General features: G+C 37.3%; 2 protein-coding genes, 1 long non-coding RNA gene and 1 pseudogene across 3 annotated transcripts; 3 read left to right on the plus strand and 1 right to left on the minus strand.

The window, feature by feature from the left end:
- Positions 1-22147: 22147 nt before the first annotated feature.
- Positions 22148-200207, minus strand: LOC141567827 (uncharacterized). Its single transcript, XR_016021632.1, has 4 exons — positions 200119-200207; positions 154033-154196; positions 31954-33013; positions 22148-24076 (listed from the first exon to the last, which is right to left on the minus strand). It is a non-coding gene; the product is annotated as an uncharacterized LOC141567827 (long non-coding RNA).
- Positions 173511-181135, plus strand: LOC141567811 (uncharacterized). The gene is made up of 2 exons (XM_074316335.2): positions 173511-173822; positions 179224-181135. The coding sequence occupies exon 2, from the start codon at positions 179458-179460 to the stop codon at positions 180679-180681; it is 1224 nt and encodes a 407-aa protein (XP_074172436.1). The 5' UTR covers positions 173511-173822; positions 179224-179457; the 3' UTR covers positions 180682-181135.
- Positions 200208-208836: 8629 nt separating the features above from the next.
- On the plus strand, positions 208837-213850 carry LOC109457586 (elongation factor 1-gamma pseudogene; annotated as a pseudogene).
- Positions 213851-233674: 19824 nt separating this feature from the next.
- On the plus strand, positions 233675-243193 carry ABRA (actin binding Rho activating protein). Its single transcript, XM_019750660.3, has 2 exons — positions 233675-234392; positions 241354-243193. Exons 1-2 carry the CDS (start codon positions 233725-233727, stop codon positions 241829-241831), a joined length of 1146 nt encoding a protein of 381 aa, XP_019606219.2. The 5' UTR covers positions 233675-233724; the 3' UTR covers positions 241832-243193.
- Positions 243194-243927: the final 734 nt, after the last annotated feature.

The following is a 243927-nucleotide window of genomic DNA, read 5'->3' on the forward strand; positions in this document are numbered from 1 at the left end:
GATACTTCCATACTGTTTTCCATAGTAGCTGCATCAATCTGCAGTCCCACCAATAGTGCACAAGCGTTCCCTTTTCTCCACATCCTCGCCAGCACTTGTTTGTTGATTTATTAATGATAGCCATTTTGATTGGAGTGAGGTGGTATCTCACTGTGGTTTTTATTTGCATTTCTCTAATGATTAGTGAGGTTGAGCATTTTTTCATATGTCTGTTTGCCATCTGTATGTTCTCTTTAGAAAAATGTCTCTTCATGCCCTCTGCCCATTTTTCAATTGGGTTGTTTGTTATTTTGGAGTTGAGTTGGGTGAGTTTTTTATAAATTTTGCATATTAACCCCTTATCGGATTCATAATTGGCAAATATGTTCTCCCATTCAGTAGAATCCCTTTTTGTTTTATTGATGGTTTCCTTTGCTGTGAAAAAAACTTTTTAGTTTGATGTAATCCCACATCTTTATTTTTTCTCTTACTTCCCTTGCCCAAAGGGATATATCAGTAAAAATCTTACTCCAGGTAATGTCTGTAAAGTTTCTTCCTATATTTTCTTCTAGGAGTTTTATGGTTTCAGATCTTACATTTAAGTCTTTAATCCATTTTGAATTTAGTCTTGTATATGGTGTAAGAAGGTGGTCCAGCTTCATTTTTTTGCATGTGTCTGTCCAGGTTTCCCAGCACCATTTATTGAATAGACTGTCTTAACCCCACCATAAATTCTTGCTTCCATTGTCATAGATTAAATGACCATATAGGCATGGATTTATTTCTGGACTCTCTATTCTGTTCCATTGATCTATGTGTCTGTTTTTATGCCAGTACCATTCTGTTTTGATTACTGTAGCCTTGTAGTATAATTTGATGTCAGATATCATTATACTTCCCACTTTGTTCTTATTTCTCAAGATTGCTGGGGCTAACCAGGTTCTTTCATGGTTCCATATAAATTTTAGGATTATGTGTTCTATTTCTGATAGCACCCTATTTTAAATGGATAGTAACTTAACTTTGATAGCATTCTTAAACTTTACAATTTTCATTCTCATATTTTAATTATTAATGTTACAGTTTACAAATTTTTACTTCAGGTATCCAATAACAGATTTTTGTAGTTGTGGTTATTTTTAATACATTTATTTTTTAACTTTTAAACTAGAGTTGTAAGTAAATTACACACCGTCATTACCATTACAAACTCTTTTACTATATATTTACCATTACCAGTGAGTTTCACATTACCTTCTTATGTTTATGATTGTTAATTAGTGTCCTTTTACTTTCACTTGAAGAACTCCCGTTAGCATTTTTTGTAAGGCAGGTGTAATGGTGATGAACTCCATCAGCTTTCGTTTGTTTGGGAAATTCTTTATTGCTTCTTCATTTCTAAAGGACAGTGTTTCTGAGTATAGCATTCTTGGTTGTCCATTTTTTTTTCTTTCTATATTTTGAATATGTCATCTCATTTTGTCCTGGTCTGAAATGTTTCTGTTGAGAAATCCACTGACAGTTTTATGGGGGTTCCCTCATATGTAACTTGTCTCTTCTCTCTTTCTGCTTTCATTTTTCTTATTTGTCTTTGACTTTTAACAATTTAATTATAATATTTCTTGGTGTATCCCTATTCAGGTTCAACCTATTTGGGGTCCCATGGGCCTCATGTATCTAGATGTTTACTTCTCTCCTCAGTTTGGGAAGTTTTTAGCCATCATTGCTTTACAATATACTTTCTGTCCCTTTCTGTTTTCTTTTTCTCAAATTCCCATAATGCAGATATTCTTTCTTTTGGTTGTGTCTCATAAGTCACATGGGTTTTCTTCACTCTTTTTCATTCTTTTGTTTCTTTTTGTTTCTTTTTATACCTCTGACTAAATAATTTCAAATATCCTTTCTTCTAGGTCACCCATTCTGTCTTCTGCATAATCAAGTCAGCTTTTGAAGGTCTGTATTGATTGATTCAGTTTAGTCATTGTATTTTTCATCTCTAGGATTTTTTTTTTGATGGTGTCTATTTCTACGTTGACCCTTTTTTTCTTTTATTTATGCTCTGTTTTTCTATTTTTAATTGTGTCTTCTTATAGTTCACTAAACTTCAAGAGAATTATTCAGAAATCTTTGGCAGTTCACAGATCTACATTTCTTTAGGAACAGTTATTGCAGCTTTATTAGTTTTCTTTGGTGGTATCATGTTTATTTGATTTTTCATGATCCTTGATTCCTTACATTGGTATCTGTGCATTTGAGTAAACAATCTCCTTTCCCAGATTTCACAGGTTTACTTTGGCTGAAACAATTCACCAGCTTATTCAGTTTGGGTTTCTGGCCAACTTGGTTGGTTGATAAGTCTTTGGTCAGGTGGGGCTTCCCACTAGAGACTATATTGGGCAAGGCTCCTGTCCAAGCTCTGAGGTGTATGTGTGTCAGGGGAGGGGAGGGTTTATACCACTGGCAGAGAACTGTTGGTTAGGTCCAATGGCTTGGTTCCTTGCCAAAGCGAAGTTGTAGGGTGAGCTCAGCAGTTGCCTGGGTTCTCTATTCAGGCTTCTGGGAGTCGAGTCTGGGTGCTATTCTCAGCAATTGGTGGCACTATGAATTAGTTTTCCTGCACTGACAGGGGAGCAATACAGGTCATAGAGGTGACACAGCTCCTTGTTTGGGGAACCAAATCAGGAAAGACTGTGTGCTGAATTCCCTGGCCAGACAGGGTCACTGGTTTTCCTCTGCAAACAGGGAAAGTGACAGACTCTACTCTCTGTTCAAGTGCCACAGTACAAAGGGCTTTTGGATGGGCTGTGCAGCTTCCCATGTGCTCTGGTTAAGTTCCCTGGTTGGGTGGGCTGAAGGCTGTATTCAGCAAAGGGCAGTGTTACAAATTAGTTTCCCAACCCAGGCAAAGCTAGGTAATCAGCTCCAAGGCCAGAAAGGCTCTTTGTTTGTGGTCTTGACCAAGTTCCAGAGCTTGCAAGGCTCTTGTTTGAGGACTTGAATCAGGTGTCTATATTCCCTGACAAGTTCAATGGTCAGACTGCACCACCATCTTGTCTCTGCCAAAGAGGGAAGACACTTGTTTGGACTACTACTTGGGCACTGCAGGTAGGAACTCAGTCTACCAAGATCTGAACACTAGTTGTTGCAAGTCCCTCCTCACTTCTCTGTCACAATTAGATTCCCAATGATCAGGCCTTGAAAATTCCCCTGCAATCCTATAAAGTGAGACTGAAGTGGAGGCTCCCAAGAAGTAACCTACAATGCTAGGGAAGCTAGATTTCTACCCTGGGATTTTTTTTTTTAACCCCACCCACCCACTAGAGGAACCATAGGCTCAGGAGAGACCTTTTGGTGTTCTGCTGCATTGGTCTGCGGGAGGGTCAGTGTGGTTTGCTCTTCTCTCACAGTTCTCATGCAGTCTGTCTTGGTTTCTGTGGTGCAAGGGGGTGTTTCAGCCTCACCATTGTGTTCTAGGATTCTCTCTGAGGTGAGTTGTTCTTGAGTAGTTGTTAATTTCTTCCTGCAAGGGGGAGTGAAATCAGGAGCAATCTATGTCACCATCTTAGTAATGTTACTCTTTTAGTATCTTAGGACAAGATGCTTATTAAACTAATAATGTTAAGTCATTTGTATAAGCCTCTGACTCATAAGGAAGAGTGATTGATTGTGGAATAAATCCATGGATGAGAAGTTAAACAACCTGGAGATTATTTCTGGCTTTACGTTTTTAAAAACTTATTTGACCATAGTCCTCTAGTAAATTTTTACTAGATTAAGTTTATAGGCCCTTCCAACTCTAATATTCTTGGGTTTTGATTAGTAAACATCAAAATTTATACAATACAAAAGTATTTGATGTGTATAATTTAAATATTTTATAATTCAAAAAATAAGTGTACAAATTATCAAAGATTAAATTTGACTTAGCATAATCTTAATGCTAGTGTATTTTTTCACATTTAACTTTTAAAATTTGCCTTCTTATTATTTAGGAGTTTCTCTTAAGTATAATATGCTATTAACTAAGTATCTCTTTATTCAATCAGGTTAAATAAGCTAATTTTTTTTTAGATATTATAGAGTTGACCTAAGCATGAGCTACTACAAATACTTCATGAAAATTTATATATGTACATATATATGTAAAAATAAAGTAGGCACATAACATCATCATAGATTGGTCATTGTTATCAAAGTTATTTTACATTCAAATCAAGAATCTGTTTAAGTAGAAGCAGAGCTCAATATTAGAATATATTCATTAGATCTATGAAAACCCAGAGACTATTGCCAGAGCACAAAGCAAATTTAATACCTCAAATTTGAAATTTACAGCTATATCCCAATGGCTCATCATAGACTGCAGCAATAGCTTAGGTTTTAATCCCTGAAAGACATTAAACACTGAAGCACCACTTAGTGGGGAAAAAAAAAATCATTTAAATGAAATTGAAGTTCACATTGTTATTTGGAGAGGCTTGTATTCATTGCTTCCTATAAAAGTTCTAAAGAGACTATAACAGAAATACAAATATTGGCATGGGGAACACCACTTGTCTTAAAAGAGATGTTGGTGATAAAATTTATTGACATGGAAAAGAGCATGAACAATACCAAATTGTCCAACACCAGGAAGCGTAGATATCTAGCTAAGTGCCTTTATCCGCTGGCAAGCTTTCGCTCTCACCAATCTGAGAGAACATTACAGCAACACTGGCACTTCAAAGTCTGCACAATCTCCATAATAACGTTTCATTCCAATCCCAAACACTTATATTTAGAAAATATCAGTAATGTGCCAAAAAGTCTTTTTTAAAAGACATTACATAGTTATTGGTCAATTGAACAACAGGAGAACGCTTAAAAGAATTACTAGTGAAAATTATAGTGCTTACAAAGAATTTAATAACATGGGGAAGATCCTGATTATCATGGCAGTAGAAAAGCATAGTACAAAACTGTATATATAGTGTAATATCCACCACATGTAACATCTATACATATGAATACTACATATACTAAAAGGAAATTTATTCAAAGGAAGTGTACTAAAAGACTATTCGGCAGTGAGAAAAGATGACATAGGAACATTTGTGATAACATGGATGGATCTTGAGAGAGTAATGCTGAGCGAAACAAGTCAGACAGAAAAAGCAGAGAACCATGTGATTTCACTGATATGTGGTATATAAACCAAAAACAACAAAAGAACAAGACAAACAAATGAGAAACAGAAACTCATAGACACGGACAATAGTTTAATGGTTGCCAGAGGGTAAGGGGTGGGGGGAGGTGAGGGTAAGGGGGATCGAATATATGGTGATGGAAGAACTGACTCTGGGTGATGAACACACAATGGGATTTATAGATGATGTAATACAGAATTGTACACCTGAAATCTATGTAATTTTACTAACAATTGTCACCCCAATAAATTTAATTTAAAAAAAAAAAAAAAAAAGATTATTCATACTTATCTCTTAGTATGACCTTGATTATGTTCTTAATACTTTGCTGGTCTTTTCAAATTATCTTTACTATTCATAAAAATGAAAGATGGCTAAGTATATAATACAGAAGTTAAAAGTTCTTAATTATGATGAAAATTGATAGCCAAAATAATAAAAAATAAAAGTGAAACCATTTAATTCGGGGAGCGGGGGAGAAGTGTACCTCTGTGCTCAGTTTAGATAAATGAGACAGAGTCAACTCCAGATTAGAAAAAGAAGGGTTTTTTGTTGTTTTTCTTTCTTTTTTTAAAAAGATTTTATTGGGGAAGGGGAACAGGACTTTATTGGGGAACAATGGTCAAATTGTTGTCCTTTCAATCCTAGTTGTGGAGGGTTCTGTTCAGCTTCAAGTTGTTGTTCCTTCAGTCCCAGCCGTGGAGGGCGCAGCTCAGCTCCAGGTCCAGTTGCCGTTGCTAGTTGCAGGGGGCACAGCCCACCATCCCCTGCGGGAGTCGAACCGGCAACCTTGTGGTTGAGAGGACACGCCCCAACCAACTGAGCCATCCAGGAGCTCAGTGGCAGCTCAGCTCAAGGTGCCGTGCTCAACCCTAGTTGCAGGGGGCAGAGCCCACCATCCCTTGCGGGACTCGAGGAATTGAACCGGCAACCTTGTGGTTGAGAGCCCGTGCTCCAACCAACAACTGAGCCATCCGGGAGGCAGCCCAGCTCAAGGTGCCGTGCTCAACCCCAGTTGCAGGGGGCAGAGCCCACCATCCCCCGCAGGACTCGAGGAATTGAACCGGCAACCCTGTGGTTGAGAGCCCACTGGCCCATGTGGGAATCGAACCGGCAGCCCTCGGAGTCAGGAGCACGGAGCTCTAACCGCCTGAGCCACCGGGCCGGCCCCTGTTGTTTTTCTTTTTAAAAAATTCACCAATTAACTAAAGAGAAATGTCTCTTTATTCAAATGTTTGTGTGTGTTTTTCTCCCAATGAGAGACAGGAATCATTGTCTATGCTCAGAATTGAAGTTTCAATTTTATCCCTTTTCTGTAACTTATGTTTCCTCCTACCAATTCCTACCACTCAGTGTTTGTTTGTGTTATTGAAACCGTGTCATCTGATCTCTGCTGAGGAATAGTCAAGGCCGTATTATAACCAGGTTTATTATGAGACCATAACATAGTTGTTGAGTCAGGTGCCTCTGTTCAAATCTTGCCTTCAGCCCAGTTTCTTAACTTCTCTCTATCTTGGTTTCCTCATCTATAGAATGCAGATTACAACCTCAAAGGGTTTAAGATAATTAAAGGGGTAATTCTTGTAAAGCTGCTGATATCCATCCCATTCCACCCCAAACCTCACACTGTTCCCCGTCTCATTTCCTGCCAATTCAGTCCTTCTGTCTGCTCAGGCCCAAGTCCTTGAAGGCATCCAAATCCCTCCTTCTCCCCCCCTACATCCAACTTGTCAGCAAATGATGCTGTCCCTGCCTTCAAAATAAATGCAGGCTCTCATCATTTCTCCCCACCTCCGCTGCCACCAACTTGGTGCCAGCTGCCGTCATCTCTCTCTGGATCACTGCATTAGCCTCCTAACTCTCTCCCTTGTTCCTTACGATTTAGTCTCCGCAAATCACACCATAAACCATATCATGTCAGTTCTCTGCCCGAGTCCTTCACTCTGCTGCCCTTCTTGCTCAGAGGAAAAAGCAGATTCTCCCCCAAGACCTGGAAGGCCCTAAAAAGCTGGTCCCTCATTAAATCTCTAACCTTGACTCTTACTACTCTTCCTCTCCCCTGTGCCACTTGTCTCCAGCCACACATTTCTCCTTGCTTTTCATCCAGAACAAGAGGAAACTGTTGCTTTACGGTATTTGTACTTGCTGTTCCTTCTGCCTGGATTATTCCTCCCCCTACATATTCATATGTTTGCCCCTTTCAAACCTTCACTTAAATATAATCTCAACAATACCTGCCCTATTGAAAACGACAGATCCCTTTAGGATTCCCTATCCCATTTCCTGGCTCTATTTTCTCTTTACTGTGTATCATTTTCTCACTTGCTATATAAGTTATTTACTGATGCTATTTAGAATATTCTATGAAGGCAAGAATCTGATACAACCCTTGGGCCTTTAACAATGCCTGGTACCTGGTAGTTAGTTAATATTTTCTGAATAAATAAATGAATGAATGAGTCCATGCCCTTAGGACAGTGCCTGAAGATAACATGTACTCCATACATTTTAACTCTTCTCACGTTCTGTGAGAATATCATAGCATCATAGAGTTGGAAAGAACTTTAACAATCTGCTCTACATTTTTGAAAAGTGATCATCTGAGCTTTAGGTAAGCCCTTCTTAATAGGCCATTTGCTACCAAAAGGAGCAGCCAGTTTCATTTGTAGATCATTCTGCTCGTTAGTCAGTGATAGGCTGAAATGTGTCTCCTGGTACATTTTATTCATTGACTCTGTGGTTATACTCTGCAACTACACTAAGTCCATCCATCTTCCTCATAAAGGAGCATTCTGAATATTTGAAGAAAGCTAGAATGCCCCACTTAAATCTTCTCCTCTTCACGTAAACATCATGAATCCTTACGTATCTTCTGTTACACCCAGAAGTGAACACAGAGGTGCTCACACCAGTATACTTCCATATTGCTCACCAAAACTACATTAACAAACACTTTATCTAGTGCCATTTCATCATGAGTTCATGTTGAATTTGTGGTGTTATAAAATGACCGGTTTGTTTTTGTGATATATGTTTTCTTTTCCCTTCACATTAGCTTTTTCCAACGTAGTTCTCCCCTATTCCCTCCTATGAGTCTCTCACGAATATAAGATAACTACATTGGGACCCTATCCTCTCAAGTTTAGAAATAAAATAGTGATTACAGTGGTGATGCTATTAGTTTTCAGGCTATAGAAGAAAAATAATAAAGTTACCATCTATAATCAGAAACACTTGTTACATATTTAAAGCTGATTCCCATAAATTCTCTTTTTCCACCATGTTAACTTCCTAAGCACTCTAAACTCTAAATATACCTTAGCCATCTTATTGTGGAAATCTTCTGCCTCTTCATCTACCACCAACCAGGATCTCAACACATAGGACTACAAAATGACTCTCACAAAGATTGTCATTAAATGAATCTCATGATGTGAACTGAAAATCTGGAGTAGAAACCTTGATTTGGTTTCTTGCTCTGATTTTTATAACGTGATTGCTCAACCTAGTTGTTTATTATTAAAAACATGACCATGGCATGATACCTAACAATATCAACAGTGGAATCAGATAGCCTTAATAGAAGGCATTTGTAATGCATTTTGTACTACTTACAAGTCACATTATAAATACCAAGTGTTTATGAGTTAACGAGTAAATAGATCAATGCAAGCAGTTAAGAAGTGTTTAATAGCCAAACAAACATTGTATTCCCTGTACCAACATGCTTTTCATCAAACGAGGTGTAATAAAAAAAAATGGTAAATGTTTAAATTAACAAATGTATTACAATAAAAGACACACTGCCATGAATCCCCCTCAAAATACTCCCCTTCACTTCGAACACACTTATCCCATCGTTCTTGCCACTTTCTGAAGCTGTTCTGGAAGTCTTCTTTTATGAGTGTGTTTAGTTACGCTGTCGTGGCTGCCTCAATGCCCTGAATCGATTCAAAATGTTTTCCTTTCATGGTCATTTTGACTTTGGGGAAGAGCCAGAAATTGCACCATGCCAGGTCCAGTGAATAAAGTGGGTGAGGATGCACTGTCATGTTTTTATTTGACAGAAATTGCCGTACCAGAAGTTATATGTGACACAGAGCGTTGTCATGATGGAGGATGAAATAAAAACACAAAAGAGACTTCCAAAACTGTTTCAGAAAGTGACAAGAATGATGGTATAAGTGTGTTCAAAGTGAAGGGGAGAACTTTGCAGGATTAATGTCAATGTGTCTTTTACTGTAATAAATTTTTAAATTTAAACATTCACCCTATTTTGTGATCACATCTCGTATTACAACAATCTAAAACCAAGCCTCGACATGGCTAAGGGAAATCTGTCTTTATTCTACTCTCAAGATTCATTATACATGTGTAAGCAGGAAACAAATTAGTAGCCATGAGGATGGCAAGCCCTACATACCCAGAAGCAGAACCATACATATTGCCATGAAAAACAAATTTGCTTAACAGTTATTTTATGCCTGTAGTACAGGTTACACCCAATTATCCAAACTGGACATGAGAGACATAAATACATACATAGAGCCCTGCAGATACTAAAATGTTAATCAAAATATTTTCATTTGTATTTAAAGAGTTTTGGTGAGGAGAAGATTGTCAAATTTAGGAAATAAAATACAGGATGCTCAGTTAAATTTGAATTTCAGATAAATAATGAATACTTTTTTTTTCAGTTTATGAGTAGTTACAAGTGCCTCCAACAATGCATGGGACGTATACATACTAAAGAAAATTATTCATTGTTTATCCGAAATTCAAATTTAAATTATCATCCTGTATTTTATCTGGCAACCTTAGGCTAAGATCAAAGTAACATGACTGCCATTGGAGTTCACATCAGTGTAATAGTATGTTAACAAAAGTTTTGGTCCCGGCAACAAAATACAAAAGGTACTGTGTCCCTAAACTAGGGGCCAGACAAAATACAGAATTCACAAATAAAATGTACAAAAACTGGGTCCGTCAGTTAAATCACGAATATAAAAAGGGGTCAGAGCATGCAGAGAATGAAAGAGGATACTGTAGGGAATGATTCTGTGGAAAAAGCTGAGTTTCGGCCCCCTCTCCACTCCCCAAGGGAAAGGAGAGGCAATTGTCACCCTTCATCTCCATGCTCGTAAGGGCTTTAGCTGGAGCAGTTGAAGGCCAGGTCTCTGTTAGCTGGGGGATGCCATAGACTGAGAAAGTTAAAGTGGCTTGTTTGAGGACAATGTAGTGAGGACAGGGCTATGTTTGCAAAGTAACGATACTTTCACTAGTAAAAGTCAAGGAATATGTGATTCCCATGGACCAAATGTGGGCTTTTGGAGGAGAGAGCTGATCTGGGGGACAAAAGGACTTGCATGGAGCATCAGGGTGGAGGCTATCTCAAACCAGGGCTGTGGGCATTACCCATGCTCTGAGAGTTGCTGCTGAAAAGGATCACTCGGGGGTCTTCAAAGTACCCCCAGGAGAAAGCATCAGCTACAAACAGCCACCAGGACCAGAGTGAGAAGCCAGCTTATGAAGACACAGTCAGAAGACAACTTCCCTTTTCTGTTTCCCTTTCTTTACTTCTCCCTCTTCAACCGTGGCATGGTCTCAACTGCAGCTTGATGAGTCCAAGTTCAGGGAAAGTTACTCATAAGCTTGTCTGTCTTCCCCTCAAATGCCCCAACCTGCCATCTACAGGCCTGGGCTTCTTACTCTGGATTACAAGTTAAATTGCTAATTAATATTTTATACTAGATAATTTTTTAAATGTTTGCCTAGAGATTGCGTCTTATCTCTGAAAGTAACGACATACTGCAAAAGTGAGCATAAACATTTTGGGATGTGCGAAGTTTTTATCTCCTGGACAGAGAAAAACTTTCCCCAACTAAAAATTTAAAGGAGCAATAGGAGATGAAAATGAAACTGTTTAGATTATATCCACTGATCCGTTTGTATTCATATATTGGTTATATTGGGACAGAGATCAAAATGGAGCCCTTTCTATGAAAATCAGGTTGGCTGGAATGGCTTTCCAAGTAAGTCCATCTGTGTCTACCTGCCATCGTAGTGATTTTCCAAGAAAAATGCTACCAGCTACTGTACTGGCCACTTGGCCCTGCTGCTCTTCTTTTGCTGGCCAGAGATAGAGCTAGTTTCAATTTAAGAAAACTATACATAATTTTATGTATTTAAGTAAATCTCTCATTGAGCACTTTTTTTTCCTTGTGATACTCAGCAAAAATGTGAAGAGACTCTACATCAAAATACTTCTTCTAATTTGTCTGAGATTTTTCAGACCTAGGAAGGTTTTCCTTTGAGTCAGTTAACAGTTTTCTCTCCAAAGACTTCATTCGGTTATTTTTTCCCCCATTTTTTTTTTATCCACCAGTTTTATCCAACTCTCAGGATTCCTAGATTCCTTTCTGCACACAAAAAAAGGAGCACTGCTACATAGATTAACCTCCAGAAACTGAGAACAAGTAAGTCATATAAACATATCTGGGCTCAATAATTAAATCTATTGCAATAATGTATAACTCAAGAAACTCCTGACACAGCCAAACCATGATGTTAGCCAACCATTGCACAATGCTGAAGGCAGCAGTCGAGTGTGAAAGTAAGAATAGTAGATAGTGTCACACAGAATGTACAAATTCCTGTAATATAATTATCTCACTGGGAATGCAAAAAAAAAAAAAAAAAAAAAAGAGTAGAGCAAAAATGTAGATGTGATCTATTGCATGTCTCTATCTTCTAAAATCTGCAAATGACCAAAATATATAGAAGGACCTATCTTATTGCATTTTCTTTGCTACTAACTTTTATAATAAATAATAACTAATGCCGCATTTAGAAAAGAAGGGCAAGTGATACTTTTTAAAAATAGTCAAATTATATATAGTATTATCTATGAGTTTATCAGTGGAATTCAGATTTATATATCCAAAAGCATTACTAACTTTGTTTTGGTTTTTTCAAATCTTTTATCTTTTTTATTGAGATGTAGTAGACACATAATATTGTATTAGTTTTAGGTGTGCAACATAATGATTTCATATATGTATATATATTGTGAAATGATCACCACCGTAAGTTTAGTTAACATCTATCACCTCACACAGTTACAGTTTTTTTCATTTAGTAAGAACTTTTGAGATCTACTTTCTCAGCAACTTTCAAATATACAATACAGTATTGTTAATGATAGTCTCCATGCTGCAAATTACAACCCCAGGACATGTATTTTATAACTGGAAGCTTGTACCTTTGTACCTGTTGCGCACCTTCACTCATTTCGCCTACCCTCAATCCCTACCTCTGGCAATCACCAACCTGTTCTCTGTATCTATGAGTAGCACAATGCCCTCAAGGTCCATCCATGTTGTTGCAATGGCAGGATTTATTTTTCTTTAAAGTATACTAAAACCCAAGTTTTAGAGCAATAACCAAGAAATGCTATTTATTCTGCTTTTAAACATTTCTGAGAAGCTATGCACTAATAGCAACCAGCCAGTCGTTCAGAAGAAATTTAAAAAGGAAAAAAAAAAATTATGTTAGTGGCCCACAAATTAGAAGCCCTGACTGCCATCTCCTAAGTCAGTTCACATGATTATACAGAAACAGGAGAGAACCTGAAAAAACCTGGCACGCACACACACCATTTACTGCACTGTAAACAGTTTTGAAAAGGAGCATTCATGCCAATGACTAATTTCACCTTGGAGCCATAGTCTAGAATAGTCTCTAATCTAAAACACATTTGTCCATAATTTCTCCTCACTTCCCACTCCTATACTTTCCCAATACAATATTAGTTTTATATTTTTCAGTGGAATAAGCAAGATGGACACAATATAACCAAAGATTCATGTTAAATTCCAACTTGCCCATACAGGTTAATCACCGCTAAGCTTTCCAGTCAGCTGATTCAAAATAAACCAAGCTCTGCCACATATCTAGAACATTTATTTTAGGTTCTATTACGAGCTTCACTTTGAAAGTTATTCCTGTAGCAGCTATAATAGGAACACTGAATTAAATTTTTGAAGTGCTGGGATGATGGGTTTAAGAGGCTCTGGCTTGTTTATGACAGCTCCTCTTTCTTTCTGAAGATTAAATTTACATTATTGTTATTTACACGATTGTTAGTCCATGCATCTTATTTTTCATTCAAAAACATATTCATGAACAGACATTTGAAAATTCAGGCAAGTAGGAGCAAAAAGGGTAAATTATCAGTTTTCCTACCAGCTACCTTCAACTATTTTTTTTTTGTTAATAGTTTCGGTCTTTTGTCTGCCACACCTTTGACACAAATATGTATCCTTAAAAAAGTAAATATCATCACACGTATGCTTTTCTATCCTACTGGTCTCATTGAACATTATTCCATCACCATTGTCCATGTTCTTAGATCATCTTCATAATTACTTTTAGTGGTACATAATATTTTAATGAGTTAATGTACCATGGTTTATTTCAATCTTTCCTCATGATTGGATATTTGTTTCATTTTTTCACAATTATTGATGATGGTCCTATGAACTCCTGTGACCGCAAAGCTCTTTTCCATATTTGGGATTATTTTATTATGGTTGATTCTCAGGGGTGGGATTACTGTGAAGAATTGAATCTCATTATAGTTTTTAGTGCATTTTTATTCTATCAGAGACATACTGGGGGTGCCAAAAAATTCTATAAACGACTTGTATTTATCTTTTGTTATCAGTATATATTATTACAATTTTAATAGTATTTTTTTCCTTTCTTAAAATGTGTATACACTTTTTGGCACCCTCTGTATATGTACATTAAAACTCATAGATTAAATTTGTGTGTAAAATTATACATATTTCAGGTATACAACATCATAATTCAATATTTGTATACAGTACATAATGTCAACAACTCTAAGTCTGGTTACCATCCATCACCATAGATAGTTTTTAAGTACAAGACTTAAAAACCTTACAAGGCCTTTTATGAAAAATAGTAACCCTTCAAATCCTTCTCTCTCCCCAATACACATCAACCATTTCCTACTTTCCAGAGGCAGAACATGCTCAAGCCATTGTTGCTGTCTTGTTTTTTGGCTGTGAGACCACAAGTTTATGGGGCTGGAGCAACTTGACATCCCTCTGTTCTGATTGCTGAGCTATCGGGTGAGGCGATCCACCTTAACATGACAATGAGCTGAAGGAGTGTCCTTATGTTGGTGTGCACTAAAATGCCCCACTCATAAGGTCAGAATGTGAAACAACTTTTGTCTTGATGCTTGCCCCATAACATGCTTCACTCAGTAGATTATCTCTGGGCCACTCTGTCAGCCCAGCCACCCAGCAAATCATAAACATAATGAAAGGGTCGGTTGTTCTTCCTTAGCTCTGCTTGTGGAGCTGATTTTCTCCATCTTGAACAATCCAGGTGCATTCAGTTCATTACAAGATGAATTACTGCTGCCTTCCTCTCCAGGGAACCTTGCAAATATTGGTCCATTCTGTCACCTACCTCAATCTTCCAGGGTGAAGTTTTCAGATAGTAGAGCTCACATCACAATGAGAAAATTCAAGAGCCTGGGGTGGAATGAAATTTCTGACCTCTATTAATCTGTGGTGTGGCCTTGTCACTTTCTGGTATGACCCTCAGAAAGGTCCTTAATCTCTCTGTGATTCAATTCTCTTGTGCGTAAATTAGGAATAATAATACCTACCTCATAGGACTATTGTAATGATTAAATGAGCTGGTATGTGTGTGACACTTAGAAAACGAGTGTTTCACACATAAAGCGCCATATGTCTGCAAGCTATAAACTATAATTTTATTCCACTTAATTCCCACCACCTGAAATGAAAATTTTGGTTCCCAGTTTATGACTTCTTGCTGTAAATGGTTCATACAATTTAACTATATAATGTTTCCAAGCATTGTACAGAAACTGGCTACTTCTCTGTTCTATTCTTACTCTCATGCCAGGCCTCTTCAGGGATTCAGTGGAGTGGCTTTCTGTGCTCTGTCATATACTTACTGTTAGATTATGTTTACTGACATTTTAAGGTCTAAGATATATCCAGCTGGATTTTTATCAGGGCTATTAAAGTCATAAATGAATTTGGGGAGAATTAACACCTATACAATAGTCAATCTTCCCAGCTTACAATATATGTTCCCCACTTCTTTCATAATTTCCTGTATCAGAATTGAATCCAAGAAGCAGAACCACTATGTATAAGGTATTTGTTACCAGGGTTGGGTCTTATGCAATAATAAGAACTGGCTAAGCAGTGTCTGTAAGGCTTCTATCCTTCAACGAATGCTGGAACTTGGAGTCTGCAGTGCGGGAAGTTAGGAAGAAATGATAGATGTAGTGAGGGAAGAGCAAAGACAAGCTGGAATTCACAAGAAGGAGCTGGAACCCACAAAGAAAGAACAAAACCCGTGTCAATCCTTGACGGCTATGACCTAGATGACGTAGATATTCTGCATAGAAAGCTGGTATCCTTCCTCATGGAGCTAAACAATCATCTGCCAGTAGGAGAAGTGGAAGGTGGTTAAACCACAGACCCAGCTACCGTCCCACACCAAGCATTGAGACATCACCACTATGTGTGAACTATAAAATGGCTTCTGCTTAACTTCCGTCTCCCAAATAGCCTACAAAAATGTCCCTAGTGGCCCATTCTAAGTGAAAATATAGAGAAGGGAATTCTGGGAAATATAGTTCAGCCTAGCCAAAGTGACAGATTACAAACTCACCATATCTCTCAGTATAACTTAATGAATTCTATGTCTCACATCATAATTACCATAAATTGTATCACAACTGTTGATGTGATCTCTATGCAATATATTTAATATATGGTTGGGAACACTCTAATTCCCTTTCCCTCTTTCCCTTTGGTGTATATTACAATACCTCAGATCCATTTATCCAACACCACTCTCTCTGCACTTAAGTAGTTGAATACAGGTAGAATAAAACTCAAAGCCATGCTGAACAGTCCAACTTTGAATTTATGAATAAAAATCATACCTAAGTCCTCATTGCTGCCTATCAAACTTACTATTACACTTCCTGGTCAATTCACTCTACTATTCTCCTGCATTACTACTATATAACTTCTCAAATATCTAACACCTCCTCTCCTGTATTAGCTTGCACAAAATATCACAGATGGGTAACTCAAGTAACAGAAATTACAGCTCTAGAGTCTGGGAAGTCTAAGCTCTAGGTGCTGGCCAATTTGGTTCTTAAGCAAAGTCTTTCTTCCTGGCTTGCAGATGGCTACCTTCTCACTGTGTTCTCATGGGGGCGGGGGGGGGGGGGGGGAGAGAGAGAGAGAGAGAGAGAGAGAGAGAGAGAGAGAGAGATTTTTGTTCTAGTTCTGTGAAAAATGCCATTGGTATTTTGATAGGGATTGCATTGAATCTATAGATTGCTTTGAATAGTATGGATATTAAAAAAATATTATTCCAATCCATGACCATACAATATCTTTCCAGTTATGTGTGTTCTTCAATTGATTTTACCAATGTCTTTTAGTTTTCAGTGTACAGGTCTTTCACTTTATTGGTTAAATTTATTCCTGGCATTTTAACATTTTTGATGCAATTGTAAATGGGATTGTTATCTTAATTTCTCTTTCACGTAGTTTGCTGCTAGTGTATAGAAACACAGCAGAATTTTGCATATTGTTTTTGTATCCTATAACATTACTGAATTCATTTATTAGTTCTTGGATGTTTTGGTGGAGTCTTTATTATTTTCTGTATATAGTATCATGTCATCTGCAAATAGCAACAGGCTTACTTCTTCCTTTCTGATTTGGATGCCATTTATTTTTTTTATCTTCCTCGTTGCTTTAGCTAGGTCTTCCAATACTAAGTTGAATAAGAGTCTCTCTCCTTGTATAAGTCCTGTGTGGATCAGAAATGCAAGCCACCCTGGCCACCAGCACCAGGCATTCAAGAGGTATATCTTGTGTGGAATGTGTGTACCCTCGGTTTCTGGAGGAGCGCTGGGCCAGGCTGCAGGGGAACACTGGTGTAGGACAAGTGGTGTTAAAAAGGTAGATTAGAGTGCCTCAAATGGTGCCCACCAACACCTCCATCTCTGGAGATTATCCCAACAGACCTCTGCTCCTCTCACACATGCCCCAAGATAAGTTAATGAGCATCTTTCACATATGGACCAGGCACTTTTCAAACTGCTGCCTCTACAGTGGGACTTGGAGTGAGTGAATCTGTGCATGAGATCTTTCAGACTGGAGTCCCAGTCTTCTATAACCCTCTCGTTCTCCTAGACATAAGCCCCACTGTTTTTAAGACAGATGTTATGGGGCTCATCATCCTGGTACAGGTGACCAGGGCCAGGGTGCCTGATAAAGGGCTCGAAACACTTGCTTCTCAGAGAGGAGCTGTACATTTGTGATGTCCCTCCCACTCGTGGGTCACTGGCTGGAGTCCTGACAAGACCATGTTTTTACTCTCCTACCTATTTCAATGTGGTTTTTCTCTTACTCTTTAGTTGTGGAATAGCTTTTCTGCTAGTCTTCGGGTTCTTTTCAGAGAGAGTTGCTCTATATGAGTTATATAGCAAGTTCAAGATCTTTCTTCACTTTCTTTTATAACCCACTCTCCTGGTGTTTCTTCTTATAAGGGCACTAACCCCATTATGAAGGCACCATCCTCATGACCTCATCTAAACCTTATTTTCTTCCAAAGTTATCATCTGAAAAATTCTATCACATTGGAGGTCAGGGCTTTAACAAATGAATTGGATGAGGGGACACAATTAATCTATAGTATCTGCCTTCTTCATTCTCAGTAAATGATTCTGCTCCTTCTTTCATGTAGAAATATAATCAATCAAGAGAGTACTTCTATATCATCCTACCTCCAAATCTTAATCTCAACCCTCCACATTTTAATTTATATTTTATGCTTCTCTCCTGTTACAATGGCATATATATAATAGCATATATGTGTGTGTGTGTGTGTGTGTGTGTATGTATGTATGTATACATATGTTTTCTTATGAAATCAAATGCTCTACTTGTGCATTGGACTGAATGTTTTCTTGTTCACTGAAGAACCTCACTCCAGCAAATGGTCCTATTTCTCTGGCATTAAACATTTTTCCTTTCTACTAAATCCTTCTCATGAACATGCATTTTATAATATCTCTAATGTTGATAAAACCATTTTCTTAATCTTAGATGTTCCCATAGCTATTGTCTTTAGAGCAAAATTCAGGAGTTCACTATACCTACTCTTTCCATCTCTTCTTTTCCCATTCTCTCTTGGACTCATTTAAAAAGGGCTTCTATTGTCACCACTGTACCAAAACTTCTTTTGACAAGGTCATCAGCAACCTCCTCCTCAATAAACCAAATTATCATCTTATTTAATCCACTGGCAGCATTTCACAATGTTGATGACAACCTCTGCTGAAAAACTTTCTTCTCAACTTTTGGGACTCAAGACACTTAAGTCTCTTTCTACTTCATTGGCCATTTTTTCTTTTTCTGGACCATGCTCATTGTCTAAACTTCTAAACATCAGACTATCTTTCCACCAACAGTGCATGAGGGTTCCTTTTTCTCCACAGCCTCTCCAACACTTGTTATTATTTGTCATGTTGATGATAGCCATTCTGACTGGTGTGAGGTAATATCTCATTGTGGTTTTTATTTGCATTTATCTGATGATTAGTGATGAGCAGTTTTTCATATGTCTATTGGACATTTGTATGTCCTCTTTGGAGAAATGTCTATTTGGTTCCTCCCCCTATTTTTTAATTGGATTGTTTGTTTTTCTGTTGTTCATTTGTATGAGTTACTTAAATATTTTGGATATTAGCCCCTTATTGGAGGCATTGTTTGCAAAAATCTTCTCCCATTCAATTGATTGCCTCTTTATTTTGTCAATGGTTTCTTTTGCTGTGCAGAAGCTTTTAAGTTTGATATAGTCCCATTCGTTACTTTTAGCTTTTACTTCCCTTGTCTGAAGTCAAATTCATAAAATCCTCTTTGAACCCAAGGTCCATAAGTTTAGTACCTATGTTTTCTTCTATGCAGTTTATTGTTCAGGTCTTATGTTTAGGTCTTTGATCTATTTTGAGTTAATAGATGATGTATTATAGAATTGTACACCTGAAATCTATGTAATTTTACTAACAATTGTCACCCCAATAAATTTAATTAAAAAAAAAGTCTTATAGCTCAATCCTCAGACCTCGTCTCCACCTATACTATCCTTAAGTGAGATTATCCAGGCCTTTTACTTTAAAATAATTTGTGACCTGATGATTCCTCAATGTGTAGCTACAACCCCAGTCTCCAAACTCATATATGAAACTACCTACTCAACATCGACACTTAGGTGCTTAATCTAAAACTTGAAATGTTCAAAATAAAATTCCTGATTCTCCTTACCCTCCAATGTGCTTTCCCCTCAGTGTTCCCCTTCTCAGTAAACAGCAAATACTAATCCAATTACATAGACCAAAACCTGTGGAATCATCCTGCCTCTTCCTTCTCACATACCAAACAAGCTAATTCTCAGTAAATCTCATTGGTGATTCTTTCAAAATTCACCTAAAATCTACCTACTTCTTAACACCTAGTCCAAGTGCTCTTCTTTCTGGACAATTGTAAAAGCCTTTTAAATAACTTCTCTGCTTCCAATCTGAGAAGTCTACACTCTAATATTTATAAAGTCATGGGCCTTTCAAAAATGTTAAATCATGCCAGATATGTGCTCCCATTCTCTTAATGGTTTCGCATCTCTCACATAATAATCCATAATCTGTACTAGTCTATAGATCCTGTACTATAGGTCATAGCTAAATATGCAACCTGATTTCCACTCACTGCCTTACTTGCTTTACTTGAACAACATTGAATTCCTCACTATACTTAATACATATTAAGCATCCACCAACCACGGGACCTGTACATCTACTTTTCTCATTGATTGTAATTCTTTTTATCCTAAGATAAAATCATGGTTAAATTATTGTTTAAATCAAATCTCTTTTAAATTGCATCTCATCCCAAGTTCTTTGTTCAACATTCTACATAAAACAGAATTTTACACCTGAAACCTATGTAACTTTACTAACAAGTGTCACCCCAACAAACTTTAAAAAAAGAAAGAAAACAAAAAGAATAAAATAGGACCCCTGCCACTTTTTGTCCTCTATTCTGATTTACTTTTTCTTTATATCACTAATCAAACCTGACATAGGAGAACTTGAACTGTTTAGATTCAAAATTTTTCTCTACCACACACTGTTGTGACCCTGGCAACTTCCTTACCTTTTTATGATTCATTTTCCATATCTGTACAATGGGAATATAATAGAATCTACCTCATAGGGCTGTTAAATCATGTTGTTTAAGTAAGTGTGTGTGTGTGTGTGTGTGTGTGTGTGTGTGTGTGTGTGTGTGTGTGATAGAAAGAGAGGCACTTAGAAAAATGAGCGTCGGCCATAAGCACTATCTATGCCCTCATTCCTAGAATAGATATCATTGTTTGTCTCCTCTCTTAAGAAAGTAAGTTTGGTGAAAGCAGGATTTTTGTCTCTCTTGTATCTCTAGGATTAGAACAGTCACTTCACATAATAGTTATTGAATGATTTTTTTTAAAGGCCATTGCTCTTATGTGTATCATGCATCTGACCACTTAAACAAATGTATTTAAATTTTAGTTCAGTCTTTTGACTCTTTCGGGTAGCCAAACATGTCAGTTACCAAAAAAAAAAAAAACAAACAAACAAACAACCATATATGTATATAAATTTTAATAGTGAATATAGGAAAGTAAGAATATATATATATATATTTTAAAATCTTTCGTGACCTGATGATTCCTCAATGTGTAGCTATAACCCCAGTCTCCAGACTCATATGTAAGAATATATATATATATATATATATATATATATATATATATATATATATATATTCTTACTTTCCTATATTCACTATTAAAATTTATCCTTTTTAATTGCCTACAACTTATGCAACAATATTTAATAATAACCATTGTAGTGCCCCAGCCCAATTTTAGAGAATGCATAGTAGTGGCTACTTCATTAAAAGAAATACTCTTAATAGAATCGATTTTGAAGCTTATTAAATTTCCTTTTAACATAGAGTGATAAGATACATTTTTTTCTTACTTAACCTTTAGAGTGGGAAGGATTTCTGTGTGGTGGCCGGCTGCCCCAATCTAAGCACACATACTCTGGGCTCATACAGACATGAGCCAAACTTCCACTTCCAACTTACCAGCTCACTGATTTTGAGCAAACCACCAAATCTCTCTGATTCCATTTATTTTCATACTTTCTCACAGGTTTACTGTAAGACTTGAATAAAATAATGTCAGTGAAGTGATTCACAAAACATCTAACACATATTACACGCTAAATACATGTTAGGAGTTTCTTTTTCTTTTTCCTTCATTTTTTATAATTATTCTTAAATCTTCACATTCGTTTGTTTGACCACTATGTATATAATTAATCTAGCCACTGAGATAAAAGTTCTCACAGTTGGATAAAATACGTAGCTCAGTAAATAACTTATTTTAGTGCAATGTAACATGTACCTGAGAACAGATGTTCAGTTAATTAATACTTAGTGAATAAATGAACAAATGGTTAAGCGAAAATCTTGACCTATGGTATATATCTCTTTCTAGAGATTCCAATTTAAAGTTATAATTTATCCTGCATCCGAAAAGATGAAAAATTCCAACTCATGTACACACTAGCACAATATACCTCACCTGTGTCTGTGGCTAGACTAGGAAAGGGAAGAGCTGGGAGGTAGAAAGTTGAACATGTAAATCCTCAAATAATAGACTGGAATCAATGGTTTTGGTGCCTCACAAAAAGAAAGAAAAAGTGTTTCAAAATGGAAAAAGCATCAGCAATTTATTTTTGTAAACATCCAGTTCCATCATTGGCAGTCTATTCAAACAGTTTCATATGAAATTTCCATTAGCAGAAAATAAAAAAATCTCATAAGACTTTTAAATACCCTTTGATTCCTTTTCTGAGTTTCCAATAAGAATTTAATTGAGAGATAAGGCAAAAGCACAAAATCCTGATATTTTTTTCAATTTCAGAAAAGTAGACATCATTACATTTAAAACTAAAAATATTCTGTCCACCTGTCATCATTCATCTTTACACAGAACACAATAGTTGCCTATCCAGAGAGTATGATTGATTGTAGGTTCTCAGAACACACAAATGGTTTTGGACAGATGTTTCATCAATGACAAATTGGCCTTAAGGGAAATGCGACCACCTTGGAAAAAAGGCACATTTCCAACTCCTTTTAGTTTCAGCAGCGCTATTTGAAACTATTTTCTAATCTTAAATTTCTAAGTAAACTTCTGTTAAAACAAATATTAAAGAACTCTTTTTAAATTAGATTTAAATAAATCCTCTAAAAGCTAAGATTACAGTTTCAAGTAACCCACTAATCAACTCTCCAATTTTTATGGCAATATTATTGCAAGATTTTGCAAAGTATTTGATGGCTCAACCACAAAGCCCTGTATATGAGTACATATTATCACATTAGGGGCACGCAGTTTTGATTTTTAGAGCATTCAATTAAGTTCTGACCTTGAACTGATCTGATTAATACTTTTTCTTGTAGTGGTTATCTTTCATTTTTTACAACACTCAATGGGAACAGAGAAAATATTCCATTTAAAATTAGAGGCTCTAAGTGTATAAAATTAGCATTGTAAGCACCAAAAGTTGTAAAATTATCTCTTAGATATTCTCCAGAAAGTAAGGGGTGGGAAGATCTGTAGTAGCTTTATACAGTGTTTCCAAAAGGAACGCAGGAATTTCACAGCTGTGTAGATCACTGATTATTGAAATGTTTCTGCAGAATTGATGTTAAATGTTCTCTTAGCATAGAATCAGACAATCACAAATATACTCACACTTGCACACAAACACCATCACCACACACAGTGAGGGCTCATTATGCTATGAACTTGTTCTCAATCTACACACCCCATCTTTTTGTTGTTGTTTTATTATTTCATTTTATTGTATATTTTGTAGCTTTATTATATTGTGAGATCTGTTTTAATGGCATGTTCAGGAAATCAATTGACCAAACCTTAAGTACAAATGGCAAATGCAGAAACCACAAAGTATGTCTAAGTTTCCCTAAACTTCATAAAAGTGGATCTATGGGTATGTTTACACACACACACACACACACACACACACACACACACACACATACACACACACACACACACTGTTTTCTTGGATCAAACAGTTCATAATTCAAATGCTAAGGAAGGTCTAACAATTCCTGGGGAGTTTCCCATTCTGTTTGACTTAAAAATTTGTATATTTAATATTTAATACCTCTTACAGAATATTCTCATTGGAGAGAGAGGATGAATTGTGATAACCTAACCAGATTCCAGCCTCTTTACCTTATCACTGTTTCAGAAACCTTATAGTATAGTAGAAATTACTCTCCTTACTACATTCTGGCCCAGGCCACCCAAGCTTCTTTCTCCACCTGGAGATCAGAATGCCCAAGATTTTATATTCAAAAAGAACACTATACAGAGCCACTGACTCAAAGTTATCTAGAGCTGTAGAAATAATGAGGTCCAACATCTCTTACTACTGTCTGGAACAATGACCAACTACTCTCGTCTTCCCCAGGCCAACGGCAGTCGATCCTTTGAGGCTCTTGACTTCTGCTCTTCTAGAAATCTTCATGGTTGGCGAGTGTTCTTCCTGTGAGTTCAGTTGGAATTCTTCGCACACCTCTATCCCTTTTTCAGGATATTTACCAAATAATATTGAGTAGCCTAGATGTCAACTGTTTCCACATCCCTGGCGCTGAATCATACTTCTTTTGGGGGGAAAAAAAAATCACTGTATAAATCGGTTTACATCACACACTCCGCCATTAACAAATTAAAAATTCTGTTTAGTAATCTATATTCTAAAGTCACCTTTACCATTCTCCTTCTGGTGGCACCCGGGCCTCCAGATTTCTCTAGCTCTCTTAGGCAGAATAATTCCACTTTCAGGCATACCGGATGCATCTCAGTGTTTGACAGAGAAAGGTCATGCAAATAACAGTATCCACCGTCTCCAGAGGGCACTTTATTAAGTCTAGTGTCTCTTGATCGTGTTCTGTAAAATCGAGCCCAACCTGATAGAATAAAAGTAACAGCAGGATCTTCAGTTTTCTGCTCTGGAGCCCAACCAACACAATTCAGCTGCGCTTTATGTTTCTACTGTGTCTCCCATCCTGCATTTCTCCAGCAAATGGTTTCCTCACTCTACACTCTGTGTGCCGTTTTTCTGCCTCATGGTTGTCACTTACTCATAGCTTCTGCTTCCCTCACAACTTTAGCTTATGCGTTGTACCATCATGACCTCTCTGACTTTTCAAATTCTGCTCCCCATACTGCCTATATCAAATGTTCAAACTAAGAAAGCTGAATGCTCCAGGTCATCTTTTAAATCTGGTCTCAGGAGCCACCGTAGGGCTCTGACTGCCCTTTGTTTGAGGCCTAGCCCTGCCCTGGTCCTCCGTTCATCTATTGTTTGTTGATCTCATGGTGAAAACATGATCATGCAGACTCACCCCTTTCACAGACATTGCTGTCAGCTTTGTTGTCCTCAGATTGGACCAGAGGGAAGCAACTACTGGGATTCTTGTGCATTATGCTCCTTTATCTTCCCCATTGCAATAGATGTGTGGTGTCCAGCCCCCATACCTTTTACCAGCCAGAGCACCCATCCCCCAACTCCTGTGATTTTTAGAGCATTCAATTAAGTCCTGACCTTGAACTGATCTGATTAATACTTTTTCTCATGTTATATTTCAATTTTTACAATACTCAGTGGGAATGCTCAGTGGCTATTAATAACATATAGCTGTTCCCCTTCTCCTGGGAAGTGACCCCAGCTGACAGCAGTTGCCTCACCCCACAGGTTATTACCACCCTTCCTACTCTTGTTCACCTTCCTTATCCTGATTTACTGCCTCTCTTACAGATTTTATCTGAAGAACATTCCCTCAAAAAATCTGCATCTAAGTTCTTCTCTCAGGCTCTGCATCTAAGGAGCATGACCTCAAACCTGTTAAATAAAAAACTAAGCTCCCTCTATACTGCTAATGATAATAAGTAATTCTGCCAGCTACTTCTGAGAGTAATAACTTTGCATTTATGTTTTAAACGCAGAATTCAGATTCTATTTTGATTTCAGACATGGTGTCACTCAAACGGAGATCTATAACCACTTAATTCATCTGCTGAAATGATGTGTATGAGTTTGTGGTGAAATTCAATGAAATCAGCTCTAACAGGCTTTGCAATTATATTTATATAAATCATATATTTTTAAAAAAATCAAATTTCTAGAACTCAAAACTGTTTTTTTAGATATAATTGGTATATAACATTATATTAGTTTCAGGTATATAGCTAATGATTTGATATTTGTATATATTATATGATGACCACAAAAACTCTAGTTAACATCCTTCACCACACATAGTTACAATTTTTTTTCTGATGAGAACTTTTAAGATCTACTCTCTTAGCAACTTTCAAATGTACAATACAGTATTGTTAACTATAGCCACCATACACTGTGGTACATCCTCATGACCTATTTATTTTATAAATGTAAGTTTATACCTTTTGAACCCCCTCACCCATTTTGCCCATCCCTGACCCCTTCCTCTGGCAACCACAAATCTGTTTTCTGTTTCTATAAGTTTGGTGGTTAGCTATAAGTAACATCATATGTACAGTATTTGTCTTTCTCTGTCTGGCTTATTTCACTTAGCATAATGTACACAAAGTCCATCAATGTTAGTGCAAATGGCATTTTCCTTCTTTATGTGGCTGAATAATAATTCACTGATTATATATAGTACATTTTTTTTCAATTTATCCATTGATAGATACTTAGGTTGCTTCCATGTGTTAGCTATTATAAATAATGCTGCAATAGACATGGGTATGCAGACAAGTTTTCCAGTTAGTGTTTTTGTTTCCTTTGGATAAATAGCTAGAAGTGGAATGCTGAATCATAAGATAGTTCTATTTTTAATTTTTTGTAGAACCTCAATAATTTTTATAGTGGCTGTACCAATTTCCATTCTCACTGAAGTGCACAAGGATTCATTTTTCTCTGTGTCCTCATAAACATTTGTTATTTCTTGTCTCTTTGATAATAACCATCCTAACAAGTGTGAGGTGATATCTCATTGTGGTTTTGATTTGCATTTCATGATTAGCGATGTTGACACCTTTTCATCTACCTGTTGGCCATTTGTTTGTCTTTGGAAAAATGTCTTTACCTCTCCTCTGCCCATTTTTCAATCAGGTTTTGTCGTTGTTGTTGTTGTTTTGTATGCATTTATATATATTTTTTGGATATTAACCCCTTATCAAATTAATGGTCTGTAAATATTGTCTTTCATTCAGTAGGTTACCTTTTTATTTTGTTGATTGTTTCCTTTCCTGTGCAGGAGATTTTAGTCCAGTTTAGTCTCACTTGTTTATTTTTGCTTTTGTTGTCTTTGCTTTCGGTATGAAATTAAAAAACTCATAGGCAAAACATATGTAAAGGAGCTTGCAGCCTTTATTTTCTTCAAGGAGTTTAATGGTTTGAGGTCTTACATGAAAGTCTTTAATCCGTTTAAAGTTAAATTTTTGTGTATGTTGTAACATAGTGGTCCACTTTAATTCGTTTGCATTTGGCTATCCAGTTTTCCCAACACCATTTATTGAAGAGACTGACCTTTCCTCATTGCATATTCTTGCCTCCTTTGTTATAAATTAATTGACCATATATGTGTAGGTTTATTTCTGAACTTTCCATTTGTGTTCCATTGATCTGTGTCTTCTTTTATGCTAATACCATATTTTTTTTCATGACTACGAGTATAATTTTGTAATATAGTTTGAAATCAGGAAGTATGATACCTCCCAGTTTTTTCTTTCTCAAAAAATAAATTGCTTTGGCTATTTGGAGTTTTTTTGGTTCCACACAAATTTTAGAATTGTTTGTTTTATTTCTGTGAATAATGCCAAGGAATTTTTGATAAGGTTTAGACTGAATCTAAATTGCTTTGGTAAGTGGACATTTAACAATATCAATTATTCCAGTCTGTGAGTACAGAGAAGACACTCTTTAATTTGTGTCTTCCTTAATTTCTTTTGTCAATGTCTCATTATTTTCAGTGTATAGGTCTTTCACCTACTTGATTAAATTTATTCCTATCTATTTTATTCTTTTTGATACAATTATAAATGAGATGGTTTTCTTAATTTCGCTTTCTGATAGTTCATTATTAGTGTGTAGAATGCAAGAGATATTTGTTATTGATTTTCATATCCTGCAAATTTACTGAATTTATTACTTCTAACAGTGTTTTGGTGGAATCTAGGATTTTTCATGTCATCTGCAAGTAGTGACAGTTTTACTTGTTTCTTTCCAATTTGGATGCTGTTTTCTTTTTTCTTATCTAACTGCTCTAGCTGGAACTTCCAATATTATGTTAATTTAAAAGTGGTAAATGTGGGAATACTTGTCTTCTTGCTAATATTAGAGAAGAGCTTTCAGCTTTTCACAATGGAGTATAGTATTAGCTGTGGGTTTGTCATATATGGACTTTATTATGTTGAGGTATTTTCCCTTCATGTCCACTTTGTTGAGATTTGTCATAAGTGGATATCGAATTTTGTTGATGCTTTTTCTGCATCTGTTGAGATGATCAGATGATTTTTATCCTTCATTTTGTTAATGTGGTAAATCACATTGGTTTATTTGCAGATGTTGAACACTACTTGCATCTCTGGAATAATACTCATTTGATCGTTGTGTATGATCCACTTAATGTTTTCTCAAATTTGGTTTGCTAATATTTTAGTATATGTGCTGCCAAAGCGAGCACAGTTTGTTAATATTTTGTTGAGGATTTTTGCATATATACTCACTAGGAATATTGGCCTGTATTTTTCTTTTCTTCTGGCATCCCCCTTTGGTTTGGCATCAGGGTAATGCTGACCTTATAAAGTGAGTTTGGAAGTGTTTCCTCCTCTTCTATTTTTTTTGAAAAATTTGAGAATGATTGATTTTAATTCTTCTTTAAATGTTTGGTACAGTTGACTCATGAAGCCATCTGGTCTTGAACTTTTGTTTGTTGGGTGGTATTTGATACTTGATTCAATCTCCTTACTAAGAAAATCTGAACAGTTCAGTTACCTTTCTTCATGATTCGGTCTTCTTTGAGGAATGTATCTATTTCTTCTAGGTATTCTCATTAATTAGCATATAATTATTTGTAGTAGTCTCTTATGATCCCTTGTATTTCTGTGATGTCAGTTACAAAGTCTCCTCTTTTGTGTCTGATTTTATTTATTTGAGTCTTCTCTCTAGCTAAAATTTTGTAAATATTGTTTATCTTTTAAAAAATAGCTCTTAGTCTCATTGATATTTTCTATTGATTTTTGGTTTCAATTTCATTTATTTCCACTCTGGTCTTTGCTATTTCCTTTCTTCTGCTAAATAGGATTTTGTTGTTCTTTTTCTAGTGAGGTGGAAAGTTAGGTTGTTTGTTTGATCTCTCTCATTTCTTGATGTAGACATTTATCAATATGAACTTTCCTCTTAAGGGAGATCTTTGCTGCATTCTATAAATTTTGGTATGTTGTCTTTTCATTTCCATTTGGCTCAAAGTATTTTTTTTTTCTTTTTCTCTTGAGTTCTTCTTTGACAGATTGGTTGTTCAGTAGCGTGTTGTTTTATCTTCACATATTTGTGAATTTTCCAGTTTTTTTCTTGTACTTTATTTTTTGTTTTATATTATTGTTGTCAGAAAAGATGCTTGATATGATTTCAATCTTCTTAAATTTAGTAAGACTTGTGGCCTAACATATTGTCTATCCTGAGAATGTTCCATGGGCACTTGAGAAGAATGTGTATTCTATTGCTTTTAGATAGAATGTTCCCATTATAGCTGTTAAGTCAATCTGGTCTGACATCTTTAAGGCCAGTGTTTCCTGGCTGATTTTCTGTCTCAATAACCTGTCTCTTGATGAAAGTTGTGTATCAATGTCTCCTACTACTTTAATATTGTTCTATCTATCTCTTTAGGTCTGTTAGTATTTGCTTTATGTATTTTGGTGCTCATATGCTAGATACATGCATATGTACAAATGTTATAGTCATTTGTTGGATTGACCTATCATTATATAATGATCTTATTTTTTTTCTTCCACAGTTTTTGTCTTAAAGTTTATTTTGTCTCATATAAGCATAGCTACTGCAATTTTTTGTTTGTTTGTTTCCACTTGCATGGATATTCTTTTTCCATCCCTTCACTTTCAGTCTGTGTGTATCCTTTCATCTGAAATAAGTCTCTTGTAGGCAGCATATAGATGGGTCTTTGTTTTATAATCCATTCAGTTACTCTATGTATTATGATTGGAGAATTTAGTCAATTTACATTTAATGTAAATGTTGATTAGTATGTAGTAATTGCCATTTTGTTAATTGATTTCTCTCTGTTTTATAATTTTCTTGCTGCTTTCTTTTCTTGCTCTTGTCCATTATGATTTGATGATTTTCTATAAATTCCTTTCTCTGTATCTTTTATGTGTCTGCTATAGGTTTTTGCATTGCGGTTACCATGAAGCTTACATAAAACAACTTATATCTAAAAGAATGTATTTTGAGTTGATAACAATGTAAGTTTGAATGTATTCTAAAGCTCTACATATTTACTCGTCCCCAATATTTACATTTATGTTTTTGATTTCATAATTTATATCTTTTTAGCTTGCCTGTCCATTAACAAATTATTATAGTCATACTTACTTTTATTAATTTGTCTTTTAACCTTCACACTAGCTTCAAAGTGATTAACCTATAATCTTTTCAACAGTAGATTATTCTGAATTTTACTATATATTTACCTTTACCTGTGAAATCTGTATTTTTATGTTTTCCTGTTACTAATTAGTTCTTTTAAATTTCAGTTTAAGAATTCCCTTTAACATTTCTTGCAGGCACTGTCTAGTGGTGATTAAGTCCTTTAGCTTTTTCTTATCTGAAATACTTTTTCTCTCTTCTTCAATTCCAGAAGTCAGATTTGCTAGAATATTCTTAGTTGGCATTTTTACCCCCTTTTAGCATTTTGAATATATCATGCCACTCCCTTCTGGCCTACAAAATTGCTGCTGGAAAATATGCTAATTGTCTAATTGGGGTTCCCTTGTACATAACAAGTTATTTTTCTCTGCTTTTACAATTCTCTCCTTAATTTTTGATACTTTAATTATAATGTCTCTTGGTGTGGGTCTGTTTGGGTTCATCTTATTTGGGACCCTCTGGGCTTCCTGGACCTCAATGTCTATTTCCTTCCTTAGGTTAGAGAAGTTTTCAGCCATTACATCTTCAAATAATTTTTCTTGCCCTTTCTCTTTTCTTCTGGGAACCCTATAATGCAAATGGCCCGCTTGACATCCCTCTATATATTTCTTAAGCAATCTTTACTATTTAAAATTATTTTCTCTTTTTGTTTCTCTGAGGGTTGAGTTCCACTGCCCTGTCTTTGAGTTCACAGACCCTTTCTTCTTCTTTATCTAGTGTACTATTGACCCCCTCTATTGTATTTTTCAGTTCAATTATTGCATTCTTCAGCTCTATGACTTCTACTTAGTACTCTTTTATATTTTCTATCTCTTTATTAACATTTTACTCTGTTCTTCCAATCCTCTCCTGTGCTCAGTGAGCATGATTATGACCATCATTTTCAACTCTTTATCATGTGAATTACTTATCTCCATTTCATTAAGGTCTTTTACTGAGATTTTGTCTTGCTTTCTCATTTGGAATATATTCCTTTGTTTCCTAATTTTCCATGACTCTGTATTGTTTTCTATACATTATATAAAACACCTACCTCTCCCAGTCTTCATAGAGTGGTCCCCAGCAAAGATAAACTTGTTGGTTCAACCCTGTCCTAGCTCTTGGTAGTATCTCAAACCTTTGTTATTGTCCAAGCACGCTATTTTATTTGTAGTGATTCCCAATAGTTGAGGGTATAACACAGCCTGTCAGTGTCCCAAAGGGCAGGTTTTAAGTCAGCTCCTAGATTCAGACTTACTGGAAGGCAGTGTCTTTTAATGTATGTGAATATACTTCTTTCAGGGGAAGACTGGGAGATGGGAATTTCTGTCTGCTCCTTCTACACTGAACCCTGGGTAATAGTTAGTTAAAAACTGTTTCTTACTTTGCTGCTCTTGCATTGATTCTATAAATCCATGCCTTGCTGACAAGCCAAGCCAGATTTTCAAGGGTTGTGTCCCCTGGGCAGCAGACACAAAGTCCAGTGTGCCAGAATTAATCACAAGCTCCTTTATCAGAGATAGCAATGACTTGGAGTGGGATAGAGGGAGAGTGTGAAGATGGTCCCTGCTGTCCTCCCCAGTGTCTAGAGAAGAGTATAGTTGGCCTGTAGATGTGTGTTTAATTAGAAGCAGACCCAGAGGAAAGCCCTGAGACTAAAATCTACCTTCGTAAGTGGAGTACTGGAAAAGCACAAAGAAAGAGGCAGGCCACTCCAATCTGACAACTAACAGAGTTTATTAAGGGAAATTTACTTATGAGACATCTTGGGTGGTAACAAGGATTATATGTATAGGACAGGATAGATAGGGGTACTGGCCTTGTCCTAAGATAAGGAAAATGCCTTACCTGCTTGCCCAGGGCAGGATAACAGCATGCCATGTGGCATAGGGGAGGTGTCAATCAGATAGTCTCTCAGGGGATTGATGATATGCGGTCTCTCTTCTTGCCTGGATCTAGCTTGCATGTCCAGGAGCAGTCAAGTCATGGAACAGTCTTTCCTCTACAGAAGACTACCCATGAGGCCACAGTTATGAAGATAAGCTTTCAGAGAAATACTGAGCACCTCAGTCTGTTGCTTCTCTGCTATACCATGGGGGTGGTGGCCAGTTAAGAATTCTTTCTCTGTTGCTCTGTGGGACCCCTCTGCTTAAACCTCTCTGGCCACCAGAACCAGGTGATGTAGAGGTGTCTCCTGGGAGGCAGACACTAAATTCAAGGCAGCAGATGAGTGTGTAAGTTCCTTTCTAGGAGATACAAGCAACGTGAAGCAAGAGAGAGGAAGAGCATAAAAATGATGTCACTAGCCTCTCTCTGTCTTTGGAGAGTATTTTAGTAGGCCCCTGGAGGTATATTAAATTAGATGACTGTCCCTTTGTCTGATGCTTTAAGATAAGTAAGTAAGCCTCTTTCACAGAAAGCCTGGGCTTTTTTCAATTGACGGGCTCTGGGGCAGGTGAGTTTGTGTACATGAGCACTTTAAGAATTATTTCTCAGTTCACTATAGCCTGTGGGTCTCCTGGACACAAGCCTCATCGGCTTTCAAAGCTAGATGATTTGTGGGCTCATCTCTCAGGGGCAGAACTTAAAAGCTGGGGTGTCTGATGTGGGATTCAAACCCTTCATTCCTCGGGGTTTAAGTCCCCTCCCAGTTGTGGATCACTGTTCTGGGATGAGGCTAATAGGCAAGATTTTGTCTCAGCCTCTCCTACCCGCTTTTATGTAGGTTCTTCCACATTCACCTGATTTGTAGGAGTTGCTCAGCTAGATTCTGTTTTCTTTACAGAGGAAATTGTTCTGTATGTAGTTATAGATTTGATGTCTTCATGGGAGGACACTAGTTCAGTATCCTCCTATGTTGCCATCTTGAACCAGAATTTTCAGGACTCAAGTTCTTGAACCAGCTAACCTAATAGGAAATAAGATTAAAATTTTGTATTTATTGATGAAAACCTATTTAAAAGTACATTTGAAAAATGTGGCAGAATAGTTAGCTTTAGCAACCTTCCCTTCTCCCCCTATTGCCCAGCAGAAAGAGTAGGCAAGGAAAACAAGGATTGATTTAAAGGAAGCAAAATAGAATTTTAAGTTTTCCAGATTTTAAAAGTTGGTATTATATTTAGGTATCACTTGTTAAAATGTACCCCTTTCTTTGGAGATTAGTGATCTGTTTTCTGCACTGTGTTATATGTATAAGTATATTTTTTGATAAAGTTTTTTGAGATGACTAGTTTACAGCCCAATTAATAATAATTAATAGGAAAAAAATCTCATTTGGGGGTAAATAGCTTTTATTATTCCAATAATAACTTGTTTCCATCAATAAATTAAGGGACACAGTGTCCAACTTCATTTAAAGTCATGAAAATTTTATATTAATTTTCATGCTGTTGTCAGTTTGAATTAGGTCATGAATATTACTATTTTTTGAATTCTCTAGAAAAGATTTTCTCTTTTTTAGATAAATAATAAACCTTAGCCTTTTGTTTTTGTTGTTGATTGGTGATCCCACTATTAATTGACTTCTCTACATTTGATTAGCTCACTTTGAATTAGTTTTAGGTTCCCTGTAATACTCATAGCATTTTAATTTAATCTGAAATATAATACAGGTCTAGCATTTGACAACATGATATCCTTTCTTTTTCTTCCAGTCTCTCTATACCATAAGGCTTGTAGACCTTATTTTAACACATTGAGCCCCTCTCTACATGGAGTCACAGAATATTTAAGACAGATACTCTCCCATAAGAGGTCATTTATACATTTAAGAAAGAAAAAACCTCTATCAAATACTATCATCAAAGAAGCATAAATATTTATACATATCCAGTAGGGCAGGACACCAATCATCCAAATAATTGAGAGACTCGCGTGATACAGTTGTTTGCATTATTATAACTATTTGCCAAAAATTCTCTCTTTAATACAAAAGAAACAAATAAAATCAGTGTTTACCAAATACCCCTTTGTTGAATAAGACCTGGCTTACTGGTCCTCTATTCCATGTACTGCAACTGTATAATGTTTCTGTGTGGCAAAGATTGGAAAAGTAAAAGTTTTATTTCAAACACCTTTGCAGCTAGGATTCTACATATCAGGCAGGGCTTGCCAGTGACATCCACTCATACTATGTCCAGAAGATGGAAGTGGGTTGGAGGCCAATGATCTACTTCACTCTGTTTTCTGTGAGCAATCCCATGTTGGGTCTTTCTGAAAAGCTGCTTTACAGCCCAGCTGCTGCCATGGGGATGGCCAGCAGCATTTGCCAAGGCACTTGGTGGCCGTCTGATTCTTATCCCTTGCTCACAGCTGAAGGAGCAGTTCTCCTGACTGGCAAGTCCCTCATTGTTGATCTGAGGGACATTCCTAGAGGACCTGCCTAGAGACTATTTCTTCTTTGTTTTGAATCATTTTTCTGTTTCAAATAGCTACTTTTTTGTTTCTTCCCACTGTATTCTAACTGATACTGCCTCAGGAAGGACAGTTTAGAAAAGAGCAGCTGAGGTGGACCAAAGGTAAATCAAAATTTTTTCAATTATAAGTTTGAAAGCATTTCTAAGAATCTCAGCTACTAAAGTTCAAACTTTGTTGTAGCCTCCAGCACTTGGTGGATGGGTGATAATGGATCAATCATGCTGATAGGAAGTGTGGCAGGATGCAAAGAGCAGAACATTTAGAAATTAGGCAGGAATGCAGTCTAGTGGGTTCCTAGTTAATGCTATAGATAGTTTCCAGACACACTGGCAAAATAAAGGTAGGGAAATCAAAGAAGAAACCTGATCCTTAGATAAAGATAAAAGTCCCATAGTTATCACTGGAAAATTAGTGTCCTATGCCTGGGATGGAAACCCATGCTAAGCGAGAAGGGTGAATAGACTCATAGACTTACTGGCTGTATAACCTTCAGCATTTTCCTTCATCTCTGAGCCTCAGTTTCCAGAGCTATAAAATGTGGATATTAACACCTTGCTTATAGAGTTTTATTAGATATAAAGGATGTAAAGCACCTATAGAGCCTGACATATAACAGGTGTTCAAAAATGGTAATAAACTATTACCCCCTCAGCTTTTAATAGTGAATTAAGCCTTGTTCACACAGAATCAGAAAGACTAAAATATGAGAATTGAAACAGAAGATAGCAAAAAATGATAAATAGCAAGATATAGAGCCAGAAGGGCTAATGTTGTCTCACAGGCCCCGAGACACAGAAAAAGGAAACATTCTCCTATGGTGATAAGAAAGGAAATAAAGTAGTCTGGAGCCACAAAGAATCTAGGACGGGGCCCTCCTGCTGCCTTAGCCCTGGGTGACTATAAAAACACCCGGGCTGCTCTCAGCAGTAGAGGTATGCATAGTGGTTTCTATTATAATTCTGTTTTCACTCAAAACTTGCCAAAACTTTTCTTCTGAGGTGAAACGCTCCAGTATTTTTTTTTATGGTTTACATTGATTATTTGAAGTAGCATTGGAAGAAAGCAAAGACATGCTTCTTATTAGAATGCAAGGAGGTGGGAGAAGAGACACAAAATGATAAGATGCCCCTTTATAAAGTGAACCATGTTAGATTGTTCATACAGATCATGTAAGAAGCAGCTGCATTTTCCTATTGAGATTCAGAATGAGATTCAGAATGTGAAAGATTTACAACAAGGGACTTCATGTTCCTGTTTATGTTCTAAATATGGTCATTATTGACTAAAACACATGTGAACTTCATGAGGTAGCAACCACATTCTCTGCTTCTTTGTGCTCACGTGGCTTAATGTACACTAACTGTGTCCACGGCCTATGTACCTGGTTTCTAAAGCCAAGACAGCACAAAAATAACTGGTCCATTCAGTTGAATCAATCAAACTACTGGTCAGTTCAGTGAAACAAAAGCTCAACAATTGTTTTGATGTGCAAAACAAACTTGTTCAGGTATAGACAGATCTACAATCTCTTAGTTAATTTAATGTTCATCATTTAAAAAACCATGCTAAAATAGCATGGTGTATGTAGGATTATTATAAACTTTTTATATGTGGATTCAACTATATACTTTTAGGAATGACTACCCATGTTCCATAAAGTTCAATCTCCATGTGGTACAATTTTTCTTTAAGAAAGTTTACCTTAGGCAGAGGTAGGTCTGAAAAGTATAACTGCCTTGAGCTTGATTCAGAAGTGTGATGCTTCCTGGGGAAGCCATGAGCTCGACACTTCAGGAGACATCAACCAGTGATGCATGGGACATGGGTACAACTTTGAGGTTCAGCTTAATTCAGAATGTAGTTTCATGCAGATAATTGAATAGATTAGGGATCAGGAAATAGGGCACTAATATTGAACCATGATAACATTAAGTACCTGTTTACTGGGACTCTTTAGATCAGTGACTCTGCTGAGACAACAGGGATATGCTGTGAAATCTACTCCACTCATGGAGGCCAACCCCACGTAGAACCCTGTGCTGCTTAGAAGCCCTCAGAGGTACTTCTGACCAATGACTTCTACGTCTCCCTAGTAGACAAAACAAACCTCTCTCCCTTTCACAAGCTAAAGCTTCTCTCCAGCATGCTGGCAGCTCCAGTCCACGATTTCCCTTAAGCCACTGCCTGCTTCATAGACCACTGTGGCAGGGAGCACTTCAATAGCAATCCCACAGAATCTGGTATCACCATTTTAAGTAAGAATCTCTACCCAAGGCTTCTTCCCAAGACTTCTACCCTGGCCTCCTCCCAGGATATTGGTGGCCAGATCTTACATACAATTCACATTATCCCCTCAGTCTACACGATAAGATGGTTGGCCTACAGACCATTGTGTGGTGGTGCCATCATTCACTGTCTGTAGTATTGACTCCTATGTCTGCAGCTGGGTCTATTGCAACCATTGCTTTCCCAATTCATTGGGGCAGATGGCAGAAATGCTACCATGATGATGGTCCTTCCCCCACTCCATCCACTGTCTTTTCAGGGATACTTGTCACTTTTCTCTTTTAACTTTCCGATCCATTCTAAAGTCAATTTTGCATCTTAATGCTACATTAATGCTCTAAAATCTGTTGCTTTCATCTTATTCTTCCCCACTTGACATTTTTAAACTTTAGGTCTGTTAAACATTAATACTGTTGCCAAAAATTGGGTCCTTGGTTTACGCCTTAGGAAAGAATTCAAGGATGCACTGAATACACCCAGCAAGCAAAGCCAAGAAGCAGTGGATTTATTGAGAAAAAAGGAAATGGTATACTCCCAAAATAGTAGGAGCGGGTAGGCCAGGAGAAGAGCAGCTGCCCTGAAGAACAAAGAGGCTTAGGATTTTATTAGAATGAAGGCATAAAATATTCAAGATTTAGGGGTGACATTCTAGGCATTCCTAGGCGGGTCCTCACTGACCACTCCTTCCCATTGGGAGGTGGGATTTCCTTGTCTTTATTTGGCCCTTGTTAGAACTGTCATGGTGACATGGGGTGGAGATTTTTCCCTGCCGCAATGCTAATAACATTATGATCTATTATAATTAGTTAAAGTTCACTGTAAGTGGCAAGATAGTGTCCTAGATCTGTTCTTTGCCACCAAAATCTAGTTCTGGCTGGTTTGGTAGCTACACCTTTTTTTTTTCCTGTTAAACTCTCTATATTATTATTTTTACAATAGAAAGTTAAAAATGAAGACTTTGAGTTACTATATATGATTTCTTCTCAGATTACAAAGCTTATATTATATAACTGGGGTTCCCTAAATTGATTTCTTTTAAAACAGTCCTAAAAAGACCAGAAGAGAATACAAAAGCTCTCCCTGCAGCCTTATTCTTTCTGCCCATGGTATAAATACCATTGAAGTTGTAATTTGATTTGAGACTAAAGAAAATAATAATACCAATAATATTATATATTGGCACTTACTGTATTCTGGCCGCCGTATTAAGTACTTTACAAACATGGTATAGAATAATGGTTAAAAGCACCAATTTAATATTAGCCAATATACATTAAATCTCAGTTTGGGCACTTTACTAGTTTTGTAATTTAGGCAAATTAATATTCAAAGGCCTTCAATTTTCTATCTATAAAATGGAAGTACTGCTAGTAACTACCCCTGGGCTATTTTGAGAACCATCTGAGATATTGCATGTAAAACTCTTAGTGAACGTCTGGCACTTACTAAATCAGATATGCAGCATGAGTTGTTACTGATACTAGTATTGCTTTTTTCATTTACGAAAATTGATCACTATAGCCATCTATACATAGATGAGGAAACTAAAGTTCAGAGAAGCTAAGTAACTTCCCCCCAATCATGCAGCTGATAATGGCCTAAAAAGGTGCTTATTCCCAGATCTGACTACACACCCTGACTCGGGCTCTGACACAGAACAGTGGTGGTTCTTATCTCACATTCTTTAAAACTATAGGTGCCCATGTGTGCCCACGGGGATTCACATTACTGGGTTTGCTGCGGAGCTCATAGGTGGCTTTTTATTGCTATTTTCAGATTTCACAGTTAATTTTGATGACAGCTAAACAAAGTGCACTGCTTCTTACCTACACAAGCAGCAAAGCATTTCTCGTGGTGTATGATCAGGATAAAATGAAAACAATTATATGAAATATACTTATAAAATGTTAGCCTCTTTTAATATCTAGTACATGTTCAAAGCTATTTTCCTAATTGATAAAAGAAAGGAAAAAATATGATTCTTGAGGATAGATGCCTCAAAGGAAATTCTTGTTGGGCAAAAAATCATTGCATCTTTTAAATGGCAAGTTCATAGAAGTCCTCTGAGCAGGTAAAGTGGTTTTGTAAAAGTTATATTCTAACTATGAAAGAAAATTCAAGACGTTTTTAGGAAAAGATGTTAACAATGAGTATTGCCTGGGGCAGAACAGGAATCTGCATCTCTGGGGTGAGCTGCACTATGCTGCCTGCTGGTCTTTCCATCAGGAGCTCAGAGCTTTGAGCAGAGCTCAGAGTTCTGCTCTCTCCTCACATCTAGCACCATCCATCACTGCGTCTTTAAATCCAGTCCATGTTTCTCCTCTTTCCCACTGCTTCTATTCTAAATCAAGCTCTCATTAACTTCTTTCCTGGACTATTTTCAGTTTCCAAACATGCTCCTGAACCCATCATTTCTATAAACATACCACAGCCCTCCTTAAAATCCTTTCCCCAACCGTAGTCGAATCTCTTTAGTTTGTCAGTTAAGAATGTCCACGATCTGTCTCTAGCACTTTCCAGTTCTCGTCCACAATCCCGTCCCATGCTTTCTCCTTGCTGTGCCTTTACATCTGTTATTACGTTCACCTGGAGGTCTCTGCCACCTTTCCTCATGTTCAAGTTTTGTCCTGCTCTCAAGGTAGACTTCCAAGGTCATTTTCTTCATATTGTCCTGATTCCCACAAGTAAATGTGATTTCTCCTACCTATGAACTCATGCCATATGTTATTTATACATTTCGAATTTTGTGGCACTGTAGGGGAGGAAAAATATAATTTCCTCTACCCATCTTAGATTCTCCAGCTTGCGGCTTTGTAAATTAGACTGGCCAAAGACAGATTAATAAAAAATAATAAAACAAAACACACAAATAACCAGAAATGTACTACACTTGAACTTAGTCAAAAAGCCTAGAAGCAATAAACAGAATTTATTAATATGGACTTCTGGGCTTCAGTGTCCTAGGAACGGACTGTGCCAATGAAGTGAAGAAAGAATGGTTTTAAAGAGGCATCATCCCAACATACCTGGCAGTGCCCTTAACAGAGAACAACAGCTTAGCCCCTGGGCTCACGCATCCTGTCAGAGACACTGATATTTAAACCAGGCTTTAAAACAGGGGTGTCCAAACTCTTTTCAACGTTTTTTTACCAAGGGCCATATGCGTTAAAATACACAAACTGCCGGGCCACACACTCGAGGTGAAGTACGTATTGCCTCACCTGGTGTATTTAAGTAAACTAAATATATTTTTGGAATTTGCTGCGGGCCAATTAACAATGGATTGCGGGCTGCAGTTGGCCCACAGGCTGCAGTTTGGACACCCCTGCTTTAAAAGACAAGTAGGTATTGGCTGGGTGAAGGGTTGAGGCTCAGGAAACTAAGAAGAAGGAGCATCCTAGGTGTGTCGGTGTAAGTTCTCTGAGGGTGGGGACAGCCATATTTGTTACTTCAGAGAAAAAATTCACAGTAGTAAATGGGCAGTTTATGTTCGATGAGTGAGAATGAAGGCAGTATTAAGACATTAAATACAAAACAAAAGAAATTGTTAATCATGTCTGGATAAAGAAAGGAGTGGAAGTACATTTGAGCGCAGCGTGATGGTCCATCAGTTTTCACTGAAAACTTTGTGTAGGAATTAGTTAGCTTTTTTAGTCTTGTCATCAGATTATTATTTAATGCTTAACCCCCGCTCTTCTACCGCTGAAAGCATGCTATTAACTATGAATTTAATTATTTTCAAAATTGCAGTCAATAGGGCACTTGGGTTTCTCTCCTGAGGAGACACATTTTGTTTCTTTTCACTCAGTTTCACTAAAGTATGGCACAGAACAGTTATGCCTTTCCCCTCGATGGCTTCTATAGTAATTTTGAAGTCAGAATTTTTCTTATTTTTCTTTCCTGTCCACAATATTGGGCATGCAGCAGAGCAACACAAAGGATGCAAAAGGCAAAGGCATTCCTTCACTTAAATGCACAATTTGTGGGAAAGAAAAACTAAACGAGTCATGGTTGTTGTAGACCCTTTACCAAATTATGGGAAGTCTTATGGTTATTAATCATGTTTTTACCATTGTGACACTAGATTGCATTATCAAAATACTTTAGTTTTATAATTTCAGAAATTGCTGTTTTAAATATATTTTATGATATGACAAATGGTCCCATGGTCTATAGAACATACACGTATATGAACGTTTGATTTGTGGGGGTTCAGAGCTAATCACCCCAGATGTGCTTCTGTGGTATGCAGATTGTTTTGACTAAGGGTAACTTTAACTGAGGGCTCAGGAGAAACTTCTGCCCCTCCCTTGACTACCTGGAAGAACTTTAATTAGGGGCCTTGCCCATAACGGCAGATTATCAGAGATAACCTCTTTTGACCTATCTATAGGGCAGGACAAACTTCTATTTACTAAGCATCTGCTCTTCTTATCCCCCTGCACTGATCATTTGAAGCCCTCAAGGTACCTTTCCTCATCCCTAGCTCAGGATGTTTTATATTCCCATGTTCCCTTTCTATCTCTGAATCTCAAGTGTGTGTAGGATCTCTGACTCTCTCATGCATGCAGGGTTCCCACACATATGTATGTATTATATTTGGTTATTTTCTCTTGCTAATCTGTCTCATGTCTATTTGATTATTAGACCAGCCAAAAGAACCTTGATGGTAGAGAAAAGTTTGTTCCTTCCCCACATATATTAGGATAGCTAAATGCAGCTTGTAGAAGTAGCGTATAGAAATCCCGAGCCCCATGTCTCCTTCTCTCTGAAACTGTCCTATCTTCCCTGGCAGACCTGGTTACTTTCTATATACTAAGCCCTTTAATACAGCAGTTATAATTAATTATAATTACTGTTCACATGCCTGCCCCCTTCACTAAACTAAGTGACTCAAAGGCAGGGAATGTTTATTATTTGTCTTTCTAACCACAGGACTATAGATATAGTAGATGCTCAAAATATATTTCTGCAGGAACAAATAGGAGTGAAGTCATTAGGACATATTATTGAGGTTATCAAAGATTGGACCTTTTTCTTAATAATGTGCATAAAACTTTAAAGGGGTTGTTCATTTAAAAAAATCTCTCCCTATCCCCCATCTAAGCTAACACCCAAATACCCCCTCAGCCACTTTGACACCTAGTTCTTGTAAATGTTTTCCTTCCTTCCATGTATTCACACTCATAATCCAGTGAGTCTAAGAAACACAGCCGTGTTTCAACATCTGGGATTCATCAGGCTGGTTCTGTTCATCAAAGTTCTGGAGATCAGTTCCAGATGTTGCCTAACTAACGCTACATAAGCATTGTTCACATTTTTATCTACAATCAGACCTAACTTCCCATAGCTTGAGAGTAACTTACTTTGTATAGGTAGGCGTTCACTGCACTATTTTTTAAAATTAACTCTCAATAAAGATATAGGCTGATCTATTCGTCTTAGACGTGAATGAATATTAATAAAAGTTCAAGATATATTTTAGAAATTACACATATAATCACATTAGTTCAAAGATCCCATAAGAAGGAACAAAAAAATTGAAACTGTCCAAGTGTTTACTATGTGCTGATGTAGGAGAGGAAAATAATTTTCCCTCTCCCCTTCTAGGTTCTTGGTGAATACCCTCCTGTCATAAACTACAGATTAACAGGAGGAAAACAAATAGTTTAATAGCATGTATACCTCCTGCATACATTGGAGATACCAGGAAAACTGAGTAACTCCCAAAACGACCCAACCAATCACCTATCACCTTAAATAGCATCTCCAGCTAAAGACAAAAGAAGATGGGGGAGGTGGAGAGGCAGGGGCAGTTATGTGAGATTATCAGGCAAAGTAGAGTAAACAAGGGTATGGTTGTTAATGCAGATTTAAGTTGTTGCTTTCTCCATTGATAAGAGTTTCTAGAGAGTTACTCATCTCTCTCTTCGGGTACAGAGATGGAGACACCCTTATGAATGGAGATTTCCTTTATAAATGTAAATGCCTTTTACAGAAGGAACAACTTCTACTTGGTTTTCAGAGCTTCTCCTGTCTTTTGTAAATAATCAGTTCAAGATGACCCTATGCCAAAGAGGCACACTGGGGGTGGCATAGTTTACTTTCCTTTACTGGACACCATCTTGGGTAATTCCACATGTACTATCTTATTTAATTGATTTAATTTCTATGACTGGGTGAAATAGAAATTATATCCATTATCTAAATAAGAATATACCGGCTCAATTACATTTTTGAAAAATAAATGCTTAGTGTCTAAGCTGAGATTAGTCATTTTTCTTACCCCAAATTTGGTACTCTTTCTATGTGCTGTCTTTCTTTATAATCTTACACAGTATGGGCCAGAAGGGTACATTTGGGAAAATTTATCCCAATTAAAATATATGTACAACCATCTTGGAAACTATTTTCCTGAGGAAGACCATAACTATAAAACCTATGTCTTCTTTTCAGATATAAGTTATTATTTTGTATTGTCCATATTTTGTTAAAATAATCACTTTAATTATCTGATTGATAACATAATAGGATTTTCATAAAGCTTGAAGTCTGGCATGCAAGGAAAATAAAGTGAATAGGTCCAATCCCAGTGGTGGAGCCTTAAGCACTTTGTGTTCCAGAAATGCTGCAGGGCTCTAGAAAAAGCCTATGTACTATCAAATGAAAGTCATGACTGAGTGCTGAAGTAGCAGAATTGTAGGATGCATGTTCTAAAGGGTCCTCCTATGGCAATGCAAGGAGAGCCTGCAGAATTACAACATACTTGTGTTTCAAAGCAGAGTAGGGCTCAACATAAAGCCTAGGAAATCTCCAACGATGAAGATAAAGAAGAGAAAAAATATGTGGAGGAGAAAGTGGAGGAAGAATAAAAACACTGAGCAAAACCCTGAATAGTGCCAGTAAACAATACAAAAGTGCAGGTTCATTCTAATAGCAGTCCTGTGCTCAGGAGACAGCTCGGCCATTCTGCCAGGTGAGGATGATGACTATTAAGGCAGGACGCTCCATGGGAGCTAAAGTGGCTGTAGATATATGTGCCTTTGGTTCCCGTGAGGCAAATCAAATCCTATGTGGCAGAAAACCACCCTACATGAGACCTTCAGAATTCTCAAAAGCTGTGTAATTAAAATCAACTCACAATTTTTTTTTTAAATCAGCTAACAATAAATGAAATAGACCACCATGAAACAGAGGCATCAGAAACAACAACAAAATACACTAACTGAAACTGCCAAAACCTGGAAATATTAGAATTAACTACTGTAAAATGATCATGTTATAAAATGTCTAAAGCAATTTAAAAACACAGTAAAGATCAGCATGGAACAAGAGATTATTAAAAATGACCAAGCAGATTGTAAACAGACCAAGTAGAAATTTCATAAATAAAAAATAGATTCATTAAAATTAAAAGTTCAGTGGTTATTTGAAATAACGTATTAGACACAGCTAAAGAGACAATGAACTAGGAGCAAGGACTGAAAATTTACAGTACTGAGAGATAAGAACATGACAATATAAAAGGTTAAGAACTATTGAAGATAAAATAAACACAAGAAGGTCAAACATGCCTCTAATTGTAGTTCTTTACAAATTATACAGAAAGAACACAAAAGAGACAATAATGAAAGGTTGAGAATTAGGCCAAGAATTGCAGAACACTTATGATAAACAGAAACTAAGGGTATAAGATACACATATACCAAATAGAATAATTGAAGAAAAATCTACCTGTAAAACATAGTATAGTAAAACTTCAGAACACCAAAGATAAAGGAAGTATCTAAAAGGCAGACAAAGAAAAAATCAGCATACCTATCAGGAAGATTGATTTTCAGCAGCTTCAATGGAAATCAAAAGTCCTAACCATAACATCTTTAAAATGTTGAAAGAAGTAACTATCAACCTAAAGTTGTATTGTTATAAAAATTATTTTTCAAGATCGTAATCAAAATAAACACATTTACAAAAAAGAAAAACAGTTTATCAACAACAGACCGTACTAATAATGCACATTCTAAAAGACATATTAAAGAAGGAATGATTCTAGAAATAACTTATGAAATGCAAAAAAATGTTGATCAAAGGAATTGTTAACCATGTAGACAAATCTAAAATAAAATAGTGTAAATAACAATAAAATGATGACTAACTTCTGTGTTAATAAAGAAAAGACAGAAGAAAAATACTAGATCTATACTATCCAATACAGTATCTATTAGCCACACGTTGCTATTTAAACTTAAATAAAATTAAGTTTATAATTCAGTTGCCCACACTAGCTACATTTCTGATGTTCAATAGCCACATATACTGGTGGTCCTATCTAGTTTGTAAGACAAGAGTTACTACTATAAATATGGAAAGAAACTAAAATATCACTATTAACAAATGATAGAAACCCAAAGAATCTACCAACAAAATATTAGAATTAGTGTTTGTCAAGGAGATGGAATATAATAACAATATTCAAAAATAAACGTGACATACACACACCAGTTACAAATTTAGAAAACGTAATAGTATTTATAATATCAAAATATATGAGTACAATGAAATAGATATTTTAAAAGATGATATGCTTAAAACTTTATTAAAAGCTATTTTTAAAACATATAAATATAAAAAGAGAAATGTACCACATGCATGAATGGGGTAACTCAATATCATTAAAATGTTAGTTCTCTTTAAATTTCTCTACAGAGCTAATCAAAATTTAACAAGATTTTTGAGGAACTTGACAGGTTAATTCTAAAACTTATTTGTAAAAGCAAAAGCCCAATAATGAGTAATGCATAACTGAAAAAGAAAGACATGGTGGACAAACTTATGCTACTACAAACCAAGTTTTCTTACAAAGCTGTGTCAAGAATATAGTGTGACTTAACTCAGAAAGAGACCAATGGGTCATTGGAATAGAATACTCAATAGAATAGAGAGCCTGGAAACAGAACTGTGCAAAATAGAACTTGATAACGATAAAGGTGATATTACTGATCGTACTGGTTACTGGATAAAGATTCTAAGCTAATTATGTGAAAGAACAAAATTTAATTTTTGTTTATATGATACATATATAAATTCCAGGTAGATTAGAATTTTAAATCCAAAGGTAAACTTCTTTAGCTTTTAGAAGAAAATATAGAAGATAATTTTTATGATCTCAGAATAGGGAAAATATTAATCTTAAATGAAAAACTTTCCAAACTTAAATATATGAATAGGAATATCTTCTGTTTATCAAAAGATACCACTAAGAAAATGGAAGTACAACACATATTTGCAACGTATAGATTCAGCAAAGGATTAATAAACATTAAGTATAATTACTCTTACGAATTAACAAGAAAAAGACATACAGCTTGCCCTACACACACACACACACACACACACACACACACACACACACACAAATAAAGGACTAATCAGGTATTTCAAATGAAAGAAAATAATAATGGCTTACCTCTTTAGTAATCAGCAAAATGCAAATTAAGATCACAATGAGATATAATTTTGTTATATTTAAAAATTAAAATTTTGATAATATCTATTGTTGGCAAGGAAGTAGAGGGATGAAAAATATATACAGTTCTAGGGGTTTATAATTTGAAGCACCTATTCTAGGAGGTTTATAATTTGAAACACCTAATTTGGAAAACAATTATATTGTAAATCAGAACATAAACTTACCTATAACCTGGGAACTTTACTCCTAGAAACAAAACCTAGAGAAACTTGCACGAGTCCCAGAAGCTATGTATAAAAAATTGTATAATTAAAAACAATAATTGAAATAATGGAATAATAGAAACAAATAATGGAAGAACAGAAACAAATCATGAAATAACAGAAACAAATCGGGTAACAAAATTCTATTGACAGGAAAATAGACAAGTTAATATGGCAATAAAATAAATTATAGAAAGAATGTTCAGTGAAAATAGTTGAAGAAAATTAGATATTATTATGTAATTATATAATTATATGTACATATATAATTACATAACTACCTACATTACATGCTATAAATTTTACAACTTTTTATTTTATTTAGGGATTGCTACATACATGGAATTTTTGTTTTAGAAGGAAAGGGAATAATAAATCAGTTACTTCTAGAAGGAAGAAGTAAAGGAATGGAATTTTGGAGGAATACACACATAGCTCAATGAACTCACAGTTTTTAATCTAGACAGTGGGTTCACCAGTGTTGGTGTTATTACGCTTCATAAAGTCACATAAATTATTTATATGTATTGAATATTACATAACATTTTAATCAGAGCTTTTGTGTAGTGTTTAATGTACCCTATGATTTACTTTGCTGAAAATGGTAAGAAGGGTCCTTTAAATAAATCACATTATGCATGAGTAAACAGGAGAAAACGGAAAGCATGAATTTGGAACCAAATAGATCTGGATTGGAATTTTTGTTTTGACAGTTGCTAGCTTGAGCTGTATAATCTTGAATGAGATACTTAAGATCTCTGAAGATCAGTCTCTTCCAACAATATTTATTGTAGGCCTACTATGTGTTAAGTAGTATGCAGGGCACTAGAGATAATAGTGGTGAAGAAAGCAGGCACTGTGTTCAGGTGTTGCAACGTATCAGTAGAAGAGGTTACACAGGAGCCTGAAATGGCCAACCATCCAGGAGCCACAATTCTTGGTGTAAGACCTATGACAGTGCACTCTTAGATGAATTTCTATGGAAATTGTTTCATAGACAGTTGCTAACTTGCCACAGGCTGTTCTTCCAACACTCCTGGGAATGCATGAGACACAGACAAGGACATATTACATCAAACTAATATTAAGATATTATTAACTATTCGTTAAGCTAGCAATCTGCTGTTTTGCAAATCTATGAAATCTCTCATTGTGTGAGGTTGGGTCAATTAGTGTACAAGATGTAATCGAAAAATACGGTGAATATTTAAATAAAAAAGAATGTATTACAGTAAAAGACACATTGAAAATACTCCCCGTTGCTTTGAACACACTTATCCCATCATTCTTGCCACTTTCTGAAACAGTTCTGGAAGTCCTCTTTCATGAGTATCTTTAGTTGCGCTGTCGTGGCTGCCTTGAGGTCCTGAATCAATTCAAAGATTTACCTTTCATGGTCATTTTGACTTTGGGGAAGAGCCAGAAGTCGCATGGAGCCAGATCCAATGAATAAAGTGGATGAGGACACTCCATATTTTTATTTGATAGAAATTGCCATATCAGAAGCAATGTGTGACAAGAAGCGTTGTCATGATGGAGGGTAAAGTAAAGACACTCATGAAATAGGACTTTCAGCACTGCTTCAGAAAGTGGCAAGAATGATGGGATAAGTGTGTTCAAAGTGAGGGGGAGTATTTTGTAGGGGATTCATGGCAATGTGTCCTTTACTGTAATATTTTTTTTAAACATTCACCATATTTTGTGATCACACCTCATACAAGGTGCAGACTCTGTAGAGAAGTCTTTATTATAACTTTATCAAGTGCTGATAATCCCTGATCAGTTTGGTTGTGTGGTTTTTCCCATTTATACTCATTCCCTTAACCCCCTTCTCAACACCTGCAGTGTCATCAGAGAGAGAATTCATTTCCTCCCACCTTACTTTTACAAACATCGTGATCATAGTTCCCCCCGCCCCCTTATCTGCCTATCTCGCTTTCTCTCTGGGTCTCACTCTTTCTCTTATTGCCATGCTCCCACTGAGTTCTTGGCTGGTCAAGCAGTCCTGGGGCTACTGTCGTTGATGCTGGGTGGGTTTACTAATAACTATTTATCCTGAAGTAATATTTGCTCCAAAGGGGCACATGGCCAGTTTGAGAGCAGAAAAGGTTTCTAACCTCATGTAAGAAGAACCTAAAAGAAAAATAAAATTATAGCAGTATGGTTACTATGAAAACAAAATTTATGTATAGGATACTTATATGAATGTTATAAGCCCTCATATTTAGCAAAAAGGCAGCTTATATGTCACACAAAGAACCTTCCTGAAACCAATAGTAAATTCCTGTAGAAGGGCATTCATCTGAAATACGGATATGAAAAAACATAAAGACAATAGTAATATGGAAGGGGGTTCGGGGGACAGGCTGAAAAAGATAAAGGGATTAAGAAGTACAAATTGGTAGTTACTAAACAGTCATGGGGATGTAAAGTAAAGCATAGGGAATATAGTCAATAATAGTGTTGTAACTGTGCATAGTGCCAGGTGGGTACTAGACTAGGCAGGGAGATCATTTCTTAAATTATACAGGTGTCTAACCACTACGCTGTACAACTGAAATTAATATAAATTGATATCGAATGTCAACTGTAATTAAAAAGGAAAGGGAAGGTAAAGGGGAACAAGACGGTCAAATTTCCAGGTATTAAGCAAATAAGTCATGAGGATGTAATGTACAGCGTAGGGAATACAATCAGCATAGTACGGTGTCAGATGGTTGCTGGACTTATCATGGTGATCACTTCTTATATATATAAATGTTGAATAACTATTGTGTACACCTGAAACAAATATTGTGTTCATTATGTCTTAATAAAAATCTTTTTAAAAAAGACAGTGGTCATATTCATTCTCAACATCTGAAGAGAACCAGGAAAAAAAGAAAGGAATAAAAAAATAAGTCAAAGACATTTACACAAGTCATATTTAGGAAATTTCCTACAACTGAGAGTAAAGCAATAAAATGAGACAAATATGTATTCAGACAATTATTGATGGAAAAGTATAAGCAAAAAACAATGAGATGATAATCATTTCCTAGGAAAAGTGTGTGAGAGAAACATAGTAGAGCTCTGTCAACTCACAACCCAGGTGGTGACATTGACCTTCCTGAAAGGGCATTGCTCATTCTAAAGTACCCCAAAGGGTAAAAGGACCAGGTAATCAGACCACAGGGGAGATTTTAAGTGTTTTACAGGTTGTTTTCAATTGTTTGTTTATTTCTGTTTTTGTCTGTGGAAATATCTGTATCTGAAACAAGAAGTCTTGCCCCGTTCACAAACAAAACAAAACACACCCCTCTGACTCTGTTTCATTATACTAGTTTTCTAAGCAGTTAATGATTTCCAACCCATGGGATTAGGGATTCTAGAACTATTGGACTACTACGTCTGCCTTCTTTGAGTTACCTCTCCACATAGCAGACCAGTGAACATTCATCTACCATAACTTGTGCCTTGGATTTCTTTTTCCTGTTAGAATAACTGGGGTTCTGAGGACAAGAAAGAGTCAAAAACCCAAATACCAAAAACAGCTCTATCAAGAAACTGAAATGGATTTTAGCCCTTATGAAAAGTATTTGTAGGATCTACATTTTTCTAACACCAAATAATATCTTCATGCAAACAATGCTTTGCTCCAACATCTGTGTTCTTTATTCTTTGCCTTATACTGCAGAATTAGACAAATCCCTGAAAATATTCATTTAATTGGTATAGTACTTCATTCCTTTTGCTGTTTTCACAACTCCCAATAACGCCGTGCAGACATAAATTTTCAGTCCCTCCATATAAAGTATAATTTTCCATTAGGAGGAACAAAATGGCAATTTACATCTGGGTAGTATGTGGTTCAAGATTTCTATAAAACAGCACTGGAAAACAAAAGTCAGGTCACAAATCCCTTTCTCAAAGGCAAATACATATCATTTCCTACTTTTCCTCTAGGCAGAAAGCCAAACCTAGAATAAGAGAAGCCATATGTAATGTGTTTGAGAGAAAGCTGCCTACATGAGTGGGGATTTTTCCCAAATAATGAAGTTAACTTTTTAATGGCTTTCGGAGGATGATGGAAATGTAATGGTCAGACTACAAAAGTTTAAAAATGTTTTCCAAATACTTTGAGGTAGTTTTTAAAAAAGAAAAAAAACAACAACTGTGTGATAAAAGGGCCACAGCCTTCATCAAGACTGATTAATGCAAAGGGGGCAGCTAAGGTATTTAAAGGTTCACCAGTTTCCCTACACTTGAGTGCAGATGAAACTTGTTCCCAGATATTTTTATCCATGTCCAAAAGAAGAAAGATCTCTGATTCAATGGGTAGAAGACAGCTCAGAAAACAGCCTACCCTCATCCCCTTCCTGATCTTCATTTGTGCTTCATAGTAAACAGTTATATGTATGAACTCCTGAATTGATATATTTTATCAAGAAAGCAGTCACATGTCATATAAGAAAAAATCAAAATGTGTTAAAATTTTCCACTGTTTGAACATATATAAACAGACACTTTAAATATATATATATATATATATATATATATATATATATATATATATATTACTGCAAAGAGCCAACGTTTTTTACTTGAAAAGAAAAATTCTGGGATGATGTGCTTCATTAATTCTGGTGTTAAAGTAATGGTGGAAGTACGTGTCTGTGTATGTTTTTCATGTGTAATAATCTTCCTTAGCAAATTAGTATGTTAGAAACTCTTTGTTAGTTCTCCAATTATTCATCTGAAGTTTTACTGGTCCACAAAACCCAATATTGGGATCACTGTTCTAGTCTAGTCAACAACCAACACTTCAACACCAAAGAGTCAGGGTCTTTGCTTAAGCAAATCTAGTGGTGAAGAATCCACCATTTTCTGAGGAAGACCATGTCATAGTTGGCCAGTCCTACTGGAAAGTTCTTTATGTTGGGGTGAAACATAATGTTTATAATCATCTCCTTGCAACGTCTTGACTCTTGGCTCTTGTTTTACCCTTCAGGCTATAGCAAAAGAGTCAAATCCCACTTCTATAGGACAGAAGAAGCAGAGATGGTTACCATGCTCATCCTGAACGTTATCTTCTCTAAGTGAAGCATTTGCTGATGCTGCACATGACGCAACTCATAATTCTAGTCATTGTCCTCTAAACAGCTTCCAGTTTCTATAAAATTGAGCAACATAAGTTTTGACTGAAGCAAAGTCTAATACAATGACTATCATTTTTCTGTTTTAGACATTTCACTCATACTGTTAAGCTTTATGAAAAATTAGGTTTGTTGGCAGGCCTTAGTGGTATTGATACATGAAACTGTAGTCAAGTCAAATCATAGATATTTAAACAAATTCTCCTTTTACCCTATGAGCCCCCTACTGTGTATATATCCAATTAGTGGGATTTCTATTTAATTCACGGTTAGAATTTTTTATCCATTTCTCCTGTATTTTATTTTGTTATTGTCAGCAAAATTGTTTCACCCTGCTGAGATTTTTAAAAATATTTCAAACATGGAAAAACTAACATAATGAAAACTCATGTGCCCAAATCCAAATACAACAAATATTAACATTATACCATGTTTTCTTTAGGTTATTTTTTTTAAGAAAGTCAAATGTTAAATATAGTTGCAGACTAACTGATGACTCTGAAATCCCAACCACTCCCCTCTCTCCTCAGTCAAACCACTATCCTGAAGGTGTTATGTATCATTCTCATCCCAGATTTATAGACCTAATGCTACATATACAGATAGCTATAAACTATATATAAACTTTAAATATGTTATCATAGAGTATGAATCATCCTAGAACTTGTTTTTTTATTTAATTCTTGCTCCTGACACTTATCCTTGTTGAAACATGAAGTGCTAATTCTTTCATTTTCACTTGTTCATTTATCCAGTCTCCTACTTTCGAACAATGCTAGTGCGAGCATCCTTATGTAATGTTCTAATGTTTATGTATAATAGTGTCTCTAGGACAGACATCTAGAAGTAAAATTTCTGGATTATAATTATGTATCATCACTTTAAGAGATATTGTCAAGTTGCTTTTTAAAATAACAGTACTCCAAAATTCATTTTAAAAGTCATGCTGAAAATTCATGTTGAAGTCTTAACCATCAATACTTCGAATGTGACCTTGTATGAAAATAGGGTCATTGTGGATGAAATTAATTAACATGAGGTCATACTGGAGTGAGGTGTGCCCCTAATCCAATGACTAGTATCCTTATAAAAAGGGAAAATTTGGATATAAAAACATACATACAGGGTGAACATCATGTGAGGATAAAGGCAGATAGAGCTTGGAGGTCAAGGAACACCAAAAGTTGCCAGCAAACCATCAGAAGGTAGGAGAGAGCTTGGAACAGATAGATTCCAGATTCCTCTTCACATTTCCCAGAAGGAACCAAAAACTTAATCTCAGATTTCTAGGCTGCAGAATTGTGAAACAATACATTTCTGTTGTTCGAACCACCCAGTTTGTGGCACTTGTTACACCAACTCTAGCAAATTAATACACTTGGTATTACCTGACTTTTTAAATGTTTGCCAATCTGATTAATACAAAACAGAATCTTTTATTTTAACTTTTATTTTCTTTCACTAATAATACTAAGCATACATATTACTAACTTGGGTTCCCTTTTCAGAGAATTATCTTTGTAATCTTCTTTGCCCACTTTTTAGCTGACTTACCTCCAATTTTGATGGTTTTTTTACATAAATATTTCTAATTATTTAGCAATATTTTTCTTTATGAAATAGGCTCTTGGTGTCATGATTAAAAATGTTTCCTAAAGAAAATAATAAGTGAATGAACTAATCAGAAACAGTTTTGGAGACATAGAGGAAAAACTGAGGGTTGCTAGATGGGAGGGGGGTGGGGACAAGGGGGAAGGTGAGGGCATTAGAAAATAGTAACCACAAGATGGCCACAAGATGGGGTTTTGAAAATAAAGTTGGGGAATGTAATCAATAATGTTGTAAAGATTTTGTAGGGTATCTGATGGACACTTGTCTCATTAGGGAGACCACCTCAGGGATGATGTAGATGCCTGATCACTGCACTGTACACCTGAAGCTGAAGCTGAACAATAATGAATGTCAACTACAAGCCTATATATATATATATATATGTATGTTTGTATATATGTGTGTGTATATATATGTGTGTGTGTGTATATATATATATATATATTTACAAGAAGCGGAGTACAACATTAGGAATAGAGACAGTGGAAATGTAATGTCTCTGTGCGATGTCAGAGGGATAGCGAATGGGGGGAGGGGGGTTCACACAGTTTGAGAGAGATAAATGATCAACGTCTAAGTATTACTTTATCTTGTGCACCTGAAACTAATAATATATATATATATTATTAGTTTCAGGTGCATATATATATATATACCTTTAGTAAAATAAATACACAAGCACTGAAAGGGAGGAACTATTCATAATACATATACCTGATGAAGTTTTGTCCAAATTATATAGACAACTCTTAAAAATTGATATTAAGGAGATAAATTACACAATTAAAATGGGGAAAATAATAATAGTCATTTCACATAGGGAAATACACAAATGGCTAAGTTTTATGAACACTCATTATCATTACTCACCAAGGAAATTACAACCAAAGTCACAATGAGGTACCATTATCCACCTATTAGAGTGATTAAAATAAGAAAGACTAACTATACCAAATATTGACAATTACACAGAGCAATCTGAATATTGAAGTATAAAGTGATACAATAACACCAGAAATTGGTTTGACAATTTCTAATAGGAGTTCAGAATACACCTATCCTGTGAACCAGCAATTTTACCTTTTGATATTCCACAAGAGATATGAAAATTTTTGTCTATGAAAAACATACTTGAGTATTCACAGCTGCTTTATTGATAGTAACAAAATACTGGAAACAACAAAACTATCAACAGGAACATGGATTAAATTATTGTGATTTATTCATATATTGGAATATTAGTAATAAATAGGAGCATTCTATAAATACAATCAACATGAGTGAACCTCAAAATCATTGTTCTAAGCAAGAAAAACTAGACACAAAATAGTACATTCTTTTTTTATCTCATTTCAATCAAGCTTTTGAATAGGTAAAACTAATCTATGGGAAAGAAATAATAAAAGTAGGGAAAGAAAAAAAAATGTTTCCTATCCTGAGGTCTTAAAATCTTCTATAAACTCTTCTAACAATTTAAAGTTTTGATCTTGACAACTTGTTCTTTAATATACATGGATTTGAATTTTTTATATAAAATGAGGAAAATTTTAATGTATTTTTTTTTTTTTTTACATTTGGATAAGCAATTTTCCAAGAACCATTTATAATTTTCAGTTCTTTGTTCTTTAATTTATACTAACACTTTTGGCATAGTCTGTGTTCCCATATATGTATGGCCTTGTTTCTGGGCTCTCTATTCTATTTGTCTAATTTTGTTGCAATACTACATTATCTTAACTACTATGTCTGTGCAGTACATTTTCATTGACTTAAAAAATCCTTTTACTATAATTTTTTTCAATTTCTAATTTCATTGCTTTGTTGTTAGAGAACATAATTAGTATCATATTGAGTCTATGATAGAATATTAAAATGGATCTCTTTGTATCTATTTTGGCAGAATCCCTGAGGCAAAAGCAAAATTGTATACCTATACCAAAATGATGGACTAAATATCTCTCAAGCAGTTACTAAGTAGCCGGTGGCACTCAGATCGCTAACCACATCAAGGACAAATATGTGCAGATTAAAGAGGTGTGAGGAGAGAAAACTTCCGTGGTAAAACATTTTAGAGGATTATAGCATTTTCTTTCCCCTTCCCCATAGATAAAAGAAAAAGATTTGGCCTTCTGTCTAATGAGGCACTTTAAGAAATGACTGGAGAGCTGGTCTTCTGGAATTCAAACAGCAACGCTACTAGTAGAAAGAAGGGCATGTTTATCACTAGAGACAGAAGCCTGGTATGGGGGAAAAAGGCAACAAGCAGTCAGCCAGAGTCACTGCCTGCATCAGGAAGTGATAGTCAAGTGTTTCTAGCTGGAGAATCTAGCTGGGATATTCAACTTTGAATATCCACTAAGCATCACTAGAGGTGTGGATAAAAGCAGGCAAATAAAAAGCTTTTTCTGTCTTCCTCACCTGCTTTTGCCCCATCAAATCCAAGATGAGAGGATACAGAGGGAGATTGACTACAAATGGATAAAGGAGCCAAAAAGGAAACAGTGAAATTAATCATAGCTCCTTCCCCTATATTAAGCTTTCCAGTGGGAAAGGGGAAGGAATATAATGTAAATGAAATTGAGATAATTTATTATTCACTGTAATATATATTCTTTTTAAGTACACATGAAACATTTACAAAAATAAAGTACAAAAAAAAAACTGTTCAATACATTTCAAAGAATCCATATAACTACTGTATCCTCTGATCATTATGTAATAAATTGGAAATTTGTACTAAAATAATTACTTTATAAACCTGTATTTTGGGAAACCACCACATATTTTAAACACTTGTGTTAAAAGAAAATTATTATGTCTTCTAGAAGGACATAATATTAGTAGCATTTCTCCCAAAAATACGTAACCTGAATCTCATCATAAAGAAACATCAAACAAAATGAAATTGACACATAGTCTATAAAATAATTGACCTGAATTCCAAAGTCATGAGTAACAAAGAAATTGCTAATGAACTATTCCAGATTAAAAGAGGCTAAAGAAACATAAAAACTAAGTGTAATGCGTGATTGTGAATTAGATCCTGGGTGAAGAGAGAAAAGTACTATAAAGGTACTGACTGATGCAAAGGCAAAAGCAAGAGAGTATTATAAACAACTTCATATTAATATGTATTAAAACTTAAATGATATGTGTGAACTCCTAGTTTTATAGGAGTTCAAATATATCATGTCAAAATTCAATAAAAGTGAATAGAAATGTTGACTAGAATAAGAAGCATTAAAGAAACTTACAGTCAACAACTCCCTCACATCCCAGCCAATAGACCTAGGCTTTACAGATGAGTTCTGCCAACTTTCAAGAAAATAGCAAATGCTGTCCAGCCTAATTTATATGGAGAGGTAATATTCAGCCAATTCTCACCTATACAATTGTATCAGTTGAGTACATTTTGATTGGCCAATTCCCCATTATGATTAATCAGTGAACATTTATTGTCATCTTGAATGATACCTTAGTTTAAATATCACTCAGGACAAATGTAATTTAGGATTCCAAATTCAGATGACAAAAAAATTAAAAAAAGGCATAACACAATTTTACCTATGTATCTGGATGCAAAATCCCAAATAAAATTTAACTTTAAAAATTCCAACAATATATTTTTAAATTATGCATTATAGTGTTATCCAAGGATAATTCTTCATGAAAAATTATTCAATGAATGAGTGATGTCAATGGTACTTGTGAACTAAAGAGTATCTAAAATCCTGTCCTCCTTGATGGCATCAAGAACACTGGCAAAAAATTTGCAAATGAACTTTTTCAGAACCCTGGAAATTAAAGGTTTAATTTCAGAACCCTGGAAATTAATTTTTCAGAACCCTGGAAATTAAAGGTTTAGTCAAAAATAATGTTGGGTGCACTTTTTCAAGAGAAATGTCTAAATCTCAGTAAGAACGATGATCTTTGCAGCATTTGAACTTGGCCTATTTCCATACCCCTCTCTCCAAATGTATGGTAGTGTTGAAAACCAAAATTTCCATAATCACAGGAAGACCAGCAGCCTAACAGCCCCTGAAGGAGGCAGAATAGGGTTAAAATTTCTCCAAAGACCCAGAGAACTGTCATTATTTATCTTGTTTGGCAGTTCCCTTGAAAGCCTCACTCACATGGTTTGTCTTTATTTACCCTGACTCAAGTTTGCCCAATGCAAATAGTCTTTTCCTGGAGGGGTTTTTCAAAGACATTCAGCAGCAACTGTGTAATATCTCAGGTGTTTGAAATAGCAATTATGGTTAGGGCACACAGGAACCTGACCAAAAAACTTACAAAGAAAAATTGAATTAGATGACCATATGAGGTTTTTAAAAGTTCTAGCATATTCCTGGAAATCTAGAAGGCCACATGGATGTAGAGGGTTGTGCATACGCTCAGGAAAAACCAGACGAAGTTCCCTCAGCTGTCACCTCTGACTGACCTTGACTTGACAGAAGTGAAGGCTAAGGCAGAGTTGTAAACTTCCTGGCTGAAAGTGGAAAGTTTGCACCAACATATACACACAGTTTGTTGGCAAAGACTGGGAGACTTATTGGTTCCAGCCATTTAAGGAAATCACTGTCAAATGACTAAAATCACTAAACTAAATGAATGGAGACTTCAGCGGCTTCACACAACAAAGAACATAGACTTTACAAAATTAGTTCAGGAACATCATTAAACAAACAGTAATGTTGACAACAACATATAGTAACAACAACAAACTCTGGGGAAGAGGGAGATTGGAGTTTCGAAGTTGCCATATTATATTATTCAAAATCTCCAGTTTTCAAAAACAAAAGAATTACAAAACATGCAAACAAACAAGGAAGGCTGATTCATACACAGAAAACCAGGCAGTCAATAGAAACCATTCATGAAGAAACACAGATGTACTTACTAGATGAGATTGAATCAGCTGTTTTAAATATGTTCAAAAAATAAAGGACATAATGTCTGAAGAATTAAAGAAAAATATGAGAAAAATATCTCACCAAGTAGAGATTATCACTAGAGACATATTATTTTAAAAAAGAAGAACTAAAAGGAAATTCTACAGTTGGAAAGTACATGTGTGCCCCTATGTTTATTGCAGCACTATACACAATAGACAAAATGGAAACAACCGAAATGTCCATCAGTAGATGACTGGATTAAGAAACTGTGGTACATTTATACATGGAGTATTACTCAGCCATAAAGAAAAATGAAATCTTACAATTTTCAACAATATGGATGGACCTATAGAATATTATGCTAAGTGAAATAAGTCAGAGAAAGACAAATACCATATGCTCTCACTTATAAGTGGAATCTAAAGAAAAGGATAAATGAACAAACTAATCAGAAACAGTTTTGGAGACATAGAGGAAAAACTGAGGATTGCTAGATGGGAGGAGCCATGGGGATAAGCAGGAAGGTAAGGGAATTAGAAAGTACAATCGGTAACCACACAATTGCCATGGGGACACGGAAGTCAGTTTGGGGAATATAATCAATAACGTCATAAAGATTTTGTAGGGTATCTGATGGACACTTGTCTTATTAGGGAGACCACTTCAGGGATGGAGTAGATGCCTGATCACTGCACTGTACATCTGAAGCTGAAGCTGAAGAATAATGAATGTCAACTATAATTAAAAAAAAAAAAATATATATATATATATATATATATATATATATATATATATATATATATATATATATTTACTTACAGGAAGTGGAGTATAGCATTAGGAATAGAGCAAATGGAAATGTGATGGCTGTATGCAATGTCAGATGGGTAGTAGATTGGGGGAGTGTGTTATCACTTTGTGAGGGATATAAATGATAAATGTCTAACTATTACATTGTTTTGTACACCTGAAACTAATAAAATAAAATATTTTTTTTTAAAAAAAAGTACATGTGTAATGGAAATTTCACCAAAGGGACCCAAAAGGAATTTGAGCTGGAAGAAGAAAGAATTAGTGAACTTGAAGATATCTTAAGGAACAGAACTGAGGAACAGAGAGAAAAAGAAATAAAGAAAAATTGAACACAGCCTCATAGACCTGTGGGATGCCATCAAATGTTCCAACACATAACAAAAGGAGAGAAAGGGCAGAAAGGATATTGAAGAAATAACAGCTGAACACCTCCTGATTTGTTGAGAAACATTAATTAATACATTCAAGAAGCTCAAAATTCAAGTAGGAAAGACTAAAAAACATTCACACCTAGATACATCATGATTAAACTGTTAAAAACCAAAGGTGAAAAAGGATTCTTGATATGGAGCAATTGTTGGTAAAACTGACAATTATGCTTTGAATTGAGGGTAAAAGTCTGAAACATTGAAAGTTCAAATATTCTACAAAAGGCAGTAAATTTAAGTGTCAAATTACAATAGATGTGTTAAACTGGAAAATTCTGTGTCTCACCACGTTTGGCTTTGAAAACCCTACAAATACTGATTGACTTTTTCCCATTTGACCTTGAAAATAAGCACAATCAGCTCAAATAGCACAATGCTGATTGCAAAATCTTTTTATTCTCTGTAATAAATGATTCCTTCCCAGATCAGTTTTGGTCATAGTGCCAAGATTCAGGTGTAGATGTCTTCACAGCATGCCTGTCCTAGGGAGCAAATAAATCTCAGTATTCTAAACAATACTTCCCCCTCATTGACCGTGATACATGAACTTGAAAGTGCACGTGACAAAATGGATACTGAGAAAGGAGCCAGATAGAATGAGAAAAAAATTACAGCTTATTTTTATAGTTTGTTCCTATCACCCGAAACTGTCAATACAAAAATGATAAACTATAAAGATGAGGAAATCAGCCTATCTATAAGCAAAACAAAAAAAAACACAACAAAAATCCCTCAGGACATATTTAAAATTGAACAAAAATGATTCTTAGTGTATTACTTGAATAAACACCATGATCCCTTTACAAATCTATAATATCATACTGCTCTTTGTTTTTCTGGACAAATATCCTCTTTTTTTCAAATGTATATTTGACCTTCTTTCAAATGTATTTTATTAGAATCCTCTTTTCAAATAGCCTCTCAGAATTTTGCTAACTTTTTATGAGATTTACCTTCTCTAGCCCTGATGAGCATCAAGACAGTTTATTTTCTAAATATGAGTGCAAAGAAACCTTCCACCCTTGCTCACAAGGCATATCTTGAAAGGAATTTGGGGTGTACTCAGATATAAACAAGTCTTTAATTTTGATATGTTAAAAAGTGGGATTTGGTAGTTATTCTCTCTCATGATTCTGTGTGTTGGCTTAGATCGGCTGGGTGGTTGTTCTGTTCCAGTTGATATTTTCTGGGATCAGTTATTTGGGGCTAATTTCCAAGTTGACCTTATTCACACATTTGGTACCTCATGGGATCTGGACCTCTCTCTCTCTCTCTAGCTGGAAGGTTAGACTTAGCTGGTATCTTAGGCTCCAAGATCATTGAGTGCAGAAGCTGCCAAGAGTCATAAAGGTTAGGCCTGAATTGTTATAACATTTTTTCTGTATTCTATTGGTCAAAGCAAATTATAGGCCAGCTCAGATTCAGGTAGAGGGAAAATGACTATCCCTCTTGATGGAAAAGGTGGCCTGCATGTACAGGTGATTATCCTTGCAGAAAATCTACTACAGTAAGAAAAGTGTGACATGAACATACATAACTAATCATCAGGGAAATGCAAATTAAAACCACAGTGAGATATCACCTCATACATTTTAGGATTACTATTATCAAAAATCTAAAGACTACCTAATTAAACTAATTTAAAAAATAAAAATAAATTTAAAAAATATGATGGGAGTACTTGTAGAAAAAGTGCATTCCTGAGCTTCCTCTTATAGCTATAGAGTCAGAATCTTGGAGGAGAGGTGGGTAGGAATCAACATTTTGAACAAATACCTCAGATTATTTTATGCACAGCACAATGAGAAAAACTGTCTTGGATTTTGTTAGCACCTAGTGATAGAATCTGTCAGGTGCTTGAAGAAAGCGCTCATCAATCAGGAAAAACATAGAATGAATATCAAGAAGGCATCAAAGAAAGAACAGTCATTATGCCCTGATCAAGAGAAGCTATTTGACAGAATCACCAAATAATAAATATATAAAATTAATAAGAAATAGCTCACAAAACAAAGCTAATAGAGAAAAATTAAAACTATCCACCATCATTCTTTTTTCTAAATGAGTTAGTTTAACAAAAGTCCTTTGGAATACTATTCTGCCATAAGAAAAGAGTAAATAGTACCATTTGTGACAACATAGATGGATCTTGATTTTATAATGCTAAGCAAAGTAAGTCAGACAGAAAAAAGTAGAAAACCATATGATTTCACTGATATGCAGTATATAAAACTGAAAACAGCAAAAGAACAAGACAAACAAATGAAGAAACAAAAACTCATAGACACAGACAATAGTGGTTACCAGAGGGTAAGGGGTGGAGGGGGGTGATAGATAAGGGTAAAGGGGATCAAACATATGGTGATGGAAAGAGAACTGACTCTGGGTGTTGAACACACAATGTGATATACAGATGACGTATTACAGAATTGTACACCTGAAATCTATGTAACAATTGTCACCCCCAATAAACTTTAATTAAATTAAAAAAACAAAAGTCCTTGACATGTAAGTTGTGTCAAGATTCAGTAACTATTCATTGATTGAAGAAGTCAGGCACCGGCAGCTCTTCCTGGCTTAGACATGTTTTCAGCATCTATTTTCCCACTAATCTTTCTAAAGTATTTCCAAACTTTTTCCATTGAAATATAACTTACATACAGTAAATGGTTTAGCTCAGTGAGTTTTTATATACTGGGGGTGCAAAAAAAATGTATACACATGACTTGTATTCATCTTTTGTTATCAGTATATATTTAGTATTACAATTCTAATACATTGTTTTTCATTTCTTAAAATGTGTATAATATGTTTTGGCACCTTCTGTATATAAATGCCTGTGTTACCACCACTAGATTAAGATGTATTTTATTGTCAGTACCCCAGAGGATGCCTCATGCCTACTCCCATTCAAGGTCCCCCAAAGAAGGTAAACCCAATTTTCACCTCTGTCACTATAGATTAGTTTTGCCTGCTTTTGATCTTCAAATAAAAGATATCATGAAAAAAAAAAAAATCAAAAGACAATACGTCTTGGAGAGGCTGTGGAGAAATTGGAAACATTCTACACTGTGGGGGGGCGGGGATGCAAAATGGTGCAGCCACTATAGAAATCAGTATGGAAGTACTACAAACAATTAAAATAGAATGGCCCTATGATCCACTAGTTCCATTTCTGGGTATTTTGTCAATAGAATTTAAATCATAATCTTGAAGAGACAATAATTCCAAGTTCATTGCAGCACTATTAACAATGGCCAAGATGTAGAAACAACCTAAGTGTCCATTGACTGATGAATAGGTTAAAAAAAAAGTGGTTATATAAATATCACGTAATATTATTTAGCCTTAAAAAAGAAAGAAAATCCTGCAATATGCAACAACAAAGGTAAACCAATAGCACATTATGCTAAGTGAAATAAGTCAGTTACAGAAGGACTAACATGATTCCACTTATATCAAGTATATAAAATAGTCAAACTCATGGAAATAAAGAGTAAAACTGTGTTTGCCAGGTTCTAGGAAGAGGAAGAAATGGGAGTTGCTAATTAACAGGTATAAAATTTCAGTTCTGCAAGATTAATAAGTTCTAGAGATCTGCTGTACAACATTATGCCTGTAGATAACAATACTATATTGTACGCATAAAAATATGTTATGAGGGTAGATCTCATTGTCAGTGTTCTTACCACTATATAATCAAAGAATCTTGAAAGCAGCAAGAGGGGAAGGATTCCATCATGTACAAGGGAGCCTCAATAAAATTAACAGCATATTTGTCTCTGAGACTATGAAGGCTAGAATGGAGTGGAATAACATATTCAAAGTGCTAAAAAAAAAATAAAAAATAGAATTTCAATGAAGAATTCTATACTGAGCAAAACTATCCTTCAAAAATGAAGAAAAATTAAGACATTTCCAAATAAACAAAAACAGAAAATCTGTCTCTAGTAAACCTTTCCTAGAAGAGATACTAAAAAGGGATTTCTTCAAACAGAAATAAAAGAACACTAGACTGTAACAAATCCCCAGTAAGAAATAAAGAGCACAGGCAAAAGTAAATTCATAGGTAAATTTTAAGGACAGGGACAGCATAAATGTATTTTTTGTAACTCTTTTTTTCTCCCTTCTTATTTAAAAGAAAGCCATAGAAATAGAGAACAAAAGACAATAGAAAAAAATGCAACAAAAAGCTGGTTCTTTAAAAGAAAATTAATAAAATTGATAAACCCCTAGCTAGACTTACTAAGAGGAAAAAAAGGCACAAATCAGAAATGAAAGAAGTCACAATAGATACCACACAAGTAGAGAGAATCATATAAGAACATTGCGAAAGACTATATGCCACTAAATTCAATAACCTAGAAGAAATGAACAAGTTCTTAGAAATATATAACCTTCCTATACTGAATCACAAAGAACTGGAAAATCTCAATAAGCTTATCTACAGTAAGTAAATTGAAACAATCATCAAAAAAACCTCCCAAAAAGCCGAAGCCTAGGACCTGATGTCTGCACTAGTGAATTCTACCAGACATTCAAAAATGATTTAATACCTGCCTTCTCAAACTCTTCCAAAAAATTGAAGAAGCAATACTTCCTAACTCATTTTATGACGCTAGCTTTACCTTGATACCAAAACCTGATAAGGATAATACAAAAAAAAGAACACTACGAGACCAATATCTATGATGAATAGAGACGCAAAAATCCTAAGGAAAATACTAGTAAATCAAATGCAATATATTTAAAAGATAATACATCAAGTGGGGTTTATTTCAGGGATGCTACAATTGCATCAGGATGATTAATTGCAATATATGCAAATTGATCAACCACATAAACAAAATAAAGGATAAGAATCATGATTTTATCTATAGATGCAGAAAAAGTATTTGACAAGATACAACATCCATTTATGATTAAAACACTTAATAAAATGGGTAGAGAAAGAAAGTACCTCAACATAATAAAAGCCATATATGACAAATCCTCAGCTAATATACTCAGTGATCAAAACCTGAAAGTTTTCCCTCTATAGTCAGGAACAGGACAGGGATGCCTCCTCTCACCACTATTATTCAAAACAGTGTTGGAAGTCCTAGCCAGAGCAATCAGGCAAGAGAAAGAAATAAAAAGCATCCAAATTGGGAATGAAGAAGTCAAATTGTTACTTTTTGCAGATGACATGATTCTTTATATAGAAAACTCCAAAGATTTCACACACATACACACACACACAAACAAAACAAAACAAAACAAAAAACCCTATCAGGAGTGGTAAATAAATACAGTAAAGTTGCAGAATACAAAATCAAAGCACAAAAATCTATTGCATTCCTATATACTAACAATGAAATTTCAAAAAAAATAAATGAAAAAAAAAATTCCTTTTGTAATTGCAACAAAAAGAATTTTAAAATCTAGGAATAAATTTCACAAAGGATGTGAAGACCAATACACTAAAAACTACAAAATATTATTTAAAGAACTAGAAGAAGACACAAAGAAATGGAAAGATATTCCGTGTTCATGGATTAGAAGAATCAACGTAATTAAAAAGGCCATATTACCCAAAGCAACGTACAAATTTAATACAATCCCCATCGAAATCCCAATGACATTTTTTAGAAGAAAGAGATGAAAAAAACCAGCAGATTTGTATGGAATCACAAAGACCCCGAATAGCCAGAGCAATCCTGAGGAAAAAATACAAGGCCAGAAGTATCATACTCCCTGACTTCAAATTATACTACAAAGTGACAATAATCAAAACAGCTTGGTATTGGCAGAAAAAAAGATACACAGACTAATAAAACAGAACTGAGAACACAGAAATAAACCCACATGTATATAGGCAAATAATTTTCAACAGAATAGCCAAATGCATACAATGGAGAAAAAATAAGCCTCTTCGGTAAATGGTGCTGGAAAAATTGGAAAGCCACTTTCAAAAGATAAAAACTAGACTGCTATCTGTCACCATACACCAAAATGAACTCAAAATGGGTTGAAAACCTGAATATAAGACCTGAAACAATAAATTGCATAGAAGAAAACAGGTACTAAACTTATTGACTTTGGTCGTAGAGAGGATTTTAAGAATTTGACCTCAAAGGCAAGGAAAGTAAAAGCAAAAATAAACGAATGGGACTATGTAAAACTAAACAGCTCTGCATAGCAAAAGAAACTGTTAACAAAACAGAGGCAAGTAACTGAATGGGAAAACCACCTCTGATAAGGGGCTAATATCCAACAACAACAAACACCTCTCTCAAGAAGATAAACAAATGGCCCACAGATATATGAAAAGATGACCAACTTCACTAGCTATTAGGTAAATGCAAATCAAAACCACAATGAGATACTGCCTCACACCTGTTAGCATGGCTATTATTAACAAGACAAGTAATAATAAGTGTTGGAGAGGCTGTGGAGAAAAAGGAACCCTTATACACTGTTGGTGGGAATGCAGACTGGTGCAGCTGCTATGGAAGGCAGTGTGAAGGTTCCTCAAAAAATTAAGAATAGAATTACAACATGACCCAGCAATCCCTCTTCTGTATATCTACCCAAAATATCTGAAAACATTTCTATGTAAAGATTTATGTACCCTTATGTTCATTGCAGCATTATTTGCAGCGGCCAAGAAATGGAAAAAACCAAAGTGTTCTTTGATTGATCACTTTATAAAGAAGATGATATATATATATATATATATATATATATATATATATATATATATATATACACAATGGAATATTACTCGGCCATAAGAAAGATGAAATACTGCCATTTGTAACAACATGGATGGCGCTTCAGATTGTCATGCTATGCAAAATAACTCAGACCAAAAAAGAAGAGAACCATAAGATTGCTTTCTTATGTGGAACATAAAACTGAAAGCAACAAACAAACAAAGCAAACAAATAAAAACTCATAAAGACAACAGTTTAGTGGTTACTAGAGGGTAAGAGGGGATGGTGACAGAAGGAGATTTGACTTTGGGTGATGAACACAATGCAATATATACATGATGTATTATAGAAACGTACACTTGAAATCTTTGTAATTTATTACAATGTCACCCCACTATATTTAATTAATGCAATTTTAAAAATATAAGTCTGTGTTGATGGGTATATAGAAGTATGTAATTTTTATGACAGTGACACCACAAAGAATGGGGCAGAGAATGGAGATATATGGGAATAAAGTTTTGCATATTGTTGAGAAAGATATAACAATGATAAGTGTAAATTCATGCAACAGCATAGCTTCAAATACTGACAGAATTGAAGAGAGAAATAGGTCAACAATAATTATTTACGATTTCAATACAGACTTTCAATAATGGGTAGAACAGCTACCCACATCAACAAGAAAATGGAAGACTTGAATAACAACATAAACCACCCAGACTTACAGACATTTACAGAACATTACACTGAACAACACCCAAATGTACATTTTCGTGAGTGCACACAGAACATATCTCTATGATAGGCCATAAAATAAGTCTCAATAAATTTAAAAGGATTCAAATCATACAAAATATTCCACAATTGCATAAAAGTAGAAATCAATAACAGAAGGAAATTTAGAAAATTCACCAATCTGTGGAAATTAAACATTACTAAATAAGTAATAGATCAAAGGCGATATCACAGAGAAATTAAAAAATACCTCAAGATGAATGAAAAGAAAAAAATATACCAGAATTTATGGTAAGCAGCTAAAGCAGTGCTTGTGGGGAAATTTTTCTATATTAAAAAATGCTTTAAAACCTCAAAAACCAATAATTGAACTTTCTATCTTAAGAAAGTAAACCAAGAAGAGAAAACCAAACTTCAAACTAAGCAGAAGAAAGAAAACAATACTGATTAAAGTGGAAAAAAAAAAAAAAAAGAAATAGAGAATAGAAAAACAATGGAAAAAATCAACAAAATCAAAATTGGTTCTTAGAAAAGCTCAACATAATTGACAAACCTTTATCAAGATTCACCAAGAAGAAAGAGACAGAAGGATCAAATTACTAAAGTCAGAAATGAAAGAGGAGAAGTAACTAGTGACTGTATAAAATTAAAAAGGATTATAAGGCAATACCATTAGCAATTTTTTGCCAACAAATTATGTAACATAGATGAAATGGCCAAATTCCTAGAAAGATACAAACTATCAAAACTGAATCAAAGAGAAACAGAAAGTTGCAATAGACTTATATCAAATAAAGAAATTAAATAATCAAAAAATTCCCACAAAGAAAAATCCAGAACAAATGGCCTGAATCATGAATTTGACCAAATATTAAAAGAAAAGTTAACACCAAAACTTCTCCAACTCTTCCAAAAAAATAGAAGAGAAAGGAATACTTCCTAACTGATTCTGTGAGACCAATATTAGCCTGATTTCAAAATGAGACAGACATCACAAGAAAATAAAACTACAGATCAATATCCTTTATGAATATCGACAGCCAATATCCTCAGTAAATACTAGAAAACCATACCCAGAAACATATAAAACATATTATACCTCATGACCAAGTGGGATTCATTCCAGAAATATAAGGTTGGTTCAATATGTGAAAAATCAATGTAACACACCATATTAGAATAAAGAATAAAAAACACATGATCATCTCAATAGATGCAGAAAAGGCATTTGACAAAATCCAACTCTTTTTATAAAAACACTCAACAAATAAGGAATAGAAGGACTTTCCTCAACCAGATAAAGGGCATCTATGAAAAAATCTACAGCTAATATCAGACTTAAAGGCGAAAGACTGAAAGCTTTCCTCCTAAGATTTTCTTCTAAAATTAGGAACTAAACAAAGATGTCTGCTCTTGCCACTTCTGTTCGACACTGTATTGGTGGCTATAACCAGAGCAAACAGGAAAGAAGAAAAAATAAAGGAATCGGATTGGCAAGGAATCTTACAATTCAACAACAGACAGATAATCAGATTGCAAAAGTTGACTAGACATTTCTCCAAAGAAAATGTACAAATGGCTAATAATTATTAGAAAAAAGCAAGTCAAAATCACAATTAGATACCAATTCCCACCTATTTGGATGGCTGTAATAAAAAAGACAAAAATATGTGTAGGCAAAGATATGTAAAACCCTCATGTACTGCTGATGGAAATAAGAAAGATACAGCTGCTTTTGAAAACAGTTTGACAATTATTCAAAAAGTTTAACATAGAATTATCTTATAATTCGGCAGTTGTACTTCTAGGTATATACCTAAGAGAACTGAAAGCATATATCCTTACAAAAACTTGTATCCAAATACTGATAGTGGCATTATTCATTATAGCCAAAAAGTAGAAACAACCTGAATAAATAAACAAAATGTAAGATACCCATACAATGGAATATTATTTAGCTATAAAAAGAATGAAGTACTGATACATGCTATGACATGAATGAATCTTTGACATTATGCTAAGTAAAAGAAGCCATACATAAAAGACAACATATTGTTGTCTAATTCCACTTATATGAAATGTCCAGAAGAGGCAAATCCATAGAGACAGAAAGCAGCTTGGTGGTTGCCAAGGGCTGGGGAACAGGGCAATGAAGACTAACTGCTTAATGGGCACAGGGTTTCCTTTGGAGTGATTCAAATATTTTTAAACTAGAAGTGTCACAGCTTCATGGATATACTAAAAACCTCCCAGCTGTACACTTTAAAACTGGTGAATTTTATGGTGTATGAATTACATCTTAGGAAAAATTGACAATGTAATTTGCCATAAAGAGGGGGGAAATAATGTAATTGCTTTAATGGAGACAAAAAAAAAAATTGAAAAATTTCCAGATTTATTTATTAGAAAAACTCAATCACAAACTAGAACGGAAGGAAACCTTCTTAACTTGTTAAAATTTATATTCACACACACACACACACAAAAAACCCCAACTATCATAAATAGTACACTTAATGGGAAATTTAAGAGTTACTCCGTTTTAAAGAAAAAAGGTGTCCAACGACAACAGTGTCATTTAACATAGTATCAGAACTCCTGGTCAATACTATAAACAATGATAATTACAACAATAATGAAGTAGAAGGAGGAGGAGGAGAAGAAAAGAAGGTGAAGAAGAAGGAGAGGAGGAATAAAATAAGGTGTAAGGCTTGAAAGGGAAGATACAAAATTGTTTGCAGATAATATGATTATCTACATAGACAACCTAATGAAATTAGCAAACAGTAGAATTAATAAGAGTTCACCCAGGTTGTGAGAGCCAAAATCAATATACAAAAATCCTCTACCAAAATCAACTAGAACATACGACAAATTAAGATATCTTTAGAATAGCATCAAATATTTAAGTTACCTGGGAAGTATGAGAAATACATAAAGCTTCATTTTTTTAAATGCTAAAATTTACTAAAGTATACAGATAATTATCTGAATATAAATGGAGTATATTGTGTGCTATGGATGAGTCCACCTAATATAAAGATATCAGTTCTCTCTAATTTAATCTATAAACTCAACTGAATCAAAAAAATTTACACTTGGATTGTTAAAGAAAAAGCCCCAAAAATATTCTAAAATTTACACTAACAAGTAAAAGTGTACAAATAATGAAATTGAGCTATATTTTAAAAAGCAAAGGTGAATGCTTGCTTTTAAGTTATTACATAACCAGTAAATAGAAGATGGATCAGAAGAGAAAGATTGGAGACAGACCCATGACCATATAGTAACTTATATGATAAAGATGGCATCATATATTACTGTATTAAAGGGAAAGAACAGATTGTCTATTAGATATTTGAGGAAAATTGGCTCTCTATACAGAGAAAAATGAAAATTAGCTCTTATTAATATAACTGGCAACTCATGGTTTTTAAAATACCTAAATGTAAAAGTTAAATTATAAAATTAATTGTAGATGATATGAGAAAATACCTTTGTGTATTTTCCACAAAGGAGTTAAAATCAACTTTTAAAACATCATCTTAAAAGAACAAAATATCAGATAAATAATAATTTTAAAATTGATTAATTTAATTATATCAAAATAAAGGATATTGATTGGAGACCATAATGGCAAAATTAACAGACTATGGATTCAGAGAAGGAATTTACAATGTTGAAATCAATCAGGAATTGTCTCTCAAACCAGATATGAGCAAAACTTTTCTATAAAGGGATAGCTAGTAAATATTTTAGGCTTTGTGGGTCATATGATCACTGTTGGAACTATTTCACTCTGCCATTGTAGCATAAAGCCAGCAATACACAATACACAAATAAATGAGCTGGCTATATTTAATACAAATTTATTTATGGACTCTAAAATTTGATTTTATATAATATTCATGTGTCACAAAATATTATTCTTCTCTTTATTTTTTCACCATCATTTAAAAATGTAAACACCATTCATAGTTCATTGGCGATATGAAAATAGGCAACAAGTAAGATTTGGCCCACAGACCTAAATGTGCTGACTCTGGGTCTAGACTACAAAAGAAACTTTGCAAACAAATAAGACAAAGGAAGAGTAGGCAAAGGCTTAAAAGCAAGCAAAATTCAGAAAATGAAAGTTAAAAGGTCTCAACCTTTGAATTCATGCTCAGACTAATTAATAATTAGAAATGCAAATTCAAATGAGATGTTTCACACCCATCAGACTATCAAAAATTACAAAGTTAGATAATGCCAAATGTTGGTTGGGATTAGAGATATGGTGATCATCATGCCTTGTTGGTGGCAGTACAGACTGTGCAACCCTTCTGATAAATCTGACACCACCTAGTTAAATTAAGACTATTAATATCCTTCCATCTGGAGAGCCTTCTGTTGCCTTTACATCCCCAAGAAGTAAGTCATAAGGGGAAATATGTAAGGAAATTTAGTCAGATTTGCTGCAAGTAGTTGAATGTATTCTGGGTGCCCATTATTGAGAGAGTAAATGGATAAATAGATATATATATGCCAAAAAAAGTATACATATTTTAAGAAAGGAAAAAACTGTATTAAAATTGTAATACAATGAATGACGCTAGCATTCGATTAACATCATCTTTTGAGCAAATGTCAAAAAAAAAGTTGCTACCATAATTCAAATGTCAAAAGTTGCTACCATAATTCAACTTCGAAAAGTAATACATAAATAACATCTCTTAAAATGTGCACATATATATATATATATATATGTATATGGCACCAAGCAGATTTTAAAAACAATATACACAGCAAAATTGATAGTCATTAGCCACATAGGCAAATAATTTGTGAAAAAAGTGAGAAACGTGAAGATATAGTATACCATTTATGAAAATTTAAAAATGAAACAATAAACAATACATATTTCACAAGCATATGTACAAACAGAAGGACATCTGTCAAAGCAGTTATAAAGATTGTTTAAAGAGTGGGGCAGGTGGGGTACAGAATGACAAATAAAAGGAATGTATACATAAAAGAAGGAACTTGAAGGACCATCAATGGTTCTGCACTGTGTAGTGACGTGTGTGATTTATTGTCCTTTGCTTCTGATGTTCAGACAGATACACACGCAAAATACACAAACAAAAATTACTCAAAACATTATACTGGGAGATTTTAACAGACTACTTACAATCTTTCACAGATGAAGTACGCAAACAGAGAAGAGGAAGAAACAAGCGTTTTTGTTTGTTTGTTTGATTGATTTTTTACTTATATAAATAAAATTAAAGAGATATAACTAATTTCCTATTCTAGAAAAGAAAGAAACACTTTCATATTTTGTCAAGGAACATTTACTAATATTGATCAGTTCCTCAAATTTAAAGAAAACACACAAAATTTATAATTCCCCATAAGGTCACAAGTTCAAATATTAAAACACAAAATAAAAGAAACAAAACATATCCCAACCACAGAATCTAAAAATCAATTTTCTACCTATAAGAACAAAGAGAAAAATCTAAAACCATGGCTGGAGGCAATTTAAGGAATACTAAAAGTGATACTGCATATCAAATGGTATAAAATGACACAGGTATATAATAAATAATTTGTACCCCAAATTTCATTAACTAAATAAAAGAAATGGAACAGAAAAGATTTATACCTAGTACTTTACAAATAAAAGTTTTCATTAAGAATTGAAGGAGAGAGATTTTTCCAGACAAACAACAGCTAAAGGAATTCATCACCACTAAACCAGCCTTAAAAGAAAGTTCAAAAGGACTTCTTTAAGCTCAAACAAAAGGGTACTAATTAGTACCAAGAAAAATATGGAAGTATAAATATCACTGGTAAAGGTAAATAGACTGGGGGGTGGCAAAAATGTATACATTTTAAGAGATGTTACCTATGTATCACTTTTTGAAGTTGAATTACATTGGCAATATGTAGTCCAAGTATGACAGTCAATCAAAAGATGGCGTTGATCAAATGAATGCTAGCATCATTCATTGTATTACAATTTTAATACAGTTTTTTCCTTGCTTAAAATGTGTATACATTGTTTTTGGCACCGTCTGTATAGTAAAATTCAGAACAATCTAATGCTGTAAAGGTGGTGAATGAATCACTTATAAAGCTAGTATGAAAGTTAAAAGACAAAAGTAGTAAATATAACTATACTACTTTGTTAATGGATATATCAGATAAAAAGATTGTAGCATCAAAAGCATAAAACATGATGTGTGTGTGGGGAGTGGTGGTAAATATGTAGAGCTTTAGAATGCATTCAAACTTATGTTGTTATCCCCTTAAAATACACCATTGTAAATATAAGCTGTTCTATGTAAGCCTCATGATAACCACAAGGCAAAACCTATAGGAGATGCACAAAAAATAAAGAGAAAAGAATCTAAGCATACCACAGCCAGAAATCAATTGACAAAATGGCGGTAAGTATTATTACATACCTACCAATAAGTACTAAATGTAAAGAGACTGAATCCTCTAATCAAAGAGTGGCTGAATGGATAAAAAAACAAACAAAAAAAACAAGACCCATCTATATGCTGCCTATAACAGACATACTTTAGATATAGGGAAACACACAGACTGGAAGAGAAGGGATGGAAAAAGATATGTCATGCAAATGAAAACCAAAAGAAAGCTGGGACAATACTTAGACGAAATACACTTTAAGGCAAAGACTGTAATAAGATATAAGGTCAGTACATAATGATAAAGGAGTCAATCCAACCAGAGGATATAACATGTATAACTATGTATACACCCAACATATGAACACTCAAATATATAATGCAAATATTAACATACCTAAAGGAAGAAATGGATATCAATACTAAGAGGGAAATTCATAGCAATAATTGCCTACATCATAAAACAAGAAAAATCTCAAATGAACAACCCAACTTTACACTCCAAAGAACTAAAAAGAACAAATGCGTCCCAAAGTTAGTAAAAAGAAGGAAATACAGATCAGAGAAGAAATAGACTAAAAAATAAAAGAAAAGATCAAGGATACTAAGAGTTAGATTTTTAAAAAGATAAACAAAATTGACAAAACTTTAGCTAGACTGACCAAGAAGAAAAGAGGTGAGTCTAATAAATAAAATCAGAAGTGAAAGAGGAGACATTACAAGTGATACCACAAAAACACAAAGGATCATAAGAGACTGCTATGTACAATTATGCACCATCAAATTGAACAACCAAGAAAAAAACTGATAATTTCCTAGAAACATACAACCTACCATGACTGAATCATGTACAAAAGAAAATTGAACACATTTATTACTAGTAAGGAGATTAAATTAGTAATAAGAACTTCTCAGTAAACAAAAGTCCAGGACTAGATGGCTTCACTGGTGAATTCTACCAAACATATAAAGAAGAATTAATACAGATCTTTCTCAAACTCGAAGAAAGAAGGAGAAGGAAGGAGGAGAAGGGGGAAGGAAAAGGAGGGAGGGGGAGGGGGGAGGAGAAGGGGGAGGAGAAGGGGGAGAAGAATGGGGGAGGAGGAGAAGAAGAAAAAGAAGGAGTAGGAGGAAGAGGAGGTGGAGGTGGAGGAGGAGGAGGAGGAGAAGGAGAAGAAGGAGAAGACGAAAAACATTTCCAAACTCATTTTATAAGGCCAGGTGTATCCTGATAGCAAATCCAAACAAGGACACCACACAAACACAAAAAAAATTATAGGCCAATATCTCTGATGAACGTAGATGTAAAACATCCTCAACAAAATATTAGCAGACCAAATTTAACCATACATTTAAAGTATCATATACTGTGGTTAAGTGGGATTTATCCCAGGGATACAAGGATAATTCAATATCCTCATACCAATCATTGTACCACATTAACAAAAAGGAAGAATAATATATCATGTGATTATTTTAAAAGGCAGAAAAAGCATTCGACAAAATCCAATATCCATTTATGATAAAAACTCTCAATAAAATTAGTATTGAGGGAGCAGATTTCAACACAATAAAGGCCATATACGACAAACCCACAGTTAACATCATACTCAATGGTGAAAAGCTGAAAGCTTTTCCTCTAAGATCAGGAACAAAACAAAAATAGCAATTATCATGATTTTTATTCAGCATAGTATTCGAAGTCTTTACTCGATCAACGAGGCAAGAAAAAAGAAATAAAAATCATCCAAATCGGAAAGGAAGAAGTAACTACCAGTATTTGCAGGTGACATAACATTATATATAGAAAACCCTGAAGACTACCAAAAAACTGTTAGAACTAATAAACAATTCAGTAGAGTTGCAAGATACAAAGTTAATGTACAAAAATATGTTGCATTTCTATGTATTAATAATAAACTATGAGAAATAGAATTAAGAATACAATCCCATTTACAGTTTCATCAAAAAGAATAAAATACCTAGACAGAAATTTGACCAAGTTGGTGAGAGACCTGTATACGGAAAACAATAAGACGTTTATAAAATTGAAAAAGGCACAAATAAGTGGAAAGATATTTTGTGTTCATGGATTCAAAAAAAATTATATTGTTAAAATGTCCATACTACTCATACCAATCTACAGATTTAATGCAATCTCTACCAAAATTCCAATGGCATTTTCCACAGAAGTAGAACAAATAATCCTAAAATTTGTATGGAATCACCAAAGACCCCAAAATAGCTAATATGCTCTTGAGAAATAGAGCAAATCTGGAGCACCACACTTCCCGATTTCAAACTATATTATAAAACTATACGGATCAAAATAGTATGGTATTAGCATAAAAACAGACACTTAGATCAATGGAACAGAATAGGAAGTTCAGAAATAAACCCACAAATATATTGTTAATTAATCTACAACAAAGGAGCCAAGAAGATATAGAAAGGAACGTCTCCTCAATAAAAGATGTTGGGAAAACTGGAGAGTCACATGCAAAAAAATAAAACTGGGCCTTAAAACACACACAAAAATAACTCAGAAAGAATTAGAGTTAAAACATAAGCATTGAAAACATAAAACTCCTGAAGAAAACAGGCAGTAAGCTCTTGACTTAGGTCTTCGTGGTATTTTTTTGTATTTGATACCAAAATTAAAGGTAAAAATAAACAAGTGGGGCTGCAACAAACTAAAAATCTTTTGTCCAGTAAAGGAAACCATCAACAAAATGAGGCAACCTACCAAAAGGGAGAAAATATTTGCAAAACATGTCTGATAAGGGGTTAATATCCAAAATATATAAATATCCAAAACATATAAATGTATGTTTATATATGAAAACTAATTCAACTCTATGCATATTGTAAAAAAGAAAAAAATGCATTTAAAAAATGTGCATAGGCTCTGAGTAAACATTTTCCCAAAGAATACATACAGATGACCAATAGGTACATGAAAATGTTCTCAATATGACTAATTATTAGGAAAACACAAATCAAAACCACACTGAGATATCACCTCATACCTGTTAGATTGACTATCATCAAAAAGACAAGAAATAAAAAGTGCTGGGAAAGATGTGGAGAAAATTGAACCATTGTCAACTATTGGTGGAAATGTTAATTGGTGCAACTACTATACAAAACACTATGGAGTTTCCTCAAAAATTTTTAAATATTATCACCACATTATCCAGCAATTTTACTTCTGGGTATATTTATCTGAAAGTAACAAAAACGCTAACACAAACATATATCTCCAAACTCTTGGTAATTGTAGCATTATTTATGTTTGGGTTGGGGTGGGGCGGGTGGGGACACAACCTATTATAGTAAGTGACATATCAAAGAGAGCTTTAATGAGCTAGTGAAGTACTGCTTAACAATACCTTAAGTAAAACAAAGTTAAATGATTTTAGTTTGAGAAATAAATACAAATTAGAAGGGAAAAAAATCACCAAATTTAAGTACTGAAAGCAAAAAGGTAAAATGTGATTAATATTGTTAGTATAATTTACATATGCTTTGTTTTTTCTCTTGAAATTGGAATTTGTAGTTCAGGTCATGAAAGAACTACACCAAAACACAGAGTTTAGAAAAAAGAATACTGGAGCTACCAACAAAAGTTGAACCAACAGCCTACAAAAATGGACCATAACAAAAAAGTCTGCTGGAGGGTATACAATCCCAGGAATTTTACACACTTTAAGAATGAATAGCAGATGGTATTAAATCCAAAGAACATTGGTAAATAAAACAGCCAATGGTTTCAATCAGTTGAAAAACTGGAATGTTAACTTTAAATCCTATATAAACCAGTTTCTAGAGAGATTTTTTTTTTTCTTTTTAAGTGAAAACACATTTGCATTTTGATGGCACATTTCTTCCAAGGCTTTGAAAGCATTTCTATGGATAAGTTTTTCTGCTTTATGAGTCATCCAGGGCAATTCACTTTCAAGTTGGTATTGTATTGTTTCCATTATCAATGTTAAGTGTATATTTCAGGTACATTGCATTTCCTGGGGTTGGGGGAACTGTAACCACCAGTTATAATAATGTCTCTACATGCACATGAATATAATATGTGAATAAGTTGCAAACTACATAGATATGAACAAACTATGCAATAACAGACTTATAAGCATATCACCCTAAAAAACATGCAGTCTGTACTAGTTACAACTTTTTGCTGAATGTAAAGCATCGGCACAAATTTATGAATTAGATTATGTATAATTAATCTGACTTATTAAAAAACATTTAAATTAACACCACAATGAAATCATCTCTAACATACGGGTTATGTTCTAAAATAAGTACATAAGGGGAAAACTGCATGTTGTCAAATGATTCTCAATAACCATTAAATCATCATGAACTACATTGTGTGATTTTGTGCATGCTTTCTGTCCAACATGGGATTAAATTGCTGTTTTTGTTTTTGTTTTTTGGTGGGCACCAAATAAAGTAATTAGCTAATCTAGAAAGTCTATCCTGTAATAACTGATAGATGATATTTTTATATTGAACACATATGGTTGAATTTAGATAGGTAAAATGTGAGTATGACAGTTCCAATTTCATGATTAAGATTCACTATACTTTTACTCAAATCAAAATATCTTTAGAAACCAAAAGCAAAGGCAACAGAAGCAAAAATGGGAAAAATGGGACTACAAAAAGCTAAAAAGTCTCTGCACAGAAAGAAAAATATCAACAAAATGAACAGACAATGTAAACCAAATGGGAGAAAATATTTGCAAATCATGTATCTGATAAGGGGTTAATATCCCAGATAAAGAACTTATACAACTCAATATCAAAAACAAAGAAATAAAAAAAAATCCAATTAAAATATGGGCAGAGGATCTAAATAGACATTTTTTCTAAGGAAGACATACAGATGGCTAAAATATGAATGAACAGGTGTTCAACATCACTAATTATCAGGGAAATGTAAATAAGACTACAATGAGATATCACCTCAAACCTGTTAGAATGGCTTTTATCAAAAAGAGAAGAAATAACTAGTGTTGGCAAGGATGTGGAGAAAAGGGAATCCTTATGCACTGCTGGTGGGAATGTGAATTGGTGCAGCCACTATGGAAAACAGTATGGAGTTTCCTCAAAAAATTAAAAATGGAACTATCTTGTGATCTGTCGATCCCACTTCTGGGTATTTATCTAAAAGAAATGAAAACACTAACTTGAAAAGTTGCAGCATTATTTACAATAGCTTCATTGTAACTTCTTCATTGCAGCATTATTTACAATAGCCAAGACATGGAAGCAACCTAAGTATCCATCAATGGATGAATGGACAAAGAAGTTTTTGTATGTATATGCAATGGAATATGATTCAGCCATAAAAAAGAAGGAAATCCTGAGATTTGAGACAACATGAATGGAACTTGAGGGCATTATCATATGTGAAATAAGTCAGACAGATCTCACTTACATGTAGAATCGTAAAAACAAACAAAATGGAGTTCATAGATACAGAGAACAGATTGGTGGTTGCCACAGGTAGAGGATTGGGGGGAGTGGGTGAAATGGGAGAAGATGGTCAAAAGACACATACTTTCAGTTATAAAATAAATATGTCATGGGGATGTAATGTACAGCATGGTGACTAGTTAATAAAAGTGTAGTATATATTTGAAAATTACTAAGAAAGTAGATCTTAAAAGTTTTCATCACAAGAAAAATAACTGTAACTATGTATAATGAAAGATATTAAGTAGACTCATTGTGGTGATCATTTCACAATATATACAAATATGAAATAATTATGTTGTACACCTGAAACTGGTATGATGTTATATGTCAAATATATCTCAATATAAATAATTTAAATAAAATATCTTTAGACCCTGACCTACCACTTCTCTCTCATTTGCTCTTCCTCTTATTTTCGTTGTCCCTTCATCTCTTAATTCCAACTCTATTTCTCCATCTCTTAGATGCCACAGGTCCTATAAGGCAGGCTGATTCCCATGGGACATAAAGGGAAGCATGCAGTATTGGAAGCTATACCAGGCTTCACTAAACTCTGCCACTTACTAATTATGAGGTCTTAGTTCACTAAACCTCTCTGATCAATACCATAAAGTCAGAGTTAGTGCCTAATCAATATGGTTTGGAAAGAATAAATATCTAATCTATAGACCTTATGTACAGACAAACAAGTAGGTATAATATACGTCTGTGTTATATATGTCAAATGGCAGCCATTTTACAGGTGAGGAAACTGAGGCTTAGAGAAATTAAGCCCACGATTATAATGATATGAAATTGTGACTGAGTGTTCTAATGGAAACTTTTGACTTCAGAGCCAGAGTCCTTTGTTGCTCTATAAGTATATTCATAATACAAAAGCCGTAAGTACCACAGAATCTTCCTCAAGCTTTCACTACTGCACTCAGGCCTAAACACATTCATCCAATAACTGAAATTCAAGCTCTTTTCTATTCCGCTTCCTGCCATCTATTTGTGAAGATTCTATGCTTAAATTAGCATATTCTGTAAATTATCCCAGCTACTTCAACGGGATGTGGATCATAGAAAATACATATGAAGGAGCTAAAATACAATCCCAGTTACTTCAATGGGATGTGGGTCATAGAAAATATATATGAAGGGGCTAAAATACACCATATGGTGAATGGAGATGCATTCAACTTGAATGCATCAACTACAACAAATGAACTCTTTGCTCCACAACTATCTCATAAAACTGTTTTCTCATAAGACAATTTTTATAAACCACCTAAAGAATTCCTTCTAAAGAGGTTTCATATCAATTCTTATATGTGTTATCTTAAACATTCTCTTGCTTTAATAAAATAAATATAGTAAAGGGAAGTCATAAAAACCAGAACAAACCTTAAGCAATGTTCTCAATAATATGAAGTACAGATAAAAACAAAATAAATGTATGCCAAAAATCAAGTTAGATAGAAAAACAACAAAAGTTCTGAGTTAAGTAAAAAGGAATAATGTTTAAATGTGCCATTTCCCTTTTCATTCTGACTAGTTTACTTTTGCTTATAATAATCTCTTAGGATATATACAGAATCCTCCTAGGGTGCAGATGCTTTCTGAATTTAGCAATTTTAGTCTTTAGCCCTGGTAAATACATAGCAAAGAAACATGAAATTAATGAGAAATATTGAGATTCCAAATGACTCTGTGTTAGTCATAACTGATGCTTTGTTTGTTAACAGCCGTCAGGATTTGTCCTTAGTCCAGATATTACAAATTCCAAACAAAAAAATAATTTACTACATAGATATTTATGTGTGTTTTTTCTGATTGTTAAAGGAATATTCATGCTCTTCTGGAAAAATTCTGCATCAAAAAATATAACAGGAACACTAAAATTTTCTATAATCCCCCTTGAGATAATCTCTGTTTCATCTTAAACAATGCAAGTACTATTGTAAAAAAAAATAATAATAACAAAGCAAATAACTGATTTAGTTTGTTGTTAAATAATTCAAAACTTTCAAATCTTAGGAAAGTCTACTTTGGAAAATATTTGTTTAGATTATCAGTTAAAATGGAAGCACATATTCTTTATCCATTTAACAAATGCTGAAGCTTCATTAAGCAGCTATCCATTCAAAATAGAATGATTAAACACTTACTAAATTTAAGGCACTGTTACACTAGGTGATGGGAATGAACCAAACAAATGTAAATTTCTGCCCTCATAGAAATTACATTCTAGTTCAAGTGGGATGGGGGGAAATAATAAACATATATTTTTAAAATATGGTATTTTAAAAGGTGATGAATGCGCTGAAAAAAATAAACTAAAGAAAAACAGGGAAAAGAGACTGCCAAGGAATAAACAGTGTTGTAATTTTGAATAAGGTGGTCAGAGAAGGCTTCACTAATAAGATCATAGTTGAGCAGAGCTGAAGGAGATGAAGAAATGAGCCACAGCTGTGCCTCAAAAATAGGGTTTCAGGCATGTCTCACATGTTGTCAGACATTTGTTCCTCTAAAGTGAAAAAAATCCAAAGACTTTTTACGTAGCAATAATTATTGGTTTTCATTGTGGCGATTTACAACTAAAATCACTGCCTCACTGTTTTTTATAAATGACTATCTCATGCACTTTCAAAGTGTGTACACACACACACACACACACACAAAGGTACGACAATTAAGTTCCTGAACTCATTGCAACAATGTTGCTAACCTTTTTTATATCAGAGGGATTATTCAGTATGCATTTGTACCAACCAGACAAATAGTTAACCAAGTTTACTATTTGGAAGTGCTGAAAAAGCTGCGTGAAAAAGGTGAAAATGACCTGAACTTGTCGCCAACAATTCATGGCTCTTGCATCACAACAATGCACCAGCTCACACGGCACTGTCTGTGAGGGAGTTTTTACCCAGTAAACAAATAACTGTATTGGAACACCCTCCCTACTCACCTGATCTGGCCCCCAATGACTTCTTTCTTTACTAGATTATAAGGGAAATATTGAAAGGAAGACATTTTGATGACATTCAGGCTATCAAGGGTAATGCGACGGCAGCTTTACTTAGCTCCAATTAATTATTGCTATCCGGGGTTTTTTAAAGAAAACAAAACCACACAAATAGATATCTAGATTTATGTATTATATATTCTCATTTTTGAATGATGGAAAATTTAGATTAAAAGAATTAATCATATGTCAATCATAAAAGACCAGATTAAGCCCTCATGTTTTCACATGAGAACTTCTAAAATGGATTTAGGAGCATGTGTCATGAGTGAAAATCCATCTTCCTTGACTCCACTACCTTGGCCTCCATCTAGCTATACCACATAAAGACTTGGGATTTTAGAAAGATAGATCTGGATAGAGAGGAGCTAAATGGGGAGAATTTCAAATGGACTCCAGATAGAATTGTAGGATCCAAATCTAACAATGGCCTATTCCTCACTTTCCAGATAAAGACTCTGAAATATCACAAGATCATCATCATCAGACAAGGTACGAGGGCATACTCCGTAAAATCTCAGAAGTCATAGGACTAAGCTTGTACTGTCCCACTGCCACCACCAGTGCAGATGTGTGCTAGAATTAGTCATGGCTAGACATACTGTAGACTGTGCTCCTGGAATGGGACCCAGATTCCTGGCATCACGTTCATTTATAAAAGAATTGAACAAGAGTTGAGATCACCATCCTATCTGGTCTTGCTGGCAAGAGAAATATTTATTCTCTAATGCCAACTGCCTGCAGAGGTTTCCTATGAGACCTGTTGGGGAATCACTACTAGCTTGACAGAAAGAGAGGTCATCTGGAAGAGATGCTGGTTTGTTTCTCCTTAGTCTACACCCTGATTTCAGAGGTTTATTAAATATAGGTCTTCCTATCAATATTTTTGCCAACGTTTTGCCAAGCTTTCACTCTATGCCACTTCCTGGAACAGTTCTAAGAAGCAGTTTGGGGCTACCTACCCATATATAAATTGTAAAAAGTTACTCCTCCTTTAAGTCCACTCTTCTTGGAGTCACCATGTCTTCAGCCTTGCAGATGAGCCAGATTCTCCTTTTTCTGAAGCAGTAAGTTGCTCAGGAATTGAGGATTCATTCTTTCACACCAAAGGTGACCCCAGAGGCAGAGAAGTGTGGCTTTGAAGCAAAGATGAGGTTAGAGCTGCCCTTGTAATCAGTGTGACTATTGCATGCCATCTAATAAAAAAAGTGTCCAAATTATGTCCATCTAATTGCCCTCAACCAAGGGCCAGGTAATGCCAATTTGTTTCCATAGGGGACAATCCTTTTGAGTGTGTCCTTAATAATCAGATCTTTTCCCCCCCCCCTTCTTCTGTACCCCTCCCCGCCCGCTCAAACCTTTGTTTCTCAGTCTAGTTGTGTAGGACACAGCTTACTGGCCCGTGCTGGTATTGTGAGCCTTGCACTCGCCCCGGCTGAGGCAGTCGATCACTGGTTGTTGGTCAGCCGCTCACAGCAGCTCATGGCAGCTCTTGCCAACCTCCGGCTACTCACGGCAGCCCAGCTCCAGGGAGAACTGTTGTTCACAATCTTAGTTGTAGAGGGTGCAGCACCCTGGCCCATGTGGGAATCGAACCGGAGACCTTGGCATTAGGAGCATGGCGCTCCAACCACCTGAGCCACGGGGCAGCCCCTAATAATCTGATATTAAATGACCCCCTGCCTAACCATACAACTTGGTCATCATCAATGGCTCATGAGCAGGTAAAAAGAAGAGAGCTTAGATTTCAGGCCACTGGGGAAGGACAGACAATTCTGGGAGCTCAGGAATAATTTGCTCAGCTGAATACAATGCAAGTACTCTACCGTAGTTAGGTAGCAGGGAAACACAGCAGCATCTACAATGAATAACTTTTAAGTTTTATTCAACGGTAATTACTTTTTATCCCTTTCTTAGATTTTTCCCATTTTTCTACTTCAGTTCATTTTTTTTCACCTCTTCATTTTTCTTTCTTTCCCCTCCCCCCATTAATGCCTAAGACGTATCATCCTTGGACTGAGTATCACAGGATCTGGACTTTAGTTCTGGCTCTGACAAAAATTAGGTGGCCATCAAATTCTCTGGATCTCTTCATGCTTTGGTGTCTTCATCTGTATGATTGTTGGGAGAATAAAGTGGGGAGAAGGGGAATTAAAGGGGGTTTTGAAGTGTATAATATATAATGGGGAGGCTGTAGAGTATAATTGAACCACATAGATTTAAATCCACGTTACTCTGCCTACTACTGGTGTGACTTTGGAAAAGTCACATAATCTTGCTAATTCTCAGTCTCCTGGTTACAACGGAGAATAATGATAATACCTAGGTTGGGAGGATAATTATTATAATTACATACATGAGGCACTTACACAATGCCTGTCACATACTAACTTTCCAATAAATGACAGCCATTGTTTTTATTTTTACTGACCATATAAATATACATTATTATCAATTTGTTTGAGCTTCAGATTTTATTCATAGCTAAAATTATTAATACTTTTCTTGGTTTTTTCATTGACTAGCTTTGGGGGAAAAACATAATACCAGATTATCATTTTTCATTCACTTCTAAGACACCATTTTGCCTCATCACCACACAACCAATGTCTCCTTCCTTTGGTAATAAGAATATTCCCTCTAAAATTAGCTTTCTCTCTCTCTCTCTCTCTCTCTCTCTCTCTCTCTCTCTCTCTCTCTCTCTTTCTCTGATTCATGTTCTGCTCCTTTAGAAATCACATCAACTTTCAAGAACATACATTCTCAAGATCTATTTGATATGTAATCTTTCATCTATGAGTTCATCAAATAAATATTTGGTAAGCTCCTCTAGCCTCAATAAAGTGGGAGGGAGTGGGGGGGTCACCTAAGGCTCTGTTCTAGAAGGAGCAGAGATCCTACAGCAAGAATCTAGAAGAAGGCTCAAGTCTCTACTAGTCAGAGTGGACAGATAAGCAACCTCCTGGGTCAAGGGAACATCAAGTAAGAGGTCCCCCATTTGGGATTCTCAAAAGAGCCAATGTAAAGAACCACAATAGAAAGAGTGGGCTTTAACCACGCCAGTCTCAGAGAGCATAAAGCTATCCAGCTAACGCTGTATCCTGTTACCTCTTCTCTCTCCCCATACCTCATCGCTGATGGAGTAGAGAATGACTGGAGGACAGAATAAGAACGAGTGTAGGTGATCACTGCACCTCAAGCCCTAGCTGGGAGAAGGTTTGAAGACATCTTTGAATAAAGACTGAAGTGTTAATTAATAGCTTGGACCAGATGCTTTTACTTTTTTGAACTGTGACTGTTTTGTGACATAAACTGACTCCAGGATGGTCTATTACTTCAATAACTCTATTGAGTAGCTGAGAAAAGTCTTTTCTCACTGAATAAAGTTGAAAGGGGCATTGGGAGACAGAGCTTTGATCACGTCCCATGAGTCATGCATTTAATTTATCAGTTACACATACCTAATACAGGTATGTAATCTTGATTATAAATGTTGTAGCTTTCACATTTTAAGACATCTGCAAATAATTGTGCATGCTTAATTTAAATGCTATAGTAAATTTAATCATACCCATACAGTTAGTCTATAATGAGTTCTTGATAAGAAATAGATGGTTATAAATCTGCATAGAGACAGTGTAGCAGATGCAACTAATGCATCATCTCAGGACCCCTGGACTCACCTCTAAGTTCATCTGGAGGTGGAATGAAAAGTTCCATATAGGCTGACAGTTTCCCTCCTCACAATAATACTGTACTATCTAGTGATATAGAGGTAATTATCAGAAAAATGTAAACAGAAATTATATAAAAACATAAAGATGGTTCCCTCTGAAAAATAGGAGGGGGTTAGGGAAGAAAAGGGCAGGTAGCTAGGTTTCACGTATGGATACCTGCCTCCTTTTTAAAAATTCTTTGAAGCATTTATGTATACATACTTTCCCAAGAGAATGGTGTGCAATATATGTCAAGTTACAAATACAAGGTTCAGAAAAATATTATGTATATACCCAATTTTAATAGAACTAAATGCACACACAAACACTGAGAGAGTATAAACTGTTTGGAACTTCTCTTAAAATAAGCCAATTTCTTTTATTGCAATTTCACCACCAATTATAATCCAGAGATGATGATGGGAGAGATGTCATCTTGGGAAGGAGAAAGAAGTTTCTCATAAGCATAGAAGATTGTAGAAAAAGATTTAGTGGTGATGAATAGTCAAGATCTCCTCTCCACTTTAAGCTAAAATCTTAGGTTGGGGCAGGGGGCATATTTGATAAGTTGAGGGGAAAACCACATGGGAGGGCTTTTGCTTGGTTTCCCATTTTGTCCTGTGGAAAGAGACCCACATGGAGTGGCCACCACACAGTAAACACAATGGAATGGTGCAATGGAGGAGAGCCTGAGTTTATATTTCTAGAACTTCTGCCATTGCCCTAATATTATGCAGAGGGTGTCCAAAGGTTTTCATGTACCCTGTAGAGGGAGGATAGGTCTTGAATGCTTAATTCTGGAAAGCAGGACTAATAGGGAAAAACATGAGAAGGCTGGGCAGGGGAGGAGAGGGCAGGCAGAGCAGAAGAGAGGAGGTGAGAGAAGGGGAGAGCAGGGGAGGGAAGAAAAGGGAGAAGTAGTGATGATTTCTTTTAATACACTCTCTAGCCACAGACTTTAGCAGTAGGGCCAACAGGTCAAGCAGTGACCTCATGGACAAAATTCACCATGATACAGAGCCCAACAAGGACCTCAAAAACAACTCTTGGGCTTTCATAAAGATCTATAGCCTTCCCTACCATGCCCCCTACCCCCCACATACATTCATACCTCTAACTGCCCCCAAAGGCCAAGCAGTCAATTTGGGAAGGAAAAGGGAGAAGGGCAGAATCTGAAAAACCATGCATTTACTCATAAAGGGCTCTGGTACAGAAGAAATGTATCAGCCATCAGAATTTCACAAAATATATGCTGAGAAGGTTAAAAAAACACACATATTGTAACTGTCAGAAATGAGTTCAAACATGAAATGTGATAGATCATAAAATCACAATGTGGGTTGTAAAACACAAATTTTTTCTCTGAGACTACAAAATGTACTCAGGTTTTTCTTTGGATACAATTGAGAATGAAGAGCATGGATTGCCACCTTATGGAAAGACCTCCCACCCACTCCCTCATCGGGCGCCAGCCCTCCCATGTCACTAGCCCATGCCATCCCACTTCTGTGTCGACATTAGCTCATGCAAGCATATCAGAGTCCGCCAGTGTGAAACCAATTAATCAAAAGCACATAAGGTTAACATTGGGCTAATTAACTTCAAAACAAACATTAATCTTAAGAGCATGTTCTACATAACAGCAGGAGCATGTGGAATGAGCCATGTTACCACAACCCCACTGCCAGCTCTGGAACACTTCAAACCGCCTTGCCTTCTCTAATAGAAGATGACCAGGTTTTAGTTTAAAACTGTTATTTTATACTTCATAGCAAAATGATGACCTGAAAACTAAAATATGCAATAAGTCAACTAGCCACTTCCACAATACGGAGCTTTACGTATACAGCCACTTTTTGTACCGTTTTTTCTCACCAAATTGAATGAATTGTAGATTTTTTTGGCACCATAGACAAAACTTGAGTAAAGATGATAAAGCTTGTTCCTGACCTCATTAGAGATGTCACTGCATAAGGCCATACAGGCTATAATAAGTGGCCAGTGATTTTCTAGCAGGTGGTAAAACAGGACACAGAGGCAGCTTTGCTGGCAAGAGAAGCCATCTCTGCAGCATGACATATTTTTAAAAAGCACTGGCTTTGCAGACAAACAGATCTTACATTTTTCTGATTTTGTTCCCACCTTGGTGAAATAAGATAAATAAAATTAAATGATTTAGATTCTTAGATGCAAGCAAGGGACACTGACACTAGCTGATTTTAGGAGGAAAAAAGGACGTTAAAGGATAATGGGTGAATGTGCTCCCTTTCTTCTCCTTCTCGTATATCCATTATTATGTTGCTCTTTCTGATAGAGTCAGAAAGTTCTTGTAGAGTTCTTTCATTTCTTTGAACTCTCAAGAACACACAATGTGATATATAGATGATGTATGAGTATTACAGAATTGTACCCCTGAAACCTATGTAATTTTACTAACCATGGTCACCCCAATGAATTTTAATTAATAATAATAATAAAGGATAATGTGTGGTTCCCAGGATCTCAGGGAAGACCAGAGAACCAGGATCAAGTATAGATATTTTTCTTTTTAGTTGCCTCTGCTTCATCAAGACACCCTCTTCCTATTCAAAGTTTGGGGTCAATGTGTCCACATCTTAGCTATGAGGGAGGCTGAGACAATGAAGGGGAAGCCGCTGCCCAGTGCTCAACTGCAAACACTTCTTTTGAAGACTTGTAATAAGGCTGAAATTATATAGACAGGTATAAATTCTATCAAAGAAGAGACTGTGACCCCTAATTCAAGGCTGGCACATAATGTGTTCTCAATAAAAGTTGTCAGAGCAATGAATTTTTAAAAAAGCAAGGAATAGATGAACAATGTAAGCAAAGACATATGCTGTGTGGGATGTGATAGGCAAATGATGAATGTATTTTCTTCTCCCAGTTTTATGACGCTCACCTCTCTGGAAACTATATTATGTAAGTCATTTATATTTGGCAATTAAAGAATAAATTTTCTGGTTTATGGATTGGTATGTTTAAATGTAAGTATACATTATATAAATTATCAATTTAAAAATAATTAGAATGTAACACATGCAACAATTGCCAAAGAGTTTAAATTCAATGAACCTTTTTTTCAAATTAAGAAGGCTCGACAGTATTACTCATTAGACATTTTTTGCTATATCTTTAATGAATATTCTAATAATGAAAGTAAATGTCCCATAATAAAGACTTCTTTATTTCAGATCACTTGCTAAAAAACTTTGAAACATACTTTTTTCAGAACTTATTAGTATTAACACTCCAAAAAGCATTAGCATAAATGTTTAATGGTCTTTCATTTTAAAAAAATAGTATTTAATTTTCAGTTGTAAGCAATGCTGTTTTCCAGCATGCAAGTAGTTTTTTATTGGCTCAATTATCATCCTTAATTTGTGCTAAGAAATGTTGGGGTCTTCTACAAATTATTTGCTTTACTAGTGAAGTAATCATTATAATGGACCAAATACTCACCCTATTTGATCATCAGAATTCAATCATAGTATTATAAAGATGTTATCATTTTCTAAGCAAGGTACTGAAAAAGTAGAGGGGGAGGTAATTTACCATCATAACTCTGAAAAATCTTTTTACTTACAAAATTTGGGTGTTTTATAAAATTACAAAATAAATACAAAAGTAATTCAAGATGTTCTGAACCATGGTAAATCAGAATTAAGCAGACCATGCAGCAAAGCTGCATACACAGCATAGAAATTTGGGCCATCTGGATCATCGTTAAACTAGACCAACATAAGGATGAAACACACAAACAGAAGGACCGAAGACACATGCAGCAAAGCCAACTGTCACCTCAGTTCTATGTGTGGCCCCATGGCTAGAAATGACATTAAACCAAAGCTTTGAAGAAAGAACTATTTACACACACACACACACACACACACTCACACACACAATCCTTTTTAAGAAAACAATTACACACATAACACACATTAAAGGAAAATAAAATCAGAATGAAAACCATTGGAATCCTGTCATATAAGTAAACACGATTAACATTTTGGTGTATTTCCTTCAAATTGTATATGTATATAGATGTATGTGTCAATATATGCAAAACTAGAATTACGCTGCATAACTTAATTTTATCACCTGACAATATTTTGGGCCTCACAATATTCCATTGCATGGATCCACAAAACATTTACCCAGTCCTCTCCATGGGTATCCAGGGTAGTTCTAATGCTTTCAATACAAAAGGAATTATGATGAACATACTATAATGAAGAGTCTAACTTCATTTTTGATGTTTGACCCCTGACTACTTTCAAACCCCATGCCTCTTCCTCTCCCCCTTGCCCTATATCTGGGCAAGCCCATAAAAAAGGCTCTGCTGCCAGAGGGGAAGTTCAAACCCTACAAATCCCATGGTACCCTCATCCCAGCCCCAAACCCCAATCACAATAAAAACCAAAGCCACTTGTCTCTCTTTTTGCTCAAATCGTTCTGGACGGTTCCATTACCACAGTAATAGACCTTTTCCTATCTTCTTGGTGCACGGATGACATTAGAGTTCTCATAAAGTGAGTGAGGGGTCGATCCCTCTGCCACGGGGCCACCACACTACAGATGGTGTTGCGGGCAGGATGCTCCAGGTGATGACCACCACCACCCAGCAGTCTGTTCGCGTGCATTGGCTTCCTAACTGATCATCTACCTGCAGCAGCATGTACATTGAGGTGCTGTCTGCCAATGAGGTGCGCTTTGTATTGTGTTGCTGCCTACTAGTGAGCTTGCATTTTGAGCTACCCTACACTCTGTTGCATTTGTAGAGTCCTGCTAAGCCTCTGTTATACATTTAACCTACCGGAGTCACAAGTTTCCATAAATGGCATTAGGAAACAGCAGTCTCCCCATACAGTGGACCTGGGTTGGGTGTTTTGGCCAAGACCTAGCCTTCTGACAAGTGTCTCAATTCCAGCATAATCTGTAATTGAAGGAAGGTCCAATCTTGCTGTGACTTACAAATTGGCCCACTCTGAATTGTGTCCTCTACCAAAAAAAGGCTCTAGAATCTATTCAAACTGCTATACAACAGGCACTCTCATTGGTATCCCCAGAGACTCTGTCACGGTCAAGGCTTTAGCAATCTCCTCTCATAGTGCCTTGAGTTGCTGGATCATCCACGATGACCATAGTTGCCCATAGGCTTTTGGTACAAGAAACTGACCTCTCAGCCCCATGCTACACTCCATTAGAAGGGCAACGTTTGGCCACATACTGAACCCTTGTGGAGATGGAGGTTCTCCCACGCCTTGAGCCTCTGACTCCACATGCCCAGCTGACTGTTATGCTTTGGGTCATGACTGCAGAACTCCGAGGACTTGGTATGACCACACAGGTCTCCTTATTAACATGGAAATAGTACTTACAGATAGAGCCAGACCTGGACCTCTGGTTTATTTCACCTATAAGAGGAAGTATCTTCCACTGTTCTCATTCCCTTGCCAAATGGAATGGCACCAGAGGAGGTCTTCAGAACTACTGGCCACATGGGAAGCCCATAGGAATCAACTGAGTGATGAGAAAGGGAGTTCATCTACCTTAGAGAAGGCACACGTGATAGGACTCTCTAGAGAGCTGCGACTGTCCATGCTCCAAGTGGGACATCTCTGATCAAAGACAGCATCCAAGGTTCAGCATCACTGACCAACTTGAGACAATTGTCTTGGCACTGAAGGATAACCTGGACAATAACAAGCCCTTTCTGCGCATTTTTATAGACTCTGGTCTGGCTATCTGTTCCAATCAATGGCAACAACAATTCCTTATCCAAGGATGTTCCCATTGGGATAAAAACTAAGGGAATTTCTTGCCTCATAGATACCCACAATATAAATCAAAGTCACACATCTCTACACGTACTAAAGCCAATGCATCAACAAGACACTCCTAACCCTGTTCAGAGTTTCAAACATTATTAATAGTGACCCAAGCATTAATTTTACTTCTCAGAATACACAATACTGGGCTCAAAAAAGACATTTAATGGAACTTTCACCTTCCTTACCAGTTAGGGTGTAGGCCTCATAGAATGTCATAATGACTTACTTAAGCAAGTTCAAATCAGTAAAACAAGACATGGCCCATTTCCATCAACAATCAGATATCAGGAGCAAATTGTAATAAGGAGTCTGACTCCATTGTTGATGTTTGATCACTGATAGCTTTCAAGCCCCATCCATCCCCTTTCCCCTTTTGCCCCATATCTGGGCATGGGTGGTTTCATCAGGATCAATATCTGAATCTATTTTGGGTGAGGGTTTGATTCTGTCCTGGCATGGCAACCACAAAACACATACATACATCATTGGGTACTTCTCCACTTATTTCCATAGGAAAAATTCCTAGAAGCAGAATACTTGTGGTTTATGATTTTTGCTCTTTACACAGAAATGTAATTGAGTATGTGTTTCTTGTAAATATTAAATAAGATGCTCTCTTACAGTCTGATAGGTGAAACATAGTGTCTCATTATTTGATTTAAATGTATTGGATTCTTAGTAGTGTTAAACAAGTCCCCTAATTATTTTTCTATATCATTCATCTATGCTTTTTTCTTTTGTGTGCTTTCTATTGATCCCATGAGTTCTTCTTAGTACTGAAGTATTTCTCTTTTCCTTATTAATTTTGAAGAGATTTGTTTATTAATGATATTAATCCTTTATATATTATATATTAAACATAAATAATATATTCAAATACATATAAATCTGTATATAAAAATATAAATAAAAATCTTATGTGTTAAAATATATACAGAATAATGCTTGTCAATCACCTTATTTTACTATATTTATAGCAGTTTTATAAAAGAAAAGCTTCATATTTTTATATTAATTTCAAAGTCTTCTAATGTTCGTTTACTAATGCATTGGTAATCTGAGCAAGATTTCTTTCCTATAATTAGAAAATTTTTAAGTTTTTATTTTATGATGGAGAGGGGGGATGCCATATTTGGATTTCCTATGATTGCTACAAATTTCCTTTAACTATTGAGTCAATCAGGTATTACACAAGAAGACATGTCCTGGAACATAGCAACAGAATTCTCATGGGCAACATCCAGTGCCAAAATTTAGGATCTATTGAATTACAAAATATTGTATGCTCTCTCTGTTCTCTCACACTTATACTCAAAATAGCAGCCAGAGTGATCTTATTAAATTTTGAGTGAGATCAGGTACCCTTCTCTTCTAAACCTTCCAGTGGCTTCTCACATTACTTAAAGCAGTGATTCTGTCCCCCAGGAAATATTTGGCAATGCCTGGAGTCATTTTATATTTTCACTCTGGGACAGTTCTACTATAATCTAATGAACAGAGGCCAGAGATCCTACTAAACAGGGGACAATGCACTGGACAACTTTGCAACAAACTGTCAATAGTGTTCAGGTCGAGAAACCCTAACAGAGTAACAGCCACGGTCCTTGCTACCACCTCCAAACCTCTACAGGCTCTGCCTCTTGCCCCCACTTCTACCTCTCTAACTCATCTCTTATAATTCTCCCCTGCCTTATTCTACTCGAGCCACACTGGCCTCCCTGCCTCCACCCCAAAACCTTTGTGCTGCTGTTCCCTTGCCTGGAAACCCTTTCCCACATATCTCAACATGATTTATTCCTCCCCTCCTAGCATGTCTCTACTTAAATGACATCTCTTCAACGAAGACTTTTCTGGCCACAGGCTGTAAACTTTCAATCTTTCCTTCCCCTAACACTTTCTCCACCCCCTCCCTGCTCTTTTCTCGTTAGCACTTACCACTTACAAACTATATGTTGTATTTATGTCATATATTGTGTTATTCCCTATTTAAAATGTAAGCTCCAAGGGAACTGATATTTTTTTACCCTTTACTTTTTTCCCCCCACTGCTGAATCACCAGTATCTAGAACACTGCCTTGTACTCAGAAAATTTTTGAATGAATGAATAAATAAATGAATGAATATCCAAAACCTTGGACATCATATGTTTTTTATATCCCAGAAACTCTACATCATTCCCAATACATACTTATGGGGTTTTTTTTTCTTTTTTCTCAGTGTTAGTTTAAGTGACAAGAGGAATTTAAGGAAATTGTTGAATAATTTAATTAAAGATCCTAATTTGGCTTCAATTGTTTGGCTACATCAGATAAAATCCTTTTGGGCTCATTTCTTCAGAAACTACAAATTTAAACAGAGGGTTAGGGACAGAAAAAAATGAGGAAAAACCAACACCCCAGCCAAAGCCTGTCCCAAATATCCCCAAAGAAGTTTTTAGAGTTTTCTAGCCATTTGCTCAGAAGACAATTTCTTTTCTACTTTTAGATATCTGAGGACAAAGTGATGGTTTTATTTTAGATAAAGTCTAATACTTATACTACTTTTATCCCTGAGATTCATTTTCTACTGCTGTATTCAAATTCTAGGATACTTTAGCATTCTACTAAATTTACCTTCTAAAAGAATTTAATCCCAAAGACATAAAAAAACAAATAAACTATTTGTATAATAGTCCCAAATATGCACTTACACTCCTGGGTCTGCAGTGGAACACCATGTACATGAAGCAAATGAGGCAGGAGCTACAATCCCCCAACACTCATACCCTGATTCTGAATAAATTTGGTTCCCCTGGGTCAAGTCAGTAGATGATTATTACAGACCACGTGTGGCTCAGAGAGGTTACGCCTGTCAAGGGCTTCCGTCTCTGTCACCCTGTCACAGAATGGATTGAATAGATTACTCCAAAATCTACTCATGCCGAAAATTTGATAGTGAAAACAATATTTCTCTAGACCTTAAAAAGGTAGATTAAGACCAAAATGGGCATTTGCATCTTATAAACGTGAATCCATGCCTTCGTCAGTCAACGGATCACGTGAAGGACACACCATGCCTCCTCTCTCTCTGATTTTAGGTCATCCGTTTATTTATGTGGGTAGAAATTCTGCATGGCTTAGTAATTTGTTTTGAAAATAAATTTGTTTTAAAAACAGGAAGAAGGCCATAGTTTCATTTGGGCAGTAGGACTGACTATCAAGTGAAATACTAATCTCAATCCCAAAGTCCAAATACATAAATGTGAAAAGAAACTTTATAGAGTCCAACTGAGCCCTCAGAGATAATGGTCACATATTCTAAGTCCAACAAGCCATCTGGGACTTCCCAAAATAGAAATCTTAGTCCATATTCCACTAGTGCTATCTTACTGTTTTGTTTTATATTGTTGTGGGGGTGGGGAGGAATGTACAAAGTAGAAAATAGTTAGGAAGTACACCCCTTGTACCACAAAAAGGAAGATTTTGGTTCAAGCGTGTGACTTAAAGACAGCAATTTAATGTCTTCTCCTGAGCAAGCAGAACTGAGCAGTAACTGTCAAGGTAGCTGCACTGCGAGAGTTGGAGAGAGAGGGGCACGCATCTTGGCCACTTACTTAAGAGTGCTCTGAGTTGTGCGGGGGGCTTTGGAGTCAGACAGACTTGGGTTTGAATCCTGCTCCTGCCAGTTAAAAGCTGTTTTTAAGCTTGCTTCATCATCTGTAAATAGGGATGATCTTCCCTATATCAAAAGATCTTTGTGAACATTAAATTAAATAATATCCATAAATAAGCACTTAATAAATGATAGCTGTTATTTTAGAATGTCTCTCTCTCTCTCTCTCTGTCTCTCTCTCTCTCTCTCTCATTTATAGCCTGTCTTGTCCCCAGAAAGGCTAAGAAGACATTTTTAAAACTGCATGCTTAACAGTAATATAAATTTACAAAAACTGAAAAATGAAAGTGAAAAAATTGGGATAAAGCCAAATTATGGTAAGAAGAGGAAGTCAGGACTCAGATTAATTCTCAAAATACAAACAAAATATTTTTAATTTCACTAAATCTGGGTCTGGAAATTTTACTTTAAATTTTCTTTGCAGGTAGCAAAAGAGGAAACCTGGTAATTTTAAAGATTATCAAGGGCTCAAAAAGTAAAATTTAGCTGTTCAAATAAAGCAAAACTATTCTTTACTTAGCCTGATAAACTTTCATAGAGTCGACAGAACAATTAGTTTCACACAGGTCTGTTTCCTAATATGCCCTTCAAAATAATCCAATGCCATCATGTCAATCTACTTGTAGCCCAGAGAGCGATAGATATCAAAATACACATCACTCTTTAAAAAATTATTTCTCATATTGTAAAGCAGGATGACAACATACAGAGACAAATAAAATATGTGGCTGTTGTGGTTTTAAACAAATCTCCACAAATTCTTTGCTTCTCTTCCTTTCTTTGATTCCCTTCTCCTTGAGGAGAGGATGGACTTAGTAATTTATTTCTAATAAATAGAATACAGTGAAAGTGATGGTGTGAGATTTCAGGGACGTGGTAATAAAAAGAGGGGCTTTTGTTTTGTTCTCTCTTTTCCTTTCTGAAGGAAGCCAGCTGCCATGTTGTGAGTGGCCCCACAGAGAGGTTCATGTGGCAAGAAACAGATCTCCAACCAACAAGCAGTGAGAAACTGAGGCTTCCATCAACACGTTATAGAGCTTGGAAGTAAATCTTCCGGCTCCAGACAAGCTTTCAGATGACTGCAGCCCAAGTCACATCCTGACTGCAAAGTTATGAGAAAGACTGACATAGAACCACCCAGCTGAGCTGCTCTCAAATTCCCAACACACGGAAACTGAAGTAATAAATGTTTGTTGTTTTCAGCTGGAAGTTTTGGGGTAATTTGTTACATAGAAACAGATAACTAATGCAACAGCCTTGGGAGAGAAAGACTAGAAGATTTAAGGTCTCTGTAATTTGTGGAAAATAACATACTAACATGAGTTTCCTGAAGACAAAAGACATTTTTATTTTGAGTCTCTTTCGATAGGATAAGGATTGCTTGTCTACTAGATTTTACAAGCTGCTACTTGTGGAAAAATACAGATATGAACAATTTAATGAGTCTAATTCAAAGCACTTTGAGTTCTTTTTCCAAGTCAAGGTGTTTTTTTTTTGTTTGTTTTTCATTTGCAACTTTCTTGAGAGCTCCCTACAATACAGAAATATTGAAAGGTGATTAGATTCAAAGGCTTGACAATAAATATAATTATCTTTTACATAATATATATAATAGAACAGTTGTACAAAAAGAATAATGTGTGTGTAGCCACAAATCTGTTGGAATAAGTAGAGAAGCTAATTGGTCAAAAGATATCACTCATTGGCTCATTCTTTTAAATATATTTATTGACTTGTACTATATCTTAGACACTGGGCTCAATAATCCTGGTACAGACAGAAAGCCCAAACGTGAGTCAGCTGATTTTTACAAAATACTATGAAGCCCTAACTGAACTGCCACCATGCCATGAAATCATCCCCAGTGATGAAGGGACCTTTCCCTCGTTTGCACTCCAATAGCATTGTATTTGCCTGACTGCATAGCAAGTGATATGTATGACTTTCATTACTACATTATTGTGCCATTTATCTTATCGTGCCAACTGGATTATAGATTCCTTGAGCCCAGGGAGAATGTTTCCAACATGCCTGAATCTCTCATACTGTCTTACTAAGTGTTTAAAACTGAAGAGGAATTTGGTATTTGTATAATTTAGCAACTGATGCTGCTTTAGCACTATATAAATATAAAGATAGATGTGTGTGTGTATGTGTGTGTGAGAGAGACAGACAGAGAGAGACAGAGAGAGAGAGAGAGAGAGAGAGAGAGAGAGAGAGAGAGAGAATTCTTACAACTTTTCATGTCTCTTCATTTCCTTCTAGGTAAGCTGGAGTTTCAAATGAAGAGGAATAAAGAAAACTACTTCAGTAAGGACTATTGTGATTAAGCACAGAGGAACACATTATAGCTAAAATTTGAAGGTATACAGTAAGCACATCTGAGTTTGACTTCTAGCCCTCCACTGATAACTTTGTGATCTTAGCCATTACTTCTCTAGAACTTAGTTTTCTCGGTGATAAAAGAAATCTATCTAGAGAGATGCTGGGAAGAATCAAAAGATGATACATGAAAAATACTTGGCACAGTTCCTGGCACATAGTAAGTGCTTAACAAATGGGAGGTGGTGGTGATATTCACATGCAACAATAATTTGCAAACTACATTTAGGGAAATTCACAGTTGGAAATGCTCTAGTGGAGTTAGTCCTCTCCTCATTGTCTTTGGTTTCATTCTTTCCACCTTCCCCACAGTTACACCTACTGATCTCCTAGACTTCAAAAGGAGTCCTTGAAACAGAAAGTACTTAAACCCTATCCTGAGAGATAAGTTATAGCATTTAGTCCCTAACTTTAAAAGGTGGTACCTCCTGGCTAATTTCTTCTGATTTGCAACTTGTTTGTTCACGATTGTTTGGTGTCGTTTATTTAATTCTGGGGCACTTTTGCCTGTGCACCCGAGACTACATCGTAGAAATCTACCCAGATTTCATAGGATTGGATGTGTAACCCCATCTTCCACTTCTAGAAATCTCACCAAGGACTCCAATTCCTTGACTACATTCCCCAGTCTCTGAGATTGTCTACTTTTTCACAATGTTCATTCACTCGGATGGTTCCATTCGCTTTTTGAATGCTCTGTGAATAGCCATGCGTACTCATCTGTGCTTAATCCCAGTCCTGCTCCGTCTATGAACCTGGTGCTGCTCACAGGTGAACAGGAGTGTGCAGTTTTCTAAACCCACAGGTGAACAGGATACTTGAATGTCCACTGTTCCCTAAACAACTATTAGAGTTAACACAGCAATTTCCAAGCTGAGAATTTCAGTGTATCACTCTCGTGCACACCTGACACAAGGCAAGGAGGGATTTTAGATAAAATTGTTTCAGTAATAATATGTGAACCAGAAAAGTCCGTTTTGTGATTTGGCTTATGCAACTTCATCATGCATTATACGGTCCTACCACTCCTAGATTTAGCATATTTTCATAGACTGTGTCTTTTACACAAAAGACCCGTCCTACTGCAGTCTATCATTCTCTTTTAAATACCATCTTCTTAGGAGCCTCTCACTGCTCCCTGAATTGTGTTGTTCTAGGATAGGGCAGAGAAATGGTTGTGGCAATGCATAAATTGTATAGTAACAGGGAAATGCTGAGGTTAGCTACACAAAATGTTAACTGAGTCAGATATTCAGAGACTAAGCTGAGAGAGGTCAGAGACTGTCCCAACCTCAAAGAGGGTAATTTTCTATCCAGTCCCTACACAATTATCTGTGGAGCTTTCTAAAATGCAGATGTCCAGGCCCTCATCTCAGCTATTCAGATCCTGTAACTCTGTAGAAGAATCTGGAAATAATTACAGGATTCTGATTAAAAAATCAAGTTAATCTATTGGCAGTTTTAATTATTATCATTATCATTGCAATCTACATTGAACGTTCATTATAGGCCATTTAACAGGTGAAAAAATTAAGGTTTGCCTAAGATCATGCAACAACTAAAAGTCAAAGTTGGGATTCAAGTCATGGGCCTCCAAACTCCACAACCATTCCCAGTCCCTACCCTATACTGCTTTTTCGGTGTCTCTGCCTGTTGCTACTATTGCCGTAAACACAATCTACTGTTTGGGACTTGTCTTAGTTCAGGCTTCCAGAAAAGATGACTATAGACTGGGGGTGTGAAGCTTATAGAAAAATAGAAATTTATTTCTCATAGTTCTGGAAGCTAGGAAGTCTAAGATCAAAGTGTAGGCAGATTGAGTATCCAGTGAGGATCCACTTCCTGTTTCACAGACAGCTGTCTCCTAGCTGTGTCCTCACATGGGGGAAGGTAAGAGAGCTCTCTGGGGTCTCTTATAAGAGCACTAATCCTATCATGAAGGCTTTATCTTCACGACCTAATCACCTCCCAAAGGCTCCCCGTCTAAATGTCATCATGTTGGGGACTGGTGTCAAAATATGAATTGGGGGAGGGACACAACATTCAGTCCATAGTAACACCATTAGAGTCAGAAATAATTCAGCAGAGGGTACAGCTCAACCATTTATCCAAATATAGTTGGCATAGACCTAAGACAGGAGACAAAGGACATTAAGTCAAGAGCCTGTCCAACTATTTCCCCAATGTTGTTCTGCAGTAGGGAAACAGACTCTACATGAAAAATTACCCCAGTGCTACCCTGCCAGCAGGATGCTGATATTTCTCCACGTTTCTCATACTATCTTACCAGCAGTTCCACAGAACTCTGGGACAAAAAGTTCTAAAGCTCAGACTAGGTAAGTTTGTTGATGTTGTTATTATGTCCGTATGCTTGTGTTTGTTATACGGATGTGTTTTTCTTTTTTAACCAAATTTAAATTTGTAAAATCAAGGCAAATCACCACAAAGAACTGAAATTCGAAGTAGAATTTGCCATAATCTCTTTCTTGAGAATTCTGCAGCTTAGATTAAGATATTTGTTTACATTAGAATTCCACATCTGAGCAGTAGCTAGAACAGGGGCTCAGCTGCTTATTGTGCAGTCGTTTTCAGATTTCAAGAATGCTTAAATACATGTACAGCCTAAGCAGAGAAGAATGCATCACCAACACTGCTCCAAACAACTAATATGCAGCATATGAATTGGAAGGTAATTAGGACATTTTCTCCTACAACTAATGGGATAAATGCATGTGCTGAATTCCCAGAAGAGATAAAACAATGCACAGCATGAGAAACGTTGGAACAGTTCTGTCCCAAATTTATGCCGCCCTATATATTCATTTACTTCTGAAATGAGGATGTCAAGACAAGCCAATCTTGTCTTGACAAGCCATAAGTACGCAATAGTCCAAGCTATTCAACTTGACCATGAAACAAGGTCTCTGATTCTTCCCCTCAGGCCCTGACCTTGACCAGTCTCTCCTTCACCAGTGATCACATTTTATCCATCTGTTAAATCAGAAAACCCATTTTATATTCAACAAGGATATGATGATGGATTAATTATCTACGAGTTCTGACAATTAAATTCGCAAACTTGTTGCAATGATACTAACCTTTTTTGATATCAGAGGAATTATTCATTATGAATTTGTACCAACTGAACAAACAGTTAATCAAGTTTACTATTTGGAAGTGCTGAAATGGCTGTGTGAAAAAGTTAACTGACCTGAACTTTTCGCCAACACTTCATGGCTCTTGCATCATGACAACGCACCAGCTCACAGGGCACTGTCTGTGAGGGAGTTTTTAGACAGTAAACAAATAACTGTATTGGAACACCCTCCCTACTCACCTGATCTGGCCCCCAATGACTGCTTTCTTTACCTGAACATAAAGGAAATATTGAAAGGAAGATATTTTGATGACATTCAGGACATCAAGGGTAATACGATGACAGCTCTGATGGCCATCCCAGAAAGAGTTCCAAAATTGCTTTGAAGGGTGGACTAGGCACTAGCGTTGGTACGTAGCTTCCCAAGGGGAGTACTTCAAAGGTGACGGTAGTGATATTCAGCAATGAGGTATGTAGCACTTTTTCTAGGATGAGTTTGCGAACTTAATTGTCAGACCTCATACTATTTACCAAAGGATCGTCAATTTCTCTGGGGAAAATATTCAAAACCTTTATGAATAACAATATATAGAAATGTACCCTCTTTATTGGTCAGTTGGCAGCTACTGAAAGATTGAGCTTCAGAAAACACTGTCTAAAGGCCTCCGTGTTCCAAAACTGTGCAGTCACTGCCCAAAATATTTCATTTGGGTCTTTGATGTGAATGCAAATTCTCTCTCTTCTTCTCGTAAAGAATCTTGTGTAGAGTAGATTCTCTATTTTTAGAAATAAGAAAGCCCCAAGTGCTTCCAGGCCACAAGCAGTAATTTAGTGAGTGTTTTTAGAAATTAAAAAAAGGCCAATGCTACCAATAGCAAATAAACTTTTTAATAGATTGAGGGTGTTTATTAAACATCCCACCATCAGTAAACTTTGATGCCCATGACCACAGAAGGCTTCAGGAGAATACGCTGAAGACGGGGGATACTCCATGATGACTGAACGACCTTTCCTCTTCCACATTTCTGACACTGTGCTCTATTAGCATGACATACAGTGTGGAAGGATCCTAGGGCTTAAACAGAGGTTGTTTGAAAACACTTTACATGTGACCGGGGAGCCAGAGACTCCACAAGACACACACTGCCTCACTCAATTCACATTTAAGTCTGGCCTCATTTCTTTTTTTTTAATAGACCTTATTTTTAAAAGCAGTTTTAGGTTCAGAGGAAACAATGAACAGAAAGCATAGAGCTTTCTCATATACCCCCTGCACCACACATGCACAGCCTCCGCCACTATCAACACCCTGCACCAGAGTGGTACGTGTGATGATCAACAAGGCTATATTGACAAATCATTATTGCCCAAAGTCCATAGATACATTACCATGCAATCTCGGTGTCGTACATCCTATGGGTTCTAACAGATATATAATGACATGTATCTACCACTTATAGTACCACACAGAATACTTTCACTGCCCTAAAATTCATCTGTGCTCCATTTTTTCAACCCTCTTTACCCCTAACCCACCCCCAACCCTGGCAAGTACTAATCTTTTTACTGTCTGCATAGTTTTTTTTTCCTTTTCAAGAATGTTATATACCGCATATCACTGAAATCATATGGTTCTCGACTTTTTGTGTTTGACTTATTTTGCTTAGTAGAATAATCTCAAGAACCATCCATGTTGTTGCAAATGGCACTATTTCATCTTTTCTTATGGCAGAATATGAACACACCACATGATATACAGATGATGTATTACAGAATTGTACACTTGCAACCTATGTAACTTTACTAAAAATTGTCACCCCAATAAACTTAAAAAAAAAAAAAAAAGAATGTTACAGAGTTGGAATCATGCTATATGTAAGTGTTTTCAGATTGGCTTTTCTAACTTAGTAATATGTGTACAAGATTCTTCTGTCTTTTCCTAGCTTAATAGCTCATTTCTTCAGTGCTGAGTAATATCCCATTGTCTGGATATACCAGAGTTTATTTATCTATTCACTTACTGACGGACTCTTGGTAGCTTCCGAGTTTTGGAAATTATGAGTAAAGCTGTTATAAATATTTTTGCATAGGTTTTTGTGTAGACAGACGTTTTCAACTCACTTGAGCAATACCAAGGGGTAGGACTGCTGGATCATATGGTAAGAGTATGTTAAGTTTTGGAAGAAACCACTAAACTGTCTTCCAAAGTGACCCTTATTTTGTTGTATTTATTTATTTATTTATCCACAGGGAAATTGTTTTGGGGCTCTAAATTTCTCCTGTTTATTGCACCATCACCTTCATAGGATGCCTCTGAATAGAGCCAGGCCTTGGGCTGGGAAATCTCTGTCTCCTTCCTTACTTCTCAGGTCTCTGGGCAGGGCCCCTAAAAAAAGATGCCAGCACTGAAAAGTACAGCACTCAGCAGGTTGTTCAAACTCCTATCCAGATACCTTTCCATGTCTGTTTCGTTTCAGGAAGAGGCTGCATCACAATCACAGTTCAGACGGTGTATTGTATTGACAGCACTTTTTCCTCAGTGTAAGCCCAATCTGAGGATTAAGATGCATAAAAACTCTTCAGCAGTTTTGCCTGTTGGGCTGCCAAGTTGCTCATCTTTACTAGTTGGTTATCTTCCATCAAGCTCTTCAGGATTTTCTCAGTTTGAGAAATACCTCGCTGTCATCAGCTAGGTTGAAGTATCTGGAGCAGGAAAAAGTCTCTAGAGTTCACTGTCCAGGGATTCAAATTTGCACATGTTCAAGAATTCTTAATTGGATGAAGGAATGGGTGAACAGTCACTCTCCACCACCACCCACAGCACACAAGCTTGGATATCCCTCTCCAGAGAGATTTACATACACACACACACACACACACACACCCTCTTCTGTACCCTGAGAGGCACTGCTGAGTCTGTCAATCTCACAAACAAGGACAAAAGGATAAGTCACTATCACTTAGATCTGCTCAGGATTCTCTTAAAGACACATCACTGCCAGTAAATGTCAACATGTTAATTCTACAATCTAAAGAGATACAGGAGTAAACCTGGGAACATATAGAATAATGAAATGCATAGATCATAACGTAACTGGATGTCCGCTGATTTGCAACTTATAAAACAGGATGTGACTATGAAAATTGGCACTAGTAACCTTTTATTTCTTTGGCTGGCCTTGATTGTGAAAATGTAAGGTATGCATGTATTTGATGAGAATTATTTTGAGAACTATCTTGCTGACATAAGCAAAGAAATCTTGTGTTGAATCTGTACTTCTGAATAGATGCAGAAGAGAAGGGTAGAGTGCAAGGTAAGGGCCCTGTATTGGGGAAGGTCATAAGAAGACTTGACCTCTGGTTTGACCTACAAGCTGGACCTGAGCAGCTAGAGTCTCCCCACTCGCTTTGGAATGCACTTTGGAATGTGCATTCACTTGCCTTCCCCACTTCTGGAAGCTGCCCCAAGGTTACAGTCCTGACATAGTAATGCAGGGGTGAGACTATGTGGATCCAACATGCCTAAATCCAGTTAAGAGCCCCATGTAGACTTTTAAGAGTTGGCAGGTGGGTGCAGAAAACTACTCATGTTGCAGTCGCCCAAGACGAGCCTCACAGCAAGTGCCCTTGCTTAATAAACCTGCCACCTAGCAATCTAGAGTTGTCTTCCTCTTCCTTCCTTTCTCTCATTGCCCTCTGCATGGGGGCTGGTTTTGGATTATACTCAGAAAGTTCCCAAGAAGGTTACCAACCAATAGCTTCACAAAAAACACTTGGTACAGTCATCCCAGGAATCGAGGCGTGCTCAATAACAGTGGGACCCATTACCACACCCAGGCCTGCAGGTCGAAGAGAAAAGGGTGGTTACTGGAACCCAGAGACAGTTGTGCTAAGACAGCCTTGACTTCCAGAGACAAACACAGCCAACCTGTAGCAATAGGACAGGGAGGGAGCTAGGAAAATAAATACCCCAACCTGCTTTCTACCCAACTTCTAATACCCTGCCTCTGCCTCTCCCTGGTGGAACCCAAATGGGAGACAGAAAGCAAAGATAGCCTGTGATACAGAGACCAGGTTTCCCCGAAAATAAGACCTAGCAGGACCATCAGTTCTAATGCATCTTTTGGAGCAAAAATTAATATAAAACCCAGTATTATATTGTTATATTATATTATATTATATTATATTATATTATATTATATTATATTATATTATAAAGACCTGGTATATATTATATTATATTATATTATATTATATTGTATTATGTATTATGTATTATATATTATATTATATTATACCGGGTCTTATATTATATTAAAAGAAGACCAGGTCTTATATTAATTTTTGCTCCAAAAGACGCATTAGAACTGCTGGTCCAGCTAGGTCTTATTTTTGGGGAAACACAGGATTAGCCAGAGGAGCAATTGCCTTACTTAAGTTTAAATCTATACAAATTCTGTTTCTTATTAGCATGATTAAAGCTCTTCACTTTAGTATTCAACTGCTTAACTAGCCTTTGGTTTAATCACAAAGAAATGTAACTATTAACAGTAAAGCTTTTGATGACCACAAACCTTATGAAACATTTGTTATAGGAAATCATACTCATTCATTTAAATTATAAAAAAAGTTTATCAGAAGTTAAATTCACACACAAGTTATAAACGTGTTCACCAGGATCAACCTTATAATCAATCCAGCCCTCCGTAAATGAACTCATCTTTCTGTATTCGTAAATTCATGATCATAGAAACATACACACACACACACACACACACACACACCCCTAGGTTTGGGGGACTATTTTACACAAATGATTATCATATTATAGTCTCTACATCTACCACTTCATATTTATGCATGGAAATCTCACCCAGAAAGTTGACATAGCTCTAACTCATTCTCTGGTCACACACACATATTTGATGCTTTTGATATGTGAGAGCACCCACTATAAGAATTTTAAGTCTCCTTTTCCCTAATTTCTTAGCTCCCTACTTCCTGATCTTAATCACCTTTTAAATCAGCTTTCGAATCTTGAACAGAAGATTGTTTCTAGCCTGAATTATAGGTAGTCTCCCACCCCCTGCTTCAGATAATTACCCCAGAACCTGTGATTTGTGGTTATTGATTGTAATCATTGTGGTCCAGCTCCTGAGTGAACAACGCGACCTGAATGACTAGATTCATCAATGGCTTTGGGTCCTGCTTCTTGGGCCAACGTTTTTAATTTTGTTTAACCAAAATCGATCTCTCCTCATCTAGGTACCAATGGGATACAAATGATGTTCCATCAAGACTTCCAGTACATCCCATCCAAAGAGGTCAACATGGCCTTCCAGGTAGATCCCAAGACTCCTTCTCCTCATCTAAGATCAGATAGGGCGAGGGTCCCATGAATTCCTGATAGGTAGGGACAACGGTCACATTCAGCAGGAAGCAGACACCGAAGAAAAGACCCCCTGCCCCTCAACTTTCTATAGAGATTTTATGGGGATCTCTCCTCTCAAGGGAAAACGAGGCAGGCAGTTAGAGATAGGAATGCGGTCTCCAAACATTCCTGCACATTTGACACAACGTATGGAAAGCGACAGCCCAGAAGACCTCCCCTCCATACCCAAATCTTTCCCTTATCCACTATAGCCATCAACCATTATGAGGAAGCCAAAGGATACAAAATACCTAACTAGATTAGACCGGTCACTCACACCTGAGCAGTAAAGGCTACAATGACCTTCTTTTCATCTGGGCCTCATTATACCATCATTATAATATCATACATATGCCCGGAAGTTCATTAATATCATAACAGACTGAATTCTGGGAAGGAACATGTGCAGTCTAAAAAGATGAGGTAATAGCCTCTTGTCAATCACAGGTGCCAATCAAGTGGTCCCACTCCCAAAGAGAAGTAGCCCATTCTAGAGAAAAGATAAAACCCCAAGTGCTCACTAGCTGAGGGCCCTTGAGCCGCTTCCTTGCGCTTGGGCCCACACCTATCTCTTTGGAGTGTTGTACTTTCGCTTCTAATAAACTGTCCTTTCACCACTCTATTTCTGCGTCTCGTTCAATTATTTGCTCGAGCCACCAAGAATCAGGACACTGCCGAGAAGTGTCTGCTCTCTGGTAACGCTTCAATCTTAAATTCTTCCTCGTCTAATAATATTGCCACTTCTCTTTTGTTTGCCTTTGGTCTCTCTTGTTTTCTATTTCCAAATGTTAACCACTTTAAGGGTGTTTTCATTAAACTTCTTGCATCTGGTTTCTTTTTTAAAAAACCCAATCTCTCAGTTTCTGTGTTTAAATAGGAGAATTTGGCCAAGTCATATTTAATGTAACACTTTACATCTACTTTATTTTATTCCTTATATCTTACTCTGTTGACTCATTTATTCTTACTTTGTTATTGCTTACTCATTCTTTTTTCTTTCTTTTACTCTTTTCCTAGTTATTGCCTCTTTCCCTTGTATTTAATTCAAAATTCTATACTTTTCTGTTTTACCAATATATACTTTCTCTTTTCCAACACTCATAATCAAACACTTATTTATCTATTTTTATACGCCAAAACAACAACTATTTCTCCCAACTGAGATGAGCTATTTCTCTACTTTGTTTTCTTTCCCTTCCCAACAAGGCTACTAAAAGGCTTTTTCTGCTCTACTTCTGGGGGATGAATTTTGTAGAATGCCTCTCTATTCTTTACTGTACCCAACTCCACAAATACTTACATTCTAAGTTTTTAGGCAAACATATAGTAACTGCAGTTTTTCCTTTCTGTATGTCCCTTCTGTTCTAACAGTTTGTATTTTGCACTTAAATTACACATTCTTTGTTACATTAACACTATTTATTTACATATATTTAATACTATTTGCATATATTTACATTCTTATGAATATTTTAAAGTTTATTGCTTGCCATTTTTCCTTCTCTATATCTTCACTTATATTGAGATTTCTTCGGACATAAGGTTTTTTTTTTTACAAGAATCTTTATCATTCAGGTGTGTGCTTGACACATTCTCTAAATCCTCATATATCCACAAATCTTCTTTTTCCCTTAGTTGATGAATTATATCAACATTTTCAGCTTGCAGCCCTTTCCTCCCGTCTATACCAGATAGTCCACTATATTTTTGCTTCTAGAGTTCTAGTATCATTTTTCTTCTCTAGTAAGTAGTCCATTTTTTTATTTCAATCTGGAAACTTACAAGATTCTCTCTTTGCATCTTCTACCTTCTCAAAAAAATTGTAGGCATATTCTTCACATTTTTTAGCCTTTTTAAAATGTTTTTTACATTTTCCTGAATTTCTTCTAATTACTCAGCTAAGACTTTGCCAAACTAAAAATTTTTCAATTTTAAATGATTTATTACTTAATCCTGCCCTGTTTCAGCATGTTACCAACTCTCTCTATTCTCTCCTCATATTTTCTCAAATGAGAAATATGCGATGAATGTTTGCACATTCATTCATGCTCCAGTATGTGTTGGGTGCATACTGTGTGTCGCGCCTCTTTTAGGTGTTAGAGGATACAGTAATGCATTTTAAAAAGAGAAAAATGCTTTTCCTTATAGAATTTGCTGTTTTCATTTTCTCATCTACCATCCATCCTTCTACCCACTGAAATCTGCTTCCTCCCTTCACGGCCGTTCCATCAAAGATCAGGAATGAACCGTAATTGCCAAATTTATGCTTACCTCAGTAATCTGTGTTATTTGGCACTTTGTTCAATTTGTTCTTGATTGTGATAATGCTACAATATCAGTTGAGATGACTTCCATTGTAAACAAATAAAAATTCAACTAAAATTGGCCCAAATTATAACAATTTATAAATTAAAATAACTGAAAATGTAACCATGCCAAATCTTCACTTCTTTAAAATGACCTTTTCTCTTTTCTTTCTCCTTGATTCAAACTGGCCTTGTACTCATGTGCTTCTTTCCTTTCCTTATCTTCCACCTTTGTACATGTTGCACCACCAGTCCCCTAATCATTAAGCCCTTAGGACATCAGGTTCTGGTCAGCACCAAACAGTCTTAGGAAAAAAGCCTCGGGTCTGTTGACCACAGAAACAGAGTTTCAGTCAAAATAAAGATAACATCTTGATCTCAGTTGTGTTTCAGCTCCAGACCTGTGAAGGCGGAACGACCCCACTGACCATATCCCCTCAAAACCAGACAGAATGATGTCGTGACTGACTTCAGGGCCAGATCCAGTGATCAACCGCCTCCTACCTGAGCCCTGAGCAATCAGTACAGTCAACGACCCCACCTCCCTTAGCTACCAGGCTAATGAATTTGCTCCTATATAACCTATCCCCTGGATGCCATCTGGGAACCAGGTCTTTGAGCGCTAGCACACCTGTGTCTCCGGACTTGGCATCATCTTCTTAAATAAACCTTTACTTTCTTTTTTACAAACCCCTGTTCGTATCTGTTTGGCTTTGATGAGTGCAGGCAAATGAACCGCCTTTTATTTTGGTAACAAAAATTTCAGTTAAGTCAGGTTTCAGAGCTGATTTGTTTGTGCAACTGAATCAAGGACCTGGTTTCTTTCCTTCTATTCTGCTTCTCTGGGGTCAGTTTCATCCTATGCTGTGATAGTTTGTTAAAAAGAAAAACTACAGGCTCAAAATGATGTCACTTGTGTTAAAAGCCCATGATACCAAACCTAGATTTAATACCTGATCTAACTGCAGTTTCAACCTCTCCCAGAAACATAATCTTGATCAACCAGTATGGAATTTTCTAGTCAAGTACTGGTAAAGTAGTCTGTCACTTGTGCCCTCTCCATCCCCCAAACAAAGAGAAAATTTGCATGATAAAAACCCTTCCCCTTTTCTTCCCCACAAAGGAAAGATGTCCCTGCCCAAAAATGCTCCTTTATTTTCTTTTGTCAATAACTTCCCTGCCCACCCTTCTTCCTATAAAAACTCCCATTTTATACAATCTCTCAGATTGCTCTTCTAGTTGCTAGATGGGGTGCTGCCTTATTCATGAATTGCTTAATAAAGCCAAATAGATCTTCAAATTTACTCGGCTGAGTTTGTGTGTGTGTGAGTGTGTTTTTAACAAGTTCCGAGCTTCACAGTAACACTCCACACCTCTCAGAATGAGAGTATCTTTCAGGAGACTTTTTTCTCTAGACACCTCCACCAAATTCTCATCATGTGCAATTAAATGTAACTAGGTCTTTGCCCGTTCTTAAACTAATCCTTCTCATGCTAGATGTGCTATTTCCTGGAGTCTACCAGTGCTGAGCAGGGCCGCTGAGGACAGGACACTGTGGACATCGCTCATTCATAGGGTGGCCAGGAGTTGGGTTTGACTCAACAGCACGTAACATTCACCTTAAATGTGGATAATCCTAATCAACCAAAAATTTTAAGCTGGCTCTGGAGCATTAAGGAATACACAGTTCAGTGAAAATGTTTCAACTCAAATGAAGCATGTTACATTGGTAATGTGTATCTGGTTTCGTGTGCTGTAGTACAGATCGGCATGGCCACTAAATTAAACCCCCAAATCACAAGAGTATAGCAGATATCTTTCTGCCCCATTTAACAAACACAACTTTTTCTCATTTCTTGGAGATTGAGCTCTTGTTTCACTTTCTTATTGCCTATCCATCAGCTTGAGAAGACATCTGCAATTGTATTTCCTTCATAAAGACGTAAGTCCTGGCAGCAGCGGCCGACACTCATCTAAAAGCTCCATCCTAAATTACCTTTGTCAGACTGTATAGAAAGTAAAAGGCACACTTCAGTCTCATTTGATTAAATCAGGGCTCATACCAGCTAGCTGAAGAATAGAAAGTCCTTTCCATTTACATGCACCATTAACTGGCCTTCACAGAAAAAAATAAATCTCAGTGCAACTCTTTACCTCTGCTCCTCTAATTGCTACTTACAAATTCTTTTCTCTCAATCATGCTATCTCTCATAAATCAGGAAGCAAAAGCATTTCTGGCTGAGTCCCCTGCTTCTGATTTAACATGATATGCCGCTATGCCACTATTAATGCCAAAGACTAATAATGTACGATGTTACCATGGGAACCAGGGCATGAAAAGGTGAAAGCCCTCCCTTACACAAGGTGGGTGGGACTTTTGTGGAGCCCAATGCCCCCACTAACATGAAGGGGAATGTGCTTTTGGCAAAATTCCTCAGACTCAGACCATCTAATCCCAGAGATGTTTTGGTCTATCCTGAATCCCAGGAAACTTAACATGTAATTGGTCTATACCTCCAAAGGAGAAAAATTACCAAATAATCATTCACATTACAAATAGATTCTTCATTATACATTCACTTCCAAAAAATATAGCATATGACAAAATATTAAAAGACCAACTTGGAAAAGTGACAAATTGAGGGTTATCACTACCATTAAAATAGTATATTTCATTTTACAAAATCGCTCACATCTCAAGGTAATATAAAGTGCTTACCATGTTTCCCCCAAAATAAGACCTAGCTGGACCATCAGCTCTAATGTGTCTTTTGGAGCAAAAATTAATATAAGACCCGGTCTTAACATAACATAATGTAAGATCGGGTCTTATATTAATTTTTGCTCCAAAAGATGCATAAGAGCTGATGGTCCAGCTAGGTCTTATTTTTGGGGAAACACATGGTAGTATTCTTTTACCTTTCAAGTCAGATGTACACATACAAGATAGATAATTTCAGGGCTGGAAAATTGTGTCACATTGTTAAAAACTGATCAGAAATAGAAATCAAATTTCTCTATAGTTATCAATCAATGGGAAGAAATTATCCTTTTCCAAAATTAATTCACACAGTGCTTCAATGATAATGTTTGTTTCTAGCAATGTAACACGACTCTAGCACAAGCATCCATGCCTGTGCCCCGTACACACAAGGAAAGAGCTCCCATACTATTCTTTTTCCTCCAAAATATTTCTTTCTCAACCCCCTCCATTTATATCTTATGTGCTCTGCTTTGGCCTCAGACAAACAAAAAATGTCAATTATAACAAAAAAACAAACAAAAAAAATTCACTGGATTTCCACCATAAAGAAAATATTTCTTTTAGAAGAAGAGACAAAGAAAATGCAAGCACAGTACTAACATGAGAATATATAGTTATTTTGGAGAAAACTCAACGCAACTTTATGTATTCAGTGATATCATTCATTTATTTTCCTACAAAGTGTTCTCCATTTTATTCATAAATCATAAAATTATTTAAAGAACTAAGCTGAAGTATTCCCTTTTGTTACAGTTCTATAAAAGTTAAAGTCAGAATTGGGGCACAAATGTATTGGTGGTTACCAGAGTAGACAAATCTTTGCCACACATGTTGATTTCATTGAGATTCCAATTATTGCTAACAGTCTTGGGTTCATTAAATTCAAAACATATTTTGTGGAACATTTTGGCTCTTCAACTGTAAAACCATGTGTGCTTTAATGAAAATTTTAATTCAGGAGAGTTTGATTCCATTTGAACTTGATTTAAGTAAACTTCTTGATGTTGACCAATAAGGTCAGCTAAACTACAGAAAAATGTTGAGTGAAGTGACTGACTCCTCAGAACAACTCTATGAGGTAAACATATAACATACTTCAAACCTTTTCCAAGGTCACAGATATACTTTCTATTTGTCCTTTACAGAGTAGTTCAAAAGAGATTGTAAGGAAGAGGCCATACTGAGAGGCTTTTGTTTCAGGTTTCATCATCTCAGAGTAATGATCTTAGACAATACAGGACAAAGAAACAGCCATCTATTTGTTTTAGGGTCAAGATCAAATAGTCTGGTAGTGTGTCCACTAAATAGTCATATACTTAGGTACTAAATACTGTAACAGACTCAATCAAGCAAAACAAAAAACACATGTGGTACAACTACTTGTAGTAATAGTATGTAAGGTATTATTATTCAAAATTCCACTGTTTCTCTGTAGGAAAATTATATATCCTTATTCTGCTGCTAACAGGTTTAGCCACATGACTCGCTTTGGACAATAAAATGTCCAAAGCAGAAGGTGGCACATGTCATTTCTCAGGAGAAGCTTTCAAATCCAGCACATGAATCACCATGTTTCTATTTTCCATCTACAGTGAGCCCAGCAATGCCCCTGATAGGAGCTTCTCCGTCAGCCTAGGTCCAAGACTGAAGACGACAGATGGCAAAGCTCTAGCCAGCACATTGTAAACATGGAAATATAAATGAGAAATTAACTTTATGGTTTGAAGCTCTTAAGTTCGGGAGGTCATCTGTTACTGCACATCAACTGTGTCTACCCCAACAAATACAAACAACAAAACACAGTGGTTAAGAAAATGAATTAGGAATGATAATATAAAAGAATGGTGATGGCAAGTTAAACTGCCTGGTCTCAAATCACAATTCCACCACTGTTCTTTGTGCTATTGAAATTCAGTTACAAAAATTTGACCTTTGAATGAGCCAAAGTGACTATACAACAAATTAAATTTTGTACCTTGAATACTCTCACTGGCTAATATAGAAAAACAAGTAGGATGATTTATAACTGGTTTGCATTGAGCAAAATAGATTACAAACTCATACATTGCAAGTTTTTTCAATACTTAGCCATGTTTTAAATGTCAAACTATAAGTGACTTTGGTGCCTTAATTATTTCCAATAACATTTATACAGTATTTGTTCAATATTTGAATTGTTTTTCTACTTCTTTCTCCCTTGCCATTGTTGGATTAATATAACATTAAATAACTCTACTTCTGGTCTTCTTCATACATTGAAGTCCCATACACAGAAAATAATGGCATTGATTTTTCTGGTATGTCACTTTGGCATAGCTGATAATTCATTCCTTATCACGGTTTATAATACTTACAAGTTTTGATAAGAAAAAATAGAGCATTTGTTCAGATAATTATACCCTATATGCTTTCAAAATGATTTGGAGTTGCCTACAGAAATATAGGAATCACAACAAAGCCAAAAACAAGTTGGGAAATGAACACAAAGGAAAATAAAGGAAGGCCTGTTAGATGGATTTGGTACATAAAATTAAATCCAACAGGCACTTACATATGAATACCAAAGTGCTTTGTAAATTCAGCTTTGAGATTCCTAGGACACAAAACAAAGAGAGAAAAATAATTGCTTAGCAGATACATAATTTCCCAAGAATTTTCAAAAGCAGTGACTCAAGAAAAGCACAACTTTTCATGTTATGAAAATCTGTCAGACTATGGGTCAACATAAAAAAGAAAATGTGAGCTAGCCTTCTTAGCAATGTCCTTATCAATATCCCTACAAACACAGCAAAAATACAGGAGATTTCCTACTCTGCATTCTGTTAAGACTGGAATTTCATCCTCATAACTTGAGGAAATATCCAATCCAAGATGATAAATTCTTCCACTTATTTACTTATTCTAACACTAAACTTATGTAGCCATTCAGGCTATATCAGGTTCTTTATGTATAATATTCCATGTGGCATTTCTGAACCAAGTATAAAAATAAAGATTAAAATGTTGATCATTGTTGTAGATAACTCTGTGTTGTGTGCGCTGCAATTTATTTAGGCTTAGACTTTGGAAAAACATTCTGGTATATCTGCAAAAGAATTTTGAATAAGCAAGATCATTTTCTTTTATTCAATTCGAGATCATGTTTTCCTATTCAATCCAATAATCTCTACATCACTTGCCGTCAACATTCTTTTATATTGTCATCTCTAATTCCACAGTTAAAACTTTTAATTTTCAAAAAAAAGAAAAAAAATTTTTGATTTTGCTGAAGCCATTCTTCTTCTTTTTATCACTGCCATCAATGACTGGGCACCTCACTTTTGGGGACAATCATGTAAAACTATACAATAAGTATAACTCATTACAGATGTTCTCTATTTGTATTCATACAGAAACTATATAATAATATTGCCATTGGCACTTCTCTACAGAGTTTTCTGGCCCTGCTTATCTTCCTTCATAAATGTCAACGATTTTCATCGTAAAACTATGCCTTGTTGAAGATGCCTACATGAAGAATTGTCATTTAGATTTGTAGAGTCCTCTTGGCCCTGCTATTCATTTTTAAACACATAAGGATTTGCAAAATAGTTCATTTTGGAAATTTAATATTGAAACATGTTGTTCATAATCTTTTTTCATTTTATTTTGTATTAAATATATTGGGGTGACATTGGTTAGTAAAATTATATAGTAAAATTAATATTATAAATATTAAGTAATATTCTGTGCTATTATACATCATCTACATATTACATTGTGTGTTCATATTTTTAATTGTTTGTTTAACCCAGAACAACTTGGTTAATCTCCTTGTGCTTCTGTTTCCTCATCTTTCAAATACAGATAGTAGGGCCAACATCAGGGAGTTGTTATGAGAATTACATGGGTTAAAATTCACACACCACTTACAGCCATACTGGCACAGTGTGAGCATTATAAAGCACTTATTATTCTTGAAAAAATTCTTATCATGCCCTATATTTTTCCTTACCAGCTATCCAATAGAATAAAACGATAGAAATGGGCACTATGAAAATTAAAACATGTTTTTAATTTTTTAGATGAATGCCAAATCCTATCTTATTAGGAAGAAATGAAGCTACACGTTTCCCTTTCCTTGCACACACTATTTTAATCAACAAACACCGTGACATTTTAATCAATGATAATTCAGAAAAGATTCATTATTGCTAATGTCTCTTCACAAATTAGTACTTTTTTGTTAAAGACTTAAAATAAAACCAACCACAGTTTTAGATTCTGTTTTTTGTTGTTATATATTCAAAGACTCTTGTCCTCTATTCAGTTGGCCCCCAAAGGCCCTAGTCACCTATCCCTAGATTGGCAGCAGGTTACAATGAAAAGAGCACTGGTCTGGACATCAAACACTTGTCCTGAACTGGCTGTGTGTCTTTCACTGGTTTTTTTAGTTTAAACAGGACATTTCCCTTTTTTGGACTTAGTTTCCTGCCGGGGCTGAATAATGATGACCCTTTATGATTATAAAATTATGTAATTCTCAGAAGCTTTTCATATGTTATCTATATAGGTTGGACAATGTGACACAACTTCTCCAACTTTATACATATACATACAGACTTATACAGAAAATGAATTCTCCTCATCTAGATCATTCATATATAACTCAGCTTTGTATGCTTTTTAGAAAGAACAGAAACTAGTTTATATTTAAAACTAATTAACACCTTAATAATTAGAATATCCTTACCAGCATAGAAACTCATCCCTTTCTTTCCACAGAGCAAACACATAAATTTGTATTTCTATCCTTTGCAATTTTGTTCAATTTCTGGCTGCTAATTTTTATCAGTTGGCCACAAATATAAGTGAGATATTCACTGACAACACTCACTTCGCAAAATATAACTCCCCAAATATATCTCCTGCATTATTTGGATTCCTACATATACATCCCAGTGCCAAGGAGCCATGGCTTGTATCTAAGAGGTACAATTAATCATTATGTTTACAACTGGAACCATATACTGAACATTCTTGGAGACACCACTCATGTCACTAAAGGTAGGACACAGTTCCTAGAGTCATATTCCTCCTTCCCCCTCCAAAAAAAAAAAAAAAAGACCACCAACAAAGGAGAGCTGATCTCAGAACTTCCAGGGGACAGGGACTGGGTAAGGCAGAAGACAGAGCAGGAGTTCTTGAATGATTGGATGAAAATGTCCTGGAGTCAGGCCCACAAAAGAGGAGAGTCTAGGTTAAAAAAAGTAGAGAGTTAGAGTAGTGTGCAGCCAGAGGGGTAGGGAGATGAGTTAAATCAACAGATGCCATTGAAAGGCATAGCCCCAAGGCAACAATCTTATAGAGATAGCACCAGGAGGGAAAGTTGAGTCTGAGATCCCTCTTCTGAGCCATAAGTGGGATTAGAGAGTCAGAAGTGTCCAGGAGACCCCACCACCCTAAAATAGGCCTACAGGTCTCCCACAGATTGAAATCAAGAATGAGCTCACAAATAAAGATCAACAAACACAGAAAAACAAGCCATGATGTGTGAGAATCAGCAAACAAGAAACAAAGATTTAACCTGAAAGAATTGAAGATATTGATATTGTTTGACATAATAGACAATAGCTACGTGTGAAATGTGTAAAAGATATATGCAATTACAAAGGTAAGAATATCGTAAAAATGAAATAAGCAGATATAACTGAAAATATCGTAATTTACAGAAATAACAAACACACAATTGAAATGATATACATTAAAATTAAAAGACTTAATGAATGTCAATAAATAAATTAGAGAAAGGATAATAGGTTCAGTGAAACAGAGGTCAGGGGACAGGGTTGAAAAGTCCAACCCGCTAATCGTAATTTGGTCTTTCTGGTGACTCATCCCAATCCTGAATCTATCTAGCCTAGCCCCCCTCCTCCACCAGACATCTCATTAGCATACAAAAGACACTCTTACCACTCTGATGATTCTAAGGGATTTAGAAACTGTGCCAGAAACCAGGCACAAAGACTAAATATTGATGTGGTTTTTTTTATTATTATTATATTATGTTTCTTTTTAATTTAACATTGTCTTTTAATGTAAGGTTTTAGTTCATTTATATTTATTGTGGTTATGTGTGCAAGGCATTGCTTCACATCTTGAAAGTGAGACTTTTAGTCATTTTGATACTAGAGTACAGTTGTTTTCATTGCATTGATTGACTGTCTGAATTAACAAAAAGCAACCTTTTATTTGGTATACTTGGCATTTATTAGGACAGAGAGTCCATTTTTCCAGAAAATTATTTTTAATGCAATTAAACTGAAAGATTTTATCCCCAAAACAGGAGGTACAATGCTCTCAATATTCCTTATTTCTCTGAAGTCAAAAGCAGTTATTCTGCAGATATAAACTTGAATCAAAGAATCACAGAATCTCATAAGGGACCTGTGGTAGGCAGAATAATGAACCCTCAAAATGTCTATGCCATGATTTTCAAAACCTGTGAATGTTACTTTAGATACCAAAAGAAGTTTTGCAGATTTGAGTAAGGTTATAGATTTTGCGATAAGGAGATTATGCTGGATTATCAAGATTAGACTAATCTAATCACACAAACTCTTAAAATTAGACAACTTCTCTCAGCTGTGGTCACAGAGATGCGATGACAGATAAAGAGGCAGGAGAGAAAAATCAGGAAAGAGACTACCTGCCACTGCTGGCTTTGAAGACAAAAGGGCCTACAAGCCAATGAATGCAGTTGAGATCTGAAAGCTGAAAAGGACCACCAGAGGACAACCAGTAAAGAAATGGGGATCTCAGTTCTGCAACTGCAAGGAAATGAGTTCTCCCAACAAGTTGAATGAGCAAGGAAACAAGATTCTTGCCTGTAGCCTCCATAAAGAAACACAGCCTTGTTGATACTTTAATTTGAACCCAATGAGACCTGAGTTACACTTATGACCTGGAGAAATAAAAGATAATAATGTATGTTTAAACCACTATGTTTGTCATTTGTAATGACAACAATAGAAAGTAATGTAGGGCCTTAGTGGATAGAGAAACAACTTTGTCAAAGTCACACAACTTTTAGCAATAACATTGGGATAAGAACACTGTTTGATTCCATTTTCTATTGATTTGTTCTTAGTGAAACTGGAACATACCTATATTTTCCTGGTAATAAATAGTGAAATGCTTCCTAATGAACATTAATAAATTAGCAGGTATTCTGAAGGATAACAGAAAATAACAGTGGTATTAAATGAATGTCAATTTGTTTTCAAGGAAAAGAATAAACCTTATTACATTCACTTGGAGAGATAAAAACAATTGTCGTGTTTTTTAAAATTTTGTTTCATACATATCACTTAAGAAATATTCGTTTTATTGGCAACAGAACAGATGTAGATCAGGGAAATACAAATCAAAGCCACAATGAAATATCACCTCACACCTGTCAGAATGGCCATTATCAAATAGACAACAAATAACAAGTACTGGCGGGCCTGTGGAGACAAAAGAACCCTTGTGCACTGTTGGTGGGATTGTAAACTAGTGCAACCACTATGGAAAACAGTATGGATCTTCCTAGAAAAATTAAAAATAGAACTAGCATACCACCCAGAAATTCTACTTCTGGGAATTTATCTGAAGAAAATGAAAACATTCATTTGAAAACAATATATACAACCCTATATACAGTGCAGCATTATTTACAACAGCCAAGATATGGAAGCAACCTAGGTGTCCATTCATAGGTGAATGGATAAAGAAGATGTGGTACCTATACATAATGGAGTATTACTCAGACATTAAAAAATAATAAAATCTTGCCATTTGCAGCAGCATGGATGGACCTAGAGAGTATTATGCTAAGTGAAATAAGTCACACAGAGAAAAACAAATACCATATGACTTCAGTTATATACATAATCTAAAAAACAAAACAAATAAATAAAAGGAAACAGAAACAAACTCACAGATACAGAGAACAAACTGATGGTTGCCAGAGGGGAGAATGGTAGGGGGATAGGCAGAAAAGGAGAAGGGGATTAAGAAATACAAACGTCTAATTATAAAATAAGTCTTGGGGATGTGATATACAACATAGGGAATATAGTCATTAATATTGTAATTATTATGTAAGGTGACAGACGGTTACTAGACTTATTGAGACGATCACTTCATAAGATAAATAAATATCGAATTACTATGTTGTATACCTGAAACTAATATAATATTATATGTCAGCCATATTTTTTTTTAGAAAAAGGCTATTTGCTGCAGTTGTTAGTACTTCAAGAGCAGCAGGTCAGATTCCATAAAGTTCAAGCTGGAACTCTACATAAAGTATTGCTTTATTAGTGTAATAAAATACATATTTTTAAGTATTATAAATATAAGAAATCAAGAAAAATCTAAAGGGATTTTTTTTTCAAAACCAAGAGATTGTAGAATTTTTAAATAAGCCATATAGGACTTACTAAAGTTGGAAAGTCAGCAAATTGTAATAGAAATGAACTTGAACTTGGAAGCGAAAGATTCTCATTGTGTAGTTTTGGGCAAAAATACCTCTAAGGTTCAATATTTTCATCTGTAAATTGGTGGAGGACCAAATTTGTTCCTGTCCGAATGCCATATTATTTTAAGAACAAAATGATATAATAGAGATGAAAGTGATGTGGAAAGTGGTCACAGGAAGTACTCTGGACTCGGAACCAGAACTGAATGTCACTTTCCAATCTGCCATGCAACATCGTATAATAAGACGTTTAATTCCTCAAAACTTTAGTTCTACCATCTGCAAAGTGGAAATAACATCTTCTTCAAACTTTGCAAGATAACGTCTTTGAAAATACTTTCAAATAAGAAAGCTATATGTACTTCAGACTTTTCTGGTACATGAAAAGGATAGCCCACTCTCAAGAAGTCATGTCTGAAGAAATCTAAATACATTCTGAGTAAATGATGTGATAATGTATCATGGATGGAATTGTTCTCCCAGACACATAAGTAATACTATTCCTAGCCTTCTATGTAAAGCCACAAGTTTGAGTAAACTTCCACAGGAGCTTAAAATTGAAAAGAAATATACTCTTTGAAACAGAACCATTAAGTATACGCATGAGACTAACAGAGAGGAGACCTAAAGTCAAACCAAAAAAGAAAGGCATTGCACAGAAACTATTTGTAAGTCTAGAGGTGAACAGTGACAAACACTGAGACACTTGAAGAGGACTGCCACATGTTACTTCATGAACAGTGGATTCTCTCCCATGTGTTTTCAGAAATACCTGAAATATCATAAAATATCCCAGTGATAAGAAGTATCACATATCTCTTTGGATGGAATTTGAGATTTATAACACTTCAATATACAGAGGGTGCCAAAAAAAATGTACACACATTTTAAGAAAGGAAAACTATTAAAATTGTAATATTCAATATATACCAATAACAAAAGATGAATACATGTCATGTTTGACTTCTGCAATTACAAGAGGTGCTCAAAGTGGTTACCATCAGCATCCAGACACTTCTGATTACAGTAAACTACTGCTTGAGCAACGTTGACCAAAGTGTCCACTTGTATACATTTTTTTGGCACCCCTGGTATTAACAAATGTAAAAGTAGAAGACTTTTTTAATGTATTGGCTATCTGAAAATCTTTGCCTTACAAAGATGATTAGAAGACTCTAATATTCATGTTTAGAACACTATTCTACTAAACTAATTATACATGCTCTAATGGGCCAGGTAACTCCTTTTTGATACAAATTTAAAAAGAAAAGATGTATGTTCTGTTCAGCTGGGTCAGAATCCAGAAATTCTTATAACTGCTCATTACTTGTACTTTCCACTATTGAGACCAAAAATGTTGACCTGCTGTTCAGAACTTTCTGGAAACCACCCTGGAGGCTATCAGACTTTTTCTGTTATCTCTCAAATGTATCTGTCTCTTCATACAGTTGTTTACAAATATTAAACATTCCATTCAAAATTAAAATTTTAGTTTCTTAAAATAAATAGAACATCTCTTTGCAAATCCACAGTATGAAATCCTACGTCTTTAAAACACATAGGATCAGAAGTACAATCACCAGATCACCAAATAGAAATGGAACAGCAAAATATTATTTAAAAATTTTTACAAATACTAGTTAAATAACACAATTATAATAATTGAATTATAAAGATTAACAATACAGACAATTATAATACATTTATATAATAAGTTCAAATGACTCCTTAAAATCCCCACTTTCCATTCCTTATCTTTGTAATCACTTAGACTGGATGTAAATCTCTCTGATTTTTATTCATTGTAGGAAATTAATCTACTTACCCTTTTCAACTTATAGTGCAATTGGTAAGGTTATCTACTTTAAATGACAGTGGTGAAGAATAAAGAATATGCGCAGAGCTCCTACCATAATACTGGATACATACGAGGTCTGACAATTAAGTATGTGAACTTGTTGCAACGCTGTTACTAACCTTTTTTGATATCAGAGGGATTATTTATTATGAATTTGTACCAGCTGGACAAACCATTAACCAAGTTTACTATTGAAGTGTTGAAAAGGTTCTGCGAAAAAGTTAGATGATCTGAACTTTGTGCCAACAATTCATGGCTCTTGCATCATGACAATGCACCAGCTCCCATCGCACTGTCCGCTAGGGAGTTTTTAGCCAGTAAACAAATAACTGTATTGGAACACCCTCCCTACTCACCTGATCCGGCCCCCGATGACTTCTTCCTTTACCTGAAGATAAAGGAAATATTGAAAGGAAGACATTTTGATGACATTCAGGACATTAAGCGTAATATGATGGCAGCTTGGATGGCCATTCCAGAAAAAGAGTTCCAAAATTGCTTTGAAGGGTGGAGTAGGCGCTGGCATCGGTGCACAGCTTCCCAAGGGGAGCACTTCGAAGGTAACTGTAGTGATACTCAGCAATGAGGTACGTAGCATTTTTTCTAGGATGAGTTCATGAACTGAATTGCCTAACCTTGTAATATACCTATCATCAATAAATGGAAGACACTCTTTTTGTTTTTATGGTCCATGACCATAGGAAATAGGGGGAAAACATTCTACTTTCACAAATGAAAAATATTGAGAGCTAGATCTAGTACACATTTTGGGAAAGTCATTACAATAACCAAAGCAATATTTTATAATTATTAGGTTGGTGCAAAAGTAATAGCAGATTTTGCAATTAGCTTTAACCTTTTAAACCACAATTACTTTTGCACCAACCTAATATATAGACCTTATCATTTAAAACACTTTTTTAAATACCTTATTAGACACAAATTCATAGCAATAGCTAATTCATACACTTTTAGAATACAGACAATTGAGACTCAGAGAAATTAAGTGCCTTTTTAATAATAATATTTAGTGTAATAGATGTATTTTGATGGCCTAGAATTTTTCTTTATCCTGGAAAATGTCCTGCCCTTTTCATTTATAGAGTTCCTGTGAGAAATTGCAAGTCTTACATAAATCCATACTTCTGGCTACAGTGCATTGGCCCAAGAGTGGGAATAAGACTCAAGTGGAGCCAATAACCGCAGCCCGCATTCACAGTGGCCACAACTGATTGGTCCAAGGGTGGACATCTAACTCAGTCTGAGCCAGAGTCCCTTCCCAAGATTCTGTCGACTTCAGCCAAGGAAGTTTCTCTCTGATGACCGAGCTTTCATATGTTTTCCTCTGGAGCTGTTGGCATCTATGACCTCTATAGAATGGGGACTGTTATTTTTGAGCCAGAAAAAAAAAAAAAAAAAATACAAAAATAGAAGTGAAGACAAAATAGAGCCCCATTTATTCATAAGATCCAGGTTCTTCACATTCCTGTCTTTGGGCTCCATGGGGGACACCAGTATCTTTATAATAAGTTCTGTTTTGGCTGAAGCTAGTGTACCTTATAACTTGGAGCAAAAAGAGTCTAAAATGGAGTTTTCTTATACTAAATTTGGTGCCCTTTGTACTAGACAGATTGCTAATAACCATCACTGTTCTTCAACTACTCCTTTTAGCCATTTTTATGCATTTACTCTTTGGTCCTAAGTAGTAAAAATCTGTAAAGTGTTGTGCCCTTAAAGCATTAGAGTATATAAGAAGGAAATGATGCAAAACAAAAAGGGACAAACCCATGTCCGAAAACTGTTTCAGTTCATCTAGTACACATTACAATTCAACTTGTGAATGTTGAATTCATTAAACTTGCCCTACTCTATAATTCCAATCCATTCCATATGGTGTTTTTGTTTATTTGTTTGTTTGTTTGCTGTTCAGAACTTCCAACCCCAGCCTACAAACTTGACAGCTCTTCACCTAGCTAAGTTTGTTATGAAGGTCTCTGCACAGAGATAATTTATTCCAGGAAGCTATCTCTAATCTACAAGTCTCCTCCATGCTCTATAAGCACCTACATTAAACCTATCATAACTTTCATATTTTTGCTCTGGAAATAAAAGTCACCAATATAATGTCATCCCAAGAAGGCAATAACTATGCTGCTCGATGCTGTACTGTCAGTGGCTACGATTGCGTTTAACATCCATCAGACACTCAACAAATATTTATGATAGTCTCTCTTTGTGAATAAACTTCTTTAGAGATTTTTATAAACTTCATATCACTGAGATGAGGTAGCTTACTGATGAAAGCATTTGAGTTACTCATTTGTGTTGGATTGGACATTAGATTGAAAACCACTTAATTTTAAAATGCCTGAAGTCTTCTTCTAAAGGCCCATAAAAAAGTATTAAAGGCAAATTTAAATAGGCACTGAAATAGGAACTGTCTTCAAAGCATATTTAGACAATTATATTTATATCAATAATGAAGAATGAGAATTAATGTCATACTCCACAAAAGAACAGCAATGCGAAATATTGTTCCTTAGAAAAGTAATTTGCAACAGGTTAAAATTGAAAATTATAACTATGCATCATCTAACTAGCCAATTGACTCCCAGATTTTGGCAATGCCGTTGTAGACTAAGTATTCTCAAAACCAAAATGTCTTGCTTTATATGAGTGGATATAATTACATAACCAAATCTCTCTTAGATTATATTAGAAATGGCAGTGATGAAATAAAAAAATAACTCAGTTAAAAAAATATATATGTATGCTCAGATTCCACCAGCAATTTAAATGGTATGAAGCAAATGATCCCCTCACTGGGTGACATTAATCTGACATAAACAATAGCACCAGGAGAGAAACATACCTAAATATACTCCTGTCACAAGGACTTAGGTTGACAGGAGGCAAAGAGAGCCCAATATTTTAGTTTCTATCAACTGTTTGATGCAGTGTTTTCATCCTATTGCTGATTTTGGCCCTTATGAACACTCTACTGTTTTTCTTAGGATTTCTAGAAATAGCACATTTCAAATTACAAGGGCATTGTGCATTCTGAGCCAGGAGAAGGTCAGTGCTGAGTAACGTGGTAAGCCTAAGATTATGCCTGGCACATAATATGCGTTTAATAAATATTTGTTGAATCAATGAATGAATTAATCAATTAGTTTATTTCTTGGCTGTGCACTTTGAACTTATTTCTTTATTTTGCATATGCTTTTTAATTTTTAATTGATTAACAAAAAAAAAAAAAAAGGAAGAAAACACTGGCAGAGAGCAAAGCTGTCCTATTCATAAGCAGAACGGGCAGCTTCTAATAAGTCTTAAGTTTAACTTTCACCTCTTCCAAAATTTGCCTGATGCGTCTGTCATTAGAATCACTTTGGGTTTGTTTTAAGAGCACCAGTCAAATTTAAATGTTTTCTTTGGATTAAGTATTTGAATATGAATACACTTATGGCCCTTAATATGAGAAGAAACTAATTTATATATTTCCCCAGAAAAGACCAAGAAGGAAACAGAAAAGGGATGAATAAATTATATTAGCAGCAACTATGGAGCCATAGTTCAGCAAATGGTTATTGTATAAAAATAATATCTTATTAATATTATGCCAATATATTTACTAAATATTTATAAATAAAATGAACTTCTTATGAATATAAATTTAGTGTAACTCCCTCAAGAATAAATAGAAAACATAAATAGTCATTAAACTATTAATGAAATTATATTAGCGATTGAAAACTTGCCCAGGCTATCCAAAGAATATCAGATTGTATTGCAGATGAACTCTACTGAATGATAAAGGAAAGGTTTATTACAAACTTCACAAACTCTACCAAAGAAAGAAGGAAAAGAAGAAGCATGCTATAACTTAAGTTTTTGAGTATATTATAACCTTAATACCAATGTAATTGTATAAAAAGGAAACTTTAGGCTAAAATCACTTCTGATCATAATTGAAACAAAAAGGGGCAATATGTATTGGATTTGTTCCATGAATGCAAGAAAAAAATTAACAATAAAAAAATGTATTCACCACATTAGCAGATTAAAGAATATTCAGATAATCAAAGAGCCAGATGATTTAGTAAAATTCTATGCCAATTAATGATAAAACTTTTATAAAATCAAGAGGAGATATATATCATTACCCATTAAAGAGGATACACAGAAAACCTACAACAAATATCACACTTAATAGTGAAATTTAAAGGCATTCTCTTGAAACTCAAGAATAGATAGTTCCTGCCATTGTCGTTTTTAATCCACATTGCCCTGAAGGTCCAATACATCACAATAAGACAGAAAAAATAAAGTTTAAAAAAATAAAGATGAAAAAGAAAGAAATTAAACAACATTTACTCACATACTACATGATTATTTTCATAGATACCAGAAAAGAAAACATAGGCAATGTTAAAAATTAATAAGAAATATGTCAAGATTGAAGAACGTAAGGCAATTTTTTTATTGAGTCTTATATCTACACATTAGCAACAAATAGAAAAAGAAATTTTCAAAACAGCATTTTAAATAATCAAAAGAAAACAATTGATATAAATAATTTAACAAAAGAGCATCATGGAGAAAAATAAAAGAGCTTCATGGAGCGGTTTTTTCATATAAATGGCCTGTCTTGGCTCATGCTGCAGACTTTCCTCAAATTGTTCAAAGGTTCACAAACCCCAAACAAGCAGCATCTGGCCTCAGCATTCCTCGTATCTCTTGCTAAGCCATCCCAAGCCAAAAACTAGTGGCAACTGGCCTCAGTTGAAAGCTTAGCCTCTCCCAGGCACCTCCAAGTCCAGCCCAGGTGAAAGACATCTGCAGATCATTTTGTGACTCTTGTCAGGTAGCCCTGGGCAGGGTGCAGGCTGTGGCTGAACTTGACCTGCAACAGGGCCATCACATCCAGTGGCCAACCTTAGACCATGCCAAAGCCCCACCAGACCACCTCCACATATGAGGCACCCAAAGCAGACTAGGCAGGCACCAGAACCCTGTTAAAGCTGATCCTGCTCTGTAGGGTCAGCCCCTGCACCACAGCTCCTCCACTATAGTCACCGACAGTCCTCACAACCAATCAGCCTGAGGGTCAATCCCTCCTACTGATGTGCAAACTGCAGCCAAGGCTCAGCTACAACAGGAGGGCACACACAACCCACACAAGGGACACACCCAGCTCAGGTGACCAGGGAAATTGCGCCACTGGGCCCCACAGGACATCTACTACATAAGGCCATTCTACTAAGACCAGAAGATATAGCAGCCATATCTAATATATAGAAACAAACACAGGGAGGAAGCCAAAATGGGGAGACAAATAAACATGTTCCAAATGAAACAACAGAACAGAGCTACAGAAAAAGAATTAAACAAAATGGAGACAAACAATATACGAGATGCAGAGTTCAAAACACTGATTATAAGGATGCTCAATGATCTCAGTGAGAACTTCAACAAAAAGTTGGAAACATAAAAATGGAGATAGAAAGCAAACAAACAAACAAATCAGTCAGAAATTTAAAAATACAAAACCTGAAATAAAGACTACATTAGAGGGAGGCAACAGTAAATTAGATAAAGCAGATGTTTGAATCAACAATTTGGAAGATAAGGTAGCAGAAAACACCCAATCAGAAAAGCAAAAAGCAAAAAGAATCCAAAAACAGTAACATTTTAAGAGGCCTCTGGGACAATATTAACAATACCAACATTCACATCATGGGAGTACTAGAAGGAGAAGAGAGAGAGAGCAAGGAATTGAAAACATATCTGAAGAACTAATGTCTGAAAACTTCCCTAACCTGGCGAAGGAAATAGATATTCAAGCCCAGGAAAAGCAGAGAATACCAAACAAGATGAACCAAAAGAAGCCCACACCAAGACACATCATAATTAAAATGGCAAAGGTTCAAGACAAGGAGATAATCTTAAAGTCAGTTACCTACACGGGAGTTCCCATAAGACTGTCAGCTGATTTCTAACAGAAACTTTGCAGGCCAGAAGGGACTGGCACAAAATATTCAAAAAACCTACAGGCAATATTACTCTACCCAGCAAAGCTATCATTTAGAATTGAAAGACAGATAGAGAGCTTCCCAGACAAGAAAAAGCTAAAAGAGTTCATCACTACCAAACCAGTATTACAAGGAATCTTAGAGGGACCTCTTTAAGATGACAGAATAAAAAATGTGAATAAGAAAATGGCAATAACTACATATCTGTCAACAATTACTTTCAATGTAAATGGATTAAATGCTCCAATCAAAACATAAAGAGGCTTAATGGATAAGAAAACAAGACCCTTACATATGCTGCCTACAAGAGACTCACTTCAGATCAAAACCCATACACAAGGCTGAAAGTAAAGGGATGGAAAGAGATATTTCATGAAAATGGAAATTAAAAATAAACAAACAAAAAACTGTGGCAGCAATACTTATACCAGACAAAATAGACTTTAAAACAAAGGCTTTAAAACAATAGACTTTAAAACAAGATACAAAGAAAGACCCAGCAATGACACTTCTGGGTATTTATCTGAAGAAACCCAAAACACTTAATTTGACAAGACATGTATATGCATCCATATGTTCATTGCAGCATTTTTACAATAGCCAAGATATCAAAGCAACCTAAGTGTCCATCAATAGATGAATGGGTATAAAAGTCATACATATATACAATGGAATATTACTCAGCCATAAATAAAGAATGAAATCTTGCCTTCTGTTACAACATGATGGGCCTAGAGGGAATTATGCTAGGTAAAGTAAGTCAGACAGAAAAAGACAGATACAATATGATTTCACTTATATGTGGAATCTAAATAACAAAATAAACAAAGAAATCAGAAATAAACTCATAGATACAGAAAACATATTGATGGTTGCCAGATGGGAGGAGGTTGGGGGGATGGTTACAAAGGAGGAAGGCATTGAGAAGTAAAAATTGGTAGTTGCAAAATAGTCATGGGGATGTAAAGTATAGGGAATATAGTCAATAATATTGTAATAGCTATGTATGATGTATGGATACTAGATTTATCAGAATGATCGCTTTGTAAGTTTTATAAATATCTAATCACTATGTTGTAAACCTGAAACTGATATAATATTGTATGTCAACTGTAATTTAATATTATTAGAGAAAATTTTTTTAAAAAATAACTAAAAGAATGCCCCCTTCCCAAAAAATATGTTTAATTTGGTTTGGTGCACAGACTTAGCTCTGGGAGTTTGCAAATCTCCCCAGGTGACTCTAATGTGCAGGCAAGTTTGAGAACCAATGATTCAGTGGATGCTGTGGTGCCCACCCAGATCCCCACGGGAAGACAGAAATACCCATTCCCCCAGCTGCTGGAAGGGTTGGCAACTGAGAGTTCTCAGATGACTCCTCTCTTTGGGACATTTCCCTGAACAACTTTAGCTGAAGATATTAAGAATTGAATTCCCCTGCAACATTTTCATGGTCACTTCTCTCAATTCTTAGCTCCAAAGATAACTACTAACTTGGATTAGGTATTTTGTATTTCTTTATCCTTTCACTACATATGAATGTGTCCCTAATGATACACAATATTGAATCATATCATACCATATATTCTTCTTGCTTTATTTGCTCAATTGTTTATAGTAAGAGCAACTCACATTAATAACAAATTCGAATTCATTTCTCTTTACTGCTGCATAGATTTCCATTGTATGCACATGCTATAGTTTATCCATTTTCCTGTTGATTCCTTGCATTTAGGGTGATTCCATTTTCCTTAAGGAGGTGGTTAGAGGATTCAGGGATGCCCAAAACAATTTATAATTTCTTTAAATACACAGGGAAAGAGAGAAAGTCTGGGTGGTGTGGAAAGCCATTAAATATGGCACTACAGAAGGAAAGAAGCAAGAATGGGAAAAAGCATGAGAAAGCTCACCGGGACCATGTCTCCTGAGGTTCAGCCAGAGGACCATTTTACCTATTTTCTGTCAGACTTCATTTTCTTTCTCTTTATCACAACTACCCTAAGACAATTTTTTTTTAAATCCTCATCTCTTTTCTCCTGAGGCAGTTCTAAAATGACATGAGAGGCAAATTGCATCCTATGACAGAAAATATTTTTTCCTTACCCTCATGCTTTCTCTTGCTTGTACACACAGTACAATCCTATAACATTAGCAGAGGAAAGCATGGTATTTGTGAATCACGGCCTACATTTTAGAAGCGGGGAGAGCCTAAGTTTTATAATCAGACAACTTCGGAGGAAATAATACTCTGTGAAGTTACTTTGCCTCTTTAAGTTTTAATTTCCTCATCTGTAAAATGGAAAGAAAATTTAAAATAAAATACTTCTTCAATGGTTAAATGTAAAGCAATTGCATGTAAAGTCCATAGAGGCATGCCTGGTCTACAGAAAGTCCTCAGTAAATGCCAGCTTTTTAAAAAACTGGTCTATATTCCTTATAAAATACTACATCAACTACAATTGTAGAATATAAGCAAGTTGTGGTTACTCTCATAAACTAACACCTCTGACGGAGTAATCTTCCCGGGATCAGGGCATGCTAAATTCTGATTGTATGAATTCTTTTAATGGTCCGCAATTGGTAAAAAAGTCAATCAGTGATGCACATTCACAAAATTGAACCACTCATAAATTATATTCATGTACATTTTGTTTATTACCTGATGCACAATGGTTTTTGGTAATGTGTTTCAACAGATTCTACAAGTTATATGCTCCTAAAGTTATTGTAACACCTTTGATAAAAGTAATACATGTCTACTTTGTAGTTTATGCCTTAAAGCACTGATCTAGGGTTTATATTTTCCTAGGTGGCTTCATATAAACTGAGACTTCTGTGGAAATATTCACACATGCAAAATTTGACATGCATGTGTAGTCTTCCAGAGAGCAATTTTGTTAGCTTTCATTATATTTCAAAAAATATCTGTGACACAAAGGTGAACAAATCCTGGTTTACTTAAACCAAGCTTGGGTGAGTGATAGCCATGATCTAGTGTTTTCCTTTTGCATTGGTCCTGAAGGCCTATGATTTCTAAGGTCTTTGCATGCGCATGGCGTTGATCCATCACCTAGCTCACCTTACGACAGAGCACATTTCTCTCCTTGTCAATCACTTGCCATAGACGCAAGGGGTGAAACCACCTCTATACTGTTACTGCTAGAATGAACTTTCACCTTAGTTTGCCCAGAACAGTCTTATTTTACACCTGTCCCCCCGCATAATTATTAACAGCATCTCTTTCACTCTCAAAAGTGTCCTAGTTTGAATAAGATTACCATAACCACAACTCAAGAATGGCTGAGGACAACACTGGCTTTTGATGAGGCACCTTCATCTCCCCTCACCCACCCCCAAAAGAAAAAAAAAAAAAACTGAAATCATCTTCTAAATGAACGTAGCTCGTTTTGCCAGCAGCCAAGAGAGATGAGTAGCAAACAGTCTTACCAATTTTTAGTAACTCCTTAGCCCAAACAGGGGCTAACGGCCCCTACAGCAGAGGTTTACTGAGGAGTCAGAATGGGGCTATGTGGTTGAAAAGAAGCCATTTCCACACTGCAGAACTCCAGGAAGCAGTTGTATGACAGCATGATGGATGAGCACTTGCCCCAACATTGCCCTTTCACTGGCCAAACCACCTAACCTCTGAACTGATACGACTACTTTTAGAATTCAGATTCTCAGAATTCTTGGTAACTTGTCCAGATCCCAAAACTAACTTCATAATTTCCAGAAAGAAAACATGCTGTGAAAATTCCTGGAGTATCACCACAAGTCAGTCCTAGGTGCACACTTTGAGTGAAAAAAAAAATGCTACTTAGATTTTCTATACTTGTCTTTCATGACAGGAAGAATGTATGAAGATGGAAATGGCAGCATAATGGATGTTGACATGATGGTAAAAATGTTATATTTTTATAAGATATTATCAAGTGAAAGTTGAACACAGCGTTGTTTTGAACACTACATTGAATGAGACCAGAAAAGCGAATTAATTTCTACCTTAGTGATGTGGAAATCTTAGTGATATGAAACTCTTCACAAAAAGAGATCACCCCAAGTGTCAAATCGACTTGTCAACAAAATAATTTATAAATATAATAAAGTGATTATAAATATGAAAATATACAAAAATTATATTTAAATTTAGATTGTGTAAAAAATGATATGCGAAGTGAGAAGATTCTACATCACGCAAAAATCTTCTCAGAAGAAATTCCTCTTTTAGAATAAAGCTAAAACTGTAAGTAAATGGAATGAATGTGAACATCTGATGCCAGTGAGTGTTAGGGGTAAATATCACTGGAATCCACCTGGCTTAAGGAATAAAAATCCTCCTGCTGAAAGTATTTTATTAATGGAAGAATATCATTCAATTTTATAATCTCCAAAGAGAAAAATCCTAAGGAACAAGTACCCATTCTACAAAAAAACTCAAACAGGACCGGAATTCTGATAAAAGTACTGCTGGTCTCACTGAACATTCTTACACTGCTGACTGAGATTTCTTCTACAACTTGAAAAGAGTGAAAGTTCAGCCATTAACTGGCCCCTAGGGACATGTTCCTTGTTCAAAAATCCAGTCTCACCATGTAAAGTAAAACCCAGTTGTATGTCAACCTTGAAGGGATGGGTGTTTTTCATTTGGCTTAAGAATGTGATATGTACAACATGAGCTGGGAACACAATTTAACCCAGTTCCCACCCAAACCCTAAATCCAAATGAATCCCTCTCGGATTTTATCTGCCTAGTACAATAGAAGCTCTGTCAAGTTAAAAGAAAGCTGTGATGTGATGAACTATGTGGACTCCTCCTCACAGAAGTAAAGCTGGTGCCAAAAAGCTGGAAATTCTATAGGATGAAACCACATACTGCCTAGACTTCTAGTCCTCATTTACACCTAACCATTCCTTGTTTGGCCACCTGAAGCTATTCCAACAAGCTGCTTGTTGAAGCTATCAACAAAAGTGTAGGCAATGTTATTTACAAATGCCACCTACAAATTTATTAGCTCTTGTTTCTTCCATATGCATCCATCCCATTAGGCTATCCTGCTAACATGGGCCAATGTCTGATGTGTATGGTAGGTTTAGAGAGGGACATCTTACTCAGGCATCCTTCCCACCACTAAGCTGGTTTTAGCCCATCGTTTTGATTGCTTGAAAAGCCAAGCAAGGAGTGCTCTGACCCAACCTCAGGTTCATGCCTGGTCTCTAGTTGTTCAAGAAGAAGACAGGGCTTTTATAGATCCCCACCTAAAGCTTCGGTGTGACCGCAGCACGGCACCTCATGGAAAATGGAAATAGCCCTATTTTCTCTAAATATCTGCTGTTTTATGTCCTATAAAACTTAGGGAACGTTAGGAATCCTGTGACTGCTTGAGGAAAATAACTTTTCCTAGTTGCAGGTGGTTAGGAACTGGCATCTGCATATTTCAAGCTAATTAGAAAATATATTAAACAATGTAGTTCTCAAACACATTTTATAATAAGTAGTAACAGCATCAGTGGACAATTGTTTATAAGTGGGTACTTAGTCACATCAAGTATATAGTAATTAAAAACATATCTGTATAAGTAGGTGCAAAATATGTTTATATAGCTACATTTCTCCTTCTCATTAATTAAAATTTGCCTATTCAAGTTTGCCATGTCCTAATGTAAATTAAGAAGAATTTTTCCATTGTAGTTAGTTTCCTTTCCACCACGGTGTGACGGTTAATTTTATGTGTTGACTGGGCCCACAGTGTCTAGCTATTTGGTCAGACATTCTTCTGGGTGTTTCTGTGGGGTGTTTAGGGATAAGATTAACATTTGAATTGATAAACTGAGTAAGGAAAATTGTCCTCCCAGATGTGTCACTCATTGAATCAGTTAAAGTCCTGAATAGAACAAAAAGGCTAACCCTTCCTAGAGTAGGAAGGAACTTGTACTGACAGATTGCCTTATAGCGAGGACATCTGTCTTTTCCTGCCTTAGAAATCTGAGTGTTTTGGGGTGCTGAATACCCAAAGTGTTTTCAACTTTCCTTGGGTGTTGAACCTGCCAGTTTGGGGAATGCAGTTTATACCATGAGCTCTCCTGGTTCTCAGGCCTTTGCACACAGACTGGAACTACACTATTGGCTCTCCAAGGTCTCCAGTTTGCCAAGACCCTGACTAATACACACGAGGAAAACCACCAAAATAATAATAATAAAACCACCAAACACAAACCTTAGACTGTGGAATTCAAGTTTAACCCAAATGATTCAATCAATTCTCAAATATCTAGTGAACCCAAAGCTGCAGTGGTGGACACAGAAGAAAAACACAAAACTTATAGTCTCATAAAGGAAAGAAGACTTAATCTAAAGAAAGAGAAACATTAGCTAAGAAAAGAAGACTTGCATACATGAAATGCCAAGGCAAAATTACATGAAATAATATAAGCAAGTGCTGGATGGTAAAGAAAAGAATTTAATGTAAAAAATATCCTTGGACCGGACAAAATTATCACTGCCGTACAAAATTCACTCATTTCATATCTGCACTTAGCAAATTATTTCATGTCCTCCTGAAATTGGGGAACCTCAGTTATCTAGAGTATATTACCTGTTAAGAAAATAAAACATCAAACTATGGATGGGAGAAAATAGTCACAATATATATAAGTATCAAAGGATGTGTATTCAGAATACATAAAACATCCTACAACTCAATAATATTAAGACAGACAATTGATTTAAAAAATAAGCAAAATATTTGAACAAACCCTTCACAAAAGAAGATCACAAATGACCAACATTCTCAGTCATCGAGAAAATGCAAATGAAAACCGCGATGAGATGTCACTACACACATACTTGAAAGGCTAAAGTTTTAAAAGATTTACATTGCCTAATGTTAACAAGGATATGGAGCTATTGGAAATGTCATACATTGATGGTAGGAATATAAAATGGTGCCAACACCTTGGAAACAGTTTGCAAGTTTCTTATAAACGTACGTTTATATATTATGATAAAGCAAGGTCTCTCGTCCTAGATAGCTAAGAGAAATGGAAATACATGTCCACACACAGTCTTGGCTTGAACATCTATAGCAGCTTTATAGGCAGTAGGTAAAAACTGTAAACAACCTAAATATCCATCAATAAGTGAATAAAACTATGAGATATTCATGCAATGAAATATTATATAGTAATGAAAAAAGAATGAATTGCTGAGATACACAACAAAGATGAATCACACAAAAAAATTATGCCGAACAAGGGATTGCCAGGTGACACAGTTGGTTAGAGCACGAGCTCTGAACAACAGGGTTGCTGGTTTGATTCCCACATGAGCCAGTGAGCTGTGCCCTCCACAACTAGATTGAAGATAATGAGCTGCTGCTGATCTTCTGAAGGGGCAACCGGACGGCTCAGTTGGTTAGAGCAGAGCTCTCAACAACAAGGCTGCCGGTTCAATTCCCACATGGGATGGTGAACTGTACCCCTTGAAACTAAAGATTGAAAATGGCAACTGGACTTAGAGCTGTGTCAGAAATCCACAAAAAAATTAATATTTTTACTATGTTATGCATTTAATAATAATAATTTGAGCTGCTTTGTATATAAATGATATTATTTTTACATATAAAAATTTCGGATACATTCATTCATTTATATCTGACCATCACGGCAAAAGGGCTAATGTTCTTCCCCCAAATACCCACATGAAGAGTCCTTCACTTTCTTTCAGATTTTGTTCAAATGTCAAATGTCATTCTTCTCAGTGGGGACTTTTCTAAGCTCTCTAATTGAAATTTCAATCCTTCTTTCCAATGTCTGATTCCCTCTGTTTCCTATATTGCGTAGTATCACCTAATATACTATATAATTTACTTATATTGTATGTTTATCATTTTTTCTCCCACTAAAATATAAATTCCATGAAGCCACAGATATTTTATCTTTGTTTTTAAGTTTTGTTCACTAATGCATCCCAAATTACTGCCTTACAAGCAGTAAATGGTCAATAAATCTTTGTTGGATAAATGAATGAAATTCCAAACAGCTAATCTTTTCAGAGTAATCTAATTTTAACAAGCCACTAGACAAAAGGAATTGGGATACCTCTAGGAAGATCATATTTTTCTATGTTGTCACATCCAAGCAATCTGTCTCAAATGTGTTTTCAGTGCTACTGATTGACTTGACATAACTAACACATATATATAATCTTGCTATTGTTGCAGATACAAGAGAAGGGCTGAGAAAAGTATAAAGAATGACATAAATATAAAGATGATGGTGCCGTATTCAGTGATACAACACAGGAACTAACACAATACGTCTTAGTAAAATATCACTTTAATCACATTTACGCTTAGGAATGCTTTAGAAGTTAATTTACTTTTAGGACCATTCAAAGAGATTTATTTACTTAAGTACCAAAAGAACTGTATTATATTTACTATAATTGAATCATTTAACCTCTCTGGATCAGTTTTCTCATCTGTAAAATGAAGGCGGTTTTCAAACAAGGTAGAACCATTGAGTTTTTACGAAGCATGTTAGAGTTCTAAATGGTATTTTGCAGGTAGTTGGGCTTAGGTAATTAATTCAATTTTTTTCAACCTAAGCCATCAAAATGTGAGACACTAAAGAAAAGATCCATAAAGTTCACCTGTTTCTCCACTTCCCCAAGGCTAAATTGTTCTACTCTTCCTTTGATTCTACAGGTTATCACAGTGTTTCTCCAATAACTCCTCTTTTAAACTTACATTAACCAGAGTAATCCTCTGTTGCTTGCAACCAAGACTCCAAAGTAATAAAGAAATTGGTCCTTGGAAGTGAAGTATCACAAATGCCAAATGCTAAAATGTGAAAATAACTGAGTGGAGATTGAATGAAAAACAGTGAGGTTATCTTATATTAAGGGCTGGGAAATTTTCAATTCTTGCTACTCTAAATAGAAAAGTTGTTTGATTAAGCTACCTTCTGTTGTGTTTTGAGACCCATATCACATGATTAAAGACAGGAATTCAAGACTGCTGGACAGAAAATGTCTGGATGGTGGAGTATATCAGCTACTTCTTTCAGATTTTGATAAAATGTTGCAAGAGAGAAATGCACACGTTTAAAGGGGTATTTCAGTTTAAGGGGGACAGCCGGAGAATTATAAAGCTTTGCTAAAAGAGCTCCATTAATCTGAGATTGCCAGACTTTGGTCAGAGGTTGTACTTGTGTAATTTGTTTCCTTTGTGCTTTGGCTGAGAATAGATTTTTAAAAGGGGCGGGGGCAGAGGGGGAAGCAGAGGAATTGAAGAAGCTGTCAATAAAATGATGAGAGAACTTTTGCATAGTATAGTACAAGATAAGAAAAAATGAAAAATGAGAACTCTATCAGGCAATGAAGAGATTCATTTAATCCAAATAGTAAATAAATTAAGGTCTATGTGATGAAAAAAATCCAATCTTTTCCATTCAGACAATTAAAATTCGGAGACAAAATTTTAAAAGAGATTGAAGTTGAAAATTGGGTTACAGCCAAATTTACTGGATTAATAAATTAAATCTCAGCTGTAATTATAAGTGTTCAGCTCTCCACTGACAAAGCAAGCAGAGCCCTACTGTTAAAAATAATACCAGCTGATATATATTACATTTTAGAAAAGTCATTTTGGAAGGTACAAACTCAGAACAGATCCGAGGTCCTGCTCCTCATATATTTGACCAATGACTCAAATGCACTACTGTATCACACTCAGAGTTACGAACATTCAACAAGTAACCTCTACTTGTATCAGCTAATACATTTCTCCCCTGTGTAGATGGCTGAGTTGAAAACTATAAGAGGTTGCGAAAACAAGAGTAACAATAATAAGTAAGTCAAACCAATATTATTAATAATTTGAGGTTAAGTTTAGAAATAAGTTTTGCAATAATCAAATGTTATTTTAGGTTTTTAAACATAAGATAATTTGATATTTTAGAAAAATCTTATGTATTTATTTTAATAAATGGTATAATTCTATGTAATAGGCACTCTTTTGAGTACTTTAGAAATATTAACCCATTTAATATTCACAACTGCCCTATAAGGCATCTATTATCAGTGCATTTTAAAGAAAATGAGGCTCAGAAAGTTAAGTAATTTACTCAAGGTTATACAAGTAGGAAATGACAAAGCCGGGATTTAAAGCTAAGATAGTCAAATTCCAAAGTTCATACTGTTATCCACTATCCTGTGAGGACCCTCTATTGATTTATTAGACATTTAATTTTACTTAAATTTTTAAAATTGATATTAGAGGCGTGATTTTATCTTGAAAGTTATAAAAAACAATGATCAATTTGTAGACAGTATTTTTAATATTAAATCTGATTTATTAAATTTATAAGTTTAGAAAAAAATTATTTAGTAGCATTGAAATGTTTAGGAATATTCTGCTTGTTAAATGTGTAAGTTTGAATACTTATGTGTAAGCCTGAATCATTGAGAAGTTTTTGAAATATTTTAAATATTGTAAATGAGATTATTTATACAAAGGAATTTCATGTGTTAAATTTATGAGTTGAACATAAATCAACAAGTAAATAGGTGATTGTTTCTATTTATTTACAAATAGAATAAAATGTGCATATTGTATATAGGGTTTAAGAACAACTATATTTCAAATTTAGAATTTCAATAATTTCAGTATTAAAATCCTAGTACTATAAAGAATCCATTATGTAGACAAGGTTTCCAAATTTATTAGAACATTCCATTGACATATCTGTAAAGGTGGGCTTTGGCACAAAATTTTATGTAAAATCATTTTTGTGGATTCCTATAATTTGTATTGTATTTCCTAAGCTTCTACTGTAATTGTCCAACATTACACTAATAAAAAACAAGTACATTTAGATTATAATACATTTCTATTGTAAATCCTATATTCACATTACATTTATATAGCCTGCCACATGAATCCAGGTAAAGTTTAGGATATTGTTAACAGATGAGTTTAGCTAATTGTAGTGCAAAAATTCAGATCGTCACATGGGTTAAATATGCATGCTTTTAGAACTCTTTGGGAGCATGCTTTATGATCTCCTACTTTATTCATTCATGCTTTTAACTTTCCTTATTTGGCACTAAAAAAAAAAAACTTCACAATCTTTAATTGCATAAGTAGGTATCTTTCTACTAATCACATCACTATTTCATTGTGATGATCAGACAATTTTAAAGGAGAATTGTGGGCAAAGTCTCATCAGTTTCTACTTTCATTGCTTCTCTCTAATTAAATCTGTGCAGTTAGGCTAAGGTCGAATGGGATATGCAGAATTCAGTTTCTGTTGTTAAGAAACTATTTATTTATTTAACAAATACACATACATAATGTGCCCAATGACACTATTCAAAATGAACACAAGTATTAAGTCTTTGCATCCCCATAACTTATGAGGTGACTACTATAATTATCCCCATTTTACAGATGAGGAGGCTGAAACACAGAGAGTATAAATAAATTTCACTCAATCACCCAATTAAGTAAGTAGTGGAACTGAGATTTGAACCCAGCGAGTCTGGCTCAAGAATACATATGCACAAAGCTCAGATGCAAATATTATACTTCAACAATATTTTTGGCATTGATTACTTGGTATCAGAGCCTTCTAAGAAGAAGGCAAAGGACTTAAGGCAGTTGTATTATCAAACTAACACCAACTCCGAAAGTAAGCCTGTTGTTGCTCCATCTTTATAGCAATCTTTTAAAAATGGATCAATAAGTTGTTTTCCATACCTGCAGAAATATACTCTACAAATTCCCACTCATTGGAGGCCATAAAATTTAAAAAAAAAACAAAACATTTTTTAAAATTTTTTCCAGCCCAAAACTACCAGATATACCCCTGTAGTCAAACAAAGTTGGCATTATCGATTTACTTATTGCAACAAGGGACATCACACACTATGGAGAACCATGGGGAGGTCTCCAGAAGGGGGTTTATAAAATAATTCAAAGAGGATTTTGGCTTGTGTTAGGTGATCTGGGGAAAGGTTCACAGATGCATGGCTTTCTTTGTTCTCTTCAGTAAGTGGAAGTAAATCTACGATCAGTTACCTTAACCATTTTTATCTATGAGGCAGAAAGAACAAATCAGGACTAAAATGATAATTAGTAAAGAGGTAGTAGTCACTCGTATTAGCCAGAAAATGATGAAGTTTGATTTGGTTATGTTTGTGGTCTGGACATTATTCTTGCATTTTCCTCTGGTCAGACATTATGAACTTGTCTTGCAACCACAGCACAATTTAGCCGTAAGACATTGCTATTGAATTTTGATGTAGTAGCTAAGAAGAAAATTTACAATTATCTGAAAACACTAAGATACATTTTCCTTTTCCACCCACATCTCTGTCTGAGGCTGCATTTTGCTCACACATTTCAACCAAAACAATATATTGCAAAAGATCGAATGCACAAGCACGTACAAGAATCCATCCATCTTCGATTAAGGCAGACATTAAAAGAAATTTAAAAAAAACATAAAACAATGCCATTCCTTTCACTAATTTTTTGTTTTGAAAGATATAGTTTACATTTTATGAAAATGTTATTTGTAATAATATAATGGGCTTATGTCATTATATTAGAAAATTAATTAATAATTTCAAATTTTCTCAGCTTCAATTTCGAATGTGGTAGAAACAATATAACCAATGTCAACAAAAGCTCTTTAGTGTCTTCAATAAACTTTAAGTGTGCTAGGGGATCTTGAGAACCGCTGATCTAGGCAAACGGAGCAACATGTGCAGAAAAGTTCAGAGGCCAGAAAGGATATTATGTCTTTGCTAGAACTGGAAAAATTGAGTATAGTTTAACTACAGGCCAGATAGAGAGAAGTTCTATAAGAGACAAAGTGGAAGAGGTGGCAAGAATTGAAGAAAAACATCTGTCAATAGAGCACAAACTTATCAGGGACCTTAGCATCTCATGGTTCACCAAAAAAGGCCCATCACATGTTTTAACAGTTCTTTAATTTTGTGTGTGTGTATGTCACTCATTGGTTTTAAGACAATGTCGCTGTGAGATCTGAATTTAGGTGGTAATTTATAATAATAATAATAATAATAATAATAATAATAATAAATCATTTGGAAGAACGCCTTTGCCCTCTCCCAGCCTCCATTCTTTGAGAGTACATGAAGTTAAGCTTGTTTCCAAATAAAGGATCATGGTAACGGGCCAGAGATTGAAAAGGCACAGATGCTTAGTGCATACCTATCAATAACTAGTCACCCTCATGAGGGTACAACATCAAGAAATATGCTGTTAGATTTGACATCATGCAAACTACTGATTTAAACTATCTAGAATATTCTAAGCTAAGCAACTGACTACCTGAAGTCTCACCTCAATATTTTGGTTTTGCCTTCAGCTTGTGCAGGAACAGGGTTCCTCCCTAAATAAAATATGAAGAGACAAACACAAAGCTCAGTGCCAGTGCGTCTCCCGAAGGAAGTGGTGGACAGGCTTCTCCAGCTGAGGCTGCTTTCCATATGGAAATGTGAAAATATTTTGCTGCTCCATAGAAAATAGCCACCTAGTTTTTCTGTAATATGACCTAGGTAAAGTCATGAATTTTAGTCATAATCCATTTTTATCCAGGAAAAATACATCATGAGTTTGTTATAATTGCTGTTTTTATATTAAGGGACGTGGCATTAAACCTGATCAGAAACCAAGATCTACGTGGCTAAAATAGTTCACATGACAAAGCAGCATGACCTTACATAAAGAAAAAAATCACCGCAGGAGAAAAAGCTGAAGATAGAATTCACCAGATATTAACTTTTAACAATTTACCTAATACAAGATCTCAAAATTTCTTTACCTTTACATCCTAGAATTATTCTTATTTTATCACTTCTAATGGGAAAGATACATAACACAAACATACATTAAGATTAGTACAAATTGGATTACCTGACAGTTATTTGACAAATAATTTCCACATTCTCATTTAGAAGCCACTGATTTAAAACATGCATAGACTGACCTCATTTTACTGATGCCTTTCCTTCTTGCTTTAGTTTTCAGAACTCTTATCATTTTAACCAAAGCTAACCCCCCTATCTTCTTGTGATAATTCTCATTAATCTTCTTGGGAGAAAGCTATATACTTCAAAGTTGACAAACTCACTGGGAAGATGAGTTGGGGCAGTGATTTTCAAACATGTTCCACATTAAAATCACCTAGCAGCTTTTGAAAAATACCGATGTTTTGGTTCTACCCAGAAATTGTTCTGGGAAGGTGAGTGCTTAAGTATCAGTTCTTACAAAACAGTAGTTGTCAGCCCCCATTTCATATATATTATTTCATAATATTATATATTTGAATATATAATATCTATGTTATGTTTCATAGTATATTTCATAATATTATATATTGGAATCACCTGGTGAACCTAACCAGATAATGCCATGCCCAACTCCATAACAAGTGGTCCGACTCTGGAGGTCCACCCAATGAGAGTAGAATTTAAATGCTCTTATTGGCAGCCTGAGTTAAAATACTCCAAAAGAACTTCTTCTACAAAATTGATGAGAGATTCCAAACTTGGCTTTAGCAGAAGATCAGTTCCCTGGTCTTATGTTTGTAGAACATTCCAAGTCCTATGAAACTATTGATCAGTTATACAAAACACAGTGTGCTGTTGTCCTATCTGAGGGACGGGACCAATTACAAGCCCAGAAGATTTTTAAAACCTAGTGTTAATATGTGTCATGGTTCATTTGAATATTATCATTTTGAAAAGAACTTACAAAGAAGATTCAAAATTCCTAAAGGAAGGGCAGGAGTTGCTACTACATGAACACCAAATATGTATACTAAGATAGTAATTCAAGAGCTTAAACAAGAAGATAATTATTTATGAGAGGAATCCAATCAAAAGACTTATGGCTACATGACAATAACTGATAAATTCTCTTAGCCCCTATTTCCTCATCTGTATAAGGCATTAACACCTACTCTGCACAGTTATTGGAAAATCCCATGTAAATGTGCAAAGCTTTACGCCATTGCTCCTCTAAGTGTGGCCCACAGACAGCAGCATCAGCACTTGATAAAATTCAGAAGCTCAGGCTCCACCTGAAATATACTGAATCCAATTCTTTATGTAACGAGATCCCCCAGGTGGTATGTATGCACATTCGAGTTTTAGAAACTCTTCTCTGTGCATCAGCACTGTTATTACTACAGTAGTAATTGCAGGATTCCTTTAATATCAAGTCCTTTGATACAGATTCGTATACACACACAAAATAAATTTACACTGAACTTTCCTCTCGCACAGATTTTTCTGAGGCAGTGAGCACCTGTGAAATGCTGAGTTATCTGCAAACACATGCTGCAACGTGGCAACGTGGTAGGGATTCAATTACCTGGCTAGTAGTCAACTCACAGGAGCAATTCCTGTTCTGAACCAGCTTGGAGAGTCCTGCACCCACACACTGACATCTCAGTAGATAGGGCAGCTTATATTCAACTGTCTTACATTCAGTTGTCCAAGGAAAAGCCCAACACATACACGTGCCAGACAAATACACAAGAAAATAAGTATATAAACATACACAATGAAATATTCAGCCTTTAAAAAGGAAATCCCGCCATTAGCAATAATATGGATGACTCTGGATGACATTATACTAAGTGAAGTAAACTAGAAAAGACACAGAAGGATAAATATTATATGATCTCACTTAAATCTAAAATAAGTAAAGCTTCTTTAAAAGCAGAGAGTAGAATGGTAGTTTTCAGGGGCTGGGAGAAAGGGGCAACGGGGAGATGTTGGTCAAAGCATACAAAGTTTCAGTTATGCTAGATAAATACGTTCTGGTGATCTAATGTACAGCCTGGCGATGGTAGATAACGATACTGAACTATGTACTTGAAATTTGCTAAGAGGGTAGATCTTGAGTGTTCTTATCACAAGAAGGAAAGAAGGAAGGAAGGAAAGAAAGAAAGGAGGGAGGGAAGGAGGAGGGAGGAAGGAAGGAAGAAAAGCAGGAAGGAAGGAAAAGAGGCAAAGAGGGAAGGAGAGAGGAAGGGGGGTAATAATGGTGTGAGATGATGGGTATGTTAATTGCTTGGTTGTGGTGATCATTTCACAATGTATACATGTATCAAAACATCAAGTCATATAGCTGAAATACCGGGGGTGCCAAAAAAATGTATACAAGTGGACACTTTGGTCAACGTTACTCAAGCAGTAGTTCATAATCAGAAGAGTCTGGATGCTGATGGTAACCACTTTGAGCACCTCTGGTAATTGCAGACGTCAAATGTGACTTGTATTCATATTTTGTTATCAGTATGTATTAAGTATAACAATTTTAATACAGTTTTCCTTTCTTAAAATGTGTATACACTTTTTGGCACCCTTTGTATATATAATTTTTGTCAATTATACCTCAAAAATGCTGAAAATATTAATAATAAAAGATCAGAATTCTTTCTAAGTTTAATTGGAGAAAGTCACCAGAAAATGAGCTGACTTGTGAGTATCAATTTTGGGGGGAAAAAAAAAAGAACTTGTTCAGGAAAAGAACAGATAGGGGATTTCGAAATTCAGAAAAAAAAGAAGTTAGAATTTTTAACCCTTAGCCATATCACATTTCTTTCTTAAACAGGAACCTGTTCTAAGAATTATTTTCCAGCCAATCACATGAATTACAGTGGTTGTATTGTACTTTGGTAGGAAGACTATCCCTTCAGGGTAGAAGTTTCCTCAGTCTAATGGAAATTGTTTTTCTTGGGATTTGATATGAAAGATGAAATCTGCTACCTATGTTATATGATCATCCGTCATTTCTTTAGATAGGAGGAGGAAGAGAGAAAAACACAAACCAACAACTCTCCATTTTCATGAACCAGATATCAACACAGTATGCATCAAAAGATAAACAAGTTATTATTTTTTTCGAAAATACCTATGTACAATGGTCATATGGCCACTTTCACAAGCCTCAACATGAAAATAGGTATGACAGGGGAAAAAAAGTTACAAGAAAAAATACATAGTAAGTTAGTAGCATATTAGTGGAAACTAAATCTGTGAACATTCTCAAGATATACTTTATGTATGAATATTCCCCTTGCCCCCAAATAAAATGATAAACACTCTTGTTAAAGCCTGTCTGATCACAAATCTAGGTGGGAATTTACAATCTGCTTTACTTGTAGACAAGCTTGACTTGATTTGACCACCCCATGAAAGAAAAAGGAAATCCAATTATCCACAGATTGAGAAACGGAAACTCATTCTTAGCAGGATTTTAATTCAAATACAGCCAACTTCATTATGTATGAAGATTTGAAGTTTCTTAAGGAAATAGAAAAACACAAAGGTAAAGACTGAGGAATAAACTGTTGTCTAGGGCTTGGGATTTAGATCTCAAAGAATTTAAGAATTTTAACCCTTTCTCGTTAGTAACTAATAGGAATAACTTTGTGGGCTAGCTCTTAAATATTTTGCTCCCAGGCTGACACTAGATATAGTCAACTGTTCAATGCAACATTTTATTTTTGTTAGTAGGTCTAGTTTCTTCATTACTGTTTGAATTTACTGTGTACTTAGCTTAGTTTTTTAACTGTTTCTTTTACCAATCTCCCTATATGCCGATGGATTTTTCCATTTCACATTGCATTTCAGTTTTTGTTTTATATATTTTTGAAGGAATAATTTTAATTTAGAATTATTTCTTCTGAGTGAATTAAACATTATTTCTTTATGGAATGACTCCATAAAATAATAAAGTCATCTTACCTTTTTTAAAGTTACCTTTAAAGTCTTTTTTACCTTAAAGCCTGATAATGCAGCTACCTTCACTTTCTTCTAGTTAGTTCATAATCCTGTCTTTCAATTTCTTTTTTTCTTTCAAATTTTAATATGCATTTGTTTTAAACAATTCTATAAATATTGCAAAGTTGGACTTCATAATTTTGGTCTTACAGTTAATATATTGGAACTGGAGAGAGTATATTATATTTATTTTCATTACTGATCAATTTTGATTTATGCCTACCATCTTATTTGTACTTTCTCATTGTCCTAATTTTTCTGTTTCTTTTTGTCTCATATCCTGCCTTCTTTTGATTCATTAGCATAAGTTATTTTTCTTTTCTCAATCCATTTAGCTCTCTCTTGTAAATTGTACTTTTATGTTTACTTTTTTAATGAGTTTCATGCATAATTAAATCTAGAACAAGTCTAATATTATTCAAGATATTTACTCTTCCTCCCACAAATTTAAGAACCTTAGAACACTTTAATTCAGATAGCTCCTAGTAATTCATATGCTGTTGTTTCAGTTCTATATTGTTACATTAATTGCACCATTATACATTAAGTGATGTATATTAGGCTGTATTTCATTCACATTTTATACGTTAGACAATATCTCACTATCTTCCGTTTCTCTTAATCTGTCAGAGTTTTACATTTCCTCTTTGTCTGTGCAATACAAAAAAAAACTACAATTATACTTTTATAGATTGTTTTTCACAACAAATGTTTGTTCAAATCTTTCTTGCATAATTAGTGACATCTTGGTTTATTACTTCTCACCTCTTAGAGCTCTCTAATATAATTTTTCTTCTACCTTAGATATATTCTTTAGAATATTCTCTAGTATGGATTTAGTGGTATAAATTATTCTCAGTTGTCTGAAAATGAATATTTTACCAATATGTTTGAAAGATATTTTCACCAGATATATAGTTTTAGGTTGACAGTTATTTTCTTCAGCACTTTGAAGGTATTTACTTGTCTTCTGGCTACTGCTATTAAGAAGTCAGCTGTCCCTCAAATTGCCATTTCTTTGTAGCAATCATTTTTTTCTGTTTGCGTTTAACATCTTATTCTTTCCTCTAGTATTCTACAGTTCACTCTGATTCACATAAATTAGTTGATTTTTTTCTTATTTATCCTGCTTAATTTTGTGTCTTATCTTTGCAGTCCTTCCATTGAAGGGTTGGTGTTTTTCCAAAATTTCTGGAAAATTCTTAGCCTATATCCCCTCAAATATTGTTTCTTTCCCAATCTCTCTGATTTCCTCCTTTGGAATTCTAATTAGATATATGCTAGATTGTATCTATCATTTATTTTGTCTTACCCTCTCAGGTACATTTTCTATGTTTTTGTGTACATGGTCCCCCAAATTCAATTATGTTCTTCTCTTATAGATTTCTCACTAAATTTAAAGTGGTTATGCTTGACATATTTTTGGAACAAATAGATTACATAAATCCAGTTAGCAAATCTGAGTGAGGATTAAGTTGTGATACAAATATTTAAAGGAGATATTTTCCTCTTCCGACCTATGCCAAAGTTATGTCCTCTTCTGTGTTTCTTCTGTGTTACTCATTTTCCATAGCATCGCAGCATGGGTCTTTGAGGTTCTAGCTTTAGCAGAATCTTCTATTAGATTCTTCACTTTGAGGAGGTCCTAGATTTTGTCTCCCATACATGAAGCCCCATGAAATTTTGAAAATGCTGCAGGAAACTGTAGCCTTACATTTTTAAACACTTTCTTGTTCCATTATTTCCATTCTGTTTTTAAGAAATGTCAATAATATGTCTGCTGTCTCCTTTGACTTTCTAGAATATTCTCTTTAATTCTGTGGTCTCATTCATTTGTTCTATTTCCTCAGAGTTGTCTTTCATATCCCCAATTCCATTACCAACAGTATCCAATCTTGAGTTTTCTTTTCCTTCTATATTTTCCATTTCTGATGTAGTTTTATTTCTCACATTTGTTTCCTGAGTTCTGTCAAGCTAATGTTTTTGTCACCTTCTATTGTCTTATCTCTACTTTGAGCATTTATTTTTGGTAGCCACTATTAAGCTAACTTTGTAAATACTTTTTATCCTAATTTTTACCTGCTTCATGGTAAAATATTCCCCATTTGAACCAATTTTCAATTCTTTATCATATTTCTGTCCAGATTTTTCTTACACTATTTTGAGAGGTCCCATCCTGGTTACTTTCTGATTGTAACTAGATTTTCAGTGCCAGCTATGTTGTTAAAACATAAAATAGGGGAGAGCCTTGGAAAATGAAATAGTCAGTAAGCAGCTTAGTTTTCACCTAATTGTCTCTGTACACTTACTTCCTCATCAGTTCTCTGTCAAATGAGAAAGTTTCCACTTCAGGTGAACAGGAATTTTTTCTGGCTACAATGACACCCTTTATCCCATAAGTCATTATGTAATGATTTAGCCTACTTCTCTTTAGCTGACAAAAATTCTACAGCTACAAAATTAATTATAAGCTGTTTACTGATGTGCAAAAGAAAACAGGTAGTAAACATGGCATGTCACTGCATTTGCTCCTTTATCCCTACCGCCAAACACTCTGCAGTGTCACACTGGGATACTCACACAACACATTGGACACACAAACACATCTAGATCATACTAGCTTATTTTGTTCAAGGAACAACAGAAGGCCAGAGTGCTTGGAAAGTACTGAGCATGTGTGAGAGGAAGTCAGAGGAGCAGGTAATGGCCAGTTTACACAGGCCTATAGGTCATAATAAAAGTTGTAGTAATTTCTCAATAAAATAGGAAGTTATTGGCAGGTTTTAAGTAGAGAAGAAATGTAATATATATCTGACTTCATAAATAGGAAATAAGACAGGAAGTACATAGACCAATTTGAATGGTATTTTCATGATGTAACAAGAAACTGGACTAAGGCAGTAGCAGTAGAAAAGGAGTGAAATGGACAGATGCATCATTTGGGAGATACAACCAGTAAGACTTGTTATTGGATGAGATATGGGAGGGGAGGAGAACAAAACAGAGGATTCAAAGATAGCTTGTAGTAATTTCTCTAAACAAAGGGGGCAATGGGGACTTATGAGTAAGAATAGGAGGAACGTTTCTAGGGGGAGGATCAGTAATAAATACTAAATAAATACTGTTTGAAACAAATATTAAATACATGAATACATGAAGATACATTACTTTCTGGTCTCAAAAGGCATATAACTCAATGGGGAAAAATAGACAAGAAAGAAGGACTGCCAACAAAAAGGTGGTAAGTGCTACAATTCTGAGCATGTATAGCACTGCAGAAGTACATAGAAAGGACACCTAAACCATTCTTTGGAAGTCAGAGTGGACTGCTTGGAGGAAGTGATCGTCACGTGAATGAAGATCAAATGGTGAGAAAGAGCTTAGTGCTTTCTGGAAGACTCAGGATGGCTGACACAGCAAGGCAGGAAACAGTGAGAGAAGGAATGGAAAGATAAGGCAGATAGATCATGAAAAGCTTTTTAAACCATATTCAGAGTTTGGTACATATCCCGAGGGCAACAGGAGTCAGGATAGGCTATATTAGCAGGAAAACCTAAAAGTACATACTTCCCTTCCACTCATATTTCATTGGCAGGCCCTAGTCACAGACCTCACACAGCTGTGTGGGCTGGGGAGCAAGGTCTCCTGCATGCCCGGGAAGGAAAAGGAGGGAGTCAGTGAGGACTAGTAATGTCTACCACAGGGGAAGGCCAATTATTATGTAGATTATATATTCTGTACCAAGTAGTACCAAGTAGCCACATTTATTCTTCAGTGGAAAAGACACAGGGACAAGTGTTAAAAAAAAAAAAATCTATTAAAGTTCCAGTCTATGTATATATTTGTCTACTGCTACAGTACATGAATAAGGATGCGTACACTGTCATCACATCTGTATGTCACATTTACGATGTTCAATTTTTATTATGGGCTCTACTCCAAATGTGTGAACAGCTGAAACTGAGGAGCAGAGAAAGCCCACTATGGCTGCCAATTGGAAGAGATTTGCTAAATACATAAGACACCACTGATGAAGAAAACTTGTTTCAAATCTGATCTCCAAACAGAAAGACCCCAGGATAGATGCTTCAGATTGCTGTGATGGGCTCAAGCTGCTGCTTCTCGCCGTGCGCTCTGTGTATGTGTGGGCCTCGGAGGGAAGAGCACAAGAATGGATTTTAACACTGGTTGTGACTCTCCTTAGTGAAAACTAGCCAGTTTTTATATGACAGGGAAAGTCCAATCTACCGCTGATATGAATCTCTGCTTAAACTATTTGACGTTGCTTGAACTACACTACTTTTGCCTACTATTTACATGAGGGAACATAGCATGTGCCTTGGTTTGAGTAAAACCCAAATTCACCCAGGGTTTCACCACCTACTAGCTGTGTGGTCTTGGGCAATAAAGTCCAACTTTGTGAGCCTCAGCTTCCTTATCTAGAGGGTGATCATAATAATGTGTATTTTATTGTGCTGTTACGAGGATTAATTTTTTTAAGACCTCTACATCACATCATGCCATGCTTACTGTGTGGTAAGGGTTCAGTTAATGGGCGCTCCTACAACCTCATTGTTTCAGTTCTCTGTGCTTAGTTGTAGTTTTTGGATAAAACTTATTTTCTTTAGTTAAATTCAAAATAACATCATTCTTATTTTAAATGCACCAAAGAATCATTACACACTGAGGAATTTTTATAAAGTTCATTATAGTGAAGTAAATTTGTTTTTTTTAAAAAAACACAAAACCTATTAAGGTCAGATCGCTTTTGGTTTTCATGAAGTGCTGACAAGTAAGATCAAATGTGTACCACATGTTTTCCCATTTGTTAGGAACTATGGATGTCCTGGCATCTGGTACAGTGACACCCACAGTCATGCCCACAGGCTGAAGGGCTTAAAAAACCTGAAGTAGAGAATCAGAACTCAGTGTGTTTGGTGCCTTGAAAAAGTCCTCAAACACACAGCCCTCAGATTTGGCTTGGTCCACTGATGGACCCCTCAGGAGCCCCCAAAATTCAGCGCTGTAAGTATAAATGCAAATAGTATGTGCTGCAGATTTCCCAGGCGATCTGATCTGTTTCAGGGTTCACGTGGTAGAACAAGTTACAAAGAAAGAGGCACAGAATTAAGTAGTGTCTGGACATTAGCACTTAAATAGTAGTTATGTAAAACACACAAGGGTAAATACAAAAGACACGTAATGTTGAAAAGCACTACATCAGGGTCAATGTCGTCACCAGGTTGCCAACATTGGGAAAGAAAGAGCAGAAAAGAACAATAAACAGAACGCACATCCTGAAATCAGGCCTCAGAGAACAATAAGACTGAGGGAGATTGGGTAACAATCTTTGAAACTGAGGTTTAGCTAATGAATGGCTCACTAACTAACGCACTTCTAAAGGTCCTTTCTTTCCTATTCCTATCCCTATTCCTTCCACATATGTGCAAAGAGAAGGGCAAAAAAGCCAACTTCTGAAAACAAGCTGAAGGGTAAGAATTTCACCACTGTTTCACATTTCCCTCTACATTTGCAAAGATCAAGGTTCAGTCTTTCTTGCAAAGGAAGCATAGAAACGTGTAAAAGAGGTAGCTAGAAATGAAAGTTATTTGTGTAGGAGAGACAGACATACACCATTTTACTGGGTTTTAGAGCTACTTGGGTCCCTGATGGAATTTGTGACTGCATTAAATTGCTACGTTTGTGGTTTCGTTTCCTAACATTTGCTGTGAGAAAGGTTTGACTAGTTGGCCTCTGGTAAGTGACCAAACATCCCAGGACAGTCCAGTTCACACCTGTTGCCCCAGAGGCCTTATAGCATCTCCTTTCATGCTGAAACATGTCCTTGTTTGGTTGATAAATAACGTAGTCCACCCTACCTCTTGGGTTGTTTTCCTGAACTCTAAAATTCTATAAATTCTTCTGCTCATTTATTCTACATCTAGAACATATACAGCAATGCTCTCACCATAAAAATAATAGCTGATGCATATTTACCTTTCTCCACGAGCATGTCAGAATAACTGTTCCTCCCACTTAGGTCCTTTCATTTCAGCTGGATTTTTGCTACCATGTTTCCCCGAAAATAAGACCTAGCTGAACAATCAGCTCGAATGGAGCAAAAATTAATATAAGAACCAGTCTTATTTTACTATAAGACCGGGTCTTTAATATAATATAATGTAATGTAATGTAATGTAATGTAATGTAATGCAATGTAATGCAATGTAATTTAATGTAATATAATACCAGGTCTTATATTAACTTTTGCTCCAAAAGACACATTAGAGTTGACTGTCTGGCTAGGTCTTATCTTCTGGGAAACATGGTAGAAGTCCAAGATATCACATCTGTCTTACAGGATCAAATTCTGGGAAACCTAACTCACTTGAACATTTCAGTGAGGTAAACAAATGCTATTTATTCATTTTCCTGTGAGTAAAACACATCATTATATACCCAGGGGCCTTTCACAGATTAATAAATTTGAATGATTAAATTCTTATTTCTGAGGCTATGCTACACTTCCTATTTATAGCTAGTTAATGTACTTTGCAAAGGTAAGGGGTTTTAGGTACTAAAAATCGTTTAAATTATATCATTTTCTCTGGAAGTAAGATGTTTCAAGGGCATGTCAATCTCAAAAATACTTTGACCACAACTATATTTAAATAATTTAAACATTTTCTTTCCCAAGAATGTAATGATTAGTTACATATGTGTTAATGCTTATTCTAAATGACTTAAACTTAGAAGTTTACTTTAGAATGCATAATCTAAGGCAAACTGATCTTGAACTTAATGTGTCAACGAAATTATATACTTTAAATCTTTTGTTTGTAAGTTTTGTAAAAAGCTAAACCTCAAACTTACCAATTAAAATAAAAACTTCATTTTAGCATCACATAAGCCAAACAACTCTATTTCTTGGCTATCTTACGCATAATAGATGATCCTCCTTGGACATACAGGCTTCCTTTTTCATTTCCTTGTCAGCCATGATTGTGTTCTGGGACACTCCTCCCTATGACTGAGCCTCCTCCACCTTTCCCCTGACACATCACCCTCTGGCTTGCTTTCTCTCTCCTGCACCCTTTAACTGGAGCTGCTAGTAGTTTATAAAAGTGATAACTGCTTTCAGAAAAGCTGAGCTTTAAACATTAGCACAACAGCGTTGTAGGATATCTACAGGCTGTCTTCTGCCATCAGAACAGGAACTAAGACGAGTTCATCAAGTAATCAAGGCCATCTCAACATCATACCTTGCATTCTGGTCTTTTCTCCATCACTTAATCTTCACATTTGTCACCATTCAAAAAAAAAAGACTCAAACACAAATCATAAATTCATTTATCATCCAAGTAAATCTACAAACTCCAATCTGTAACTATTTATTTCTATCAAAATAATTTCCTGTAATAATTATAGACTCTTTCCATCCTATACATGTTTCAGAAATATTTTTAATGATTGATTTTTATACTTTAAAGTACGGAATATTAACAGAGTTTGACAAGTTATATTTCATATTAAAGATCAAAATACTTTGGAAAGTCTAATAGTCTAATAATAAATAACAGAAAAGAACAAAAAAATGAAACAGATGCTTTCAGATATAACTACAAAAATAAATAGAAATGAGTATTTGAATAGTCAAGGCTTATAATAATTATACCTAATATTTATCAAATACTTTCTATGTACCAGCTCTAGATTTAAGGACCTTCTGCTGTACAACTTTATGTAATCAACACAACAACCCTACAGGTTAACTATTTTGTAGATGAGGAAACAAAATCAAACATAATGAGAAAAACTTCCCAAAGTTCTCACAGCAAACAAGTAGTGGAGATGGGATTCAATCCGTGGATTGGCTCCAAAGTCCTTGCTCTTAAATCATAGCTCAATGGTTTTCAATCCTATCAACTTGAATACCCACTTTTTAAAATAAATGTGGTGTAACTACTATTCACCATCCTAAAATCAAATTCATAGAAAATATAATCTTCCTACAGATACAATTAGAACGAAATAAAATCATAGAACTCTCTAGTTGTTCTATAAAGGAGAAATAAAAACAAGAAATTTATAATAAAATAATTCAATACACAAGTACGCTAGAAGAAATAATGATCTAAACAACCAAAATTGTAGACAAGTGTGTTGCATTTTTTACTCAAATATGACAAGCAGCATTATCATCAGTGATGAGATTCACAACAGTGAACAACTCTTGGTAAAGTTTCCAATGAAACAAAGTAAAACCTTTCTCTACGTATTCAGTGGTTGTATTCTAGCAAATTCAGTTGATGTGAAAATACCATGTGCTTATACATAAAAAAATAATTTGGTTGTTCTTTCAGATAATGATAATTAAGTTCTTTACATATATGAATGTCTGGTGAGACTTCTAAAAGTCAGTAATACAAGGACAATTTGTTAAGCATGACCCTTCTGAACGTTGTTAGATATCCAGCCTCCTGAGTCCCCACTCAGTAAATGCCTGTAGGGCTTTTTAATCATTGGGACAATCACAAAACACGCCTCACAGATTTCCAAAACACTGCTAAGCAGTGGGACTGCCCCGAATGAATACCACTGAGAATAGATGATATGCTGAAAGCAGACAAGGTGCCACCCTATGAGAGTGAAATAAAGCACAAGACCAAACAAAGTTGGAAGTTTACTTTAGAATGCATGATCTAAGGCAAACTAGATCTTGAACTTTAAATACATACTCAAAACAGGTCTTCCAGCATTTTGTTTCAACACTTTCTCCCTTTTCGCCCGCGTAAGACATCATACTTGGACAACTGCGTACATACCTCTGGTCTGGCTCCTTTTCCAAATAGGTAGTCTTGGAATAGGCTCAGTCTACTTTGTGAAGGACAGCTTATTTACTCTTTTATTCTCTTTTGGTCAAACATCATCACCTTCCCTCCTCTGACTTCTTTCTTCATCATTCTTCCATTATTCCTAGAAGGTACTCCTAGAAAGCAGAATGGGACAGAAATGAGCCCCAAGAATATTTCTGTGATAAAAAGATCAGTTGGTATAAAGAAGACGATCAGCCTTCTAGAAATAATTTCATTCATTCAATAAATATTACTAACCACCTCAGATGGTACATACTGGGTTTGGTACATACTGACCATTTAAGAGGAAATTACATCATAGTAGGAAAACACACAAACAGGCAGTTTTGAGATACTGTAATCAATACCATTGCTAAGCCCAGGATGGTACTACGATAATAAGGAATCTCACAGAAATGACACCTGGCCCAAACTTGAGGGAAAAGAAACCTGAAGGAATGACAAGGAAGGGGAAGAATAGAAAAGGGGTATTTTAGATAAGGTTAGCAGTATATGTAATGACTCAAAGTCAAGAAAACTTGATGGAGTCAGGGAACTGCAAGTAACTCAGTGCTATTAGAGGCAGGACAGAAGTGACAAGCAATGAGACTAGACATGTTGGAAGAGGCCAGATCATGCTGGGTCATATTCGCCATGCTAACAAGATGGGGGGTGGGGGGTGCTACTTTATTTTGTAGTCTCAGAATATCTTCTGTACAATTTTTGCTTTAAAAAAGTTATTGCAAATGAATGCAGTGGTATCCAAACTTGTGGATCATACAACTCTATCAGTGAAGATTTTGAGCCTGTACTCCCAACAAATGTACATTTACAAATGTATGATCATATTCATATAATTTTATTTTCTACAAATATATTTTATATGTTTGAAATTTAATTTATAGAAATATATTTATATAATATTAATATATACACATATGTCTCTTAAAGGAAATAAAAATAAATACAAGTTCTAAAATTTCCTTCTTTACCCCAATATTGTTTGGGTATATACCCCACTATTTCACTTAAGACTACCGGGCTAATTGTGAATCACAAAATTTCAAAAATGTTCCATGAATACTTGAATGTACATTATAATCTCAATGGGTGAAAAACTTTGATAAGTATTTCAATTACCTGTATTTATTTTTTACATGTTTGATCAAAGTCTGTTAGATGTATTTGCTATACTACGCAAGAGACATCTATAATTTCTCCATGTATTGATGCTTTCACTTTGCATATGTTGATGTAAGCTATCCTTTGCATAATATATGATAATTTCACCATTCATTTGGATAATTTCCCTCATCAAAATAATAATCTATTCATTTAACAATTTTCCCAAAAACCTTCTTTTGCAGAAGGTTGATGTTGCCACCACTGCTTTTAATTTCTCTGTGCGTGATCTTTCCTTGCCATTCCATTTTCTCTTACTACTTTTTGTTATTTTAGTTTTGTCCCTTGGAAAGCAGCATAATTTGAATTTGGGTTTTTTTCTTCCATTTTTTAATATGAAAAATATAATCTATTTATATTTTTAATTTACAAATTTGTTATTCATGTGTATGTATTTTAATACACTCCTTGTTTATAATTTTCCCTATAACTTACTTTGCTTCTGTCTTTTTCCTTGTGGACTGTTGGTATGGAATTTCTGCTTTTATCAATTGGAATTATCTAAAATGTTCCCAAAACTCAAAATGTGCTTGAAATCACTTTCTCCAACTATCAATATCAATAATCCAAGAGAATCTCTTGACTCTCCTACGTAAACAAGAAACTCAGCATGTTTTTGCTTCCCTTTTTATTTATAAAATACATCTTCTTTAGGCATTGATTATTTTTATTTCCTATATTTTCTTTGGGTATAGTTTTGCATTTGCATTATATTTTGTATTTATATTTACAGCAAGAATTTAGATTTGTATCCATGTGTCACTGGTATCATTGTTTAACATCAATCCTCTAATGGCCTAATTTGTCTTTTTTTGGAGTTTGTTAGTAATGTATGTCCTAATCCAATGTATATTTAATTTAAATCTTTAAAGATAAATAAATGATATAATTTTGGAATCTGATTTTATGAATTTCTTTGCTTTATTTTCACATTTCAGATACTCATTTTTGTATTTCCTACATACCTTGTAAAAAGAAAGGGAAGCTGGAGTATGGTCAGCAGTATGGTGGCGTGAGTCATTCGTCTTTTCTCTCCCCTTTGATTAACAACTAATTAGACACCTATAACCAAACAAAAGTGCCTCTACATATGGCACCAGTACACCCAGGAGGTGTCTACCAACCTGTGCATCCAAACGTGGGCAGATAAGACCTCGGGAGGGGCTTGGACCTTAACTGCCTCAATAAGGAAAAAGGGAACATGGAGAATGCAAAACTAGGCCCAGACCCACACGTGAGAGAGAATTGGTGGGAGGTCAGCTTGCCTAAAGGAAGAATCTGGCAAACCAGCAGAGTGGCTTAAAGATGAGTTAGGATTCAGAGTGGGGGGAGGAACTTGCCAAGGCAGCCTTCCCTCCTCAGGGCAACACTGCAAGGGATTGGGCTTCGGTGGCAGCTGTAGGTGACCTCTCCCGCAGTGGAGGCTGAAAGCAGCAACCTTTCCCACGGAGGAGGTGAAAAACAAAAGTGGGGAGTGACTGTCTCAGTTGTGCGGTTTTGGCTGGCAAGACCCATTTCTCTCCAGCAATGCCTGGATTTCTGAGGAGGGACTTTCTCGTGACTGGGCCACCGGAGAGGAAAGGGAAGGAGGTAGATAAGAACATCAAAAGGCATTAAAGGAATGCATTTCCTGCTGTTTGTTTTGGGACTTAAGCAGGAGGTCCACCTCTGGATGGAGCACACTTAAGGATCCCCTCACCTGGCCCATGGGCACCTTCAAAGCCCCAAATGCTAAACCCACACCTCTCCGCCACTCTGCTGCTGACTTGTGCACGCTCTTGAGCGTGAGAAAGCCAGCCCCAGTAGGAGAAACCACAACTTGAGCTATAGCGCCACCTTCTGGAATACAAAAGAAAGGTTGCCAATAGCCAGCCTCTGCTGAATCACAAGAACCAAAGGAGACATACGACTTTAATTAAGGATGGGTCTGGTACTTCAAATGCAAAAGCAGACATGCATACCTTCAAACACTATGAAAAAAAAAAAATCAAGGCAATATAGTACCACAAACAGAAAATTACAATTATTCTGCAACTGAACTGAAAGGCATGGAATACTGCAACCTAACTGATAAAGAATTCAAAATAGTTGTTATGAAGAAATTTAATGAGCTACAAGACAATTCAGAAAGAATTCAAAGACCTCAGGAATAAAACTAATGAACAGAAGGAGTTCTTTACCAAGGAGATTGAAGTTATGAAAAATCAAAGATAAATTATGGAGCTGACGAATTCAACAAATAGGATGAAGACTGCCGTGGAGAGCGCTGGTAAAAGGGAAGGCCCAATGAAAGAAAGAATAAGTGACTTGGAGGATAGAAATTTAGAAATAATTATAGAAGAGGAGCGATAACTAAGATTTTTAAAGACTGAAAAAACCCTACAAGAGCTATTGGATTTTATCAGAAAGGCAAATATAAGAATTGGTGTACCAGAAGGAGAAGAAAGGGAGAAGGGGGCCAGAGTGTGCTTAAATAAATAATACTTGAGAACGTCCCAAATTTGGAGAAGGACTTGGACATACAAGTCAACAAAGCTAATAGTTCACCCCATTATCTCAATTAAAAAATGACCTTATCCAAGCTACATTAAACTGTCAAAAATTAAAGGAAAAGAGAGAATTCAAAGAGCATCAAGAAAAAAAGAAAAGAAGAGGAAAGGAAAGGAAAGGAAAGGAAAGGAAAGGAAAGGAAAGGAAAGGAAAGGAAAGGAAAGGAAAGGAAAGGAAAGGAAAGGAAAGGAAAGGAAAGGAAAGGAAAGGAAAGAAAAGAAAAGAAAACCCCATTAGGCAATCAGCATATTTCTCAGCAGAAACAGGTCAGGAAAGAGGTACATGGAAAGATGCTCAACATCGCTAATCATCAGGGAAATGTAAATCAAAACCACAATGAGATTATCATCTCACACTTATCAGAATGGCTATCAGCAAGAAGACGAGATAAATGTAGGCCAGGATGTAGAGAAAAGGGAACCCTTGTACATTGTTCATGGGAATGTAAATTGGTTCTGCCACTATCAAAAATAATTTGGAGGTTCCTCAAAACATTAAAAATAGCTCTAACATGTGATCCAGAAATTTTCCTACTGGGTATATACCCAAAGGAAAGTAAAACAGGATATTGAAGAGATATATGTACTCCCACGTTTATTACATATGGGAGTTCAGAATTCACAAGATATGGAAGCAAGTGCCCATCAACACATGAAGGGATAAAGAAGATGTTAGCTATATATTCATATATATATATATATATGAATACTATTCATCCATGAGAAAGAAGGACATCCTGCCATTTGACCTTGAGTACATTATGGACCTTCAGCACATTATGCTAAATGAGAAAAGTCAGACAGAGAACAAAAAGTACTATATGATATCTCTCATAAATAGAATCTTGAAGAAGAAGAAAAGCCAAATGTAAAAACAGAGAGTAAGTTGGTGGTTACCAGGGTTATGATGGGGAGGGGATAGGACAGATGTTGTTTAAGCTTACAAATTTGCAATAGGTAGTAAATAAGTCCTAGAGATCTAATGCACAATATAGTAATGTCGACAACAATATTGTATTATAATCAAACTGGCCAAGAGGCTAGAACGCAATTACTCCAACCAGTAAAAAGAAATGATAATTACATAATGTGGTAGAGGTGTTAACTTTTACTACAATAGCAATCATATTACAATATATAAATGCACCAAATTAACATTTTGTACACCTTGAATTTAAACAATGTCAAATACATTTCAATTAAAAAAAATTTAAATGGGTCACAATTTTTTCCCAAGAGTGTGTGCTGTGCCCTTAGAGTCTAACACTAATGTTGCAACGAAGTGTAAAACCAGTTTCATTTCAATTCATTTGTTACTGGTGTGCTTCTGTTTTGTTTTCTTTTTTCTATCTGGACACCTAAATAGAGTGTCATCTCTGAAATTTACAGACAATTCATCAGGTATTTCTGTCTTTTCATCAATTTTGCTTGCTATTTGGTGATCCTACTTTATTTACAGCTGCTCTTTCTTAAGCCAGTAAAGCCTCATATATGTTCTCATATATTTGATTCTTATTACTTTTCATTTTTTTCTGATCAGAAACATTTTTTTTTTCAAATTCTGAGTATTGGTTAAGCCTGTCACTGTTTCTATTAAAGCTGTAAATCATGCTACATCTTTGGGTTTTGTACCAGGTTTTTCTTATTTTTACTTGCGTAAATGTCACTCCTTTTTTTTCATTTCTTGTCATATATACATATGTTTATAAGTGTGTGTGTTTATATATATGTGTGTAAATTAGTCATCTCTTTATAGAATAATTTTCCTGTATTTTATCGAAAACCAAAAACAGATGATTTATAAAATTTACTTTGTTTTGTGCTTTGAACATCTTTTTCATAGAAAAATGTCCCTGTATTTTATTGAAAACCCAAAGCAGATGATTTATAAAATTTACTTTTGTGTTTTAAACAATTTTTAGGAGTCTTATTTTTCTTTACAACTTGAGAAAGATGTTCTCATTCTGTAGAATCTTTTCATAAGCCCCATGTTCCTTTTACCTGATTTCTTATCTTTCCTTGAGGAGAGCTCTTTTCAGGTGGAGGGTTTTCCACAAAGACAGCGTGAGAACATTCTCCTTGAGCTCCTGGACTTGGTGCTCTAGTTGAGATACACAGCCTCTACAATCCCTGAGGTCTAACATTCATTCTTTCAGCATTAACGTTCTGAATTAGCTATAGGCTGCTGGAGCATGTTGGCTCATTCCAAAGCCAGTGAAGCCTGTAAAATACCCCTCTCACCCTAGCCCCAGCCGGTGTCCACCAGCAGGAGGCGTCTTGATTATCCAGAGTGTATTGTTTCAGAGTCCAGATTCTCGAGCCCCATTGCTTAGTTTCAAATCCTGGCTCCACAGTTTAGGAGTTTTCTTATCTAGGTCCTGCTTTGGAGAATGATCGCTGAGGCTATGGTGGGAGAAGAATTTTATAAGCTTCAACTTTCTGCTCTCTAAAGTGAAGATGATGATCATTTTTCCCTCATAGGGGTTGTAAGAATAAAATGAGTTACTACCGTGTTTCCCTGAAAATAAGACCTAACAGGACAATCAGCTCTAATGCATCTTTTGGAGCAAAAATTTTTACAAGACCCAGTATTATATTATATTATATTATATTATATTATATTATATTATATTATATTATATTATATTATATTATACTATATTATATTATATCCTAGTTTTATAGTAAAATAAGACTGGGTCTTATATTAATTTTTGCTCCAAAAGATGCATTAGAACTGATTGTCCAGCTAGATCTTATTTTGGGGGAAACATGGTATACATAAATCACTTACACAATGCTTGGCACATAGTTACTGTTATATGGCATGTTTGCAACTTTTAAGAAACATTAGTTTGCAAAGGGATTGTGTAGACATATGCAAGCTCAGCATTTGCACAGACCTATGCACTATCAAATAGAAACTGAAACAACCAGAACAATAGAAAAATAAAGGCAATTGTCTCATGAGCAGAAAATCCCCATAATTGTTGATAGTCCACTTGATACTGAGGAAACTGCCTGCACAGAACCAATTCCTCTCTGGATTTGACACCACATTTTAATGATTTTGTGAATCTCAGAATGTATATTCATGCCCATGAAAATCCTCATGTGGAAAATATGTCCATAATGATACATGCATTCTCATTATCTGGCCGGCAATGCACAGCAATGAGGAAAAGACGACTGTGTTTTTGGAATTTGAGACATCTGGAAAAATAAAGCAGTGCCCTGAAGAGGCAAATGAGATGGGAGATGGAGAGATGAATGAAGGGCTGTGAGCTGAACAACAGAAAAGACTTCAAATGATTATTACAGAGAAAAATACCTGTGATGTTTTAAAAAGACACAATAAAGAGAAAACAGGTTGCAAGAGGATAAAAACACTAAGGAGGCAATCGTCCCACAGAGGACGATAAAGGACAGGGTGTGGGTGCTGCCTCACTCACCCCTCACACAGAGAGCGCCTTTTGTGTGGCAGACACTTGGGAGGCTCAAAGCACCCTCAGATATAATCAGTGGTGAATGTAGAGCCCGGGGCTATGCCCCTGTGCGTATAAAAAAGATTCTGTAAGGAATAAAATTAAGAGAGTGGTACACATTTGTGGTGAGCAGGATGGCAAAGAAAGAAGTGAGACAAAAAGCATCATACTTAGATTTATTTGGCCACAAACATGGCCCACCCCACTATGCTCATGTTATATGGTTATACAAGCACGATGACCATACGCAAAGCAGCCTTTTGTTTCTTTGCCTAATGGTCTTCCCTCACTGTTCCCTTATTATCAGTAGCCTTCTTTTTTGTTTCCAAGTTAAGCATCATAGATTTTTAAGAAAACCAGACAAACTACTTGAATAAAATAGGAGTTGAGCCGTGCTTACTGAAGACATTAAGAAAACATCACAGATTCTGTAGGCCCCTCCATTCTAACCAGATCAAGTATAGGGCAAACAGAGTTTTCTGGTAATTTTATGTAAAAGTGCTTCAATAATTGGCACATTTCAGATGAAAACTCCTTTTCATCTTAGTCATCTAAATAATTGTCTCCATTCATGTCCCTTTTAAAAACTGCTGGGATTCAATAACTGGCCTTGCTGTTACCACAATGAGGCATGGTTTAGATAGAATCCTTTGCAATTCTCACTGTATCCTCAAGATGGCAGGTGGGGATTTAGACTGAGAGAACTCTAATGGAGACTACAGCTTTCTCTCTCTCTCTCTCTCTCTCTCTCTCTCTCTCTCTCTCTCTCTCTCTCATCTCCTTTTGTTGAACCCATCAACAAATCGTTTTTCTTTTCTTTCTTTAGAAGGGCACAGCTCACAGTGTCCCACGTGGGGATCCAACTGGCAACCTTGATATTACTAGCACCACGCTCTAACCAACTGAGCTAACTGCCCCCCCCCCGTTTTTCTTTTTCCCCCCAACTCTATCGAAGTATAATTAAAACATTTAACACTGTATATATTTAAGGTGAACAACAGGATGATTTGATGTGTTGTGAAATGGTTACCACCACGAAGCTAATTAACACTTTCATCACCTCATATAGTTACCTTTGTTTTGGGGTGAGAACATTTAGATCTACCCTCTTAGGAAATTTCAACTATACAATATAGTATCACTAACTATAGTCACCATGCTGTATATTACATTCCCCAAATTCACTCATTTTATAATTGAAAATCAATACCCTTTTGAACATATCTTCATTTCCCCCACCACCCCCCAGTTCCTGGCAACCACCATTCTATTCTCTGCTTCTATGAGTTTGACTTTTCAATAAATCTTTTCTGGATGCGTATTATGTGCCAAGGATTATGCTAGATTTTGTTGGGCAGTACCATTCAATTTTTTTAAATTACCTTTATTTACCATATAGTTTAGAAAACAAAAAACACTGGGAACTTTGTTTCGAGAAAAGGCAAGAACTTTTGAACAGCACGCTAATGTAACTGTACATTAGTTACAATTGCAAAAGAAGCTGCAACTAAGAAGTATGGAAGAAAAGTAGCACCTAAAGCAATAATCAAGATAAAAGACTTGGTTTATCTGGCAATTTTTAAAAAAAAATCCTACCAGGATGACTACAAAAATTCTGAAGTTTGACTCAAAGATCCCAGCCTTTTTGTTTCTAAAAGTATTTCCTTTGGAATTTAATTTGCTTATAATAATTGCCAAATGCATACTTTTGAGAGACTGTTAACCTTGCCAATTGAGTAGAGTTTGAATTATCAATGCTAAGAAATAAACCTTCACATTACAATATTCAACATATAGAGCTATATTTTAAAATAAAGGGAATGTTCCCTTTCCAGATTTTGAAATTTAAATCTGACAAAATCAGTAGCATACTGATACTAGGCAATCTCAATTTAAACAAAATTGGAATTGCTAAAAAATAATATATAATATAGTTTTTTTTACATATTCATATATGCATTGCCTTAGTGTTCCATATCAGTAACATTACATAGTAATTATTAAAAGTAAAGTCATAAAAGGTAAATTTAAAAATTAGTATCCAACGTTAGAGAAGACTAAAATAGCAGGAATACAAAACGCCAAATGGTATCATGGATTCAATCCTGAAACATAAAAAGTGGATTAGTGGAAAAAATGGTGATATCTGAATAAAGATTGTAATTTAGTTACTCGCATAATATCAGTGTTAACTTCTTGGTTTTGACAAATGAACCAAGGTTAGAGACATATTAATATCAGATCAGGAGAGCTGGGTGAAGGTATACAGGAATGCCCCATATTTGCAAGTTTTCTGTAAATCTAAAATCATCCCAAAATAAAAAGTTGTTAAAAATTAGTACTGAATCCATTCAACAAGCACTACTGAGCACCCACCGTATACCAGGTAATGTTCTAAATACTGGTGACACAAACCCTGCCTAAGTCGTTCACAGCCTAACAGAGAGCTATTAAGTATTAATAATAAGTTATATCACAAAACACCTTTACCAAAAATTATTAAAATGTACCTGCCATTCTTGTTTTTAATGGAAAGAATTAAAAATCACATCAAAGCGATTAAAATGGGTGAAAGAGGAAAAGAGAAATGGTGTTGTAAGAAGCAAAACGGGAGCGGTCAGAGAAACAAGAAGGATAGTGCCAGAAGCAAAGAACAATTGAATGGACGAAGTATCCAGTCTGGTGTAGTAGTGGAAATCCTCTCTGTCATTGTTTACTTTTAGACTTGTTCCTGATTTATAGATAGTGGGTGGAGAGGAATCTGAGAAAAGAAAAAAAGCACAGGAACAAAAAACAAAAAGTTGTAGAAGAGGTGGAGAAGAGAAGAAAAATAAGGTAAGGAAATAGAAAAAGGAAATACATCCTGCTCATCCAAAAACTGATTCTCCAAAAAACAAGTTAGGATCCTGATATAAGCTGATCCAATTCTATTCATGCTTAAGCTATAACCGTTAATTATCAATAGATGGCCCAGTAATGAAATTTATGGAGAAAGAATTTAACAGCTTTCTCAGAAGGTGACTCTGAAATTCCAAGAAAGTTACGTTTTTATCCTTTTACTAGTCAAGAATAATTTGGCCTCCTCTTGACTTTTTTCAAAAATTGAAAAAAAAAAAAAAAAAAAGAACAGATTAGGTTATTTTCTTGACTACAACACAGTCTATCTGTAATGAAATGCATCCCAGTATCAGGGGACATAGATATGATAGAAGTGAAATTTATGGTCTTAAAAATGAAGTTGACTAGCCAACTAACATTTCATAATAAGTAACACAACAATTTCACTGGAAATCATTTCTCATTTCAAAAACACCAAGTGTATGATGTGGAAAATGTGCAGAGAAAGGCAACTAAAATGATCAGAGGAAAGAAAAGGCTAAAAGCTTTGGGACATGTAGGTGTATCAAGGTGAGGCAGGAAGGCGAACAGAAAAACAAATAAAATGGTCACTAACGTGGATTAACAGACTCAGTCAGCAAATTCTAGCATGCTAAAACACCCTTAAAAACCTGAGTGTGGTGGAGTTAGGACACATGAAAGTATTGCTTCTTTCAGCTGGCTAACTTAGGAGATGATAACGATTGGAAATTCAAAACTGGTTTGAGGAAAAGAACGGGTTAAAATATCCAAAGCGATCACGCTGTGCCTGCCCAGCATTCCTTCTCTAAGGGATCCCCCACAGCTTGGGTGGTTGTTGAAGGGGCTGTCAGGTTACAACCCGTCCCCTGCCTGCTGGTCAATGAGTTTCCTTCCTTGGGAATTTGGACCTGAAGCAATAGATTTGAGTCGGTCTTTCTTATGTACCTACACAATACATAAAGCCTGGGTGTTGTTGGTGGGTGACCATGTTCCACCAGGTAGATGGAGGCACAAAGGAAGCTGGTCTATAGTAAGAAGGAAAAAAACAAACCTGTAGAGTGAAGAGTAGAGAGAGGAGCCAGAGTCTTGACAGGGGTTCAGATCCGTGAATCCGGCTTTGTCCAAGGCCCAAAGCATCCCTGTCCTTGGGTTTGGTGATACACTGAGTGTCCTTATAATGAAGTGTCTTGCTGAAATTCATTTTTGGTGGTTTCTGTTTACAACCAAAATAATCCCAACTAAAACAAAATCTATAAACTAGTCTTTTCTCTCTCTCCCTCTCTCTCTCTCTCTCTCTCTCTCTCTCTCTCTCTCATCCTCCCCCCCCCCCTTTCTTGTATTTTCAGTCTCTCTGTGTGTAACCAATATGTATAGCAGAAAGAAAACAATTAAAAACAGAAACATCCTTGCTGATCAAGCAAGTAGAAAGTTTTAACCACAGCTACAGCGAGTGGGAGCAGGTAGGATGGTGTCATTTGATGATGCAAACAAAAAATAATGATTTTTAGTGATGAAGCCAAGTCTGACGTAGCACTCAGCCGGCAAGGTTTTCTCTTGTTGCCAAATACAACAGAAGTCTCCACAACCTCTTCCAATGTTGCAGTGCTATCCAGAGAGGTGGTGTCATGAAGTGCATGCATCAAGACTAGCCAAATATCAGGATTTAATACATGCACACACTTTATCATGATAAATAGGAACAGAAATATCCAGCCATACAGAGTTGTTGAAAACAATAATCTGAACTATGGCAGTAACATGTCACCTCTGGTTCCAGAAAGAAAAAAAGAATGGCATGATTTATGCAGGACATGGACCAGTCCATGGGTCAGCTGATGATGCAAAAGTGATCTTATCAGTATCCCATCTACTCAACAGCATCATTGAACACCTACTTACCAGGTGAGAATCAGGACCAAAATATATTTTTCAATCTCTGTCACAGGACATCACCAGTTTCCTGGATCATTAAGAGTAGAATTACCTTGTACTAACTCCTCTCCTTTCTAGGAGAAAGCAGAATTCCTAGTAAATGGGGCTGCTGGGACTAGATGATCTCGATTTTTCCTTCCAGCTCAACATGTTTCTGTGCTTTTTATTCCTAAATGTGAAGCACTTTGTGGTAGACTCCATTAAAAAGCCATTAGCAATGACAGCAGAGGAAGAAGGAAACCGGTGACAAGGTAGAGGAAATCGGTGGAAGCAAAAAGCCATTTATTTCATTAAAGAAAAAAGATTTTGCTCGTTAGAATGTTTGATGTACTTAGAATACGTCAGACTCAAAAATGCCTTTGTGGAGTGGGTATCATGATTTAGAAAGGCAGACAGTACACCAAATTGATTCCTTTTACTCTCATCATATATTCACATGTATTAATAAATGAATAAAAAAATATTATTTCTACATTATTTGTGAATGTGTATATTTTTTCACGTTTTCTACTTTTATATAGCAATACAGACCTGTAGCTTTCTCTTACAGCAAAATCTCTATCTTAACGTAGATCAGCGTGGATTCATTTATGTGGGAATCATAAACTTTTCTTGAGAAGTTACTATGCTCCATGCACTTTTCTAAGTGCTTCACATATATGTAACCCTCATAATACCCCTATATGCCAAGTACTATGCTTATCAACATTCTTTTACAGATGAGGCAAGTGAAGCACAGAAAAATCTCCTCTCTTGCCCAAGGACCCTCATCTAGCAAGCAGCAGTGCTGGGATTGGAATCCAGACATTCTTCATTCAGAGCTGCACGCATAACCTTCATGTTACCCAGCTTCTGGGAAGCCATCAGGGATAGGATTTCATGCCTAGGGGCTTGGCGCTATTTCTGCAGGACCATCACAGTCATCAAAGCTGAAAACAACCCAACTCCAATGGAAGATGCCAGTACAAAGTTGGAATGGCCTGTTTAGAGAAGGTGCAGTGGATTTTTGTTTGCTTAGCAGATAAATAGCACAAGATAAAAGAACCAAGTACAAGTTTCAAAGCTAATTTCACTCTACTTAGTTTATCATTGGAAATGGAAGCTACCAAAAAGGAAATATCTGGATTCTCTCTACCTTTCTCACTTAAAATTCAAAACAATTATAAGGCCATAAAGACCTACAGTGTTAAGTCCTGTCGTATCATTTTGAGACTGCCCTATTCACTCACTCACTCATGGGAGAGTTAATTGAGCAGTACACATGTCCTAATGGGACTTCATGTCTTTTTAATACTGCCTGGTAGATTTTTTAAAGTATTTAATTTTTTTATTATTATTTTTTTTTTTGGTAATTTTCTTACTTTTTTAGCATTGTCTTTTAGAATTGAAAATATTAAGGAAATTACTTGTAGAGAGTTAGAAAAGTGAATTTTTTCATGGGAGCCAGACATATAATAATTTAATATTGAAAGGGCGTTGGAGCACTCTGTCACTCATCTCTGTTTCCAATCCCCTGGTGGAGTCCATAAATGTGTCTATGAGACTACACTTCCAGGTCATAGTTTGAAATCAATGACTGTTATTGAGTAGAACAGATGGGCAGTATTCCTGAACTCAAAAGGTGACGTGTGTGTGTGTGTGTGTGTGTGTGTGTGTGTGTGTGTGTGTTCTGAGGACCAAGGGAGGTCATGTTTTGATAACTCTGCCGGAATTAGCCAGTGAAGTCCATTTCCCAGAAGACCTTCATGGGAATGGTAGTGCTAGCGAAAGGGATGTCTTTTCCTAGAATTCAGAGATTCCCAAGCAAACACAAGTCATTTGATTTAGGGTTTGAGGATTGCCTCATTCTAAGGAAAGAAGGAGTCAAGCAGAGAAGATTCTATGAAGGTTATTCGTACATATAGGGAAGGGGAAGGGTAGAAAGATGAATGGCTACAGTCAGAGGCAGTTTGACAATGACAATTTGACAAAACAATGACAGTTTAATGAAAATGGTCCTAGATAATTGTGAGGACAAAGAAGGGTAACCAAAGTAAATTTGAAGATGACCACCTAAACGCGAGAAGTTTTAGGAATAATGCTAGATTTCTGAAAGGGTCGTCATCAATATAGATTTTTAAAAACCACCGTGTATTGAAGGGAATAAAGCACATTTGACAGTAGGTCAAATGCTAAAACCATTAAGGAACATCTTAGAAAGTTCAAAAGGTTTGTTAGCAAGTGAGGGCAAGATGAAAGTCATATGGATAGAAAGCATGGATTCAGGTGGTAATGGTGTTGATGGTGGTGTTTATCCTAGTTGAGGGGCCTCACAATATCCATGCTAAATTTTTTTAACAGGCTTTGCTCTGGCTGATAAGATGCCTTTCATGAGTGGCCGGTTAGCTCAATTGGTTAGAGCTTGGTGCTAATGACACCAAGGTTGCCAGTTCAATCCCTGCATGGGCCACTGTGAGCTGAGCCCTCCTCAAAAAAAAAAAAAGAAAAAAAAAGTGCCTTTCACATTATATTTGTTTTACCCCAAAACTTCACCACTGTTTATTTGTGCCTATGTATTTACCATGTATGTACAAATGTGTATGTGTTCCCAGTCACAATATGAAATGTTTTCCTTACTCTTGAGTCATATTCAAAAAATTTTTGAAAGTCACTAGATTAGATACCCTGGTGATAATGTGATGGAGGGTAGAGGGAGGCCCCCTTGTATCCTTTGAAAGAGAATGTGAAATTATACAACCACTTTAGAGGTCAATTTAGCAGTAGGTACCAAAAGCATCAAAAAAGTTATTCAGATCTTTTAATCTTGTAATTCTGCCATTCAAAATTTTGCCTAAGAAAGTATTTGATTAGGTACTTAGGTACATACATTTCTCATGACACCATAAATAATAACGATAATAAAAACCTGGAAACAACCAAGGGTCAAATGACAGGGTAATGCTTTAAGTGAGTTTTGTGGCAGGTATATCATATCTACCAAAGGTTGCTAGTTGTTATTTATCAATATGGAAAGATATTCTTAATAAGATTACATTATAATGCATGTGGCACTAATTTTTATGGTTTTTTTCTAAATGTGTGTCCATAGAAAAATTTTTGGAAAGATATACACAAAAATTGTAAAATCAGTAACTAGAAAGTGAGGAAGCATTATGGATTAACTTCATTTTTTTCACTTTTCTATTATTTTAAACATTATCTTTTTTTCTAAAACAAATACAGATTTTTATTTTAGAGACACTGATGATTATTTAAATCCTACCCAATCTGAGACGCTATGACTTCCAGAGCCTATATTCAGAGATGAACCTCTGGTATTCAGTTCACACAATTTCTTACAAGAGTATTTTGAGCCCTATATTGTATAGCCTAAAGTTGGAGTGGGAAATAGAAATAGCATATAAAGCTAGAAGAAATTGATCCAACTGGAATAGAAGGTGATTTTCAAGAATATATTACACCGTATGATTTCATTTATATGTAGAATCAAAAAACAAAATACACAAACAAAACAAAAATAAACTAATAGATACAGAGAACAAATTGATGGTTGCCAGAAGGAAGGGGATTCGGGGGATAGGTGAAAAGGTGAAAAGGATTAAGAAGTCCAAATTGCCAGTTATAAAAATAGTCACTGGGATGTAAAATACAGCATTGTGAATATAATCAATAATATTTTAATAACTATGTATAGTGTCAGGTGGGTACTATACTTATCAGGGTGATCACCTCATCAGGTATATAAATGTGTAATCGCTATGTCATACATTGAAATTAATATAATATAGTATGTCAACTGCAATTGAAAAATAAACTTTAAAACAATAATATATTATAAGATTAGACAGATAAAGGGAAATCAATAGGAGGTCAAGTCTTATGTTTAGGATTTGCAATATGGATTCGGTCTTTGCAAAGTAATGAGTCATTTCATAGGAAGGCATTATGATGTTTTCTGTCAGTACATCATAATGTCTACTTGTTCTAACTTTAACACTCTCTGGGAAATTAATTCTGAAGGGCAGAAGGTCCATATTGCAACGTGAGAGTGGTAGTCAGTATATGGAAGGAAAAGTGAAAGTTCATTGAGGCAGGAGAATTCTTCATTTGATTCTTTTCTCACAGAACAGCAGCTCTTTTCCAGCTACTCTAGCAAGTACTTGAGTTTTTATGACAAGCTAAAGAACATTGCTTTTATACTTCTATTAATGTCAGCTTGAGTCTTAGGATTAATATTCTACTTGATGTTCCATTTTATAGAGAACAAGATCTTTAAAGAGTCTTTCTTTGCGATGTTCCAAGCTCTTCTTTGGAAAGCTCCATGCCTTAATGAAATAGGACCTTATTATGCTCTAAGTGAAATAACATAGGATCTACTTAGTATTGTAAAAGATCAGACCGCAAATACATTTTTCTTTGATTAAGCCTTAGGCTAAAGTTTGGCAAACTTCTTGTATAAAGAGTCAGATAGTAAAGTTTTTAGGCTTTGCAAGCCAAATGGTCTTTGTTGCAACAGTGACCATAAACAATATAAATACAAATGGGAGTGGCTGTTTTCCAATAAAACTTTATTTTCAAAACCATATAACAGGCCAAATTTTGCTACCAGGTTGCCAACCTCTAACTTAGAAAGTATAAAGTAAATTTCACCAAAACACAAATTCATACACATTCAGAAATTTACCAAAAAAGTAATACTTAACTAAATGAGGAGAGATTTGGTCATTTAAATATTCTATTCACATGCAAATTGGTCAGTTAAATATTCTACTAGATTTTATATAAAATAAATCATTATGCGCTAGATTTAGTGTTGTTTTTTTAGAAAGTTTTCATATTTTACCAATTTCAACAGCATAGAGATGGTGATCAAGTCTCATCTTTAGATACTTACATAGTTCTAATATTAAATATAATAAATATGTAAGTTATTGTAACCTCGGTGAAATCTGCGCACATTTTCAATGTATACTTGAGTGCATAACTATATAGTCTTTTCTCTCTAACTGGAATTGATTAGCTCTATAGCCTCATCTTTGCTGATGGTAGAAAACAGGTCAATTCTGGATCAGTTCTCAGTCTAGCTCAATTATTCAGTTCAGGCCTATGCGGCAGTCTTGTTATAGCTCAAAATTCCCTCACATACTTCTGGGTTTTTCTCCTTCGCTCCGTTTCTTGTTTGACTTTGTAGTCCTAATACCAGGGAGATACTATTTGTCCCATTTTGTCCTGGGGCATGAGTGATGCATTCTCCTCCCATGAACAACGACCTTAGCATTCTGTGTAACTGACTACTTCTTCTCTCCTCCTTAGCTTTTAGCATCTATTGAAATTCCAACCAATGATATTGGATATTAACTATTTACCCTCACACTTTCCTCCTACTTCTAGTCATGGCCACCTGGTGGCAGGCCTGGGAATACTTCCTCTTGCCAATTCTTCACCCCGCTCAGGCCCAAGGGAAGCTCAACACCCTTCCAATTACTTCTCTGGACCACTGAGATACTCAGAGGGATGAAGGACAGGGCAGTCTCTGTCCTTTGGATGCACAAATACATTATGTGTCCATTTTCAGCTCCCACCACCACCATGAGCTCCGTGGTACGGGGGGGGGGGGGGGGGGTGAATAGACATGCTGCTACTCTCTAAGATATCAAACAGGGAGTAGGTTCCAGATCACTCTCTCTCCTATCCTCAAATCCTTAACTTGTTTTATTTCCACACGTAGTTCTTTATATCTGATAGGGAGGAGCCTTAGTTTTGCACAAAAGGTATGACTTTGAGGTCCTTTATTTTTAAACTGGCCTGTCTTAGCCACCTCTCCCTTGGTGTTTTGGATGTGTGAGGGGTTGGTTCACAAACAAAACAAAACATGATATCCGGGAATCTTTGACCTTTTATTCTAAAGAGAGTCCCATCGCTAGTTATAAACAGCCCATGGGTGAGAGCTAGTGGGAACATGTCTCTTTGGCTGGAAGAAGGAAGTAGGAGATTAAACAGTGAAATGTTTTCTTTGTGATTCTTAGTTTCTAAAGCATTTTCAGGAGGGAGGAATGCAAAACAAATACATGGAATCGTGATTTGAGGACGAAGTGTTTTGGGAGACAGAGAATAACAGGGAATTAGTCCTGAAAGCCAACATAAAGTTACATAAAATAGTGAACTTTTTGTGCTATACTAGTGTATGGTGACTCTGAGTCAGAAAGCCCCAGTTCAGAATCCTTTGTTCTCTTTATTTGTTGTCCCCGATGAACTTTCTGTTCTCGTCTAAGTTGAACCAACCCATTTGCACAATGGAGCTTTATATTCCCAACTCTTTGAAGACTTTACTCCTGATTAGTTCCCCTCTCTCTCCTACATCATCCTTTTATTGTCTCCATGGAGTCATTCTTATCAACATACTTACATGCTGTAATATCTGACATCTTTAAAAAGATAACACAAGTCCCTCCAACCCTTTATTTTGCTCCCATTTACAACAAAAGTTCTCAAGATTTGGTCTGTACTCACTGTCTCCATTACCTCACTTCCCATTCTTAGTGAGGGATTGCCTGTGTTTTAACTCCTCCTAAGCATTTATCCTAATCACCTCATGAAGACCTCACTTGTCAAGATTACCAATGGACAAATCTGGTGGTCAGTTGTCAGACCTCATCTTCTGAGGCCTTTTGGCAGCATTTGGCACAGCTGATTCTCTCCTTCTTGAAACATTCAGGTGGCATCCAGAATATTATATTCTCAGTGGCCCCTCTTTCTCAGTCTCCTTTGCTGGATCCTCCTCCTCAGCTCTCTTCTCTCTCTTCACTTTCTTTTATAAACTTATTCAATGCTCTGGCTTTAAATTTTTTTAAATATCATTTTAATCTGATGATTCCTGAACCGTTCTCTCTCATGATGTCTCCACTGAGATCCAGAAAGCCTGCTCTACGTCTCTATTCAGATATGTATTAATATCTCAAATTTAGTTGCCCTGAAGAGAACTCAAAATCCCCCTTCAGTCCAAAGAGAAAAAAAAAAGCAAATAAATATTGAACTTTAATTAATAGATTTTTTCCCACAGTGATGCATTAGTAATACTGAAACTATTGTGTGTAATATTCCAGGATTGAGCAAGTAGGTCCGTATATTGAGAATAGTGGGAGCCAGGTATCCTCACTGAGGGAGAAGAAATCACAAACAGAAATGGAGAAGTCTAGACTGCATTTAAAAGTATTAGTGAAACAGGGCCCAGTTGAGACCCCATTCAGTGCCCCTGGTCTCTCATTTCCCTGCCCTATAGCTTAACAATGGAGCTGCCTCCTGCAGCTTGAGCTCACAATGTCCCTTGTCCCAGTTCCCTGCTTTAGAAAATTACCCTGAAACCCTCATGCTTACTGATCACAATCTTTATGGCCTAGCATTCCTTTCAGGTTACTTCCATCACTGCTCCTGGGTTGATGACCACGTGGGAGAGTCATGTTGCCAGAGGGAAGCCTCCATGCAGACCCCGGGGAACTGTCACCTAGCCTCTGGATTGCCTAGATTTTTCCCTTAAATACCGGAAGCTGGTCTGGGAATGTTAAAGCAGTTTTTGAAGTGTTAACGGGCTGTCTTCCCAGACCACTGATGCTCTGATAATAAATGCTTATTTTACCACCCAACTCCTGAATCGGTCTATTGGCTGAGGGGTACAGGCAACACAAGCCAGGATTCAGTTGGCCTCTGGTTTCAGTTTCTGGCGACTCTTCAGCGGGACAGCCTCCGGGTTCCTCCGGTAAGTCTTTCGGCTTGCGGAGGGTTTCAGGGGCTCCCTGGGACTGGGCAGATTCTTTGGCGCAAGACCAACCTCTGGAAGCAGCTGCCGAGTGATTTTTCTCCCTGAGGTGGGGGTTGCGCTAGGGCCCACCTGTCATGGACATCCTTTTGCTCAATTGGGATAGAATAAGCATTTGCTCTGCTTCCTGCCTCTAATTACTGGATCAGAAAGCGGGGTGGCCCCAGCGTGTGCAACCAGAGGATCTTGCACTCACCATCTGGGGCTCCTCTTTGAGGGCTATTTGGAGGTCATACTCACCCATTGGCGCCAATAGGTGAGACTGCAACGTCCAGGGAGGCATAATACCTCCACCAGTAAGGGGCTTTGGTTGCAGGCTTGCTTTGGTCTTGGAAGCGCGTTTGTGGTTTCAGCCTTTGGGGCTACATTTGGTTTTCGGTTTTAGCCCACTGGTCAATTGTCTGACGGTCAACGGACCATGTATAGGAGTAAGACGACATCACATCCTAATTTGGTGCCTGGTCAGGTTTGGTTTTTGGTATTCAGATGCAAATTTGGTTTTTCTGGTTTTGTCTATTTGATCCAAGGAATACTTGGATCTGTCTGTGTGTGTGTAAGTGTATGTTAAGTATAGCCATATTTGTTCTAGCTCAGCAATGAGATCTAAGGATTCAATCCCGGATGGGAGCCCGTTGGGCAAAATATCAGGTCATTGGTAAGACTATGGCTATAAGCCGTTGACCAAAAAGAAATTAGTGTTCCATTGCAACACTGCTTGGCCAATGTATACATTAGATTATGAAAAGCACTGACCGCTAAATGGTTCATTATTATACTGTTTTGCAACTGGAATTGTCCTGTCAGAGGTCTGGAAAATGGGATGAAATACCTTATGTACAGATGTTTATTAGTTTGCATAATTTGGAAGCTAGCAAAGAAGGAAACTAATCATTCAGAGGCAGACTGTCTCAGTGCTGGAACCAGCAGCCATCCCAATCCCTGATTCTAGACCAGGAAAATTAAAGGATGAGGAAAAACTCAATGTCCTGGCGGATGGAAATCAATACCCATGACCTCCAACCGATCCCCCACCACCCGGGTGCCTAATGTAGACAGGATTAATGGAATGGTCTCCCCCTCTCATACCAGACAAGGTACACAATTCGGAGTAGGGTTAGGGAGCCAAGGGGCCACGGCAGGGCAATACCCTTTGAAGTGGCTGGCTATTGGAACTGGTCCTGGGGGACAGCCTGCCAGATACTATTGGGCACATACTCCTTTTTCCACCTTGGATTTAATGAACTGGAAAAATCTTAACCTGTCTTATTGAGAACCCCCAAAAGATGACTGATCTAATCTCCTCAGTGTTTGCCACCCACCGGCCCACCTGGGCAGATGTACAAGCCCTGCTCCATATGCTGCTGACTGCAGATGAGAGAAGGCTGGTGATAGGCAAGACCAAAGAAGAAGCTGAAAGGATACACCGAGAGGGCCCTTGTGGGACCCCAGCACTAGACGGGGCAATCCCTCTTGTTGAGCCAGACTGGGACCCCAGTGATAGGATTGATCAGTACAAATTAGAACATTCCCAGCCATGTCTTTGAGAGGGGCCATGTAAAGCGGTGCCAAAACAACAGAGCTTACAGGCAGTCCGACAAAAACCAAATGAGGATCGCTCAGAGTTTTTGGAGAGAATTTACCAAGCCTATAGCCAATATTCTGATATTGATCCCCCAGCGGCTGAAAATTCTCGTATGACCAGTCCAGAGAGTACCCTGGACATCCCGAATGAACTCCAAAAGTTAGGTGGAGTCATGAGCATGCCACACACCCAGCTGGTAGATATCGCATACGAGGTGTACAATAGCTGTGAGTACCCAAAGGCTAAGGACGCCACCGTTTCTCTGAATCAGATAAAGGAGTATGAGTGACAAAGTGTGAATAGGCAGCACTCAGACCCCCCCACTAGGGCAAGACTATTGTGCCTACTGCAAAGAGCAAGGACACTGGAAGAAAGAATGCCTTAACCAAGGCAAACCAGAGGGCCAGAAAGCACCAGTAGCCCTGATGGCTGAAAGGATGGCCGGTTCTGAGGAAGAATGATGGGGCCCAGGGTCTCCTCTGTTCCCCAAACAGACCTTAGCCATCACCCCTAAGGAGCCTCAGGTACAATTGACAGTGGGAAACAGGAAAGTAGGCTTCCTTCTTGATAGTGGCACTGCATACTCTGTTCTGAATGAGAAAAATCACTGGACTTTCCTAACTGTTCAGATTACTGGGGTGACCAGCAAGCCAGAATATCAACATTTTCTACAGCCATTACAGTATGTAGTGGGAGATACACATTTGCAACGTAAGTTTCTGTATATGCCTGATTGTCCAATACCTCTGCTGGCTGAGGACTGACTCTCCAAATTTCGTGCTCAAATAACTTTTGCTCCTGAAGTGAACCAGCTCCACCTGCAGGTACCAATTGAAAATGCGTATAGATTCCAGATGATCCTGGAAGAGGATCCAACCACAGTGCTGGAAGACAGGTCAGAGAACTCTACTGTCTTATTTCTGGTCAGTCCCTCCGTCTGGGCAGATGGGAACCCTGGGAGGGCCAAGAGCAGTGAACTGATAAAAATAAGACTGAAGGAGGGGGCCTCAACTCCCTGGAAAAGACAGTACCCTCTCAAGAAGGAAGCTTTGAAAGACATCCAACCCTTAATTCAAAAATTCAAGGACCTAGGCCTTATTCAGCCTTGTCTGTCACCATATAAGAGCCCCATCCTACCAGTTCAAAAGCCCAAATCTCAGGAATGTCATTTTGTCCAGGATCTATGGACAATTAATGAAATAACAGAGGGCAGTCATCCGATGGTGCCTAAACCATACATACACCTTGTAAAGTGGAATTCTCGGTACTTCCCAGTACTATATAATGTGCTGGATTCGAAGGATGCTCTTTCCTGCATGCCCTTGGACCCGCAGTCACAAGAGTTGTTTGCCTCTGAGTCGCAAAACCCGGACTCGCTACTGAGAACCCACGACTGCTAGACTGTTGCCACAAGGCTTTGAAAACTCTCCTACCCTCTTGTGGGGGGAACATTGGCCCACGGCTTGCAGACCCTGCAACTAGAAAGAGGAGTGCTTCTGCATTATCTAGATGATTTGCTAATCACCGGTGACTCCAGGCAAGATTGCTTAAACAATACTACGGAAACTTTAAATCACCTGGCAGAACGTGGGTATAAGGTCTCTGGGGAAAAGGCCCAGACCTGTAAAAACTGGGTCACCTTTCTAGGGTTCCCTTGAGCCCAGGAAGAGAAACCTCCTCAAAAACTGGAAGGATTTAATAAAAGGTCTTGAAACTCCTACAGCTAGTAGGCAGTTACGGGGATTTTTAGGAATACCTGGATTTTGTAGGATTTGGATTCCTAATTTTGTCTCATCAACACACCCTTCTATGAGGCCCTAAAAGGAAAGATTGCCCTTGATTGGACTCCTAAATGTCAAACCACCTTCCAAAAATTAAAGGAGCTCTTAAGCTCTCCCCCTGCTTTTGGGCTGCTCAATGTGTCTAAGCCATTCCGCCTATACATTCATGAGAAACAAGGTTTTGCCCTGAGGATGCTAACCCAGATGAGTGGTACAACTCAACAGCCAGTTGCTTACCTCCCTAAGAGCTTGGATAATGCAGTGCAGGGATGGCCTAGCTTCCTACGGGCTGTAGCTGCCACCTGTGAACTGATGCAAGAGGCAGAAATGTTTTCTCTTGGGTAGCACATGACCGGACTAGTGTCACACCAGGTATTGACATTACTGGAACAAAAGGGCAGATTATGGTTGATAGCTGGATGGCTGGGCAAATACCAAGCCATCCTGCTACATAATCCAAATCTCCAACTCCAAACCGTCTCTGTCCCAAATCCAGCAACACTGCTACCCCTCCCCCACGAACTGTTAATACATGATTGTATAGAAACTGTGGGCTTAGCCTATTCCAGTTGGCCAGATCTATATGATCAACCCATCCAGAACCCAGGTTGGAGTCTTTTTGTGGATGAAGTAGCTTCATCAACAACAGGAGACGGAAAAGCAGGGTATACAGTGGTTATTCTGGACCAAACAATAAAGGCCCAACCTTTATTGGCAGGTACGTTTGCCCAGAAGGCTGAACTCATTGCACTAACCCATACACCTGAACTAGCCAAGGGAAAATGAGTCAACATTTACACTGACTCTAAATATGCTTTCCTGGTGTTACATGCACATAGGGCTATTTGGAAAGAACATGGCCTCCTTACGGCTGGGAAGAAAGAACTAAAACAGGCCTCAGAAATTTTACAGCTACCTAAGGCTGTCCAAGAACCCGCCCAAGTGGCCATAATGCATCAGAAAGGTGGAGATCAATTGCCAACAGGAAACAGACAGGCAGACTTTGCATCCAAGGAGGCAGCCCACTTAGATACAGTCATGGCCCTGGTTCCCATAATAGATGTCCAGAAGCATCCGCCTGCCTATTCAGAAGCAGACCTAGAAGAGGCATCCAAGAGGGGCTGCACACAGAATGGCTCAACAGGGGGATGGAAGGTCAACTCTGAAGGGAAAGTCTTCACCTCCTCCTCTCTTCTGACATGATTCTCCAAGAAGTACACCAGGCCATGCACTTTGGGAGAGATGTTTTACTTGATTATGTAGCTCCCTGGACCACTGGAATTCACTTGACACAAATAGCTCAAGATATTATCAATAACTGCTCAATTTGCCAGAAAAAATATTCCAAAAACGTACACAGATGCTAGAGGCCAAGGTCGTCAATATAGAAGCCAGCTGCCCTTTGATGACTGGCAGATTGACTTCACTCAAATGACCAGGGCATGGGGATATTACTGGTACCTGCCTGCATACATAGGTACTTTCTCCGGGTGGGTAGAAGCATTTCCTACTTGAACAGAAAAGGCAGCTGAGATAGTCAAAGCACTGCTCTGGAAGACCATCCCCAGGGACAGACTCCCCCAAAGTCTGCAAGCGACAATGGACCATCCTTTATCTCGGCCACCACTCAGAGCGTGAATACACACCTTAATATTACCTGGAGATTTCACACGCCATGGAGGCCCCAATCCTGGGGCAAAATAGAAAAAATGAATCATACACTTAAAAAGACCATAGCAAAACTCTGCCAGGAAACTCAGCTCTCACGGACTCAAGCACTACCACTTGCCCTGCTGAGAGTCCGGCTGGCTCCCCGAAGCAGGCTTAAATTAAGCCCATTTGAAATTGTTTATGGGAGACCATTCCAGGCCCTAGTGGACATAGCTCCATCTGAGTTTAACCACGATGTGCATGTTAGAAATTCTCTTAGGGAACTTACCCAGGTAGTAGAGACCATACATAAATTTGCCCTTAACAGGGAGCTGGCCCCATCAGAGAGACCCTACCATCCTTTCAAGACCGGAAACAGAGTACTGCTCCAAACTTAGAAACACCAAGGACCCGTTGACCAGCTAAACGAACAGTGGACCAGATCGTGGACGGTGCTCCTGACCACACACTCGGCCGTCAAACGTGAGGGAATCTGGCCTTGGATTCACCACACCAGAATAAAGAAGACAGAACTAGAAGACAGGAGAGAAGATACTGCCACATGGAGACCCACGCCATTAGGGGACCTCAAATACTTGTTCTCACGGCAGTCCTCCTGGGATGTTCCTCGGAGGGACCAATACCATTTGAAAGGGATGAAAATATCTGGGTTTATCTGGCTAAACATGTACTTAATATCTCTGATTTTTGCCTTTCAGGAGGGACGTATGTAGAACAGACCTTCACCTCCTGCTTAATAGGAGTTTGTACCCCACTAGAGACTATCAGGAATCACACAATGTTCCAATCTATTGACAAGCGTATATCATACTCTGACATCTATCACTGGGGTCCTGTCGTCACCAGGGAGGACAGAGCTATGTTTTCCCTCAAGGTCTCGGCGGTGACCCCAGTGGAGGACTGTGTGATGTTTACTGGTTGTACCCACTCTTGTTTCGTCCTTACAGCTGACGCAGACCTGAACTGTAGTTCTACCACCTCAGTGAGTTATGCCAACGGACATGTTAAATTACCCGCCGGCTGGTTCCTTATCTGTGGAAGAACTGTCTATTCTTATGTACCAGCCAACAGTACAGGAGGGCCTTGCTCCCTTGGAAGACTGACTGTTTTTCTGCCACAGAGACCCCACCCAACCGAACATCACACAGAAATTGTTTTAAGTTCCGACTGCAATAGTGAGCAGCACTTGTTTAGTCCAGCTGAATACACAGCCTTATCTCTCGTTGTGATGCCAGCCATGACTATTGCCCTGAATATAGAAATCAGCAGCATGGCCTGCTCTATGGTAAAAGCCCTGAATGCTACCTCTCAGGCCATCCATGCTCTCGGGGAAGAGCTGGGACAAGTCAGAGAGGCCGTCCTTGAAAATCGGGCTGCTATAGATTATTTGTTGCTAAGATATAACCATGGGTGTGAGGAATTCAAAGGACTTTGCTGCTTTAACCTTACCGATAATTCCCACCTAATTGAGGGGAAGGTTAAACAAATTCACGATCTCATATCTAATATTAAACAGAAAGAAGAGTCCTTTGGTCTTAATCTCTCCCGACTCATCTCCTGGCTCCCCAACCTTGCTGGTTTAAGGGAAACATTTTTCATTTTCCTTTTGTTTGTAATTGTAGGGCTTATGACTTGCTGCTGTATTCATTGTACCCCCACTTACAGGTCTGCTGCCAGCTGCCTGCCGAAGGCCCGATGGACACCGGAAGCTCCAGGCTTTCGTCAATGTCACAGAGACCAATTTCACCTCAAGCTAGTCTCATAGATTCGGACTTTGCCTTTTGACAGTGGGGGATTGAAACAGGGCCCAGTTGAGACCCCATTCAGTGTCCCTGGCTTGCCTCTCCCGGCCCTATAGCTTAACAATGGATCACCCTCCTGCAGCTTGAGCTCACAATGCCCCCTGTCCTAGTTCCCTGCTTTAGAAAATTACCATGAAACTTATGATTAAAATCCTCATGCTTACTGATCACAATCTTTATGGCCTAGCATTCCTTCCAGGTTACTTCCATCACTGCTCGTGGGTTGATGACCATGTTGGAGAGCCATATTGCCAGAGGGAAGCCTCCATGCAGACCCCTGGAACTGTCACCTAGCCTCTGGATTGCCTAGATTTTCCCTTAAATACCGGAAGCTGGTCTGGGAATGTTAAAGCAGTTTTTGAAGGTGTTAACCGGCTGCCTTCCCAGACCACTGATACTCTGATAATAAACACTTATACTACGACCCAACTCCTGTGTCAGTCTATTGGCTGAATGGCGCAGGCAGCACGAGCACAGACTCAGTGGCCTCTGGTTTCATTCGTATTAACTCATGATGTTTGATACAGATATTTCTAGTACACACACATACACACACACACACACACACACACACACACACACACAGCTTTTTCTGCTGAGAAGACTTAGAAACATTAACACTCCAGGAGCAATGAACACTCTTAGAATATAGATCCTCATTTTAAAATACCAGTCTTCACAAAAAGGAATCAAGGTGCTTAAGAAACAACAGAGCATAGTAGTAAGGTAAGGCTGGAACATCTTCCTGTGCCAGAAAGTAAGGAATCATTTAAAAAATAATGGGGACATGTCAAAAGGACACAAGAACTAGCATGAAGAGACTCTCACTGACTAAATCTTGGGAAATTTGAGCACCAAAATAATTGACATTAATAAATAATAACTTTGAATAAAAAAACCCGTAAGTCAATACTAATATAAATAAATTAATAAGAGAAAGTAAAGTTTTACCTTATAGTGAATGACAACTAATAAATTTAAAGCAATGACAGTGTTACGGGAGGGAAATCAGCATTTGGCTACCATCTTTGTAAAAGATGACTTAGGTATGAGTGATCAACTAGTGGCTGAGTGTTTGATGAGGATCAGGTGTTTATATTATCTCTAAGTATCTCCCCATGGGTTATCATTAATGACAATGAGAAATGTAATAACTTGACAGTGAAGAGAGCTGGTTGACACTAAAATAGCAATCACAGTTAATATAATCTACAACAGGACAATGTCTTATTATATGCTTCTTGATACAATGCACTGAGGACATATTATTCCTGTAGTATTCCTGATGAAAATGCATGAATGTAATCATAAGGAAACCACAGATAAACCCAAATGAAAGGACATTCTAGAGATTTTACCGATCCTCTTTAAAAAAAAAGTCATGGTCTAGAAAAACAAAAAATACAGAGAAAGCATTCCAGGTTAAGACACTAAAATACAGGGAAACAAAAAGGAGTGAATAATACTGGATTGAATCCTGAGCTGAAGGAGAAAAAAGACATTGGGAAATTGATGAAATTTGATTATAGAATATGAATTAGATGAGAGATAATATTCAATAGTACATTTCCTGATTTACATTATTTTACTCTATGTAAGTGATTATCTTTGTTCTGGGAAATGCATCTTGGAATACTGAGAGGTAAAGGGGTGCTTTGCAATTTATTTTTGCAATGTATTCAGATTCAGGAATAAAAAAAGAATGATAAAGCTAAAAAGGAAGAATGTAAATAAGTGGTGAATCTGAATATGGAGTACAGTTCTTTGTACTATTTTTACAACTTTTCTGTAAGACTGAAATTTTATTAAAATTAAAAGTTACAAACGGTTTATGTTGTTTTAGAAAAATCAGAGCTGGCAATGAAGTCGTAAATAATACCAGAAGTTAATATCAAATTCAGCCAGAGTAAAAGAGTAAAAGAGCAAGAGACAGAAGTCAGGTGAGCTGAGAGGAAGGAACTGCAGAGTTTTAAACCTCATAAAGGAAGCTGATTCAGAGGATGACACAATCCAAATCATGGCCTCACTAATGATGGCTGTGAAAAGGAAAGATCAAGATTCTGATATTGTGAAAGTTAATGAATGAAGAGGCCAGTCATCAACACAATGTTTGAAACCTACAAAGATGACAAGAATGGTTCAGTTATAGACAAAGAATTCTCCAAGTTTAAGGTGGCACAAGTGGATAATGTTGGGAGTCCAAAGAAAGGCACCAACAAGGGTTAGTGGGGGAGCAGGGAGGTCAAAGCAGACAATGGAACCTTAATGTGCACTGACCTCTGCAGGATAAATGAGAAGGAGAAGGTAGGGGAAAAGGCCTCTTTTGGAGAAGGTTGCCAGAAAAGTGGTATCATCAGGGAAAACCAGGCTTCACTTAAAGAAAAGGAATAGGGAAATGTCAGAACTGCAGGGTTGTCTTGTCAGGAGAAGGTGTTGGAAAGACTGGATATCCACAATTTACACCATGTACAAAATCAACTCAAAGTGAACCAAAGACCTAAATATAAGAACTAAAATTATAGAGATACTAAGATGACGTAGTAGGTAAATGCTGTGCTTACCTTCTCTCACAACGACATCAAAATTACAACTAATCTACACAACAACCATTATTGAGAATCACCTAAAATCTTGCTGATCTAAAGCCCTTCAACTAAGGATGCACAGAAAAAGCCACCTCCAGACCAGAATGAGGAGCAGAGATGAGGAATGGGCTGGTCCCACACCCACATGTGTGACCATTAAAGATTGGGAGGTATATTTCAGCTGTGGGGGTCCCCCCAAACCCCAGAGGAGTCAGAGGTCCCAGCCCCACAACAGCCCAGGGTGCCAGTGCCGGGAAGAGAAGTCCCCATAGTTTCTGATTGTGAAAAACAGTGGAGATTGTGACTGAGTGAGACAGTGCAGCTGCACTCACAGGCTCTCCTCTTAAAGGGACCGCATGTGGACTTACCCACCAACAGAATCACTTGCTCAGAGCTTCAGGGCGGGGCAGCAGCTGGAGAGGCGGCAGCAACATATGCTGGGGAACTGAGTTGTCTGGCTTGGGACGGGGGCTGGAGAGGTGGCTTTCTCCTGGACGGAGGAGCTGGCAGAGGCCATTGTTTCTTTGTTGAGCCCTCCCCCTTCCTGGTATACAGACGCAGGCAGCCGCCATATCTGAGTCTCCTACGTTTGTTCGCCACACACTGGCGATTTGAGACCCCACCCCACCCAACTTACAGACATACCCAAACCACTTCCAGTGGCCTTTTCATACAAACTGGCTGCCTTAGCTCATGCTACAGACTTTCCTAGGGTCTCTCAAAGGTTCTCAGAACCCAGACAAGCAGCATCTGGCTTGAGCAAGTCCTGTACCTCTGGCCAAGCAGCCCTAAGGTGGCACTAGTGGCAGCTGGTCTTTGTTTGTGGCTTGGCCTCTCAAGGCACTTCCAAGCACAGCATGGGTGACAGCCATCCACAGATTTCTTTGTGGCTCTTGCCGGGTGGTCTCAGGTGGGGCATGGGCTATGGCTGAACTTGACCTACAGTGGATCCCCTCCAAGGAGGTCCTGGGCTGGCTCCTCCAGTGGCCAGCTTCAGGACAAGCTGGAGCATCACCCAGTCACCTCCAAGTGCAACAAACCCAAGGGGCAGATTGTGCAGGCACCCGAGTCCTGCTGAGGCAGATCCTGCTCTGTAAGATCAACCCCTGCACAATTCTTCCACTGTTGTCAAGGCCAGTCCTCACAACCAGTGAGCCCAAGGGTCAGTCCTTCTTACTGATGTGCAATTATCAACCAAGTCTCAACCACAAGAGGAGGGCACACACAGCCCACACACTTGCAGTGTGTGACGCAGGTGACCAGAAAGACTGCGCCACTGAACCCCACAGCACACCTACTACATAAGGCCACTATACTAAGACTGGAAGACACAGAAGCCCTACCTAATACATAGAAAAAAAAAAAAAACACAGGTAGGCAGCCGAAGTAGGGAGACAAAGAAACATGTCCCAAATAAAAGAACAGAACAAAGCTCCACAAATAGAACTAAATGAAATGGAGATAAGCAATCTATCAGATGCAGAGTTCCAAACACTGGTTATAAGGATGTTCAGTGATGTCAGGGAGAACTTCAACAGAGATATAGATAGGAAGCACACAAATGGAAATGGAAACCATGAAAAAGAACCAGTCAGAAATAAAGGATACAATAATGGAAATGAAGAACATATTACAGGGAATCAATAGTAGATTAGATGAAGCAGAGGGTCCAACCAGCGATGTAGAAGATAAGGTAGCAGGAAACACCCAACCAGAACAGCAAAAAGAAAAAAGAATCCAAAAAACTGAGGAAAGTTTAAGGGGCCTCAGGGACAATATCAAGTGTACCAATATTCACATGATAGCAGTACCAGAAGGAAAAGAGAGAGAGAAAGGAATTGAAAACCTACTTGAAGAAATAATGACAGAAAACTTCACTAACCTGGTGAAGGAAATAGACATGCAAGCCCAGGAAGCACAGAGTCCAAAACAAGATAAACCCAAAGAGGCCAACACCAAGACACATCTTAATTAAAATGCCAAAGGTTAAACACAAAGAGAAAATCTTAAAAGAAGCAAGAGAAAAGCAGTTAGTTACCTACAAGGGAGCCCCCATAAGACTGGCAGCTGATTTCTCATCAGAAACTTCGCAGGCAAGAAGGGAGTAGCAGGAAATATTCCAAGCAACAACATACAACCAGGATTGCTATACCCAGTAAGACTGTCATTTAGAATTGAAGGACAGATAAGGAGCTTCCCAGACTAGAAAAAGCTGAAGGAGTTCATCACGACCAAACCAATATCATAAGGAATCTTAGAGGAACTTCTTTAAGATGGGAGGAGGGTTAAGGATGGGTGAAAGGCAAAGGTATTAAGAAGAACAAATTGGTTGTTACACAGCAGTCATGGGGACATAGGGTATAGTGTAAGGAATATACTCAATAATATCGTAATAAGTAAGTATTGTGCCACATAAGTACTAGATCTATCAGGGTGATAGATGGGAATGGGGTTGGGGTCAGGGTGAAAAAGGTGAAGGTATTAAGAAATACAAATTTGTAGTTAGTACAATTTGGGGAATATAATCAACAATGTTGTAAAGATCATGTAAGGTGCCAGATGGGCACTGGACTTATTGGAGAGGGTCATGTCATAGACTGTGTAGATGCCTAACCAATGCATTATACACCTGAAGCTGAAGTAGAATAATATTGAATGTCAACTATAACTAAAATATATATGTATATACAGTCATGGGATGTAAAGTACAACATAGGGAAGATAGTCAATTGTATTATAACAGCTATACAAGATGTCAGAGGGGTAGTAGCTTGCAGGGTGGGTTATCACTTTATGAGACATTTAAATCTCTAACTATTATGTTGCTTTGTACACATGAAACTAATGAAAAAAGTTTTTAAATAACTAAAATTATAAAGCTCTTAGGAAAAAACATGGAGGAAAATTTTCATGACCTTGGATTTGGCAATGCTTTTTAAAATATTACACCAAAAGCACAGCAACACAAGAAAAAATAGATAAATTGTACTTCAGCAACTTTGAAAACTTTTATGCATCAAAGGAAACATCAAAAAAGTAAAAAGTCAATCCACAGAACGGGAGAAAATATTTGCAAATCACATATCCAATAAGGGTCTAATATCTAGAATATAAAAGAACTCTTACAATGCAACAAAAAAGATAATTTAAAATGGCCAAAGAACTTAAATGGACATTTCTTCAAAGAAGATATACAAATGGTCAACATGCACATGAGAAAATGCTCAACATCATTAATCACTAGAGAAATGCAAATTAAAACAACAAGATACCACTTTACACCCACTAGGATGGCCATAGGAAAAACATGAAAAATAAGACGTGTTGGTGAGCATGTAGAGAAACTGGAATCCTCACACATTGTTGAAGGAAATGTAAAATGGCACAGCCACTGTAGGAAATAGCTTGGTGGTTCTTTGATAAATTAAACCTAAAATTACAATATGACCCAGCAATTCTGCTTCTAAGGGTGTGTGTGTGTGTGTGTGTGTGTGTGTGTGCGTGTGCGTGCATGTGTGTGTGCGCGTGTACCTAAAAGGAACTTTGTAAACAAATGCTCATAGCTGCTCTATTCACAATAGCCAAAAGGTGGAAATAACCCAAATATCCATAATGGATGAATGGATAAACAAAATGTGCTAAATCCATACAATGGAATACTATTCGGCTACCAAAAGGAATGAGGTACTGATTCATGCTACAACATGGATGGACCTTGAAAACATGATGCTAAGTGAAAGAGGCCAGACACACAGAGCACATATAATGTGATTCCATTTACATAGAATACCCAAAATAGGTAAATCCATAAAGACAGAAAGCAGGTCAGCAGTTTCCGAGGGCTGGTAGGAGAGCGGGAAATTGGCAGTGACTACTTAATGGGTACAGGTTTCTTTTTGCAGTGATGAAACAGTTCTGGAATTAGGTAAGGATGGTTGCACAGTATTATGAATGCAATTAAGGCACTGAATCTTATACTTTAAAATGGTGAAAATGCTATTTTATGTTGTATGTATTTCACCCGAAGCAAAATATGCAGGGTTGTTTCAGAGAACATAGTAGAAGGAGCTAGAGAGGTGTGTGAGGTTATACCAGGTGTCTGTGGGATGAAAAACAAGCAGATGGAAGGAATTGCATGAAGACACTGAAAAGGAACTTCGGAACTGTATTTTGAAGAGCTATGAACGTCATATTAAAGAGTTTGTACATTACTCAAGAAACAATAAAGAATCACTGAAGAGTTGTAAGCAACAGGATAAAATGATCTGACAGTTCTAAATTTTCTGTAACACTCTTTTGAAGGGAGGCCCAATCTGAGATCTAAACAGCTATCCGAAACTTTTGTTGACAGTTTCGTTCATAAACTTGATTGAACTGTCTCGTCCTCTTTCCCAGGAAGAAGAGGCTCAAAAGTCCTTTCCTAAGTATATCATTGTTTCGATCTCCCTCTTAAACTGCAAGCCAGACTGGTGGCCATCCCTAACAACATTTTAATACCTCTCTTAGGATAAATTTTATGAAAGGAGACGAGTGCCTCCCTAAACAGTCAGTGGATTGAAGGCCTAGGCTATTTTAAAAGGAAATCTTTTTAACACAAATATTCCCCCGACTTCCAGGCAGCCCTGAAGCCTTCTTCCAGCTGTAGGATGATCCTTTGTGCGTAAGCACAAAAGCCAGGGCTGCTAACATTTCATGGCAGAAAGTCAACTCTGCCGCCTGCAAGTCTGGCATGCAAGGCACATAGATCTATCTTTAATCAAAACCACAGACAGTTGGCACTTGGGGCACTCCAAGAATGCAGGCAGGAATTCTCTACGATTCAACCCCGGCCAAAAGCGCCCATGAACACCTGATGCCGAGAGACTTGGTAAGATCCATTTTTAACTCTCTCCTCTTCTAGACAGTGAAGCACTATCCTATTTGAGTTAGGTGAGTTCACAAATCACATGCAGAGGCCTTGTCACCATAGTTTCTCATTTGTATGACTTTCCTGGACTTTAAGCTAGTATTATAGTTTCAGACTCAAATAGTCAACTAAATAATATGTTTTACTTTTCAAATCAATGACACGTTAGCCAGACTTCATTCAAGACACCTCATGAGTTGCCTATAGTCATTCTATCCTGCTAGTCTCACCTCCTACGGTTCCCCTTGATAGCCTTAACTTCTGTCCATTTATCTAATTTATTTTGTACCTCCTGATGTGTTAGTTGCTAAGGATACCAAGATAGATAAGACATGACTCCTGTCTTTAAGGTATCATACTAGCCCCAGAGAAAGACAGACTTTTGACAGTTGTAGGAATAAGGTATTTTTCAAGTGTTTTTCTCCAGTACTGTTTTGGTGTCAGCCAAAACTCTGTGCCAAGTATCTTAGGAGCTTTACAAAATCAGAGATACCTCCCCATTCTAGGCAGGACTTTACTCTGTATTGTCTAATCACAATGAGATAGAAATTTAGGACAATTGGAGAGACCAGCCAAAAGGACTTTGCCTCACCTAACAACATGTGGGCCAGATAGTACCCAAATAATACGAGCTGTGCCCGTGCTCTGAGCATGGTGTGTGTCTTCCCCACCTGAGCTGTCCAGGACTCCTAAGGCTTGCATACAATCTACAGACAAACCTCATGCCTTGACTAGCTTCCAAAGGTGAGGAGAAGCTATGTACTCCTAGTATCTCCTGGGCCTCAAACTGTGCTGTCTAATCACAACTCTTCCTTCCTTTGAGTCAAGAATGGGCAGATCTCTCTCTGTTATGGAACCATTAAACAGCATGAAAAATTGGGGGACAAATAAGAGTTTAATCCCAGAAATTTTCTGAAATCCACATACTTTCTCCCCTTTTATAAAATGTAGATTTTTTTGCAATGACTTAAGAACAATAAACAATAAGCACAGTTTGTTAATCCTATTTGTTGCCTATGAAAAGAGCAAAAAAATAATTATGTATTAAATATCAGGAATTTTTGAGGCCCTTTGTGATGGTTCATTTAATATTTTACCTTGACTGGGGTAGGGATGCCCAGATAGCTGGGAAAACATTATTTCTAGGTGTGTCTGTGAGGGTGTTTCCAGAAGAAATTACCGTTTAAATAAGTGGACTGAGGAAAAAAAAACATCTGCCCTCACCATTGTGAGTGGAAATCACCCAATTCATCCAGGGTCTGAATAGAACTAAAAGGCAGAGGAAGGCAGAATCCTCTCTCTCTCTCTCCCTGAGCTGAGACATCCATTTTCTCCTGCTTTCAGACATTGGAGCTCCTGATTCTTGGGCCTTTGGACTCCGGGACTTACATCGGTACCCCACCCCCCATCACCCTTCCCAGTTCTCTGGCCATAGACTTCATGCTAGAGGTTACACCATACTGGGAGCTCCCCTAATTCTCACTCCCCTGGACTTGGACTGAATCCTACCATTGCCTTTCCTGGTTCTCCAGCTTGCAAACGGCAAATCCTGGGACTTCTCAGCCTCTATATAATTTCTTAAAATATTCTCTTTCTTATAATAAATCTCTTTCTATATCTATATCTATCTATCCTATTGCTTCCGCTTCTCTGGAGAACCCCAACACACACTTTAGAGGGGACACTGACTGAAGAACAGAAGACCTCCCATAGCAAACACCCAGCATGGTGCTGGGCACATGGAGAGTTTGTGATGTGACACTAATTGTAGCCCTAAGTGTGAGCTTCTGTAGGAAATATACATATGTATTCCCCCCACATTATTCCCATTCTCCTTGAATTTCCAAATAGCACTTCTTTTGTCAGTGCCTACTAGGTCCTCTTATTTACGTGTAGGATTTCTACATAATTATTTTCTGCATTTTCCTCAATCTGTCCCCACTTTGCAAACCAATGTATTCGAATGAGTTACTAAGGCATTCAGCTTCTTGTCTATTGGCTATTTTTACCCAATGTGTCAGATCCTCTTTACTGCTGGAATGGAATAGAAACAGACATGGTAACAACTGTGAACTTCATACAGAGCCAAAAAGCATTGTGTGGTGCCTCTCAACCATGACTGAGTTTTCGTTTTGGCCTGCATTGGTTTTAGACCTCACTATTCCAAGGCTATTACAGTTTATCTACTCGCGTGCACTAACATGGGAACGTTTCCCTTCTCCCTGCACTCCCACCAGGCTGTGTGACAGCCTCAGATCCTCCAATCCCTGGCAGAGTCAAGTCACTGTCTGCTCTGCTGACTCAACTCTCTCTAAGGCCACATCAAGGTCTAGATTTAGATGCAGGTAGTAGGAGGCCTGTGATTTTGCCTTTGTTGCCAACCAGGGAGCCCTAGGCTTTGGCAATCATTAGTTCTTGATTTAAAAACTAATCATTTAATTTTATTTGTTTACCCTGAATCAGTTTTGTACCTATTTGTTCTCAGAGAAGAGGATGGGTGATTAGTTAATATCCTAGAATGCCAACAGGCTTAGAACAGACCATTTCTATACTGACTCAATTTCACTTTCCAAGACAGTTTCTGTGTGACACTATGGGCAAAGGTAAATAAAGTCAGAATGAAGACTGAACTCTATATTTCTAACTCCTCCTCTCCCTAAACACATACACACAAACACACACACACACATGCACACACACACAAGCGCGCGCGCACACACACACACACACACACACACACACAATCTGCAGTTGAGAAGGCAGATCTCAGTCTAGACCATCCAACACATCTTATGAGCCATTTGGCTTCCATTTCTGTCCCAAATAACAACAATGAGAATCTATACAAGGAATATCCAGAAGGAATATGGGAGGAGAGAATGTTAATAGCTGTATAAAGTAGAAAGTAAATTTAACCTCAGCAAAAATAAAAATCCTAATACTGAAAATCCTTAGCAAAGAAGTGAAACCCATCATTGAAAATATGACACGGAAACTGGATGGTCATGGCAAGGGGCTCTAGATGGGATACATACAACTTGAATTAGAAATTGAAGATTCTCTGAGATCCAGGTACATTATACAGTCAGAAGATGCCAAGCTGCTGTCCAGCCAAAGCACAACCTAGCATGGCTTTCTTTCCCCACATGGCATGACAGGCCACCAGGTGTCAGTGAAAGCTAGAAAATAAAAACACTGTGTTTATTTTTAATAGTTTGCCTAAATTTACACTAGGACATAATATTCTGGAGATGCTTGAGATGTAATAATAATAATAATAATAATAGGATATCAAATATAGAAACTCACAAACATCAAAAAAGTTCATTAATGAACACTATGATAAATGAACTCCCAATTTTTTTCATGATATCAGAGAATGTCTATTTTATTGAACGAATGTCACGTTTGGGAGGAAGAAACAATGGTTCTTAGGGGTCAGATATGCAGCAAACAGCAAAATTACCTTAATAAACTTGACTGTCAGGTGCATTCCCACCTGGGAGCATAAGCACCAGGTGAGATGGACAGCTACTTGAGGCTCACAGCTATTGATCAATTCCAAGGAATTGTAGCTGGCTTTTCCACACTCCCGATGTAAATAATCTTACTTCAGTTTCTTACTAGCAATTTTAGAGAAGGTTCTATTTGGGTAATTGTCTCTGCTGCAAAGAATCAAGCAAAACAATCAACTCCCTTTCACCTGTATGGCACTTAAATTTATCATGCTTAGAATAGACTGGCACACACACACACACACACATCTGCCCCCAGAAAATTTCATCTTTCTACTTCCGAGGTCAAGGTGCTCTTGTGGTAGCCTCACCTGTACTTTCAACTTAGCCCTATTCTTGAGAATTAGGTATCCCTCTTGGCCTGCAAAACGAAATTATCCCTGAGGACATCAAAACTACCATTTTTATACTACTTTATGCTTAAGAGACATTTTCATTCACATTTGATATTAACAGCAATCCTGTGATATAGGTAAAATAATTTCACGTCCATTTTATAGATGAGGAGATTGACGCTAAATAATTAACCCAAGTTTGCATATCAGGTTAACTTCTTAGCATCAACTTTCCATTTGTAAATTTTCCTGACTCAGTTCCAAGAGCAAATGAAAATAAAGAGCAACGCACTATTACAAATATTTTCTGTTTTCTGAGAAAACCACATATACAAAGGTAGAATAAAGAGACAGATGTAAATGTGGTTATCCAACATGAAAAACTGAAAAACGAAAAACATTTAATACTGTCAACTGACGCAATTTTTGTCAAATGCTAGCTAATGAGATTAAACTTATCATGAGACTATACCACTCACTATGAACAAAACAAAAAAATGTATCATATATATATAATGTTTTTTCCTCCATGTCATTAGCAGAAACAGAGAGGGTTATGAGCCATATTTACTTAATGATGGTCTATGAGGCTTAATTTCATATTTTTAAATTTTATTGTAAGAAAACTAGGAGAAGTGTAAAAGTAAAATTTATGGGCTTTTGAATAGGAGCCCCAATGATATAGATCATTTATACCCTCCTGAGTTCTGAACTAACTGATATAAACAGAGGTCAGGAAGCTAGGGCTGGAAATGCCAGCTTTATGACTCATGAGCTATTGGAGAAAAGTGACATACGTGGGAGGTGATAGTGGTTCCTAACAAAGGACCCTGTACAGATTCACCCAGAAGCAGGACCCAAGACAAGGATTTGACTGCAACTAATTCTTTTTCGGAAATTAATCTGAGCAGAAGAGTAGGAAACGAGACAGGGAAAGGAGAAAAACTGGCAAAGATTACATTCCAAAGCCAGTTAGCACTGCAGACAGCCTGCACTCAGTCCAGCTGAGGACTCTGGGAGAAAGCAGAGAACACACCTCAGAGTTATCTCAACTTAGTGTCCCTAAAGCTAGCACATTTATTCATCAACTCCCACTCCATCCTTGTTTGAGAACTGACTTTGGGATATCAATTCTAGGGCTCTTCCAGCTTGTCTTGTGCATGGACCAAGCATGCGTTTGTGGCCAGGAAAAATACCTAGAGGGTATTTTTAATAAGCAACCTTCTGGCTATAGACGTAAAGGTTGGGAGGAGAGAGGTGAGCAGCCATAGCATTTGCTATACCCATCGAGTCTTTGGCAGCATTGCCCACACTCAGGCATCCCCAACAGGGCAGGGCACTTAGATCTAAGCTTACCACGTAACCAAGAGCAACCCCAGATCTTAGGCTTTTCTGAGTGAAGAGAGAGAAAGGGAGAGAGCCATACATGCTCACTTCCTCACCCAAACTCACTTCCTCACCCTTTCCCAATGGATAAGTCACTCCTCTGTAGAGAGGTGTACCGCGTTTCCCCGAAAATAAGACCTAGCCGGACAATCAGCTCTAATGCGTCTTTTGGAGCAAAAATTAATATAAGACCTGGTCTTATTTTACTATAATATAAAACCAGGTCTAATATAATATACAGTGGTACCTCGGTTTTCTAACGTAATCCGTTCCAGAAGTCTGATCGACTTTGAAATGTTCAAAAACCGAGGCACGGTTTCCCCATAGAAAGTAATACAAAATGGATTAATCGGTTCCAGACCTTTAAAATCAACCCCTAAAACTGCAAATTTAGCATGAATTTTACTATCTAATGACACCATACATCCATAAAATTTGCGGCATTCATAAATCGAAATGTTCATCAATGGAGACGTTCGAAAACCAACGTACCACTGTAATATAATATAATAATATAATATAATACCGTGTCTTATATTAATTTTTGCTCCAAAAGACGCATTAGAGCTGATGGTCTGGCTAGGTCTTATTTTCGGGGAAACAGAGTAAGTGAGGGGGCAAGAGGGACCAAGAGTGAATTCTGTTGGAACTAGGGGGAAAGCCCCCTCTCCCCAATGATGGTAGTTCTGAGTAATATTACAGCAGGTGAGAAGTAACTAGAAAAATTACCTAAAATGTCTTTACTCACCTTTTTACCTTTTGTTACCGAAAATAAATCCTGGACAAGACACTTTTTCTGATTTGACTTAAGCTTTAACTGAATTATTAGCACATTTCTACATAAAGAATAAAACAGATAATTTGGGTACTAGATATGTAAAATAAATACACTTATACAGAGACTCAAGTGGCATAAGAATTACTTTCAGACATTAATATATATACTCTTAGGGCGAATTCTAAATCATAGCCCAGTTATTGGGCAGTAAAATTAGCTAGTAAATTATTTTAAGAACTCCCAGATACTAAGCAAGTTGACTTTAAAAAGGTGAGAAGTGAATAGGCAAAAATAAACACTATAAACAGCAAAATAGCCTAATAAATAACTTGTCAGAAAACAAGAAGTTTTTATAAGGTTGTAGCATACTTATGCTGGGACCTAAATAACATCTGAATGTGGCAGACCAATACACACTAATTAATTTATTTTACTAGAAAAGGGAAGCCCTTCTTACATGAAATATATCTAAGGTCAGACAATTAAGTTCGTGAACTTGTTGCAATGATGTTGCTAACCTTTTTTGATATCAGAGGGATTTTTCATTATGAATTTGTACCAACTAGACAAACAGTTAACCAAGTTTACTATTTGGAAGTGCTGAAACGGCTGTGTGAAAAAGTTAAATGACCTGAACTTCCACCAACAATTCATGGCTCTTGTCTCACGACAATGCACTAGCTCACACTGCACTGTCTGTTCAGGGAATTTTCAGCGAGTAAATAACTGTATTGGAACACCCTCCCTACGCACCTGATCTGGCCTCCAGTGACTTCTTTCTTTACCCAAAGATAAAGGAAATATTGAAAGGAAGACATTTTGATGCCATTCAGGACATCAAGGGTAATACGACGACAGCTCTGATGGCCATTCCAGAAAAAGAATTCCAAAATTGCTTTGAAGGGTGGACTAGGTGCTGGCATCAGTGCTTAGCTTCCCAAGGGAAGTACTCAAAGGTGACCATAATGATATTCAGCAACGAGGTATGTAGCACTTTTTCTATGATGAGTTCACAAACTTAATAGTCTGATCTTGTATGGCAGCCCAGTGTGCATAAAAATGTACATCTAAGGTACATGTGTTTATGTATATGTGTTGATATGTGTATACCACCGACTTATTGGATGGAGATAAAATAATGTCCTTTGGCAATTTTCTGTTCTGTAGAAAAATGAGATAATCAATACAGAGCTCTAAAGTTCCCATAAAAGCAAGTGGGTGACCATGTAAGAAGTTTTACTGCCCTGAAGCCACGATGCTGGTGAGAGCATTTGGAAATGCCACATAGACGCAGAGAAAGATGCTCGAGGAGCCTCAGCTGTGATGTCCCTCACCCCAGGGAGCAGACAGGTGAGTGTGGAGGTGGAGATGTCCCAGCGCTGCCACTGAGGGTCTGCAGTGCAGTGAGAGATTCTAATGAGCAACACCTGGCTGAGCCCAGCCGACTCTCAGCACTACCGGAGATACAATGATTGTTTGTGTAAAACCACTATTTGAGGGTAGTTTGCTACACAGTAACAGATAACCTGAAACAGATCTTAAGCTCCTTCAACTTCAACTAACCAGAAAAGGGGATTAAAAAGCAGTATTGGTCTACAAAGCCTCCAGTGTATTTTACTGATACCTGGGTTTTGGTGACTTGGAAAGTCAGTGATTTCATTCTTCTGGCTTCTTCTCCCTGCTTTATATGCAGGCCTTTGACAGCATTTTTGTTACGCAAAAGCTCAGCTCTTTCAAACCTTCTTCATTACAAAACAAGTGAAACTCACCTCTTTCTAATCCTTCAGGATGGACATTCTAATGGTCCTCACCTTCAAAATGGCTAATTTGAGGGAGAAAACTACTAAATGACTGAGGAAATGTTATTCTATAAATGACAGCATCAAAAGGGTTATTTTTCAATACAGCACTAATAAAAAATCTCAGGAGCCTCTTTTGTTGTTTTTTTAAAGCGGTGTGTGCAAACGCTCATGGGCGGCTCCTCTTCATCACCAAGAAGTGTTTTATTTATTAAAGACTCCAAGGGCAGGCAATTATCAATAACGCATTTGCTCCCCAGATCTAATGTACAGGACGCTACATGTGCAGGTATGGAGGCAGCCTCGGGAACATCAAGCACAGCATCTGCCAATGAGGACACCCCCCCACACCCCCAGGACACTGTAATCAAAGTGGGAATGCAACTGGGAGTGGATGGCAGCCAGTAAAAGGGACTGGGAGGGATAGACAGGGTGGACGAAGTGTCGTGCAGGGTGTCATTCGGGGTCTCTGGTCCCGCTCCCCATACAAGAACGCAGGATATGGTGAGGCCAAAAAGGAACACCCACGGAGCCATAGATGGGGGAGTCATACCACTATATTCTCTCTGGCGGCACTATACTCTCACTGGAGGCTGGATCCACACTGTCCGCAAACCGCCATCCACGCTTGCCAGCCCAGCCGCCATCTTCTTGCTAGACCCCATCTTTTCTCTTCTCCTCCAGCTAGCGTAGCCACAGCAGTTATATTAGCGGCTAATTGGCTAACTGGCTACAGCTGACGGCCAATCAGCCACAGCTGACGGCCATCTACTACCCGAGCCAGCACTCCTCCACGTGAGGCCGAGAGCCTGTAAACTACTTTCTGGGGCTCTGTCCCCACACGAAGTGAAATACCTGAACTTGTAACTCAAAGTAAAATCAACTATAGCCCCCTACGGTGGCAGCTCCCTGCACAGGAACTAGTGTTACCACACAATGCCAAATATGAACTAAGTAACCCGGGTCCTCCTTTCTACAAGTACAAAGTCAAAACAGCTTTGCTCTAAGATCACTGCCTGAAAATTTGATTTGCCCTGTAGGTCTCAGAAGCCTTTGCTGCAGGTTTTTTGACATTTACATATTCACCTTTAATTTGGGGCCAGGTCTGCCATTTATTGCAAATGCACTGTAAAATCAACTATAAGAAATGCAGTCATGCAGTACTTTGTTGGGTTCACAATTACTCTGCAGGTCAGCTATCGGGGTCCTCATAACCAATTGGATAGCTTACTTGACACTATTGTTACTATTTAACAGAAGCATTACGGTCGGGTGGTCCCATGTTATGTTAAACTCCTTAACATTATTGGATAAAATGTACACATGCATTCTCAACAAATGCCATTCATTTGACTGGGCCTTAATCTGCATGCTGGACAGCATAACCTCTGCAGGAGGGCTTCTCCATTCAGGCAGCGTAGTAGAATCACCTAGAGTGGTTTTAGAAAATATCTATGCCAAGGCTGCCCCAGGCCAATTATAGTCATTAGTAGGGGAAGGGCCTGGGCATTGGTATTTTTCAAAGCTCGGTCATGATTCTAATGTGAAGCTAGGTGAATTTCTGCTTTATACTATTTTCATGTACAATAAATCCTCATGGTTCCCAGAATTAGCATAGTATTAAATCTACAAGACAGCCCAAATATATTTCCAAAAGACCTTGACAAAAGATGTAAGTCTTTACTCATAGTTGTTGAAAAGTGAGAGAAAATCATATAGCATAAAATACAATAACGTGTGCTTTCAAATACTGTCTCCCCCAAATCCTACATTGTAGTATAGCAAACGTCTCTAATATCTCCTCCTGCTCTTTGAAAAACACCATCTCTCAAAAATTCATCCTACTCCGGATCTTCCATTTCTCCCTAGCTTCCTTTTCCAATCCGTGTCTTCCTCCTATAAATAGATTTCTATCTCTTTAATATTTTATCGGTCATTGATAGCTTTTATTTTCCATGCCCAGAATCTATCATTTCTTAATTCTAGCAAAAAAAGCACGCATCCCTGGGAAATCACCCCCTACTCCCTGAAAGTGTTTCAGGTGTAGCTGCTCAAACCTGCCTTCAGGAGGGAGCGTGAGACCTGGCCAGTCACCGACAACCCACAGTGGTCTGTTTAGCACGAGCACATGTCTCAGCCAGGCCAATTAGAGGCAATGGAATAAGTCCAAGTTTGCTTCTGCTATTAGACAAGAGCCGTTCCCTTTCTTCTGAGGATACCCACCTTAGAAATATATATGTCTATCATTGCCAAAAGTGAGTATAAGAAATCAGAGAATGAAGCCTAGAAGAAGGAACTAGAATTTAGGGGTAGAAATTTCACGTGGGTGTGACAACTGTCACTCAAGGAGGTTAATCCCAAACCTACTAAGCTTTTGATGGGGTCCAGCTGTGCTTCAGAAAAAACTACCTGGTTTCACAAATAGAAGACAAACAATTTTAAAGTATATTGAGTTAGGTTTCTGTTACTTGAAACTGAGTTATATCTCATACAGAAACGAGTACTTGGAAATACAGTATTATACATAAGAATCAATAAAAGGTGGAATCAGGTGAGCTGTGATATGGTCGATAGCAGTAAGGATACCTCTACCTTACTCAGCCAAGAAATTGGAAATGTTTGTTACAAGGTGGTTGTAACCTATTATACTGGTGATATAGATAAATACCTAATAAGGCTGGGATATTAGGACATTTTGCATAAAACTCTAGAATGTAGGAATGTATTGATTACTCCTTGCAGCCTTCATGAAGCTCTGGCAAGAAACAAATTTCTTTTACAAAGAACCTCAATGCACGCTAGCCCATGTGGAAGCAGAAGGAAGAAAATAACACCTTGCTAAGAAAGACCCTTTCAACATACAAGTAATTGAAGACGTTTTAAATTCTGTTCCTCTTTTTACTTGCAGGGTTAGAGAGACAAAATTCTCTGCCTCAGGATAAAGTTGGAATTGAGGCTAAAAGTGGAGCAGGAGATAAGATAGCAGGAGGAAGCAACAGCTTTGTCCCTCAGGCTTCTTTTAAACAGCTCAACCTGTAAACTCCCAATCTAAACAGGAGACAATCAACCCCAAGCAAAGGAGCCAATTATTGGACTACAGATTGGGAACAAGGGAAAGGTGAGAGGGGACTTTTGAACTATCTTGAGACAGAGGCCAAACTGGAGAGTATTAAGCTAATCACTGGTCAGAAGTACAGAGCTCTCCCTATGGCCCCCTGGCCAGAATCTAAATTCTGGGGCCCTGACTTAACAAGATAATTAGCTTCGTCTTTACCAAAATTGACTGGTAGCACATAGAGCCCAAACCTACTAAGCTTTCAAGGGAATTGTGTTTTTGGAGAATCCCCAGTCTGCAGAACCAAGGTCTGCATATATATTGTTCTTCCGATTTTCTTTTTTCTGTTAGGAAGATGTCTTGAGAAGTTCCTACCAGTGTCTACAGGCTTAACCCTCTACAACTTTTCCACAAATGGTATTTCATTGCATAAAGGCTTTACAATTTATCAAGACCACCGCTGATCACTGACTGCTTTCCAACTTGGAGATAGCATAATGAATGCTACATTACAGATCCTCAACTGTATTTATGAAAATACGTTTGTTTTTTTCTTAAAACTTCAACCTGGTTTGCTGCGAAGGGTTACCGTATCCTAGCTGAAAACTTCTGTGAACTCAAACATATCATTTGTTCAGTCAATGAATTGATGGCTATGCGGAGGGTTCCAAAACAAATGTATACATAATTTAAGAAAGGAAAAAACTGTATTAAAATTGTAATACTCAATATATACCGATAATAAAAGATGAACATAAGTCACGTTTAACTTCTGCAATTACAAGAGGCGCTCAAAGTGGTTACCCTCCGTGTGCAGACACTTCTGATGATGGCAAACTACTGCTTGACAACGTTAACCAAAGTGACACCTTTCTTAAAATGTGTATACATTTTTTTGGCACCCTCTGTATTGATTAACCATGAGTTTCGTGCTTCATTCCCAGATCTGAGAGTCTCGGGAATATGCTCCCCAATGCTTCAACCAGCAACCCCAATGATGACAAGCGAAGTTGCCCATGAATGGTAAATTTAAGACCTGACCTTTTGTGATGTTCAAACAGCCCACCAGCATAGTCTCCACACTCCCATTCGCTTTTGCTTCCTGGTTGGTTTTGTCAAGCCTCCGTGGCTTCCTAATATGCCAGCAGCATGTTTGTTTTTCATTTGCTTGTGGCTTATAAAGCCACAGATGTGGGTGGGTGGCAGGAACTCAGCACTTTGCTTCCTCAGCGATAAGTACCGCCATCAACAGCACACATATGGCTCCTATTAAAGTAAATGGAAGGCACGTGTCTAATTTGGAGGGCAAAACTGGCAAAACTGAAACAGCTGTAGCTGTTGACCCTCTGTTTTAAATGGGTGTTACGTGAGGTGAATAGTTCAGTCTCTTTTTCTAACCTGTTTATATGACTTCCTCACTGCATAATGTTCATTTATTTCTACCTTCGTTCACATATCCTAGGACTCACACCCACCCCCAGATTTCGCTTGGTTCGGTATTTCTTTCTTTCTCATTATGAAGGAAGAAACCTAGGAAAGCCGTTTTGACTGGAGTCTGTAAACACCAATGACAAACAATAACTCTCCAGTGCTGGCAGAAACTGAGTGACCAACTATTGATCCATTTCAGAGGAGAATCAAATATCTAATTGGAACAGTCACTGAATGTAAGATTCCTTTTACTGTCAACTGTCTACGATTCATGGGTTAAATCAGTGAACATATTTTAAGCATTTTAACATGCCAATTGTTGGTAGAATCTGGTCACACACACACACAAAGACAATTTCTATTCACAAGAATTTCACCTTCTAGGGAGATCAGTCAAGAATATTGCCTCTCACATGAAACCATGAACACTTGAGGGCACAGAAAACTGTGTTATTTATTGTCATGTTGTCAGTACTCAACAAATATATGTTACATGAATGAAATAATTACACTGTGTATGAGGAAGGCAAGTAGAGACAGTAGAAACAGAGAACGGACAGTTAAAAAAAAGTTCAAACTTGGATAGAGAATTAGGAATATTACTATAGAGATGTTAGAGGAAATGTAAAAATGTATGACACTGACCGGGAAGACTATATGGAACGTGGCCAGCTTTGGAGAAACTGACCTTTAAGGGGCAGGTAAAGGGCAAGGAGCCACCAAGACATAATCAAAGATGTGGGCTGAGTACTGTGAAGAGTAATGTACCAGAAGTCAAGAGAAATCTGTCAGTCCATTCAGGCTGCTATACCAAAAAATACCATAAACTAAGTGGCTCATCAATAACAGAAAATTATTTTTCACATTTCTGGAGGCTAGAAGTTCAAGATCAAGGCACTGGCAAATTTGGTGACTGGTAAGGGCCCACTTCCTAGTTCTTAGATGGCTGTCTCTTCACTGTCTCCTCACATGGCAGCACCGGGAGAGGGAGCTCTCTGAGGCTTATTTTATTATGGCACTAATCCAATTTACGAGCACTTCTCCTCAATCACCTTACATAGGCCCCACCTCCTAACACCATCACTTTAGGGGGTTAGGATTTTAACATATGCATATTAGGGGGACACAAACATTCAGACCATAGCAGAGAGTTTTAAGAAGGGTGTTACCAAAGATGAGAAAAGCTACAAAGTACATATGTAATTTAAAGACTGAAAGGTGCCCATTTAATAAAAAGGATTAGAAAATAATAAAATTAAAAATGGAGACCAAAGTTGTAGAGAAGAAGTAACCTAGAAAAAAATAAACCTAGAGAAATAAGAAAAGACTTTCATTGCCCATCTTTTGGATGGAAGCTTCCTTTATATCCCTCCACAAACCCAGCACAAAGATTATCAAAGTGTTTCCCCGTGCAAGTCAGATATGTTTTAAGTTGGACAAAAGATAGTGTATCATTAGAACAAAATACTGATTTTCCCAGTTTTCAGGAAAAAAATACTTTATAGGATGATGTGTTCTCGACTGCATCTTTGTCTCTCATATTTTAGTATTACACTTTTGGCACCTGTCCATTCCATATTTCTGCTGTTAAGCAATAGAGGCTTTAAAAAGAAATAAAACAGCAAGTAATTAATATGAAAGGAGAAAACCTAGGAAGAAACTAACCATGTTGATTTGGTGACTTATTTCATGGGTAGGGTAGTTATGCTCAAGATTGTAATTCTACGTTATAAACTGAAAGTATGTTCTGAGGTCATGTAATAAAAATAACTAAGTCCATTTTTTTCATGGTGTTCTGAAAAGTACTATGAAAAATGGTACTTTTTTTTGGTCAGAAAAATATAGGCACTCTATGTCCTGAACAAATTTGAGAACCATTGGCTTAACCATTAATTTGCATGAAGTAAGCAAATAAGCTTCTAAATTGTCATTTATATACATTCCTGTGGTAACAATCAGAGCAACAATGGTGCAGCAGGTTCCTAAAACTGAAGAAATGAGAGCAAAGACTAGGCCAAATTTACTACTTACCCCTTACATTTCTTGGCAGAAGTCTTATAGTGAGTGTAGACTAGAATCCATCTTCTATTAATAGTAAAAAAGTCATTCACTCCTTTGTGCCTAGAGGAGTATGATTATTACCAAGGACATAGCCTATTCTAGACTGGGAAGTGAGACCCTTGGGAGAAACTGAAGAAGGTAGATCATTGAAGAGAAGAAGAGATATTTTAACAAGTAGTGCTATTTGATTCCCCTCATTAATATTCTCAAAATAGCACAAGTGAAATATATGAGTTTTTATTCTAGATTCTTTGGGGGAGGGTCTAGATTTTGTATTTTGAATGATAAACTATCACTTACACGGGGCTGCATGAGTTTTTGAGTTCAAAGTAGTCACATCTAGAATTTCAGGCCGGCTCAGGGTCACTCTGAGGCAGGTCTCTAGGATTAATTGTAGTAACTTCCTGAGGAGAGAACATTCTTCCCAATGACACACTGATACCTGCATTCTCTCTGCATGTTACCTACCACCTCTGAGTAACTACATCCTGGGCAAATGGGTCTGCCCTCCTACCTTCCTTTAGCTCATTACTACTAAGTTTAAAACCAAAAGGCTTGTTCATCAGCAACATTTGGGACTTCCTTCCTCGTAGCATCTGAAGGAGGTTGGACACCATAAGGAATGACAGAAGACGTTCTCTAAGAGTTTCAAGGACACCGAGCTAAGAGAAGGACATCCGAATACCATTGTCATGAAAGGTCTGGATGAAAGAGCTGATCTCTCTGGACATGCTCAAAGCTTATGCTCTTTACTGTTAAATATAAAGAGGGGATCGCACACAAAAATCTACAGCTAAGAGCAATTGGTCTCCCAGTCTTAGCCACACTTCTCAGGACAAGGAACCAAAGGCCTTTTCCCGTGGTGAAAAATGACTCCCACATCATTGGTGTGCTGACATGTCCCATCGAAACACCAAATGAGCTAAACAAATCTCCGTTTCCTCCACCCATGGAAGAATTAGCTAGAAGAAATAGACATCCTATTGATTTACAATTCTGGACGGCCTTTCCCTCATATGTGAGAAAGTATTTCTCACAGGGCTTTTCTCAGCTGTGGCCTTTTCCTGATGCAAGTGTCAAATGTTCTGGCAGGTGGATTCTGCACCCGTGGTGGCCTTGGGTGTTGGCATTTGTAAGCTGGTATATTTCTGTCGTCACCCACATGCCAAACCTCAAAAGAAAGCTACATGTGTATTGGAAGAAAGGCAGCTGCCATTTTCTCTGGGGAAAAATACAATTAAGAAATCTTTTAGCAACAACCTCAGCACTTTCTTTGCAGAATAAGAGGGAGAGTTGGAGAGCTAAGGGTGGGGTTCAGGCCAGAGGAATAGACTCTCTAGAACTAAACACATGAATCTGACTAAGAAGCTTGAGGAGATTGCAAAGTAGAAGGGAACGATAAAAGATCAGGGCTTGTCCTATTCCTCATTTTGCCCAAAACTTTGTCTGATACAGCGCCCAGACACTGCTTCCTTTGGTTATGCCTGACAAGGCAAGGGGATGGAATTAATTTCCAATGCACTTTATGTTGTATAGACATAGCATGAACTGATGGGAACTGAAGGAACCGTGTGTGTGTGTGTGTGTGTGTGTGTGTGTGTGTGTGTATGTGTATCAAGAGTCACCCTACCCATCTTGATTACCTGTCAATTGAAACATCCAACATTTAACATTTTACTGGAAGACAATTAGGTGCCTTTTCTACCTTAGCAAATAAAAAATGAGTAGGTAAAACTATTATTGGGTTGAAGCAATACTTTATACACTGAAAAGAGTATGAACTATTAGGGCCAGAAATTACCTTAGAATTGAAATTTCCATACCCCTTATTTTGGCTGAGGAAACTGAGGCTCAATAAAGTGAGTTCATCAAGGTCAGTGAGCTGGTGAGTGAGAATAGTCACTCTGAAGTAGTTATTTAGCAAAAAAAAAAATATGTCATTAGTTATTTTTCCAGGCAAACCTGTGGGTACTAAGGAGAAGTAAACAAACTACACTCTGAGTTTTTTGAGGGCAGGGCTAGGTTTCCCACAGGCAGGTCAAGGCTGAAGAATCATAGCAAGAATCATATGTGTGTGATGGTGGATGAATTCAGGAGGCGATGAGCTCGATCAGATACAATGTGGGAGGGAAAGCAGGAAGCACAAAACAGTCTCCTCAGGAACAGCACAAGGCTCCTTCCACAAGGCCTACCCCAGTCAGTACCTTCAAAAGAAAAACTTAATGTAGTCTCGGCAGCATTCCATTGTAAACTCTTGTGATAATAAGGGAGTTTTATGTGAATTAAACCTGTCATATTTATTCCCAAAATGCTCTCCCATTTTGCACTTGCACTGATTACTATAAAACAGATTTTGGTATATAACCCAAATATCCCAGACTTTGGAACCCAGGAGGACACATTTCCCTTTAACATACAAATCACAACATCCTCATGCTTTTAACATGCAATCTTTTCCAGGTTATCTTAGTCCATTCAGGTTCAGGTTGCTATAACAGAATACCATAGACTGGTTAGCTTATAAACAACAGAAATTTATTTCCCATAGTTCTGGAGTCTGGAACTTCAAGATCATGGTGCTGGCAGATTTGGACCTGCTGCCTGGTTCTTTGACGGCCATCTTTTTGCTGTGACATACGACATAAGGTGGCGAGGGCTCTCCCAATTTTATAAGGGCACTAATCCCATTCAAACCTAATCACCTCCCAAAGGCCCCACCTGCAAATAACATCACGTGGAGGATTAAGTTTAAAGATGTGAACTAAGAGGGGACACAAAATTCAGTCTATAGCACAGTCTTTTCTCTTGTACCAGTTTCTGAATATCTCAGTATCTTGTGTGTTCCCTAAATCTTCACGTGACCAGTCATCAGATTCTGGACTCTGTAAGCTGTTTCTTCTTAACTCATGAGAGCCAAGCCCAAGTGGAGCAGAACCCCTTCCACTTCACTTCTTACAGCACTGTAGAAACATGATACTAAAAAAATAAATAAATAAAATAAAATAAAATAAAATCCAATTCTAAAAGGAATTCAAAGATAATATACAGTATCTGGCCCCTTCTAGGTCCTTTACAAAGCAGGTTCATGTTTCATGTCATGTCCTCTATCCCAGGCCACTTTCTCAGACACAAGGTTTTATCCTACAGCCAAAAGTTGTCTTGCTCCAAGTACCTCCTCACCCCCCCATCTCCAAGTGTAGACCAAAGGGAGCCCAGGTCTCATAGCAAGAAGGAAGTGTGTCCTTGACCCTGTTCTAAGACTTACTCACTCAGGAATGACTTCTTTTCAGAAAAACTGACAATTGAAATGTCCATTTTCTTCAGAGGCAAATCCACTCCTATCTACAAAATTGTGGTTGAATTGCTCACAGGACAATGCTATGACAACTGACCATATATATCCCAAAGCCCGTGTTCTTTAGCTTGTCCTTAGTTTGTAGGACGTCAGTAGTCCAATGGAAGTTAGGTGATGCCAAAATCAGTATTATTCTATATTATTCTGTGATGGGCAGAACAATGGCTCCCAATGATGTCTACACCCTACTCCCTGGAACCTGTGACTATTACGTATGTTACCTTACATGGCAAAGCGGACTTTGCAGATGTGATTAAGATAAAACTTGAAATTATCCTGGATTGTATGGGTGGGCCCAATGCAATCACAAAGGTCCTTAGAAACAGAGAACATTTCCTTGGGTGATCAAAGGTAAATATGACTATAGAATAATGGTCAGAGAGATGCAACATTACTGATTTTGCAGAGGATAAGGGCCACAAGCAAAGGAATGTGGGCAGCCTATATAAATTGGGAAAGGTGGGAAATGAATACTCCCCTGGCGACTCAAGAAGGACTGCAGCTCTGCCAACAGATTTTAGCCCAGTGGGACCCATGTCAGGCCTCCGACCTACAGATTGAAAGACAATAAATGTGTGTTATTTTAAGCCTCAAAACTTGTGGTGATTTTTTTATGGCAGCAAAACTAATGCTATTCTTTTTTCAGTCTCTCCTCATTAACGGTACAAAAAACATAGAGAAACAATCTCACCCAAGATTATCTTGTTACACTTGTAATGGGTGTGGTTGACACATCTTGGGTGTGGTTTAGAGACTTTCTATAAGCAGCAGTTCTGTACTAACCTTACTCATTCTGGGACTCCAGAAAGTGATCTAAAATAGTAAATAAAGTTAAAGTCACTAGGGAAGAAATGTAAATCAATTAGAAATAAATTCTCCAGCCCAGGGTTTCTCAACCTTGGTATTATAGACATTTTGGGCCAGGGAATTCTTTGTTATAGCCTGTCCTGTGCACCGTAGGATTTTTAACAGCATCCCTCTTCTCTACCTACTAGATGCCAGTAGTAACCCTTCATCTGTGATAACCAAAAATGTCTCCAGACATTGCCAAATATCCCCTGGGGGACAAAATTATCCCTGGTTAAGAGCCACTGTTCTATCCCAATGATCTCTGGGGGTGGAGGTGGGGCAAAAGAAGCTGTCCTATAAAGAGAACTTTGGTGTTTTAGGATATGAAAAGGTTCAGTTGAGAAGTATCCACTAGTAGGATATGTATCAATCCCATGGGCCTTTACATTTTCAATACATGAAACATAGAGTCAGGGATACAAACATCTATTTCAAAGTGAGTTAGGTATCAGGACCTTCTTACATAAATTCTCTGTACTCTCCACTTTTAATACAGGTTCTCTTTCCATGAGTCAATCATTTTTCCTGGCAAACTTACTTGGAAGGGCATTAAACAGAGCTAGTCACTGTGGCTTTACTTGTAAGGGCATGGCATGACTTCTTTGGAGATCACACAGCAACACAACCAACTGTAGGTGGCTTAGAGTTACAGAGCGCATGCCAGTTGGTAGGAGGGAGAATGCCACCATTGAGTTACTTGCTAAGAAGGGCAGGAGCTTCAAACACAGCTAACTTAACTTAGGCTGAAGTTATTAGATGGATCTAGTCTCAGCAAACAACTCCATTCAATTAGATGTCACACACACAACCAGTCCCTTATTTCAATCCATGAACGAGATTTAGCTACGTTAGCCTAAGTGCTGGCACCTCAGACTGCCGTACGCACAAGAAATCAAAGGTTATCTAATCGTCTCAAATATGGTAATGATCTAAAAATAGGGAAGTGATTTAGGAACTAAACAAAGCAACTGAGTTAGTTGTTTGTAACCTCTGAATAAGTCAGAGCATGAATTCAGTTTATAACGATTTGAAAATGAAAAATTCAGCCTAGGGAAAAAAGTCATCCATCATCACGATCATACTAACCCAAGTTAATAAATTAATGAAGCAAATGATCCAGGGTTCTAGTCTATAGTAAAATCACAAAGAATTGGATGACATTTCTTTCAGACCATCAATAAAGTTGGCTGGGTATCTTTGGCAGGACAGAGACTTTTTAAATGAGACTTTTCTTTAAAGTACATCTATAGTGTCCACTTGCCAGACATAGTGATAGTCTATGGAAGTAGTATTGGGGGGAATGGAATGTCACTTAAGAGTGATAGATAAATGAGTTATTTTTAGCAGGGTTCTATTTTAGATGGTTTTATAAATACAGTCCCTGCAATGAATAATCACTATACAATTAGAAAAAAAAAAAATCTCCATTTCTCATTCAAAATAATTAATAATTCCCATTGTCCTTCTAGATTAATTCAAGGTAATGTCTCAATTGCATCACACACGGCCACAACTTACATCACTCTCCAAATATTTCAAGGTCTGTTGCACTGGAGGGTGATTAAATCCCTGTGTGTTTCTCCAGAACTAGGGCCCGTGGATAGAAGTTTTAGAAACTCAGTTTGGAGAACAAAATACCGAAAACCATGTGTTGTTTGAACGAGAATTGCTCAACCACAAACTGAGCTCGATTGTGAATCAGCTCTTCCAGCAGGGGCTGCACTATCATTTATTTAAAATGGGATTTAAATGGAAGGCTAGACTAGCAGCACTAGCATGGCCATTCACACTGTTGGGGGTCTACACTACGGTAACCACGCTCAGAGGTGGCTGTCACCTGGGGCTCTTAGGGCCTGAGTTATAAGAAGTCGGATGACACCCCCAAGCCCTAGAGCGACCTGACATAGCCCCCCACCAGCATCAGTGATGGGAGATTTGTCCTATTTTCTGTGTTGGAGCCACTGGTTGTCACTGAGCACAACACACTCTGTCAACAGCATAGCTGAGCTGTTAGGGTGAAGAATGGTCCTTCGTCTACTCTTCTCTGCCCTTAGAAATGGAACATGGAAAAGAATGAGCATTCCAAGTGGAAGAAGAAGCATGAATGCCAGAAGTCAACAGAGCAATGTGCTCTTGAAGAGGTGGTAGAGGCTGCCCGTGGCTGGATGATAGAGGACCAGATGAGGCTGGAGAGGTGGGTCCAGGTCCTCCTCGGTAACTGTAGTGGTGTAGCCACATTAAATCCATTATGGTGGAAACAAGAAAAGCACTGTCCCCAGGCAATATAACACCTCCTATCCCAATATCAGTGTGCGTCTCTTCCTTGAGCAAAGCCCTGTCCCCCCAAAAAACCCCAGGTGCTAATCTGCTCTGGACACTTTTCCTCCACACAGCCTAGAAGCTACACTGATGGTAGAGTCAGTACCAGATTTTGCCCCATTTCTCTGTAGTTCCCACCAAAGCTTGCTAGGAAGCTGCCACCCTCTCCCAGAGGGAGATGAGGTACACTGTATACTGCAGTCTCCAGATCCACAACCAGCCACCCGATTCAGGCATTATCCTTCTAGAACATTCCCAATAGACAGATTTGAGACCGGACCTCCGTGGGATATGCTCATCTGTCAGACTTGCTCTCAGGGAACAAGGTCACTTGGAGAGGGAGCTCAGAGAGGGGAGTGTTAGTTAGATAGCATGTCCCTTTTATACTGGAAGGTTTTTATCCTTGCCGTCTCCCCTGGGGTTGACTGGAAAGGACATTCTGGAACGACAGATACCAACTTCTGCCTCACTCCTCCACCCTCCACCACTAGGTTGCATCCTGTGGGAGGGTGGGGAGGCAGCTGTATGCAACGGAGTTGCCCCCATCTATAATTAGGGCCCCTGCCCACACCTGTGCATCACCCAGCTTACTAATGGGTGAGGAGAAAGCTTCGCTGATTCCCACTGCCAGCCATTACCACTGGACCAGTGTCTCATGGATGTGTGTGGATTTTCAGGGCCCACCCTTGCCTGTATCTCAGAGCAGGCAGCTGTCCTGGGCCTTGGCACACAGTGCGCCCAGAGAATCTCCTGAGTTCTGAGTTAAACTGGATCAACTTGGTAGCCAGATGTTCTTGGTAGACACAGGGTAGCCATCCAGTGGTGCCACAGATATTGATGAGGAGCTCTGGAAACCACACCTGGGGAAAGAAGCTGCAGTTTTATACTAAGAAAAGTACAATTCGTTTGGTAGATTTTGAACCCTAACTGGCTGGTCACAATGTTAAAAAATGATTGTTTATTTTTTAGGTGTATCATGGTACTACAGATATATTGAAAATGAGGGAGAACTTATCTTTTAGAAAGATAGGCCAGGCTGAAATACTTAATAAAGTGATATGCTGTCTAGGGTTTACTTCAGCCTAATCTGACCATGGAAGGAGGCTGGGAGCATATGTAGGTGACACAGGCTTGGCCTTCAGCTTACGATTGTAGAACTTGGGTGATGGTGGCTCAGGGTACAGAGAAGTTGCTATGCTATACTCTCTACTTTTGTCTGTGTTTCAAAATTTCCTTACTATGGAGTTTTAAAGAGTATCCTTAGTAAATATATAAACTACAGGGAAAGTTTAAGATAACTAAAATTCTTTAAAAAGGCTTTAATCAATAGCATTTCACTAGATGAATAAAACCAGAACAAAGTGTCTACATCACATGTTGAATTCAGCAAACCAAAGATTACGTTTGGAAGACCTTCTGCTGTGAATTACAGGTAAGTGAAAACTTAGGCTGAGAAAATTAAAATTAGCAAAGAAGTCACCTGCAAAGAAGGAAAACTCAGTAGTGAGGTCTTACGTAGCATACATTCTTTCTTGTCAACGATACGATTAGATTTACCAGATAATCAAGATTGAACAAAAAAACGAAGTTTATTCATTTTATGAAAAGTTTTGAATCCAGTTCTGCCGGAGGGCAGAGGTATAGTTCCCAGTAACCTCCAAGGCTCCCAGTTTGGTTTCTGTGTGAATGATGCTAATATGAAACCTCTCATATCATTTTTTCTACTCCATTGATGACATTTGGTCTAAAACATGGACGTGTTTTCTTATCAAAAGGGTGGGAAATACTCAGGTTTCATATCCCTCTGATCAAAGGGGTTGGGAATCCATGGTGCAGAGATGTGGGAAACGCAGGAAGTGGATCCTAGCCCTCACAGTGAGCTTGCTCTCAAAATGCAAGAGAAAGGGGGAAAACGCAGTGAGCTGGTTATTTCATTCCAACTTAGAATTTAGATGTCTGTCACCATCCAAATTCTTAGTATTGAGTTCAATAAAAACTGTGTCAAAGTTTGCATGTCAAATTTCAACTGCCACTCAGGAACTGAACCAAGATGCTGATACTGACCTCTTGAATAAGTGCCCCGGCCACTTTCAGGTAGGATCAGAGTCTAACAATGAACCCTTGAGTGCCCACTGGGTGTTCAGTACTTCGCCAACATTATTGAATATAAACGTTTCAGCACTCCCATTATCTTCCCATTTTGCACGTAAGAAAACCAAGGCACAGAGAGGGTCAGAAAGTCACCTGACGCCATATAACTAGTTAAGTCTCTAGGAATGGATTTAAAACCAGATCTTTCTGACTACAGAATCCACATCTTTTGCCACACAAGTCCATTTTATTAAACACAAAAGAGACTAATAAACTATGTCACATACTATGTTTTCTCTGGCATTGCAAACACATACCCGTTTGTTGATTCATCAGTAAGTCATCCGGCTCCATCCTTTATCCCTCACTGCAGTTAACCTTTAGTGCTGTGAAATTCCTTTCCCTCTAGAAGCTCATCAGGGCTTCAGTCTGGGATATGGCAACGAGTTATGCATACATTTAAAAGTAGCCGCTTGCTTCTCGCGCGCGCGCGCACGCACACACACGCACAAAACACACACACACGCACACACACGCACACAACACACACGCACACACACATGCACACACACGCACGTGCGCACGCACACTCACGCATGCATGCACATGCATTCATTTTGGTGGGTTCAAAGTTAGAGACCAAGAGAAAAGCATCTCTGAAAAGGATGCCTGTGATAATGAAAAATAATTTTTGATTAGAATTCAGAAGAAGAGAGCCCAATCTAAGGCAAAGTTGACTTGTTAATGTGCCAAAGAAACTATATATTATCGAGGAAGGAAGTAAATCTAGACCTGCAGCTTCATGGGCAAGATGGTACATGACTTGACAAAGAGGAAGGAAAGGAGAAATTCCTTTCAGAAGGGGTCTTTCTTTGGAATAAGAGGAAAGACTAATCTTTCCCCTGGAAGCTCAAACTCATTAGATCTGTGTCACCAGCCTCACATGTGATCACCAAAATTTAGTGTATAATTATTAAGTGGACACAGTTACAATGTCCCTGTTAACCCCGAAGGACACATTATTTGGCAGGAAAACTAAATCCAATCCTCCATTTTGAAAGGTGTAAATATTTACCTCCCTAATACCATCAGAACAACAATCTTGTAACTAATAATACCCTCCATGCACAGATGTACCACAGTGCTTGGCCCAATAGAGCCATTCATTAAATGGCAGCTTCTCCATACCATTGCTTTTTGTACTAGGTTACCAGAAACATTTGAAAGTAAAAATGAGGCATCTGGCTCACATGGGTAGGCTACATTAAACCCAATTCAAGAACTCTTTGCTTTTGGGTATCACATTATAGGTTTCGTGAAGATGCCACCTAGACAGCACTGAGAGCCCCACCCCCTTTCTCTGTGCAATCACCACAGCGGCTGAGACCCCGTGCACGTACCCTGAAAACTGGAGAGCTTCGAGGTCCTCATGGCCACTCAGTACAGCACAGCTCAGATCAGCGTGCTCCTCGCACCACCCCACTTCCACTTTGGCCTAAACAACCCCATCCCTGGATTTCTCTGTCAATTTCTGGCTGGCAAGCTTCCAGCATTTGAAGGTGACAATGGATTCTGTGTGTTCAAGAGCAATGCCCTCGCCTACTACGTGAGCCCTGAGGAGCTTCAGGAAAGTATTCCAGAGGCAGCAGCACAGGTGGCACAGGGGTGAGCTTTGCTGGTAGTGACATAGTGCCCCCAGCCATCATGGGTGTTCCCCACCTTGGGCCTCATGCATCACAACACTCAGGCCACAGAGAATGCAAAGGAGGAGGAGAGGCGAATCCTGGGGCTGCTGGGTGCTCACTTGAAGACAGGACTTTTCTAGTGGGCAAATGTGTGACATTGGCTGACATCACGGTTATCCGTACTGCACTGTGGCTCTATACACAGGTCCTGGAGCCTTCTTTGCCCCCAGGCTTCCCCAGTACCAACCGCTAGTTCCTCACCTGCATTAACCAGTCCCAGCCCCAGGATGTCTTGGGGGAGGTGAAACTCTGTGAGAAGACGGCTCAGTTGGATGCTAAAGAGTTTTCAGCGAGCCAGCCTAAAAAAGACACCCCACGGAAGGAGAAAGATTCTTGGGCGGAGAAGCAGAATCCCCAGGCTGAGCGGAAAGAAGAGAGAAAGGCAGCTGCCCCTGCTCCCAAGGAGGAGATGGACAAATGTGACCAGGTGCTGGCTGCTCAGCCGAAGGCCAAGGACCCCTTTGTTCACCTGCCCAAGAGTACCTACCTCTGTGTTGGATGAGTTGAGGTGCAAGTACTCTGACGAGGACACATTCTCTGCGGAGTTGCCGTATTTTGGGGGAGCAGATTGATAAGGGTGGCTGCTCCCTGTGGTACGCCCAGTACTACTTCCCAGAAGAGCTCATCCAGACTTTTATGAGTTACAATCTCATCACCAGAATGTTCCAGCGATCGGACAAGCTGAGGAAGAATGCCTTTGCCAGTGTCATCCTCTTTGGAACCAACAACAGCAGCTCCATTTCTGGCCTGAGTCTTCCAAGCCCAGGCGCTTGCCTTTCCACTGAGTCCAGATTGGCAGGCGGACTAGAGTCAGAGACATGGCGGAGACTGGATCCTGGTGGCGAGAAGACCCAGACACTGGTGGGAGGGGGCCTCCCAGCCCGTGGGCAAAGCCTTCAATCAGGGCAAGACCTTCAGGTGAATATCTGTTGCCATCACCTAGTTGCCTACACCGACCCTTCAGGGAGATGGGGGGCATTAAAGGAAATTGAACATAAAAAAAAAAAAAATGCCACGTATCAGGCTCAGTGTTTGGTTGTGCTTTGAGCTGGGATTTCTCACAAATGGAAATGACCAATTGCTTTTTTATGCTGCTAGGCGATAAGACATTCTTAGGAGTAGTAAAGTCCCTCATTTAATTAAACATGTGGAAAGGATATTTATACACACAATGATGGCCTGGACTCATGCTCCGTCTCGCAGTCACCTCACAGTGCTACGGGGTGAGCAGCACACATGTGAGATACCTAATTGCAATTAAAGAGTCCAAGTTTATGCATTTCCTTCCGAAATGAAAGCAGAATCATGGTTCTTTATATAATGTCACTCTCACTGACATATTTTAATTCTAAATTTTGATTGATTTTAAATGAAATTCCAATGCAGGCTGGCTTAGACAAAACAAACGAAAAAGGATTTATTATTTAACATAACTGAAGAGTCTTAGGGGAGTAACTTCTTCAGGTATGACTTGACCAACGTTCTACATCAGAATTATGTGGACTCTAACTCTTTCCATTTTCTGGTTTTGCTTTCCTTTACGTTGATTTCCTTTTCTCAGAGGTGCTCCCCATGAAGCAGCAAAACAGCTTACCTTATAACTTAGCAAAACTAATAGGAAGAAAACTTTTCCTGTCCAATAATTCTAAAAAAGCTCTGGGATTAAGTCTCACTGTATCAGTGGGGTCCCTTATCCATTCCTGCCTCCAGGGGGATAAAATATGCTGATTTGTTAACTTAATCACTTACTAGGAGGGGAGAAATTGGGCGGGTGGTAGGTTTTCAGTCCTACTCAACTACATAGGCAGTGTAAAATGATTTCCAAGAGAAAAGTTAAGGTGTTTCCAGAAAAAAGAAAAAAAGAAAAAAAAAAAAAGGAAAGAAAGCCCAGCAGACAAAACCCAAAGTAGTCAACTCCATACAACAGGGTGGAGTTTTAGCAAAAGCATTTTCCAACTGCGACTAGCAGACAAACCTATCCTGGGTTTTATTCTCTTGCATGACAACACCAGCAACGACCTCATGGTGGTTATTTGTAGATTACAATTTCATAAATCCTAACAACTTGTTTTCTTATTATATTGACAGACACCTTTTGAATAAGGACGAGAGCGAGGGAAAAGGCAGAAAGAGTTAGTAGTACATCCCTGTCCATATCGACTCTAATGCCATTACGGTAAACTTTGCTTAAATTTATAGCCAGATTTTCCTTAAGCGCCATCCATCATGCTTGTGAAAGCAATGAAAGTTTGAGAGCTGCTCTAAGACCTCAGGTGGCCCACCTCTGCAGAAGAAAGCTTCTAGCCCACTGAAGATTTTTCTGGCTGCTTAGTGTATGCTGTGTAGGTTTATTTTGGACTTTTTTTTCCCTTAGAGTTTCAACCTATACTAAAGTATAATGCAGAAATTGTCACGGATGTTATTGATATTAACAATATTACGTGCAGAAAGATCTATGCTTTAAAATGAGGGTAGAAATGAATGACTTTCATTGCTTTATACATGTAATTACCTTTTAATGTTTTAACATAACACTATCTTGTTTAACATTGTCAAGAATAAGATATTTGATACATAAAATTTTTCCAGAGAATTACTTTAATTATGTATTACTTTGATATAGTTTTTAAAGGGAATTATTTTATTTAGTAGCTTTGTTAGCCTATACATCTGGGTCATAGATAAAAACACCAATTAAATTAATATGTCAAAAATCAATGGTAGTCTCAGGGTTTATAACTGACTGGGGTGTCTATGGATCTTTAGCCAAAATATGAGATGACATCAACCTCACTTTCAGCTGGAGTTGAGTCTTCCATGTCCTCTTCCACTATCAGATGGTCACTTATGGCTTCTAAGTATATCCTCCTTGCTGCAGTTTCCAACCTGTGTAGAAGGGATAACAGATAACTGAGCTTGTTAGACTTTGCCTAAAATTAGAATTTGTACTTAGATTCTGTGTGATCATTTAAGGAGCTCTGCACTGAATAAGGCATAACAGTGTCAGTGCCTGGCTGTGTTTCTATATTCACCAACCACTGCACTCAAAAATCTAAGACAGCAGGGCCATAGCCGCATTCTTAGAACCTACAGGAATGGCTGATACATAGTCAGCACTCAATAACTATGTGTTGAATGACTAAATGAACTTACACTTTGGCCTTTATTTTGACTGCTCTGAAACTTTTCAACTTATTTTCATATTCTTGGCTTTGTAGGTTTAGATATGTGAATTCTGCATAAATGATTACTGAGAGATCCTGTGAAGTGAGAAAATGAGTGCAAAACTACTTAGCTTAGTGCTTTATACATAGCATAATAGTTTCTCAATAATATTAGGGGAATCAGTATTTTTCTCACCTATAATGCCCGGTATTTTCAGAGAGGTTGCATGATATAATGGGAAAATCCACTTAATCGGGACAAGTCCTGGCTTTCTCACACATTATTTAATTCTGGCAGGGGGCAACTAATATAATTTCTCAGAACCTCAGTTTCCTCATAGGGAATTAGAAATAAGTATTCAACTTAACAGGTATTGAATGAATGCCCGTCATTGTTAAGGCCCATAGTATTAAAAGATGGTCTATCCGTTTTCTACTTCACGCAGGTTCTTGTGAAATTCAGATTAGATAATATGAGAATCTTTTGCAAACTATGAAGCAATATCCCCAAATTAAATGCTGTTGGTATTGTTTTTCCATGAACTTTAAAGTCTTTCTTTGTTGTTGTTATTGTTATTGCTGACAATCATCCAGACTCTTTGGTTTCTTTTTCCTTTACTGTATCCTTCAGAGACAAAGCAAAACAAGTAATGCTTTGTTTTATTCAAAGCTTATTTTTGTTTGCATTTGATTTTTCTGAAGCCCAAGTTCTAGTTTGCTTTTAGATTTGTTTTGTGAGATTGAGTTACATATTTATAAAAGTTTGGGAATGTTCGGGATGGAATCTTTGTTTGGAGGATCTTGGAGAGAGATTTATAGCTTTGTAATAACTGGATTCGATTGATCTAGGGAATCTTCTTTCTTTATTGATGTAATAAGGAGCCAAGGAATGAAGTATGTATGGATTGCGAAGGTAAGGAGTCTCTTTGAGAGTAGCTCCTTTCTTTATTGGGTAGAGATTCAGGGCATGCTATGTTGCCAAGTATACCAAGTAAAATAGAGATCCAGTTAACCTTGATTTTCAGATAAACAGTGAATAAGTTTTTAGTATAAATATTGCCCAATATTGTATTCTGCCTTTTATCTGACAACCATAAGTGAGATACTGTCTGTAAGATGCTTAGAAGACTTCTTATCTACTTGAAAGGGTCCATAAGGAGTCTTTACAAAACTACAAGCTCCAGATGATTTTTACCCTGTTAAAAAGTGAGATACTTTTGCCATCTAGAAAAGGGTTCTGTGGGTTGACCAGTCATCTGGGATGTTCTCTTTTAGGTTCTCCTGTAGGTGCAATGACATGACTGCTGGGCTGGAAGTGTCTAGTCACTCGAGTAAGCTGGAGACCTAAGAGACCTCACTGAAACTGGCTGTTGACTGGAAGCTCAGCCAACAGTTATTAATTAAAAAGTCTATGTGTGGCCAATCCCCTTGGCTTGGGCTTCCCCCAGCATGGTGGTTGTGTTCCCAGAGGGCATCCCAAGAATGAGTATTCCAAGAGTTAAGTCCTTTGCTTTTGCCTTCAAACTAAGCAAACAGGAAATTGGTTGAAACCACCAACACTTACGTCCTAGAGATGATCAACGTGGTCATGGCACTTGCTACATGGCTTCTGCTCTCTAGGAACATATTTCCTTCAATGAGTAAGAATAGAGAGACAGAGGAGAGAACAAAGAGTACGGAATGAGGATTGAATAAGGGGCAGAGGGACAGGTGTAGGGGCAAGTTATACAGATAGGGGAGTGGTGACTGGGAGACTGCTAGCTTTGGTGGAGCCAGGCACTAGGAAAGTGGGAGAGTGATGGATTACACTGGATTGATACTTGGATTATCTAGGATAATTTTGAGGATACGAAGAGCTGGATAAGAAGAGTTGACTTCTGGGGAAGAAAAACTGAGAACCTGGAATGCGATTTTTAAAATCTGCCCAAATATTTTTACACTTTAGACCTTATAAAAGACTAAAACATAGCAGTTTCATGATTTATCTTTTTTAAAAAAACAAAAATTTTTATTTGATTTTCTTTACATCTTTTCCCACTTATTTTAAGTCTATGAGTAGTTGCTTTAAAATAAAAGGATACTTTCACTTAAATGCACTCAAAAATGTTAATTTAACCAAAGGGACTTGCCTCTAACACAAATCTTGGCTTGTAACTTGAGTTATACTACAACATTCACTGCACTGCTGTTTCCTTTCCATATTTCATGACTGTCCCAAGTATAAGCTGATAGCCCCAAAGGTATTCAAGGAGCCTGAGTGAGTATAAATCCCACCCTATGAAGTTTCTAATCACAAGTTCTTGACATGCTTAATACACACTGGGTGTACAGAAAATGTTTGATTAATTCTCACTATGATCGTAGGTTAGCCCCAGAGGTTGCTTTTGGTTAAATAAATATTAGGTCAGTTAGAAGGCTACTTCTCAACCATAACAGTGCTGCCTGCTGAGAAAAACAGTTGGTGGCTGGAAAAGCAGTGAATAAGAGCATGTTCTGCCTGTTGCTATGAAATGTGGAAGAGGGTAGCTGAGAGCCCGATTTGCCCCAAGAGACTGTGCAGAATAGAAAGGTCAAGCAAATCAGCTGTACATTTAGATTGAAATGCAACTGAGTTGTTTCTGAAAGCCAAGCCCAGGGGGAGAATATAACAAGAAGGAAAAATGAGATCATGTGGTGCAACCACTGATTGAAAAATCAGGCTATGGTCTTCGGGTCTGTCACTGTATCAGAAAACACAACATTTCACCAACAGTATTCAGTAATGGGACCTGGAAAGCCACCTGAGTAAGACGGGAAAGGTAATGGGGGCATGCATTTCACGCTGAATCAGAGTACGCATGGGCCTGGGAAAGAGCAAAATTATCTTGGTCATCAATCAGCAACACACTCATCTTGTTGATGTGGCTGGCCATTACTAAGTAGGAGAAAGTTTTACTTGGAAAATGGGGAATAGCGATGCACATGTGTTAAGGTCATAAAGGGGAAGTAATGCCTGACTCCACAGAGAATAAAAGTTGAAATTAACCTGTCCTAAGACAAAATGTCTGAACAGCCTTTGAGACAGATAATAACATCTGAAGTTTTAGTCTTCAGTCTCCTTCCCCAAGAACGAGTCTTGATATTAAAGACGTTTAGATAATTTATGGTGGATCTTTACTACATGAAATACTGCTTTAACCGTGTTATATCATTGCAACAGAAAGACAAGAGTGGTTCATTTGCAGATATTTCAAACTTCAGTTACGAGTCCTCCCTCGTTTAAAGAAAAACAGCTCATGAGGGTTATCTAACTCAATTCACAGACTGCCTTTATCTTCCAGTGGAGATCACAAACTCTTCTTGTGTGTTTGAGGCCAGCTTATGATAACCAGCAAGATTTGCAGCACTGTAGCCAAATCCTGGCACCCTCTAAGCAGTTGTTCTGATAACTATGTCTGGTCTCCTCAGATTACCACCTTAAAGCACATGTAGAGACACTACTCCTTTGCTAGCTTCCATTCCTGTCTCAGTGAGACTATTTTCGCAGCCTCATGAAGGTATTCCGATTTTCAAATGTCAGATCCTGTGAAATAGCTTTCCAGGTTGGAACTTGACAGAGCAGAAGCTGATTCATTGACATTTTTTAGCGTTTAAGATGAAAATGTAATAAAACACACTGCAATAGAAAGAAGACACATCACGATCTTTTTAAAGGCAGCCACAGGTCACTTGAATTACTGAAACTTCACGGGTATCACAATTGCTTATTAAACAACTGTATCCATGGGTAGCATTCAAAATACTGAAACACCGGGACAGCCTGAGCACTGGATTCAAGCTGGGTCTTGAAGGTCCCACTATGTGCCAGGTGTGAATCCTTCAGTTGCTGGGTTAGGATGGTCTACAGGTCCCTGGCACAGAGGTGAGGTGTTTATGACTGTTTACACGAATATTTCAACATTCGAGCGTCTGTACTAGCTGTCTGTGTACACTGCCTCGTATTATTCTCGTTCACAGCCTATGCTGCTCTCCAACTTGTTCATTCCAAGGCACAGCAGAAAACAAATATGACATGATCTAGGTTTTGTATCTTTGCCATATTTCTTAGGCAACTGTGTAATTAATCTCATTGTCTTAAATTTTCTTTGTGTAAAATAATTTTTCCCACCCTCAGTCAAGATATCATAAAAACACTGTGACTGTGAGAACTTTCTGAAGGAAAATCTGTCATTTAATAATGTGTTTATTACTCTCTAGTATTGTTTGTCTTTGAAAGATTCTTAAAGAATCTCTCTTTTCTAACCAGTCATTAAAAAAGAATGTAACTTTTCTAATCAGTCATTAAAAATGCATATATACTAACATAGCTGGATTCAGACTTAAAAGACAGTATAACTATCATCAATCATCATCATCATCGTCGTCATTACTGTATTATGTTGGTGCTATTTTGATATCTTCAGCCCCTAATAATGTTCTAAAGGAAAGTTTATGCTCATTCTTTTTCACTTTCCCTGTGTCAAGTATTTTTAAATATGTTAAAAATATTCTCTCCTCTATTTTTTAACACAATAAAAATAAATTTAGTCTCTGATGTTGGCATCTTAGGGTTAGAGTTTATTAGAATTCCAAGGACTTCTAATACAAGGATATATATATAATATATATGCATGCAGACACCTGTATTTTAATTAAGATGTGACTTGTGAACATCAAGACTGGCATATTAAATTAATGAATAAGAAATATCTATATCTATATCTATATCTATATCTATATCTATATCTATATCTATATCTATATCTATATCTATATCTATATCTATATCTATATATCTATCTATATATATATATGTATATATATATATATATATCATATTATCATGAGTATCTGAGGTCATACACAGTTTTCACAACTCAGCCACTTACTCAGCAGGCTGAGGTGAGAATAGCACATTTGCATTAGCAACAAAACCTAAACCCTTAGTTGATAAAGGAATGAAAAGTAAAACATGGACTGAGGGAGATAAACATGTTTCCTTATCTCACCCTTTAGTGGCTTAGAAAAGGCTTCTGAGGGAAAAAGGATTGTGGGAATTTGGTTGCACGTAGCAGAGGATGATTTATGAAAGTTCAATTATAGAGTGACCTCATCTGTTGTATTTGCCAGGAATCAAATGTGAGTGTCCAGGGTAGAGTGGAACAAAAAGCACTCCTGAATGCATATTGAGCTTCAGGAGTGCTTACATTACACAGAGCGATGTAACAGGCCACTGCCAGATACAAGTCTCCTGAAAGGTTATTATAACTGAAAATATCTAAACAGTGTTTTAAATACAACACACAAGGTCATTCCAATAAAAAGGTAACACAGGCATTGACAAAGAATGGCAGGAATACTCAGAAAGTAAGTGGTTGGAATTGCTTTGTGCATGAAGATTCAAGTAGGGGCTGAAAAAGAAAAAAAAAAAAGTGTCAGAAGAAAGGGTAGAATTCATCTCATTCTCATTTTATTGTCATGACAGTAGTCATGCTGCCACTCACAGGCTCAGACCTGCTATGGCTCCTGCATTGTTTGTACCTGCAAGGGATGGTATATAATCAGAAGTAACATTTGGCAAGTCCCAAAACAAAGTTTCTGTCAAAGGGGGAAAACAAAGAATGGTTTATTGACTGGCAGGTTAAGAGGGGCAGACGCAGAAGAAAAAGCAAGTGTTGAAATGTGCATTGAGAAATGTCTATTTAATACAGTCCATCTTCTACCTGAACCTGTCTTGTGCCACGTAGCAAATAGCCTATGGTGTGTTGAGAACCTGGACTTGAATCAAGCTGCCAGGTTTCAATTCAATTTATACCCTGTATTTCTTCTACAACATGGCGACATAATAGCCACCACAGCTCAACTTACTGTGTGTAATATGAAGATAACACACATTTCCGCACTTTGAGTTGTAACAAGAATATGCGTGGATAGAGTCTCTTTAATAAATAAATCTAACACAACAAGACACAGAGGCTCCAGCAGCGTGTACATTTTCACTGAAACAAATTCAAAAGCCACGTTTGGGATGTCCTGGAAGCTCATACACACAAGATGCAACATAATTCCCTGCCCAGCAGCATTCACGTGTCTATGCTGCTTAAGCCTCATTTAAAAGCAGTTTTCAAAAGGCAGGGAATTATAATCGTGTAATTCTCTGGATCAGTTATATACAAGAATAATACAACATCTTTAGCACTTACCATGTTTTACCAAGCACCGTTTTAAGCATTTTACACATAGTACTCGAATCTGCACAATAACCCCATGGTTAACACTATTTCTGCACCCTTTTTACACTGGGCAAACTAAGACAGAGTGGATAAATATATTGCCCTACATGTACTGGTTTTCTATGGATATACTCAGTTACCACAAACTTAACAGTTTAAAACAACACACATTTATTAACTTACGCTTTCTGTTGGTCAAGAGCCCAGGCACATCTTAATGGTTTTTTGCTCCAGGTCTTAACAAGGCTCCAATTAAGGTGTCAGATGGACCATATTTTCATCCCAAGGCTCAGCTGGGGAAAAAGCTGCTTCCAATGTCATTCAGGTAATTTGTAGAAATCATCTCCTTGCAGATATATGATGGAGCGCCTCGCTTTTTGCTGCCTTTTGGCTGGAAGCTGACCTTGGGTGCTAGAGGCCAACTGCGTTCCTTGTCACGTGGCTTCTCCAACATGGCTGCTTATAGCATCAAGCCCAGAAGGAGAGTCTCTCGTCTCAGGGAAAGTTCAGTCCCTCTTTTAAGGCCTGTTCACCTGACAAAGTCTGGCCCACCCAAGGTACTCTCCCTTTTAACTCAAATTCAACTAATCTGAGACATCGATTATATCTACAAAATCTCTTCCCATTTGCCGTATCCAAATGGTGAGAAGTAAGTTATGAGTCCCAGTCACACTCAAGGTTGGGGGGAGTGCTTACACAAAGGCACAAACAACAGAAGGTGGTATTTTGGGGGGTCACCCTAGGATCTGTCTGCCACACTAGGTCAGTGCTTCTCCAGCGTTAATATACACACAAACCATCTGGAGATCTTGTGAAGTGCAGACTGAGATTCAGTAGGTCTGGGGTGGATCCTGAGAGTCTGCATTTCCAACAAGCTCCCAGGTGATGCTGACACTCCTGGCCGCTGTGGGGACCACCAAGACCCCATACAGCTGGCTTCGGAAGCAGCAGTTTGAGCTCCTGGCCCCGTGCTCTTAAAGGCTTCCAACTTTTCAAATCTCCCAGCACCGCACACTCCCGCTCCAGGGTTCCATCTGTCTCCTGCTAAGGGGTAGTGATTTACCTTCTCTACCATCACCTCCCGTCCCTACAGGAGAGAAGTTCTTTTCTTACTTTATAAATTGGCCCTCCAGGGATATTTTTATTTGCCCAAAGTGGTTTTTTACTAGAGAAATCATTTTAAAAGAAAAGGAAAGGAAGTACAGGTTTTAAATATTCCCCCCCCCCTTTTTTTTAAAGATAATACATACTTTGAAGAAAAGACAAGGATTTAAAACATCTTACTTAACTACAGATAACTCGCCCTGGACTTTGTAGGGGGGAATCTTTTTCACAAAAAGAGTAAAGAAACGTTGAATGAAAGATTCTCTTTCAGTAATCTCTCCCAGACAGGAAGCTGTTATCTACCTTCTCTTTAAAAAACGCTGCTTAGGCCCTTCCAGCTTGCATTTAGCTCTCAGGCAGCTTCTCCTTTCTCCCTATGGGGCACAAGTAGTGTTAAATGACAGGCAGATTTTAAACAAGATACCTCCCCACTCAGCTTCCTTTGACTCTTTGAGTAGGCTCCAATCTCTATTTAAAAAAAAAAGAAGAAGAAGAAACCTAAAGATAAGCCTGTCAGAGGGTTCTGAAATTAACATAACTCAGACCTCCTGCCACTGTCCTAACACTTAAAATGGTAAATTTTCCAAATGCCTAGCAGCTAGTCACAAAGGCCTTCACAGCAAAGCCAGGGTTCCAAGATTGGAGCAAGCCTCCAGCGCTTACCTTGGCACTGGGAAAATGAAGGCAGAAGGACGAAGTTAAGTGACTCCTTGTACAACTACACACCGAGGAACGAAGGCTCCCAGTCTCTCCTGTCATAGACGATAGCCACGGTGAACATTCCATGCCCCATTTGATCTTCACAAGAATCCTGCAAATGCATATTTATAATTCCCACTTGGATGGTGAACTCAGGCAGAGGGGAGTTAAGTAACACATCCAAAGGTCATACAGTTAGCCCATGACTAGGCTTAAGTTGATCCAAGTCAGCCTACGTGATATAAACAGAGCAGATTAAAAGCACAATAGGGTGCTAAAGATAAGACTGTTAGTGGGTTGAATGGTAGTCCCCCAAAAGATACGTCCCCATCTTAACCCCTGGAATCTGTGAATATGAACTCATTTGGGGAAAGGGTCTTTGCAGATATAACTAATTTGAGATTCTCCAGATGAGATCATCCTGGATTATCGGGATGGGTCCTAAATCCAATGACAAGTGTCCTTATGTAAGAGGAAGGCAGAGGGAGGTTTGACACAGGCAGAAGAGGAAAAGACACAGCCAGACTTGATGACCATGTAAAGACAGAGGCAGACACTAGAGTGGTGCTGCCACAAGCCAAGGAAGCCTTGAGCCACCAGGAGCTGGAAGAAGTCCCGGAGCTTGGCCAGGCCACCACCTTGATTTCTGACACGTCCTCCAGAACTGAGAGAGAATACATTTCTATTTTACATCACCATGTTTGTGACAATTTGTTACAGCAGCCAGAGCCAAATAATACAGACCTAGAAAACACAATCCTTAGGTTAACAGCCTGTGGAGTCCCCTGTAATTACCACGTATGCCTGAATCTCTGATGAGAGCATCAGCCCTGAGAGGGCACAGACATTGCCTCATTCATCTTCTGACCTCTAACACACATGGTCCTTACGTGTAGCTCAGTGAACGCTCCTTGAACTGGACCATGGAAACAGCTGAGAGTCTGGTGAGTGCAGACCGTAGGAACAGCAAGCCTGGAACCATCTGAGAGCATGCAGAGGAGGCTATGGCAAGTCAGTCCTTTTCACAGGGTCCAGACCAGGCTGACATCGTCCATGAGGCTCTTTTTCAGGACTGAGAAGCAGGCCCAGGAGCCCTGACCTCATTTAGGGGACTATAGAGGTGGCCTGGGAAATTGAGAGCAACAAACTGTTTTCAGCCTTAGTCTAATCAAAGCATAGTCATGGAAATGGAAACTGATCCCTACACATGTGGAAATGGACAAAATAGGAATAAATCTGAGTGTTGTTTCATTTTTAATTTACTTTTAAATATATTCATTATTAAACTATACCAATGTACCCAGTGAAGTCTCCCTCTCCCACTACCCATCCCTTCGTTGACCAAAGATTTGTTGAGTGCCTGCTATGGTATGTGTACTATTCTCAGTGCTGGGGGCACATCAGTAAATAAAACAGGCCAAAGGCCCTCACCTTCCACTGGGCTGAGCAATCAAAGTGAGCCTCTTTGAAAAGGGAGACTTTGAGCAAAGACTCTAAGTGATGGAAGTTAGCCAAGCACATACTATCTTCCCCCTACCACCCTACTATTAAATTTTCCTGAATCCTTCTACAGTGTCTTCATAGATATGGCAGGCAATTTGAACATATATTTTTATTTTTTCTTTAATAAAAAAAAGGCAGCATACTATATTGCATCCTGCTTTTTAATTTAATATACCTGGAGCTTTTTGTCAGATAACTTTCTTTACCTGAAAGTTTCCTTATTTATTTTTGTACGATTGGCTAAAATGTCAGTATTTGTATGACTGTACCATAATATGTTTAACTGCCTTGCTACCTATCCCATGAATTATTGCATCTTCTTTGTGTTCTTCCCCCTTCTTCACAGAGGTGATGTTGCTTTGTCTTTAAATTTGTGGCTAAAGGTTCACCTTTTTCACCAGTTCTGTAACAATATTTTTCTGGTGAGTGTTCTTTGTTGGTATGTTACTGAACTTCTTCATGTTGTTCTTAAACTGTGTTTGGGTTGATATTAACCCTTTAAAATGTTTTTACATCATTAAATGAGTTGAATTTTTCTGGACTAGGCATGTCAGGAAGTTCCTGTGAGGAGGGATGAGGTCACCAGAATAACTTCCACATGTGTGATACAATCCCAAGAACCTTCTATTGGTACCACGGAGATTGTTTACTGCAAAAAAAAAAAAAAAAAAAAAAAAAAAAAAAAAAAAAAAAAAAAGTGCATCCATGTAATTCTTTGTGTAGTCTTATTGCCTCTATTTCTTTAAAGCCACTGCTTTTCAAAGTCCAAGTTTAGAAGGATTTTTACTGCCAGCACTGGCACCAGATTTCTGCACTCACCATAGCAAATAAGCCTTGCAGCTTGTTTACTAGAGGATGAACCGCTTCCTTTCATAAAGTGTGTTTTGTTGGTTTTTTTTGCAAAAATCCTTCTGAAACCACCACTGCCAGGCCTTCTCAGCATCCTTCTTGACTTCCTGCTACCGGGTTTCCCCGAAAATAAGACCAGGTTTTATATTAATTTTTGCTCCAAAAGATGCATTAGGGCCTATGTTCATGGGACGTCATCCTGAAAAGTCATCCTGACTTATTTTCTGGTTAGGTCTTATTTTCGGGGAAACACGGTAGATGGATTCTAACCAATTTCAGCTCATTTTAGTAGTCATGACACATGTCAGAGTCTGCAGATGATCTGTGTCCTGTTTAACTGAAGATAGAGGTTGAGATGTGGCGATGACGAAGTCATCTGTGACCTTGACTAAACTGTTTCTGGGCAGAAAGCAAAATTGTGAGTTGCATGAGTTGAGAAATGAATAGGAGGTCATAAATTACGGAGTGTAGGCTACTTCTAAGGACACTTCCCCCCTGCCCCCCAGATTTATTGAGATATACCTGACATATAACATTGTATAAGTTTAATGGTGTATAATGTGTTGGTTTGATATACTTATATGTTGCAAAATTATAACCACAGTAGAGTTAGCCCCTCCTGATGGTCACATAAGATGCGTGGCTATTAAGGAAAGTTTTTCAGGATTAGACAGAAAGTCAGAGCTAAGAAACTCTATATTTAGATCTTGTTAAGGAGTTTGTTTAGACAGGGTTGTCACAGCTGTGAACTTCTGTCCTTCAAGGTGGGGGTGGAGCACAAGTAGGAGAAAAGGAATTTGAGTTAGAGCAGAGTCATTAACAGCCCTGCCTCTGGAGTCAGACAGGCTTTGATCCCCTTGTAACTCTTGTTGTCTGTGTGACTGGGCATGACTTAGTCCCCATGATCCAAAGTGACGTCCTAATCCATAGAAGAGCCCAGACCTTTCCCCTGAACTCCAATCCTGTCTACTGAAGAACTTACCCTGGATGTCCTACAGATTTCTCCAAATTCATATATCTAAAGGGGGTAGAAAAGAGACCAGAGGGCCTACAGAGACCTTCAAACATCCTGCCCTTGTTGGGATGTGGGGGGGAAATCTCTTGATAGCAAAAAAAATTCTCCACTACTCTTGCCCACACACCATCCTTGAATCTATCCTTTAAACCACCAACAAAGTGCATTTATTAAAATGCAATTATGATCAAGCCATTCTGCAAGTTAAAACTTTACAATGTTTGGATAAAACATGCATTTCTCATCAGGCCTTTAAATTTCCTCCACAATTTGGTCCTACCTATCTACCTCTCTAGTCTCAAAGCTCACTGAGGCGCCTCATCTATCTCCATTGCAGAACGATGAAATAAAAGAAGGTTCTAGCCCCTCTACTCTACAGAGAAGGCAGCATTGCTCTTCAGAGGAGGACCTCTTTTGTTTAGAGAAAGACTTGATTATCATGTCTCTTGGCTATGCAGAGGCAATGGCACGAAGCTCGGTGGGGAATATAAAGGTTAAGACGAAGGGAGCTGGTGCAGAAGACGCAGGTGTGAGCTGGGAGACCAGTGTGAGTGACACACGGTGAATAATGGGGTGAGGAGCATCACAGGAGAAGCAGTCGGGGAGCAAACAAGCGGAGACGGTTGTAAGACTTTGCAGACCATGGTGAGACTTTTGACTTTTACTCTGAGGCAAAAACTATAGAAAGATTTTAAGCAAAGTGATATGATCCAACTTCTGTTTTTAAAGGATCTGGCTCATGTTGAGAGGAGACTGGACAAGAGTGAGCCGAGGGAGATCACTTAAGGAGACTATGCAATAATCCCCACAAGAATTGATGGTTTGAGCTGCAGATGGTCTAGGTGGGCAGAGATGGGGAGATTAATGGCAGTAAAAGATGGTGAGAAGTTGTCAGGTTCTGCATACATTTCAAGGTACATGCAACAGACTACACTGGTGGACTGAATGTGGGATATGGGAAAAGAAAGGGATCCAAAGATTACCTCAAGGTTTGTACCCTGAGCAACTGGTTGAAGAACAAAGTTGACTTTGAACTGAAAAGGGAAACACTGTGAAAAGCTCAAGTTGGAAAGACCGAGCTCAGTTGTGTGCACATTAAGATTAAGCCAGCTGTTAGACAGTGATCCCATAGAGACGCTTACTAGGTTGTTGAAATACAAGCCTGGAGTACAAGCCATAGGGCAGGCTGGAGACACATGTTTCGGAATTGTCACCACAGAGATGGCATTTAAAGCCTTGCCATCACCAAGGAAGTTAGTGTAAGTTGAGCAGTGAAGAGGCTGAGCCTTGCTTGCGACAGTGTTAAGGAGCTGGGGAGGAGAGCAGGTACCAGCAGAGGAGACGGAGGAAGTAGCTGGTGATGTAGGAGCAAGGCCAAGAGAGTGCTTTGTTCCAGAAGACAAGTGACGAAAGCATATGAAGGAGCGTGTGTGTGTTCTGATGTGTCAAATGATGCATCACAGACATCATCTCATAGAGACATGGTAATAACACAAGGAAAATAATATTATCGCCGTTTCAGACAAGGCCGTCTCAGAGAACTTAACTAATTCCTCCAAGGGTACATATACCCTGAAAAGAGACCCCAAATGTAAAACCAATCTGCCTGAACCTACACCTGGGCTACTCATCACCACACTCTTAAAACTTGTGTGTTCTGTGTCTGCTGGACACCCCCCGCCCCCAGCACTCTAGAAGCTAGAGCCATGGTTCTCAACCCTGAAGGAATGTTAGATTCAAGTGGTGCTAGGACCTCACCCAAGACCTGTCTCCAGAGACAGCACTTCACCATCTGTAGTTTATAAAAGTCCACACAGGTGATTGGAATGTGATTTAAGATCCTAATATGCTCCTCGCTGATTGTAAACCACTGAGCTCTATGTTCCAGGAGGTTCCAGGAAAGAGTCTCTGCTGAACTCTTTGGTTATCACCACCAAGTAACTGAGACCTCATCTGACCCTCACCAGGCGGAGGGAAACCTTTAAGACACTGCCTTAAAAGCCTCACTATAAATTATCTTAAAATAAAATGCTATAAATAAGCTTCCCCTTGCAGCCTTGAGTCCCTACAAGGAACTTCACTTGACCCTCCCACTTGAAGACTTATCCCAGCGTCGGCCCTGGTATCAATCCTGTCCCTGGTCAAAGAGAATGACTTAAGGAGCTCTAATTGTCTAACTCCATGACTTAACATGAAAATATTAGTAACCATCAGCACTTAGGAGAGCTTGCACGGGCCAGGCACGGTGTTCGGTGCTCTACTGGCGTTAACTCATTTAATCCTCACATTGACCCACGAGGTAAAGGCTCTGATAGTCCTCATTTTAAAGATAAAGAAATGGAATCTTAGAGAAATTCAGTAGCAGACCCTGGGTCGTGCCGCCAACCAGCAGAGCCTGGATTTTCACTCGGTTCTGCCTGACCACAGCAGCCATGCGCCTGGTTCCTTTCACTACTTGACATCTCCACATGCGTGCCCCAAGCTTCCTCAGTACAAGAGGGGAATGCGTCCCCTTTACCACAATTCCTCTCCTTCTTCTGTCCTCCCCTCGCCGATGGCACCTCCTCACACCTATCACTGCAATTGAAGCCGCTAGAGCGTCCCTGACACCCATAATCCAGGGCGACTAGTTGGCCCTATGACCTTCTGAGGGGACCCTCGATGGCTCTCAGATCGTTCTCTCTTCTTTCAGATCCTCATTTGGTTCTTCCCAATACGATTTTAGTAACCCCTGTAAACAGTCTCCTGATCCTAGTCTTATCTTTTTCAAATTCAAACCCCACTTTGCTGGTTCTAGATTTGATCGCTTGGTAACACAAATCTGGTATCACGTTGAGGCTTAAAATCCTTCGGTGATGAAATGAGTCACATATGATACAACATGGTTTCTCAATCTGCTGTCTGGCACCTTGTCCTTCCCTCATAAACACTGGATGCTCTTCTCCAAAGGCCATAAACGGGGGTTCCACAAAATAATTTGGCCCACATGTGACACTATGTTGGTTCATGCAGTACTATTGTGTGTGTGAACTGTTGCCATCTAAAGAATTGGGAGAGTTCATTTTAAAAAATCCAGATCTCTCTAACTTCTCTTGAAAGATTACTCCACCACCCCGTGCTATGCCCTCACCCCAACTCACCTCTCACAGTAAGTGACCTGCATGACCCTATAGGCGTTTGAGTTCATGGTCCCTAGTCTAGGCTCTGAGAAGGTCTCTAAGTGTACCACGTGTCTTCACGCCTTTGCAACTTCCGTCCTGCTTCTTCAGAGTAGAGCACCCTTTCTCCACCTGGCAAAGATCTCCTTCGCTTTTAAAGACCAGAGAAAGGATCACCATTTCTGTGAAGTCCTTCCAATAAAATTATCCCCCTTTTGCTCAATGATCCAATAAAGCTTTATTTTTATTCCTAATGCAGCTCTCTCCACGCTATTACAGGCAGTTGTATGTATGAGTATGCCTTCTCCTGGCTAGATGGGGGAAACCTTGAAAGTAGGGTCTGTGTTTTTCAGCTTTATGGCCTCTCCCACCTTGTCTGTCATCTTGCCTCACCCACTGTATACATTCCACAAGGAAAGAGTAAATTCCGTTGAAATCAGAAGCTCCTTTTGCGCTCCATTGAAGTCTTTTCATTCCCACTTTTCTGACACTAAAAAAGTAAAGGACTTGTTAATTATGTAGAAAGGATCAAAGAAATTGTTGTTTCACATGAGTTTTGAGCAAATGTAGGTTTCTAAGGTAAGATTAAACAGCTGGTTATGAGGGTTGGCTCTCCCTGACTTCTAAGTGGGTCATGCATGGAAGTATATAAAGACAACTTCCTCCCCTCCCTGATATTGTCCATATCGTAAATAATAATTAATATTGTTTCGAAACACTGTCACACTGATGAGAAATTTCTTACGTTGTAATGACTTCGTTAATCAGGTTTACATCTTCACCTACAGTTTCTACTCTATGATTTTATAGAAAACTCACATTGTAAATGACTTCTTATTTCACTATATCTTTGTTTTTGAGATTTTATTTTTATCTTTTATACCTTCTATTAAAGTAGAAGAATACTACACTCCTAAGAATCTAGATCTAGGTTAAGAAAGAAATATAATATTTCTATAGCAATCAGAAGACGCACGGGGGTGGATCACTTTGTGAGAGGTATAAATGTCTAACTATTATATTGCTTTGTACACCTGAAACTAATAATAATAATAAAAAAGAACAATGCACAGTAGGTAGCTTACAGACCTTGCTTTAGGGAAGGAATACTCACTATTTTCTGGAGAAGTATGAATGAAAGACCACAGTTGCCATGGAGGCGAAATCTCAGAAGAAATAACCAGATTCTTTTAGGCGCTGCCCCTATTTTTTTGCCAAGCCTATCTGCTGACAGCTCCAGGCCCCAGGCAGCTGGCTGCAATGCTGGTTAATATGTGAAAGATTAATAACATTTTGCTCTCTCCATTTGTTCTCCCTCTGTCAGAATTCAATGTGGAGCAGGTGTGGGCAAGGAAGCAGAAACATCCCTTTGAAAATTGTCAATTAGCCTGATCCTGGGCTAAGCTCATTGGCGTCTCTGAGGAACACCATTCCTTCCCAAGGGCGTTCCAGGCTGGATGAAGGGAATCTTAACAGGAACCAAACAGCCTGCAGTGTATCTACATTCCAAGAAAGAATGCCAGAAATTTCAGACACAGATTTAAATCTTTGTTTGCAATAGTTTTCTTTCCTTGTGATCCAATTTCCTCTTAATTAATCAAGAGGGATTTTTCTCTGCAAAATGTTGGACCTCAGTTAACATTATCAGATAATGTTGAACTCTGAAAACACCTCTGACAGATTTCTAGATAGAGTATAAATCACCTCCCCAATTGTTTTAATCCTAGGAGGTAAATGACCTACATGGTGAAAAACTGACATCAACATTTTTTTTTTTTTCCAAAATAAATTGGTCTCACCATCAGAAGTAATTAACTTACATACAGATTTTTGTGCTCTTAGCAGTTTTCAATCAGTATGATTAACTGCATGTCAACACTGGAGAAAAGGATACGATATTCAAATCTACAGAACTGCTGTGTGAAAAATAATTCTATTTGTCTTACTTTAAGAAATTATTCAATGCTGAGCTCTGAGCATTTTTGTCTGGTTTAGTATAGTTCATAGATGGTACTTTTTCTGTCCAAATGACCTATCTATTCAGTCCTTTCTGGAAAAAAAAAAAAAAAATTAAGTCTTTGTTCTGAGAATTGAAAGTGGCTTTTTCTGCATGTACCCAAAGGCTGTTAAGGAAGGTTGTATTATTAAAAACAAAAGGTCGGGCAGTGGGGGGAGGGCAGGTTGCTTCTGGTCGCATTCATTTATTTTGTCTTTAAATGGTCTTTTTAAACCAAATATTTGAAAAGATTTGTTGTAATAATAATCTATGAAATTCAATGTATGTGTAGGTCTTAATTTGAAGATTTAAAAAAATAATTGGACCAAAATTTTGACCATTGTCTTGTTATGTTAATATGACTTGATTATACAGTATTTCCAACCTGGGACTAGAAAACCTGGCCTTTGTCACCTTCCTTATCTGGGCCTCAATTTTCTCATCAGGAAAATGAAGGTCAGATGAGGTGACTTCTGAGGTCTGTTTTGAACAGAGTTGAAGACAAAAGAAAAAGGCAACTTAAGGATCTTTGATAAGTAGGAGGAAAAGAGGCACATGCTTTGAGTCAGATGGACCTGGGTTTGAAGCTCAGATCTTAGCTACAGGAAGTTAGATTTCACTGTACTCAGCTGCAAAATGGGACTCATTAAGACCTACATTTGAGGGCTGCTGAGGTTTAAATGAGAACATGCTTGTCATGTTCCTAGCACAATTTGTGCACATATTTTATGCTTCTATAAATGGGAGGACCATATTTTAAGGTCAAGAAAAACATAAGGCTCAGCACATGATCAGATCTAGTAATTTCCACTCTGGCACTTGGAGAAGAACGGGAGTGAGCATATCCCTGTCCTTTACCAGCAGCGATGTCCCGGTGCTGTGATGAAACAGGAGCCATCAGGGTTTAAAAAAAGAACACCGTCAGGGGGAAGGCACCACATCTTGGCAAGAAATGCTTAACATAGTTTCCGTGTCACCCCACACCCTGCTTCTATATAAATCCTCAGCACTCCTTTTAGCTGGTGCCCAAGCTATCAGCAGAGAAGAGAAGGGCAGCATGGCTCCAGGAGAAAAGGAAAGAGAGGAGGGGCCAGCCAAGAGTGCCCTCCGGAAGATACGCACAGCCACCTTGGTGATCAATTTGGCCCGGGGTTGGCAGCAGTGGGCAAATGAGAATAGCACCAAGCAGGCCCAGGAGCCCTCAGGCTGGCTACCGGGAGGGACCCAGGATCCACCCCAAGATCCTAAACCAGGGATACACCCCACTCCCCACCAGAAAGCTCAGAGTGCCCCAAAGTGTCCTTCCCAAAAGCCAGAAAGACATGGAGATGGACAAAGCTCAGAGGATGCCACTGAGGTCTCTCATATCAAAAGGAAAGAGGTGACCAAAACCGTGGTCAGCAAGGCTTATGAGAGAGGAGGGGATGTGAGCCACCTCAGCCACAGATACGAGAAGGATGGTGACACACCTGAGCCCGGGCAGCCAGAGAATGACGTTGACAGAATCCTCTACAGCCACGGCTCCCCGACGCGGAGGAGAAAATGTGCCAACCTGGTATCTGAGCTGACCAAAGGCTGGAAACAGATGGGGCAGGATGACTCCAAGTGGAGAAGCGACAGCATAGACACAGAGGACAGCGGCTATGGAGGGGAGACCGAGGAGAGGCCCGAGCAGGCTGGAGAGGAGGTGGCTGCTACCAGAATCAAACGGCCCTTGCCCTCCCAGTAAGTGAATGCATTCTTCTCCTTACACTGCTGTGGAGCCCCAACCAGCTCTGGGGACCCAGAACTCAGGGAAGTACGACCAAAGTTAGAGTGAGAATCTCAAAGATGGCGCAGGCAGTGGGGTCTTGCGGGGAAGGCATATCCAGGGGCCACAGGGCAGTGCCAGGACCAAAAGGGGGCCTTTGGGTAGAAGGCCCGTGTTCTTTTGTTTCCCCTTTCTGTTTGAACTGAACACTCAAATTTTAGTCTCCACAAAAATGAAACCACCAGAGAGGAATGAGTGTTTTGGTTACGTTTTTAAAAATCAATTCTATAATGAGTAGCAGATTGGCTTATTTCTCGGCAGAGAAAAGTGCTCGCTGGTAGAATGATTGGAGAAACCTTCCCTTTGTCTTGTATCGGTCTAAATTTTATCAGGAGTAACATCTACCCTGATAAGCCCATGGAACACAAGTAGATCTGTATGACTGTGCAAACAGGTTGGAGGCTGCTATCTCACCTGAAAGTAGTTTTTGAAGTCAGACCCAAATTCAAATGCCAGCTCTCCCCTGGCTATAGTTAACAGTACTGTAGTGTATACTTGGAAGTTGATGAAAGTAGATCTTAAATGTTCTACACACACACACACACAAACACACACAAACACACACACACACACACACACACACACACACACACACACACACACACACACACCACTGACGAAACTAACACATTTATTCAGACAAGAAACACATGCTTTATTTCAAGACAGTAAGTCCACCTCTGCATAATGTCAGGATGTCTCGCTCCACAGGACATCAAAATATGGGAAAAGTCTCTGGTGTGATGAATGCTTATAAACTGATGCCGTCTGGGTACCACTAGATGTGTACGTGTGTTTCTCATGTTTTCTGAAACAATGAGAAGTAAAGAAAAGAAGTAGTGACTTAATTTGACGAAGAGCTGTCTTACAGTTTGTGACTTTAAAGCTGTTTAAAAAGAATTAGAACTATTATACTGTAAGTTTTCAATAAAAATGAAATGGCAAACTTAGATAATCATAACAGTCCCTTATGCATTTGGTGTGCGCTATGGGTATTTTACATGCTCTGTCCTTTTAACTCTTATAATCTTATGAAGTAAGTTTCAGCCCATTTTAGGAATGAGAGCAGTGAAGCTCAGAGCAGAAGTTTACCTAGCAAGGTAGTGACAAAACTGAGATGTGCCTGTCTCAGGTGCAATGTTTTGAAACTAGACTTGGTGCTAACTCTCAGGCAGTGCCTTGAGGCTGTGTTCAGAGATCTGGATTTGGGCTCTACTTAAAGTAATATAGGAATTCACAGTCAGAAATAACTTCTACCAGAACATCCAGAGCCACAATCTAAATTCTGGCTGTGTGTGTGTGTGTGTGTGTACGCATGTGTGTACACACGCATGCTAGAAATGAAATGAAAGAACCCAACAGAATAAAGACAGAATGGCACAATGAAAAACTTCCTGTCAGCACATTCGAACTGCCCAGAGGTAGGGAGATGACAGCTGGCACCAATCTCCAATGCATGTTCTCTTATTTGGCACTTGTCTCAGCACTTTTCATGTTTATTCATTTAATCCTCACAACATTCTTATGGGGTAGGTTAGATGGGAACATGAGATGAATAAATATTAGGGAACGTGTATAAGATTGTAGAGCCCATGGGATTTGAACCCAGGCATTCTGGCTCTAGAGCCCACACTCTTGGCCATGACTCTAACCTCTCTCAGCTGGAAGTGGGGACTTGCACTCAGGACCTTGCTCAGGGTTCCTGAAATCAGGCATGGTCCCCGACACCTTTTTATTATGATGGAGACGTACTTAAGCTTTGAATGAGAGAGAGATTTGAGTCATGGTCATCTTGGTAAATCCTAAGTCTCTTTGTTCTCACCTGAAAAGTGGATATGATAGAGTTATTTTGATATTATGTAAAGCAGTGGACCCGGGAGAATGACTTAAGTTGTGCTGATTACAATGCAGGGGTCAGCCCTGGTGATCCCAACCGGTCAATATGCCAGTAGCTTGGTTCTCAGGTTTGGCCTGGAGGGAGGGGCAGTGGGAATTAAATATCTTCTTTCCTTCTTTGGGTCCTTTCCCTCAATCTTATAGTACGTAGGGAACCAGAACAGAGTAGGCCTGATGGGAACTTCTGCCTGAGGGGACTCTCAAATACGGCTTGAAAAATGAACGTGACATTATTGAGTTAAGCCTATTGGAAAGGAATTTTCACTTATGTTTAATTAAACACCATTCTTTCCCTGTATCCACCAATAAGGAGAAAACTATGTATCATTAATATATCAGTAGAAAGAAAGAGACTTTTCTTGGTAGTTAAGAGGACAGAAACAAACAAGTCAGGGTTGATAAAAATAGAGATATTCTTTACTAACAGTGGTTTTGCTACCTGGGGTTTTACTCTAAAGATGGTTTATATTTTATACTTTATTTTTTTTAAATAGTTGGTCTTTTGACTGTATATCTTTGATGACTTGTTCAGTCCAGATCCTTTAGACAAAGGAAATTGGATCCCTCTCCCACACAGAAATAGTGAAATATTACCAAGCCATTCACTCATTCATCTTGTCCTGCAACTTCTATTCAGTAAAAACAATCGTAGTTGAGCATGAAGGTGCCATTTTATAGAGAAAGGTATGGACACATAGACATTAAGAATCATTATCTAAATCATAGAGCTAGTCAGTGATGATGTTGGAAGGTTGATGAGAAAGCATATGCTCTTCTTAACCACTATGGTAGACTGATCGGTAGAGATTAACTCAAGGAATAAAGCGGAGATCAAAGTGTCAGCTTAATTAATGGAATGCCAACAACTCCTAATGTGTAGGGTTTTAGTACAACTATATTGAAGTACTTTGCTAGAAATGAAGGCAGAAGTATGGCTTTCTACTACGTGCTCTCAATTTTAGAGCCCAGAACACTTTCCATGGACTGTGAGGACAGTTACCAACCTGCAAGGAGAATCACAGGCCTGGTTGATAACGGAACAGAGACCACAATTGTTGATCAGAATTGTCGACCCTGCCTTTTGAATGCAGTCACCTTGCTTCTGATAAACGTGACCTTATAGATGTCATGCTCCCATGACATCAAATTGGCTACACTTCCTGTGGAAAAGAGCAAGCAAATGAATTCACAGAGAAACAAATTCTCCCCAGCATTTCCCTGAGAAGTTGGAAAGGGTGGCAGAAGTTCTTAGCTTTACTGACAGAGAAATGTTTCTGGGCAATAAAAGGAAATGCCTCCTCTACAGGAGACTCTCTAGGCAGGGCAATGAGAGCAGGTCTCGCCTTCATCCTGATCCAAGACTTAGACCAGAAAAGTTCACCTCTGGGCCACATGATATTTTGAAGCTGGTGACCTAGATGAAGGCCATTTTTGAGACAGAATGCTTCCGGTGCCAGTGAACTTGGTGAGGTTTGAAATACACATTTTAGAACTTTTATTCACTGTGGTTTTTGTTGTTGTTTTTTGTTTGTATTTAGTAATTTCCACATAATTATTCCTCCAAAATGATAAAATTATGACACATCGGTTCTCATATTCTCATCATATTGCTAAAGAGCCCATTCACATAAGAAAGTTAACACTCAAACTGATGTCATTTTTAAAGTTGATCAATAAGAAATTCATTTCAGCATTTATTTCAGTGAATGAACCTAAACTTTCCAACGGTGAATGCTTATAATGTCTAGTGGAATTAGTTACCTTGCATATAACAGAACAGGGGAAGTATTTATTGACTGACGATAAGAAAATTTATTGATATTGAAGAAACTATTAGGTTGGTGCAAAAGTAATTGCGGTTTAAAAGGTTAAAAACAATTGCAAAAACTGCTATTACTTTTGCACCAAACTAATGAACAGGTGAGTCTGGATTAAATATTACTATCCTCAAGTATGGGTGTGATATCAGTCTTTGAATATTGCTTTGATTTCTATAAATTTATACTAGATCGTCTTCCTAAAGCTCAATATAAATGATTATGCACATTTTTATTTGAAAATAAAAACAAAAACAGGATAACTTGTATATTGATCTTTATATTCATTAACCAAGAATATCAGAATATAAGGTTTTCTAATCCTAATTTAAACATCATACTTTAAGACATTTTAAAAACTGGAAATACAAGAACAACACAGAACACTTACAAGACAGAAAAAATTGAATACTCATTAAGATATATCCTCCTAGTGCTTTTTTTATAACCCTATTTTCTAATCCTTACTGATAGGACCAATTCCTTTGCTGTCCTTCTCTTCTATAATTGGAAATCACCATTTTACAATATAACAAATGGACATTAAGATTTAGAAGGTACTTCTTTTAGAAGATAAATGTTTCTCTTCCGCATAGAGTTATTACCTCACCAACCCCAACCGTTATCCCAAATGACATATAGTTTCAACACTCAGGGAATCTAAATTCCTAATTAAATTAGAAGGAAAAGAAAACTGCATCAAAGAATCAGAGACATGTCTAACATACAGATGAAACAAATGACCTGTGAATGCTAATTTGAATATTTCCCTATTTTCTGCTTTCTTTAAATAATAAAATTGATATAACACCAAGATAAAACATTTTTAAAAAATGAAAAAAATCCACCTTCATCTGGTAACCCACCTAATTATTTTCAGTTCTGCATATACTATTGATTTCTTCAACCTGGTGCATACACATCTTACATAGTTGGAATTGTACCATATAGTCAAATTTGTATTACTTTATTTCCATGACTCCTAGTGGTCAGTCACTGCATTTTTTTTCATTTGGCATACAGTATCATATATACTTTAAGAATGGAAAAAAAAAAAATGTCCAAGTGCCCAGAAGCTCCTTAAAGGCAGGAGGTGTGCATAGTATGTTTTTTATACTATAGTACAGACAAGAGTTGGTGCTCAGGAGACAAATAGTATGAGTTAAGGAGTCACGCTAGTCTTTATACTTTCTTCTGAGATGTTTCAAGTCTCTTATCCATCAGGATGTCCCAGCCTCAAATCTGGTATGAGCTTTGGGTTCTGTCAGGATGGCCTTGGGCTTGTTATTGGCGGCTCTAGCTGTCACGGATGGCGAGGGTTCCAAGGGGATAAGGTGTTTGCTCTCCTTTGACAATGAGATTTAGCAGTTCATGCTCTGGGTAGCTGGACAGGGACAGTCTATGGAGGTGGCGGTGATGGTGAGGATGAGCAGGGTGGAGAAATCCATTCCACTTCAGGGTGGTGTAATTCCTAGCCCTTTTCCATACTTACATGATTTCAAGTTATAATCATTGTGCGTACAGTTTTTGGATGCTGCTTTTTCCCAGTCAACTTTGTCATATACTTTTGTCCATGTGGCTACAAAGAATAGTAGTGTTATATGTACAGTGCATTCCTAGTGTGAATTCTATTGTAAAGTGAAACTGAATGCTGCCAAGTGTAGGACTTGAGGAAACTCAAAGGATGGGAATTAATGAAAGTTCGCCATCTAGTGGATGATGTCAGTCCTCTTTTGAAAACAATGCTAATGCAAATACCTGTTACCTCTCTGGCCTCATCTGATAGTGAGGAATACCCACCTCTGACCTGTGCTTGGGTTTTGAACATCGAACTGTGAGAGTACGGGTGGGAGGGACTCCTTAATTCAGGATCCCATTCACATAAGCATTTCAGCATTGTTCTCCATCTCCAGTCCCAGGGCTTCCAGATATGAGGCTCCTTTGTGACAGGGAAAAGGAAGGGTGGGTCACTTAGGAGGAGGAAATACCAAGCTCTGACTTTTAGATAGTCCAAGAGATCATGTTTTACTCGTGAAGGCAAAGAGACCTAGGAAAAAAGTCCAGGAAATTAGAGGTGCAGAAATGACAGGAAAGTCTATTTAAAGACAAATGTTGCCCATTTTAAAAGGGCCTGCATCTTCATGACACTATTGATCTACAGTTTCCAATGCTTTTTTTTTTTTTTTTTTTTTTAATTTGAAAATACATTCCCAGCTGCAGGACAGACACACATTTGAAACACAACTCACCCACTAGGCAGTGTACCCACATGCAGGGTGGCCCCATGGCACAGTAGAAAGCACTGACTTTAGCTTCAGATAAAGTGTTTGAATCCTGCCCCTGCCATTGGTTTAGGGCAGGATTGCGGAGTAGTCATATGTAGGCTCTGGAGCCAGCTTAGCTTTGCTTCACATCCTGGCTCTCCTACTTCACAGTTTTGTGACTTCAAGCAAGTTACTTAATCCCTCTGGCCTCAGCTTCCTCAACTGTGAAATGAGCAAAGTAGTATCCGTACCACAGAATGATTGTGGGAATATTAGTAAAATGTGTTTAAGAGAAGGCCAGCCCATATTATTGAAGAAATGTCACTATTGCTAGCCAGTATCTTTTATATATACAACTTGGTATTTCAAAATTTGTAGTACATCACTGGTACTCGTTATAGATATGCTCTCATTAAAAATTCATATATGAAAATCAACACGAGTGAATAGCACGTTGTATGTGTGCTGGTAAGCCTTATTTTGGGGAAATGATTGATTTCGGAAATCCCATATATGTGGATTCCCTTAAATACACTGGTGAGACCAGTTCTAAAATGTTATTAACTTGCAATTTAATATACACAACTTGCATTTCATTTGTGTAAGGAAGGTTTTTTTCCCCTTGAAATAGAGTTTAATATCATTATTTTATGGTGCTTAGAAGATTACTGTATTCCCAGAGAAAATAATCTAGAAGGACATACACTAAGTGAAAAACCATGGTGGGACTGTGTTATGAGTTTCCTTCTTTCATTTCTTATTTCTTTGTGTTTATATTTCTTGTATAATGAAAACAATTAGAGCCTTCCATTAAGATACATAGGTGCAGGAAGTCCAAGAAGAAACACTTCTGTGTCAAAATATCAGTATCTTGATTCTTCACCCTCTTTCTCCTTTAGGGCAAATAGATTCACAGAGAAACTCAGCTGCAAGGCTCAAAGGAAATACAGCCAAGTGGACAACCTGAAAGGGAGATGGCAGCAGTGGGCTGATGAACACATACAATCCCAGAAGCTCAACCCTTTCAGTGAAGAATTTGATTATGAGCTGGCCATGGCCACCCGCCTGCACAAAGGTGATGAAGGCTACGGCCGTCCCAAGGAGGGGACCAAAACTGCCGAAAGGGCCAAACGCGCTGAGGAGCACATCTACAGAGAAATTAGGGACCTGTGCTTCGTTATCCGCACGATGGCTCGCCACAGGCGAGACGGCAAGATCCAGGTTACTTTTGGTGATCTCTTTGACAGATACGTTCGTATTTCAGATAAAGTAGTGGGCATTCTCATGCGCGCCAGGAAACATGGACTGGTGGACTTCGAAGGAGAGATGTTATGGCAAGGCCGTGATGACCATGTTGTAATTACTCTACTCGAGTGACCCTTCAACTACAAAAGCCAAACTTGACCCACTCGTCTTAATGCTACTTGCTGACTTAGTAAAATTAAAATCCAAACTGCTGTGTAAATATTAAATGATTTTTACATGAAGGACTTTTTTGGCACTGTGTTTCTGAGGAAGTTTGAAGATTTTGAGAAAGCGCACACATCGAAATATTTGAAATTCCACCTACCTTTTAGGCAAAACCATGTGGCTATTCATTGCAGAAATTATAGATCTTTAATTAAATAATTATACATCTAAGAAGAATGCTGACTTTAGGTTCATATAGGCAGACCATATTATGAGGTGATTTTTTTCAGGAAAAAAAATAATTCCATTAAGTTTGGCCAAGCTAAACTTAAAATTTCTAAGAAGCTTGACTTTGTACTATTATTTTTATCATTGCATCACTTACAAAATAGGCACACAAATAAAAAATTAAGTTTTCAAGTCTATAGGATGATGAAATTGCTCAAATTTCTCTGTGGGCTTGTAATTTAATAGGTTTCCAAAGTTAGCCATGCTTCTGTGTCATTTGCACAAATCACATAAAAGCAGAAATCACTGGTGGTATCAGAACCAAGAGAAGGTGGTTATGTTCACGTTTGCTGTGAAAGCAGAGGTGAGAGATCAGATTTACGGGACTTCTTGGAGAAGTTCAATTTTTCTTAAAACTGTACTGAGTCATGCAGCTTATGTCAATATACAATGAAATAGAAACACAGAAAGTTCTACAATGAACTGGAATGTTCATGTAGAATCTGATAGATTCATTGGGAAATTAGAAACATTGTTGGGACATTTTAATTTTCTTCATGCTCTAACAAACTATAAAATACCTAAAAATCATAAAACAGCACTATTAGTTATGTCGAAGTGAAAAAAAGTGTAGTGTAATATGATTCCAAAGAGAAATTTGACACTAATCTGTTTTTCCTCAGATTTAATGTGCCTTATATAATTCTGAAAACAAATTGAATAAAATGTGAGATTACAATTCTGACTAAATTCAATGAAAATTATTAAATTATAGCACTTTGGTGTTAAATATAGAAATTAATGTCAAATTATGATACCTTAAAATGATACTCATAATTGTTAGGTGTTAGGTTTAGTATAAAGTATGGATTAAACTACTATAGGAATTTTTATTTTCATGTATGATTCTTTCAAAATGAAAGTTGCAATAACTTCTTACAGAAGGTTTGTATATTTTGTTTCCATAATAGGTTTATTAAATTACAAATTAATGACTAATATTTCTAAGTAGAATTTCATAAGATGTACACTTCTTTCACAACCATGAATCTATGTCAAAATATAAAAACATGGCACAAGAATAAAATATACTTTCTTGTACTTCCTGTTGTTTTTAGACTATTATTTTTAGGTTCTATTCCACAATGACACTTTTTTTGTGTGTGTGTTTGAAATACAACACAATTATAGAGTGGAATTTGTGTTACTTCTAGTAGAATATTTAGACCAAGGCTTCAAAAAGTTTTCTTACTCAACTCTGGACAATAATAATTTAGGTAGGCACTGACACACAGATTATTCAAAATTCAATTTGTTTGAATTTGAAAACAGAGTTAAAAAGTCATCTTCTCAGGGAGCTTACATTCAGAAAGCTAATTTCCTTAGAGGAAAATGCCTGTTATGTGACAGGTTTTTATCCTAAAAACTCCATGACAGGAAAATCCATAGCTGAAAAGTTAGGGCTTTTATAGGGAGGGAAAAAAAAAAGAAAAAAAAAAAAAAGGTAGAACTCAGGTGGCAAACAACCTAATGAAAGTTCTATTTTTATAATCACTAAAATAATCTACAAAATACTTCTACATGAAATATAGTATCAGTAACATTTTACCATTGGTAATTCTAAATTCCCAATAATGGGTACTATACAATTGCTTTCCAAATCTTCAGAATTTTCCTTTTCCTAACTTTCAGTAAGATCGAGTTTGGGGGCATTGACAAGTACTTTTCTTACTCCTTTTTAGACCTCTAAATGTTCGATGGCTTTCAACTGTTGTAACTTGAAGTTTTACAGCTTCTTGATTCCCAAGATCACTTTGCTCACTTACGCCAACTGG

This window comes from Rhinolophus sinicus, chromosome 6 (genome assembly GCF_057876585.1).
Source record: "Rhinolophus sinicus isolate RSI-liver-muscle chromosome 6, RSI-T2T, whole genome shotgun sequence".
Classification (NCBI taxonomy): domain Eukaryota; kingdom Metazoa; phylum Chordata; class Mammalia; order Chiroptera; family Rhinolophidae; genus Rhinolophus; species Rhinolophus sinicus.

Bases quoted from the DNA above. Each gene is read 5' to 3' on its own strand.
- LOC141567811 (XM_074316335.2), top strand. From the start codon at position 179,458: ATGGAGACCCACGCCATTAGGGGACCTCAAATACTTGTTCTCACGGCA.
- ABRA (XM_019750660.3), top strand. From the start codon at position 233,725: ATGGCTCCAGGAGAAAAGGAAAGAGAGGAGGGGCCAGCCAAGAGTGCC. The intron at 234,393-241,353 runs GTAAGTGAATGC...TTTCTCCTTTAG, and splicing joins AAACGGCCCTTGCCCTCCCA to GGCAAATAGATTCACAGAGA.